The sequence below is a fragment of the Battus philenor genome, unplaced genomic scaffold (assembly GCF_028537555.1).
Source record: "Battus philenor isolate CCGP_79_NKW_IND1 unplaced genomic scaffold, ilBatPhil1.0.hap1 SCAF_16, whole genome shotgun sequence".
In the NCBI taxonomy this organism is placed as follows: domain Eukaryota; kingdom Metazoa; phylum Arthropoda; class Insecta; order Lepidoptera; family Papilionidae; genus Battus; species Battus philenor.
This window is the reverse complement of record NW_027181678.1, coordinates 6,953,393-7,241,750: the sequence shown is the minus strand read 5'-3', so window position 1 is coordinate 7,241,750 and position 288,358 is coordinate 6,953,393. Positions and strand designations below refer to the sequence as shown.

General features: G+C 32.7%; 18 protein-coding genes, 1 long non-coding RNA gene and 1 other non-coding gene across 30 annotated transcripts; 14 read left to right on the top strand and 6 right to left on the bottom strand.

The window, feature by feature from the left end:
- The first annotated feature begins 20,972 nt into the window (after positions 1 to 20,972).
- On the top strand, positions 20,973 to 23,526 carry TfIIA-L (transcription factor IIA L). The gene has a single exon (XM_068762252.1). It carries the CDS (start codon positions 21,285 to 21,287, stop codon positions 22,278 to 22,280), a length of 996 nt encoding a protein of 331 aa, XP_068618353.1. The 5' UTR covers positions 20,973 to 21,284; the 3' UTR covers positions 22,281 to 23,526.
- A 33,894-nt stretch (positions 23,527 to 57,420) lies between these two features.
- Fife (regulating synaptic membrane exocytosis protein fife) lies at positions 57,421 to 82,634 on the top strand. The gene is made up of 18 exons (XM_068762601.1): positions 57,421 to 57,595; positions 62,448 to 62,553; positions 63,066 to 63,219; positions 63,723 to 63,956; positions 65,282 to 65,484; positions 66,084 to 66,224; positions 67,440 to 67,657; positions 68,513 to 68,637; positions 69,509 to 69,689; positions 71,348 to 71,406; positions 73,968 to 74,158; positions 74,974 to 75,148; positions 75,604 to 75,757; positions 76,489 to 76,676; positions 77,523 to 77,670; positions 79,828 to 80,027; positions 81,022 to 81,180; positions 82,134 to 82,634. Exons 1-18 carry the CDS (start codon positions 57,421 to 57,423, stop codon positions 82,317 to 82,319), a joined length of 2,997 nt encoding a protein of 998 aa, XP_068618702.1. The 3' UTR covers positions 82,320 to 82,634.
- Positions 82,635 to 86,620: 3,986 nt separating this feature from the next.
- Positions 86,621 to 117,867, bottom strand: Oseg2 (intraflagellar transport protein Oseg2). Its single transcript, XM_068762600.1, has 35 exons — positions 117,829 to 117,867; positions 117,585 to 117,756; positions 117,021 to 117,213; positions 116,457 to 116,640; positions 115,711 to 115,845; positions 114,737 to 114,924; positions 113,323 to 113,462; positions 112,570 to 112,646; positions 111,571 to 111,687; positions 110,473 to 110,605; positions 110,086 to 110,216; positions 109,155 to 109,243; positions 108,904 to 109,043; positions 107,976 to 108,103; positions 105,789 to 105,894; positions 104,594 to 104,815; positions 103,718 to 103,890; positions 102,708 to 102,824; positions 101,153 to 101,323; positions 100,852 to 100,920; positions 99,939 to 100,184; positions 99,605 to 99,746; positions 99,089 to 99,296; positions 98,450 to 98,666; positions 97,512 to 97,635; positions 96,091 to 96,202; positions 94,572 to 94,739; positions 93,792 to 93,871; positions 92,998 to 93,200; positions 92,159 to 92,404; positions 91,555 to 91,651; positions 90,175 to 90,315; positions 89,502 to 89,620; positions 87,808 to 87,919; positions 86,621 to 86,866 (listed from the first exon to the last, which is right to left on the bottom strand). The coding sequence occupies exons 1-35, from the start codon at positions 117,865 to 117,867 to the stop codon at positions 86,742 to 86,744; spliced, it is 5,064 nt and encodes a 1,687-aa protein (XP_068618701.1). The 3' UTR covers positions 86,621 to 86,741.
- A 534-nt stretch (positions 117,868 to 118,401) lies between these two features.
- RpL14 (ribosomal protein L14) lies at positions 118,402 to 119,303 on the top strand. Its single transcript, XM_068762295.1, has 2 exons — positions 118,402 to 118,500; positions 118,718 to 119,303. Exon 2 carries the CDS (start codon positions 118,724 to 118,726, stop codon positions 119,225 to 119,227), a length of 504 nt encoding a protein of 167 aa, XP_068618396.1. The 5' UTR covers positions 118,402 to 118,500; positions 118,718 to 118,723; the 3' UTR covers positions 119,228 to 119,303.
- A 9,955-nt stretch (positions 119,304 to 129,258) lies between these two features.
- On the top strand, positions 129,259 to 130,864 carry LOC137919175 (uncharacterized). 2 transcript variants are annotated; one of them, XR_011106721.1, is made up of 4 exons: positions 129,259 to 129,476; positions 129,755 to 129,792; positions 130,106 to 130,248; positions 130,756 to 130,864. It is a non-coding gene; the product is annotated as an uncharacterized lncRNA (long non-coding RNA). The 2 variants fall into 2 exon arrangements; XR_011106720.1 differs by lacking the exon at positions 129,259 to 129,476 and having other exon boundaries at positions 129,658 to 129,792.
- Positions 130,765 to 142,103, bottom strand: LOC137919173 (sperm-associated antigen 6-like). Its single transcript, XM_068762162.1, has 14 exons — positions 142,032 to 142,103; positions 141,311 to 141,415; positions 139,632 to 139,789; positions 139,293 to 139,339; positions 138,750 to 138,834; positions 138,202 to 138,336; positions 137,501 to 137,614; positions 136,721 to 136,894; positions 135,126 to 135,278; positions 134,249 to 134,401; positions 133,242 to 133,400; positions 131,649 to 131,794; positions 131,444 to 131,504; positions 130,765 to 130,986 (listed from the first exon to the last, which is right to left on the bottom strand). Exons 1-14 carry the CDS (start codon positions 142,063 to 142,065, stop codon positions 130,921 to 130,923), a joined length of 1,590 nt encoding a protein of 529 aa, XP_068618263.1. The 5' UTR covers positions 142,066 to 142,103; the 3' UTR covers positions 130,765 to 130,920.
- Positions 132,100 to 133,781, top strand: Polr3G (RNA polymerase III subunit G). The gene has a single exon (XM_068762163.1). The coding sequence runs from the start codon at positions 132,231 to 132,233 to the stop codon at positions 132,882 to 132,884; it is 654 nt and encodes a 217-aa protein (XP_068618264.1). The 5' UTR covers positions 132,100 to 132,230; the 3' UTR covers positions 132,885 to 133,781.
- A 4,314-nt stretch (positions 142,104 to 146,417) lies between the features above and the next one.
- On the bottom strand, positions 146,418 to 150,522 carry fidipidine (coiled-coil domain-containing protein 93). Its single transcript, XM_068762284.1, has 10 exons — positions 150,396 to 150,522; positions 150,119 to 150,327; positions 149,744 to 150,011; positions 149,320 to 149,481; positions 149,079 to 149,126; positions 148,704 to 149,005; positions 148,496 to 148,615; positions 148,196 to 148,425; positions 147,773 to 147,893; positions 146,418 to 147,694 (listed from the first exon to the last, which is right to left on the bottom strand). Exons 1-10 carry the CDS (start codon positions 150,477 to 150,479, stop codon positions 147,460 to 147,462), a joined length of 1,779 nt encoding a protein of 592 aa, XP_068618385.1. The 5' UTR covers positions 150,480 to 150,522; the 3' UTR covers positions 146,418 to 147,459.
- A 2,859-nt stretch (positions 150,523 to 153,381) lies between these two features.
- Positions 153,382 to 157,559, top strand: LOC137919117 (ubiquinone biosynthesis protein COQ9, mitochondrial-like). 2 transcript variants are annotated; one of them, XM_068762079.1, is made up of 6 exons: positions 153,382 to 153,501; positions 155,841 to 156,199; positions 156,268 to 156,359; positions 156,755 to 156,875; positions 156,980 to 157,183; positions 157,440 to 157,559. In XM_068762079.1, the coding sequence occupies exons 1-6, from the start codon at positions 153,474 to 153,476 to the stop codon at positions 157,473 to 157,475; spliced, it is 840 nt and encodes a 279-aa protein (XP_068618180.1). In that variant the 5' UTR covers positions 153,382 to 153,473; the 3' UTR covers positions 157,476 to 157,559. The 2 variants fall into 2 exon arrangements, with proteins under 2 accessions (XP_068618180.1, XP_068618179.1); XM_068762078.1 differs by lacking the exons at positions 155,841 to 156,199; positions 156,268 to 156,359; positions 156,755 to 156,875; positions 156,980 to 157,183; positions 157,440 to 157,559 and adding an exon at positions 153,929 to 155,817.
- A 14-nt stretch (positions 157,560 to 157,573) lies between these two features.
- Positions 157,574 to 159,770, bottom strand: LOC137919118 (suppressor of cytokine signaling 4-like). Its single transcript, XM_068762080.1, has 3 exons — positions 159,198 to 159,770; positions 158,552 to 158,845; positions 157,574 to 157,904 (listed from the first exon to the last, which is right to left on the bottom strand). Exons 1-3 carry the CDS (start codon positions 159,686 to 159,688, stop codon positions 157,760 to 157,762), a joined length of 930 nt encoding a protein of 309 aa, XP_068618181.1. The 5' UTR covers positions 159,689 to 159,770; the 3' UTR covers positions 157,574 to 157,759.
- A 1,264-nt stretch (positions 159,771 to 161,034) lies between these two features.
- On the top strand, positions 161,035 to 197,038 carry LRR (Leucine-rich repeat). Of its 7 annotated transcripts, none has more exons than XR_011106718.1 (28): positions 161,035 to 161,256; positions 161,352 to 161,449; positions 162,340 to 162,390; positions 162,769 to 162,877; positions 164,351 to 164,454; positions 166,031 to 166,143; positions 166,228 to 166,317; positions 169,179 to 169,444; positions 170,272 to 170,459; positions 170,766 to 170,843; positions 171,898 to 172,082; positions 173,408 to 173,559; positions 174,686 to 174,801; positions 177,226 to 177,297; positions 178,323 to 178,494; positions 179,454 to 179,589; positions 180,151 to 180,343; positions 181,273 to 181,391; positions 182,546 to 182,666; positions 184,142 to 184,316; positions 184,970 to 185,041; positions 187,474 to 187,636; positions 188,486 to 188,532; positions 189,436 to 189,531; positions 190,665 to 190,760; positions 192,880 to 193,003; positions 195,039 to 195,071; positions 195,161 to 197,038. XR_011106718.1 is itself a non-coding variant. In XM_068762154.1 (28 exons), the coding sequence occupies exons 1-28, from the start codon at positions 161,196 to 161,198 to the stop codon at positions 195,175 to 195,177; spliced, it is 3,183 nt and encodes a 1,060-aa protein (XP_068618255.1). In that variant the 5' UTR covers positions 161,035 to 161,195; the 3' UTR covers positions 195,178 to 197,038. The 7 variants fall into 7 exon arrangements, 5 of the variants coding, with proteins under 5 accessions (XP_068618255.1, XP_068618254.1, XP_068618257.1 ...); XM_068762154.1 differs by having other exon boundaries at positions 189,439 to 189,531; positions 192,880 to 192,942; XM_068762153.1 differs by having other exon boundaries at positions 192,880 to 192,942.
- Positions 197,039 to 198,839: 1,801 nt separating this feature from the next.
- HDAC1 (histone deacetylase 1) lies at positions 198,840 to 207,138 on the bottom strand. Its single transcript, XM_068762089.1, has 11 exons — positions 206,957 to 207,138; positions 206,503 to 206,615; positions 206,303 to 206,420; positions 206,041 to 206,141; positions 205,257 to 205,500; positions 204,249 to 204,425; positions 203,673 to 203,775; positions 203,195 to 203,429; positions 203,020 to 203,109; positions 202,365 to 202,512; positions 198,840 to 201,937 (listed from the first exon to the last, which is right to left on the bottom strand). The coding sequence occupies exons 1-11, from the start codon at positions 207,003 to 207,005 to the stop codon at positions 201,861 to 201,863; spliced, it is 1,455 nt and encodes a 484-aa protein (XP_068618190.1). The 5' UTR covers positions 207,006 to 207,138; the 3' UTR covers positions 198,840 to 201,860.
- Positions 207,139 to 207,422: 284 nt separating this feature from the next.
- Rm62 (ATP-dependent RNA helicase Rm62) lies at positions 207,423 to 211,622 on the top strand. 2 transcript variants are annotated; one of them, XR_011106737.1, is made up of 6 exons: positions 207,423 to 207,452; positions 207,598 to 207,674; positions 208,487 to 209,500; positions 209,689 to 209,927; positions 210,050 to 210,554; positions 210,661 to 210,750. XR_011106737.1 is itself a non-coding variant. In XM_068762664.1 (6 exons), coding segments are annotated over exons 2-6 (1,602 nt in total). In that variant the 5' UTR covers positions 207,425 to 207,452; positions 207,598 to 207,672; the 3' UTR covers positions 211,251 to 211,622. The 2 variants fall into 2 exon arrangements, 1 of the variants encoding a protein (XP_068618765.1); XM_068762664.1 differs by lacking the exon at positions 210,050 to 210,554 and adding an exon at positions 211,083 to 211,622 and having other exon boundaries at positions 207,425 to 207,452; positions 210,661 to 210,839.
- On the top strand, positions 210,879 to 211,015 carry LOC137919598 (small nucleolar RNA SNORA57). The gene has a single exon (XR_011106740.1). It is a non-coding gene; the product is annotated as a small nucleolar RNA SNORA57 (small nucleolar RNA).
- A 1,222-nt stretch (positions 211,623 to 212,844) lies between the features above and the next one.
- Positions 212,845 to 216,712, top strand: LOC137919375 (uncharacterized). The gene is made up of 5 exons (XM_068762434.1): positions 212,845 to 212,979; positions 213,051 to 213,980; positions 214,583 to 214,815; positions 216,137 to 216,315; positions 216,457 to 216,712. Exons 1-5 carry the CDS (start codon positions 212,927 to 212,929, stop codon positions 216,619 to 216,621), a joined length of 1,560 nt encoding a protein of 519 aa, XP_068618535.1. The 5' UTR covers positions 212,845 to 212,926; the 3' UTR covers positions 216,622 to 216,712.
- A 427-nt stretch (positions 216,713 to 217,139) lies between these two features.
- LOC137919504 (testis-expressed protein 47-like) lies at positions 217,140 to 220,812 on the top strand. Its single transcript, XM_068762599.1, has 6 exons — positions 217,140 to 217,237; positions 217,882 to 218,049; positions 218,384 to 218,608; positions 219,472 to 219,627; positions 219,699 to 219,852; positions 220,628 to 220,812. The coding sequence occupies exons 1-6, from the start codon at positions 217,166 to 217,168 to the stop codon at positions 220,810 to 220,812; spliced, it is 960 nt and encodes a 319-aa protein (XP_068618700.1). The 5' UTR covers positions 217,140 to 217,165.
- Positions 220,813 to 221,399: 587 nt separating this feature from the next.
- On the top strand, positions 221,400 to 222,794 carry LOC137919503 (structural maintenance of chromosomes protein 2-like). Its single transcript, XM_068762598.1, has 2 exons — positions 221,400 to 222,167; positions 222,390 to 222,794. The coding sequence occupies exons 1-2, from the start codon at positions 221,400 to 221,402 to the stop codon at positions 222,792 to 222,794; spliced, it is 1,173 nt and encodes a 390-aa protein (XP_068618699.1).
- Positions 222,795 to 224,994: 2,200 nt separating this feature from the next.
- On the top strand, positions 224,995 to 226,749 carry LOC137919502 (uncharacterized). Its single transcript, XM_068762597.1, has one exon. It carries the CDS (start codon positions 224,995 to 224,997, stop codon positions 226,747 to 226,749), a length of 1,755 nt encoding a protein of 584 aa, XP_068618698.1.
- Positions 226,750 to 226,894: 145 nt separating this feature from the next.
- On the top strand, positions 226,895 to 228,535 carry LOC137919501 (uncharacterized). The gene has a single exon (XM_068762595.1). It carries the CDS (start codon positions 226,895 to 226,897, stop codon positions 228,533 to 228,535), a length of 1,641 nt encoding a protein of 546 aa, XP_068618696.1.
- A 471-nt stretch (positions 228,536 to 229,006) lies between these two features.
- Positions 229,007 to 279,347, bottom strand: Arl4 (ADP ribosylation factor-like 4). 2 transcript variants are annotated; one of them, XM_068762273.1, is made up of 3 exons: positions 278,906 to 279,347; positions 235,162 to 235,224; positions 229,007 to 230,613 (listed from the first exon to the last, which is right to left on the bottom strand). In XM_068762273.1, the coding sequence occupies exon 3, from the start codon at positions 230,540 to 230,542 to the stop codon at positions 229,913 to 229,915; it is 630 nt and encodes a 209-aa protein (XP_068618374.1). In that variant the 5' UTR covers positions 230,543 to 230,613; positions 235,162 to 235,224; positions 278,906 to 279,347; the 3' UTR covers positions 229,007 to 229,912. The 2 variants fall into 2 exon arrangements, with proteins under 2 accessions (XP_068618374.1, XP_068618373.1); XM_068762272.1 differs by having other exon boundaries at positions 235,166 to 235,224.
- Between the last annotated feature and the right edge of the window lie 9,011 nt (positions 279,348 to 288,358).

Here is a 288,358-nt window from a genome sequence, read left to right as displayed (position 1 = left end):
TTAATAATATTCTAGGTAAATCAAATGAAGATAAATATAATGATGCTCTGATTCATCCTGTTTTAAAATAATGAATCATATTATAACATGATTTTACGGTCTCTCTATTTACATATTTTATATGTAGAATATAGCCAACGTACGCTGTCAAACAGCGTTTTCTTTATATATTTGTATATGATAAATCTTGAGTGCATTAATAACTGTGTATACAGAACGTGAGAGAGGAAGAAGAAAATTATACTGTTTTGTACATTATACTGTTTTTAAAAATAATATAATTATTTTTACTCCAAGTTATATTTATCAATGAATTAGGATTCGGGTTAGGGGTATCAAATTTAATTATACTTTTGTAATAGTAAAGTTTAATAGAAAGGAGTTTATTAATTATATATTTATTTGTAAACAAAATTTGGTAATATTTTTAACAGTACAATGCAATAGAAGATAATTAAAAAATAAGACTGTTGAACATTTTGGCTCTAAATGCCATCCGCTGCGTATAATTAATATTTGAATATTAATATTTTGATTCTGCTAAAGGTAATAATTTGCCGCCGGCTCCGCGGCATATGATAAATTCTTGTCTTTATAGAGCATTACATCTTCGTATAGAAGCGACGACGAGTCTTTTGGTCTATTAAAGAAAATGTTTGACTTTATTTAAGCCGACAGAGTAATGACGTTGAATGTAAAAATATTTACCCTCCTGTCTAGCCAAATTAAGAGTTTATTTATAAAGAAAACTTTCTGGTTACGTAATATAATTTATGTTTTTATATATTAAATAGGCAAATGAAATCATTTAAATTACTTGTAGTAATCTCTACAATGCAATATACTCATATATATATATATATATATATATATATATATATAAATATAAATATATATATGAGTATATACATATAGTATATGTATATATTAGCCGTCGCTGTCTTAATCTGATACAACTATTTATTCGTATTTACATAATAGTGTACTATTCATTATATTTTCAAGTAATTTATTAAGTTGGAGTCAGAAAACGCTAATAGTCAACTAAGAAAGACTATATACAGATGAAATTTAACGACGGAAATTATGTCGTAAGTCGATTATTAACAATCCAACACATTTAAACTGGCAATTTATTTTCAACTTTGAATTCCATTTAACGTATTCAGTTCAATTTAACACTACTATCGAAAGATAAAATATTCATTTAAAAACGTTTTAAAAACGCAAAGGAAATGTACACCAATGCATTTAAAAAAGAGTGAGAAGGCTTTCGTTAGAAGTGTATACTAGATCTTCACATGTAAACCAATTTTTGTTTCTTCATTATTACTTAAAATTAAATGTCTTTATTTAATTTGTTTTCTTTATTTACATCAAATCTAAATAAAACTACTTTTTTATTAGTCATCGTGAAGTATATTCAAATGTGTTTGAATATCATTATACTCTGTTATAAATTCACAAATATAAGTATGTAATACATCCTTATATTATTAAATTAATCACAGGTTTACATCGTACATTTTAGAATCACACTTAATATGAACCTGAGTATATTTGATATATTTAAATAATTTAATATTTCTACTACCTTGAAATTAGGTTAATGTAAACATTTGGAGAAACGAAGTGTTATGTAGTAAAAATATGTCTTTGTAAATGATATTTTATCATATTTAATAATATTGACTATCTTAAGTAGTAAAAATAGAAGATAGATATGTATTGTAATAATAGATAAGAATATTCTGTAATCAGTGTCACGGCATTTTTATTGTTAGCAAACGCAAGGATTTGTTTATTTTTTTTAAATTTATGTTGAAATAATAAAATCTGCACCTTCATTAAAGTCTTCATGGCGCGTAAGTTGGTTATTTATTTCAGTTGGCTACATTTTGCAATGCTATTAATGATCCAATTGAAGTCATTTCTAAGCCGTACAAAACAAGGAAATAAAGTTGGAGTTTGACGCCGTTTTAAAGTACCATCCGTAATAGGATAGACAGCGATTTTAATTTATTTAGAATAATGCTAGTAAATGCTTATAATTTTATTGCGGCAATTTATCAACAAAATTACCAACAATTATGTAGATATTAATGTAAATTTCGTACAAAATGAATAGTTTTGACATCTTTTACAAAAAGAGATGTAATTTAAAAAAAGGAGGAGAAGAAATAAAATTTAACATTACCATTTGTTGGTTCTCAATTGATACGGCTTTGTTAAACTTTAATTTTACATGTAGCTATCTCAGAAAAAATAAGATGTTCTTGGAACTTCTATTTACCAATCCAGTTTAAATAACTTTAGGGCGTGAAATGAGTACCGCATGTTAATTATTTGCAACATGTAGCGAACAAATTGTTAATAAACCGAGGCGCTCTCCTTATCTTAGATATCTCTACTCCTCTATTTTCACCCCATAGACGCCCACTGTAAGGCATAGCCTCTCCCATGGGGGATTTACATTACTCGCCACACTTGGCAGACGGGTTGGTGATCGCAGTATATATATAGTATAATACAGATAGTATAATATAAGGTAAGCGTAGAACCTTGCTGGATTTTCCTAGGAAACTTATGAGCAGTGGTAATCCTATACAATTAATGCACAAATTATATGAGTTTTCATTCCGGGAAACGAACCCGCGACCTACGATCGCAAGTCACACACCTTTACTGCTGGACTACCATTGCTTTATATATATACTTAAATAGTATAATGCACTTTGCCGTGATTAAAACAACAACTAATATGTACGTAGCACGAAAAGCGTTAATGAGACAATGCAGATTACTTTCGACTCTAAGTCGGCATTTTTTATGTCTTCGATTTCGTCAATGTCTTTAACATTAAGTTTGCAAAATTTACTCCAAAAACGTGAATATGTTTGTTAAACTTCTATATTACATACAAAATTTGTAGGCTTAAAATGCAAATCAGATGTCCATATGATCATCTGCCATTTTTGTAGATAGCCCCAATTGTCATTTGCACTTCTCAATGCTAGCACAAGGCTGACAACATATAGAATTTGTTGCTGTTTTTGGGCGTCACTCAATATTGTTCATTATGTTTCCAGGAGCATATTGCCGGGGTCCATGGAAGGGTAGCATCGTTACTAACGGTTTGTCCAATATTATCTAATCTATAATAACGAAATCAATCGAAATAACCACCGAATGAGAATAAACGATCGATTGTTTTCGGAATACATGGTCTTTCATAATCAGCGTTGCTTTCCCTTGTAAAGCATGCTGGCTAGTAAAAATCTAAAAACGATTGTCCTTTTGATATCAGTAAATAAATATATCACAACAAGCAAGTTTTTTTAATATTCTTCGATATGAGATTCTGAATAAATCGATAGTATAAAATGTTATCGGAAAGCGGAACGGTTACATTGATATTTTGTTCAACCGCAGAGCTAAGTAATCGTTAAGATATAATTCTTTACATAACAGATGTAATTAAGTATTGTTAAAGCATTAAAGAAATATTTTAAAACTTACATATTTTGCAATACTTTAATACTTTAAAGTTAAGTCTTGAGGCGGAAAATCGCGTAAGTCTTCTAAACCGTCTTAGCTTAGACTAATATTATTTCTAATATAAATAAATACATACCATATTAATGTTTTGCAAGTGATATACGTAATAATTGCTTTAGATAAAAATAAGTTACCGTAAACTTTATTCGAATAATACAAATTGCATACTAAGAAAATAAAAAATAATAGTTTATCAATAAATTTAAGTAAATATGAATATATCAAACTTGAGGTTACAATAAACAAACGACTTAACTACCGGACGTACTTACGTTCAAATGATTACCATGAATTTTTAAATCGAAAATAGAGTTTAATGGAAAAAAATACGCTGTAAAATAATATACATTTCCAAAATCACTTTTTTCCAGGAGTGAGCAGATTTAGTAACAAATATTGGCCCGCTTTGCAGTCCTTGATTGATTAACAAGGAGTTTTCACTCTGTGTTTAAATAACTTCTTAACCTATAATAAAGAGTAGAGTATAATAAACAGATATTTTTATTCCCGGCAAAAATTTCGACGTACAGAAAAATTCTAGGTTTTTTTCAATATTTCTAAGTTTGTTAATAAGCTTATTTACAACTTTACAAATATTATCTTTTGCCATTAATTATCAACACATTAAAGCAAACAAAATCTAATTATAAGAATGGATTATTGGATGGAAAAAATATCTGTAACTATATGATACCTTTTCTTCTAAATTTCCTGTTAGCTATTTAAAAAGGATATGTTAAAATGCTAAATACCTTATTTTATTCGATAAATGACTTTATACAGCATGACATATGGTGTGATCTACTTGTTTTTAGATAACAATTAGGCAATATTTATGTTTTATTTTGGTTGCAGGGAATTGTCAATTGTCATTGTTGAATACGTCCGTTACAATACATTCTTACGTTTTTTGACGCGTCTTCAGTTATACAAGTTTTTTATGGAAATAAATAAATAATATAAAACAATTATATAAAAATTACTGTTAACAACAATGTCTGCCGGGTAATAAATAGGAAAAGTAGGATAAGTAATTTTTAAAAGGTACAACAGAGGTTGTATTAAATGACCAAACAAAGATGATTATAAATAAAAATGTAATTTACAAAAAAGGTTACGTGTAAAATCATTATTATACATAAACAATATTCCATTTTCCTCGATCTCTACAAACTTAATAGTAATAAGCTTTAAATAAAACTGAAAATTTCCCTTCTGTTCATATTCAGTTTGATAATTTTATTCTTGTTGTAAACGGCTTAATTAAGATTTTGTGTTTATTTAGGCACCCTGTGTGTACTATAAATAAATTAAAGGACTTTATCAACTTAATGAGCTGCGGTTTCCGGAAACCAAAACAAATAAAAAGTGGACGCTATTCAAATGATGTTCGTTGCTGTCAGCCTTTTCACAATTTCTTTAAAGCAGGGGATAGTCCCGACTCTCTCTTTTAGATAGAAAATACTGAATTTATGAAAGACTTTGGCATATATTTAATTATCAATATTAACATTTAAATGTCAAATACGTGTCTATAAAATTAAAAAAATATTCCTTTTTTGTAACCAATTGCAATATAGGTTTCAGGAAAGCTAAATTAAACTTTAAAATCAACGTTTTAAGAAATCATGTAAACGTATTAGCTTTAAAATGCGTAATAATTCTTTATATACCAATATAGTACTGTGGACATATAAAAGATATGTACACAGTATGATGGTACACGATCTCCGCTGTCCTCGGACGCCTACGTCAACTTCAATAAGGAAATATACGTGTTGTGTAATTTTGATGTAATTTGTCACAATTTATTTACCCTACTATCCCAGAAAGCGCGTTATCATCCTCCTATATTAATAAAACATGAAGCGTGACTTGATGGAACCTAATGCGATATTATTTTTATTATCCTATCGAGCTTCCGTTTTTGTTATATTATGGTAGTGTAGTATTATGGATCAATAGCATCTCTTACTTTATATAATAGTATAATTGTAAATATATGTATATGTAAATATAATATATATATATACATATATATATAATATATATATACATACATATACATACAATTTATTGTTTGTTTCTTTTTTCCCTCTATTTATTGTCTAAGGTGTATAAAACAGTGTTAATGAATAATAAATAAAAATTATTTTGTTAAGGTCAATTAAAAAAAGTAAGTTCTAACACTATACATAAACTCATTTATCGAATAAAATAGAAGATTTTTGCGTTCTAACCATATTCATTTAAAATTTCTACAAAGAAAGTACTTTCATTGAAGTTGTATAATATCCAATAATCTATTCTTTTTGTAATGTTTTGTTCGGAATATCGTTTTGAAAAAAATAAATTAAAAATAATGTAGTAAATTTAGTGCATCAGGTTCTGCAAGCCCTGTCCCATTTTCACCAGTTATTCAGTGTCTTTTTTGAATGAATAAATAAATACACGATTTACACAAGATAAAAGTGAAGAAACCTTCCGGTTTAACTACACTACATTTAATTAAAATCTGTAGATCATGTGTTATTTATTAACCATTTTATTACTAGGATATTTGTAATATCAGTTTAAAGTTTGAAATAATTATTACATGCCATTAGTAAATAATATATATATATATATATATATATATATATATATATATATATATATATATTTTAATAATAAAAATATCAGTCTAGCACGTTACTGTGTATTTCAAATAGATTAAATTTGTAATTGAAAAGGCGATTTAAGAGATCTACGCGATTTCTTCCGTTTAGAATTAACTTTAATTTAATGTACAAAATAGAAAAACAGTTTTTGCTCGTTTAATGATTATATTCTGGTAAAGTACTTACTATATGTATATTTAGTAATTTTTAGCGCAGGCATTCACCAAAACAGTTCAGTTGTTATAATAAATACGTTAAGCATAGTATTTGTTAGTCTAAAAATAGATTAAAAAGTCACTGTAGTCAGTAAAATAAAAATAGAAAGGCGACACAGTTTAGGAAGAAAGCTTATACAGTCATAACTTACACATGTTAAAGCTTTTATTCAATTAATAAAAAAATAGTTTAGGTTTACGTTGAGCACTGGTAGAGAATGATAAAGGACTGAGTTTTACGATCGTAGGTTACATATTTTTACAATTCACACTTTGTGCATTAACTATATAGGATAACCTCTAAAAAACAAATTATATATATTTTTATAATTATAAAATAGGTTGCAGGTGTTATACAATATTATTACTAAATACATTATTGTCTATTTTTAACGATTTTATATATAAATATGACAATTATATGTAAAAAATCTTTATTTTACATTTAAAAGCACAGAGCATTGTTACAAACAATTTGCTGGCATTGATGTGAACACATTTATTTTTTAATAACGAGTTCGGATTACTAGTCTTGTAGGTGACTAACACTCGTTATACGACTCCTACGAGTCAATATGAATATCGATCCCATGTGAAAACACTCGTTTCAGATTTTTATTATAAACAAATATTTATTACTTGTTTGTAATAAATGTTTTCCGAAAAATGCTTCTTTAAGTTTTTTAAAATGAATGATCATAAAACAAGATTAATTTCTTAAATTATAGCCTAAATATTAAAATTATAACACTTAATATATAATACTTCTCATAATACACGTATTTAACCATTTCCTGCTTCAACTGCACAGATACAAAATATCAATGAAGCCGCCTTGGCGTTGCGACAACAAATGTTTATCAAACTAATGGTTAATCATTGCATCGATTTGAAAAGCATATAATTTCAAATGACGTTTAAAAATCGAATAGTAAGTTTTACATTTTAACAAAAAGCTTTTACATTTTTAGTGGCCAGCCATCATGCTCTACACGAGAGAGCAAGGTTCGTTTTGAGTGCGCGCGTATTTCTTAAACTATCGATCGCTCATTCGTATCCAAGGGATATTTTAAGACTTCATTATGTATTTTTAAAATCGGAGAAAACCCTAGCCACTATATTCTCGTAGATTTAAGCATTTATTGGTTATAAAAACTCAATAAATGATGTTCGGCATGGTTATAAACAGTAAAAAACCTTGGAAACTTCGTTGCTAATTCTGTAAATCGATAGCCTTGTATTAGCATTAAGAAGTGCGAATCACAATTAGGTATCTAGGGCGACAATTCGCCGCATTATTAAATCTGATTTGCATTTTAAGGGCTTAAAATTCATATCGTGTAGAAGTTGAACGAAAATATTCAACTTGTTTTACGTTATTCATAAATGTTTTGGAAATGTGTGCCTATACTATTTTCATTTAAATTGTTATATGCAGCGCAAAAATCGACGGTTTTGGACCGAAAGCAAATCAACGTTGTCTCATTAACGCCGTTTACACAGTCCCGATGTTAGTTTCACTTGCAATGGCAGGAAACTGCTTTATTGAACTTACTTTTTTCTAACCATGGAAACAAAACGATTACTGTAAACATAACGTGAGCTGTTTTGAGATAAGTGTTTTTGTGGCTTAAAACCTAAAGAAACTTCAATCTCTTCTGGTAGTTCTAACAAGACGAATCCAAGACCTTTACTGCTAACAAACAAGAGGAGCAATGCATGGATTATATCTCGATGTTGTCTGCAATACAATACAATATTTATATTTACATCAACCACGAAGTATGGTAGATGTAAATATAAATATTAAAGATAAGACCAAGTAGACTGCTCTAAAACTTCTTCGAAAAGTTTTCGAGAACGTCCGCAAAAGGTTTGAAGAGTGTCATCAACAACAAAATAATATAAAACAGGAAAAATGTTGAAAAACCTTTCGATCATTTTACCTTTGGTAAATGTTAATCGCTCTGTACACTTAGTATTTTAAGTTTGCTGAAGGTCGTAATTTTCCGCTAGTTTCGCTATATGACAAATGCTTGCTTTTAAAGAGCACTACGTTCTCGTATAGAAGCGACCGCATCGTCTTTAGGTCTGTTACAGGAAATGTTTTTTCTTTATTCAAGCTGGAAATTTGATGATCTTGATTTAAAAAAAATTTGCCCCTTGTTTGGCTAAATTTTTGTTTAATTATTATGAAAACTTTCAGGTTACGTAATATTAATAATGTTTTTTATAAATAGGCAAATGAATTTAGCATTTATAGCACTTGCTATCTCTACAATGCAGAATATATGTATGGATTACCTGACTTAAACATTATGTTATGGTTACCGGTAACAAGTTGTACACTTTTATTTTTCTCCGTCAAATATATAACGAAGCACTACAGCTATACACTGTGATTTATTGAAGGTATGAAGTCGTCGCTCTGTCTTGATCTAACACAAATTTGATTCAAATTTATGTAATTGTTTACAACTCGTTAAGTTTTAAAGTCATAGGCACCTCAGAAAGGTTATATGTATATATATATATATATTTAGTTATGTTATGTTATTATATATATATATATATATATATATATATATATATATATATATATATATATATATATATATATATAATAACATCTAACTGAATATATATGTATTAAAATTACATATTAGACATATATATATGTACCTAACAACTTGATACTTGGGTACAATTATGTTAAATACACATACACGTTTACACAAAGATCGACTATCTACGATAAGGAGCGCGTCTTGGCTAATTGGCAATTTGTTGACTACATGTTGAAAATAATTAATATGCGGTTTTAATTTGACTTGCTAAATTTATTTAAGCTTAAATGGTGAGCAAGTACAAAAAATGTTTTTCCCCAACATAGCTTTAAGAAAATTTGAAGTTTAACAAAGGCGTACCAATTAAAAGCCAATAATTACAAACAAATATTACTAAATTTAATTAAGAAAAGGACCAATATTTAGCTACTTCCTGGATGGACTGGATGGACTTCCGCGAGGTAACGCCTGATTCCATCAAATACTAAATTTAATTTTTCCGTCCTTTTTTGTTACAATCTACTTTTTGTTTAGTTCTTTTAGCCTGAAATTATCATTTATCCCTGCCATAATTTCTGAAAATGTTGCTTCTATAATAACATTCCGGCGTTTACTAACCTCATTTTAAATAAATAAAAATTGCTGTCTATTTTATTAGAGAAGGTACTTTAAAACGGTGCCGAACGCCAACTTTATTTCCTCGTTTTGTTACGGCTTAGAAACGACTTCAATTGGATCATGAATAGCATTGCAAAATGTAGCCAACTGAAATAAACAACCAACTAACGCGCCATGAAGTCTTTAATGAAGGTGTAGATTTTGTTACTTTTACATAAATTTTCAGTTTTTGGCAGAATAATATAATTGCTATCAAAATTTATATAAATCCTTACTTTTGTTACGCATAAGAATACCGTTACACGGATTACAAAATATTCTTATATATTATTACAATACATTTATAATTTCTTAGGACAGTCAATGTTATTAAATGCAACAAAAATTATTTGCGCAGATATATATTTGTACTTTATAACACTACATTTCACCAAGTATTTATATTAATCTAATATTAACATTTTAAGGTAACAGAATTATTAAAGTATAGTAATTATTTGAATTTATAAAATTCTTAAGTTCATAATAAGTATGGTTCTAAAAATATATAGAGCGCTGATGTATTAGTGTAGTTGTATATTTTTTAGTTCACTGGCAAAGAATATCTATAGGGCATTTAGTCTGTCGATAGACAAGTTGTAAAAATTGTTAATAAATAAATAAATAAATATTCAAACACATTTTAATATACTGCACGATGACTAGATAAAAATTTGTATTATTCATTTTGATAAATATAGAATACAAACTAAACGAACAAATTTAATCGTAAGTTAAAATGAAAGAAACTAAAATAGACATACCTAATAAAAGAGCTTGTTCTCTTTTTTTAAAACTTTTACGTACATATACATGGTGTTATTTTTAATTGGTTTCAAAACCAGTAGTGTATCTTTCGATAATAGTGACAATTTAAACTTGAATTTGAACTTAAATAATTAAATTGAAAAGGAATTCGAAGTTTAGAAAATGGATTCCCAGTTTTATTGTTTCAAACTGTAAGTAATGGACTTACTACGAAATTTCTGTTTACAAATTTGATCTGGTCATAACCTTTCTGAGGTGCCTATTACTTTTTCGACTCCGTCTTACAAAGTGACTTCAAAATATAACGAGTTGTAAACAATTACATAAATTTGAATCAAATTTGTGTTAGATCAAGACAGAGCGAAGACTTCATACCTTCAATAAATCACAATGTACAGCTGTAATGCTTCGTTATATACTTAATGGAGAAAAATAAAAGTGTACAACTTGTTACCGGTAACCATAACATAATGTTTAGTCTGGTAATTCATACATATATTCTGCATTGTAGAGGTTATTACAAGTGCTATAAATGCAAAATGTAAATGCTAAATTCATTTGCCTATTTATAAAAACATTATTAATATTACGTAACCAGAAAGTTTTCTTAATAATTAAACAAAAAATTTAGCCAGACAGAGGTAATTTTTTTTAAATTCAAGATCATTAAATTTCCAGCTTGAATAAAGAAAAAATATTTCCTGTAACAGACCTAAGAACGACGCGGTCGCTTCTATACGAGAACGTAGTGCTCTTTAAAAGCAAGCATTTGTCATATAGCGAAGCTAGCGGCAAATTACGACCTTCAGCAAACTTAAAATACTAATTGTACAAAGCGATATGCATTAGAGTGGTAATTCGATATATTTAACCACAATGCACATAAATCTGGAAGACAAATCACTCTTATTTCATTTTCTTGTCTATCTAGCCGTATGTATACAGTTAGGAATACAGCCTAGATTCATTTATTTTAAGTAAAAAACCTCTCCGATATTGTACTTAGGCCTTATGTACAAAAAAAATTGAGAAACCACCTAATTATTTAATTGTGACAATGAGATGGTACGCCGAATCATCATTTTAAACAAGTTTAGCTCATGTATAATAATTAAGAACCCCGTAAAAAAATATATAATACGTGAAGAAAGCATAGCTAAATATATAGCTTTCTTGGACATCTAGCACATAAATGTAAGATATTTTAAACTGGAATAAAGTTTTAGATATCTGAAAAAACTATTCTTGACAGCGTTGTATTACAGCAATGTCAAATCGGATGGACAAGTCTTAAGCCTAACTTTGTGGTTTTAAAAAAATAAGCTAAAATATAAAAAAAGTTTTATATTCGCATACCAACACACATCAGAACAGTTAGAAAAATGCGTGTACCTGACATGCGGTACAGCGGTTCCGGTTGGATTATAATAGAAAATATAATATGATACAGATTTTTTTTATATTGTAATTGTGTGAAAGTGGCTAGTTTTACTTTCAAACATACATTTTTAACTATAGGAATATGCCATTGGTATGTATAACGTACTAGTAGATTATATAATGGTCTAATCACTTTATTTAGAAAAAACATCCACTTCTGTAAAGTTAAAATAATTTAAAACACAAAAAAAAACATTAAAACTAAAATAATTTTCCTATACGTATTATTCATTACGATGTTGGATTTTAACATAGAAAACTATTTTTTATCAGTGTTTCAGATAGAAAATATAAGCTACTATGTTTACTTACCAAGATTGCTTTTATCCTAATACTAGCCACCGCCCGCGGCTTTGTTTGCATCGTTTAATAAACAGTATACTAACCAAACATGCAAACAACGAAACAACGATATTTTAAGATGTCTAAACAGTTATCCAGATTCATTCTTTAAGCTAGATAAATAGTAAGAATAATTTTACACTTAACAAAAATTTTGAGAAAAAATTGTTTATCAATATTTAGTATAGCCGTAATATATAAATAGAGGTTTATGTACCCAACATTTGCGCTGAATATTGAAACATTAGAAATATGTGGAATACCAAGATACTGTTTCTCTGACCAAATGCAACGGTGTCGATAAAGAATAAAATATTGTAAAATATTTGTTAGCTCCTCACAGTCATTCTCACACTCTCCACATCAACAACTTACTCGGGCTACAAGTGTACATACTATCAGTTTTGATGAGCTATAACAACACTATTATATAAGTGTAAAACTTTTCCGCCAATTTATTTAAGTTAATATTAATATGTTATTGTTATTGTTATTTAATAATGTTTTGCGAAATTTTATTAAAAAATCTGATTCCTTTTATTACAAATGATGTAGTTGTTCCCCTTTCTTCTTTTATTTTACCATTTCAACCAACACATTGGGTTATTGGCTAAACATTTCTTTTGACCAAAATTGTTCCAAATACCTCATGCTCGTAGTGACGTCAATTATTTTTTGGACCGGACTCAATGCTGCCCGAAATGCACTTGCAGATTCCGAAAGTTCTAAGTATCAGGATGCAGAAAGCGACTAGTCTAAGGGCCCTTAAGATCGTGAAGCTCAAGGGCCTCGGCTAGGGCCACTACATACTACTTTTTCACCAGAATAGGAGGCTTCGGCGGATTCGGTGACTGGATGGTTGAATTATTGTCCTAGCATGGTTCCGAAACTTGACTACATGTTTCAGTCATAAAGCGCTGCGGCTTTTAGATATACCAGGTTTATTGTAAGTAGCCGCACCTACAATCAGTGACTTTGAATGTTGTGCGGCTTTGTCAAAGTAATGAATCGACAAACGCTTAGAAACTGTGCGGGCATTGACAATAAGAGGGTGAAGGTCTTCATTGCGTCCATATCTCGGCGCGCCCGTTGTTCCACGTATGGATTACCTATTATATTCTGTACGACTTGGATTCTGTAAATGACGCACAGATTAGCATGCGGTTGCGTATATGTGGAAAGGTCTGATTACAGCTTTATTTTACGGTAACATTTTAATCCCGTTGTTTAGTAATGTATAGTGGTAGCCAAGGACAACGTCCTTTTTTGCGCGCTTTCGACGTAAGCCTTGAAAATGAATAAAAAGAGGTTTTGAATCACCCATGGCACTGGAAGGTTTGTGAGTGTGAGCTTAGCTTAATAGAGCATTACCGCGTTTTTGAGGGATTAATTTCGATCCGCAATTTTCGAAACGATCGCCCTAGGATAAACTAAAAGTATAAATGCAGATGTTATCTACTAATAGGGCAAGCTATACATCCTTGGAATATTGTTACTGTAGCGATGCCATTATTACTCTACGTAACTATGCGAATTTGATCATGAATTTTAATTACATATTTAGATATGTTTTTATATGTTATTATCCTGGATAAAGATATATATATTACAAATATAATATTAACTCTAAAGCGGAAAATATGATTTTATTTTTATTCATGACGTTTACACAAAATTAACTTTGCATTTTGTGAATAATTTTAATAATTTGAGAAAAATCTTTCATTTTCAAAAAAATTATAAAGTAATATAAATTTATCAACATTACCATAAACAATAATAGAACAGGGGGTTACGAAAAAATAACAAAATGCAACCGTATTACTGAAAAGTCGCCAAAATGCTGTTCAAATATAAAGAAAATATTTTGAAATATCTTTATTACTTAAAAGCTACCATTCTGGACTAATTAACGGTTTTATAAATGTTAATTATAAAAACAATTGAAGTAATTAATTTCAAACATGGCTAAAAGTTATAATAATCAAACTATAATTTTTATCGTAAAATTCTTTATATATTTATTAAGATCATATTTTCTTTTATTTTTAGAGATATCTTAAGATATCGTATTTTAAGTATTTACATCTATAATTTCATAAATCTATATCCGTATTCCGTGACATGAAAGTGTCAATTCGAATGCGGATAATCCTTTTTTGGAAATTTAGTAGACTTGGGCACTTTCCATTTGCTATCTTTATATAGCAAGTGTATACAAAATAAATACAGAAAAATTTAAAGATAATTTTATCCGTAACTCTTAGTGTTACGGTTTCATAAATTACGAAAAAGGGATTGCTTGTAGAATAAAATCACCTCTATCAACTTCGCCCTCTTAACAACCAGTCGCATAAAGATGAACGATGAGGCGTACAAGAAAGTAACTTCGACGCCAGGCTCGCAAAATAATGTTGTGGTAACTGCTTCATGAATTATTGGAGCTCCGTTTGGATAACTTTTTGTTCCAATATTAAGACGTTATAAAAAAAAATAATTTTGGATAGTTATTCGCGGCTTCTTAAAAAAATCAAATGTAAAAAATCCGCTTGCGGATTAAACTCTGCAGTATAATACCCAACATTTTTCAATATTTTCTTATGTAATCAAAATTCTTAGGATAAAACATCATAATATGTCTTCGGTGCATTCACGTAATTGGTCGAGCAAATTTATTGATTCAATCACAAATAGAAACTTCACGAGTAACCTAATTCCACAGTCCCAACGAATGTGGACAAATGTAATATTTATATTTTAAAGTAAACTAGTGCTATCTCACATTTATGATAACATCCTTTGCTGTAATGAGAAGCATAATTATTTGTGAATTCTTTAAAGTAAATTGGTATTCATTTACTAAATACGTAAATTAAATTTCTTTTTAATATACCTGATAGTTGAATTGGGGTTGCGAACAAATTATCATAAAAACTTAACACAATTGTATAACATACCAATAGATACAAGCTACATAGCGTTAACAAAGAAATCTTTTTATAACTTTCCTTTTTTGTGTTTCAATCAGATTGATCGAACCAGTATGCAAATACGCACAGCACACACTACAAATATTTGCATGCCATTTTATTTCAGTTCAGAAACTAAAACAAAAATAAACGGTATCCGTCTGAGGGAAACGCCGTCCATTTTAAAAGCAATGAATATTTTTGTTATAATGAAATAAATTGTCCATCCTTTTGAAAACGCTATTTTTCTAATTAGGACAAAAATAACTCTCGCTTATATATGCTAAAAATAGATAGAATGGACTGTTCCTACGTTTTATATAAAAATAAAACAAAAAACAATATTACAATAAAAATGTGCAATTAATTTTTACTTCCTTTCCCCCTTCTATTAAAACACGCATAAAAGGTTAACAGATTGTAACAAATCACTAATCTCTATAGCATTTTTGCGATGTTTCCAGTGACAAAGAATAATTGCACATTTTGATAAATGCGTTACCGTTTAGCCTTACTTTACGGTAGCAATTCATTTTCCTTGTGAAATGCGGATATTTGTTATATAATCAGAATCCCCAAGCCTATTCACGGTTGGCCGAAAATTATTCTTTTCTCCGATTTATTCTTTTAAAAATTTTACTAATTTCATCCGGAAGGGTTTCTTTAGACACGGTATTTCTATATAAACAAACGCAAGTATTAAAAATGAGTTGCTAGCATCACGTATTCATTAGTTCTCCCGCTTTTGCGTTACGTTATTTTAAATACATTTCTATTATTTTTTTGATTCCTAAACCTAAACTTTTATTATAAAAATTCGCTGACATTACCTTGCAATGCTCTTTCACTTTCCGCAAAAGTTAATAATGGGAATCTTTGAAATACTTTAACTACTGTTTATTTTTAGTAGTCGTCTGGGTATGACATAATGCTTAAGCACAAAATTGTTTAGTGAATATGTATGTAAACAAAAACAAACAGCACTAGCTCTGGCATATCAACAATCGATTTGCTGCCGATAGCGAATAATTAACGTACGGGTGTAATTTCCGTTACTTGATTCAACCGCCTGTTTACTTCGCCGTCAAACTGAAATGCTTTAACGTTTGCTTCGTACTTTAACTATCAATTTAATTCTAAAAAAAATAACAATTCGAATTATGAAATCTCCATGATCTGTATTTCTTAGCGACTTTAAAATATTTTTAAGTAACTAAAATACGTATGAGGTGCCGATTAAATAGATTGCAGTGGAAATTATTATCATTATTTTCTTATTATTTTACCATTTCTTTCGAACTGTACAAACACTTTTCGTATAGTTCGATTATTGTTAGTGACAGTGTTTCGATATATTGGTATTAGTATTGGTGATAGCTTTGATGATGCTTGTCCGTCTCGTTGGAAGGCATCTACGAGATAGCTTGCCTTCCATTTATCCTTGCACCACAAAAAGTTTAATTAAGACCTTATAATGTGTGATATATCCAAAGTACTTGATGATTCGTATTTGCACGGTCGAAGATAAAGTTTTTTTTTTATGATTATTTAAAGGAGCGAAACGTTGGTTTGGTGCCAAGGAATTCAGAGCATACGTCTCCAGCACCACATCTCCGTATAAAAAAATGGAAATACCAGGCTTCTCATGAATCAAACCTGTGTGTTTCTAATTATTCTGAGGTATTTTCAGATATTTGTTCCATCCACTCTCATAACTGCGACGGTACCAAGTTTGTACAAAAGTCTGATAAGTTGTACTAGGTGATACGGTACGCCCATCTCGTTCAGGATAAGGTACAATTCCACTCGTGATAATAGTTTCCTTTTGTCTTTTGCACCACATCTTTCGGGGGATATTTTGCCCCAAGATCAATCGCCTCTTTCAGACGGGTTGTCCCGCTGGGTTTATGGTTATACCGCCATTGCTCAGTCGCCATAGACCTATCAGTTTCTAAACAGGGTACACCTGGCGTCCTTCGCCATGCTGCGCGTAAAGATGATGATCGGGTCAGCAGATATGGTATTTGTTGTTCCCTTTTACCGCTTTCTCTGTGACACTTTTTACTTACGTTCAATGGTTTTATTTTTTAACATATTGTTGAAACTTAGGGAACGCTTTCGCTCATTATTATAGTTTCCATGACATCTGCCTTGTTTTTCGACGTCTGGAGTTAAAATAAGATTTTGTCACCTTTCATTTTATAATGCACTTGTTTGTAATTAACTCGCCAGTCATGGGTAATGTAGTATTTGGAAGATCAATGCTATATTATGACTATTTAAGGAGAGAGTGAAGTAAATACCGTCCAAGATTTTGGCTGCAGATGAACTGATGTGTTGATAGATGAAGATATTGATGATAAACCCTTATGTATTTTGTGATATGTTTCTTGATTCGATAGTTATTTTCACTAGTTTCCTCATCCACTAAGTTTATGGTGAACATGGTGAAACACGTGTATGTCATGCTGTATAGAATGTAGAGCGCTGGCATATAAATAATTTGACTTGCCACTCGATAGCGAGTAATTAACGTGTGACTTCAATCTCCGTTGCTTGATTTGAGCGTCGCGTTCAATTCTCTACTGAATTGAAATGATGTCGTAATTAGTTCAAATAACCATTTTCAATGATTTTTATTGAAAAGTCATATGAATCACACATTTATATTGTCCGTTAAAATGTTTATTAATCAATTAATAACTTAATATTACAATACCATCTCAAGCACACGTCCAGGAATCATAACAATAAAAATTTAACCATAATAAAATTTTTCGTATGTTTAACCCTTGTGCAGTTATTACTACTGTAACACAACAGCCAATGCATATTTTCTGTGCGCTGTTCCTCGCGAAAGTATCCGCGACTACAATCTTTTTTCATACTATTTCTCTACAGGGTATTAGTTAGAATCCTACTTGCACATAATTACTATTAAAATTATATTGAAAGTCATTATGAATAGACTGTGACAATCGGATACTTTTTGTACGGAGAATAGATGTCTGAGTTACGGTTTCTATAATGTTGGAAACGAAGAGTTATGCCGCACTTGACTGATCTTCAGTCCTGCCCGGCCAGCGTACTGTGAACCTATTAAAGGTGTCACCCACAGTCTAGTGTGTGTGTATTGTAAAACCGCTAACTCAGTTACACGTTACCTTTTGTCGTCCTGTTGTTTTATTATACAGAAGCCAGTTTTAAAGTATACTAGTGACAACGTAATAGAATAAATTAAAATCAATTATTAAAATTAACATATGAATATAATGCTATGCTATTACAGGTTAAGACAGACAAATATCGGTAAACGTGCACCTTTATACAGGATGTGACCTCCACAATTCATATATTAGTGATATTGATATATTCTCGGGCTCTCTCGTATTTTTTGAAATATAATTTCATTCGAAATTATTGAATACACACAATACAATTTAAATATCATTGGAACGTGACGGCTTGCTGTAACTCGTAATTATTACGGTGTGTTCTGCAAAATGCGCTAGATCTTTGATTCCTGTTTAGTAACGTTTTTCTTCGTTTTGTTATTAGTGAGATAGTTATAAGATAACAAAAGTAACTAATTTTATATTTCAAAAGTTTGTACTATGTTACTGCCTTTTGTTACTGTTTATCTCCAATAAAATAAATAAATAAGTAAGTATATCGGCACTTCGGCCCAATTTACTGTTCGTAGCTTTGTCCGTTCTCATGCGTACAAATAAGTAACGCTTTAGTAACCGGACGAGGAATAATGTTCAACGCTGGTAGTCTTGCGGGTTTGTTACAGCTTCGTCGGACTCAGGTCTCCGACCTGCGTGCTAAAATTGGATTAATAAAAATGGATTTCGGATTCGCGAGCCCAGAGTCCAAAAAGCTGTAAAAGCCAAAACGGCCAACATCGTCCAGTGCCAATCAAATGTAGCCCCGATCTCCATCTTGATGAATTTCTCAGTGTTGGCATATATTTTCCTGACGTGCCTACAGGTACCTACTCTTTATTGTTATAGCTAAATAAAAATATTTTTAGGTTTCTGGCTAAGTTATCAGAAAACAGTAAAAATAGTTCTATTATAATTAATTTGCGCTTGTAAGATTTTGCTTATGGATATTGTTATATTATTTTAGTAATAACAATTAAGTAAAACTTAAAGTGTTTGCTATCGCCTAAGAAAATTTCAAAGCTATACTTCATTTTAACATAAAAAATATTAATTAACAGTCTAAAACATGACCTCTATCCCAACAGACTTTATGCCACGCCAAAGAACCGTGGAATAAAATCCCGTAGCGGTGTTTTCTTACCGCTACTCCACAGAATCCACAGGATTATAAAAGCAGACAAGAAATATATTTTTGATATTAAATATTTTCATATTCATTACCTATTTTCAAAATTTATTCTTTTTGAACAATGACTATGACATATATCCGCGATTTGTTTACCGTAAAAATTAAGTCTATTTATTTGTAATTTGTATATTTAAACGTTTTTCAGAAGTGCACAATTTTTAGATACTAATTTTATTTGAGTTTTGTATATACGTCGAGAATCCAATTTATATATTTCAAAGATAAAAGATTTTAATAAAATCTTTCTGGCAGGCTAAAAATTTAAAAATTAATATTGATCATTAAAAAAAATAGTAGGTAAATTTTACAACGAACGCGACACAACCTGCAAAAATGTGGTAAGACTTATAATCTGAATGAATTGTTAGAAAGATTATTATAAAATTTCAGGCATTCTCTAACCGGCAATTTTGACATAAAAGAAGTTAGTCTAGATCAATTATGAATAAGTTAGATGCAATTTTGGAAAAAAACGGTATGTTTATATTATGCTATTTTAAATAACAGCTTTACCTTATTTTTTGAAAGTGTGGATATGCAAAATAAATATGTCAACTTTACGGTGTCACTCGAGCTCCTAGAAAATAATGAATTTCTCATTTGCGAGTCCCCGTTAAAATCTAACCATTTTCGGTAAGATTCATCACTGGTGAATAAAAATAGATCACCTAAGACAACAACGTGCGAAAACAATCATGATGAAAGAGCGTCAGAGTCAAACTCGCAATAAGATGATGCTTTAGTCACCTTTGCCTGGAAAACTAAAACAAAAAAGGAATTGGTCATCAGAACAGAAAAGGTTTGATTTCTCTTTGCGATAGCACTAGACTTCACATATTTTTAGCCACTCTGTGAAATAATAGTATTAAATTAACACCAGAGAAGTGTATCAAAACAACTAGTCGCATTTTTATCTGATGTAATGTAATTTCAACAGCAATGAGATTAGATCACTAAGTATAATATAGCACTAAATTGTCGAAAAAATTAAACTAAAAATATTACAAATAAATGTATATAAATTGTGATTAAACATGTCTTGAATTTCTTTAAAAAATATGAAAAACTTTGTTATATTGCATATCAGACTTTTTGTTAATGTAAATAAAATTTATTTTTAAAAATATAAAATTATCTAACATTCGAGTGTAATATTCACTGATAATTGTTATTACTTCAATTAAATAAATATTCATTTGTGTACACAAATGTCATAGTTCATATCGTGACTATAAGTATGGCTTTAAAACTTAAATATTTTTAAAAATACGTATTTTGCTAATTTTAAATTCGCTGTTGTACTGCTAGTGTAAAAAACAAGCGTCAAACTGAGTGTTGAAGTGGCGCTGTATTCGCGCATGCGCCTTGCTTCGTTCAAACCATAGACAGTATTTGCACTCTGGCAAATATTGCTTTTTGTTTGTAGGTTATGTTTTAGTCGTCAATTGTCAAAATTTGTGTTAAAGCTGTGAAATTTACTATGAAGTGTTTAAACATTTTTCTGAACGTTTCATGGTAATTCTTATTAATTCAGGGTGTTCAAGAAGTATGTTTGATATTTTCCCCATAATGGCTGTGTAATCTCAAATGTTGGTTGACATTGAGAAGAGATGTGATTACCAGGGACGATCTCACTTCTTCTTGCTTTAATTATCGTTTTCACTTTATTATATTCTGATTTATGGTTCAGTATATTCCAAAGGTTAAATTTTTTTATTTATTGAATTTCTGTACATAACTGTCATCAAGATGACGATGAGTCAACTGACCGTTTTGAAACTATACAGTACAGTAATAGATGATGTTATAGCCGGGGTGCGCGATTGTTTCTTGGACGACGGTGTGGATGAGCAAGTACTACAAGAGCTAAAACAATCATGGAAAACAAAACTTGCCGCAAGCGGAGCGATGGATCCACCGCAACCAGACGAACCTATACTTCCTCCCCCACCACCTGTTTTACAGAATTTCCAAAAAGCAAATGGAAGCAACATAATACCTAAAAGGCCTGATGCACACATGGCTCAACAGAGTTCAAGTCATCAAAATACGGGAGCAGATCATGGGAGTCAACCTTCCAATATTACCGGTGCACATGCTCACCACGTATTAGATCCTAACAATAAAGTGCCAGTGCAATTAACACTGCCAGCACAGCCTGGAGTACCTGGATCACAGCCGCGCTCTTTTACTATTCAGATACCGGCATCAGCACTTAATGGAAACAAGTTACACCAGGTCTTGACTGGACCTATCATCAATGCTACTATTAATTTACCACAACCATTAGCTGCAACCTTATTACAACAACACATTAATTCTGCCCTCGCAGGGCAGCAAAATGAATTTGATGGTGGTGGAGGAGGTCGCAGTGGTGCCGCACCATTTTCACTTGATGGAGCTATGGACTCTTCTGACGATGAAGGCTCAAATGTCGGCGATGGCTCTGAAGACGGTGGAGCTGATGATGATGAAGATGAAGAATCAGCTGAAGAGCGTGCAGAGGAAGAAGAGGAGGATAGAGATGATAGTGGAGGGGCTGAAGAAGAACCCCTTAACTCAGGTGATGATGTGTCTGATGAAGAACCCGGGGACATGTTTGATACTGACAATGTGGTTGTATGCCAATATGACAAAATAACTCGCAGTAGAAATAAATGGAAATTTTATCTCAAAGATGGTATCATGAATTTAGGTGGCAAGGATTATGTTTTTCAAAAAGCTAATGGTGATGCAGAGTGGTGAAACACTAGTTTTGGCTATCTCTTAGTGTTTTGTATATTCAACAATGGTGTAATTTTTCATAGACTATACAATATTTTAGAGTGGAAATTGCAAAAGACTTGTAAAAATTATTGCAAATTTAAAAACAGCTGACTTTAACCTGTATCATGATATTATTTGCATTATAACAATATTCAATGAAATGATTATATGTTAATAAATTATAGTTGTATCTAGAGACAAGGTGTCAAGTTCGCTATTAAACTTTTTTCAATAATGGCTGATTAACAATTTGGGTTCTGTCACTATTTAAAAAATTAAGTGGGGAAAGATGACTATATTTCAAAATGGAAATGTAATTGTACCTAATTAAAGATATAACTTGTACATCTGTATTAAAGCATTTTCAACACTGGTGACAAATAAAGATTAAAATACAAATTTTAATTTTAATGAAAGTGCATTAAAGAGGTTGAAGTCAGTTTACTTTTGTTCATTTGTTGAGTACAGAACCAGGTGAAGGAACAAATGTTTGAGCTTCTGATATTAGCAATAATCATTTATTATTGTGAATATGTGGGATTTTATTAAATAACTGTTTTAGCTTCACTGACTCTTATACAAAAAGTTATTTACCCAAATAATTATTTCCTGTGCCATAATGACATGATGTAATAGGCAATTCATCTTTTCTTTTGGTATACATGAAAACTTCATAAATGTAATAGGTGAATTATGACCAGTGGAGCTAATGATGTTAAAAGTGTGACATGGTGTGACAAAACTTAATACATATGTTGTTGATTGTGCATTACTTTTTAATTTGCTGATTTAAATGTATAATTCCAGGAAGTTTCTCCATCTTGTGTTATTATATTTTCTTAGCATTTTAACCTGTTAGTTCCAGTTGTACATTTTATAAAATAATTTGTGTATAATTTTGTTTGTAGAAACATACTTCATTTCTTTTCTTTTTCTTTTGATTTTACTGTTGTGAATATTTTGTGAAGTGTGCACTTCATTATTTTTTCTATTGACATTAAAATTCCTCTTTAGCTTTAGGTTAAAGACAAAGACATCCAAATTTTATTTGTACACAAATTATTGTTTATACAAGATTCAGTTTGTCATTGTAAAATTATTTTAAATTGTGATATGAATCTTGATTTTTGAGATATGCACAAGAAAATCACTAATCTTTTGTTAGTTTAAATTTATCTTAAGTTGAAGTACTTTTATTATCACAATGTCAACCTCCAAATTTTATTTGTACCTCTGTTTTAGTAAGTATAATTTCATAATCAGTTCTACAGTGGTAATATTAATAAAATATGTTATATTAGACTGTTTTATTTTCTTCTAATTATTTTGTGGTTAATAATAAAAACTACCTTTAATTCTGTTTAGATATCTTGGATTAATGATTTAAATAAAAGTGACAGATTTGTATATTCAATCTTGCAAAAATAGTAAAACTTCAAATTACATGCAAAATAGAACAATGATGGACCTCCTTTCAATGATAGTCCACGAAAGCCATGAGTATGTACAACTACCTACTTTACTAATATGTTAATTTCATGTCAACTTAATACTTTATTTTAAATCCCAAATATTCTTAAAATCTAATTGGAAAACAAGTGCAAATATTTATGATTTGTTTGAATTTTAAATTGATATAGTTTTAACAGAACTTAAAATATTGCTTGTTGCTAACTTCATGTTATAAACATCAAGTTATAGCAAAATAATAAACACATAACTTCCTTTGTATAAAAATGATTTGCCATGTGATAAACTCACAGTCTTAATGTCTATAAGTATTAATAAAATTAAAATTTTATTACATTTGTTCAAAATGATCTGAGTTATTTGTATTACAGAAAAAATCCGAGGTCTGTTACTGTTGATGTCTACTTTAGGCCCTGTTCGATAATGCCTCAAGAAACTCAAAATTCTAAAAAGGTATAGTCTTATACCCTGGTACGTAACTTCCTAACCTTTAATGGTATATTTAATTCAACTAATTTTAAGTTAATAGATAGTTAACCAAGTTTTAATGATAAGTATTTTATCTATCCATTTAAATAAAATATTTTTCATTAAAACAGGAATTTCGTAATCGAACCACCCTTCACTTCTATTTATCTTTGAAACCGTAATTGCTCCCGTTGAGAATTTCTAAATCATTGCCGAATATTTTAGTTCCCCAGAAATGTTCGCAGCAGAGTCCCTAAGGTTTGTCTCTCAGGTATACTGCATGTTTAGAGGCCAAAAAAGTCCCTTATTCAAAATAAATACAAACTTCTGGCTCGTATTTGTATTTAGATATTAATATTTATTATCTTTGTAACAGAACTTATAGCTTATCAAAGTTTACTCAATTAGGTTGAATTTTACAGATTAGTCGCATATTATTTATAGCATATTATTCATTTATATTATTTTCATTTATATTATTCATAGCATATTTAGTTATAGCTTTATCTGTGACAGACCTACGAGTGTTTTCTGATATATATATATATATTGAGACACGGTTGTTTATTTAATTATCAGTTGCCACGACTCAAGATTGTAGTCCCAAAATGTGAAAAAATATATTGAAAAAAAATTGTTTAACGTCAGGTGTAATGACATTTTTAAAAGCTTTTAAAATATCCATTTTAGGTCAAGCTTTAAGTTTCCTAAATAAAATAAATGCGTTTGTTAAAACACGGTAATTTTTATTTCAAGTAAATATGTGTTATACACTTTAGTTATATTTCCACCATATTCCAAATCTCGGCTAAAAAATTGAAAATAAGGTTTAAGTATAGAAATTTGCGTTGCAGTTTTGGTAGCAGTTCTGTGTGAACAATGTGAAATTAAAGTTGACCAATCAAATAAGTAATTCTATCCTCTTAAAATACCATATTTTACATGACATTGATATAATAAATCATAAAGGCAGATAAATTTTCATCCACCCCCATTTTTTTGTCTCGCCAGGTTCTCGTGAACCACCCTGGGAACAAAGGATTTAGATAATAATAAAAGAATATATATGTAAGTTTAATTAAAATGTTTTTTAAATGTTTTATTATTATTGTTGTTTTATTATACTATTACCTTAAATTCGCTTAGACACGTGACAATCTTCACGCTAGTTGTGTTTTAACCGTAACTTTGATAATGTTAAATACTTACGTTTAGATAACGGCTGTCCAGTTACAAGTTTATAAGAAAATGTTTTACGAATAAGCATCTGAATTGCTGCCGTGATGGAATTTACATTTAACTGCGTTGGTAATAATATGACATTCCTCTAACGATCCGAATATTACATAACAAACTCTCATAAAATAGAAAGCAGTCTTATAACCTTCCCTTGGAGGATAAGTCCAAACCTGGCACTAAAAAGTTAGTATTGCGTGATGTGGCCACAGACGTGTACACACACACACACACACACACACACACACACACATATATATATATATATATATATACAAGAAGAAGTATAAGAAACAAACAATTTGATTACTAATTTAATTCATCATCTAACACAGTTCAATCATGAACAATGTACAAACTAAAATAAACAAATCTTCTGTGAAGAACGTTGGTATCGTTAACTTTTTAGAGTCTTAACAAAACTTAACAAGTATACGTATCTCTTTAATAAGGTATTACTTCTTGATTTTAGTTTAGTGGACTGCCTGCTGTGTATATGTATATAGCTCGAACCAGTGAATACACTGGGAGGCTTATTACTCGCAATTAAAATAACCCGGCCTACAAACGCTTCGCAATATCAGAAAGATCTAACAGGAATGTTAAGAATAAATAATTATTCACTAACGAACATTAATAGTTAACATTATAGATTAGCGATAAAGAGTCGACGTCATGTGAAACACAAAGGAGATCTTAATTTGCATTACGATGACGAAGTTAGGTTTGCGGCTTGTTTCACCTCCAATCACAAGTTGTCGAGCGCAGCAAACAGCGTAGAATAGAACAAAAGACAAGTTGTAGGTAGTTATTTAACCAGCTGTGACCGCTCGTTCCAATTATCCGGTGTAATCCAACGTAGCCGGCCGCGCCATAGACTCACGTAATCGACTTACCCGCGCGCTATTTAATATCGCATTCAATGTCCTGGCTAAATATTTACGCAAATTGCATTCAGAACGCTTTTGACCCGCCGTTTTATTATTAATATTAGTTCAGAGCGGACAATCACACACAAAAATGATATATATATACTTATGTGTGAAAATATTAAATTGCATAGCCCATAAAAATATTGCTCTCAATGGGTTTTACTAAATTTTTATGTCTATGTAACCGCGCTGTAAAATTAAATATAAATAATATTTATTATATACACTAGAGGAAACGGAAAGTAATGTCGTTTCAGTCGACATATTTTACAGAAAAACCGATTGACTTTTACCGCTCCGGCATTGAAAATTTGTATTCTAGATGGCATAAGGTTGTTGATAACGAAGGTGAATATATTGTTGGTTAGAAATAAAAACTTGTTAAAAAGGTAGTCGTGTGAATTTAACTTAAGAAAGTGACATTATTTTCCGGTCTCCCTAATATTTACATTGCTAAGCGTTAATAGTCGAGGGTAATCAAATTATTGTATGCCTTATTCGGGGGTATAAATAACGACTCACAGGCGGCACTGACAAAGAGTTGTTGCTTCAATTCAAAACATTGTTTTTTAGACATTAATACTCTCAAAATCAAGAGTACGGTTATCTTCATCTAGTTTGGAACATGGTCGTTCTAAAAACAGATATAAAATATTTAAAAACCCCACGTTCGCTTTTTACAATTTTAGGATGAACGAGCGAGAGGATTGCTTACAGTTCACTATGCCCGGTAATTGACTACGCCAACTGAATGTGAAACCTGCAGCGACCGAGCGTTATAACTGAATCGTCTAATTGGCTGTTGGAAGCTCAGACGCTGAACGTTCGTCCAAGTTTAAATATAAATTTTAAAATGGGGGAATCCAATATCGATGATATCAAATTATTATCTCTAGTTACGCAAAGTATGCATTTTGTCTCTCTATTCGTTACTACTTTTTGTTTACTGAATCCTGAACTTTAAGTCCGTTCTTAACAAGACTTATTGCCTCATCCATTCCACATCTCTGCCCCCTCTTTGATTTCAGGGTTTTACAACTCTGATGCTACCCGGTCTTTCCTCTATCATCCCTTCATCTTTCCCGGCCTTTCGGAGTATCTTCCTTTTCGCTGTCTGGTTCGTACGCCTGGGGTCACATTCACTTGGTAAGACTGCATTTGACTCCATTCTTAAATGTTGGAATAGAATAGATCAGTTTTATATTAATAGTAACTTAAAGATCATATTTATTAAAATAATCATTGATCATTATCGTTTAAGTTTCTGACGTTAATTCCGTACACAAAGGAAGTAGAATAGCCTACGTATGCTAATATGTTTTACCGACTAAGTATAGTAATTTTTTGGACAATACCGTCGCATACCGCCATGAGTTTTCAAGAACAAGGGCTTTTATTTCGGACTTGCATCGAATAAAGCCACAAAGATATTCACAACGAGAATTCTTTCACATATCAACAACACAAACAGCGACAGCCGCCTGTGCCACCTCTTTTCAAGGACGAAATACAAGACTAGTGATTTAACTTAACAAACAGGCGAGGAAATTTAATTATTAAGCACGATCTTTATTATTAAAAAAAATGTTTTTGAATACTTATGTGTTTAAAAAATGTACATTTAAATCACGATAACCATTATTTCTATGTTAGTAAATATCGTGTTAAAAGTTATTAATGTCCACTTAATAAACGTTATTACTTGATGTAGATATATGGAGTAAATCATTAATTAATTAATTTAAAAGAGTATTAATAATAAAGGAAATAAAATTTTAACATGTTGGTAAAACTTTTTAAAATTATTTAATTTGCAAGCTACCGTAAACTGTGATTTAGTGGCAGTAGGCAGGCTGTATAATGCGTAAAACAACTGCTGGGGCCTTAAGATTCTGGAGTAGAGACCACGGAAAGTTAAAAGCCCTCGATATTTGTATACTTTTACTGTCACCTCATACTCGATAAACTAAATAACTATCTACCTACCGCAAATAACATGTTAATGACAGAAAAACTCATGTCATATTTAATGCCTCCTCAACTACTAGTAATTTTAAATTTGTTTTCTCTTTGAGTATTCGATTTAATAATAACTAACGCACAATATAAATATAATATAAAAGCAGTAAGTAAAACTGTTAGTAAAATTATTTAAAAAGCAATACAGGCAAATAAATAAAGTTTTTTTTTAAAAAGAATTGTATGTAAGTGTTTGTAAAACTAGAAATAAAGTGTAAAGCATATAGCATAAAAATGACTCAAAAAATCTATTACATGTATAGTTAAATTGTGATCAGAGAATGTAAATGAGAGGAGAAAGGTATGGAATACGATGTATGGAAGAAGATTTACAAATGAAGAAAGATAAAACATGTGAAGGAGAAAAGAAAGGGAAAAGGTATTGTGAAGAAAGGGAAAAAATCATTTGTCCGAAACGTAACGTCCCTGCACCTCACATAGCAGGAGAAACGAGAGGTCTTCAAAAACGCAGACCGTGTAGAAAAAAAATATACGAAACCAGAGCGTAAAACATTTACAAAAACTACATATCAAAATTTAATTAATCTGTAGTAAATTATAAAAAATAAAAATTGAACTAAATTCACTGTTAATTTTAGATATATTTTTAATCTACAGTTTCAATTATTACAAGGTGTTCGTCCAAATATATATACAAGATGATTAGTTGTAGGCGTTATGCTATAGCTTTGCTATTAATTAATGTGTACGTGCTATAAAAACCAGTGGTTTCAAAAATAAAAACGTAATGAAATTATAGTAAGAAGGTTTTTTTTTAAAATTAGGATTACTGCATGTTAAATATTGTTCACTATCTGGCCGTGCAAGCTTTGTACTTTCAGAAAATAAATTAATGTAACATATTTCATAGTTATCTCTTCATACAAAGTAATTGCAAATATATGTAAAAGTTTTAAAGCGTGGTGCTGACAAATAAGCGTTGACCCCTTTGAAGCATTTACACCTATAACTAGTCATCCTGTACAGATACGGTGGAGGTATAAAAATACCTCGCTATCGATCGGCACGAACAGGTGAACTCTGTGTGGAAGGTTGAAAATATTAAAAAAAGCAAAGTAAGAGGATTAAAGAACCCACGTATTTTATTATTAATGCAAGTTCACTGGTGCATCGTAAGAAACCGTCTAGAGTCTAGACTTACCCCGGCCGAACAAACCGTTAAATTGTTGTTCGCAAACATTATCGTAGTCTATAAGGCTGCCATAACTAGTGAAATGTCTAGGCCAGTTGTTATATCATATTTTACAATGACTTTTTTAACACACCATCCAAAACTTTGTAATTAAAAATCTTGTGCATTGTGTTATTGTATATACCATAATGTCACTTATAATGTGACCGCCTTTTATACTTATAACATAGAGTATTAACCAATAATATAAAAAAAATATTCGACGTTAATTTAATAGTCTAAGTTCCATAGTGATTGATATTTTGTACATGTTATATTATTTTCGTATTTTCATGTGACAGTTTTCAGCATAACATATAGCACTAATTTTAAAACGATAAAAGTATAACTCATTCTCTGTCAATTAATGTATGATCAATTAATGTACAAATCATGCAAAAATATTATATTCCTATATAAGACTTTATGTAGGAATAATTAATTATTAACGTAATAAAAACATCGAACGAAAAAGCGTTTCTAAATTCCGATTACTATATATTAAAAATAAAAATTGTTTATCACATGTCCGTGCAGATTCTGTTCTGCCAGAAGTTATTGGCCAGTTGCATTCCAATAGTAAAAAAACAAATTAATGTAAAATATTTTAAAGCGATCACTTTATATCGGATGGAAATAGAAGGCTTTTTGCGGACAAATGAGGTATGTACATTCAGATTCAGAATATATTTTTTTAGGGATTTTCCAATTCATGTCCAACAACAACTGTTTTGAATGACCCTGTTACAATTATCAATAACTGCACTTCAGATTAACCTTATTAACAATCTTACTGTATATGCATTATTATAAATTCCAACTCTAATTTAAAGTTATGAAGAAAAGCTGATGTACTAATTTCGTTTTAGCTCTGAATGAGTGTTCGTTATTTGTTAAGTAATGTTGTTGAACTGAATGTTTTTGATTCATTTGTAAAGAATTAAAGTTTGGTTTAACTATTGCTCATTTTTTTAACTTACTGCTGTCTCGACAGACGGTACTTTTAGTCTTTCGCAAGTAAATATTTAAAATAAGTAGAATAAAATAATTAACGTAGTAAATTTTAATGTGTAATAATTATTCATTTATTTATTCATCCCTTTTAGGATCATTGTAAAGGCGGACTTAATGCCTTTAGGAACTCTCTACCAGTAAACCTGATATAATCGTTTTGTGGTTCCTAATTGTCTTTTAAATTTTTTCAAGCTTCTTTGCAATTTTTATTGTTTTTATTTGAGAACCTCCCACACAGTTTTAGGAATGTATAAAATCGCTAAAGTAGTTCTCAAGTTATGGTGTAAATAAGGCAAAAAGGTATTCATTTTTATTTTTGGTAAAATGTAAGAAATGCAAAACTTGAATTTGAGTTTATTATTTAAAAAAAAACATTTTGCCGCAAAATGACGACACTCTAAAGAGTGCATTCGATGATAAATTCCCTTTGACCTTTTGATCTGATTTGAGTAACAACCTGAGCAGAGATTACCGATGGGAGGACCCTTGCGACTGGTTGCTCTATGAAGCGTCCGCCCATGCAGCACGAATGGACGGTCGCCTCCCAATCCGGTGGCATATCTATCATGGACCCGGAGCAATCGTTCACAACAGTGAGCTTGAGTTAAGTTAATAAATAAACGGCATGGGCTAAACGCTCTCAGCGCCACTTTCAATCAACGTTAACTATTAATTCCAGTACGACAAACATTCTAAACAACCATTTCGTTCAGTTGCGGAACAAACTCATTTTATTCAATATAATGTGGTCCTTAAGAGTGAAACTATGAAAGCTTTTAATAACATCACGAGTTACGCAGCGTTTGCGATTGCTACTTTGGTATATGTCTTCTTTCTGATTTCTAGCTTTTATACAAGTTTGACAAAATGCCCTGTAAAGCACGAAGATCCCAGAGAATTACTTGGGCCTTAAAATTATAATATAAATAAGAAGTTTTGCATCTTTTTGAACAAGAAGTGACCTGTTTAGTATGGTTATTAAAATATAACATCTCCACGACACCACACATTCTTTTGCGCCTTGAAATATAAAATAGGTCATCTCAATAGGTCAATAACTATACTGGAAATCTCTATTTTTTTATAATCGACACGATGGTCTACCTATGCAAAAAATACCTAGTGCCTGTAAGATAACGATTATATAAAAAAATATTTCTTTTGTTTCAGGTGCTGGTGTTAAAACAAAGTGTTGCGTAAAATGTCGTGTTTTGATCTTTTTGTGTTCATACCTGATTGAGCTTCGTTTGAGCTATATTTAGCTGTGTGGTAGTACAGTGTAGTGATACCAAAGTGGTGTGATGATAATGAAAGTGAAGTAACAAAAAGAAACAGAAAAACGCCAACATGATCCCCACGAACGTTATGTCTTTTATGAAGAAGGTGAGTTTAGTATTTAGTTTAAAGAAAAATAAAAACAACAATATACTCGTAAGTGTCCGTTATTCGAGTCAGCGTTTTTCCGCATTTTCGCTTTTTAGTAAATTATGCAGGTAATTCTTTATTTTAATGGAATATAAATGTTATTTAACGCAGTTTCTTCCCCATAATCCTGCTATAGGTGTACTATTCATCTTCATTTTGTTATTTTCTAGTAAAAGATGATTACTTCAATTTGAAATAGTTGTTGACGCTTATTTTATTATAATAATATATTTGGTAAGTTTTTTGTTGTGTCCGAAGATCCTTTTTAGTTAGATATTAACTACTAATTGTGGTCGTAAATATTATGTATAAATACTCATCCGTACAAAAAATTATAATCTCTCGAAATCGTTAGTAGTTACGAAAGTGTTGTAAATATTCAAAGAAGTTATTTTGAGACGAGCGAATATAAAAAATACATCTAATGTTATATTAGCTGAATATAACATTGGTTAGAAAGTTTGTCATGATTTTGATATTTTTTACATTCCAAACCCATTATTCAAATCATTTTTAAATGTCGTTATACTAAAAGCACTTACATTTTTATTTAAATTTTCTTGTGAAACTTCCTTCATTACCATAAAACAAATTTATTGATATATTAAAATAAAACTTTTGTTACTACAAGGAAACAAAACAATAAGTCATTCCAAATTCTACGTGGGTTACATTTCACATTGAGTTTGAGTGGCTGTTTTGATTTTATGTCTCTCGCTTTAATTAAAAACTCTTCGGGACGCTGACGTCGTTCCGCTTTTAGCCAAATTATGGCACTTCCGTGCGCTTTAAATGTGGACAGTTCGAGATTTTAATTAAATAAAAAAAGTTAATGTTGAAGTTACTATGGATTTTACTCTCTCAGATATTTCTTAACTCATAAAGTACATAATGGGTGATGATGTTTGCATTGAGATTCAATTTATGCCGGTAAACAGCGTCAAAGAAAAAAATAATTATCATTTTAAGAGTTACTAATAAAAATACAAAATCGTCGTAAATGCAGATCGCTTACAACTGATGGGTTCTATTGAAAATCTATGGGGAGGCCTATGGTCAGCTGTGAACGTACTAAGTCTAAACTGATTGTGAATATGAAATATATTTCTCACAGAAAAGTAGTTTATTTATTAAGAAATATTTGAAAGAATCTACAATAACTTGTTTATTTTTGAACAACACGTTTGTATAACCCGCTCATCTTGAATTTTGTACATCTTACTATGAAAAATGTGCATTCAGACCACTAAAGACGAGCCAAGTGTCTCACCGATTAAGTTACAACTTCTATGTATATACAATATTCGAACCGGTTATATTTTTATGAGGCAATTTTGTTATTAAGAAAAAATATTTTGCTTTAGTTGAACACACGTCTCCGTAGAATGTTATTAACAAAGATTTTATTTCGAAAACCACGTTTTCTTTTAAAATCTTTTATGATTGATTTTTACACTTTACAGGGATTAATAAAGTTTTCACTACGTTTTTAATGGTCTTTAAGTTTTCAAATATTATGTAATATTTAAATACACTATTTATTTTGCAATGTTGTGCCTATTCAATTATTATTTGTATATATAACTAGAAATAATAAATGTAGTTATAAAAAAACTTAATTGAATTTCGAAGTTAATCTAAATCGGAAACTGTAATAAAAAATATGCTCCTTAAATAGCCATAAAATGAAAATATATTATTTAAAAGTCTTTACTACAGTTTGACTATACACAAATAACTGACAACCTAAGGTACATCATGTTTCTCTGAACAAATCGAACCAGTAAATGCTTTATACAAGAAATTAAAATAATAAGAGGTAAATATTTCATTTTACTTCAACATAACTTAAAGAACATTTACCTAAGTAATGTAGCTTTTATTATACTATTATTACTATAAAATACTGATGGCTTATATGCATAGTTTAAGAAACACAATAGTTTACTTCGACTATATCAATTGTGTTGCATTTATTTAATATTAAAATAATAAATTTAACAAAAGTGACTACGAGGTAAAAACATATGGGCAGTGTTAGAGTAGTGAGACTTGCGATCTTAGAACGCAGGTTCGATTCTCGGGATGCAGTCTTGTATAATTCACACTTTTGCATTAGTTCAGTGGCGTACCTAGGGGGGGGCGGTGGGTGCGGTCCGCACCGGGCGGCACTTACCTTGGGGCGGCATTTTTTAAATTAACTTATAGTTGTAAAAAGCAATATATTCATTTCATATTTATTTTCTTTCTTGAATAATAAATTAAAATTCTGTTCCCAACATTGTAATTTTGTTAAGAATTTTTTTAACAATTTCAATCAGTGTCGGTAGTTGCGAAAGAAGCTTCTCAAAATTGAAGTTGATAAAAAATTATCTTCGTTCTACAATGAGTCAATTAAGACCAAAAACTCTTGCAATATTGCCAATAGAACAAGAAATTACAAATAATTTTAATTTTGAGAGCATTATACACGATTTTTCTAGTATGAAAGCTAGAAAGAAGAGTAGATATTATATAAATATGTTTACGAGTGCATACACATATGTCTAAAAAAATTTACTCTGTGTATTAATTAATATTGATTAAATAACTTAATAATTTATTTATGTGTATTAATCTATAAGAAACCACTATTTGATTGACTTATAATAGAAGGGGCGGCAGACTGGAGATCGCCCCGGGCGGCAAAAGTTCTTGGTACACCACTGCATTAGTTATATAGGAAACCACTTACAAAAAAGTTTCCAGAAGATGGGCGGCAACGTAGTATTGTATATTCCCCCATAGATGTCTTTGGGGGAGGCCTATGCCTTGCAGTGGGCGTCGATGAACTGAAAACTACAAACGACGACTACGAAGTACTATTCATACCTCTCCTCACAATGCATAAATATTAAGTACATTGCAATAATATCGTAGTATTTATGTTTTATACTGATCATGATTAAATGTGTATTACTTTTTTAGGGAATATAATATAGAGTTATTAAATTTCGTCATTTATTAATTTACGACTATTCACTAAAATACAGTTGTATGAAAGCTTGTGTTCAAAGTTTTATTAAAAGGAAAGTTGCGCGTGTCCAGCACCAGCTGCCGCATCATGTTATACAACATATGTCCACGTACACATGTGTTATTCCAACGTTATTGTACTAATTTTATTTTGGCTTTTATTTTACGCTGTCATGCATGATGTTTTATACAGAGTTCTCTTCAATTCAGTGGTATTTAACTACAAGTAAAGAACTTTTACAGGTTCCTAAAAAAGATAATAATCATCATCCTTATCGTCATGTCGACCATTAAATGAACACTGCACGGCGTAGGCCTTCCCCAAAGATCATCACAATGAAGGCTCTTACGCCGCTCGCTTTCAGCTAATGAGGAACCCACCCACACTGCGTTTACCGGCTCGTAGTCGTCAGTCAAGAACTTTCTTTGTTTTGCGAATCTCTTCATTTCTGATTTGATCACTCTGCGAAACTTCGGGTATAGCTCTCTTCATTGCCCTGTAATAATAATTTTTTTCCAGGGATAATGATGGATTTGAAATAAATCAAACACGACCAAAAAGATATAATTAAATTTTAATAATAAATTAACCAATAAAAATTCCCAATTGTTAAATTTTTTTGGAAAGTAATCTGAAATTTTCAAAGAATTTTTATGTCTATTATTAGCACCAACATTGGATCTTGTAAGTCGCGCAGGTCACCTAGAGATTTCTAATGAAAATATGAGACTTTTTTCTGTACATCACGTGCCACTTAGTCGAACATGGCCTCGTCGCTTAGTCTACAGAATATAAAATTATTCAAATAAACATTCTTGTTTATTTTAATAATTTTATGTGCCAAGAGATATGACTGGTAAAATATGCCCGTTAACAACTCTGTACATATGTGATGCAATGCATTAATGTAAGGTGCTAAGTTTAGTGCTGATAAGTTACATTTCATTTTCACTAGTATTTTGTAAATTAAAAATATTTGACCTGTCCGCAAACAATTTTAAACAAATTGTTGACCTTCTACCCATTCATCGCATAATTAAATCTGTTCTTTGTAGAGGAACTTTTTCAATTAACATTGTCACACAAGGGGATTCATTAAATATTACTATTTTTAATTACAAAGCATTACATTAAATAAAATTTATGGAATATATTAAATTTTCTGTTAATTTAAAATAAATTACGATTAATAAAATAAAGTATCTGAATTTTGTTCATTTTAAAATCAAGATCTGGTTTTACATTTGAAATTTTCGTATCAATTTTTTACAAAATTCATTATATGTCTTAACTTTTTACTTATCCAAGATGACATTTCATCGTCTTCACGTACGTTGAGTAATATATTATACTTAGGATTGCCATTGATCAAGGTAATAAGACAGGAGATTAAGGCCATGAAAATAAGGAAGGATCAGAAGATTTAGCTCGCTAGGCAAGAGAACTAATTTAAACTATGAACAGTTTTAACTTTAGAGGGATAATGAGACAGATTTTTTAAATTTACCACATAAAAAAAATGTTTACTGAATTTATTGAGACTTAAAGATGATTTGTATATAATGTATAAAGAACGCATGTTTTAAATCATAACGGAAATTAGCGTTAAATTAACACATTCATCTAAAGATTCTAAAGAATTTTTTTGAATACATTGGTAATAAATCGCTAAATTTTGCCTACATGACACTAAAATATTATAGAAATAGGTTTTTTCCATAAATCAACGTCAATCTGAAATCTGATGATAGAGCAGTTAGCGGCTAACTCTCGAAAATTAATAAGAAAAATCTTAGCCACGGCTTTCGAAAATTATTGCATGGCACAAAAGTAAATACTTTGAGTGTGATGTTCCATCAATCATTGTTAATGAGATAGAAAATCACGATCAATCTTTTTGAGAAACCTCTGAATATATACTCATAAAGCCATTAGCCATTAGCCATATCCAGCTTTAATAATTTCAAAATATGTCATCTATTATCAGGTTTTTAAATAACTTTCTTAAGCTAGTCCCTAAAACTAACTGCTGATTTTTGCTTGACTTCGATTTATAGGCAAATCAAGACTTTAAACAATTTTATTATTCAAAATATTGTTGTCTAGTATTTTGGTTTTATTTATATCTCATACATTTCGCTTAACTTCCGATACTATGTAAAATAATTGTATTTAAACAACCAGTTGCAATTAAGTATATAGTTTAATACAACAACGCAAGCTTTGGACTTCTGGACGACATAAACGGGACAAATAAACTTAAACTCTCTCGCAAAAACCGATTAGCAGAACCAATTTGAAAACTCTATTCGCGGACTAAGTAAACTTCTTTAAGAAGACAATTTAAATTCAATATAAATAGATGTAGTCGTTTATTGAATTTTGTCCGATTGAACGTAGCTTAAGACACGTTCTTATGGTTAGTCGAATCATATGGTCTATCAATATATTACAAACGAGTCTTTTGTTATTTTGGCCACATAACTCATAGACCAGCATCTATTTTTATAAACTACTAGTTGAAGGGAAAGTAGACAGTCAAAGACCATGTCGTCGATTACCAACCCGTTGGTCTGATCAAGTGAAGTCAACTCGTCTTTCTATTTTGTCATCGATTCCGTCAAGTTTTTTTAAGACAAGTATTTTAAAAATGTAGAAACGACTAACAATAAGAAAAAAATAGCCGCTGGATTATACCACAAATAAATAAAAATATATTTTTTAAAAAAATATCAAAGTCTTTCTTAGAACAGATCAGAAATATTTTTTTCTTTATTTGAAAATATATCGGCTTTATCAATGTATAAAATCAATGCGTTTGCAATTTTTAGTACATTTTTATCTAAATAAAACTGAACAATTTAATAATATTTGATATATAGTAACCAAGCCAAAGAAATCTGAATCTTGGCAGCAAGACATGGGTGGACTTTCTTTGGCTCTTGGGCACCGTCGTACCAAAATGTTAAACGCGTTTCAAAAGAAAACCCACGCCTAGTTTGCACTCAGTCACTCCATGAAGTGTCCACCCAATTGTCATAACATCCGAGCAACTTAACAAAAAACTTTCAAGGGATCCCTAGAGCCTAGTTACTTGAAAGAGATAACACACAAAAACTGATGTCATAATTAAGTCTTAAAATAAGACATTACATTAGGTGACAAAATATCTGCTACTGTTTGTTATTTTATAATTTTAGTTTCAATATAACGTAATATGTCAAAACTAGTAAGTTTTTGAGAAAATTAATTTTGAATAACTATTATTTCTTTTTACTTAAAGGGATTTTAAGCTCTCCTTTAAAATACACACGATCCCGTAATTTCTAATGTTAACAAAAAAGAAAATAATTCAGAACCCAGAGAGCAGAATATAGGGGCGGCTGTGTACATTGGAGATTGTCTGCCCGCTGCTTGTGAATAATCTATTGTCCGGAATATTTAGTTATTATTAACTGTCTGCTCTACCCACCTCTGTTAAACTTATTTTTAAGTTTTACGTTACAATTATATAAGATAAAAATCTAAAACATGTTATATTTTATTGAAGACTTGATTTTGATTATATAAAATGGAACTTTTTTAATTAAAAAATCTAGACTTTTATTTTAGTATTACATAATTTCTTTAAGAATTAAATGAATATTAATACTTGTGGCATTAAATACCATCCGGTCATAATAGAGTTGCTACAGAATTATTTTTAATACAAAATCATACGTACTGAGCAAGATTTTGTGCTTTTTCACATGTTCTATCTATCATCCTGGGATGTTAGTTACGGCGCTCTAAAACTATAAACCTTTTTAATACATTCACCAGTATTTACAATCTTGATTATGCTTTGGTTAATGTTTTATCACTATTACTTTTAAAAATAACAGCGTTGAATGTGTCATCATCACCATCGTTACTTCAGCCATGTGATATCTACCGCTGGACATAGGCCTCCACCACAGATTCCAATAGGACCAATTGGAAGCAGCCTGCGTCCAGTCTAACAACGATACTACCAAGGTTGTCTACTCACCTGAGGGGTGGATTTTCTTCCCTAAGCATGCCGGTCTATGGTCTAGAACTTTAAGACCTCATCGGCCACCTCTCCACTGCTAATTCATCTTTCCAAACTGCTGGGATTTAACGGTTACCTTCGTTCTTCTACGAATCTCATTATAGATGATACGATCACTTAGAGAAATCCAGAAGATAACTGTCGGCTTGTTTGACCACTGTGAGCTTGTCAACGAGACACAGAGCACAGAACCAACTACAATCAAGTCATAGTTTCTGTTAACGTAGATGCGCGATCTAGATTCACAAAAAAGCATGCACAGTTCACATTTAACTATTATTTATTAAAACTAGTTTCCCACCAACCAACCACCCTGTGTAATGTATTATTTTGTGTATCTATACCTGTAGCCCATAGGTATTGACTAAATTTATTTATTTTTTTGTGTCTTATGTCAGTGATTAGGGTACCGGTAAACTGTATGATCTGAGCAATTATATACATGGTCATCATGTCAGCCAATAGGTCCCCACTGCAAGTCATTGGCTTCTCCCAAAGATCGCCTCGGTGACCGATCATCCGGCGACTTACATTTCAAATTCAATTCCATTCTAACAATTATATTATTTAATTTCATTAAGAAAAAAATACTAATTCATCTATTAAAGTCACACCGTCTTATGTAAGTAAACTTCATTAAGACAAGGTACCATTCTTTAAAGATATTCAGTCCATGAGAATCTTAAGTAAAAGTTATTTTTTCTCCTTAATGCTTTCAATGTAGATAAATAATTGAGAAAGTTAGAAGAACCAAAAAAATTAGGGAACTTTGAGTTTGAATAAAAATCTCGTATTAAAAAAGAGAGGTTTACCTTTAGGTAATCTTAACTTTTTTCCATTTGCGTTATAGCAATGCTATCGCGACCATTTTCATTTAATTTGTAAGAATATCTGATTAATCGGAGATATTACAAAGTAACCCTCAGGAGTAACAGCATTCGTTATACCTTATAACGGATACAGTTGCATCTGATTTGACTTACACATTCGATATTCAGCATTTGATTTCTGAATATATTATCTTGGTAAAATATGGATACATTTAAAATTCGAACGCATTCAGGGTGATTGGTTATGGGTGTAAAAGGTTAAAAAAGACAATAATATTGGTACACCCTATACAAAAATTAATGATTTTAGATATAATTAATAAAGTAATGATAATATTGTAACAAAAATTGTTTCACAAATTCGGATACCTATACATATTAAAATTAATTATTATATATTATCTGTCTCTACAAACCTGTACCTTTAGAAGATACTAACCAATTGCTTCTAAATGGAAAAATTAATTGATGTAGCATATTTCACAGCGATCACTTTATACGTGGTAATTGAAAATAAATATAGGTCCAAAAGCGCAAAGAGTGATGAAGAAGTAGCTGAAAGAGTTACCGGTCATTATTTTATTAGTTTCCAACATTTTAACAAGGAAACAAAACTTGAGAAAACAGTAGCGTTAATTGACGTGTAAAAGTTGGTTAGCGTGATTAGCAACTTTAACAATCCTTTAGAAATCTTTAAAGTTTGGCTAATAGCGATGCTTACCTTATTGTGTGCACATAATATTTACTTATTACCATGTTTTTCACTTTTGAGAACAGTAATAAAATTACAGCTTAATCCTATAACAACATGCTTAAAATAAATCACTTGCTGTGCTTGTCATTACACCACCCTTTATTCGGAGTTCGCGAGCCATATGCATTGGTTTTTTATGACTCCTCGTCGTCACATAAGTGATATTACGATATGTTTAGTGACTGGTACATGACTAAATATTAAGTCGTGATTTGATAAATATATTTTTTTAGAAAACTGTAAAATTATTTTACTAATAAAATCTCTTCGTAAATTACTAATGTTACAGCTTATGATAGATTTAGAAATTGAAGACTAACGTCAACCTAAAATCCATTCACAAAAGCAGCAAAAGGGTTTATGCATAATTAAACCATTTATATTAGTACATTACGTAACGCTATGCATGTGTACATGCATATATGAAACTAATTACATCTGCAAGTTCCACATAAATCCATAAGCCGAAGGAGGAAGTTCAATGCGTCTACGGATTTTAAACGTTCGTATTTAAAAAAATAATTGGAAGTCTTTAATGACCTAAATAAGGCACTGTCTCTACACTGCTTTTGTATATACATATTTATATATGAAAAGAAAAGAGTTAATAAGTATAATGAAATTTTCCACCTATATACTGACACATCACTATATTTCTGGGACCATAAGATTTCGAGAGTTAAAATATGGAAGCAATATTCCTTCACCGAGTTGAGTAGTCGCCACCATCAAATCCGAATTTAGTTGACACGAATAATTTTTTGGCAACTTAATTTTATGAAACTACAAAGGCCACAAAAGGCAGTGCGTTAAAAAATCATTAAATCCAAAAAACGAACTGGGGTACGAGACAGCTAATTAATTATAAAAGATACGCTGTAACAATTCAAGCCGTTGTCACCACTTTGGTGCCTCTAACAGATAAATCACATCATACAGTCTCCGTCTAAGCGACCTAAAATCTTCATAGCCTCCAAATGTAACATCCTAAGCCGAGGAACCTCAAGGATCCCTTCTTAATTACTTACATACTCGTAATATAAATTTAGCATTAGTCGTCATCCCTCTGCCACCTTAAACTCGGCAAACTCGAGCAAACAGCTCTAATCCGTGGGCTAACAAAATAGCCCAATGCTAAAAACACGACAATATAGACAAACATGAAAACAATTCTGGTCTTAGATTGTAAAATAATTGATAAGTACAATATTTTTTGGGTAGTGTTACGTTATACCATATTTATAAAAGCTCTGTATATTTATTTACTTCTTTTTATTTAATAATTTTTGCTGTACACGTAACAGGGTAAATATGTAAATGCATAATCACTAAAAAGGAAAATGGATGTTATTATCACAGGGCAATTTATTGGAGATAACCAGAGAGCAATGGTAGCCCAGCGCTAGAGGACTGAAACTTACGATCGTAGGTCACGGGTTCGATTCCCGAGAACATCATATTTTGTGCATTAATTATATCGGATTCCCACTGCTTATAAACAAATTTCCAGAGGATGAACAGCAGCGTTCTCTGCGTACCGTAAAACTCAAACTGTAATCGTCAACCTGCCTGCGAAGCGCAGCATTTATGGTATATTTCCACATTAATATCTTTGTGGGTAGTCCTATGTGGGTGTTTATGGGCTGAAACAAAGAAATGGAAAAAGGAGAAGTCGCAGGTATTCAACATGTACATTAAAACTTAGATATATTTACTTATATGTATAGAAAGATACGTGTATATATGTATATATATATATATATATATATATATATACATATATATATATAAATAAATGTGTGTGTGTGTAAAGTATATGTATTTACTATTTACATATACAGTATATTTCACAATAATTATAAATACAACAATAAAAAAGACATCAAATTAACTTGTAAAAGTTCTCACAGGCCTGAGAGAATATAGAATACAAAAAAACGTAATAAATAAATAATCCATTGTCAAGAAAATAATTCTTAACCAACTAAACAACATTCTTACGCAACAAAAGCTATTAAACATCATTGTAAACAACTTCTTGGCGGTAGAAAAATACCACGACATCTAAGACAGTAAATTTTAATTTGACAAGGTTATTATACTTTAGCTTACTAAAGTTTTATTCTATAGTGTCCCGAGTTTAATTTTATTAAACTTAGCACGTACACGTATTTCAGAAATATTTGATTGTTTTTGCTACAACTTTACAAATTGAAAAAGTTCCTATATAATTAAAAACAAGTACCGAATTTAAAGAGGAAACGGTTACAAATGTATTGCGTAATTTATACGAGCAGGTTTCTTGAGGAATACATATAAATTGGTTCGGATTTATAAAATGTAAAATCTGCTTAAACGGGTTCGTAATTGAATATTAATAATAACCTCAGTTACTCACAAATTTGAATTATTAACTGTTCTGTAACTCTGTATCATAAATACAGTATATTTTAATACCGAATGTGTTGAACGATAGCAAGGTAGATAAATATTGTAGTGAAATATACATAAATTTAATAAAAGTTAATACTAATGTTATTCATCGGTGGTAAAGTTTCTCATGTGTTTTTATCCTACCGGCACAGCTCTTCCTGCGATATCATTTGATGTCGCGCTGAGAGAAAATCCCTTTTAAATAAAAATATCATACCCCGTTCTACAGTGAATATCCTTTTGTTATTTGTTTGTAGAAGTGAATGTTTCTTTCCGCGAAAGCGCATGTTCTTTGAAGTAATATAATCAAAACAACGTTAAATACTCTCGCTTCAAACTACATTCTTCGTAATTGTTCATATTATTTTTACATATACAAAATAAGAAAGCGTTGTTTTACACATTATTTATGTAATTAATGACGAGATATATTATGGTTTACAGTTTAGTTTTCTGAATAAGTTATCATTTTAATTTATAAAATAACACAGTTTTAAATGCTATGGATATACATTATGATTATAGAAGTCCTGAGCAAGGCACAGCTCTTCTTCAAAGTTTGCCACGATGACGAATCTTGCGCTACCCGTATCCAAAAACTTTCTGCGATCTTAATTAATAGATATAATATACATTTAATATGTAAGTGAGGTGTCATCTCATTTTTGGTCAAACATTTTCTTGGAGCTTGTGTGTAAAAGAATTGCTACCTTTTGTCTCAAGGTAGAAATAGTCAAAAGTCTTTGCTAATAGTTGAAGGAATTCCATTGTATTAGGTTTGTAATTGCGTCATTTATAATTATTTTATTTTACACCAGCATTACACATAAGTTAAAAATACTTTTATTCAAAAGTGTTATATCATTAATGGTATTGCTATGTGCTCCATTATAGGGGACACATTTAAAATGTACTATTTACAGCATTATAAAAAAAACATCAAATGAATAAAGGAAAAAGTGTTCGTCGATCTACCGTCATAATACATAAAAATAATATAGTTGAAAGTTTTTTAAAAAATATATATTATCGTTTAAATTTTATCATGCTGTTTCAAACTACTAACGATGCATGTTTATAAAATAAACACAACAAGGCTGCAGAAACACTGCTGGTAGTCGTAACTGATTATTCGCTGTTAATTATGTTGACATCAATTGTTGCCGGTGTGAATAAATTAACAAATAGACATTATGTCATATTATTTTACACATAATAAAAGTCTTTTATAGAATTTTATTATTTTTACAATGTTACTTTATGTGTAATATTCATCTGGTACATATTATATTTCATATTAAGAAAGTATATTTTAAGCTAAGAAGTTTCCAGACAACTAAACTTTTCTGATGGTCCCCGACTCTCCTCTTTCTGTAAATAAATAATAGCGATATCTACTACTTACCTAAGGTGAAAAAGTATTACGATATAGTAAACGAAATAACTAGGAATAAATTCATAAATGTAGGTAGGAGCGTGAGTTGTCATGGCGCAATCCCTTTATAGCCTTCTAAAGGATTTAGGAATGTCAAGAGCTAAAATCAGCTTATTTTAAGGACGAGCTTCCTAAGCAACATTGATAATATCATGAAATATTTGGTAAAGTAAGGGAGAGGTCTGATTGGTGAAGATGAACGCCAATGCATGCAAGAAGGCCTTCTCAAAAACCTGCATACGCGTCAGCTCCGAACAGCGTGCCCGGCACCTCTGTCTACAACTCCATGTACCCCACACTTGCACACGAAATACATGTCTATAATTTATATTACTCAAGATTTTGAAACACAAAATCCTGAACAGCTGCCTTATTAGTTTGTTTTTCTTACGTATTTTTAACGCTCTACATACCAGGACATGATAAAGATCTCATGAAAAATTAATAAAAGCGCTTAGTTTTCTTGTTTTCTTGTTTTCTTTTTTAAATATTGAAGACAGATGTCAATATTAATTATTTTCAACTTCACATATGGAAACAGCTTACATTTTTTTAACTATTCAAATCCAATGTATGTATTCTTTTTAAACCTCTCTTATGGATGTATATTAACTAAAGTCATTATAAAACACGTTTAATTTTGTAAATGAATGTTTGCAAAGTACGAAATAGTCAGGTTTCGTGTACGTCACGCTTATCAAACCGGCAACACTCCAACGCTTCCTGCGAGATGTAATGCTCTGCTAAGCGAAAATGTCTCTCTTTCGTATCAAAATAATATTTTATGCTTACCTACTTAGCGATAATATTAGTTCCAGCTAAGGAGCAATTTTGTTTTTTGCTTTCTTATATACTATATATAATAGCACCAGATCTTTTACGATTGTTACTCTGTTCATTATTACTCTTTATTCTCATTGTTCACTCTGATGACATCTACTAACCAACAAATCTTGACCTTTATAATTAGTAAATAGAGAAAACCGGAATATAAATTAGCTACATTTTAATAATTACTACCATTAAATGTAAAGAAGTTAATTGTGTATCATCTAATTTGATATGAAGAAATATATATTATTACACATTACATAATATTGAACAACATTTAAATCTTTGGAAATAAAATGACAGAAGTTAATTTTGTACATAAAGGTGAATAAAATCTTAAATCTTACTTGACAACTAGAAATCGAAGTGGTAAAGTCTCTGAAATATCGTCGATTTTTAAAAGTGTTCGACGTATTCGAGAAAGTTATAAAATAAAATTCAAAGTACATTGCTTGTTGCACTACGAACGACGAACTGAAATTCGTCGTCTAACTTTTAATAGGATGGCACTTAACATATTCTGTCCTCCATGCGCGCGTTATGATTGGTTAGTGCTCTTAATATAGAAATTAAATTTTAAAATATATTATTATGAAAAATATTTTAAAAAACTACTTGTGACATTTTTTCTTAAATTATTGTAGTTGAATATTCCACATAAAAGTACTACCCTACAACTAATATCGTCGTGAATATACATTTATCATAAGGCTTATAAGGTTCTAAATGAGAATCGGGGCGCGCCTATCGCAGCCCAGCGGATATAATTGATAGCAGGTGATTTGTTACACTAACGTCGAAACTTAGACATTTTGGAAATTTCGTTTTTCAGACTCTCTGAAGCTTTCTGATCATGACAGATTTGTACCTGAATGCAATCCCTGTGACAATACTACGTCCGTTGGTAAAAACACGCGAAAATATGCGACACGATATGTAATATATATGTACATGTGTATGTGTATATATATATATATTGAACAGTATTGTAAAAGTGTAGAATTATGTTTTACACAATAACGTTGAAATAAATAACCTACCCATCACACATTTAAAACCCTTTTTAAACTCAGATTACTGGGAAGGACCCCACATAGGACCTTTAGCTAAATATTATCTGTGTAAGAGCAGTTACATCATCTATTTTCACCATACAGAGTTGTTTAGATGATGAAATCATTAGCTAACAAATATCAATTTGACAAGCACAAGCATGATGCGGAGTAAGCCTTTGAATTTCAAAATCTTGAACATCTTTTTCTATCAGGTGAAAGCCTTGCTTGTCCCTCGCTTAGTAATATTACATATACAGTAATATTACATTATTTTACAATGGCGTAATGGTTTAGAGACAGCTTCATATAAACATACTGTCTGACGCAGTGTTACATCCATATTCAGTGTCATTTTTGGTTAATAAGAATCTTTTAATTCTCTGTAATGTTTTATAATGAACGGTACGTAATCGATATATTTTATTATATATGGAAAATAATTATATTAATGTAAAAAAACCGACTAACAGAAATTATTAGAGCACGTTTATTTTAAAAAAATATATAGAAGATATCAAAACGATCTATTGCAATCTGCTCATTTATCTTTGCACCGCAATTGACGATATAACAAAAAACAATTGACTATGTAGAGAAATAATCTTTTATAAATAGTGGAGCTTAAAAAACAGAAAAGCTAAAGTACTTATTATATTTGAGGCCGGAATTCTCTCTCCCGCGACCGCGGATAAAATACAAAAGCAATTGACGCGAAATACGTGCTTAAAATAGAGCTTCTTTTTCTTAAGTCCCTCGTTTTGAACGCCTTTGGCATCATCAAATCAAATGACGGCAAATTATGTCCTTGCTTAAATTAAAGTTTTAATAGTAAGTATAAATTCTACAATAACTTTGTAAGATCTTTTCTTTATACTATAAAAGTTCTTAAATAAATTATTTAATTACTCAATTATTACTCTCAGACTTTTTTTAGAAACAATAAAATGGTTAAAGATGAACCAAGTCAAAGCCTCACGAATAGTTAGTTGATCTTGAACTAAACTCCAATGAATGAATTACGGGTGCTGGATTTTCTAATCCACTTACCAAGTTCGATCGGATCTTTCGTAATAGAACGGTTAACTTACGCTACGCGTTTACTTACACGCTAATTTTATTTCGACAGCTAATATTATATTTATTATGATTATTGGCACCTCATCACTATTCTACTGTGTAAATAAGGAGTCCCCGGTAAAGTGATACCTCGGCGAAAAAGGACTGAGACTTGCGATCGTAGGTTAATCCACACTTGTGTATTAATCATATAAGATTGCCACAGCACACAAACAAGTTACCAGAGGATGGGGTGCAGCATCCTTTGCGTACCATAACACCATGCGATTGCAAACTCGCTTACCAAACATGGTGATTATGGTATATCCCCCCATAGATATCTTTGGGGGAGACATGCCTGGCAGTAGGTGTCTATGAGCTGAAACGATGAATATGATTATAATAATCTTTAATAATTAAATTAATTTATGTTATCATGAAAATTAAATTATATAACCAAGATTTTATAATTTAATAGTAGAAATTTCAGAATATAATCAAATTTCATACACGTGCTCAGCCTTGATCTCGAGGACGCAATGGTTAGAAGAATAGAAGAAAAAAATGTATATATATAATAAATGTCGCACTGTCTTCCTAGAGTTCTGTAGAATGATGGAACAGTGCACGAAAAACAAAATTAAAACTCAGGGAAATGTCTGCAAGCAAAAACAGGTACATAAATAAGATAGATAAGATTCAATATATAAAAATAAAAAGGATTTAACTGGAAAAAAAATTATTTTGAGAAATAAAAATTAAAATGAAATGTAAATAAAAGTTATACACGAGAACTGTAATAATCTGTCTATTTAGGAATGAGAACGAGAGAAGGAAAGTGGAAGTGTGGAAGAAGATATGAAAGAGAAAGGAAAAAAAGGATCGTGAAGCAAGCAGTAGAAGGAAAGTACAATATAAAAAATTGAGAAGGATGAAAGGAGAAAGATAAACAAAATTAAAATACTCCAAAAATAGGGTAGGGGTAGCATTAAAAAAAACTGTCACGCGCAGTAAAAAACAGTTTAATTTTATTGTAGTTTAACTATGACCATAAAAATCGATGTTAGAAATACACAAAGTATTTTGAGGCTCTATACGTTTAGTTTATATTACGTTATCAGAATGTAATGGTCCATTAAGGCTACAAGTAATTTAGAAGCGTTTAATGTTTCCACAAACATACAAAGTAACAAACTCGTTTTTAATAGTGAATGTAATGGTATTTTTGAATTTCGCTCGTAAAAGGTTTTTACAATAAGCATTGAAATAATCACGGCTTATTTATCAAACCTACCTAACCTATTACATTTCTATTTGATTATAAATACTAAACACTCAAAAAAAAATTTAATCATGGCCCTAGTTTAAAATCATTTTGTTATTAAAACAGAGCCGAGTAATTTTTAAATTCAAATGCTCTGTATTGATCTTTTTGACCGACCTCCACGGATCTAGGATTAGTAAAAGAATTTTAATTGTCATGAATTGTAAGCATTACGGTAACTTCACTACAATACAAAAATAAATAAAACAAAAACATCACAAATTGATATCGTTATTTATTTATTGTTTGTAAATTGCCTACGTCATAATACATTTGTACTGTTTTATGGCTACAATACATTAGCAGAAAAATACATATAATAAATTGTTCCATTACTTATTTTTTTACAGCAAATTTTAAATTGTGACTAATATATTTTCGTTAACTGTCTATCAATGAAAAAAATGGTAATATGATAGTGTATGAGTAAATAATTGTTTTATTTTTTATTTTAAACGACACAGTCACTATTTCAATCGCCGATCTAAACCCAACAATTTGGCGAAAAGTTTTGTGAGTTTAAAGGCTAATTTGTAATCCGTATAGTGTCAGTGCAGTAGTGGCGCTACATCAGCACAAACGACGGTACAATATAAAAGGGATGTGATTACACATTGACCAACACTCTCTAATTCTTCTATACTTAATTACGTATCTCAGTAAACTTAGAACTACTTATTACTACATCAGTACACTCTAATGTATTCAATTACATATGATTTTAACTTACAATATTTACTATTAAAGTTTGTACGGTTAATGTGATAGAATAAATTACTTTACCACTATATTAAAGACATTGAAAGTAATTACGAGAATAACTCTATGAGTTTTTGTTAGCTTTTCTCAGATCACAGCATGTTAGGCACTGTCATGAAGCTTAAAGATGCCATTATGGCGAAATTCAATTTAATTCTTATCAAATCTAGAATAGCTTAGCTAAGATTATTCACATGTACATTAGATTACCCTGAATGATCCTAAATGGATAATAACGTGAATAAATATTTTTGTTGACAACATTATAATATATATATAGTTCAAGTATTTTTCATAATTTTAAATTCACTTTTCTCTTTTGAATAAGTCGTACATTCCGAAGGTGACAGTAAAATAAGTTTCGCAAAATATTCTGCAAATTTAAGTTTCAGACGAAAATACGAATAATGATATCAGGAAGATTAGTAATATTACTGAGAGTGAATTATTGTAAACTGAAAATAAAATAATTTTTTAAAACTTTTCTATAAATTTTAGATGCAACTTTTAGCCCGTAAATTACTACAAAATGGTAAAAATAATAGAAATATAACATTAGATTAATAAATTTTAAAAAAGCAGTGCGACAAATTAACTTGTACAATTAAATGGATCACACTTAAATTCTTCTTATACACCCAACATAAAACAGTCTATATATAGATACAAAATTTTTACTATGTGATACAATAGTTATAATTTTGATAAAAAAAAAACATATTAAATTTACACGAATCGCTAGAATAAACTAATATCGTAATGGATTGATTGAGGCTGATGTTTGCGAGTGCGATATCACGTAACACATCGGGCAATTCAACATACGTCATATACTATACAACAACAAAAAATACCCCATACGATGCCAAAAACAGTGATTAAAGAAACATATGTATTAAAATGTTATGAAATAATATATAGTGTTACTATATTATTTGCTAAATTTATATGCGTGTTGATGATGATGATGATAATGTGTGTTTTTTTTTTTTTTTTTTTTTTTTTTTTTTTTTTTTTTTTTTTATAGAGGTTTAAAAATACCTTTACGTATCATAGGGCCTGATGTTGGTGCCCCGTATGTCGGACTCGATCTAGATCAATACCGACTAAAAACAATCCTCTCTCTTCGGTATCCCTGGTCCCCACGGCATGGCCGTTAGGCATTACTTCGCGGGGGGGATTTAGCCGCAGCTTTCTCTGATAGAGTGGCTGTTCAGGCCAACTTCCTCCGCTCTTGCTCTATTTTACGCAACTCCTTTAGCACCGTCGTACAGTACGCGCTCGTAAGTTCCCAGGCCGAAGGCGAGGATAGCATTGTAGCTATCAGAGTTTCAGGATAGATTTTGCATCCTACACCTTCTTCCCAAGACCTCCTGGCTTCGTTAAATCGGGGGCAGACGAAAAAGACATGCTCTGCATCTTCAATCATTCCGACACAATTAGGACAGTCAGGGGAATCTTCGTATTTGAACCTATGGAGATACGCTCGGTAACAGCCGTGGCCGGATATCATCTGAGTCAGGTAGTAGTTCAACTCTCCATGATCTCGGTTCACCCATGACTCTAGGTTTGGTATAAGCTTGCGCGTCCATTTTCCTTTCGTCGACTTATCCCAGGACGATTGCCACTGTTGCAAGCTTTTCAGTCCTCCCCGGATTCTAAGTTCAGCTGAAGTTGGGTCTGATTTGCTTTTTTTGCTACGGTACAGATCAGTTCTTTCGTCTGCAAGAAGCGCAACAGGAACCATACCTGCTATCACGCATGCTGCATCCTCCGATACTGTACGGAAAGCGCTAGCTACCCGTAGAGTGCTGACTCTATAAACAGAGGCGATTTTCCGTCGGGACTCCTGTTTGCTCAGTGCGTCGGACCATATGGGTACTCCGTACATAAGCACTGACGTAGTCACCGACGCTAATAACTTCCTTCTGTTTTGCTTGGGACCTCCGACATTAGGCATGAGTCGGCAGAGTTTAGCTGTCACTAGAGACGCTTTCGCTGCTGCTCTCTCAGCCTGATCTTTGAAGTTTAGCCTATGGTCGATCATTACTCCTAGGTACCGTATAGCTGGTTGAGTTGCGATTTCACAGCTGCCGACATTGAGTGTGATGGTCTCCGCAACTCTCCTGCCAGTAATGAGCACTGCTTCCGTCTTCTGCTCAGCCAGTTCTAGTCCGACTGACCTCATCCACAGGGTGATTACTTGGAAGGATCTTTCAAATGCCCACTTCACTTCCTCCACGTGTTTCGCTACTATAACGACTGCTAGATCATCAGCGAATGCGACGAGTTTAGTTTCGCTGGGTAGATGTTTCTTTAGGAGTCCATCGTACATAGCGTTCCACAAAAGTGGCCCTAGTACTGACCCCTGTGGGACGCCTCCGGTGACTTTGTACTCCTCCGTCCCGATTTCCGTAGTGTATATGAGGACCCTATCAGAGAAGTAACTAGCGACTATTTTACGTAGGTATAGAGGTACATTCAGTGAGCTAAGTGCCCCCATGATAACCTCCCATTTTGCTGAGTTAAAGGCGTTTTTAATGTCCAAGGTGGCAACCAGGCAGTATTTTATCGAGCCTCTCTTCCATCTTTTCCCAGACACTGCTAGTTTTGCTATATTGACTACTTGCTCTATAGCGTCTAGCGTAGACCGGCCTTTTCTGAACCCATACTGTGAGTTAGCTAGGTGGGGTTCAACTGCTGCTTCGATCCTGCTGTGGATAATACGTTCTAGTATTTTCCCCGCAGTATCCAGCATACAGAGGGGCCGGTATGACGATGGCTCGTCTGGTGGCTTCTTACCTTTAGGGAGAAGTACCAGTCTCTGTCGTTTCCACGCGGTAGGAAAGGTGCCTTCCAGTAAGCAGCTATTGTAGGCCTCCAAGAAGACTCCTGGTGTTGCTACAATAGCTTGCTTAAGAGCTACGTTGGGGATCCCATCCGGTCCCGGAGCTTTGTTGTTTCCAACCCTACCGCATGCTACCATTAGCTCCTTCTCGGTAATAGGGGGGATTTCATTCGGATCCACAATCCCTAGTTGAAAGGAGGATTTTGGTTGCGTGGGGAACAGAGCTCTGACAATTCTTCCCAGTAGAATAGGACAAGTGGGCGTTGTATTCTCATGTCTCAGTTGTTTAACTACAACCTGGTACGGCTTGCCCCATGGATTCTTTTCAACCTCTTCCAACAATATTTTCCACGCGTTTCTCTTGCTCTCTTTAATGGATTTATTTAATTTTAATCGCGCTTCCTTATATTTGTCGTAGAGCTGCTCGAATTGTGGTGTTTTCCGAGCCCGTTGGGAGGTTCTACGCGCCTTAACACATATTTTCCTAAGCTCAGCAATGTTATCATTCCACCAGTACACCGGTGGGGTTCGGTTGTTGTTGCGTCGCCTTGGCATTGTTGCATCGCAGGCCTCGGTCAGCCTCCTTATGATTTCAGCCGCCTTTTCACTGGCACTTTTGGAAAGCAGTGGTCGATCCTCGAGTGCTATCTTGAACAGGCCGGGATCATACATGCTAGTCCTCCAACCCACTGAGCCAGTTCTTGTGTGTGGTACTCTATTTTTGTATTTGGCTTACATGATACCTCCCAGTATATGGCACAGTGGTCGCTAGCGGTGTAAGTATCCGAGATCTCCCAACTGTTATTTCCTCTTGCCAGTGTACTGCTGACGAAAGTGAGATCCACAATAATGTGTGTGTGTGTGTGTGTGTGTGTGTGTGTGTGTGTGTGTGTGTGTGTGTGTGTGTGTGTGTGTGCGCGTGTACGCGTGTGCGTGTGTGTGTGTGTGTATGTGGTATTATGATATGCAGAGGATGCTACTACACATCCTCTCGAAACTTGTTTGTGAGCAGTGGCAAACCCCTATAATTAATGTGCAAAGTGTGAATTAAATAAGTTTGTATCTCAAGTCTCAGTCCTCTACCACCTTTTGTTGGGCCACCACTGCTCATTTAATGTATGTAATACATCATACATTTTAAAGGTTTCTCGTTGTAGCTTATTTTACAATATGTTACAATGAAATAAACAAAAAGTCACACTTAATATTAATTAGGTATTACATTGTAATAATACTGCACGAATTTAAAAAATCTTTCACAGTACGTAGTTATTTAATCCAAAACTACACTAAAGAAATGAACAACAACATTACTTAATTCTTCTTATAACCTTAACATATTTAACGAAAACACAGTGTATTATTTTACATTACCAGATAGATTTTACCCTAAAAAATACACTACTTATTTCATCGAATAGGGTAAGACAATCAAAAATGTATTCACACGCATTTGTTATTTGTAAAAATCAATCAATTATATACAAACTCTGACCGGCGAGGAACTATAGCATAATTTTAATTTAATAATTACAAATTACTATCCTTCGCGAAGAAATGAACGTACACAAGTTTTATCTCACGATAAACATGTAAGAAGCTCTAATAAACTAAGGCAACTTCAGTGATTTACTGTTTGGGAGGCTCTTTCGTCTGGAAGTAACAGTTTCAGAAATCGCATTAAGGCCACAAGAACGCGCTTACTTGGAACTACGATCAAATAAATCTACATCCTTCGAGATCGCACTTGGAACCACTTTATCCTTTCTCTTTATTTAGCCCTTGTTCAAAAAGGAGAAAATATTCTACGGCGGTATTTATCCATCGTTATAAAAAAAAATTCATTTGCATTTCAAAATAATGTATAAAGTCTTTTAGTAGTGTAAAGAAAAGAGCTTACGGTTATACATTAAAAAAACGGCTAAAATATAATTCATACATGGTTCAGTGGTTTGCGTCAAATTTCATATTTTCAAATTTATTTCAGGGATACGGCTCTATCATATAATAATTACGTTGACTACACAATAGAATGTACATATCGAAAGATAAGTTTGAAGATATTAAAAAGACTCAAAATTATTTTTAAAGTTTTTTTTACAAGCTAAAAGCACCAATAGGTGGTATATATTAATGGTATAATATCGTGGTTAACAGCAACAAAAAAACAATAATTTTCTACGTTGATTGTATAGCATTTTTGCATAAATAATTAATAAAAGCCGTTGACCACTTGTACCGTTATGGCAATTACGAATCGTAATGTATATAAAAAGCCGAGTCAACAAGTAGGTCATTAGGGCGGCACCCTTGTCATACCTTCCACACACACCAGGTCAAGATCAATGCAATGACCTATTTACAGCGTTAAAAATCCCAGTGGGCGAAATTATTATTTGTTTACTTTAACAATTTTTGTTAACGTTGTCTAGTGTTTTTCAATTTAAAAATACCACAAAACTTTAATATAATATTGATCTTTCTGTTTGCCTTTATGACATAAACGAGAATTAAATGACGTTTAATATAGTCTTTTTTTTATTAAAAAGGTAAATTGCAACAAGTGAATGTACAAATTGAACGTCTAGGAATGCTTTCGAGACTAAAACATGTCGGCACTCGGATCGTGAAATTTAATTACGTCAGAACAAAGAAAATCCTTTAAATCTCGATGTGCTCCATACACGCAATTTTCTTGTGATATTTAGTGGGCAATTGTTGTTTTAGTGGTGTGCGTGAAAATGATGTTCATAATAGCTTGCCGAGTGTTATGATATTTACCAACGACGCCGACTGGGTACATTCACGTGACTTGAGTAGGTACTGATTAAAAAATATAAAGGCAAATTAAGAAAAAATCTTAATCTACTTCATAAAATAAAAGTAATTAATATTTATGAATGAATCGTTTTCTTTACTAGTCCTCTGACAAATTTAGTGTAATACAAATGTAACTATTTTCCGCTTGAGATTTTAAACATAAAAATAACTAAAAGATAACTTAAAATTGTGTTATATTTACAATTTCGTAGGTAGCATCTATTTCGACATAATAGCCTCCTTCCTTCTTTACTTTCTCGGATTTCATCACAGCGCTCTCGTTTTACTGCGTCCGTTACGAGTTAGCTTTGTTGAAGCCTTACCTATTTCCTTCCACCGGGAAACCGTTTTGTTCGTTTTTTGCAAAATATTTACTTTTTTCGCAACGGCCTCAAGTATTTCAAATTTGATTCCTTATGTACAAGGTGATTGGTTATAGGTATTACAGTTTATAGGCGAATGTACGTAGCTTATTTGTCAGCAAAAAGCTTTTACGAATATATTTGTACAATCACCCCATATAAAGCAATACTCTGGTATATATTACTTTCATTTATTTCTTCTATTAGAATGCGACAGGTAAATATCTTCTAACAGTATACTGTTATACAGACTTTATAAAGTCTGTAGAGATAGATTGTAAACAGTAATTAGTTTTACCATATAGTAGTCTGAATTTTGAAAACGCTTTATTTCACTTCTTATCTTATATCTGGAACCATTGTTTTTAGGTAGCCTGTACTATATATTAAATAACAGCAAATGAGCAATACATTTATCCTACTGAAGTTTGTATACCTATAAACAATTGCCCTGTATATTAAAACCACCTACACTTTCTACAAAATATTTCTCACGTTAAATCCATAAAGAAGCAAAGCTTTTGAGTTACGACATAATAAAGATAGTGATTTAGTAATAATCAATGTTATAATAATATTATAATAAGAATTAAAACTAATATCTTGTCGTGATCAAGAAATTATCAACTTTGAGTGCTTATTGAACAGAGAGCCTGTGGGGTATTATACCCTGGGCGAGAGCATAACAATAAAAAGTTCGCAGCTGAGTATAGGAGACGCCAATATTGATTTTCTCGTCTTCGTACTATTTCATTCCCCATCTGTTGCTCTCCATAAAATTTACGACAGTATTACTGAGTCGTTATTTTTATATGAAGAGTTTTATCACTACACGCTGTCACTTGCCATGACGAGACGTTTTTTATTAATGTAACTAATTCACACAACTTTTATTACCATTGTGTTAAAAAAATTACATTTCTGTATGTTAATGTGTACAACTCTTGTTATAATTGTTTCAAAATTGACACTCAACGCTGTATGGATTTTTAATCATATGTAAAAAGATACAAGAATAAAACATAATGTAACAATGTACATTAACATGTAATATCTACCTGTATCATATTTGTGCTAGAGATTTTAGCCCTATTTAGATCCCTTCACAAATATCGTAAAACTTTTAATAGAATCATAGTAGACAGTTTTAATGTGTTTCTTTGAATTATTCTTGCTTTATATATTTACAAAGACGTTAGAGTAAAAAAACTATAATTTATTATTTTTAATTAAAAAATAGTAATATCGTTATCTTTAAATATAGACGAAGGAGGTTAAAAATCTGAGTCTTAGTCACAAATCGCCACTGCTATAAAATTTGTGATAAAATATTTAAATATTTTTACATTATTCCCAAGGTAAATTTCCTATTCTATTTAAAGATTGAAATTGTGTTATTTTAGCTAAATTTATACCCATTTACACGGTAATATGAACAGATATGTACTTTTTTAATATGTAATGCCTCATTAATTAATTATACACATATTCCTGTTTAATCGAAAATGTAAAGTAAAATAACAAAGACTTTTGTAATATTACCTTTCACGGAACACAGTTGTATTTCAAAGAGGAAGCTAGCAGAAAAACTAAACAAGAATGTCTTTTTCCCTTTCTCTCGTTGTTAAGTTGCCTGAATCGATATAATTTGCTTATAACTATATTATATTATTTTAACTGTTTACTAGGAGCATATTTAAAAACGTATATGATATAATTAAATTAATATATGATTTATTAATGAACCTTAATAAGTATTGCATGTGCTATGTTTAATTATTTGTCATTATTAATACTATGTAATATCATTTACCTATATTTCTTATTTCAGATGGTGGCAACGGAAGACACGAACACTGTTCCTGGCCAAATCGAAACACCTGGCACTTTCGGCAAATTGCGGCAGACGTTATCTTCCTCATTACTTACAGCACAAGATAAAGGCAAGTTATTGGGTGGTGGGTTAGCAAAAAAGTAATTAAATAAGTAGTTGCTCTTAATACCGCCCTACATTCGCAAATGTGTGTTGTTTAATGCACATTCAATAATGTCACAAAATTTTACTTAAAACTGTGAACTAATTCTAAAACATTTTGTTAAGAAAGATCTTTTATCACCGTGATATTATCATAAAATGTATTAAATGTTTTACCAGTACTCAATCTTGAGTAAAATTGAAGAAAAATATTTTTGTGCATTTTCTAAAATTTTAGGCGATCACTTTAATTCTATTCTATATACAATGTAGTATCTTTTCGAGACGAAAATATACGTTTAAAGGGTATCCGAACAGGAAAAATATTAAAATAGTTTTCGTAATATACTAACGAGAATGATTTTTACTAACAACTTTCTATTTTATTCTTACTGATGGCATAGTTTCAGTAAAACCAATAAACTAATTTGTTTCTGATCTAACCGTTTTGTGTACTTTAATTAGGGGTAATTCGTAAGTACAATATCACCCTAATAACATTATATTTTAATACATAGTCTTTTCTGTATAGAATTTTTTTTCGTGAAATTAAAAGAAATTTATTTGCCAAGGTAAATTTAAGATTTAGTGAAAATAAAACATAAATAAAAACTCCCGTAACTTTATGCTAAGTAATGCCATCATGCTGTAAGAGTTAATTGACTTACGTGTAATAATAGGTGAACTCAATCTGATTGTAATTTCTATCGAAGTGGACTCTTCGGGAATTCTTTTCATGACTTACACAAGTTGTCATTATAAATTATTCTAAGTGAATATTAATATACATCAATGAATAAAAAATTAGATTATCGGTTTAAAAAAAAACCTGCGTTTTACAAATGTTGTTTATGTAATAAAGGACACAGTATATAATATTAACAGTTTTTATGAGGATAAATAAATGCTGTCCATTTACAAATGTAATAAGAAGCCATTAACGTCAGAGTTAAAATGTTGCCTCGAGTTTCTGCTCCAAGTTATCAACGCAATTTGCTACAAAGTTAGGTAGGCAATAATTTCACCATATGCGGGAAATGTTGATTTACTACATGCATATAGCTTTAAAATAATTTTTCAAAATGTCTTATGATTATTACGTAGAAATTTCGATCATTCCAAAAAGACTAGTAGGAAGCGGCCTCTATCCAATGTTATTCGACAACTTTAACAAGATTATCTATCTAACTGGTGAGTGGACGTCCTAAATGCTCTTGTCGCAGTTGCTCCATGGCCTATACTCCAGAGTGTTTAGACTCTAGCGGCCATCTGTTCTGCGCGCTATGTGCAAGGACAGCCTGTGCTCGCCCAAGCATTTTCATGGCACGTTAAACAATTATGAACTTGCTAATGAGTCCCGAAGTGAGAAAACACGATTCTTATGATGGATCTTTAACAATAGAGTAAATTAAAACAAACAAAAAATATAACTAGTTTAAGTTTAACAGTTTGGCGAATTATGAATACAACCTACATGAACATAGTAATAACAAAATATTTATCTAAATAATATTTTTGAAAACGATAATTATTTTGGAAAACGATTAAATAAGACCTATCTATAGCCTCGGGACAAACATATTTGGCGTACGACTATGACGACTTTTAAAAGAATTAGTTTCTAGTGAAATTTATTTACCAAGAGGAAACACTACTCGTAAATTTCGAGAACTGTCTAGCTCTACTAAATTTATAAATGCACCAGAACATGGCAATATCGCTTAATTTAATAACATCTATAGCGTAAAAACGCTTCTAAACGATCCAAAACCATCCGTCATCATTAAATACGAAGATCATAATCGGACAAAAAGGTAGAAGTACGATTTGCCAAAGATTTACAATGAAAGAGGATAAAAACTGGACTGTTATTCAGTATAGAGAATTAGAGGATTTTTTTCATATTCTATTTATTATTTGTGCATTAACTAATAATAAGGCTTAAATTCACCCTACTGTTAAAAGACTACAAAACATAAAAGCTTTTTATAAATAGTACAATGTACTATGTGTTATTACTGCTATATATTATAAGGTACACCCATGTCATTGTTATATAAATTCAAACTTAAAAGTCGTGTTTGCACATGTTACTTTAAAATATAGTTTGCAAATCTTATTTGGTAAGCTACGGCGCTCCTAATGCTGGGACGCATTATTAGCAAGCGTACTGTTAATAAGGCATTGCGTAAAATCTAAACTTGTCGAATGAATTCAGAAAAGGATTGCTATAACTTCTTTAATATAACAGTTTTAACATTAGGCTTCCGATTCACTTTGTAAAAATAAAAATAGGTAACTGGTCCTCTGTTTTTGTAAGATCAAATAAAGAATTGAAACATTGTTGAGTCCTTTTATAACTGTGTTTGTAATATTTCAACAAGTTTCAATTTAATTAATAACTCTATACATCATACCCCGCCCTGTCAAGCTTGTTTTGCAATCCATTGTTTGTTTTCGTTGCAAGCTCTATCAATTTACTGTCGTCGGGAGCTTTAGTCGAATTGGAACTTGACGTCCCAATTATAACTTTGATAGCACAGTAATTAATCCCTTCAAACATCATTTGTAGTTGTAATGTCGCTTGATTGATTTTCAACCGTTTCCCACCTAAATATTGTAGTTAGTTGACTAAATCTTAATACACCTGAATTCAAATAATCCTCACTGTCACTGATCTGTGATCTAATCTCTTTCTTTTTTATATCAGAGCATTCTAAATTAAAAGTTTCAATTTAGGAGAAATAAATAGGAGAAAAAAAAGTATTAAAATTTATAATCCTTTCATCATAAAATAAATGCATAGTAAATAAGTTTCGAAAAGTAGAACCACACATTAGAATTTAAAATAAATATTCTAAGACTTACTTGTATCAAATTGATCTCATTGTCAAACAAACAGAAACCACTTTTTCGTTTTTAATTTTTGATATTACTTCAGTTGTTACAATTGTTTTTATACATTTTTTATTTGGCATGAAGTTTACAATGTTAAATGATATTTACAGTCAAGTATTATAAATTCATATGTTTGTTTCCAAATGATACAAAATTTCACTGATAACCGTAAAGAATTTTTATCGAAGTTAAAAAAAATTGTGGATACAAGACATACATGATTTTTGAAACGTTTTAAAGCTTTAATAGGATGAATGTACAGCTTATTTACTGTTAAATATTGTTAGCTATCAATCCCGGCAAACATTTTACTCCCAGAAATTTTAGGCCTGTTGCATTCCATATGCATATGCATAGAAAAGATTAATTTAATAGTTCCAATATTTTACAGTGATCACTTTTTGATTGCGTGGAAATATGCTTTTAAGTTTTTTTGCAGACATATAATAGGCTTTCACTCCTTTAAAGCTTTTGCACCTTTAACTAATCAACTTGTATATTAACTATATTATACATTATTACTAATGCTATATTTAAATTACGACTCTGAATAACGGACAACACGGTATATAAGTAACATTTTATTTCTTTATAATTATATCAATCAATTAGCTATAAATTATATAAATTACAATGAAATTTTAGACATTTTGAGAACACAGAATAGATGCTAAAATAATCCGGAGTATTTTTAGATGTTATCTAGCATAAAACCAATATGGGACAAATGCACCACTGGTCCAAATGTACCTCACACTGACGTTCAACAAACCCATATTTCATATCAAGAATAATACCCGTCTTCGTCCGTGAGCTAACAACTTAGCTTATATTTATGCAGATCTTATATAGCAATTAATTCCAACGAACATGAACATATCCACAAACATTTCCGGACCGCGTCTTAATCTCATACGGGTTTCCAATAGCGATGGCATTGATTGCATTTTACGTTGTCGAGCAATGGTTTCGATGTTTATTATAACACGTTTATTATTCTAAATTGTTTTTTTAACAAAAGAAAAATTACTGTTTGTTCTCCGTTCAATTCGTACTTGTGGTAGATAGCAATAACAGTACATAAAGTGAATGTATTTAAAAAGAACATATCACACATTATTTTAATTCAAGTTTATCTTCAAAACAAAAAATACATGTTTATTGCCATCCGCACTTGAAAAAACAAATCCTTTATATGCACGTATAAACCTCATATAATAAAAGGTAGAGAAAAATATATATACTTTTAAACAGTAGCTAAAAGAAGCTTATAGTCGAATTTACGGGCATTCTCAATATTCATAGCGATATTTTGCAAGATAAGCGATCTCGAGAGAGTCCCTGCCGTCTAGATAGAAAATAGAAATTACATGGCGAAATATTTCTCCAATTCCTACAAGCCTCAATGCAGAAATTACATTCCTGGCTTTATTTCTTACGTCGGCATGTAAAGTCAACGTTCAGAGAAAATTCGAAACATTTTTATATTTTATAGAGAGCACATCTGTTTTTACCGTGTGTTAACGAAATCAAGGGAGTAGTCCTCTTTAATAATATAAAGATTCCTTTTTAAACATGCATATTACAGTATTAAAGAGTTCCTACCAAATACTTAAACTTGTGAATTAACCAGCAACTAATAATAATGATTTGAATTGGTTTGAAATAATATAGTTGTTACCATTAAATTAAATTCAATTGACTTACTTTATTTGACTAACTATAACTGACATGCATATGTGCCTTTATTTTTTACTAAATTTATTGACATCAATTAAAGGTAAAATTGTTTAACATTATAAATTAACTCATAGATATTTGTACGCCCTGGTGTTAAAAACTATATTATTTGAACCTGATTTATTATTTTTAGTAACCTTATTATTATAAGATCTGAAACAAATAATTTTCCCCTGTTTCAGTGACCAAACTTGGACCTCGACCGGCAACAGTAGAGGCTACGACTGAGCCCCCAGCAGCGGCTCCACCTTCACAGCCTCCTCCTCCACAACCTGTAAAGACAGAACGGTATGTTCACCGAAAATTTACAACAGAATATTATAATATAAAAATAACATACAAAAGTTCCATTAATGTTATTCCAATGATTGGGTGGATACTCCTGGACGTCGGTCTCCCCGTAGATTTCCAAAAGGAGCGGTTGGAATCCGGGCTGCATCCTGCGACTTTCTATTTATTTGATTAACGAATTTGAAAATTGAAATGATGAATTTTTAATGATTATGAATTAATTATATTTATTTGTAAATATATTGTACATGAACACAGCTCTGAATTTCCATCGAATATTTTTGGCACATTTAGTTTATATTATTTTGTTACAACACAAATTAGAAAGTAAAATGTAGATCTAAAAGATACACGGTGTGCAAATATTATGTTAGTATATTTAAAAACATTAATTACGTTTAATTCGTTTTTTAAATGTTGTTACTTTGTTTTTAATACAAACGACATATTAGCTTTATGGAACTATCATTTTAAAACAATAACTTTATTAATTAAATTCGGGATTACAGCGAAGCGGGTAAAGCGCCCTCACGCGCCGGGGCGTGTCGCGTGTGCCTGAAGGCTTTGAAGCCTGGGGAAGTGTTCCACACGTGCAACGGTTGTCAGCACCGCGTATGCGAGGATTGTTCTTCTTATTCAAAGCCAGCGAGCGATGACGAGGCGGTAATACTTTGATTTCGTAATAATTTTAATTTAATATATAGAATATATTTTTCTTCATTAATAAATCAAAGTCTCCGAAATCTCTAAACCTGAAACGGAATCAGATTTTTAATAAAATTTCGCAAAACTTTATTGAACTGCCATTTGCAAAATTCAAAGCACGCGTTATAACTAAATTGTCGGAAAAGGTTCTTAGTCAATAAGCGAATATTTAAATGACAAGAATCCTTGGCAATGATGACGCTTAATTTTTTGGATTTAATTTAGACTATGTCATAGTTTAAGTGTATAAGTCTGTGTTGTTGAATTATTGCAATATACTCGTATGTTGTTTTGAAGTTTCTCCCTGCTTCTTCTCCACAATTATCTAATCAACACTTTGCGAAGCAGAGTAGAATAAAAAATAAAAAACATTTAAAAAAAGGTGGGGACCAATAAGAGTTCTCTTAAAAGTTCCGATGAAATTTTGCCTTTATCTTTACCATTATTTACGCTACGTTTAGAGTTCTTGGCGCTGCTCAGTATGCCGCCGTAAGGCCGGTCCACGGCTGCCTCCGGCTGCTCAAGACAGCACAGACTCGCTTCTGGAAGTGCCCGTATTGGAGGCTCTGCAAAGGCGGCACTCCGAAGCGAGACTGGGCAGCGGTGGCAGTTCCGGTGGTCTCGCGCCGCCGAGATCTCCCGAGCTTCGTCGTCACTCCGATGTCTCACCCGCTTCCCTGAAAGAGCTCGAGAAAGTAATATTTGCCTATAATTTCAACTCTTGACTTAAAATACATTTCGAACTTTAATATTTCTTTTATCTATTTATTTATTCTTTATTTTAAACCATACAGGATATATAAGGTAACCAGATGTAACAGCGATTTTTTCTAGACTACCATGGATTTTCTTTAAAAAAAATATAATGGGCGGTCATCAAGTGATAGATGTAGTGTGAATTGGGTATATATATATTAATATATATATAAATATATATATAAATAAATATATATAAATATAGTAATACAACACACTTATAATGCAAATATTACAAATATAACTAAATCGTATCATAATACAGAAACTACACAATTAAAATACTATACATTCATATATCCAGCGAAGTGATGAAATTTACAGTTATATATATAAATACACATTTAGGTAATAATTTTATAAGAGATTATTACGCAGTTTTTATCCAACTGTGCACTACCAAAATTAGTATTTATAATGTAAACATTTTACAAAACCTGACCTAAAAAAGTTGACCAGGAGAATGAAGGTTTATACTTCTTTCTTGTTTCTCTTAACGGAAACGTTATAGTAATTAACCAGTGGTGAGGATGATTTTATTACACAGACCGTTTATCTAATGGAAGTTACGGTACACTACAATATATACAGAAGCATAATAACTTTAGACTATATATACCGTTGGCTGGACCGTCGTGGTAAATTATCGTGGTCATTAATCAATGTCTGTAGATCGCATGAATAACTAAACTTTAGATTTCTAGAACTCAAATTTCTCGATATAAAATCCCAGGGATCCACAAGAGACTCAACGGGACCTACATAGTCTTGACAAAAAAATGAGGGTTCACAATTCGGAAGCGGGGTTCAAGATACTTGATCTGCTATTTATATGAAGACCTAAAATGTTGGCTTGCCTTCACTTATCAATGTAGGCCGATAATATTTATAGAAGCTCAGTGGCTGTTACTTGTAAGAACTAGCATATTTCGTATTTATTACAACGTGTCGAGACTTGCAAAGTGCCACCGACGCACAATGGCATTAAAATACCGTATGTGGTGTATTTTTGCTTACAGACTATTATGTTGTGGTTGAAACTCTACCACAACATAAATTTCCATATTTTTTGAAGGTGGTCTATAAGAAAAAAGGCTAGGAATCTCTGCATAAATTGAATCGTACGTACAGCTGTGTTTTTCCAACAGCTGCGATTATCTAATAAGTTCCTGGGGCGTTACAAATAGGATTTTATTAATTAGATCATCGTTAGTAGATGATATACGATGCTTTGGGTTTGTAACGACGCTGCCCGCGGCGGCAGTTAAAGGGCGGCGCTGGTGGTGGTGGCGGCGGCAGCGTGACACCGGACGAGTCCCGGCGAGCCAGCACGGTATCGCCGGCCCGACGCCGCTCCGTGCGCGCGCCGCGACAGCGCTCCTGCGACGAGGACCAGCCCGTGCCAACGCACCAATCGCACGCCGCCCATGCTGCCGCGCTTTCCGCGCCGCCGCCCATGTCGCGCAGGCAAGCACAACACACTATTTACATGACAATATTTTTTAATAACAGACCAGAAAAGCAACGTGCACCTTAATAGCTGTCCCCCGCTGACAATGCGAACTTAACGTACGTCACCTTGTAAGTGAAATTTGTAAAATCCAGTTTCAAGTCTCTAGGCCGTATGGCTCCAGAGATATCGTGATGAGTCAATACATAGGTGGAATCTCGTATATCGTCATTATCATGTCATCAGACAGACGCCGCGACCTTGACTATGTCATCGGTCCATATGGTGTAGGAACTAATAAAGACGATTTTTTATTAACCGCATCAGGTAAAAGCTATTCTTATGGAGACTGTTATAGAGGTAAAAACTCTTATTAATTATAATAATTCTTTTTCAGAAAAAATTAAAATAATTTATTTATTTATTTTTATGTTAAAAATATTTTCTTTTGAAAAATCTAATTGTTATAGGTAACAATTGCAGTTTGTCAGTTATACTAGAGTATACATATAAAGTTAATAATAACTACATCTTAAGTAGCATAGTTTCTCCTTTCTTGGCACGATATTAAAAATATTTTTGAGTAAATTGAAAAGTCATGATGTTGTTAATTCAGGGCATCTGCCGTGGACGTAGTGAGCGGTTCCGGGTCGCGGCGGAGCTCGTACCGCGCGGAGGACCTCGCTGACTCCGCGCCGCAGATCACGGGGCTTAGCGTCGATGAAGAACGCCCTATTCGTCGTCGAGGAAGCCAACTGTTAGTTTTAAATATTTCCAATATCAAAACCACACCAACGTGATACCAATGATAGTCAAATTAAAATTCGTTGGATAAGAAAAGTTATCGCCATCATATCAGCAGGTGCCCACTGCAAGCCAAAGACCGCTCCGATGCGCGCGTTGCGCTGCCCGCATCTAGTGAGTTCTCACGACCTCGACTATTTAGATTGTCTACGACTATGTATTATCCTTCTAGTAAAGGACCTAACCACTCCGCGGCAACCGTCTCGTGATAGTCACTCGAGAACCTTTCAGGCCAAACAGCCGTCATTTGCTTGTGCGATATAGAGCCCACTATTATTTTATGAGTTATTTTTCGAGCTGAACAGACTACTCGACAGTAATATATTTTTTTAAGCAATGTCCAGCCACGTCATTCAGAAATAAAAATTTATTATTATTATTGTTATTGCCCTTTCGCTTTATTTTTAGTTTATGACCATACTATTATTAATTAAAATAATGTTTAATAGATAACCCAATTTCTTCCTAACTATATAAAATGAGAATTTTATCATTAATTTTAAAACTTTTTATAACGTTTTGTATACGTTTGTGTTCGCATTATTGATGTGCCTTAAAAATTATAAAAAGTTAATTAATTTAAATTGTAATATTAATATTCTTCTTTTAGTAGCAACTTAAAAATCAGACTCACAACAACGTAAATAATATCTGCAATTCGTCTGCAAATGCTTGAGAACTATATATTATATGTATTTAAATTTAAACGAAACTAAGAATAATTCCAATGTTATTCAGCATATATAAGATACAGTGAGCAATTTTCTTCCAAGCTGTAAAACCAAATTATACTTACTGCATAGAATTTTACATACTTATAGCATCTTAAAACTATGTTTTTATACTTTTTTTTTAATTATTCTACGTAGATCATTCTTCTTCATCTCTATTATTTTTTAAAGAGAAAAAGATTGTTTCACTTTAGCCTTGTTTTAATATTTGCCAAGTCGAGTAGAATTAGTAAATTTCTATTTCGGTGAAATAATAGGATTTAACAACCCGAGTCGAAGCTTTACCGGGAAACCTCGTGTTTTGCGTCTTAGACTTAAGCGCTCTCTGCGTCCTGCTGCCTCGACGCCCGAAACTTGCAAATACCATTTGGGCAGCAGCGAAAGTCCGTCGATGTAAAAAAATAATGACAATTGTTGTATCCACCGCTTGCTTCCAGGCCTGATATAGCCGCGCTACAACAACGAACTGGCGCGTTAAGCGCGATGGCTGCCCTCGCTTCTCGTGGCTCGGACGGAGAATCCGCCGCTTCCGTCGCAGCCGCTCGTCAGATGTCCGTCGACGCGGAAGCCATTAAGATCGTCATACATGACGTAGACGACCGCTCACCTCGCCGCGTCACTCTGCGTCGTGACCCCAATGATAAAGGACACCGATGTACGTTAATTAGATAAAACATCCTTACTTCTCTATTCAGTTTAAGCGCAAGTATCATTAAATGATAACAAAGTGTACTGCTTCGGCTGCTGTGTTATCGCGTGGTACTAACTTGATCAGACCTGGGGCTGCGGCCTCGTGGTCACCGTCTATGTATCTTTCTTGTGATTAATAAAGGTTGAAGCAATACACACCGCCGAATACTTACACAAATGGCGTAACATAGTGTCCAATCTTTAAAAAAGAGACCCGATCTTTAGAAGAGTGCAATTATTTCTGTAAAACAGCCATCACAAGGGTTACTATTGAAGAGTAAATTTCTGTTACGAAATAGTTACGAGCATTATTTATATTTCGGATAAATAAAAAGTGCGAGGTTAATAATTTTTGTATATACACAAATAAATAATACACACACACATACACACATATATATATATATATATATATATATATATATATATATATATATATATATATATGTGTGTATTATTTATATACACGATGTGTACGGGAGCGTCAGTAACGAATACAATGCAGCATCGTACAGCACTAAAGTAAAACCTTTTTATTACTTTATACAGTAATCATTAAAAAGACCACAAATTAATCATTATCATAATAATAGTTTCAGCCGTAGAACCTCCACTGCTGGACTTAGACTACCTCCAAAGCTTTCCATTATGACCGGTCGGAAGCGGTCAACATCCAATGACTATTTAACTTTCTGTCCACCTTGTGGATGCGCGTAATGTACTGTGCTAATTAAATAGATATATATTAATAGGTACGGCAAAATTTATCCCTCAGTTTTAAACAATTTAGGACTATAGTATATTGGAACTGTATTAACAGCTCGAGGATTCGGCATGCGAGTTGTTGGTGGCAAGCCGGATGCTAGCGGGCGCCGTGAAGCTGTCATTGTGTGGACAGTGCCAGGAGGTCCTGCAGACCTGGCAGGCTTGCAGCAGGGTGATAAGGTGAAGTGACAATCTGATAAATATTCTCATTGTAGCTTTAGCTATAACGCAATTTGTTAACTAATGTTTTTTACCCTAGTCAAGACATGAATATAGCAACTATATATTATATAGCAGGTCGTTTATATAGGATAACTTGACTGACGCTTAATGTACATTTGTGCCTTGGTTAGTCATCTCTATAAGAACTCCAGAGGTTATGTATATAACTTTAAGGTCATCAGCCAATATAGGTAGACAACCTTAAAATTACGAAACGAATTAGTAGATCGAAAGATTTAACACTTTTACGAAGTGATCGGAAAAAACTTATGAAGAGGTTGAAGAATATCGATTGGGTCAGTATCATCATAAATATGTCAACCGATAGATGCCCACTGCATTGCATAGGCCTCCACCAAAGATTACTTCGTTGACCAGTCTTGCATTGCCGCATCTATAGTATTCCTGCGACATTGACTATGTCATCGGTCCAACCAGTGGGGAGCCTACCTGCGCCGCGTGTGGCAATTGATTCTTGTACTAACTTCTTTGCGTATTTTGTATATTTTACATCGTTTAAAAATAACTTTTATCGCATACAAAAAGAACTGATCTCGGTTACTTAGATTTCAAGAGTTTCACTAATTTTATGCTTCCTTTATACGTTGCTTTTAAAACAGCGAACAGTTACGAACAACATACTTTGATTTATAAAGTTGGTATCAGCCTTGAAACGCCTCGTCGGAATCGAGGACAAGAGCTTTCCGTACTATCTTATTTTTCCTCAGGGCAGTAATAATGGAGAGTTGCAATCAAAGTAAGATTTATCGCTTCGTCATTTCTAATGCATGCTATAAACTACATAATCGTTGGCAAACATCAATCGAAGGTTCTGGAATGGGGCGGTGTGGCGCTGACGGAGCGTAGCTTTGAGGAAGTGTGCGCGGTTTTGGAGCGTGGAGGAGACATCGTGGAGCTGCTGGTAGAACCTGCCCCGCAGCTAGACGACTCGCCTGCCCCACCGCAACACCACACCACCCACGCAACACATCATCACCATGCTCTTTATGGTAATATACCAACAATAAAATCCCACTGGCATTACTTACAGAAAAACGTCTCTATGTCTCGTCTCTTCACAATGTTTTTTATTAATGATTATATACGTTTATTAATTATATACTGTAGTAGAAAATATTAACTTACGTCGTTAAACGAATCTTAAATGTATAATATAATTAAAAATTTGAATGAACAGTTTACTAGGGGCCCATTTCACTAGCAATAAAGCTTCAGGGAGTTCTTTGTCGTTAAATGCTGTATACCAAATACAAGCTTTTAATAACTTTTTACGGTTTAAACATCAAACTCTCTAGTAAAATATGTAGTGGATGATTTATCACAACACATGGTAATTACGGAACAACAATGTTATTTTTATTTCGTTACTTGCACATTATTTATCAAAAAATGTGATGTAACAAAGAGAACTTATTACATAAAATAGTTAACGTTTTGAAATTGTTTAATTTCAATCTTTATTACATTTTCAAGCGTAATTTTAATGTTTTGCGATTTAATTTGTTTAATAATATTATTTGGTGGTTTACATTTGAAAGTTTTATTTTACTCGTTAACTTTTAAAACGGAAGAAACTTTAAGCGTCAATTATTACTGCATTGGTGCATTTACGAAGTTACTGAATATCATTATTGTTATCCTAAATGACCGAATGATATTAAAAACTTACTTTATTAAGCAAACAAATCGTTGCTATGTTCAAAATAACAAAACAAAAATATTTGTTTAACCTTCACATATATTTGTTGTTTTACAGTTACTGTTTAATCTATTAAGGAATTTTTAACAACAGCCCGTTTAGTAAACCGAAAACGATTCTTAAAATGTAGATCGTCAAGTATTTTAAAATAATTCGATCTGAGGTAGATTACTCGATCTAAATATTTAAACGAATGTATAAATTGTAATAACAATGCTCTAAAACACTCCCTTGTACCACTTATCAGTTTATCAGAAAATACATGCTGGACAGGCTATCAGAGAATTTATCAGCAAATGTAGAAATATGCCCACAGCCTTGTAGATTTCTGCAAACGGAATATCCTTGTGCAAAACGTTCCTCATGCACTAAATTCTATACAAGATTAATTTAAGATGACTCGTCTTAATAAACACAAGTCACTTTGTATTCGGAATTAATTTAAATTATGAAAAAAGCGATTACAAAATACGAGGAACTACTTTTAAAACTAACCGAAATTAAATCCAATGGTGCATCTCTGGATATAATTTTGACAAGTATACGGGATGAGGCAGCCGACGAATTATGGTCTTTTAAATCAGACAATATGCGATAAAGTTTATTTCTTTTACCTACTATAGCAATGTTATGACTTTGGTTTATAGTCCAAAATTGCAACCCTGTTTCTTCTCTCTCATTAATAATTACAATTTCCTCTCTTTCTTTGTACAGCGTCTTTTCTTTATTTCCATTTATTTCTATGTGTACGTATTGAACTACTTCTATATTTGCCTTCTATGCAATGCTTCTCAAGCTTCACTTCTTTCAAAACTTCTCCTTCATCTTCTATCTTCTTCTTTACGCTAGTAAACTTAGTTTAAAAACTTTATTAAGTAAAAACTAATAACCTTAACTTTGAAGAAAGATGTTTTGGATCTACAGAATGTCGTAATTTTTATTTTACAGAACCCGACACTGACAAAACGCCGTCGTCGCCAACCCGACGAAAATTGCCGAAAACCCCGGTATAATATACCCTTAGGTTTTAATTGTAATAAGTGTTGTGAATCTGTAAGTCATCGGACGCGATACACGCGTCTTGGTAAACTCTAGTGTAAACTGTCACTCGGTGCCTATTTCTCCGCGCTTAATGGATCAATCAATAGGTTAGCTGTGATGTTATCAATCAAATCCTGTTACAACATAGTTGTTGGATCATTTCGCATTTTAATAGACGTAGAACACATTCAATTGAAATTCTCTAAACTCTTCTTTTCTTAACCTTCATGACACTAGCAGAGACGATTCGATACACGTATAAAAGATGATCCAGTGACTTGTTATTAATAAACATTATTCAATATATAATACAGGCTGTCACGCCGCAGCGATGTTTATTGAAGCAAAATTTCTCGTATCGTATTTATCATATCATTAATGAGAGCGTGACAACGATTTTTGTAGCTCAGGCGCCTGTTGACTTTATTCAATCCCAAATTAAATAAAAGTAGTTTTTACAAATCGTTGGCTACGTATAAGTTTACGAGGAACATCTAAAGTATTTATCCTAGCGTTGGAATGAATAAAGCCATGAAGTGCAGGAGCTGGTCTCCGTTGATCTGCTGTGATACTGTTTCTCTTATTCACCGAACATCTTCGAAGTTAACCTAGTAGTAAGACAATAGCATTTCTATTTACTGATGTAGATGTTTTAAACCTGTTAACCTTTTACTGTATAAAAAGGGAGTTTCTGTTTACATATATGAAATATTTACTTATTAATTGACATTTTATTTCGATTATTTATCTTTATTCGTAAAATATCGTTTATATAATAATCCTAAGTGAAGTGTATGAAAAAATGCTACCTACTTATTTTCAGATTTTTATTTTTTCTAACACCCGACCAATTTCATAATGTCGTCAACGTCGCCAGCCGGAGTCGAATGTAGGTCACAATCGGCAAAGTGACACATTACCAATAATATTAAAAAGTTGCAGTAAGTTTAGACCACCGCTACATTATTTTTATATTCGATGGTAGCTTAGGAAACTCATCTCAGTATCGGCCATCTATATAGGATACTCGGATGATTAGTTTATTTGTCTATCATCAATAAATAAGATGTAGTCAAGCTAGAGAATAGGTCGCTTAAAAGCTTAGCCCAAAAGTAAACTACATATAAATAAATTTACCGCGAAACAACCGATTCACCATATTCATAGCGATTAAACGGAAAGTAAGTGATGTAAGAAAATGAGAAAAGACGAGCGGCAAAGAAGGTCCCCACAGAGCGACAAAAAACAGAAGATGTCTTACGGAAACCAGGAATGGGTGAGGTGAGCGCAGTTCGGGCCGGCACGTGCTAGAGTCGTATCGCCAGCCGCACACTCGACGCCGCACTTTCCCGTTTGTACCGTGTCATGTCTTGCGCATCGAGTGTCTGTAACCGAGTCTTGCTGTTGATTTAGAGTAGTGTAGGCCGCACATTGTATGAGAGACGCTCGAGGACTGATCTCGTAGCAGCTTGGAGTGGAACACCTTACGCGACAGGCGCACACCGACGCTTGCGAGAGATGCGACTGATACCCCACAGCTACACCATGTACATAAACGCTCGGCCCCTAACTGTAGATGATTGCGACAATTCCGTATAAAGTTGGATGTGCATGATTTGCACAGTATCATAAGAGCCTGATGATATAGAAAAGCACTATATAAGACTGACGCAATGGCGTAAACAACAAAACTGTCATTCTACTCCTATATTAAAAACTATTTATTTATTTGTGACATAACTACTAAACCGTGTAAGATCTAGTAAAAAGTTTTACCTTGGGTATTATTGATACTAACATTTTTTTACCAAAATATTATTATTATTATAAACGTTGTTCACTTTTCTACCAGAATTTTAAAATATTTACTCTCATTACAAATTATTCACTGTAGAACATTGCCTTAACATTATATACATTAGCAAATCATAGAAGAATTAGCAAAACATACTATACCACCTTCTCAAGTGATTTTTCAGGGAATGTTAAATTAGTCTTGTTTTATAATTTAATATAATATCCCATAGAAACCTCATTTTAACATTAATTTAAAAATCACAATACATGGGGCTTGAACCGGTATCAGCATGATACAGCTTTCTGCATGGCGGATGAGAACGACAGATTATGTTCAATTATGCAATACGTATAGAAATGCCTAAGCCCAAATAGCATGTTATTTTAAAGTAACCATGTTCAAGGAATATTCAATTATTTTCTGTACCTGAAAAGGAGTCGCGATAAAACAGAGAATGTACGAAGATATTTTTTAGATTATTATCTGCTAATGCAGAATAATCGTATATAGTTGATCTTTGCATGTTTCCATTTCCCCTAAAAATATAAATAGAACATGCATTTATGATTTTGGAATCGATTAACCCTTGTTTTTCATCAATCGAGAGCCCTATTTAGTATTTCAATTATTGTTGTCCAACGGGCGCTAAGGGCGACTGGCGGGCTATTAGCTAAGAGTAGCGTGCTTCTGATATTGTATGAAAGTTTAATGTTTGATGCATTTGGACAGGAACAAGAGCGCAACGAACGTGCGCGGGAGCGGCCGCCCGCGCGTGCTCAGCTGCAGGTTTGGTTCGAGAGTGAACTGCGTAAGCTGGTAGTGGTGTTAATCGCAGCCGACGATTTGCCGCCGCGCGACCACACCCTCGGATACGGAGATGAACCGGAGGCGTTTGCACGAATACGACTTTTACCATCGCTGTTAGTCTCGTGACATCTCATTTCGTACAATAATAATAATCTCTTTATAAAGACTAAGATTGTAGTCACTCTGAGTTGAACTACACAACTAAAACCATACGAAGGGATTGACGGAATGAATAAGAAATACCTTTATTGTTTAACAAAATTAAGTCATATGATACTACAAAAAATAATACTAAATAATGGCAGTAGTACAAACATATACAAACAAACATGCTTTGAAGTTGATCGCTAAAACTATCGACTTAATATTACATCGTAAATTTATTGTAGGGAAGTTTTCTTAGTTATTAGCTATTATTAGGTATTATATCATACTAATGTAAGAAATTAAGTACATAATATGATCTTAGTTATTTATAATAAACACTAACTGGTTCTGAGGACTGTGATCTATGACAGTATGATGTGTATGCGTACATTTGCCGGACTAGCGATTAGCCAAGTGCGGCAAAGTACAGACAGAAGTTCCACGAGCGAGCAGCTTTTATTCAAACAGCGATTTTTATTAACAAAGTAGCATCCTCCTACAATTTTCACCGTTCTATCAAAAGCTCATGCTTAAACAATTAATTAATTTCATATTATACAATATATTTCTTGACGATATATCTTTAATATTAAAAAATCACGGTTACATAGCACTAGGAGATGAAATTTTCTTGCCCAAAAAAAATAAGCATTTATTAAATCCGCTTACGTGACTAGTTTACGAAAACTTTTCATTCAATCAATCTTCATTCTTCATGATCGAAAACTTTAAACCCAATCTTTAAGTGAAAACAGCTGAAATCATATTATGTTGTTTCCAGGGAAAGTTGTCCTCCTGTCGAAACAGATCCGGCATCAGCGTCGTGTAGTCCAGTGTGGAATGCCACGCTTGGCTTCGGAGGACTAACTGCGGATCTGTTGGCCGGGCGTGCGCTTGAACTTACGCTCTGGGACGCCTGCCCCGGCATTGATCCAGTGCTTATTGGAGAATGCACCGTAAGGCTCATAACAACCTATCTGCCACTTTGATTGTTACGTTACCTTATAACTATTTAATTTTTTGATTTTGGATGGCATCGAAGTTTGTTGTTTCTTTGGTTGAATATTACTTCGTGATGAATTTGACATTTCTTTTTTGTTTTTCATTATTTACGTTATTTTAGTTCCTTTCATTATTAATTTATCGAATTTGCCTATCTTTCTCTCTTCTGAGTATTATTGCATAACAAAATACACTATTGTATAACAAAATATTCGTTAAGAAATCTGCACACGTTTTATTTTAAATATTTCATCTATATTGGAATATGTCACTCCTATTTAAGCCCACGCTTCGATTCATTTCATAATTGCAGGAAGATTTATACTAATGAGTCGTTAAACGTTATCAAAATTAAAACTCAAAGTTATCGTCATGTGCATGATATATTTGACTGGTATTTGTAATGCAGATGGAACTGGAGAAGGCGTTCGCCGAAGAACGCGCTGTGTGGTGGACTTTAGAGGAACGCGGCACTCGATCCGCCAGTACTTCACCCAGGGGTTCGCTTGCTGGTGCACGCGCCTTACGACACGGTGATTTTGCTTCACAACGCTCTATTTCTGGTACTCTGTGTTGTTTTGGTATTGCATATTTTAAATTCAAATTAATGACAATAATTTATTTAATTTAAAAAAAAACAATGACAAAAACTCATTTTATAAATTTAAATACAAAATTAATCACGGCAATTTTGAATTAATTGAAAAGTTAATTTCATTCATGTTATTTTTGCGAGTAATGACAAGTAATATTTTAACTTAAACTTTAACATACAACTTATCAGAAATAAGCAGTAAGCATGTCAGAGGTATAAATAGGGTCAATAAGCCACTTTTTCGTAACATCTGAGCACCCATATGATTATACCGAACACTGTACAAGTTAAAAACCTTTGGAATTACCATATTTGACTTTTAATAACACTGTGTGTATTGTTTGAAGTGGATTTGGGGGGTTTGCACTTCGCTCGTACAATCAATGGCAGTTTGGGCTGAAGGGTTCTTGAGTGGCAACCATAAGCCGATAGATGCAGCGTAGGTAACTAATTCGACTGACGACATAGTTAGGGTCGGAAATCGCTGAATGCGAGCAACGTAAGGCCATCCTGGCGGTATTCGAGGGACTCCTATGCACTGTAGGGCGTATAATTATGATGCGTATTGTATTTACTGAAAACTTTCAGTAAGACGTATAGAAATCGATTGAAAGATATGGAAATGATCGAAACGGAGACAAACTGTGTTCATTCCGTAATGTGAATGAATTAATATGGATCATGCATTTATGGACTCAGATGACGTAGACTCGATCGGCGAGTGTGCGTCGTTGCTGCATCCGGACCACGCGTGGGTGGCGGGCTCGCGGCGAGGATCGTCGCAATCCGAAACGCTCGAGGTAGAAGTTTATCAGCTGGGGAAGGACTTCTCTCGTTCCCTACCCGGGTCTCGCCGCTCGTCGTTCCAGCAGCAGGATAAAGGTATTGTTAATTAATATACTCCCAGCTGACTCCGGCAGATTATATTTTTAATTTAACTCAAACGAAATTGCTTTCAAACATCCTCTTTTGTATGTATAGATTAATAAAGGATACCAATTTGGATTCAATAAACCCGAATCATTACTATTACATTGCTCTTGTAAATGCTGTACCGTGTCTTAGGAAAGCGCGGCTAGGTGGTAAGTGCACGAGCACCGCCGCTGCTGACAGTGGACTGACGGAACGGAGCGGTCAATACTCGCCCCCGTCTCACCTTGGACATATCTAAATCGCGGTATACCGGTTTCGGTAGCGCTATAGTTAACTCGGCAGACATCATACTGCCAAAAAATATTAAACTGTAAAAAACCAACAAAAAAAAAGTAAAACGTATTTCAACGTGCTCACTTTATTTATTAATTGAATTACTTGACCAAAAACAGGAACAAAAATGAAAATAAGTTTTCCATTTCATCCACAGCGAGACTTTAGTAATAATGTATTTATATTATGTTAATTCTTCGTGATAAGCGACCATGACATGATTTTATATTCTTGTATCCTAACAAGCCTTTCTTGGTTACTCATGTAAAATATTTGACAGCTACCTATACAGGTGTATAGAAAATATATTACCTGAGAATACGAGCATAGGATATAGTAATGATGCAGTTGTGGTTTAACATGTTAAAAAACTCCTCCGTGATATATACTTTCATATACATGTAAACAAAGTCATCGAAAGACTCTTGCCGCTGGCCGCTTCCAATAAGTTCCCTTGGAAATTTATGGGGAAAGTCTGTGTTCAATGAACCTACTACCGTTAAAATGATAATGAACTTGGTTTAGAGGGTGCAGTGGCACCGAGCGGGTCGCGACGCAGCGAGCGTCGGCGTTCGTCCTGCGTACGCCGCGATCCTGATGATATACTGCGCTCTCTTCGCGCAGTCAAAGGCGAACTGGGACGTACTCTCTCTCTATCCGGGTCCACCGCCAGGCGTAAGTTCTGTTGAATTATTTAACTTATCCTCCTTTCCTATGATAATGCCCGACTTACTATTTCCATCATCCAGATTTTAATTACATTCAGAATTTTAAGCAGTATCTGATTTAGACTATTAATATTGTTGCTGATAAATCGAGTGTTCAATTGCACAATTTATGCGAATTATAACATAGACGTACCTCAAAAAAGATTGAGGAAAATGTAAGAATACCGGGGTGATCTAGAGCCAAAGTTTATTATCTACGAACTAAAGTCCCTTAACTTACAGTCCATATTGTCTTCTGTGAGAGAACACTTGTATCCGAATTGTGGGAAGCCTATTAAGCAACAATCCATACCGCGTACCGTAATAACATTTATAATGAGAAAGTTACCAAGAACAGTATATAGTAAATGATTATATAAGTATTACCTAGTTTAAATAGTGTCAATCTCAATTAATAACTTTATAATTATTAATTACTTTCTAATATGCCTTTACGATACTCGGTATCAAGATCCAAATTAATTTATTAAATTCCATTCGCAAACATCGATTTAAACTTTATCGATCCTCTTTTATAGTTATGCAAGATTTATCATGACTAAAAATAAAATATTTTAAAAAAATAATTTTCAATGTATTTTTTATTTTTAACTCACTTGTACTAAGTGCTTTTTGAAAGTTGTATACTAATAGTTCTACAGAGGTGAAAAAGTGCCTTAAGCTGAAATTAAAACTTTTATAGTATTCAGGATGTTTAGGACAATTATTCGAAATTATTTACTTTTTTTGGTTTAAAACTTTACTGTTCATTTCTAAAAATTACAAATTTTGTTCGTTTGATTACTTACTTTCAGAACTTATTAATTACTAACGACTTTCAATAGGTACGATTGTTAATAAAAAAATTGTTGATTCAATTGTGTTTAAAGATAACATTGTGTGCTTAAATAATTTACAACAATTTACTTTCAAGTTACAATGGCCACAACGTTACCGATACAATAATATGAGGGTACTGACTTGTACATGTGCTTGTTTGGTCAGCAGCGACGGACCGTTAGCACCTCGGTAAGCTCCCCGCGTCCGCGCCGTGTGTGCGGTCGGTGTACACGATCCCTTGTGACGTCTGACGGCCGAAAGCCCCGCGTTTCGATTCTGTTCCCGTTCCCCACCGAACGTAACCTAGCTTCCCACCTCGACCATGTGAATGTTGTCGAGAAAGGCGCTGGTCGCGGTCGGCCACGGGCGGCAACAGGATGGGAAGCCGGGCACGTAGTAGCATGGGTCATACATCGCTTGCGCGACGGCCGCGCGCACGCACCGTTGAATGTGGCTGCGCCCGACGCTTCTCATCACTTCACTGTGTCTGTTCTGTTCTGTCCTGACGCATGCCCGGCCGCGGGCGATCACGCTCACTTCATCTGTTTCTGTGTTCCGTCTGTGCGGCTGCCCGTCTCCGTTCATCCCGACGACATCGTCTCGCCTACGTCTGGATTTCATCAATTCTGCAAAAGTCATTCATTTTTATGATGCGCCTTCTATTAGACTTTCTGTACATATTATCTTATCCTTAGGCCGTAGTTCAAGATTCAGAGATTTTGGTAAAGTTTCTAAAGACGCAACTAGGCTAGGGAATGATTGCACTTGCGAACTGCGTCGGCGCAGTAGGTCCCGGCCGCGCATGTCGTAGGCGGCGCGCGCCTTAATTTAGTTGTCCTCGCGACGACCGGGAGCTCCCTATTCTGCTGGCTGTTCATAACACGGAATGCTTATACCATGTACGGAGTTGGAGACCGCTTCAGACAACTATTAGAAAGTCGACTACACTCTTGGCTGCACAAGTTAAAATGCTTCTTCTTCCATTTATATGTTTAGGAGAGACGAATCCGTTCGAATTTTATGTAAACGGTACTGTATACGTTGGTACGAAGCTGTTTGACGTGCTTTATGTATTTTATTTTTCAATGTATGATTGAATGGTTTTTTTTACTTTATTTGTATTGTTCAGTTATGTCGTTTTACTGAAGAGATGAATTAATGAGCAATGGAACGAAAGCGAAGCTCTGGTATATCGAGTATTGCGAGGTGAGGCGTGTGAGGGTAGGTAGGGAATGGAGGCGCGAGAGGCGCGGTGTGTGCAGTACGGGTGGTGTTGTGGCGGCAGGCACGGCGACGGGGCGCAAGGGCAGCATGTGGGCCGCGGTGCCCGTGACTGCGGGGAGCAACGCGAGCGTGCTGGCGGACGACGAAGACGGCGTGCCACTGGGCCCAGGGCAGCTGCCGCCACGCGCCGCGCATTTACCGCCGCTGCACGCCGAGATCAACATTAGCATCATCATGATCAAGGGACAACTCGAGCTCGAGGTTTGAATTAACAGTTTTTCATCTCAGCCCATAGACGATCCACTGCAAGTCAATTTTTGGAGGAGACCTATGTCTCCTCTAAAAATCGCCGAGATGACCGATCTTTCATTACTCGCGTCCATCGACTTTCCGCGAACTTAACTATGTCGTGGGTCCACCTGATGGGGGCCTAACCTAATCTAACACTTAATGAAACGTCACTGAAAACAAAACACTCTTTAATTTTACAACTCATTTGCCGATTATTTACGTAACTAGGCACTAACTTGCCCGGACCTAAATAATCACTGAAGGGCCTTACGCACCGGGGCAGATTGGCAGATAATTTTGCTACCTGACAACGCACACAAGCTGCATACATACTGTAGTTCCGGCAGCCTACAAATAAACACCGTGACGTGGCGCAACTTTCCACGTCACGTCCAAGTTTTTTTGATATAGCCAAAGAAAATAATGCAAATGTAGCATAACACCATCGCTCATTCGCTTACGCTGCCTCCTGCCGCAACATGATGCGCTGTCCTTCAGCATGCCTTTGAATACCGCATACTTTTCAAATCCTTGTACGGAAATCCCTTACGATGCCACGGAATCAATTTAAAATACATTCGTATTTACGTCATAATTGTTTTACATAAATTAGAATTTCCTTTCGTAAAAATAGAATTCTTCCGTTCGCTCTCGATGTGGTTTTTATATTTTTATGTGGAAAACTGACGAAAACAAACGGATTTTTAAAAAAGGATATCGTGTTTCTTATCAGGATCTTCTCGATAGAATCAACATTCCTAACCTGCAAGTAGTTTAGGCATAAAAAACTTATATAAATGTACGGTTAATCAATGTCTTGACTTTTCGAAGTGCTTATCAAAGCCTATTTGAAACAATAAATATTCGTATGATTGTTTCATACGACCTTTTTGTGTTTCTATATCCCGTTCAACCTAAAATTGATGTCTTGTAAATAAATGTTAAATCTACAATTATTGTGCAGGTATCTCACGCACGTAGAGTATACGGTGTAAACGGCGAAGTGCCAGATTCGTACGTCAAGTGTTACTTGCGCGACGGAGACAAATGGCTACACAAACGCAAGACACGCGTCATTCGTCGCACCACCGAGCCACACTTCAAGCAAACACTGAAATATCAGGTGAACCCAAACATTCTGCATATCGATTAAATCACAAAAAGCATTAACTTTGTGTTGTGTTCGAGTAAAAACGCTTCTCACACTGGCCTCTTCTACCAGCAGTGTTATGGTTTCTTGTTTAAATTTTAATTCGAATGCCAATAAGTTTTCAGAGTCCGATCAGGAATATTATATTTTACATAAATAAAACGAGAAGCCAAATTTCTTGTTAAAAAAAAATTCAAATATTTTGTAAAAACAACTACCAATTCGAATTATTTGTAGATAAGCACATGGAAGGCTTTTATGAAGAGAAAGCAATAAAGTAATATAACTTTATTCCTTTTACAGACCACAGAGTAAATTAAAATATCTGTTCATAGTTATTTGACGTCATACAAATTCAAAAATGGCGCGTTAGGATGTAAACAAACAAAAAAATATCGTGTAACAAAAATAAAGAATAATCACATTACTTACATTACATGTCTTGAAATGTAGAAAACAAAAAACTAATTTATATAAGTAATCATTGTTAATCATTAAAATATTAAATCAATAAACAAAGTGATCATTCCGAGATAAGAATTTTTTTTAAGCTTTGACAGTATAAAATCTACCTACTATGTATAAATACAATATTTTTATGCGTTCCGCATTGTACAAGGTGATTGATTATAGGTGTAAAAGCTTTAAAGCCTTTTGCTTGTTAAATGACCCATGTTTACATTCACCCTTTCAAAGCTTCTACGCCTATCAACAATCATTGTGTATATCACAGGAATACTTCTAAATTTTTAAAATTTTGTAGCTCTGCATTTAACTGGATTAATCTCGTTCCCAAAAAAGTAGTAACAAATACGTTCTTAGGTGGATGTTTATAGGTGTATCATAACGCGTATATTGAATTATTGAATTTTTTTATAACAAATAAATGAAGATGTAAAATTTGAACACGCCAATTGAACACATAGGCTAGCGAAGCGCTGGGTCGCACGCTGGTGGTGATGCTGTGGCAACGTTGCGGCGGCTTCGAGCACAACCTGGCGCTTGGCGGAGCGGAGATCTGCCTGGACAAACTGAGCCTGCCGCAGCGCACGTACGGCTGGTACCCTTTGTTCCCAGCGACCTCGCTAGGAGCCGACGAATCCCCCGACTGATCTCGCGCGCCGTCGCCGGAGCGCTCACAGCAAGATTAGAGCCCCCACGACGGCAACCCGCCCACGATGGCACCCCGCTCACGACGTTATCGCTTCTCTACCACGCGTTAACACGCTGCCCTTACGTCGACATCATCTCGAATTGAATAGTTTAAATTATATTACAATATTGGACTTCTATATCTACGGAAATTGTATCCGTGATATCGTGAATAAACTCAATATCTAAATATCTACTATGTATCCCTAGATCGCTTTCATGTAATCGTATCTTTAAAAGAGCTTATAGAATGCTTTCGTTATCATACTTCGAACATGGCCGTGAAATCGAAAATGATGAATATACACAAATCATTGACAAAGCATTTAATATGCTTGCAAGAATAAATTTTCATTGCATTTAATCGATAAAATCGGTCTAATATTCCTTCTAAGTGTGTAAACTCTTTCATGTAATCGTGTAGTGTAAGAACTTCATTAAAAAATATACTAGTAGAAAATTTATAAACATAGCACAATAAGTATTACAACAATTCATGTGTAATTTAACATATTGTAATATATCTAGTTTTTATGTGATCTGCATTGCTCTTGGATCGCTGGTAATTTCTGTCTAGAAATACATCTTAAATTGATTGCTTACTTTACCAGTAAAATAATGCGAGCACAAAACTGTCCCTATTGTGACTATCGCCATAAAATGTACACTTTTACATTCTTGTAGCAATATCACCAGTCCTATGCAATGTACCATCCTGATCAATGTTAACTGTTTGTACTACAAATTTTTATCACTTATATCTATAGTCGTACGATGTAGCGTTATATGTATTATATGGACATTTTAAAAACCCCAACTTCAACACTTTGCCTTATCTTTAAAATATAAATCTAGTAAGTAAGTGCGTCTAGGTACTACTCTTCCAAGGTTGTGCTTTAGTGAATTTTCCCCACATGACTAATCTACAAAAGTCGTTAAGAGCTCTTTTCTTCATGTCTAATACTTATCTTTAATAACTGTAAATACATTTATTTTTCCAAATTTTCTACGCACAACTATTTCGCGATTGCAATTGTCGTTTTATCTTTGAAGACATGTATCTTCCATTAAGAAGTTTCATCTACTAAAAATTCATGTAATCAATGTATTAGAATTTGTCTCGTATTGTCATTAACTCATATAATAGAAGTGAAAGAATATTGATGTAATTTGTGTAACACGTAATACTTATAAGTAAAAATATAGAGTTAAGCAAAGAAGTGGACGACATCTCCCACGCGCCTTATTGTTCCATAGGCCTAATCAGTTTAGGTTAGGCTTATACACTTCTGGCATATAAATTTATATCTTCGTAACAATGAATAGGATTCCATCTTCGATGTTAGATACGGATTGCATATCTAAAATTTAATAGTTTAATGAAAATTTGTGTTCTTCCATTACAGTTGTAGCGAAGTTAGTCTGCTGACAATATATACACACACTACTCTAAAAGTTTGGAAGCAGCGAGGTAAAAACAAATATAACAAAATTTAACGAACTTTAACTACTTATATTGATATAAAATTAAAAATTTTAAAAAAGTAACTTAGACCAAAGAGAAATTAACAAATAGTGAAAAAAACTTAATCTAACTAAATATTCTGTGCTAGTAGGAGAGCAATTTTTCACTTTCCTATAGAGTTCATCCCAAACAGATTCTATTGGAGACAGATCAGGTGACTACGATGGCCATTTCATGATTTTAAAACCTTTTCATCTGTTTTTTTCTTTAAAAAGTTTTAGCACACGTTAAGCGAATGCTTAGGATCATCGTCTTGCTGAAATGTAAATTCAAGATCAATCTAATTTAGGCCACAGGATACGGCGGTGTCCCGAAGAATTTTTAAATAACCTTCTTTGTTTTTTTTTTCAGCTATCCCAACAAGATTTCCGAGTTTATTGTTCCCGAAACATCGCCAAACCTACTACCACCACCTTGTTTCACTTTTGGCACTGTACACGCTACGGAAGCTCTTTCTTCTTTTGATCGGTGTACACACGTCTATTGGATCCGAAAATCTGTAATTTCGATTCATCACTCTATAGAACATTTTCCCATTGATCTGTAATCCTGTTTTTATGCGTTTTTGCTCATTCTAGTCTATTTTTCTTGTGTCAAATTGAAAATTTTGGCTTCTTAGCAGCAACACATCCACAACCAGAAGTCGTCGTTTAACTGTTGTTACTGAGAGGGTGTTTCTCCTGTGCTATAAACTGTTGCGATAATTTGTGACGTTGTTAAGCGTCGATTCCGTTTAGACAGAACTCTAAAGAAGTTATCCTCTTGAGTAGTTGTGGTCTTAGTCAGGCAGGCTGCCTGTCCTTTTTCTGTATATGTTTGTCCTCGTTTCTTGTTTTATTGCAAGAGTGTAATGAACACCTTTGCAAAAAATTCCAAGCTTTGCTGCAATTTGAGGTTCACTGTATCCTTCCTCTCGAAGCGTATAAATAGCACTTCTCTGTTCAAGAGTGATTTACTTGCGTTTTACCATTTTCCGAAGAAAAAATGCGGGAAAAGCCATAGTCAATGATTTTCGAATACAGATAATGTCAATGTCATAACTCGCGCATGCCAATACTCAAGTGCGACTAAACAATACCCAAAAAAGTTAAATATTAAAAATTATCACCGACAGCAACACTTCAAACCACAAAAGAATGCAACCGCAGTCCTAAGTCATAAAACACCTGTTTCGTCAAAATCTAAGAAATAGGTAAAACATGTTTAATGATAGCTGACGATCCCTTTTGTTAATATGAAAATTACAAATTTTTACTGCCTATTGCTCGTATTGTTTCGTTTTGGCCAATAACAGATGTGCTTCCAAACTTTTGGACGGTAGTGTGTGTGCGTATATATGTATATATATATCTATATATGCGTATATATACATATATATATATATATATATGTTATATCTACAAAATAAACTAGAAAATCATATATATACACGCAACGCGCACCTTAGATACAACGCAATATATAATATAGTATATTTACCTTATCATACTTCATCATATTGTACAATCCCTGAGAGAGAATATTATATACCTATACTAAGTCCTTAAGAGTCTACAAATGCCTGCATTCTATATACACATCTCGCAACGCGTACGTATTTTTTTATAGATTTTTTTCTTAAATTACTAAATTATAAATCAATAAAAAGCTGTGAAATCTTTTTCAATATAACAATAAAATTAGGTATTAATATTATAAATATGAAACTACCGTTCCGACATGATTATCGGAACTGATCAAACTATTTTACGCTTATTATCTTGATATGATATTATGTATTACAAATGTATATTCTTACGTGTAAAAGAGAGTTAAAATATATTGACTTATATTAAATTATAATGTGCCTCGATGTCCCCGTACCGGTTGAATACATAGTGCCACAGCATTACACATATCTCAGTAGATGAAACTAAAAGGTGGTTCACATATCCCTCCGACCCGCTCCGCGGCGCTGTAAACCGCTACGTCGACGTGATATGGCATCGGTAAATAAAATTTATAAATGTAATACAAACTTTAGCACTACTAACTGTTTCACGTCTGTTTAGAAACTCTAAAACTTTTTGCGAACGCCGTTTTCGTGATGAATACATCTTATTTCCGTAACCTAATCTTAATCTAAAATATTTATTTACGTCCTCATTTCAATTTATTTACGGCAAGAGGAACGGTATTAACGGTGTTGAACTGGTTACGGTGTGTCTTAATTTATTAATAAATGACTTAACTTAAACTGCATGTAATTTTTATTTTTCGTCTTCAGACATCACGAAAACGGGTAAATCCTTCAAATTGTATAACGTAACAGATATGTGTGTCAAAGTATATGTTATTAAAATAAATGTGATACAAAAGAGTTTATTATAGCAATATAAAAAAATTACCTTATTTTTATTAAACCTTCCCAAAGTAATTTCTTCAATCGCAGTATTATGTCGAAAATCATAAATTGTTTTTTTTTTCTTTTGATAAATGAGAACTGGCATTTAAAGCTTCATCGGATGGCAGTTCGCCAAAGGTACTAAACCTAGATCTTTTTACAGTAACCAAGTCGAGGGTCTCTTACGAAAGCCGAGCCGGGACCGACACATTATTTATTTCAACAGATTGCGATTTGAGAAGGCGAACAATATCTTAAACTATTTAGGCGGTAGTTCATTAAAAACAGTCAGAAAAAGTCCTGTCTCTTTACTTTATTGAAAATAATATTTACACATTAGATACCTATATAAATACGATACGAGATAAAGTACGGCAATGTTTAGAACATTTTTATTTAAAATTGCTGAACTTGAGGGTGTTATATTCACACGCATGTATAATGTGTAACGCGTGCGGTGTGTTGCAAGTGGAATTAAAGTTGCGTGGCGTCGTGGTGTCCGCACCAGGCGGTCACGTGGTGCATGAGCGCCGCCGCCGCGCCCCCGCCGCGCGCCGCCTGCCCGCAGCGCGACCACCACTCGCGATTAGCACATCGACCTGCAACCACCATCCACATCTTAAACTAGATATCCCTTAAATAGTTAAATGTCACCATCATCTATTTACATCACAGTATAACCACGACGGACGGTCATTACGGTGATATATTGGCTAACATGATGATAATGTAACCACGGCGATAATATAACATAAAGAAATTGTTGTATCATCTATCTTTTACTATAGACATTAGTGAAAAATTTTCTCAACAGTTCAAACTAATGATGTATAATAACGAGAATCTTTTTATGTTTTTGTTGTCTTATTCTATATTAAAATAGTTCAAATAGGTTAACTCACACCATCTATTGATGTGGACATGTTGATATGTTGACTGTTAAATAAAATGTATATTATTTATATATTTAGCAATAACTGTATAGCGCTTTATAACTGCACTAAATGTTTAGCCAAATTAACAGCAATAATTTAACGTATGACAAAGAGCTTGAAAATAACACGGCGTCTGCTTTGTGCTTGTTAAAGATAGGTTAACGTGACAAGAAAACATTCGTAACCAAAGCTTTATGCATCACAACATAACTGAACGTAATTACGTTCATTCCGAGCAATAATATTATGTTATACTTAAAATAACACAGTCTATAACGTTCTGAACTTGATCATAGCGTGCTAGAGCTCCCAATCTTTAAAATTATAGAGAAACATAGGATGATGTCCAATTTAGGTATTCTATCCTCGATGCGATTGATTGGTAGGCCTCCACGCTAGGTCCTCAGGGTGCAAGCGGTTTAAGGTGCAAGTGATTTACGCGCTATGTGGTCTGTCCAATTTCACTTCAACTTGCCAATCCGCTGGACTATGTCGGTTACTTTTCATCTTAAGACCTCTTTTCTTTCATTCTGAAATCCTAAGCATCCCGACAGCTTAACAATGAGTACGCGACTAGGTGATAGAACAACAATAGTATTACATACCGTTGGAGAAGGTAACCAGCCGCGAGCCGAGCGGGTGCCCAGTGATTACACAGCACGGCTCGTCTGCGGCCACGCTCGCCGCGTACATGCCACGCCCGTCCAACGGCAGCGTCTTGCACGTGAAAAATACCTTTAACCTTTATATTAACATTTACATTTACAGTACCTTTACATTACGTAGTCAAGCACTTTCCCGCCAAATCGCTGCGTATCTAACTTAATACTTGGCATTAGCAACAAAAAACACACCCTTGAGCATCATCGTCGATTTGCCATCTTATCGGTTTTTTATAGAAATACTTTGGAGAGTGCTCGAAGATTAATTTCGAACTACTTTAGCCATCTTCATTCCTTTATCGGACTACTAGACGCATACAAAAGTTTCATCCAACGTCGTTGACATACACAAAAGTCAAACTAAACAATTTAACAGCTCGTTTTTGATGAGAGTCGCCAAGATTTGGAACGACCTGTCTGGGTCTATTTTTCCTGATGAGTTAAACTCTGGAGCCTTTAAGAGTAGAGTGAAAAGGTTTCTTTTTGGTTTGACGTGTACCACCTTCGTCTTCATCTACACTTTCCATCAGGTGAGATGGAAGACAAACGCCTATTCGAAATCGAAACGAATATCTCAAATTGTGTAGACGACGTGCAATCGATTACTTAAGCCAAAACAATCCTTACCACTTAACTCATCACATACTTTTTGTTCACCGTTTATGACAATGCACTTTTTACCCGTTGAACTGTTAAACAGTGATAAAGTACGTTAAACTTCCAACTTTGATGTTTCTAATTTAAATTTTGTATATTGTAAAACTTAACAGTAACATAATCATAACTAATCAATCAAACGCTTAAAATACGGATCAAGATACGGATCCGAAACGTGGCCGCTTTCGATGAGCTTTATAAAAAAAAAAACTCATTCAGCTAGCATTGGAGAGCAGCAGAGCTCCGAGTAGAGCTCTCTCCGTGCAGTTCCGTGAAATACTTTGCACTGAAGTAGCTCGAAGTGTTACTTGTCTGAAGTGGCAGTGGGTGGAGCAAATCGCTCGTGCAACCGATGGTTGTTGAGGCCTAAAGGTTCTCGAGTGGCAACCATGAGCCGTTAGACGCGGCGTAGGTAAACCCTTATTAGGTCGATTGATGACATACATTATCACTATACACAAGTTTTTATCTTTTCTTATCTATTTTGGCACCTTTTGGCATTGTTGAAAATCCATAATGGGCGACAAATAATGCAAATATAACGTCACTCTCCTGACCGTGGAAGATCGTGGAAGAATAAATAAATCGCATCTTCTTCAAATTTGCTGCTGACCATAGAACGCATTTATTCTTATGGATGCAGATGCAGTAAGTGGAAGCGGAGTGGAGCAGTATTAAAAATTCATTCACCGTATTTTTCAAACAAACCTCTAAGTTAAGTTCGCGAAAAATCGCCAGATGCTAGGCAGCGCAAAATCGCTCATCGCGGTAATCTTTGGGGGAGACAAGATAAATTAAATTACGTAGCATTGTTATGGGCTAGGCATATCACATAAGATAAACGGCGTGCAACTAGTCACTAATATTATTAAGATGTAAATATAAACAAAGTATTAAATCAACAGCTCACTATGATTTCATTAAAAGCTAAAATATTATCTTCGAAAATTCTTTTTACAACATATATTTAAATAAGCTACCTGGTCAACGGTCTGGTCCATGGACACTGAGAGCACCCACTCACGGAGTTCCTCGAGCGGCGCGCCCTGAATGCACGAACTTTCAAAAAGTAAAGGGTTCCGTGGCCAGTCTGTGCACTCTGCAACAGATATTAGGTTAGTTTTAAAATTTTTATCAGAATTCGACAAAAATGTTGTAAGACCATTCATCGTGTATGTTGTTCGTGTTTAATTGATTTTCAGACATGTTGACCTGTAGTGACCTCCTTGAACTAAATATTTTGACCTATTCGGTGCGATGTCGTCTAAACAGATCTAAATTGTAAACAAAAATACTTTTAAGTTAAAAATAACGTTTGCTATAATTGCAGTAAGATTTAACAATTCATTCCATCTTTATACTTAATTTGGGCCATTGAAACTCTTGTAGGCTTCCTTTTATCGTTGTTTTAAAAATTCGTAAATGCATAAAATATCTTAAGCATAAAGTGATCTAATAACCGGAGCAAAGTTTATTGAAGCTGAAAGTAGACATGCCTGTGTAAGATTGTACACCGCGTACTGGACAAGTAGAGTTTAAAGTAAGTTTAGACGCTTGTTGTGCTTACAAAACTAAAATAACGGATATCGGGCTGAATTATAAGAATGCAAATGTCAAGATTTGTGACATTGTGATTGAATAAAAACAATATACCAAAATCAGTGTAATCAAGAAGTTGAAGAGCGTCATCGTCAGCGGCCTCGGCCAGGTCGAGGCAGTGGTTGAGAAACACGAAGGCTTCGCGCGCGCCACTGGCACCCTCGCTGCGCATGCACAAGCCGCACTGGAGAAAAGCTGCGCAAGTTGACACATCATAAATTCATTCAAATTCAAAAATTCTTTATTCACACATCTCTTATAACGACACGATTAGTCTACCGACTGTTCGGATAGCAAATAACTCAGACCTGAGAACAGACAAAAGAACTCGGCAGCACTATTTTCTTCTCCTTCTCTGTCGTCTCTTCATTTCTGAACTTTCGTCTTGTAACAAACTTGAAGTAATTGATCAAATATATGTTCTCAAAAGAACATGAAATTAAATAAATTGTACGCATTGAAAAAACGTGGAGGTGAATATGTAATTTCTACAATCCCAGCATATAAACGTTCTTAGACAGTTATTTTTTAAATCTAGCAATGGGAGCTTTCCACACAATATCTGGAATCTTATTGTAGTAGTATATATTTTCTATAGAAACATTCACTAACTCGATTAAGTAAAAAAAATGGTTTTGCTACTAGTATATACATGGTGTGCGGTATGGTATACACAGAAACATATTTTAATACACACCAAAAAAGTCGGTACTATTTAAGTGAACATACAATATAATATCAAACACGTATTGTGCAAAAGGCAATATTTTTGTTCTCGATGAATTGATTTTGAACTTATTCTTTATTATGTTACTTTTTTGCCAGCGCTTTAACACGAAATCATCTGTTGAGCAGAAGCAGAGTAAGAAATTCTAGAGGGATGCTTTTATAAACCTTAAACAGCAACAAAACAGGTAATTTAAAGCTGTTTACATTTAATAGGTATCGTAACCAAGTAAACTACTTATAAAAATCTTTCTTGTTAGACTTTTCTTCTGTATTTGTTATAAAATCTTCTATTTTGTAGTCTTTCTACAAGACAATTTACACCTTACACTTAAGATAAATATTCTGTTGCAATTCATCAAATATTTTTATTATTTTCTCTAAAAATTAATTACTAAACAGAGTTAATTTCTTATATCAACGTTAGTTGGTCACAGATCTTAGAAAACAAGCACAACACCTAGCTTAAAACTAAGTACTAAGTACTGTACTATAATTAGATGAATTGAGGAAAAAGGCACAGTAATGGTGTTTAATTTTTTAAATAGTTCTAGACAAATACGTGGTTTAAGATGATTGTAGCGCAACTGCTTTTAATTCCGCCATGTTGTAAAATGTGAATAAACGATTTATTACTCTTATCATTAAACTGTACGCAATGCTCAATTAGTATCTATTTCAATGAGTAAATATTAATATATATCTTACCAACGTCGGCGACAATAATGTCAGTGTAACGCGGCATAGCTCGAGCCACTTTAGACGAGATTTGGGGAACATGCAGCCCCATTAATAGTGCTATTGCCTGAAAACATCATGAGTATCATTATTATCGGTTTAAAACAAATTACTTTAAAGCTGCGACAAACTGATACGTAATACCTTTATCAACTGCTGTTATGGTAATCGTTGTATGTCTGTTGATAAATAAGAATGACTTGCCAAGTATGTTACTAATATCAAAACTCGAAGACTTCTGGACCAATTAAGGCTTTTTTTAATATTTTCGAGGAGGCGCGTGGAAGGTTATGGAGAAAATTAAAAAATACTTTAAACTAATGTAGTTTTAAAATTGTGATAAAATGTTAAAAATACACATTTTATTCGAAAGCTCTGTGAGACAGTTCAATAATATCATTATCATTTTAGGTGCAGGACGTCTACAGCTGCAGTGCCGGTTGGAAGCGGACCTCATCAAGTGTATTCTGTCAGGCTCAACAAGATTGTCAGTGCATCTTGTGGGTGAACGTCCTATACACTGTTTGTTACCGGTTATCACTCTAAAATCTTATCTCAGATAAACTGATCTCACCTGTAACGACCTATCGTCAGCACCGGCAGCCAACATGACAGCCCCGGCATCTTTCAGCGCTTGAAGCGCTTTAGGTGCAGCGGATACGCGGACGAGGAGCTCGCTGCACACTGCTTTTGCCAACGCTGCATCGCTACCTTGTATATTAACGTCCCCATCGTTTACTAGGTACTGACGGAGAGTTTCCAGTGCTTGCGACAGGGCTTCGGGGACCTCATCACTTTCAATGTCAACGCCTTCCGTGCGCTGAAATTTTATTCATCTCCTTGATAAATAGTAGAACTTATTAGAGTAATAAATATTTCCGTATAACAAACATTAAAATTTTATGAAGAACGAAACCTTAAAATCTAATTGCTCCATTGATAAGATCGACAAAAAATCCTATGAAATTTGGATTTATTTCCGAATGGAACAAAAAAAAATTATAACGCATCAGACGTGGTTTTAAAAGCAAATAAAACATAAAACGTATTTACATATACATTGTGAAAAATTAATATAAAAATAGAGAGGAGATTGCCAAGAGGCTTTGCTTTGACCCGCAATTCCGAAAGAAAGAAAAAGAAGAAAGAAATTTGTCGTCCAGGGTAGATTAAATGACTCAATATTCAAACGCCGCCGTTTTTGCGATGGATGAACCAAGTAAGAGCTATTAAAGATTATGACCGTACAACAACCCTCATGATGATCACAACTGTTCTACCAAGACCACAAAATTAAGAAGAATCTGTTAAAATACAACATTTTTCTTCAGCACTTTTCTATAGCGTCACTATTCTCTATATTACTTTCCTTTTTGTGCCATAATATGTGTACTATAGTGATGCTGTACAGACCGAATGCGTGTTGAAGAGATGCGCAGCGTGACGTAGGGCGTAGTGCGGCGCTCGTCGGCCCGCATGTGCCAGGCAGCGTGCCCATTGCCCAGCACGCGCCAACCTCTCCAGCGCCTCACCTTCCGAGCCCACCTCCGCCTCTTTCCCTCGCAAAACTGTACTAGCACCAATTTCTTCCTCCTGTTCAACCGACGTGCCCGTTTCTGCAAATTACAAAATATTCGGTTTATTCACTTTCATTCGGTCATGAATTCTCTCTCTCTATTACTCTGATTCTCAATGATAATGAATTAAACTAAACCCAGAAATTTAACATTAATAATATTTACTTTTATGAATATATTTGTGAAAGTAAATTTAGATCTTCTTGGCTGGACTAAGCCAACCCCTAGCCTCATATTAACCATTCGATAAAGTACCTCCTTCTCACTTCGTATACCTTACTACTGAGGATCGTGACCTTTTTGGAAAGTTTTCGGAGTACTACATTACGCCATCTGTACTGGCGTTCGGCATGGTAGTTCAGACCTGATCGAACCAGCGCATGGCGCTACAGTCTTATGGTCGCCATTCCACCTTTGATCAAAAGCTTTTTTGATCAAAAGTTGTCACCATTTTTCACACTAAATCTTTCACACTAAGATTTGTAAGTAATAAGACTAGTCGACACTCATTGTTCCATCAATAACAATGTACCGGTTTTACGAGCAATTCACGGATATTCGCCTCTAGCCGCATATCTCAAATGCAGCGACACGATAAAGTTATATTAATAATCTTAATATTTGTTTTACCTGGAGCCGTGTCTTCATCCACTTCAGTAAGAGCAACACGAAGCTGTTCTCCGACTTCGTTTTGACCGATAGCATTAAACCTGCAAGAAGAGTGCAACGTTAATTTTGCCTCTGGTTTTTTTTAAAAAGTAACTAGATTTACCAATAACAAAGTATAAAAAGTAATCACCAACATTACGTAATTCAGTTTCCTAGTTTACCACTTTTAAATGACACTTTTTAATGACTTTCACATGACAATTATTTCATACAGTACGTAAAAAGAGATAGATCAGTTACACTTAGTTGCTCAGCAGTACAGCCTCTTTTTGTCTCTTGTGGATCCTGTCTTTTACAGGGACAACGAAAAGGTTATGCAGAACTATAACCAGGTAAAACCTCGAGAACTTCTTTGACGCCGTTTGTTCAAACTACGGAAACCTTTTCGCATACTACCACGTTAGCCTAGTGCCTAGACCTTTCACTACCCGCCATCATACAGACGCGAGAATAATTACATTGCGAACCACCGCGGAGCCAAGACATCTATATGCGCAGTAGATCATTTCGAGTCCGCTGCTCAAACCTTGCTAGGGGTATTGTTGGAAAATGTGGTAACACCTCCTCCACCGTTCATAGCTCCGGCTACGTATGAGCATTTCTGATGTGAAAAGAGACAGGATATAACAATGATATCCATAAACCCGCATTGGTCCTACATAGTTGATAATCACTGGAATCAATCTAACAGTAATTTTTTTTCACAGCAGTAAGAACATTACAGAATTACATAATTATTACCTTTCGGCCAACATATCAGCGGCAGCGCGACGTTGCGTCCCTTCTAGATGATCACGAGCCAACCGAGCAGCGCGCAAAGCTGCCCGCTCGGCCAAACGTGCAGCACCACCAGCCGCGCCCGCCGCACTGGCGCCTAAGAGAAGCTGTATAGCCTCCCACCACTCGCCCCTAACATTTATAAACGTACTCATGAAGGAATTGCTAAGCGGGTATAATCGATGATTGCCCGAGCAGAGGTACCTACCCTCACGGGGACCTTGAACCTACTCACTCCTTGGAGCTTCCGGCGAAACGATTTAAAAGCTCAGCGGCCTCTTAACCCTGTGACACTGCAATATATAGTGAGTCTAGTAGAGACGAGACGAGTAGGGGGCAACCCCTTTTTAGAGTCTAGAGAGACTCTAAAAAGGGATCGCCCCCTGTGCCTTCCCGATACCATGGAATCAGCAAAAGCTACTTGGGCAGCAATGCCCGATAAAAAAATAAACAATGCTTGTTATATCTTTCTCCAGGCTTCATAAAATTAGCAACTCTTTCGGCTTCCGCTTGGGCTATATCAGTTACTTTCATCTATTTAAGGATTTTAAGTGACACAGAGAGATTATTTGTAGATAAATGTTTATGGAGAATAATCACACCTTTTTGCGAATAAATCATGAACTAATAAATGAAGAATAAAAAAATGTGTACGGTGTTATAATACACACGTGTATTGCCTCTAAATTCTCTTTTAGCAAATTTAAGAAGTATGAACTTCTGTGAAACTAACTAAAATTTGTTATAAAATTACTATTATGGTGTGAAAGATTTTTGATTGATAATAAAGCTTGAGAATGAATTTTTCCTATTGTATTAAAGTGTTGTAAAGTGGTCACAAATAAAAGTTTTGCGTTTAAATCCCAGAGCTTTAAGATGAAGGATGCCAATATATCTGAGTTCAATCTATGATTATTTTCTGTATACTAACGAATTTTGACGTAATCAAGTGGTCACTATAAATTATACAATAGTATGAAAAAATTTAAGTAGCCGTGGCAGTAGACACATTGCTCGTGAAACCAATAGCCGCGGAGTCACTAGGCTCCCGAATGGGTGAACGGACGATATAGTTAAAGTCGCGGAAGGTCGCTGGTTGCGGGAAGCGAAAGACCAGTCAACGTGGCAATCTTTGAGAGAAGCCTATGCCAAGCACTAGGAGTCTATTAACTGACCGTATATAAGTACCAAAAGTTTTATTTTAGCTATATTTTCGATAACTTTTTATTATTTTATTAAACTTCATTTAAACTGTGAATTGAATTTTAAACATAAAGCATAGTAAGCTTCAGTTATTAAAATTGATCTTTGACATTAAAAATAGAAATTGCTAGGACATTAACCAGCTCTCACTTAGGAGATGGACAAGAGACTGGCTCGGATTGAAATCGCAACATAAGATTTTCTACATTGTTGCGGTTTTATCGGAGTAGTCTGCATTTCTCTAAACAGGGAAGAGTATAAGTTTGTTGGAAGTGATCACCTGTCAGCGTGATCGGCCGCGCGCTGTAGCAGCGGCGGCACCGTCGCGGGCACCGGCTCCGCACTGTCCGGGAGATACTCGCGAGCCACTCTCGCTGCGTCCTCCCACATCTCTGCACCAATTATTCACTTTTATTTTATTAATAAACATTTAAAGGAGAATGTTTGTACAGACGAAATCGATTAACTCAAAAATCGTTTTATCGATCACCAAAAAAAAATGGTATATACAGGTTGATTGTTTATAGGTGTAAAAAATTAAAAGGGGGTAAGGCTAGCTGTTTAGTTTAATTACGATTTTTCTTAGTATATTATCATTACGTAATTCATAGTTTAAGAAATCGTTTATTTTTTAATAAGGTGTACCAGACATAATTTACAGAATGAACTATACAACCTTTAAAACTTTTACACCCTTGAAGACATGGTAATCATACATAGTGATTGATTATAATCACCTTATATATATCGTCACGGAAAAAGTTTATACACTATCTTTAATGTTGTAATTCGCCCTCTGTAATCTATTGTATACTTACAACAATAGGTATGTTATATATTTAGTTAACACTGTGTATAAGATTAACTATTAGAATTATATCTGCCGGATTCAACCATATATACATAGTATAATCATAACAAAATACATATTCACTAATTTCCTTATTCTTGGGATACTTTAGACAAGTCATTACATTATATTTTATTTGTCGGACAAAATTAATATCGCGCTCTTTTAACCGCACTTTTTTGCAAGGGAGTAAAGGTTGTCTATTTCACTTACAGCGGCCATTGAAATTAAATTATTATATTTTAATAACGTACCGCAAACGAGCAGTAATATAAACCATAACAAATTATGGTCAAAAATTTTACTAACAGCAAATTTTTCTAAAGCGTTTTCCAAAATTTAAATAAAAAAACAGTAAAACTTCGTCGATAGAACAGTGGTAGCTATTTATATCTACTATCAATTGTTATTCTTTTGATCTTCTTCTGCTTCTTCTTTTCAGCCAATAGAGCGAAGGCTCTCGGTTGCACGACCTATATACCAGGTCCACTACCACTTTAGACGAGCAATACTTTGAGCTATGTCGATCTCCTCGGTTCTTCTGCGAAACTCCACATTTTTGATTCGATATCGCAACGATACTACGAGCATCTTCCATTGTCCTTTGAGTGAACTTGCCGCTTTTTATAAGGCTCATCATAAACAAAATTTATATTAAACGATGAAAATTAAATATCGGTTGCTGTTTAGTGTTCAGATTATAGATTAAGGATACAAATTACTAAACCAAATATATAAAAATAAATCTCTCTAAGTTTAGCATTTATCTAGTCACCTTAAATTTACCTAAAAATTAGAAATCTTAATAGTTTTTTTTCTTTTTCTAAAAAAAATTAAAATATCAGACTAACCTAGATCTTTGTAATGCTGTACAACTTCGCTGGGTCGGTTGGCGCGAATCATAAGAGTTTCAAACTGCGCGAGATCATCACGTTCTGCTGCCGCACGTGCTCCTTCCACAAGCACCTCTTCGACCTAATTTTATAAATTTCTTATACACAATATATTATTTTTTTAAATCTATAAATATATAATAGAATAAGTCATACACACAGCAATACCTTATATAATTTTATGTAATAACAAAAAAATGACATTTACATATGTAAAAAAAGAAAAATATTTCCAACAAACACAAAGTACTCTGTACTCGTACCTAAATACAAAGCAAAGAAAACATTAAAACAAATAAAAGTTAAATATACTTAAAACACTGTTATTCAAAAAATGCTCGAACTCAGCAACATGCTGGTAGTAAAGCCAGCGCTGGTCTTGAGCGTCGTTTGATTGTTCATTACACTGAGGACGTAAAACTCTTTTCAACATAATTATCTTTGAAATAATATCACTTTACAATACGCTATTCTTCCTGAAATTCAGTCTCTAGCTTCGAGCCTTATTGGCAAGCTTGCAGTCGCTCGAGCCATGGAAAGAACTATGTACAGAATATTTCTCTCAACTGCTACCCACAAGGTGGACAGACAGTCTAATTAAGGTTAACTGTCTGTCCTTATTAAGATCATTGAAAGACGCTGCATGTAAATCTCTTCCCGACGGTGTTGCTAGATGTGTGACTAGCTTATGTCCATCAGTGAACATTAAGTTTCATTAAGCATTCAGCTGTGGACTGAAATGATCATGATGAACTAGCATTCTCACGAGTAGATGTAAACAAACTTTAATTCAGAATCTGGTTCTATTAAATTTTCAACGTTAATTTTTTATCGGACAATGAGGCTTAAGTGAATGGTTTAATAAAATTAAAAAGATTTCGTAATACAAATCTTACCAAATGCTGGGCGTGCGTTTCAGCAATGTGTAATGCGCGCTGATGGTGACCGCGCTCAAGCCACATCCGCACAGCGTCTTCAGGTGCACCAGCACGCAAGTACGCAGCTTCTGCACGCTCCGGCTCTTCTTCAGCTAAAGCGGCTGCCTCGTGGCGAGCTACTTCACGCCGCGACAATCCTCCACCCACTTCGCTCAGCTCACTGGCTAAATCCCATCTATAATAGTTCCATGTTAACACATTGTTAAAATCTAGACGACCGCCTATTTACCGATCTCGGCGATGTTACATTAATTTATTTTTCTTAATGCCAATGACTTCTATCAGTACAAAGTTAGATAGATAGTAAAAAAAAGTTATAGTTTTGATATGTAGTAAAAATATTTATAGCATTTTTTTTCTTACTTTTTATCATTACTTAAATATTTTACACGCCATTGGTTTTTTTATGAGTTTTACTACACATTAATTAACAGCAAATTAGCTACACCACTTCAAAGCATTTACACCTTCAACCAATCACCCTGTTTACTCAATCCACAATAATTTATTTCGTTTAGGCGAGAAAACCCTTTCTTGCATAAATAACAGTAATGTAATAGTGGCTGTTCAAATTTATTTAAATAAGACGTTGAGTACCGGTGCGCTTGCAGAGCCCAGCGCGCGCCGACGGCGGCCATGCCGCGTGCAGCGAGCATGCGCGCGGCGGCGGGCGGCGGCAGCGTGGCAGCCCACTGCAGTGCAACCTGCTGCTGGGCTGCGCCAGGGCCGTGCGCACGCGCCACCCGCTCCGCGTTCTCCCACTGCCCACTTGACTTGTACATCTGAATCGCACTTTTCCAGTCACCTACGTGCAACAAATGACGTGATGGTAAATATTCTTCTAAATGATGAAATCCGTCGAAACACAGTAAATTACTCCCTCCGTGTTCAACTTCCATCATCGTCGGTGTCAAATCATAATATACAAATATAAAGAAATATCAATTTAAAAAAAACACCTGTTTTTGGTATGTAATAAAGATAGTTTTCCCTTTTATACCCACACATAGACTTGCAGTACATGTACATATATTGGCTTTATAATATTTTTATAACTTATAATGAAAAAAATATATTTGGAAGTATAAAAAAACCTCATATGAAATAACATACCAGCTTGAATATAGTAAGTTTCGGCTGCCCTCAAGTCACCGGAGGCATGCAGCGCCTGGGCCACATGACGTCTAGTTGCTTCTAATAATGATGTACGGTGAGCTGCCACCAGACGTAGCATAGCTTCATACTGAGAAGCCTCCTTAACGTAAAAACATTATAAAGTAAGTTTAATCAATATAAAATTCCACTTCATAAATGAAAGTCACACGAGAATGGCGACGGATTTTTTGTAACAAAGTTAGACGAAATATAGCAAATTATTGTTAAAATCAAATATCAGCAATAAATTGTAAAGACTAAAAAACACAAGGAATGTACAATTTAAGCTTACCTTATACATAGAAATAGCCTCATCCGGTTCTCCGAGTCCAATGTAAATTTGCTCGGCCTTTCTCAATTGACCTTCCTCTCTGAGTTGCTCAGCTAGAGGCAAATATATATTCTTTGTCTCTTCTTCCGTCAGATGTGAAGCAGCGAGACGAAGGCCGTCCACCACGCGACCCGCAGCATTGTAAGCTTTGACACATCTATCAGCCATACCACATGACGTCAGAACCTTTTCAGCGGTATCCCAGTCCTAAAGATAAAAAGTATTTTTTTACCATTTCATATTGGTTCATACATAAAAAACATTAATTATGATACGTCTTTTCGCATGAAAATCTAAAACTCCGTGAAATTCGTGAGTGTGGAACGGTGTCGTCATATAGAGCGAACGACTTATTCCTATATACTAGTACAAGGACATTGAGACGTGTTGTATAAATAGACCTTACTGTTTTATGCTACACAAATATACCTTAAGACTACCGAACACAAATAGCTAAGAATAAATATATAGTGAATTTATATGCTCCACTGCATATGAAGCGAAAGGTATGAACAACGAAATTTCTCTATAATCAGCTAACGGATTTTGGCCTATCACGAGCATCACCTCATTTCTTGAAAGCGCATCCAAAGCAGCATTAACAGGATAATTTAAAATTTAGTTCTCTAAACCTTCTACGCGTTTCGTCAGGTCCACACACACTATTGCACCCCATTCACTAGAAGGCAATGGCTGTGGCCACCCGTGTGATGGATCCATGGAATGCTGAGAAATTATGTTTCTATATTTTTTGGTAGAAAAAGAAAGTTAGTTAAATATCTAACATTTCACTCTGATTTTTTATAATAAATCAAAAAACATGCGTTAAAAATAATAATACCTTCTAAACATACAAAACAATGAACTTGTATACCTGAGTGGAGATATAATGATCGCCTAATTGCTCACACTGCTCCTTTATAGACTCTTTATCCTCTATAACCTAGGTAAAACAAAAAAAAATATTATTTAATGTTTATACTTGGGCTGTCACTCATCGATAATACTCATTCAATATTCTGACTCTATGGCGCCAGAGGGTTGAACCTAACCTTGGTCGGTTGCTATTGTCTGGCTAATGATACTACCTGTTCGAAAAGCCTTAATGCTGGGAGAAGTGACAGAAGAAACTACAGCAACGCTTCTATCTAGAATGATAGGGTCTGACTAAATACCTGCACTATCTGAAAGGCCTTCTTATAGAGGTGCGCGCGCAAAGCGGCGTTCAGAGCCGCGCGGGTGTCTCCTGCCTCTATGAGGTGCGGCACAGCAGCACCCGCTTGACGGGCGCCCACTAGCCAAGCGCCCCAAGCTCCCTCGAGCTCCGTCACTTGTGATGGGCACGCCTACAATCAAAATCCCATATATCTACCAAAGTAGACATTAGACTCACTTTTCAGTAACCAATTTTTTTAGTATTATTGGCAGTAGCCACCACCAGCTCGGAAGGCTTATCAGCTGAGAAGACTTGGCTATAAATACACAAGTTGCTTTTTTAATTAAATTTAACAATTATATATATATATATATGTGAGTAGCACGTAAGTCTACAACAAGTTTATATTCGATCGAAATGTGTAAAACTTTTCTCACATTTCGATTAAATATCTTAAATGCTATAAAAGATTACTTCCAATATACTGCCAATTATAGATTTATAAGTAAGAAAAAGAGGATCTAAGATATCTTGCGCAACTTTATTATAAATGCTTACACACTCAGACCCACGAAGGATTTAAAACTTTCAAGATGAAAGTAAAGCATTACAAGTTTATTTTTATTTCTTGTGTTTTTCGCGTATCTATTACTACTTTTAAAATAATTGTTTAAATTTTGGCGTAGAAAGAACATGTTATTAAATACTTATTGAGAAGCGACATTATGTAGCCCTTATACTCCATGGAGCAGCGAAAAAACGATCTGAAAGCTCGACGGCCCCCAGTCAGGTGAAATAGAGGCCTCTCGTGCCGACGCCCCCGCGGGAAATCCCGAGCTTCGCTACCTCAAAAGAAGTTCTAAGCTTCAGAATCTTAAAATGCCTCATGTGCAGCAGTGAGTCTGGTCACAAAAACCAATACTTTTGATTGTATTAAATTTCTACCGTCGAAAATTATTAGCCTGCCGCAATTAAATATGAAAAACATAACCCATATCAAGGTGGTCACTATATTTAACGTTTTAATAATAAACTACGATCACTTAGTAAAACGAATTTTCTGCTTCGTACACTGCAAGTTATTAATAATAATGTAAATATATTATTATCAATGTTGCACAGTACACGAAATTTTTTACATCCTAACATGCCTTATTTATTTATTTACTCTTGATCGCTATTTATTTACATTAACAAGACATAAATAAAATATTAGGCAAAAAATATTGAGTACAAAAACGCGGTCTCGTCGCAAAATGCGATTTCTTCCATTCACCGTTGTATGAAATATTGGATTGGATGGATTCTTTAATAAAACACATTATTACAAAGAGCAGATGCACACCTTTTCGGTTGCGATTGACGTTAAATGTTTGACCGCTAAGATCAAGTATCTTACTCTTCTCTGTTGTATGAATAGCAGTAAATTTTTCTATATTTTTCTTTCTGAACTTCTCCTTCTTGTACATTAATAAAAACTTATTGTAAAAAATACCTTATTGAGCAGAATATTTTAATTTATATATTGAATAAAATTTTTATAAAGTCATTTCTTTAATAGGAATAAACCTTACCTCTCGTGCCAACTGCACAGCTCTTGCGTAATTATTACCCTTTGCATAATATTCCACAGCAGTCTTTGTATCGCCCTTCTTTTCAGACAGTTCACCGGCAAGCTCCCACCATTCCTCCTTTAAGCAATTGATAACAGTATTTAAAATACAAAAAAAAAATCAAATCTGGATCATATTTATCATTTTATTCATTAACTTAGTAATCACAACGACTTTTTGATCAGAATTTAATTCAATCTATGACGTATCACTAATAAGCAATACCAAATTCCTATTTGACCTATAATTGCCTAACATCAATTGTACATATACATTGTAATTGGACATAGAAGTTAATTAGTATACGGTGGACGTGAATGTTTGTTTCACTTTAAGAACGAAAAAATTGTGTGTTTGTAGAGCATTAACTTTGGACATTAAATTTATTAAGAACCTTAAATCGAGCCAAAGAATTTAACTCTCTACTTTGCAATTTGCTTGAATAAATGAGTATTTTATCTAATCTGATTCCCTTCATAATTGACACATGGACACAGCAGTGCCTAAATCATTGTTTAATTTTATTTTTTATGGTGGTGCCAAATCTTTAAATTAAATTTCTAATTCTTGCCCTTGTCTTCTCCATAATTGTGTATGCATGTGGAACCTGAACCCTTAAATCTCATACAAAGCAAAGGATAGACGAGATGTGGTGTTGGCGCCGAATGTTAAAAATCCCATGGAGTTCAAAATAAAAACCCGACTCTTCACTTTCATTGTATTGGGCTCACAAATTCTAGAGAACCTTAGATTTGTTAGCAATATAGAAGGAAAAATGGTTAGAAGACAATTACCTTCTTACTAGATTAATACAATTACAAAGGCATGCAATACCGCCTTTAAACAATCATAAAACAGAAAAGCCCGACAAAAATTGTAGACTGACGTAATTGGCCACAGTTGCTAAGTCATCTCCTCAGTCAGAAAACGACTAAAAAGAGTATTCGTGTTTATAATAACATGTCTATAACCTGCACAAGATGTGTGTGCACGGCGTGCAGCAGCTCGTCGTCGCGGAGCAACGCAGTGTGCGCGAGGAGCGCGGCGGCCGCCCTGCGCACGCGCCCGCCGCGCAGCCACAGTCGCACCGCGCCGCGCACGTCACCGCCGCCCGCTAGCAGCTCGCCCGCTTCGCCCACACGACCTTATAATCCTTTTACGTTAACAACGCTGTATATCATTGTCCGATTACCTAACCACCTCCTCTTATCCCTAGAGAAGCAACTCATTTGTTGACCAACATTGTCTGCTGATCTAATCCACGTAACCATTAAAATCATTTCTAATTACCCATTTATAGTAAACTTCTCATTAGTTATTTACGTCGACTTCACACTGGAAACTGTAAACTAGATTTTTTAGTTACGAAAGTACTGTAATACAATGTAAAAGAAATACAAAACAAATCGTAATGAAATTAAAAAAAACATGTTGCGGTATGCAACGTCACTTCGAAGTATGCTTCGGTAGCATCCGCTGAAACTCATTCATTCGGTTAAATGATGTGGTATGCGGCGTAATTGTTGATTGCTTATTTTCCCACTTGCGAAGGCTTACCAGTCAATGGTACAATTAAGAACATGCGAGACGGTAGACGGCACGATTTAAGTAAAGAGAATAACCGTTTTGAATGTCATGCGACATCGCGTTGACTAACTTCGCCACAAAAACTATTCATATGCCTCGCGACTTTCGGAATCCTTTATGATAATATTTCCGCGGACGTATTAAAGATAGCCATATAATTTATGTTAATACACGCACTCCGTATGATTTAGCCATGCCTTTTACTTTACACGTTTCATTTCATTTAATAAAAGTGACATTTTATTCTCCTTAAAACTTACCAGTTGACATTAAGTAATCCATATACCGTTGCTTTATGTCTGCTGTCTCTCCGGGGAAGTGTTTTTCTGCGATAGCGACGGCTTCTGGCCACATGTCATAGCGCCGATACATATCGAGCGCTAGACGTGGCTGGCCTGCGCGCTTCACGTACAACTCCGCCGCCTCCGACAGTTCGCCAGCCAAAATGCACAGCTCTGCTTGCACCAACGGACTTGACAACCCTATGCCATGACCCTTTGTTTTACATTAATTACCTTCAGTTCAAAACAAATTAAATATCGTCTAAAAACAGAAGGACTAGAGTTCATTAGTGTTAATAATGCAGTGAATTATTACGGACCGCTAGCCAATTTAATCATGGTAAACACAATTCTTTCAGTTCAATTAGTATCCAGTTGAAGGCATAATTTTAAACTCAATGGCTAATTAAGAGTAAAAAGATTGAGTACGAGGCGTGGTTAGGTGGGCGAACCGCGATGTTTCACTGCATTCTTAACTCACATGAAGTACAGATCTTTAATTATAAATTAGTCTACCGAAGTCGACTAATTAATTTTAGTTAGAATTTGTCTTAGAAGTTATCTAAGACAAATTCCATGTTAGTAAAAAGTGGCATACTAATAACATGACAGATTTCGTTACTTCCAAATTGAATCCTATTATGACAAATAATAACTGTCTAATTTGTAATGATTTCTCATCCTGGCATGTGTCATTAATAAACAAAAATATATATTTATATTAAGTAATGCAATTGAAATCAATAATAATAATTATTCTATCATACTAACAAATAATACGTATACTACTGTGCTGTGTTGAGAATTTTTCTGCGATATCTAATCAGTAATGGAGAGTTTCGTAGACGAACGAAGGTAACCGACATAGCCCAGGGATAGGAAAGTCGAAGGGCCAGTAGACAGGCCATATAGCGCGCAAAACAGATAACCGCTGGCCAAGACAAGCGCCCGCCTCAGAAATGCAAGCACAGCGGAAGACGTCTACCTACAGGGTGAAAAGACGACCTTCTTAAGATCGTCACCAGAATAGCGAATAGCTTTGCACCGCTACTACTAAAAATCTACTGGTTAGAAGCGATTCTATTGAAAATCTGTGTGGAAGATTATATTCAACACTGAACGGACGTCCCACAGCTAAGAGGATGAAGATGGAATGAGTAAATTTAAAAATTACCAGCCAAGACATCTCCGTCACCTTCAGTAGCAGCCAATTGCACAGCGTTATCTAGGAAGAGCGAACGCGCCTCGTCTCCCGCCCCACGGTAGCACTTCGCTGCTAACTGATACAATAATGTCACGTTGATACCTTCTAGAATTTTAATTTGGTGACTGAAAATTTAAATAATTAAATCAATGACAAAAAGACATTTTACAGTTTTTCAGACATTTTGACATTTTGTAGTTCCGCATTTGTCGATGAATTAATAATCTCTAGATAGACTGTCGCTTCGGACATATAACACAACTTTTCACTGTCAAATCACTATATTGCACCAAACCAACCATTTGCTCATATAAGTTGTAGGAAAAAAAACGATGAAACATCCTTAACCATGACAGTAGAAAGTATGTAGTAAAACTGGACTTTTTTACTTTTTTTAATGTTCTTTATTGTACACGCTAGGATACATTAAAATATTTTCATGGTAATAAATTAAAGCGTACAGTAAATAAATAATACAAGGCTTTCATTGCTCTCAGTAGCAAAACCTGCGACGACTTTGTTCTCTGGTTCTCGTTTTGGTAGTACTTCTTGTACTGCAGATTTCTCACTGAGATGGCTCGAAGAATCCTGCGAAATAGGCTTTCGTTCTCTACTCGTTCATAATGAAGTATTTGAAGGTGTCACCTATCACATCGCCCACAACACATTGATTGACGACAATATTTCACAGAACGATTTGATGACAAACAATTGAAGCAGAGACCTTTCGATTGAACCAACTGTGATCTCTGTTCAGGGGATTGCTTTTCAAATTGTTTGCATTGTTGAATAATGTGTCCTCTTTAGAGTAGTACTCTTTAATGTAGTTTTTGAAATGAACTTAGATTGGTATTTTTATTAATAAAAAACTCGAACATATCATAAAATGTCTGTCACTCGTCGCAACCACCCGTAAACTTTGGCAAATGTATCTGTGGCAGATTGATGTCAACATTAGTAGCGGGCGTGTCACCAAACCCACTGGAAACGGCTACTCGAACTTCCTTTTGCTAGTCTTTCACGTCATCCTTTAGGCGCGACTTATACTCTAAAAACTTCCTCCCTTCATGTTGCCTTAACGTCCTTTGATATACCAGCGCTTAACATGAAACGAATTTTCTCAAAGTCCTTCCACCATTTCTCTAAATTCTCGATACGCGTCTCAATAAAAGAAACCCTGTAATTCGTGCCGTTGGGGACTTTTTATAGTTTGTAAAAGATTTCTTTAGACGTACAGCTCTTCTTGTTTCATATAAGTTTGTCCATGATGAAAGCCCAATTAACTAAACACTTCATAGTAAAGTCAAGTTTATTTAGTCAACAACGTCGATTATAATGTATTAACTCCAAAATTTTTAAAGTTTAACTATGTCTGAAAACAAACACTCATATCTATGGTTTATTTACTCCAAACACTAGGTCCACAAACACGGATTTTTTACAAGTCGAAAATCAATTTTAGAAAATAATACAATTCCTATGAACACTTCATTCGTCTTTTTTCTTCGTCTTTAGTCTTTCGTATAACAACACGAATTTTTCTAAGTTATTAACACGATTACTTTTTGCACTTTTCTCATTCATTTTCACAAGTCCTTTTCTATATTTGCCGGGTTTCAGCACCAGATGTCGCTTCGGACATGTAAATAACACACTTTTTCTCTGTCGAATCACTATATTGGACCAAATAAACCAATTGTTAGTATTAGTCGTAGGGAAGAAAAACCATACAGCGATGTAAAAAAAAACTAGTGGCGCTTCCTGTTGTCGACTAGCTGAAGTAATTAAATTTAATATCCATTTAAACAAGACGTAAACATTAAACCAATATTACTTTTTTTTAGTAAATTGAATGTAATCAAAAGAACCTTTTCAACTTACTTAATTGCTTGGAAATTCTAAAATCTTGACCTTGGAACAAACAAAATAATAACGAACGAGGAAGATCACGTAAACGTTCCTATTTTTAAAAAGTGATTATGTAAAACATCCTTTAATGAAAAAAAAACTAAGTGTATGTGATGATGTCTATTACAAAATATTTTTATTTACATTTAGTACAGTTAAAACATTAGAATTCAGGAATTATGAATACATTAAAAACTAAGACCAATGTCATATATATAAATTAATGTGCTATAGTGGTATCATGAAAACCTGAATATGATTAGTTGCGAGCGCGGTGTCGGCGAGCTGACGCCAAAGCGCGGTCACGTCGGCCCCTCCGCCCACACCCTCTAGGTAGCTGGCGCAGGTGTCCAGGTCACCGCCACCGAGTGCACTATCTGGTTAATCGGAACATTTTTTTTCTCTCTTTCTAGTAACGTTTACCCGTTGATATGCTCGACTCGAGCCGTTACATTGGTTATTTTACCGGATCGAGATTAAATGTAACCCACTTAAAATAATTCATCAATAATTAAATCAATTACGTGTAATAAAATATAATCTTGTAGTTGTACAATATCTTTATGATTTTCTTAGAAGTAAAACAAGTAATTATTAAAAAAATCTATTTAGTAACTTAACTTTATAAATCTTTTGCTTTTACTTGTCCAATTTGAGCCTGGTGAAACATCAACAAACGACCTCAATCGAGAAAGAAATTATTAATAAAATTAAGGTAAAATAGTAAGGTTTCCCTAACTTTAATTGCAATTTAGGATTAGAGAACGAGCTACTAAAATGAAAAAATGGCGAATGAATACTTATTTATCACAAAGTTTGTTAACAACGTGTAAAATAGATTAACGCTATTAATTTTAAATTCAGTAAAGTTTTATCCACTGTAAATTCCAGTGCAATGGTGAACAGTTTTGGAGAGATTACGTCCCTCTGTCTCACACCTCTCTGCAATTGGATTGGTTTCGAACTCTGGTTCTGTAGCCTGACTGACATGGTAGCGTTTTCATACAAATAAAAATAAAATTACAAAATTTAATAAACATTGGAATCACAGAGGGACAAACACATCATTCCTAAGGTGTGCAGTCTTCTATAAAGTCATTTACAAATTACAAATGCGTGTTCCTTATTCCGATCAGTTATCTAATGAGATTTGATGCAATCCGATGTTGATACATACTAAAAGCAAGGCGATGTTCGTCAAGCTGTATGAAGGGCAGCTGGCCGCCCTCCAAGATGACCCGGCGCGCGCTCACTTGCACAGCGACGCCGCCCTCGCACTCGACTGTCTCCACGCATCCCGGCTCCCACGCACTATACCTTTAAGTTATAACATATTTTATGTTATATTCGAAAGGTTCTCGAGAGAAGAACACAAGCCGTAGACCAGGCATAGGTAGCTATAATCGATCATCCTGTATATGTACTTACCATATGAGCAAATGACTCTGCGTCTGCGCAACTACTGCGTCACTGTTCTCGATCCACTGCACGAAGCTCACGTTACGCGCAATGCACTCCTGCGCATATCAGGGTTAGTCATACTATTTAAAAAGTCATCATTCTAGCTACTTGTCCTTTACGAAAGGTCATCTAGTGCGGAAAAATGAAAAAAAATCCACGAGGGCGCCTAGTAATGGATACTAATATCTTTCTGTTCTAGACATGTGTTGTGAAGAACAGGAGGCCGTGACACGTACAGAAAACTTATGGTATAGAAGCAGCTACTCGATAATCACACAAGACAAGACAAGCCTTTATCTACAAGGGACTGATAGAACAGGAGTAAATAACATGATCATCATGTTAGTTGTTTAACGCTCTGTACAAGACATGGGGAGGTCTATGCCTTCTTGTTTATGCCAAATATCGCCACGACGAGCTTACTTCTTCCCACGTCCTTGACTATGTTTGTAAACATATGTGCACAAATCGCTTTTACTTATAGAGCTGGAAATGCAAAACTTTTGACATACATTTTAGATTATTATAAAAACATATAAAAATAGCTTGTTTTATAATATAATTTATAAAATAATATAATTAAATTTTTGCTTTGGAGCAAATCTCTAATAAACGAATCCATTAGCACTTAGTACGGGAAAAAAGAAGGGGAGGCTCAGTATCCGTGACATGATGACCCACGGTGAAACTAAAAGAAACTTAAAAGATCCGCACAAGCTCTACAGGTACAGCTCTACCATTGGCCCGATGCAGTCGCTCTCAGCGGCATCTGTATGCGCGCTACACAGACGAGCAAGTGAGTTCCGGAGCTGCGATGGGAGATTTTGTATCCGTTTCCACAGCAGAGGTAGAGTCATGAATGCATTCCCCTCATGTAAAATTAAGAAATGACCTATACCTTGTCGGCGGTGTCGAGGCGAAGCAAGGTGAGGGTGCGACGAGTATCCCGGAAAAGTAGCAAGCGCGCGCTCTCGTTTAATTCCAGCCAGTCCACGCGCGCCTCGTGCCACCATTGCCCCACCTGCACCCCTACACCGGGAAATCCCATAGTTTGTAAATATAGATGTAATATTCTTCCTTTTTTACTTTTTGTTGAAGTTAACATTACAAATTCCGGAATTACCAATAATATATTTAACTTCATGGTATACAATCGTACAATGAAGCATAAAAGAATTACTAATATATTATTTACGTGTTGTGGATAATTGCGATAAGTTTCTTTATTGATAGTTGTTATTTTTATAACACTCATGTACCACTACTTTGTTTAATTAAAAAGCACCTGTAACTAGATCTAGAACGGCGACAGTCTGCTTGTCCAGCAGGTAAGCAAGGTGTTTCCGATCGGCAGAATGCGTAGGTCCTTCATTAACACGCACACTTAAGACGTGTGGATTCACTCTCTCCGTACGTACCTGAAATTATTTTTTTTTTATTATTTCGTAAGGTGTTTTAAGTAACTCTTAATTCCTAAAGTGCCACTAAGGCGTAAAGGATACGATACATGACATTGCATACAAAATACAATATTTCCAAACGATTACTTAATAACAGGAAATGTATAGAACATGCTATTAGATAACGAGACAAAATAAATAGATAATCTATATGTTATATTACGCCGGAATCCTCAAATTTATCACATTTTTATAAAATAAAACCAAGTTGTAAATATATAAAAATGTAACGTAACTATAAAAACGTAATATGGTAGTAAGAATTTTACTTTTCTCTTAATGTTTTCAGTAAAACACAAACTTGCTAACAAAAAGAAAATACATATAGTAATTTACCATACAAGCTCTACGCGGTTTAGTGGCTGCTTCGTATACAACAATTTTATGATTTTAGAACTATTCGGTTTCTTCACGATTTTTTCCTTAATAATCATAAGCAGCGGCGATTTCATCACACAAAATGTATCGCCACCCGAGCATCAAACCTGTGACTTACGATCTGGGATTGGAACCACTCTTAATTAATGAGCTACTAACTGACCGAGGGGATTGAATGTAGTTTGTTACCTTTTTATGTATGCCTACGCTTAAGACACATTTTAAAAATTACGTGCATAAAAATACTGGTAATGTACAGCCACGAATGAGTGACAGCCGAAATGAGTTACACTCTCATGGGTCTTTATGTCCAGTGGGGGGTCCGCCTAAGTGACCTAGACCTGGTAGATATAAATGTAAATAGGTTTAGTATGAACACCTTATCTCTTTGCTTCAAACTGCGAAGCTGTAAGTAATAAAGGAATAAACAAGATAATCCAGAACGAAACAAAGTAAGGCACACTACCAATATAAAAATGATCTAACGACAGGTGTAGCAAATACTCTGTGAGTGTTTGACCACTATTCGTACAACAAAGACTTACTGTATGCAACACTTTGTCGAGTCCGTACTCAACAACACTAAGTTCACCAGCCCGATGTAACAGGCAGGCTCCTCCCACCGCTGCATAAATGCGCTCCCCGCTTCCTGACCACGTAATCTAAAAAATATATAAATATTTCTCTTTACACAAGAAATTTATTTGTACCCTACAATATAAAGTACATTACATGTTAAAATGTATCACAAAAGTAAGTCAATTATAAAAAAAGACTATGCGGTACAACCCCGTGTTATATCTCTAAATTATTATATTTATTACATTTAAAGAGTTTATTAAACAAAAACTTTTACAAAAATCCAGTAAATTGTAAAGTATTTTTTTGCGAGGATAAAGCCTAGGAATGCTCTACTACTATATGAAGAATATCATCAGTGAACACAAAAAAATAAAACGTCTTCAACTTAAAGCTAGTTTATGTTGAAAGATTCTATTAAAAGCTAGCGTTGAAAGCTTCTCAAAATCTTTCTATGTCATGATATGGAAGATCCGTGAGAGCTAAGCCCACACCTGCGCTTTCAGCACTCTTCTTGAAGTTTTTTCAAAGCTTTTTAGTAGCACTTAACACAGTAAAACGATAACAAGGCATAAATAACACCTTTTTTTATCTCAGACAAATGTAGGTGGGTGTACATAACTGTCTGAAGCAAATTTGCCGTCATCCAAATTGAAGCGAAAAAGTCCTTGCTTATAAATTCCTTGTCGTAGAATGTAGTTACTCATCGCAGGTCTTTATGAAAGTGCGGATTATATCCTAGTTCTGATGGCGTGTCGTAGTTTTCGTCAATAATGTCGATTTCACCGCGCGTTGCCCTTTTATTTAATTTACGAACAACTAGCGTCATCAGTTGACGCCGGAAGAAACTACAGACTTCCGGCATATATATTGTTATGTGCAAAAAGATATCGAAAAAAATTGTAAGGAAATCAGTAATAAGTAAATAAACATCCAATCTGAAGAAAAAACAACTTGTTACATACCTCACTTGTTAATCCACGTGCTATGTCGCAAAGTATGAGAGTGGAGCTTGTGCGACAAACAGCATACCAATCGTTACCTAATAATTAATATTTAATTTTAAAACTGTCCGTAATTTGTACTATTTTTAACTAACAAATTTATAAAGCTAAATAGTTGGTGTAAGCAAGTTAACATTATGCAAACAAAATCACAATACAGTATATTCATGCTCCGTGAACTCAGTACCGATAAAGCTGTATAAGAAACGAGGCGTCTTTTTTATATTAACACCTATAAATAAACTTCTGTTTTTTGGGAAATCATTGTCCAGCGACTTAACAATTAATATTTAACAATTCAGTAAATTTCAAATTTGAATAAAGATATTTTTTGAAAATACTGTTCTCAAGTGATTATTTTCTGTTCTCATCGAACAAGAGTGATTTAAAAAATGAAAAAGAAGGAATGAAATCTGCATCACGGTGTGAATAATTTATCATAAATTGGTAATTAAAGTGCTATAGTGCTACCGAAAAACACCACTGTACTGTTCGTTAGGAAGAGGTGGTGGCAGAAGAAAAAAGAACATGAGCACCGCAAGCATTGGATTGACGAAACGGATTGTCCAATACTCCCCATCACTGTCTCGCAGGCTAAGGCGGAACAGCGATTTTGGTACCACTGTACGTCTATACAAGTAACATTTAATCTTTACCATTGGGGATCAAATATTTTTTATCTTAGTAGCAGTATCTACAAAAATTAATAGTTACCGATAAAACGAACGTTGAATATTTCAGGTGCGTGTTTAGAGGTAACAGTGAGCGGCGGTGCGTCCTTAGCGAGACGACTCAGGATCAGCTGGCGCGGGCTTACATGCTGCACTTCCACACTGTCGCGCCACACCCAACGCCTAAACCAAAACCAAAGCACACCTCTGGTAATTTTTTCAATTTAGCGAACTCGGAGACCTTTTGAGCTTCCTGCTTTATTTGTTCTCCATGTGGTCTTAGTCTGTCCTATTCACAACAGTTCTGGGCGTAAAAACGCCAATATCAATATCTCTACTGTATCATAAACAGTGTTAGCGATGTAGTGGATTTGAGAACGATATTCAAAATAAAAAATATATTTTAAATTACTTAATATAACAATTGCGTTCCCGTCTCGCTTTTTATCTTTATTTTGTGGATGTTCAACTAGCCTGTAAGGTTGTTACGCGTATGTAAATGTATATCGTTTACTCAAGTTACAGCTCTCCAATAAATATAAACAGTTATAAGCTCTATCTAAAGACTTATTTATTAATTTATGTATTTATTAAAAATATATTTACTATCTACAAAATAAATCCTTCTTCGGGCGAGTGCAACTGCGAACGAAATTAAGTTGAAACTATTATTTTGTTCCAATTTACGGCCTCGATAGTACTTTCAATTTAAATAAATTGCCTGTCCAATCAAACAAAATTAAATATTTTTTCTTTAAAAAATGAGGCCCAGAGGACTAGTATTTATTAACGTTGCCTGCTACATATAACATACATTAACCCTCTAACATCTAATGTGGATTTCTTTTAAAATTTTACATTGCTTTCGATAGAGATATTTTATATGCATGTTTTATATTTTTATAATTCGAAACTGCGCCGTCTTTTCATTAACATAATTTTTAGCGGTAATATGTAATAAAATCTTAAAATACAAATTCTTATACTTAACGAAAAGTTGAAAAGGAATGTTATTAAAAAAATGTATTGGACGTGCCTTTTACTGACTACTTTTTAGTCAAGCCGAAATAAGGTTATGGCATTGGCTAACTTCTCAAAAAAGGATAAAAAAATTATATTTCTTATTTTTAAAATTAATGCCATTCAAAAAAGTACTTTTTACATCTTGCCTTGCAATAAGTATTAATCTTCATTTATCATTTTTTTTATTTTATATTACCGTGGTTAACACTCGTGTAAATAAAACACGAAAATTCATACCCATTGGAGTTGTAGAAGAACGATTGGGCTGTCTCGATAAAACACCAATTTATTTAAATTATTCGTGCGTCAACCTTTAAACGGACCCGTTGAAAAGCAAATATGATGAAAAAAGCTTTTAACTTTCTGTCATTAGCCACATGTTACCCTAGCAACGATTTCGGCTTGTCGTTAATGTATAGAATACTATATCTTACCTAAGGACAGCTTCTAATTGTATGACAGCACCTGTCTGAGATGCAAGTACTAGCTTTGTACCGTCTCCACTCCACGCGAGTGCTCGTGTCGCGTATAAGTTGGGTATGTTTAACTGCGAAAGCTCGATATTACCGGATTCCTTCACTTCTCCCACCAGACACCCATCGAATACGCCAAATGCAATCGTCTGAAAGTAATAATAACACTGGCAACCTAGACTTAGGCAATCTAAGCTTATCAATATGGCGTCTGACTTCATTGGCAAGCTCGCAGTAATTCTACATGACATGGAGAGAGCTATGCTTGAAATTACTCGAGATGGAATCGAAATTGAGAACATCCGTAGACGAACTAAAATAACCGTCATAACCTAGCGGTGACAGTGGTCGAACCACGTAATACGCAGAACTGATAGCAACTGGGGTCTTCATATTCTGGAGTGAAGACCAAGGACCGGCAAGCACAGCGTAGTACTACTGACAATCTTCTTAAAGTCGTCAAGATTCTAGATACAGAGTACTTTCAACCGGTTTTATTAAAATTCTATAGGGGAGGAAGCCTTTATCCAGCAGAGAACGTCATACGAATGAAATGATTGTTATGCTTAGGCAAGAATTATTGTTATCACTTTTATGTTTAAATATTGCCTCTTTATTTATTTTGCAGTTTAATTACACCGTCTATTGAGTCTTGTTAACGGACATTGGTGTAACCTACGATGTTACTTCTAACCGACCTTTAAGTAGTTAAATGTTTGTTTTCCAAACTTTACCAGTTTGGCAAAAGATTTTTTTTTGGTTCAGGAATTTATCGGTAGCACATCTTAGCGATGTCCTGTGTGTGCAGTAATTGAATCGTAAGGATTTTTTAGTATTTAAAATCATTCACAGCCTCACAACGGCTTTAATTGAAGAGATCTTTGAAAAAGTCAAAATTAATGTCAATCTTCTTCAATAAATTGCATTATATTTACCTGTCCAGAAGGACTTGCGACTGCAGCCACAAAGTCTCTTCGATCAGGTGGAAGCTGGGGCTCCAAACTACGTAGGAGAGCACCTCGTTGCGCTTCATATATAGAAATCCGACCGTCGCATGACCCCACTACCAACTATAATAGACGAACAGGATACTCGTTTTATTTTGACGCAAACCGTACAGTTTTTTGACATGGCTTACACTGCCCGCCAAGAAACATTTGAAATTGTCATGGCAATGCAGAGCGCTAAGTCTAAAGAAGCAAAGAAAAAATAAAGAAGTAAAGGGTTGTGAAAAGATGTACTGCAATTACACCAGATCGGTACACACTGGTGGTAATCATTAGGGATGTATTCACTGCCATCAGTAAAGTCTTGTGCCATCTTGCGTGCGTTAGCCGATAAATAGGACTCGGCGACATGCAGTCAAGAACATCAGCGTTCTTTTGGCGTATAAGATAAATAAATAGTTTTAGTTATCACTAACACAAGTAGGAACTTTACACGATATTATGTCTGTAGATGTATAAATATCCATTTAATTTGTCAAATACAAGCATTACGAATCCGTTCCATATGGAACATCCACACGGTTCTTCATACAACACCTTCATCTTTCAAATAGGATAGAGAATTTCTCTCTACTCTTGAGATTCTCTACTACTAAATCCTTTTTTTTTTATTCAGTTTATCGGTAAGCATATCCGAGAAAAATAAGCGTGGACAAAAATTCGATGTGACTTACATAAGGCAGTAATAGCAACAACGCTGTAGGCGGCAACGTATATCGAAGTAACAAACGTCCGTTAAGATATATGGTACCATCGACATGACCCGATGCAATTGTTCCGTCGCTGCGATCGAGAGATACACAACACGATCCCGCCGACCACACACTTGAACTTTTATTCGTTTTACAATCTAATGCCCTTTAAAAACAATAAACATTAGGAGAAATAACATTTTCATACTTATAATCATAAATCGGATATTCGAATGAAGGTGAAGCGTTGTCTTATCATAGAAAACACTTTAGAATAAAAAAATTCCCTGGATACACAAGGACGACTGAGACTGATCACTATTTGCTTGAGCGAGGAAGGCAACAAACTATACCTGTATGTACGCAGGGAGTAATTTTCATAATAGTAATGCCCATTTGTCTCTTATTCATACCAAACAGAAAATTTAATTCAGGTAGACGCACATCAAATTCAGTTAATGTTTAAACATAAAAATTAATAATTATATTGCACATTTACGTAACGCGTTAATATTTATACATTTTACCTTTTATATATACATGTACCTTATTTTTCCATCGGTAGTGCCAGTTAAAAATCCAGTTTCGCCTGGCAACAGTTTGATGGGCGCGCCGGTTAACGCGAATTTGTTACAAATTACTTTCTTGCCGCTCCAATCAGCGCCAACTCGATATACGAACACCATGTTGTCGGATTGAGCTATCCCGAGTAACTCAGAGTTTTCGCTGAATGATATGCCTAATAAACCGTTTCATCAAAATGTATTTCATTATAAAGTGAGTTAACTAAATATACTTAATGCACCCGTGGAGGAACGCGCTGTCCATATGGGCACATCGGCGCAAAATCTTAAAAACTCCCTCGAATATTTTTATATGTAAAATGTTTTTTCCAACGTTATTTTTTTACTTATAAAAAATCACAGTTTTTTTATAAATTATGTAAAAGAGTCTAATTGAAATTTATTTAAAATTTAATTTTTATTATTAGTATTTCACACAATAGCGTAGAAGATGCTTGATGTGTTTACACACGTTAGTAAATTTTATCGAACCTTCAATGGAAAGTATTTGAAACCATGTACAAATAATAATAAAATTACTATTTACTTGTTATAACATAAGATTTTTTTCCGGCTGCGGGATCGGCAGGTTTGGTGCTGAATTTATCTCGTCTTGTACCGTCACGGTCGTATAGCAATATTTGGCGCTCACTCGTTGCAACTGCTAACTTTACATTATTAGGAGACCAACTTAAATCTGCTACTGGGTAATCACTATCCTGAAATATTTGAACTTGAAATAAACTGTCTGTTCTTTTATAAATAATCGTTATAATTTCAGTGATCATAACCTGCGAGTCTATTAATGTCTTGGAATATTTAAGCCGCATTTTACTTGAAATATTCAAATATCCTTTTAAAAACTAATCTATTTGTTGTGTTTGACGCTGCTTAGCAACGTAATGTTTTTATTATCTAAAGTACCAACTAAAGTTACCATTACAAAATAACTGACTTATTGATGCCAAAAAAAAACTTAGTATCGGAGATGATTAAATTGCAACAATTCGTCATATGTTTTTCGTAAACATTTTCTGTCTAATTAGTATTAAATAAACATTACGTAATATTAAATAACATGTCGTATTAACGTGGTGTATATGTAATTGTTAATATTATTATATTTAACTTTATACGCTTAAAAATATTTATGAACTAATCATAACGACAACTAATTAATTGATTTTTAAACAAACCATTAACTGAGCACTTAATGCCCAAAGTCATTAATGCAATTAATATTAGTGTAAAAAATAATTACAAGTTACATTTTATATATTTTGTAATATTTTTTAGAAGTAACTTTTGGTTAAAGAAAGTATTATGACAGTTTTCTTTTTCCTAACTCAAATGCCAAGTATCTATGCATAGACTTTTAAAATGACATTTAAGCGGAAACGCATAGACTATTCAGTTGTCAAGTCTTTTACGCAAGTGCTTTAAGTTAAACAGGACGTTTTAAGGTTAGGATAATTTTATCCGTGAAAATCAAATTCATCAGTAGTTAAACTTTTCTGATTTTTATTATTAATAGCTCTAAAATTATTCTTCTTCAATTTCATAAGTTAAATTTTCGCGAATTTTGTTATTTTCTGATTTTAATTCATGCATACTACAGTTGTTGATTTATGAAATTGGCAGTTGTGATGTGCGAATTAACAAGGTTTGGTCCTATTTCAGGACGTCATGCCGTTTGCAAGATTCGTCCAACCTGGGCGAGTGGCTTTAGTAGCCGAAGGCCCATTGAAAGGAAAATTAGTAAGCGTGGTCGATGTCATTGACCAAACTCGTGCCCTCGTAGATGGTCCCGGCAGCGGCGTCCCCAGGCAACAAATCCGCCTTAACCAATTACATCTAACGAAATTTCGTCTTAAGTTTCCATTTACAGCACCCACACGTGTTGTAAGGAAAGCATGGACCGATGAAAAGCTTAATGAGAAGTGGGCAGAAAGTCAATGGGCTAAAAAGTTGGAAAACAAAGAAAAACGAGCTCAGATGACAGACTACGACAGATTTAAGCTTAGCGCAGCCCGCGTTAAGAGGAACCGCGCAAGAACACCAGTATTCAAGAGCTTGAAATTGAAAGCGGCGCGAAGTGGTGCTTTTGGTAAGAAGAAAATCCCTAAAGCAGCCGTGAAGAAACCACGTGTTAAGAAAGAGTCTTCAGGGAAGAAGCCAGCTAAAAAGTAATTCATGTTTTGTGTCTGAAAATATAAGTGTATGACTTTCAAAAGACTCTTCAAAATAAAGAATTACTTTTAACAACTATTTGTGTTTATTGTATTGAAATTATAGCTCCCTATAATTTCTGTTAAGGTAAGCTTTATTATTTGGGTAGAATATAATGTTGTGTCTTTACTCAATTTGTTTTATGTTCCAGGTATTTTCCTGGCAGTATTCCATAAGGTAAATTTATAGTTTTTGTATTTTTTATTTAGAATTTTGCAATTACGAGTTGAATAATTTAAAATTCCTAATAAAAGACATTTAAAAATATAAAAACTTTATGTATTCATAATCTATTTTTTTTTTCCCACAGAGAGGAAGTGGTGTTAATAAATGGTGAAAAATTAAATACAACATTCTGCTTCATGTAAGTATGTTTTTAAAATTTTACAACTTTACACTATCAATGAAAATTTCAACAAAATATAAATTTAATCCACTTTTTATGTAACAATGTTTGAAAGTAAAGTCATTTTGCAAAGCTGCAAATTATTATTTATATTAAAAAAATTTACCCTACCAAAGCCGATACATGTACTGCATTAATCAGACATGTGTGACTCTGGTTAGGAACATTAAAACATTCCGTGTAAGATGCCTTGTTTATACAAGTCATCCAAGGGTTGAATGTAACATTAATTGTCATAATGATAATTTCAGTTTTTTTTTATTTATTATTATTATATAAATATATGTGTATAATTTTATTGCAGCCATAGCTGATGTATGTACAGAGCTTTGTTGTGAGATTGAGTCAAAAATATCCAAAAAAAACCAGTCACCAACAAGATATATAATATGACAGTGATGAGGGTAATTGCACATCCAGTGACTGGCTAATAGGGCTGAAAAGTTCTCAATTGTGACCACATGACATCTTAGTAAAGCTGGATTTTGATAGAGCAAGACCTATGTTTAGAAGAAGCCTATTCAGTGGACATCTATCAACTATTATGAAGATGATGCACCATGGTGTAAAGCTGAGTAATGATATCACTTATGTAAGTAATTAAAAATGTTGTAATCTGTGTATATAAAAACAAAATTTTACCCATAGGTCCTTTATAGAATTGTAAAATATGCATTTGTACATGTGATGTTCTTTAGTAAAATTGTGCATGAGTTCATGGTTTCAAATTTGGTACGACCAATTTAGCACAGATCGTGCCACTGTCATTCTAAAGAACTTCTTATATTGCTGTGACAGATTGGCGATTTGAATTGAAATGAATGGAGATTAAATGATGTTATTTCGAGTTGAGGTTAATATAAGAATTTATGTAAATTTGAAAGTGATGTCCAGCTCATATAATTAAAATAAATATTTTTTTTTGTAATTCCACATGGATGGAGTTGCAGGGGACATCTAGTTATATTTGACTTAATGCATTGAAACATGGAAAATGTCAACAGTACAAGCATATGTGCATTGTTATTCAACTAATAATATCTTCTTTATGTGCTATAATTTATTAATTCAAAAAAGGTTTGATTGTATGAACTGCATAAAATAAAATCAACTAACCAAGTTCATTGATTGGTCTGAATTTATCTAAACCAAATACTATACACTTATTAATATATAGTATACATCCAGGTCTATGTAATGTGTATTATATTAACAAAAATAGCATTGTATTCATGATGAATATTAAAATAGTCTCGTTCGTATGAATTCAGGTTATGATTTTGCCATTACCAATAAAACTGATAATTTAAAATTTATTATTTTTTTATAAATGCTCTGATTGCCAATTACTAATATAAAATCATTTGTTCACAGGCCTCCAATGCTGTCAAGTCATGATATAGTTGAATTAAGGTATGTGAAATATTTCAAAAATAAGATTTGATTACTAACATTTCAGGACCTTGTTAATTATAAAAAAATGTTATTTTAATACAGCATGGTACTATCACATGATAGCGATACTTTAATGTTAATAATGCAATTAGATGTTGTAATTTATCTACCCAAGCTGATTCATGTTGAGACAAATTGCATGTATAACTTGAGTAAAAGAGCCAGCAGATTAATAATATTGTAACTGCCCACTATAATAACCATGTATCTGACTTTCGATTTGATGAAAATGAAATATTTTTTGGTTAAATTGACTACACAGTTTATTTTTAAATTTCAGTATGAAATACTCACTGGTCATTAAATACAGTAACAGAAAATTAATCTGAATGAATCTTTTTAGATTATTACAATATCAGCACAGTTTTTAAAATATTGCCAAAAACAGCATTTTAATATGATGAATAATAAAATAGTCTCGTTCGTATGAACCCAGGTTGTGATTTTACCATTACCAATTCAACTGATGTTTAGAAACTCTGTAATTTATTTATAAATAATCTAATTGCCACTTCATAACATATAATCTTTTGTTCACAGGTCTTAAACAAAATCTACCCTGATATAAAATCAGATAAAAAGTAAGTTTTTAATATAGTTGACTAATTTTCGATTAAATTTTGAATTAGTGATATCTGTCTCAAAAATATTATATTAGTTACTACATACCGTCCTCTTGAACTGTACACATTCTATTGAATCAGATGAATTTGCCCATTTAAATTTTTTTTGTACCCTACCAAAGCCGATGCATACTTAGACAACTAGTATGTGTGACTCTGGTTAGGAACAGCATCACACTCTGTGTAAGACATTTGATTATTATTATAACCATATGTTTAAGGGTTGAGTGGAACATTTGAGACATTATTTCAATACAAAAAACCACATTTAATGTAATTAATAGTGTTGTATCTACTAAAATATGAATTTTTATACAATAAAAAAAATTAAAATTCTTCACAATAATCATTAACATTGTTTACAGATATACTATAATAACTGAAGATGGCAATATTTTAATATTATTCAGCACATTTTGGTAAGTAGTTTTCATAGTTTTAACTTGCATCCTATTTAATTAATATTTAGGTCCTTTAACAAAAAATACATAGAATGATGGATTTTAGTATCGCCCCTAGCTGTAGTTTGATGATTGATAGTTACTGATAGTCTCTTTATTGCATATGTACAACAATGACATAGACCTTAAAGTAATATAATGTTTTTTAATTTTAGATTTCCATCTACAATTTATTACCGGTGAAGGAGCTAATTGTTATAATAAGGTATGTTTGTGAAATAGTTAAATCATTAGAAAGTTCAGTATTATATATTTGATTTGTATTTACACCTCACAAAGTTTGTTAGTAGTGGTTGATTTTGAAAAAGATACATAGAACTAAACACCGCTAAAGTTTATTAGAATACAATCATTTACACAAATATATTGCTGGTTTCCTCAATCAAGCGACATTGTACTCATTTTGTCACCATTGTTTGCTTCCTATTTCTGCAAAAACCGCAACACTAGTATTATGAATTAAATCACATGATATATAATTTATACATTACTAACTAGTTAAAATGATGATAATTTATCGCCCCAGTCTGAAGCAATGTGTTGATTGATATTCTGACAGAACTTTTATATCTACAATTATTTTACTAAACCTTAAAAAAATTAACAGTATTTTCTTATTTCAGGGCAGCATATGAAAAACAATCAAGTTCCCGTTGATTAGGGTATGTTAATGACTTATTAATTACATTTTTAAAGCAAAGATAGTTTTTAAATTAATACGTTTATGTAATCGTTATTACATATTTAATAAATGAACATTGAAAGAAAACTTATCAAGTTTCATGTAAAGAACTTAATAATATGGAATAATCTATCCAATAATGTACCTATCTATGGAAAATCTAAATCCATGATTCATAATTTATGTAATGAATGCATTGTTTACTAGTTAAAATGATGATAAAATATCGCCCCAGTCTGAATAATTGTGTTGATTGATGAACTGATTACAAGAACTAATGTTAATTATTATTTGTTGAAATTTGTATGTATTAATAAACATTTTGTGTTGTTTCAGATAATTATAAAACAACAATCAATAGTAAATCTAGCACCTAAATTTACTACCAGGTAAGAAAAAATCGAGCAACTACTACTTCATATAGTATGTTAAGTCAATGTGTATACCAGTAAATCTTAGTACATGATACAACAATTTATTCCAATGTTCACATAATACTTTCTCTGTGTATGTGTGTGCATATGTAGAAATTTTTTCGTGACAAAATATTTTTTACTATTAACAATGTGGATATCCAAATTAGCATACACTATATTGTTTATAGATATCAACATATACTTGTTTTTTTTTTCTTTATCTCCATTTAATTATTTTGTTTTATCTGTAATATCATAATAATAATTTAGAAGCTAGAATTAAATCTGCAGTCTTAAAACAATTTTCTGTTCACGGCAATTTGTAATATTTAAAAATTTCTTCAAAATGATGATAAATATAGTTATCCCTGTCTCACAAAATCGTGGGGAAAATATGGTATGGTAACAACTGAGCAAACAACTTAAGTATCATCAATACATTACACCCATCTGAATAGTATATGTAATAGCTTTCCTTTTTCCTTTTGTAGAATAAGTTTGGCGTTTGACCACATGGAAGGCGAATTTAACAATTTAGGTAAATATACTAGTTTACTATTTGGTATAATTTCCAATAAACAATGCAATTTTGAGGTCCCGGAAAAAATATTTGAAACCTATTCCATTTTTTGAATTAAAACAATTGTTTGCTATCTATAAGTGGTATTTTTGTATACATTGAGTATTAAGATTTTAGACAAATCAAAAAAAAAATATAGCAGATATCTTTTGAATATAGATCTAAAAATAAGTAGCATATCATCCATTGTTTAGTATTTTTTATTGGCGGCTAACTTTAATGTTCTTATTGTTGGCATATATTTATCTATTCGAAACTAATAAAGCACCTCGTGGTCCAGGTTCACTTCACTTTTGCGTCATAAGATCGGGAGTTTTCTTTGCATATTGTTTTATCTTTTGTACCAAAAACTAAATATAAGTAGAAAGTGTATTCCATCAATGTGCTTGAAAACAATGTCTGTGTAATAAAAAATGTCTAATGGATTGCGTTACTTTGCGGAAGTCCATTCTAAGAAAAGGACCAATATATAGCTACTTCCGCTACGCAGCAGCAGTCGTGCATTAAGTGCACCGCCCGCCAGCCTGCTGATAAATGCGCATGCGACAAACAATGCGAATTACACAAACTACCACCGATAAATCACTCGAGTGATTTAACGGCTGTTGCATGGCGGAAGTAGCTATATATTGGTCCTTTTCTTAATAAAAAATGTTTTAAATAGGTTTTAATAGGTACATATAGAACTTATGTGATGAATATTTTGACAAGCATATATCTGTAATTTTATTGAAGATAAAGAAATTCTGATATTTTAGTTAGGTGCAAAAAAACATTGCCAAATCAAATAAAAAATGTTGAAATGATTTATTTTTTGTTTTAGGAATCAACATCAAAAGTATAAGTAATATTGCTGCGAAGATTGCTAGAAGGAGAATAAAATGTGAATATACTTAAAACATATGTAGTTCATATATAATATATATACATAATATATCATAAACTACAATATAAAGATTATACACTTTTGACTAAAAATATTGTAAAAAAAGAAATGATAATGAAAATAGTTATCAACCTTATACAGTTAAAATATGATATGGTAACAACAGAGCCAGTAGTCTCCACTATTATTGCTGTACATACTCTTAATAATAGAATGATATTTTAACAATCAAGGTAAATATAACATAAGCACACTACTACATATAATTTCCAATATGGACTGGATATTTAATGTGTTTAAACGATTTTGGATATGACAATTTTTCTTTTTTAAATATTAGTGTCCTAAATTCTATTCAATTTAGAAAAACGTAGTAATATTGAATTTGGATCTATAAATACCTGATTTAAGTTTTTAATAGCAGAAAACCTTTAAATTTTCTTGTTACATTTAAAATAATATTCTTGGTGTATTTTTTTAAATACTTTTATGATGAAATACAAAGTTATCCCTGTCTCACAAAATCATGGGGAGAAAATGGTATGGTAACAACTGATTTATTTTACATCAACATAGTTTGAAAATAATTGCTTAGATTTATTACAAATTTCATTTTTTTTTTTTTTTTCAGAATGTTTGGATGTACTTAGTCTGGCCATAAATACTGTTACTATTCAAAAAAAGAAAATATTGCGTTTGAATTTGGAATCTGTCATTTTTATATGATTGCTTGATGTGTTTTCTTATTTTCGCGCCATTATATTGTTAAATATTTTGTTATATTAAAATGGAGTGGGGTGATAAAGAGAACCGAATCGCTGTGATTGCCTTACATAAAGTAGGTATGGAGAAAAGTGCAATTTTTAAAACCCTCCACCCGCTTGGTATTAGTCAAATGTTTGTTTACCGGGCTATTGATAGGTACAATGATACCTCCTCTGTTTGTGACAGAAAAAGATCTGGCCGTCCACGTACCGTTCGTGTGAAAAAGGTGATTAAAGCAGTTAGGGAAAGAATTCGAAGAAATCCTGTCCGTAAGCAAAAGATTTTATCTCGGGAGATGAAGATAGCTCCTAGAACCATGTCGCGTATATTAAAAGATGACTTAGGACTTGCAGCCTATAAGAGACGTACTGGTCACTTCTTAACTGATAATTTAAAGAAGAATAGGGTGGTAAAATCCAAACAACTACTTAAGCGGTACGCAAAGGGAGGTCACAAAAAAATTTTGTTTACGGATGAGAAAATTTTTACAATTGAGCAGTATTTTAATAAACAAAATGACCGTATTTATGCTGGAAGCTCTAAAGAAGCTTCGCAATTAGTAAACAGAGTACAACGTGGGCATTATCCCACTTCAGTGATGGTTTGGTGGGGTGTTAGCTATGAAGGGGTGACTGAGCCATATTTTTGTGAAAAAGGTATTAAAACGTCGGCACAAGTTTATCAAAATACCATTCTTGAGACGGTAGTTAAGCCTTTAACTAACACCATGTTCAATAACAAAGAATGGTGCTTTCAACAAGACTCGGCACCGGGTCATAGAGCTCGATCCACCCAATCTTGGTTGAAAACTAACGTTCCGGACTTTATCAGCACTGAAAACTGGCCGTCGTCAAGTCCTGACCTAAATCCATTGGATTATGATTTATGGTCAGTTTTAGAGAGTAAGGCTTGCTCTAAACGCCATGATAATTTGGAGTCCCTAAAACGATCCATTCGGTTGGCAGTGAAGAATTTTCCTCTAGAAAGAGTTCGTGCTGCTATTGATAACTGGCCTCAACGTTTAAAAGACTGTATTGCAGCCAATGGAGACCACTTCGAATAAACATTGTATATTTTTAATAGTTATATATTGATGTATTAAACTAACTCACTATGAAAGGAATAAATGTTACGTATAAAAAAAAAATCGTGCTTTTCTTTATAACAATATTTATGGCAAGACTAAGTACATAGGAATGTTCTATTTAAATAACAGATACTATAAAAAGGTAAACTATGCATTTATTATTATTTGATTATATTTACTTTAACATACATAATTTGTTCATTAGGTTTTGTAGTTTTCTCAATTGATTCACAAGTGTACTGAAAGAAAGCACAAACTACAACATACATTGGCCTACTGCAGATCGGATGATGTCGATTTTGTTTTTGGTCGTGATCAGATGGAAGTTTCATTGAATCCTTTTGATTTGCGTGGCAATGTTTTAGGAATGCGTTATAAAATTCACATTTACTTGTCAGCGATCCAACACACGTCTCTAAGACATATTTCCTTTGCCTCTATTTATGGCCAACACACATGATTTAAATGTTTCTCTTTTAAGTAACAAACATGTTTGAACCATTAAAATCAACATTCATTAATTACTAGTTATTATCTCTATAAGTATAAATGGTAATTAAAATAATATTTTAACATAAAATACTTGCAATACAGTACAAACAAGTATTTTTTTCTAAAGTATATGTTTTGGTAGTCACATGATGAATTTTCGACAAGCATATATCTGCAATTTTATTGAAGAAATTGAATTTCTGATATTGTATTTCGGTGCTGACAACCATTTTTATAAATGAAGTAAATAGTTTAAATTTTTATTTTTTTGTCTTTTAGATAACTTGAAGTAGTATTGTGAAGGTTAATAGAAAAATACTCATTAAGAAATGAACATTAAAGAATTAAATGTTATTAGAAAACGTCGAAGCTGGTAGTTAAGACTGATGAGAAACCATCTGTTGTATTTAAAAGACGAATAATATTATTAGATGAAGTGATGTTTCGCCGGCTCCTTCCTTACCTTCGTAAAGCAAGACAACGCCTTACGAAAGTCTTACATTGGAGATGACGTTCTTTTAGTGCACGATAACGCCCGTTCTCACAGCAAGAATCGGGCGCCAGTTCATGACTGAAGTTGGCATTCAGACATCAATCCCATGGAACATTTGTGGAATAATGGACTTAAACGAACGGTATCTCGATCAAAAGTCCGGTACCTGCGAACGTTGTGGAGCCAATATCTCGGTTTTACCTTGGCCAGCAATGAGTCCCGATCTCACCACCATAGCCACGTTAACAGCCAACAGGACCTCATAAACGCGTTGAAACTGTTGAGAACGAATACCCGACCAAAACATCACTCATCTGATTGAGAGTGTTCCAGATAGGCTCAGAGAGTGCATACGGAGCAAAGGAGGTCCTACTCGATACTAAAGAAAAGCTCCCGGCAAGTTTATTAAAAACAAACAGTGACTATAAAAGTTTTTATTGACAGTCTACTTAGTGCTCATTTTCTCTAAAAATGTGTATTTGAGTGTATTGCGATAAAATTAAACAATTCAAACGTTATTTTGTGTTTACTTAATGTGTAAAACCCTAATTCAACATCGACTAATTGTAAAAATTTAATAATTATGTATGCACATAAATTAAGGGGCAAAATGATGGTGGGCCCTATTTTGTTTTGAATAGTATATAATCTAACTTTTTGTTTCTGTTTAACTTTCTCTTTGCATAACTATACTTACCTTTAGTTGCAATTTTTTATGATCATACAATATTTCACATCTCCTGAATGGACTTTAAAAATAAAAAGACCATTTTGATGGTTAAAAATTAGGCTTTCCTAAAATGTGACGTTTTTAATGTACATAGTCTGGGTCAATTCAGAAAAAATATACTCTGTACATTTTATAGTCTTTGGTCACTTGCACACGAGTGTTTTATATTTCAGTTAACTGACCTTATTCGCTTTATTTTATGTTACTTCTACATTTCTGTTAAGAACTCAAAGAAAACAATTTTATAACTAAAATATATTAACTTCAAAAGCAGTGGCTTGATTCGAGTCTCTGCTTACTTTACTTCAATAATTTTTTTAATTTTATTTTAAACCTTTTAACGAATTCTAGTTTGAGTTAGACATTTCTACGTCCCCAATTTCCAAAACCCCCTTTTATACGCAACACCATATACTGGGTTAAAAACACGAGCATCGTGCTAATCTCACTTTAGCAGACATTTTTGAAATCCTATTACGAAGGAGAATTTGCACTTATAGGAATGTTAATTATGGTATACTCTCTGGATAACACAGCCTGCGTACTTAAAGGGAGTCATTTTTGTTTACAAGTTTGATGATTATCGACATCTGATATTTGCATTTTTCCGACAGCCTTTATTTTGGCCTGTCGAAATTAATATTTAAGACATTTTATACTGATGAGTTTTACCCTGCCTTATTAGATTTATAATATCTTCATAACTGACTACAAATAATTATTCTTAAATATTACTTCTCACATAATGTGTATTTCTTAAGCTAGGTCTTGTTCTTTTTTTGCTAATAGACTAAGATATCGTCTTCTGCTTTGGTACGATGAAACCAGAATAATAAATTTTGAATTGTGTAATGTTACATAAAACCGCAATGAATTTGAACAGCTCAGTGTTTACAATGCAAGTCGTGTCGTTAGCCTACAAGTAGTTCGAGTAAAAAAATGATATCTAAGACATTTAGTTTCGCGTTGGTAAACTTTGAATGTTAAGTGGCCGAGAGAGGCACCACAAGATTAATATACTATGCAACGTCTTTTAATAAAGCAGGATAAATACAGGGATACAAAAAAGTACTTTCCTAGTCGCAAAACCGTTTTTGAATTTACACTGTGTAACATAAGTTTGTCTGCCTTCAGGTAAATACGATTATAAATTATTCAAACTTAAGTAACGTATATATATTACATACGTTATATTGGTATAAAAACATCATTATTGCTTTGATAAGAACCTACCAACTGGACTGTTAGTGGGAAAATATTATACAATCTATTTTTACACAATTTATCATTAACCACATCCATTGAGTTATGAGTGAACTAGCATAGTAGGTACCTGACTAGTTCATTTTTCTGCCAGTTTCTAATGAATCGTTAAATACGTAATAAAAACATGGAATACATTCTTGTTATAGAAATGGAATCTCCGGGCGAAACAACGTGTAAAATTAAGGTAATTTAAATATTTATTGCTTGTATGACAGTAAAATTTTGAGTAATCGGTATTACCCGCATAACCATTGTTTGTTTAGAATATCATCACACTTTAGGATTTGTTCAACGACTATTTTTCTGACTGTAAAGATCTTTTTCGAATATTAGTCAAAAATGTTTTGACCAATATCCTATTTGCATTGTAAATTACGTCCCAGATACATAGTATCCAAAACATGCTAAATTAACACTGTGTACCTGATTAATTTCTCTGTAGTCATGTAAATTTAATTAAAATAGTAGGAAAGGTACAGTTCAAGTTCTCTTTACAGAATCTGCCCATTATCTACATGATTCACCTTGAATCATACTTTAACAACTTGAATATTCTGTGCAAAAGAATACAAGATGAAGTATTCGAAGTAGATGTAGAAGGGGTGAAATTGCTATCCATTCTGGGGAACTCTAAGTTCAGGTAAGAATTTAAGTGTTACCGCCATCTGCAGTATAATTTTTGTTTAATGTAATATATTTAACGAATTTTAACATTATGTTCACCAGTTTTCTCTCAGTAATTTCTATAGACAGCGTCATTCAAACCGGAAAAATGATGCTATCCACTAATAATAAATATTTAAAATTGAAGTTTGCGATGGTATTACCACTTGCACAACCCCTTTGAAAATAACCTAATATCAATTTGATTCTATTTACACCAAACTAAACGGCTTTTTAGATGTAGTCTCACAGCGATGTATGAAGTAATTAGCTTCTTCTAGCACGTTTTTCTATGATAAAACTTAAACCAAAATCATATTACAAATTTCACGAAATTATCCATTCTTGGGTCTAAATAGTTATTTCGAAATATTCTGTGTTCTCTCCCAACATTTAGAAATTGTTTATCTAAATCGGTAATAGTAATTAATTGTACTTATTTCTGAATAATAAATACTGTTATTTTGTGAATTTTATATTTTAGTTACAGAGTAATAAGTCAGTCCATGGCCATAGAAGAAACGGCGATAGGAGGTAGAACAGTAAAAATTCAAAAAACTATTTGGACCATGGGGAAATAATAGTTAAGTTGTAATGCATGTAATACAATACAAATAAAAAATATATAAATTTCCCTCTTGATTTTTTTTTAATTTTCTAATGTCAATTCGCTCTGACAATCACTGGGTACCCGGTCAGTAAACAACTCTGGAATCTGAAAGATAACAGATTAATTTATATAACTATTAATAATTTTATTTATTAACTCATGTCGTAAATTATAGCCGACGTTTCTGTTCAATTGACTTTAATTTTATACTTGTATGTTGATGTTAAACTGTACTAATATAGGAATAAAAGCTTGAGGTAAAATCATATCGTTGCAAGTCGTGCAAAAATAACTTATCATCTGAACGCTGTAGTCGTCTGATGTGATATATAAATAAACATTCATCCGATTGATTTAGCATTTGGTTCAATCAAAGAAATTGCTGTTCACAATATAAGCAATGCAGTAAAAGTTTAAGCTAATATATTATACAAAGAAATTTAAAGAAAAATTATTAGCCTAGTAATGTAGTAACAATTCAATGATAGGTGCTTTACTATATTTTTAATTACTAACGAAACTTAAAAAAAAAATAAAATTTTTATTATTGTAATGAACATACCTGTGGTGCATATGCCTCCACTCTATCAAGCAATGTTTCTGAATACCCAGGCGAATAATACCTACACAAACGATAAACCTTGTAGTAAATCGTAAGAAATAATTGTTTATGCAGTTTGCTAAAAATATTTTTTAGTTTATTACTACTAGCAAAGTTGTGTACAAAATATGGGTCAAATAAAATTATAACAATTACAAAAACATACCTTACTATTTCTTCGGGGAAACAACTGTTAATAATATTGATATATTCTTTAAGGGAAGTGCCTGGAACTGTGTCGATCTCCTGTACCCTTTTTAATGCGCCCGTTGAAACAAATAACCTTCGCGCTCTAGCATCATTTGGTAATATCTAAAAGGAAAATATAATAACTATTACTATACCGAATATCTATCTCACTCTTTCTGTCTTTGTAATATTTTTAATGTGTAACTTAGTGTTGAACCGAAACGTTGTTTTAAATATCATGTAAACACGAATAATGGTTAAGAGTCAAGCGTAATAACAATATTTCCTAAAAAAAAACAATGATTTACAACACAAGTAACAAGAATGCACATTAGGGTTTTAAGATGAGGTGTGCGTATACTACGATGCAAAACCTTTACGTTATGATTTAAACAGAAAGTGTATTACATGAACACAATATCATCTTGTCAAAACTTATTTCATGTCACAGTGACAGCTCACCTAATTTTAAAATCACACCAAAACAGTATTTTGAAGTAGTGAATTTGCAATTATTAGAATGCGATATACTTTCCTTAATTACTATTAAAGCTTAAGAATGTCCGGCAGAGGTCGAGGTGGTGGATTATCTTTTACTCATGACCAACTCCAAGCTCTTGGGATTGCACGCGGCGACAATACTGGGCCAATTCTTGTTCCTCCACCGCTTTTTCCAAAGCTTGAAGTGAAACCATTACCACTTAACTGTGACGCCGCGACGGATTACATGCTCATTGTCAAAGATCAATTTATAGAGTATTTACACGAAACGCCTGCATATGTTAAACAGAACACGCGAACAGACGGCATAGAACGTTACTCAGATAAATACAAACAATTAGCTTTAGACGCAAAACAAGGTAAAGTATTAGATTGTGTTTGGGTGAACATGCCAGCTGAGTTACGGCCACAAGCAAACCGAATACGAATGACAACGCGGAAGCGAAAATTAGACGATGCCAATTTATTAACTAAAAAGCTCCAAACTCTTGAAAAAAAGGAAACATTAGATGAAAATGATGACACGACTGAAAATAAGGATGACGAAACTGTGAAAAAAGAAAATGATAATGAAGACGAAGAAGAGTTAGAAGATGAGGAAGAACAAGAGTATGAAATTGATGAAGGCACTGACTACGCCAATAACTATTTTGATAATGGCGAGGACTATGATGATGAAGACGACAATCTTGATGACGGGCCTGTTTATTAGTCTATAAATTATTAGGATTAAAGACAACTAATGACACATAGACTAATAATCCTAATTACTTTTTTAATTTATTATTATAAGTTACATTACAATATTGTGTAATTAAAAGAGCAATTAAAGGTATTGCAGGGAATCCTTATCAAGTATTGAAAAAAGGAATGTTATTCTTTAAAGTATCAAAACATGCCATATTTCTCCTAAAGTTATGTTAAAAGTTCATGAAGAGTTTTTTAATAAACTTATTTTTCTTGTTGACATTGTCTTTAAAAATTCAACAAATCTAGTTTTATCAAACTCAAAAGTGTTTTAAAAGTTATTAAATGATTGAACTTTAATTTTTTTTAAATAGACACGTACCTTGGCATATTGAGCAAGTACATATTTTAAAACACAAGCAGGAGCCGCATGGAGGAGTGGTTCTAGAGCTGGTCTGTGAAGGCAGCATTGCAGTGCTTGCTTTAAACAACACAATGTACGAGCTCGGACTTCTCCTGATGATTTTGGATTTGTATACAGCTAAAAGTAGACAAAAAAATGGTTGCTTTAGTTGGTTTTTATTTAGTACATTTACATTTGTGTGCTAAATCATGAAATCTAACATAAAATAATTAACTTCTAAATATTGAGTTAAAATGGTGGGAAATAGGATGGTAGAATGAGATAAACATGATGTAAAATGTATGAAAAGATTGTTGTTAATACTTATAATTTTGTATTTTACTATTATCAATCTGTTAGATTTATATGTGTGTAAAAGAGCACTAGAAGCTCAAGTAAACTTTTAATTGTTCTTAAATGCAAAGGGTTTTATCAATAATTATTATAGCAAAATGTCAGGCTAAGAACAGATTTATGCACTTGGATTAATGTGGCTTAACTTTCAAGGTTATACTGTTCATTAAAGCGGAAAAATACATTCTGTAAAAATATGTCATTTGGAGCACCAAACATATTCTCGCCAACATGTATCTGGTTTTGGATCTTGATTTATATGAAACATTTATTAACACATATAATATCTTGTAGATGACTGTTTCTATGCAGGTTGCATAGAGAAAATTTTTCATTGATTTTGGTTCGAATCAATCAAGATTATAATTATAGATTGAATGAGATCAACAGTTATGAACAAAATACATTTTGTGATAACCACGTTTTTTTTAGAAATTTTTCGAAAGATAAACAGATTGCTTTTTCAGGAAAATATAGCTATGCCATAACATTTCAATTGCCTTAGAGCCAGCTTCTGCTCCCTTGGAAACCTTCAGTTATATAATATCTCTATCCACTAAACCATCGAGTGGAATATTTACATCTTGAGTATAAGAATACAAACAAAATATAATTTTGATTATCAAAATTACCTGCAACAATCTTGGGAATGCATTAGCAACAGCCACTGCTAAACTATGTTGGGGAGAATGCTTAGCAATGTGACCCAAAGTCCAAGCAGATGCACAAATTTCAGCTTCCTCTGCTGCATTATTCTGAATAATTTCTACCAAAGCTGGAATGGCCTGAATAATAATGGATTATTCATTAAAAAATTCATGATAAATATCAATCTGTTTCCAATGTTTGTATGTTCCAGCTTATAACAGGCTTTCATTAATTACCATTATAAAAGAAATTCACATTGCTGATATTTTTAATTTATTATATTACTAATATAATTTATTAAAATACCGGATAAAATATTTCATAAGCCAAGTCTCTGTCATAAATTAAGATAGGGGACCCTAGAGGTATTTAAAAATTCATTTCAAAAAAATAATTTGTGAACATCTATGAAAAATATTGTATGCAGACTACATTCGATCCTATTTGTAATCTATAGAAAATGTTGGAGCCGAAAGGTTCTCAAACCACGACCACGATGCAGTCAGTAGACCGACGACATAATTAAGGTCAGAGGAAGTCGTTGGATGCGGGCAACGTAAGACCGGACTTTGTGGTGAACTTTGGGGGAGGCCATACCATTCTCGTCTAATAGCTGTTACGATGATAATTATAATTAGTTCCAAAAATTAATTGTGAAATGAATCTTACTTATTCTGGAACATATGTCGTCTTTATTTATCTTCTCAAATAATAAATATTATATACTTACTTCTTGGTTATAATTTAGGGTAAACTCAAGAAAATTGTGATTACATAAGCGTATCCTGTATAATATCCTAATTTAGTAGCCGTCAATCGGCTGACACAATGGTGATAAAGTTATTGATTAATAAATCGAACCTTAGCCTCAATTACGGCCATGGCGAGCTGGTCTGACTGGCCAGCGATGAAACCGAGCGCCATACAAGCAGGCACGCGAGCTCCGCCGGAGCTCTCCGCTAACAACTCTACTAGCGGACCGCATCCACCCGTGTTCACCACCAGTTGCGCTAACTGATGTTAAAATTAGGTATAATGATGACAAATAATACTAAATTACGGTTTAATTATTTTATATTTCTAAATGAAGACTGATGAACAATGAAGAACATTACCAGGTTATTCCCCAAAAAATTACGAAAATATTTTAAGTAATAGCCTTAATTGTTAAAAAAGTTACAAGAAGTCGTCGGATGATAGATCTACGACTCGCGGTGGTCGTTTAACAGTTGAAAAGAAGAAGAATAGTTTCAAAGCTATCTTTTTATTTATTTGACGCCGATGTATAATAATTCTATAGAGAAATTGAAGTCATTTTACAATGATGGATGTTAGGAAATTTTAGCAATGAGCACTTAAATATAATCCCATTTTTTTTATTGGTCAGTTTTCCTGGCTTACCACGTTTTAGTGATTGATCCACCCGGTGTTACTTTATTTACAACTATTTTCAATTTCGTGCCCATTGCGTTTTTAGCAGATCAATGAATGGAATTGATACTAAGTCAAATCTATAAATAGACTTGATCAAAACGTTTCCACATAAACCTAAACAATTTTAATTAAACACCTGCTCGTAACAATGGACACTGCAACTTGTTTGAAACTATAGGAAAAAACAATAATATGTTAAAATATAAGCAATGAATCAAATGATGGTTATATATGTTTTTATGAATCGTAAAAACCTGAAAGTTATGACGTTTTCTTTATTAGCGTAATTCTGTGATTCACGATATCATGACTGTTAGGTATTTGTAACACTTATGCAAAAAAGGCGAAGTCACTGATGCAACACACATACAATCAAAGGTAAATTTTTGAAACCAAAAACAATATAAGTAAACTAAGTGTTAATGAGTAATTTGGTTACGGGTATTTACCCGTTAGCCGGGCGCAAACACATAAACGTTCACAATATGCATAAATAAAAAGCGAATATTGTTTTGATATTTGTGCAGTAAAATAACAAAAAAATGTCGGGGATGCACCTGATCGGGATCGGCATCGGACAGATCTCGCTCGGAGACACCATCAGCGCGAAATGGGCAAAATAGGCAATGTCTCCCTACCATAAACGGGACCTTCGCAGTTGCAAGTGTTTAAGATAGGGGCTTAAACTTCCACTAGCTTTAGGGTCTCTTAAGCAGACTATGGATCGACACGGTTTTGGACTATTTAGATAGCACCACAAGGGTTTCTAGGGTAGCGTTAACAACGCATACCAGAAAAGCATAGCGAAAGGGACAGCGGATGATCCTTAACTTAGGAAATACCGGATTCCTCACTGACGCCTCAGAGAGCGACAACAAACGAGGTTTTAATCGACAGGAATCCCACATAGAACGACTACACCCTAACCCAAAAAAATAAAGACGCTTTTGCATTTTTCTGCACCCGGCTTACTGAAAAGTACCAAAAAAATGTGTTATGTGGTTAAATAACGTCATAGTAACATCAATGGAGTGCTTGACAATGTCCCTGAGCAGGCAAGCGGCGGCGCGTCGCACGGGCGCGGCGTGGTGTGCGACGTGCAGGAGGGCCGGTGGCAGCGCGCCGCCCGCCACCACAGCCTCCGCCAACTCCGGCCGGGCGCTTGCCACCGCGCTCAGAGCACACAGCGTACTGCGCTACAAACGTAAAACGCGATTTGAGTGACAACCCAACTCCAGGTGCTCTCTTGGGGTCATTCTTACCGGGCTACAATATGGAGGGCCCGCCTAAACGACATTAGACCTTGACGGTGTTCTAATCTATTGAAATAATTAATATGAAGGAGCATTTGAAAGTAACTGACGTAGCCCAGCGAAGAGACCAATTGAAGTGCCACTGAGCAAACCACAAAGCACGTAAAACAGATTTCGGTTGGAATGGAGTGGAATCAACAACAAGCGCAATGTAGAACCATGCATCCACAAGGTGGATAGATCTTGTTATGGTCAGCGGAAGACGTTGATGTCAAAGGGTCTTTACGCTGTGCTCACTTTCTCACCTCAAACTCGTTAAAGTTGTGATGCCAACGGGGAAGCATATGTTCATGACATATGATCTTCGAGACTACGAATTTTATAACACGTGTGTGTAAACAAAAATACAAATTAATGAACAATGTATAAACTTTTTTATATTTACTAAAGCATAGCACCGCCCTTATGCATTGTTAAATTTAAGTAGAATATTACCACTAAACAAGTATTTGAAACATGATGCAATAAAAATATTCTATAAATATCTACCTTTAACTTGGGGTCTTGATTATCAAGGCCTCGTACTAGATGACATATTGCGCCTGCATCGACCACAGCTTCAGGCTTGTGTTGCGCTAGATCCACTAGTGCACTTGCGGTTATCTAATAAAGATAAATATTATTTAGGTGAGGCTTCCGTGATTAAAATTGTACTAAGTTTTTCCTCATTTGTTAAAAAGTTTTAAAACTGAAAAAAAACATAATTATTTTTTGGAAAATCAACATCAAAATAATAACCTATGTTCGCGTCTAGGTAAGATTCATTTCTTAATTAAGTTTTAAAATTCATTATCATCATCACAATATCAACTGATAAACGCCCATTGCAATGTATTGACCTCTGCCACAGCTCGCCACGATGACTTGTCTTTGCGCTGCTTGTTTCTAGCAACTTTCCGCAACATTAATTTCATCGACGGTCCACCTAGGGCTTACCCACGGCGCGTCTACTGTTCGTGATCACTATTCATATACCTTTCGGCCAACTGTCGTCGGTAGCGCGAAAGCCGTGCCCCGTCCACTGTTACTTCAGACGAGCGATTTTTTTCTTCGTCGGCTTTGTTAGCTCTTTTACGATTCTCCTCATTTTTGGTTCCATTTCGCAGCGATGTTCTGAACATTGAAGAACCCTCCATTGCTCTCTCATTAAAACTTATGATTTATCTGAACGAGGACTGCACCATTCGTACCTGTTTAAGACTTATTTCAGGTTCTTGAAAAGCCAACACCAGCAACGGAAGAGCGCCTGCGTCCACGACTTGTCCAGCTAACTGTTCATTGTGTTTCCCAATGTAACCTAAAGCCCATGCTGCATTCTCTTTTACCTAAAAATTGAATTAGACTTACCAATTCCTTTAAAACTCTATTGATTAAATTACAAAAATGTATCTTTTACTATTACGTGGTTTTCAATTTTTTTAAATATATTAGAAGCTATCAATGAAACTGTTAGATCAATTAGTTTGTACTTAATAAAACGTACCATTTTCACCCTTGTTGATTTATCTGCCATTAATATTTATTGAAAAATGTTGTTACATACGTATGAGTTTAAATATTTAATTCTCAATGTATGTAATATTCCTTTACTAAAGTTACCTCAGGTTAAGAAAAACATAGTCGTCAACACTAAACGTTTAAAATCGAAAAAAATGGGTTTTTTAGGTTTTAAACGGTTTTTTTCGTTTTAAACCGATTGGTTTAATTCGTTTTAAACCGGCCTTACATCTATAGTTACCTGGGTATCGAAGTCTTCGAGACATGTAACTATGTGTTCCAATGCTCCGAGGCGAACAATCATGGAGGCGAGCTCATCGTTATGTCTAGAAAAATATTTCTACACCATTACAGCAATTTTAAATAAACACCGACATTGTAACCTAAAAAACTAAATTTCAATTGATACATGATTATATCAATCTTTAAATTTTAGCAAGTGATATGTGCCGAAGAAAAAGGGAGCAATAATGATTATTATGTGTAAATTTAAAAAAATTAAACAACTGTTTGAAATTCGATCATTAGGAATTAGCAGTTGCGTTTAAAAATATGACTTCTACTGGTGTATTCATATACCTACACTGTAAAATTGATTTTTTCACCACGGGCTTATGGTCAGGAAACAATGATGGTAAGCTGCAGTCTTAACGCAAATGCACTATACAGTCAGACAATGGAGATTGTTAAAATCCAGACGTTAGTTATTTTAGAATGATCAGTAGCTGTATTTAAAACAGTCATTAAATGTAAATCACAAGTGAAAAGCTAAACGTATACTCACTTTGCGATGGCCCTCAGTAAATATAAAGTAGATCTTTTGTAATACACCTGAAAATTATGTAAAAAAAACCGATCAATCAATAAAAAATATTTTTTTTAATATGATCTCAAAAAACGTGGAAAGTACATCGGATTTTTGGAAAGATTTTTAAACTTTGCTTTGCGCTTAGTGATAATGCATGTTTGAAAGTGCTAGTGGTACCAAAAAAAATGTAAAAAAACTACTATTTTCTAAGTAACATCTATTAGTTATGTAAATATATATTAGTTACGTATCATATTGATAGATAGCTAGATAGTATAATAGCTTTATTATTTATTATTAACTGGAAAAACTCACATTAAATTTGTGAAGGTTCTCTAACGTGGTAGTGACCATGCCCCCATTGAGTAATTGCCTAGCCACTCCCTCGTCGTGTTCGCCCAACCTCGCAGCTGCAACGACAGCACACTGCCGAACTGTGGCACATGCGTCCGATACCAACGGACGGAGCAATTCTGCGAAACCCCGATTTATTTCAGATGGTTTTATTATAGTTTTATGCCGATAAACGCCGATTACAAGTCATTTGTGGGGGACAAAGATGCTCCTTGATCTAATTGAGATATGTATTATACAGGACAGGTTTTTGTAAATAAAATTAAGTCTTTCCTAATTTACAAAATAAGATTAATTTCTTCCTTCTATTTTCAAATTAATCATCATCATCGCCATATCAACCGATAAACGCTGACTGCTGGGCTAGGGCCCTGAGCTTCCCGCGATGTCCGGTCTTTGCGCTGCCCGCATCTAACGACTTCCTGCGCCGTAACTAGTTCATCGGCATTCATACCGGCTCGCAGTCACCACTCGAGCACATTTTGACCCCAAAGACAGTTGCACAAGCGATGTACCTGTTTCACTGCCACTTTAGACGAATAAAAAATATTGTATCCAAAAACGTAAACCAACGTTTATAGAGGGCGTTAATTTCCTTAGTAGTTAATGTTTAAACAATAAAATTTTTATAAATCTGCAGAAAAATATCAATCCTTCTCGTTTCAATTTTTTGAACACAATCGATTATTTTTATTATTGATTATTTGATTATTTTTTTCAATTTTATCAGTTAATAAGTCAAACTGTGCATATAATTTAACTATAAAGCATCAAGAATAAATCAATAGATTTAGTTCTTGGAAGTATACATTTCTAATACAAAAAAACTAAAAGTAAATAATATGGTAAGTTTTACATATTGTCCTCGGTAGGAAGAAGTAATATTCTTTATAACAATTTTAAACCTCTGGATTATGCAAGCAGAAGCTATAAATATTATATGTGTATATATATTACAGTTACATAGTAAAGTAATTTATAAAGAAATATGAAAAAACCTATTTAGATAATTAATGTATAATTTACGTAGAATATTTGCAGGCCAAGTTATCGATACCTTATCTATTCATGTAAATGTTTTAGCAAAAACAATGATTTTCTACAAAAGAAATAGTAATGATGCAGTTTTATTTAACATAACAAGGCAAGCAGGGCTTTTATCTAATGCCTGTGACATGGCAAGTTACCAGGTCTTTAAAATGTAATGCCGCATACACCAAGTGTAAGCGGCATTAGGTTTTACACCGTTCATCGTTAAACTTAAAATTGTTCTTATAAATTTATTTACTAGAGCTCCCACCTAAATATAATATTGTTATATTTATGAACTGAAACTAGCATTTTCAGCCGAAAATATCGTTGCAGTTGCGTACTAGAAGTACTGGATATCAGCCCTGCAAAAGAGACCAATCCAGTGTGCATTTGATAAAAAGAAAAAAAATACCCAAAATTCTTTTTATATCGAAACTTAAGCCTTTACGAAGATAAATATAATTTTCTTTTCACTAGCAACTTTCTTAAGTAGTAGGGAATTTATTACGTATTTTCTGATAAGTTATCTGTACCAATGTAGGCATTAAGTATGTGATAGACCCTTTAAGAAATTTGAGTGAAAACATTGTTTACATATAAGTTCTTACCGAGTGCTCCTGCGCTGTCTAAACATTTTACATTTGTGGATCTCGTCGCCAAATCAGCTATTGACTGGGCAAAGGCCAGTCGAGCTTTTTGATATGTGTCGAACACTAAAAATATGATTTTTTTTACTTTGAAACCCTTTGACTTTTTTCATAATATGCAATAAACAAAAAGCCTGTGTCGAGACTGCCTTAAGTTTTCCACAAAATATATATATGAAACCATATAAAACAATTATTTATTTTGTTATAAAAAGAAAAAAAAATATATCATTTAGTTTTAGAATTCATTTTGTTATCGTCTTTATACTTCAAAAACTAAATAGACGCACAGGTTTTCTTAGCAGTAAATTATACTTTTCCCGAGATATGAATACACAAACTTGCGTTTAACTTCGTTTGCTGAAACGCGTTGTGTTTATTTGATACGCCAGTAAGTTCTTTATAGTTTGTTCGCGTTAAAAATGCCATCCATTGTCCAACGGCTTTGCAAAGCCTCGTAACCAACTAAATGGCTACCATTTAGTTAGTACTAGTACTTTCTAATTATAGAAAGCCAATCACACAGCGATTAGTTGGATACATACTTTAGAATTAGCTAATTTCACTCATAAATCATTGCATTCCTAACGCCATCGGCCTAAGATACTTCGCTAAACACGTAATAAAATGAGACAGTCTCAAAGAATTAACAACTAATTAGTAAAAGTTTTCAAAATCCTACCTAGTTGAATATTCTTCGAGCTGTTCGAACTCATACTATTGAAATTATAGCAGCTCGCTTATTGACTTAGCGCTTTCCTTGTAAATTTCAAAATTTTTCAATAATGACAAAACTGTCAGACAACTCCATTTTTTTAAATTATTGTTATCGAAAGTGTTGATATGCTCTAATCTTTTTATACTACTTTAATTTATTTTCTATATATATATGTAACGCATCACTATAAATAAACAAGCTTTTAATGCTTTTTATTTCTTTTGTTTTGCTGTTATTTATGAAAACTGGTGTGATATATCAGTTTTCGTAAATAATAGCACTGCATATTTTAAAACTCGTACATTACTTTTCAATAAGATTTAAATCGCTAATTTATTTTCGGCAACCATGCTATGTATGCAACATTGTATGAGTCATATATTTTCACCGCCGCTTACAAACGGAGAAGGATAACTCCTGAGGGTCTGGGATGCCTGGGAACCAAAAATTTTTTATTTTACATCAGTCGGTTTTTTGCCCATATCGCCTGGTTCGTACCCATTTTCTGAAAAGGTTTAGGTCCCAGCAGTGAGAAAATTAATGAAATTAAACATTTTGTAGGAGAAAGTTAGAATTCCAAAAGTTTACATAAGTTACCAAAAAGCAAATACCTACTATTGTAAGCCCAACAGATCTTCAAATAACGGTTTCTCTAATACTTTTGCGGTGAGGAAGTCACACTGCATTCACCCGCTTGTCAATCGGGCTCGGCTCCCGTAGTACGGGGCCCGTACCGTATACGTCACGGTTTATAACTGTCGCTAATCAAAGTTCTACAAATACTACGTTTTTCAGAGATTTCTGGTACACGTGGAGTTTTCGTTATAAGTATAATTCTTTTATATCCGCTGACAGTGTCATTATGCGACTCTAGAGAGAGAAAAAAGATCATGACGATATCAGCGGAACGCCTTAACTGCCCACAACTTTATTATCAAAGGCATTGCCGACAATTCTGGAGTAGTATTATGTCGCCATAACTAAGCAGGTACTATACAAATTTGGTTTGATGTTGATGTAAAAATTATTAATATTATAAGTAGTTCCGTTTAATATTACGATTTTCGCTAAGTTTTCCTTTATAACTGTGCGGAATATTGAATGTATTCGTATTTTTGCGCTATTACATAGATATTCACCTTTAGTTCGGTACAGATTTTTATACAACTCATAACCATTATTCGCAATCATAGATGCAATATTACCCGTCATGTTAATTGCAATAAATATTAACAAATTTCTCTTAACTATATTATAAAAAAAAATTAATACGATATTAGTTTCCTCATTATTGTGAAAAGAGGTAAAAACAAATTCTATCATATTGCAAAATCACGATTTTTTTTGAAAATTCTGTAAACGTTATGTACATTTAACAGACTTCAAAATTTAATTAAAGCCCTCTATGTTGATTTTCTAATATATCAAAGAAACATGACATACACAAGAAAAGTTTATTTAAAACAAATAATTAACAGCAAATATTTATTATGATACCAGACATTTGATTAAACTCGCCGGGAGCGTAGGATTCGGTAATGATGTTTGTTTTTGCAAAGCGTTCACTTTGCCAATTGCAATTACCAAGCTGTTGAGGCACTCAACTGCATAAGGTAATGTTAGTGAATAAATAAAATAGATAAATACGCAAGTTATATTTACATCGAGTAGATGGCAATAATTGTAAAAATAATTTAAGACACGTCACCTAAGTAATTACACTATACATAATTTTTCAGAATTTAAACAATTTAAAAAAAAAACTTAATGTTTTAAACATTATATTATTCATTAGGTGAGTAAGTTAATACAAAATTAATTTATTTTAGAAATTTATGTTACTTATTACATGAACAGTCATCAGATGCATAATTTTAAACAGACAAGACAACAACGGCTTGATAGATTAAAATGACCCGAACGCAAGCTGTCCAATATCCGTGAAGGCCAACCGAGGAACGACGTGACGTCATGCACAACCACACACACATTACCTGTACGCTGCACGTGTACACAACGCTATTGTGAACACCGCACGCTCGGCCGGCTGCTTACCTGGCAAAGTTCACTCACATACGAGTGCACAACCTGTAGCGGTCTTGGCCGCGTGCTCGCTTATATTTCCTCACTTTGAAATAAACCGAGCATTGTAAAATGAGATTTGTCATTCATAGATGATTGTATTGTCAACAATTTTGCCGGTGTTAACTTGAGGATAAACAAACATTAAAATAATGCCTTATATAATGGTAATGGGCAGCCTCAGTGCACCACATCTCTCCAAGGACGAAGGTGCAACAGTGTATGGATTAAAAAGAGAAGAACGTGCTACACTAGTGAGGGTAAACATGTCTTTGTTTATTACCAAAACCAGAAATTTCTTGTTTATTTATATTGATGTATTCTTGGAAACAATCTAACAGAACAAGTTTGTTATATATAAAAGTAAAATTTTAATTGCAAGTGCGTTGTGTATTTTAATAAGTCGATACTTTGTACTTTGCAGAAATGTATTTAAACTAATCATATTTTGAATATAGAAAACTTATAAGGATTATGTATTTTAAATGAAAAAGAAGTTGCTAGACGCAAAATTTTATATACATATAAATATATAAAATGTTGTCAAAACAAACCTAATCACAAATAGGTGTAATGACGTATCATTAAACCAATGACTTGTTCCGGTAGTTTAGAATTTTGTTATTAAGATTGGTTTTGTGAAAATATAGTTTACTTTAGTAATAGTATATATATTGAAAAGTACTTAAGAATATATTTTTAAATTTATACTTTATAGTGATTAAAAAGTATTATACAGAAAATTAACATCAAGAATGACCTGAAATATTTATAAAAAAACATGCACACATCCAATGACTAATCTATGGGATTTTTAATTTAAATCCTTATATAATTTTTGTAGCAGCATAAAGGTTGATTTAGAAAGGCATTTTAAGAATAATATTTGTTTTTACTTTTCAGGAGCTAAACTCGTCTTTTGGTATGGCAATAGCAACGCCGTCTGAATTAGAGAGAACAGTACGGATCACCCAAAAAGGTCTAACTCTGATGGTAGTCAATCGGCTCCACGGACTTTTTGGCTATGACGTCGTATCACACGCAATGGCCATGACCAATGCAAACCGCGAATTAATTTCTTTCACTATGTATAAAAAGTCGAGTACGAATTCTCACGGCCACGGACACACTCATGGCACGACGCACAGTCACAGCGCATCGCACAGTCACAGCACATCGCACAGTCACAGCAAAGGGCACGCTCATAGTAGTGTAGTAACGCTATAACGTTGTCCACTCATACTGTATGGGTTATTTAAATAGCCCATATAATCTCAATTTACTTTATGGCAACTGTTACCTATTACACCTATTAATGTTAACGAGACGATTTTAATAAAAGTATGCCTTATGAAAATATAATTTTTGTATCGTTTTATTTGTATACTATAAAAAAAAAACTGTATATCTGTACGCTACCCGCAGAGATAGTACATTTCATTAGCAGATTAATTTCGCCGGTACGTCATTATAATCATGCACCTTTATGTGATCGACAAAAACGTTGCAATAGTGGCTCCCTGACCACTACCGCAATAAACTGACTTTTATCAAAATTATCTTATGTGATAAAATATATCATTTATACTATTCGGTTTTAGCTGCATAAGCATTAATGAATAAAAAAGTCGTAATAAATTAAACATGGTAATGTAGAATCACTAAAGATCTCTAAAACGATTTGTGAAATAAAGCAATATTTATGTGTATTGCTGCAAATATAGCCTAGAAAATTTCTAGATACCAACTGCCGCACTGCAGAACTGGGATACATTTAATAGATTACAAAAAACTTTTAAAATTGCATTACTGTTTCCTTATATCGATAAGTATAATGTCTATTTTAAATTAAATTCTTTAGTTTTTTTTTTTCAAAATAATATATGATGATGTTTTAAGATAAATATCTAGCCTTTGTATTGACCGGGTGACTGGACTTTAAATCTTTAATTTCGTCTATAAGCGATAATTAGCCCATGTTTTAATTATTTTACTTTTTTGGTTATACTGCATGTGTGACATATTTTATTATACTTTTGTATTCTATACGCGCAGTCTTAAAACAAGGCACTCAGAGGGCAAATTAAAGTGTCTAAAATATTATAAAAGAATTTATTAATAAGTCTTAATAACACGTGTATGGTTTTTATTCAAATTATTGGTAAAACTAAGTAAAAAAAAATTATCATATATTTCGAAAGAGTATTTAACTTTTTTATTTTTGTATAAAATGAATATGAAATGTAAATGTGAATTAGTAAACTGGTTATGTATTTTGCATTGTGTTGCTATTAAAACAGAGCGATTTCAAAGAACGCTAATAATAATTGATACAGTTCTATATTTTTTATATATTAAAATTTGAATACAACTAGCTGCATAAAATAATTTACAAATTTAATTTAAATCTTACTCATCAAACATATTCACAAATCTCAATTAAAATTGTTACTATAAAATTTAAGATGTAAAAACTCACAATTTATACAATATATGCATTCCGATAAAATACCTATTTATTTTATGAACTTCTCTACCGAAGGTTATCTTATGAGTATTGGCTTTTTAAATAAGTACACTTTTAGAGGATTGTTACTGGCGGTGTTGTGCCTAACGCTCTTTTGCAATAAACCTTGTGCGAGGGCCACTTCCTATATCATTTCACTGGATTCAGGGGAATCAAACTGAAACATCTCTGAGGCGGCCTTCCATGAAGTAACTAAGCTCTAAGGCCCCCAAAATGATCTCGACTAAAACTGTCCCCGAAATGCGCATTGCATTTAGCATTCCGATTCAATAATGCCCATGAAGGAACTAATCTGGCCCAAGCAGTTGCTGAACTCTAAACTAGTGCATAGTTGTTTTTTTTTATTTAAATATACTGCTGTTATACAAACTTCCCTATGCTTCACTTCCTTGACATCAATTTGTGTAAGTAATAAAAAATTAAAATATTGAGAACAAACTTTTAATATTGTATTTCGAGGTAGACTTACCATTTTAGATTTGGGGAATATAAAGTGGACATCACCTTTATGATAAAGTTCGTATAAAATCCACAGCTTGGAAATACTCTATCAAATGTAGCAGTACTTTGCCTATCTATGTACTGGCAAAAATAAGTAATACATTTATATAAACCATATACTCAAGATGAGCAAGGCATTCACCCCATGAGAAGTGATACAGGTGTAATGCAGGATTTTGAAAAAAAAATCCAACGCGATGGCCCATTTGCGCTTGTTACCATTGATACAGATAGTACCGCTAACTAGCCCAGTAGTTACAGTAATAAAATACGAAATTAAATTCACTTCAAAATCTCCTGATTAATTTTTTGTCTTTCCGCAGCCAACTTTTTTAATGCAGCTGCATATTGTCTTTGTATTTCAATAAGCCGAGTAAATTCTGTATGTAAAACAAATTTGCGTTCCTTTTCGTGATTAAACTTTTCCTCTACTTTTTTTACAGTTTGATTAACCCAATCTACAATGGACTGAAACTGGGTCATAAACTCTTCTCGTTTTCTTACTGATGACATCGCCCTGTTAAAAACGTAAAAACACATTTGAAATGTGAAAGCCTTTTAATAAATCAATGATATCCAGTAAATTAAAACTTACTCTTCATAATTGTCTAGTATAGAATTGAGTAAGCTCAATTCTTTGGATGTGTAAAGTTTAACTTCAATTAGAGTATTGTAAAAAATAAAATATTGTTTTGTTTCTTTGTGTTTGGAAGCAACTGCAACAAACAAATAGGTGTTAATCTATGTTTTAAAAAATTTCTAGTGTTAATCACCCTATAGGCTAAATAGATCCACACCATGCACCTTTGGTCTACAAAAAGAGACATTTAGACCATATTTTACAAATAATGATTTAGTGTCACTGAAATTAATACAACAAATATAATGTAACCTATAACTTACATAAGCATTTTCAATAAAATTATTATTCAACTTTTTTTGCCATTGCCAAACTATAACTGACCACACATATATCACACCTTTTGATATAATGACCAAATGCAAAAAAGGGTGTTACCTTGATTATAAAGTTCCACAAATCTTTTTTCATACTGCAACAATTCTGCAGTCCCAGGAATTTCATCAATAGCAACAGAATATCTCAATATTTGTCTATTCAATTTCCCAAGTTCAAGTCTTGTACTTGTAATAAACGACTTCAACTTTGTTTCCCTCTCTTGAAATTCTTTCAGTTCAGCTTCAGTTAAAGACTTTTCTTCAAATTCCGTGTCTGGGTCTTTTAACTTTCTGAAATATTTTTGTATTCATATTATAATTAAGCATAAATAAAAAAATATTCACTGATGGCCAACTATACCTTAATTCATCCACTAATTTTTGGTGTTCCATTTCTCTATGTTTTATTATTTTTAACAATTCAGCTTTTTCCTTGGCAACATCCTTTAATGATGCATAAAATTCTTTAACTTTTTTGTCACTAAAGATAAATTAAAAAATAATAAGTATAAATTACACAAAACTTTCTACATATGACATATAATAGAGCAACAATTTTTAAAATGCACCTGTAATTTTCTGTATTCATTAACTTTTGATTAATTTTTTTCAACTTTGTTATAGTTTCTTCATATTGTTTTTTGGCATCATTAATTCTCTCTTCATGAATTTTCTTGACTATTTCTACATCTCTCCCTATTGATTCTATACTTTCAGTCAATCTAACAATATCTTCAGAATATTTAATTTTTTCATTTTCTTCAAGCTCTTTTGGAATGTCTCCAGTAAGTTCGGAATGTAGAATTACATAATGCACTTTGGAATCTGCCATTTCATTGCTATTTTCTTGAAAGTTCTTTTGTATGTCAGTCTGAAAATATATCTCTTTTATAAATTAAATGAGGATACTAAAGTAAAAAGATCCTTTAATAAAATATACAAACCTCAGTGGTAACTTCTGAAGGGTCTGCTAAAGATTTCTCATATTCATACTGTAAGAAATAATAAAAGTTAGAAAAACTTCATAGTGAGTTTGATGGAGGTGTAATCACCTGTTTTACAGCAAAAAACTTTTTTCCATCAAAGTTATATTTTGTTAATAATTACTTACATAAATTTATATTAGAGTGTATACCATACATTCTATGATGAGAAAAACCCTACAAAATAATAATTTATACCTACTAAGAAATCAAGTTCTTCATCTCTCTCTGATTCAGTGTGGCTATTGGTGACATGCAACAACATGCGCTGGTCATATTCAGAAAGTACAGCATTAACCTGTTCCAATTTATTAGTGGGAAAGGCCCCTTTCCTTTTCCTAACTCTACAAGGCTGGTACAAATTCTGGAAATATGTATAATTAATTAAAGATAAAAAATTACTTAAGGGTATAATATATATATATATAGTATAATATATATAATATTAAAAAATGTTTCACATAAATATTAAATCCATGACTTCATGTACACATGTCACAGATGGTAAAACTTATTTAACCAATAATTGACAACATTAAAAACTTTCTATACTTTCTCACTTTGAATATCAATAACTACCACTACGCCGATGTAAATTATCTACAAATGTAATACAAAATATTTACCTGTATTAAAGAAATATTTCTTAAAAATCTTTCCTTTTCTATAAAGCAGGCTCTGTCAGATTCAAATATGCTGTCTTTGTCATATTGCATGACTGCAAACCTTCTTAATTCATCTTCTTTGACTTCCCGATATTCACTCGAATATTTAATCAGCCATTGAATTAGTGGATAAATATTTATAAAATCTAAACCTTGTATTTGGTGAGGTTCTATTGTAAAAGGGCATTTCATAGTTGGCAAAATCTTTACAATTTTCTCAGTTAATGCACTGTAATTTTTAATAATTTATTAATAGGATTATTTTACAATACTTATAAAAACTACTAAAAACAAAACTTTATTCTTGTAATTCTAAGATAGTAATAATTTTCTTACATCTTTTTACCAATAGTTAAATTCTCTTCAAACAGAAGGCTTATATCTACATCTATGTCACATAGTTCAATGCACCAGGAGAGACCTCCCACAATTTTATCAAACGCAGAGAGACCCTGTAGCTGCGCGCGATAGTATCCAGCAGCAACCAGCGAGTCACATATTTCATGCCACTTTACTACTTGTTCCGCATCTTCACGTACTTCTACCTAAAATTAAGAAGTGAAAACTGGCTTTATTAAGAAAAAAAGAAGGTACACAATACAAGCTAACTTACTTTTTTTCCTTCATGGTCTAGACCACTGTAAATATTTATAAGAGGTTTACTCCGCGTAAAAATATTTTTCTGTCTAGTTGACATTTTTTTTAAATAACTAAAATTGTTTTAAACAGAACCCGTAAACTACATCAATAAACTGAATCAATTTGTTTTTATGTAATGTCAAAAACATCTTGACAGTAATTATCGATAGATTATATATCTACTAGGCATTAAAAACAACAATTTTATTACACAGGGCATAGACCATATTACCGAATATATTTGAGTAAGTTTGGTATATTTAATTATGTTGCATTTTTTTTTCGACTAAATGTTCATCTGACTTCTTGCAAGGAAATAATAAAAGCTAAGAAGTTAGTTATGGGTGAAAATATTAATTAATTATATAAAAAACAGAGTTATTACTTATGTTTAAATATAAGACTAAACGTAAAGTAACTTTCTAAAGTAGTAGTTTAGTTTTAAGGTGTTTGAAGTTGTGCTGCTAGCCGATTTAATCTTTGTGCAGCTTTATCGGAATTGAGTTGAAGCTGTAAAAGCCAAAACGGCTAACAGCACACATTAACATTAGAATATAGCCATATAGCCATCGGAATTGAGTCCGCGGACACAAGAGGTCCGCGGCCTAGGTAGTTTACATTGACTGGTAGAAAATGCTTAAAGGCATTAAGTCCGCTTTAACAGAATTTGTAAAAAGGGAGAATAAAAAAAAAAAAATTTCCATATATAGTAACTATTTAGTATATTTTTGTATCATTAGAAAACACCAAAAAAATAGTTCATTAAAGTAATTGAAATTCGTCACCTACACTTAGATAATACACTGATTTTTTAAATTTAAACTTACAACAATGTTTGAATCATTGGCACATATCTTAAAAACTCCTGCAATAAAATTAGATAGACATTGATTGACTAAAGACAGTATCACATATTACATACTTTTTATTAATAAAATTATTATAATCATTAATAACATACTATAACTATCAAATAAGTTAAAAATATTATTTGTTTTATTGATTTTTTTCTTAAGTAATAAACTAGCATGTTGTTCCAAAATATGGCCTAAGTCCTTGCCTACTGCTATGCCTTAAATGTTATTTGCATATAAAGTAACACTTGTTCTCTTGCATAAAACAAATTTTATATCAGAAGCATTCACAGATTTGTGTGACTTACTTTTGACTTAAGGGGCACACCTAGTGTGAAATTTTCAAAAAATCAATTTTTTTTATATTTCATATTTCGATAGGTTATACCTTTAAAAATAACATACTAAAATTTTGAATCGATATCTTAAATAGTTTTTGAGTTACAGCCGTTTAAAAGAGTAGCCGCTCGGCAGTTAGGTAGTTGCATTGGCTACGGGACATTCCTGAGCTATTGTTCGGAGTCTACCGTTTTTTCCAACCTTTGCAAATAGGATTCCGTCAACCTCCAAATATACAGAAATATTTAAATATAATTATTTCTGTATATTTTTCGTTTACTGCCACGTCACGTATTTTCGGAGCCAGATACATTTAGTTTTATTCTGACCGTTGTATCGAGTAGTTCGTAAGCGCATTTTATTAAATTAAAATGAGTAAACAATAAAAGTAAAAAATCAAAAGGGAACTCACAAGTACGTCCGCAGAGAAACGATTGCATAATAATGATGAGAATATTGTGATTGACCCATCCCATGGATATTGTATTCTACAGTTTGTCTCAGTTTTTAGTGCAATCAGCAATTTAGTGATGTGCAAAACTTGTCACAAGGAAATTACTTTTAATCAAGCAAGTCCAAGAGGCCTGGGGTTTAAAATAGCTGTCATTTGTGAATGTGGTAATTCGTACATTAATTCTGGACCAATGATCGATAATGCATTGAAATAAATAGACGTCTTGTTGCTGTGATGCGTCTTTTGGGCGTCGAATTAAATGGGATCAATCTTTTTTGCGGACTAATGGATCTAGCAAGATCATCGCCAACGGGCTTCTTCAAAAGAGGGTCGATCATCTCGAAGAAAAGCTTCTTCAGCTTAACAAGACCTTTTTGAGGAAAAGGAAGGTGAATTATATGGGCCTGGAATAGCAGATTAGCTGTAAGTATGACTTTAATCCATTTATAACAGTGAAAACGATCATTTTATCTTTAAACGCGTTTTTCTCGAAACAGCATTTTTCGAATTTGCTGGAGTGATTACTCGGAGACAAATGATCCGATCGCTATCAAATTTTTTTCACATCTTCTCTATAAAGTTTTCCATACGATGACCCTCCAGTTTTTTGATCTGATCAAAAATCGAATTTTGCCATTTTGTCAATTACCAACATGCCGCCATTTTGTCAATTTTTGATTTTTTGGTTCGCCCGAGGGTCATCGTACAGACAATATGTTTTTGTTTAACGAGAATTTTTTTTTTTAGGTTTTATCAATGGAGGTTGTAAGGAAGTTTTTTGGCTGTCACACTAGGTGTGCCCCTTAAACGTTTAAAAATAAGTTATACGTGTACAAAAGCACAAGTAATAATTCCGAATGTCGAAAAAATGTAATAATACGCGCGAGCGTATAATGCATCTAATATTGATACAATCGTGCTAAAATTGCGAAAGATAAGGAATTTAATACATCGTATCACTATAGTCACTACATTTTACTTTGAGAACAACGAAAAGGAGATTTTGCAACAATATATCCATAAACTTAGGAGAGAATTTTGATGTTATACCCGCTACCTAACTACAAGATACATTTGCAACACTTCAGATCATTCTTTTTACTATTTAATACATCATGTTATAAGATTCGAAGGATATTTTAATAATATTTTTGCACTAATACTAAAATAGTGATACAAAGAATTTACTTAAATATTTTATTAAACAATAGAAACTTAAAAAAAAAGTCAAAACAACTTGTTAAACGTTAAGCCATAAACAATACAAGTTTCTTGACAGTAGTCATTGATTTTCTGTGATATTACTTCTGGAATGTCATATTTGATTATTTAACACATTTCATGTGTATTGTGTACAAGTCTGATAATTAAATACTGAAACACAAATAAAAGAAAATATCGCATTATGAACAAATTGCTCAGAGTTTTTGGTTGTAAGTAAAATAATTTATTTCATTATTATTGCCTTACTTCCATGTTCCTAAACATACTGTTGTTCGATTTTTGTCATCAGTATTTTTTTATTTATATAGTAAAATTATCTATGTCAACTGTGTAGGCTATCGGTGTACATAAAAATATATTAAAATCATCTTTTAATTAAAATCATTTCTATACATACATGGGTAATCATCAATAAATGGGCCAGAACATGATATATATTTGTGGTTAATTTATTTATATTTACTTATCGTAACAGACAGGTACAAGCCTGCAGAGTTTTTCAGAAAAGCTTTGTGTAAAAAATTGAAGAAAGTGTAAAATGTCTCCTAAACATGGTTTAAATATATCTACGGAACATGGAAGTAAAAATAAAATCATGTGACCTGAACATTGTACAAATGGAGCAATTACTTTCAGAGTTCATTGGAAAACAAAAACTCTGATTCAACATCATTCAATATGGAAAACAACTCTGATGTTGCTAGTTTAATATCATCATATTTGGATTCAGGGAACTACAAAGAAGTCCTTAATGTGCCACATCTTGATAAGTTTGCTAAGAGTTTTAAAGATAATTGTGGGGACATAATTTCAGTAATAAAAAGCAAAATAAGTGATAACACTATTCTCTTAAAACCTTCACTGCTTGGAGCATGTGAGCAAATGTTGAACCTTATAACAGAAGAAGTCACTCCTGAAGAAGTTTTGTTGGAGTTTATTGAACAAATTGAAGATGCAAAAAATGATGCCCAATTTAGCCTTATTTTAAATCCATTACAAAAAGTTTTAAAAAAATTGACAGTGAAGCGTGGACGAACCTTAGAATGGTGTCTCAATTCTATTTCAAGCTATATTGAGGAAATACCAATACCAGAATATAATTTGGAAGAAAAGGAGCGCTTGCTACTGGAATGCGATGATAATATTAGAAGAATTGGACATGTGTACTCTTTGGTTGAAACTTTTTATAAGGCCTTTATGATAGAGTTCCATAGTGAGGACATTGACACAAAAACTCGACAAGTTTTTTGTGCATTTCTAATTAGTCTTATTGGTAAACCTCTTATTTTTATTGACTTGGATCCTGCTGCAAATGCACAAAGTGAACTAAGACATATTTGTTCCCATATAATTAATGATATTTGTTCATTAGAGAAAAATGTACTTACATTTTTAAAATATGTTGAAGAATGTAGCAGAGAGAATAAGTTATCTAGGTTAAACAATGATTTAGAAGAAGACAAATCACCTTATGATCATAGAGAAAAAGTTAATATGACTTCACTTTCAGGATTATTCTATGTTTTATTTTCTGGAGATTTCGAAATAATTGATACGGCAATTCCACAGGTTTATAAACACAAATATATTGTTCATACTGTTCTTCTTTCTGTAAATCATTTATTGAGTTTTACAGAATATGGGCCACAGATGAAAGCTGTAACTTTGTGTAAATCACTTTTGATTCTTTATCCATCTAATGTTTCACATACGGCACTGTTATGCCCTGTCCATTTTAACTTGTTAAAGGGTTTAGTAAATGTTGCTATATTTTCGATTTATGAACATATACGTAAACATGCAACTCAATTAATAAATACACACATAAATAAATTTGAATACAAAGGTAGATGCATGCTTATTAGATATATATTAGAAACTGCAAATCATTCGGGAATGATAGGTTATGCAATAACTCTATATAAAAATTCAATTAATGAAGCTTTTAATAGCCCTGCAATAGATGAATGCTTTACTGGTGCACAAATTATGAACATGATAAAAATAATATGCCATTTACCACACAAAGCAGAATCAGATTTAGTGGAACTAGCAGATCAAATTATCACATCATTAAACTTCCTAAGATATCTTGTTATTAAAGATACATTAAACCTAACTGGTATTAGAGATAATTTTCAATACATTGAAGAAGAGTATTTAGAAAAGTTAAAGATTGGTTTAAATATGTCCAAAGCTCATTTTGAAGCAAAATCCAGAGAACTTGATGAAGATAAAACAACATCAACAGATGCAACAGATATATCCATAAATGTCAGTGGCAACATGTTGGATAGCATACCTCTTGAAAAGAAGAAGGAAATAGTGCACTCATCATTGAATGCTTTACATTTGATTGAGAGCCTTCATGCTAGATTGTCAGAATGTATGGAATTAGCCAAAACAAATGTTAATATTCAAAAATAAATAACTTTCATGAACTTTTGTTTTTCTTAGCAATATACCATTTCACTCGTCAATATTATCATTTACAATATGTTTCCTAGTTTTACTTTTTAACTCATCAATTTAATTTTTCTCTTAACAGCTGTGAGAACAAACAACAGAGCTGTGCTGCCTCTTACATTCACTTGTTTTAGAAATAATCAAAGAATTATAAGAAATTACTGCCAAAAAAATGAAACCCATAAAGGAGAAATAGTTATTGCAAATTTGTCATCTGAACAAGATGAACAACAATATGAACAAAATATTAAGGATAGTATATTAGCAAAGGCTCTAGAATTTGTTCCCAAACTTGGCTGGTCTGTAGAATCATTGAGTCAAGGCGCAGAAGCTGCAGGTTACCCTGGAATAGCACATGGTCTATTTCCAAATGGTGGCGGTGATCTAGTGCATTATTTCAATATTAAATGTAATGAACAGTTAGTAGACGAAATGAAATGTGTAAGTTGATCTATTATCTAATATTTGTCATATTTTATTAATGGTATTAATTAAACTTTTCTGTGTAGTGGCCAAAAGAAGACATAAAAGACTCAAAAGTACCTCTCCAGTACATTGAAAATGCTATTATGACTAGACTTTTGATGATACAGCCTTTTAAGTGAGTGCTTTTTTATGTGTTTTTAACAGTATAAGATAGAAGCAAGTTATTAATGAGGATACAATTAAAAAAAAAAATGTTTTTGTCTTTAAACTCTTAGTAATGTCATTAACTAAAGCCAGAATAAAGAAGAACTCTAAACATTGTAGTGTGGTATTTGTCTAGATTGTTTAAATACTAATAAAAAATAATGATTACATTTATGTTACCTGGTGCATCCTATAAGTTTTTTAAGAGAACTATGAGGGAGCTGAACATAGATCACCAATGGACATTTTCTTCCAATTAAAATGATGATGGTGACTAGCTAGTGGAAGAAATATAATTTGAATTTGTATGTTGTTTTAGAAACCCTTTTTTCTATAAAAATCTTATTTAAGAATGCATTGTTTCAGGAGTACATGGCCTAAAGCGATGGCAATACAAACTTTACCTAATAACGTACCCAATTGTTTAGCAACATTACTTTCATTGGTTGATGATATTTGTTATCATTCAGGTGATCGAAGCGTCGATGTAAGATTTATACTTGACTTTATTTCTGTTTTAAACATTGTGAGTGTAAGATATTGTCTGTTTTGTTATAGAATCAATAAGTTTAATATGTGTTGAATTTTTAGTTCAATTGGTATATTCGACGAGTGGGTGTTGCTGGTATATATAAAGCATCAGAATTGTTCTATTTAACAGACAACAGTCAAGATTCTATTGGCACAAGAAACTTCGTGAAGTCTAGAATAAGAGATGCAGAGTTAATTCAGACTGCACTCAATATGAACCCTGTGTCAGTTGCCCCACAAACACTGACGGCGGCATTTGTGACGGTAGGCCAACATTTTTTACACTAAAATAGAGGACATTTTACTGTTTTTTTTGTATTAATTTAAGCCAATGTTATAAAATCGACTTATCAGAATGAATCGATGATATTTAATCAATAAGGGATGTGTGTATTTATTTAAATATACATTATTCACCATAGTCATTAAAAACCTCAAACATTTAATGTTTCGCATACCTTAATAAATGATGACTAAGCAGTCCATATAATTTGGAATAAAATTTTTGTTTTTCCTCCAGGCAAAAAATATGCTGGGATTGAACACACTGAAGTAACAAACATTTTGTCTTTGATGACTACAAGTTCAGTATTCTTATATTTTTGTTAAATAAATAATCTTAGGTTTTTTTGGGTTTCATTTGTGTATTTTCATTATTATATTTGAAGATTACAAACAATAACATTAATCACAGTACAAGTTTTAATTATAATTATTAAAATAGTTATCTTTTTTGTATAATTTGTATAAACACTGAGATAAACATTTGGATATGTCTTATCTAATATATATTTGATATAAATAGTGCATTAAAACTTAAGGCACTGGTTTATTGATGGGCTATGATGGAACAATATAATCACTTCCAAATGATACATATGATATAAGATTTGGTGGTAATGGTAACTTATGCCATACATTTGTTGAAACTGTTTGTCTTATTACAAATCTGCAAATCATTTGTAAAGAGTCTAATCTTGCAAACCTGAAAAATAAAAACATTTTTTTATTATTAAAGTATAGAAACAATTTTTTTTATTACTGTGTACATAAACATGCAAACTTATAAAAGAAAATAGGTAAATTCTTTCAAATTTTTAAAAAGTGAATCTGATGCCTTTGTGAGATTTTTTATATATAAAAAACTCAAATATAAATTTAGCAGGCTTTTTAGTCTTTTCTCATAATAAAATAATATAAATGCCAATTATCAAGCCATTATATGTAAACAAACAAGTACTCCAGCTGAACAATCAAATTTAAGGTAAATTTATAAAAATATCCTCAATGTATGCATTAAAAAGGCTGTTAAAATCAATGAAATAACTTCTAAAAACCTGGACTTGAATGATTTATAAAAAATGTTGTACTTTAACTTCAAAGTAGGTTCAGTAATAAATTTTTAAACCAAGTTTACAATGTTGTTCATGGGACATTTACAGATTCTGCAGTAATAGTAAAGAGATATCTTTAAATTATCTAAATGCTTACACCTCTAAACACTAATAGGACTTGGACTGAGTTACATAATGTAGGTTATTATCTATTTTAAATCTTAGGTGATTTGGTATTAAGTTCTGACATATCAATTATTTGTTATTAATTTATATTAATATTGATATAATGTATTACCTGTTCAAAGGTCTTGCCAATTTTACAGGCATTTCAAACAGATTTGTTTCCACATCAACTGTAGCACAGTGTTCTGATATTCGGTTTGCAGGCACAAATGTTTCATTGTTTAAAGAGAAAAGTCCATTAGCATGTCGAAGACGAGCATGAAGCGTTCGGCCCACACAACGAAAAGATACACAGAGAATATGTCTTGAATCATAAGAATCTCGTACAAGAAATACATTGTCATGCTGACCAGCTAATAGTTCTTCAGCTTCACTTGATGTTATACCTCCCCAATACCATCCATGTCTAAAAATTTATTGAGAAATGAAATAATTTAGAAATTAACACAAAAACATAAACCACTTTCTTTTTTAAACAATTAGTCACTACAAAATTACTTAACTGGGTGAATATAATGTAACATTGATTTAAAAATTAAGCCTACTGCTTGAGTGAAACTTGAACTAGCCAAAAGATATGGTTGACAATTCACCCAGGGGTGAGTGAGTACTTAAATGTGTGATTTTTAAATCATACCTAAAATGTTTGTATAAGTTTTGTCTACTTGTAATACCCAGAATAGTTTAAGACAAAATTTTACAAAGATGATCATGTCATTTATATCTTTTACATATTAACATTTTGAACAATATCTTACTTAGATAATTGACAATATATTGCACATGTCTCCATAGACGCATGTTGATGATGACCTCTAAGAACTGAATGACCCTCTGAATGTTGACATTTTGTTATAAGTTGATCAGTATGAACGTCTTTTTTAATATCATAACTCGCATCAGACATTCTTTTCTCCGTTGATGTACACGGATCTGCTGATTTTTTAAAATTGCAAATGTGTTCACCTTCATTGTTCTTATTTCTAAAATATCTTTGTAAAGATCTGACACTGCCTGTAAGAAAAAACTTATTTTTCCAAAACTTAACAAATTTACTAGTTTTCCCAGGAGTTTTCCGGTCTGGAAGAATGACACAATTCACTATATCAGTGTTATTGAAATCCATTTTATTATCAATGCTTCGTTGTAAATGTTTACATTCCAATGGTTTCAACCATTTTCTGAGACAACCAGACGCGAGCCACTTTCGTCGATTACAATATGAACATCTTTCGTAATTTTTATTCATTTTAGTCAAATATAACGAGACTAATAATCATTATGAATATATTTCAAACAAATTATATACATTCAAATAAGATCGTAGTAGATTAACCTTTCAAAATAAGTCATAATTAATAACATGAAATCGATGTTGCCGTTCTGTTACTAATAAAAAAACTGAAATCTCGGAAACAAGAACAAATTTTAAAACTTTACAAAAACTAAATCAGTTGTTATGCGATTTTCTAAAATTTCTAATATCACAGTTTTATATATTTTAAATTAAAAATAGTGCATCAAAAATATAAATTACGGGAAGCATTAAATGAATTACTAAACTTATTACTTAAAAAGTATTTATGTATTCCTTAAAGATATTTGAAATATATTTTTTAATATTCTTAAGTGCCGTTTCGGTTGTCATTTTTAGATTTTCATCAAAGAATGCATAAAAAGATCATTAACATAGATCGATATTATAAATATATATAGATCGATATTATTAAGGATTTACCACAACGTGTTAAAGAAAGTTTCGCGTCTACTTATTCATAGATTCAATTAATATCCCAAAAAAGGTTACATTAGGAGAAAACCTATTACCGAAGCTTTTTACACTAGTTGTAGAACATGTATTCAAAGAACTACACCGGCAAAATATGCAAAGAGATTATAATGAATATTTATTATCGTTGTAGACTATGATTACTGAATTGCATGCACCTTCACTAAAAGTTGACCTCGGAATGAACCTCGACAAAAGTAATATTTAATGAAAGCAACATAACAATTAAAGAACGTAAGAAATATACAGGTTAAAAAGTGTGGACCTGGGTCAGGAAGTGTAATTAGGACATGAAATTAAGTGTTATGAGTATGGCAGGAGAATGAGTTGGGCAATATTTTCGACTTCGTTTTAAAATTAATCCAACAGTCTATTCAAATATTTGACCGATACGTTCTTCACGTTCTGTTTTACCTGATTCGTTACAACGATATCGTGTTTCTTAGGAATTTTATTGATTAAAATATTTTTGGGATATAGCTTCGCGGGATTAGTATTAGCAGTAGTAAATATATACAATTCCAGACAAAGACTAAGCTGTCAATTTTATATATAACAAACACCTTCATGGAGCAACTGATAATAGTCTACATGTAATGAATTATTTATTCATCTACGGTTTTTTAATTATTATTTATCTAGTAAGCATGCTCTAAATTATTGATTCGTTTTAAAAAATTGCACAGTAAAATAAAACGTCTAACATCAACAGAAGTCTACGTTATCTGTACTGTAATTTTAATTTACTTTGCAATTGTCAATCTGTTCTGTAAATGGTGCTGTTTCAAGTGTTATGGTGAATTAAACTTAATGCTATTCTTTAATAATTTATTATATTAATAGTTCGTTTGACTTTCTTAATAATGTAAAATGCAATGAAATGATTGCAATTTTGGCAATTAAAAATAATTAGTGGAAGGAATATGGGTGTCGTTTTTGTTGATAGTACATAAAATACATTGAAGTAATGACATTAAAGAAAATTACAAAAATGTCAACAAAATCACAAATCACTACAGAATTAAATGGTATGATGTATATATATAATTCTAATTATAGAATATTTTATTTATAGTTTTAAATAAATCATTATCATAATATATATTTTTCTTATGTTTTATAGACAGTATTAGTAACGTTTTGGGAAAAAATGTAAAAATACTTTACAAATCATTAATTCGCATGGAATCAAGAGGGGACAAGGTTGACAACAGGGTTCTAGTAAGTAAAATTATAATATTATAAGAATGAACATAAAATAATAATGCCATTTAATATATTTTAAAAAATAAGAGTTAATTTTAAAAATTAAAATAATTTGCACTTTATATTTATTGTTACTATTAAAATTTGAAAAACCGGCATATTTAAAAAACAAGTGAAATAAAAAAATATTTAAAAGGCAAGATAAGAACATTTTAAAATACCAGTGCCCAATGATAAATATCTGGACAAAAGCATGAGTCACTTAAGGTGTGTCTCATGAACTGTGCATTGTCTAGCAAGCTGTTTCTGTATATGTGATAGGGTCATTCATTCAAACCCCTAAACCTACCTGTAGTTTATTTTGATAGTATGAGTTTTTATATCATTATAAAAACACAACATTAAACAAACTACATGAAATGATTTTTATAACTAAAGAATTCTTCCTTTTTGAAAATTTCAAGCAGCTAATGTTATCTTACAATTCCATCTGAGTGGTAATAAACACATTCATTCTCCATGGAAACATTAAAATGTGAACGACAATATTAACCAGATTCTACTCAATTCATTTTATTGTGTATAGTAGAATTATTTTAAAATTAAAAATCTTTATATGGTTAAAAGAGTATAATTCTTATTTTTTGTTAATTATAGGTCCTTGGTTATTTAATAAACTGAATGTGATGTTTTTTTTGTGTTATGAATAGTAACAAAATATTTTAATTTTTATAAGCTTGAAGTGAATAAATTAAACAATTATTATTACTCACTACAATTTATTCACTATATGTAAACTTGAACCTTTTTGAAACAAAAAATTTTTAATTGCAAAGTTGACTATTAAAGAATTCATGTTTACATTATTGTGTGTAATTTACTTCTTTTTTAATACTCATTTTCAGGTTGTGACTGCATTTAGAATTTTTATAACAACTACAAAAGTTCCTACAAGGGTAAATATCATGTTTTGAATACATAAAAAAATGCTTATTTTACCCAATATGTTTTACTAGTTATACAGTATTTTTGAATTGCAAAATGTATGTTTATCTCATAATGACCAGATATTTTATTACCTGTAATAATCCGACTTTACAGCATTTAAATCGCCAGACAATGAAATATAAAGTTGTCTTATTAAGGGCCTTGAACATAGATTATTTAAAGCATAATTAAAATGTGCGTATATAAATGTACATATTAAGAAATTAATTGCATCTTATAAGAACTATTAAAATTTTATCTAATATTGTAATTTGTATTATAATTCTGCAGTGTTAATAATAAACTGTTTTTTTATGTGCAATGAAATCACATTAATATTTTGTTAGGTTGACAATGGATTTCACTTAATGGAGATAGAAGCATTGGAGAGTAAAAAAGCTAATCATTTGTCAATAACTTTAATACATGAACATAAGCCAGTCTCCATTCTTATTGGTAAGTTTTGTAAAAAAAAATCACGATTAAAGTTATTGAATAACCTCATAAAAATTGTTGTAGACTCAACATTTTTTGTTTAAGTAAGTAATTTTACATGAGAATACAAAAACCTCCTAATAACTAATACAGTAAAATACCATTTTTGTTACACACACACTCACATATATATGTGTATATATATATATTGTTTGAGGAAAGGATATGCAAATTAATAATTAGAATGACAAATGATATTTGACAAAGAAATATAATGTAGCATTGTTTTTTAAATATTTAGTATTACAAGGTGACTCATTTCTATAACCCATTAAATTTATTTTATAGGTGTTTGTTTTCTCTATTTAGTAACAGGTTGCTACAATATTTAGAGAGTAGGCAAAGCAATTCTTATTAAATCTTAGTTGATAAAGTTAATAATAGAGCTGGGACAATCTCTGTATATATATTTAAAGGGGGTATATGAAAAAAGAAATAAACTATTTTTACAGAAATTATATTTATTAAAAATACTGATAAATAAAACTACAAAATATGTGCTTTTGTTACCAATTTGCATTTAGTTTTTGATATTTGGTTTTCAATAATTTTGATACATAAAGAATGATAGTACATTTTTAAAAAAATATAATAGTAAAATCAAAAAGGAAAGAGTAGAAAAGACTTCGGTGTAAAGCTTTAGCTACCTAAAGTTTGATATTCCCTTTTAACCATAGATAGAAATCAGTTACTAAAGAGTAGACAGGTTATGGACGTTTACAAATGCTTATTTTTTACCTGTTAGTCACCTTCAAATTGAACGAATACTGCACAAGGTTTTGTCTTATAAAATTTTATTAATAATTTAAAAAACCTTAATTTTTAAAATTTTTCTTAATTAAAACTAGCGATTTATTTTGACAGTACATATAGTTCGGTATTGGGGCGTATGTGCTCAGACACTCCATGGAGATCCAGTCTGCACTGAAATAGTTTTAAGACTAATGTTTTGTTAGAAGTAACCAGTGTATAACAATTTCCCATCACTTCATTCTGTGGTTTTTTTTTCTTATAAATGTGGTTCTGGCTAGTTCCCCCTCTCGCTGGAGTGTTGTTTCTCTTGTTTCATGCCCCGTATTTGGAAGCGTGAAAGGTCGCTGTTATTTAGAAAGAAGTATTCCGATTTTGAACTAGGGAAGAAATGACACTTGTGCGCGCTTGAATAATTTCGTCATCCAAACTATACCTTCGGAATATTTCAATATCCGTTAGTGGTATTAATAAGTCGTTCCTCCTCGGTCTTAGACGTAAGGTACATAAATTGATGAGAAGAGTTCACTCCGAGTTAAGGTCTGACCTAAGTCAGAAATTTAATAACCGGTGTAGTTGCATTTGGTATCTTTAAAGGTGTTGTTTTTTATACTTAACTTAACGTTTTCATTGATGTTTTACAAATTGGTTCTGACGAGCGGTTGCGTTTATACTTTGTTCTAGGCGAGGAAGGATCATCAGATGGTGTTATTAATGCTATACACGCGTTAGCCGCGGCTTTTGATGATCTGTTTCCTAATGTGGCGATGGAGGACATTATATCCAAGGTCTGTATATTTAGTGTCGTTCACCGTTTGCTTTATATCTATTTATAGAGTTAATTTACCGAGTATGTTCCAATTAAGCGGCTGACGACGAGTTATTATTTTCATTTGCTTAATTAGTTCACTTCTCTGTCGTTAGAATGGCAGAAAGTAATTTTTATTTCTGATATTAGATATAAGTTTTGTTTACGTTCATAGAAATTTTTATGATAAATCTTCCAAGAGATCGATTAGATATAAGTTGCCTAAATGTTTGCAACAAATAAAATTTAATTTTTGCTTATTTGGGCTCTAGTAAGCTTTGTATAGTATTTTATGTTTTTTTTTCTTTAAGTTATTAAGTGAATTTCTTTAAATATGATTGATATGTCTATTTACAAAAGATCTTTGTGCGAATAATCTAATCCGATAAAGATACGCCTGCATAGAAATGGGTCGTGTCGCAGGACTGATTTTGCATTCGAATTAGTATTACATAACGTGTCGCGTTGGTGGAAGTTTCAATCGAGTGACCAATAAAAATACTGCGCTCAGATATAACGATGTAAATTGTTGTAATAAAACTATTTATACCAATCAAACTTTGTGACCAGCCTTTGCTATTTCTTGTACTTTTACACCTCAAAAAAGTCTCATTATTTTGGCTTAATTAGTTTATTATATTTGCTTATAATTCCGAATTAAACTTGTATAAGGTAAACGAATAACTTATGCCAAAGATATTTGTTATCGACCCTGCGTCGCATTTTTTGTTCTACCTCTGACTTTCTCTTATATTTTATTGCATTATAGTGCTCGAGCAGTGGTAACGGACTGGGACTTTAGATGATTTTAGGCCGCGGGTTCGATTTCTGGGATACAATCTTACGTAATTCACACTTTGTGCATTCATTGGCGGAGCGTTTTGAAACTGATTCGGTTATGACTTGAGCGAGCAAGTTTCGGCTTACGACATGGTCGATACTCTCATGTCGACAAGCTCGGATCGGGTTCACAGTTAGCCGTTAACTACCAGCGGGTTCGTATGCGAAATAGCCTCGTAGCACGCAGAGAGCCGTCTCACGTGTTATGCACATTTCTTAGGTACTACTCCCCTTTACTATACAGAGAGCCGTGGTATACTATGTAACGCCACAAAGTATTATGAATGTGTCGTGGTGTATCATTTCCTTTTATTTCTGTACTGCCTCATGAATTACTAATAGTATCAGTTTAGAGCATCCAGCTTCTTCCGACAATTTTGACACGGTCGTCTATCCATCTTGTCCGTAGCCGTTGATCATAGACCACTCTATGGGGACCGCTCTATCAACCAATAGTACGTCAAATATTAAACCCTAGCGTTGTCTCGTTCGCACAGAACCTGCCTAGGGTTCACGCACTCACTAGTTGTATAAAAAGCCGAAAAAAGAAAGAGAAAAAAACAAAGAAGCGTAGGAACAAGCCGGAAGAGTATCAAGAATCAAATCGATTAGCAACAATCTACTAGCGATATTGTATACAGTGTTTCTTATACGTTCGACGAACTTTTCATCGAGGACCAACCTCCTACAAGTTATTGATAAACAATTATTTGCAGGTCAATCTTCCCTTTCAAATTCAACCAGTTAGCGGTACGCGAAAACACTCCACGTGCGGCGATTTCTCTAATCAATACGCTGCCATGTGCGACCTTTGTCAAACACCCTTTAGGTAAATGTAATGTTGAGTATGAACTACTAATATCCCTATTCAATTTTTGTTACATATTCGATTGTATTTTTTTTAATTTTTTAGGGCAGAAGTGGCCTGGGATATCGATACAATATATTTGGCGCACGATATTAGAATGTTGCATTTGAAAGATTTCGATCATCTGGATCAAAGGTGAGTTAGATTAAAATGTTAATATTGGAGATAAACTATAGAAAAGGTTATACTTATTGGCCTTAAGTCTCTTATTTGAAAGAATAAATAATGAAATTAGCGATACTTTGTTTAATATTGGAGGGAAACTATAGAAAAGGCTGTATTTATTAGCTTTAAGTCCCTAATTTGAAAAAAATGATAGATGAAACTAGGGATGGTGTGAATAATTATATCTGATAATTGTACGTATTTACGATTTTGAAAAAAAATATGGTGGCTTAGCAAACACATTTCACAGCATTTCAATATCTTTTTACATTAAGGCATGTATCACTTTTGTTTTGCTAATTACTTTTGCATCATTTAAAACAATAGGATAATTTTCCAGTATAAGTGTAATGCTTAATTTTTTTTATTTGTTAAGACAATTTTAATTTTATGTACATAATATTTTATTTTAAATTATTTGATAACTTTACTGTAAATTATCACCTTATTCACCCACGAGTTCATTACTAATGAACATACTTTGAAATTTATTTTATAATAATTTCGGCTGGTACTACGAAAACAAACTTTGTTAAACTATTATAGATTCTTAGCAGGTTCGGACTTGTACATTACCTAACTTATTACAACATCTTGTAACAGTATATTGTTACTCCATAGCCCGATATAATTTGGCTTGCAACTAAAATATGTACCCGGTTAGAATCTAGAACGCTCGCTGACTAATGTTCTGTAAATTATAGCTGTAATGTTTCCCTGTCAGAATTTATAATGAATTAATTAACTAGTGTATTTCATAAGAACTCACACGAAACCTTACAGCGAAATTATGGTTCCTTTAAAAGTATTTTTAATACGTTCCGTACTGCAGCAATTTTTGAATATTTTCCATTCAGGCCGCGTAGGGCGTATACGACCCACACGTCAAAAATTAAAAAAGCCGTTTAAGACTTATGCTATACACTTTTTTAATACTGCATAGCTATAATTAACGGGAAAAAGTTACAAATTTTTAATATGCATTACGTACGCGCATACGCGATGTGAAATTATATATATTTGACCCTACAGTTTAATTTTTAAGAATCCTTTGTTTTTATAGAGAATTGCAAATGGCCTGAACAGAAAGTGCAGCGGGAATCGTATACGCTCCACATGGCATGGAATGTGTTAAATAATTGAAAATAGTTTTAACTACCTTATATAATTCAGTAAAAAAAGAATCATGTAATTTTATTAAAGTCATTTACTTCTAGTGCACTAATGTAGAACGATTGTGTGGATGGATTAAATCATGTATTGCTACCGAAACAGTGGTACCCTGCGTTAGGTATGCGCCATGTGAAAGGGAAGGGGAGGGAAGGGCGACGGAGGCGTTAGTACTCATTTTTCGCCAGCCTCCTCCTCGTCGCCTCCATCTTAGGCACAGTGTAGTTGTTTCGGTAACACTATAGTAAAAATTGTTCAATATACCCTCGTAAAGTAAAACTTTTAAATCAAAAAATTAATCGCCTAATAAAAATTTATGATTAGCTGACAACGATACATTAAATATTTTTAACAGGCAGTACCTATTGATTATGATTCAATTATTTATTTACTTTAAATTCTTAAAATAATATCCACCAAAAGATCATGTCATGATGAAGCTTGTAATAATTATTATAATGACACTTCATAGTTTGGAATATCTGTGAATTTTAATTTCGCTTAAGCCAAATAGATTAAAGTTTATATATTTCAACCGCTGCGACAATAAGATGCACTTTTTTAATTTCTGAGTTTTATGAAGCTGTAACAATAATAAATCGCAACGAAAATGAAGAATGAGATTTGTTGGCGAACATATAATGAAATTCTGACTTTTTTGAATGAGAATTACCATAAAATCGACCAACATTTTATTGTAAATAAAATTGATTTTCGCGATCCTAATTTTTTAAATTAAATTACGGTGGGCATTTATTCAAACTTCTACGCAAGCTAAGCTTTAGTTGTATCTCCAAATTAGAATGTTGCTTAAGCTATTGTTTTAGTTAGTGAATGCTAAAGTGCTGGAGTGAAAAGGGACCTCTTCAATACGCGATAAGAGTACCAATTAGAGTGCTCGATCTTGTATTACGGGGATCGTAAAATAATTGGATACGCCTCCTCCAACCCTTTATTAATAGATCGTAGCTGACCACTCCTTGGCGAAAAAAATATTTGTACCAAATTTTAAGTCCTTAAGACAAAGATTATATATAAATAATACCTTAGTTATAAATAAAGATTATAGGTAACTAAGGTTACAAGTATATCGTGATGACTCATTAATATATAAGTGGAAATCTCTTATGTAGTACATATAAACGCTTTAAGCGCATGCTGGTGATTTGCCACCTGAGTACGTATTTATTTTACCTCAATCTCAGATCACGTCGGTGTCAAAAATATACTCATTTAGCGGGTGGAAATGAGTTTCCATCGGAGTACATATTAGTTAATTCTCGATGACGAGGACATGAATATACTTCCATAATATAATGTGGTGGGAAGAGACCGAATGACAGTGAACGTAATGACAGTGGTCCATCATTGATGGCTTCCGATTTTCAATCGTCGTTTCAAAATTGGAAGGCACAAACATGATTTAACATAAAGCCAATCAGTCAAGGAGCCCTTGAGCCTCTATACTTTATGAAAGCTAAACTAAACGGCTAAACGCCCTTAGTGCCCTGTCCTCTCGCACTCGCGGAATCTGCAAATGGCACTTGGGCGGTAGTGTAAGTCAAGTAAAAAAAGCACACTCACAAAAGTACTGTGGCCGTAAGTACTAGCAATACGGAGCGTGAAAGCTGCACAATATAGATTCAAATTTTTTTTTGCAGAGATCTGATCCCGTTGCTGATCGCTCTACAACATAACACGTGGTTCGAGGGTGTTTGCGGGGACGGGGTGCGGGTGGGCGGCGAGGCGTGGGAGGCGCTGTCGCGGGTTGTGCGCTGTTCGGCGCCACCACCGCAGCGACTCAGCTGGCGCGCGGCCACGCTGCGGCACGACCACGCCGCGCGGCTCGGGCACGCACTAGCACGCGCGCGCACGCCGCCCGCCATGCACACCATCGACTTCTCACAGAACCACATCGAAGATAAAGGTCCACTTTATTCATTTAATGTGAAAAAGATCAACAAAGACCTGTCCTTAACAAACTGTAGTGGGATAGCATGTTAAGTCGTTATTGTTTGTCTAATATTAGAGAGATGATCACATATGAATATTTTTATAGCGGTGGAAAGACAGTCGTTTGTACATGTCTTTTTATATGTTCACAAAACAGAAAAAAGAGGTTTTAGGCCAGACGCTATTAGCGCTCTAATGCCCAAATGCCACTTGGGCAGTTATATAAGTATGGTTAAAAAACAAGCAGCGACCGTGCCTACCACACGGTTCGGCACGGCTTAGATATAAGATATAAGGATAAACTAATGTATACCTATATATTGCTTTAGGCATGCCTTTTTGAAATTAGTACATTTGCGTCAATAATGCAGTCAAATGGTTTCAAATTAGTGTTCGAATTTCAAATATTCTCTATGAAATTAACTTTCTAATTTGTAGAAACAAATCATGATTCACTTCAATTTCTCGTGAGGTCTATACATAATATTCTCATCATTTAGATATTTTATTCTAAATGTTAATGGAGCTAGAGAAAGTGCCACGGTTATTGATCATATCCTGCACCCTAAATGTAAACCTGTATGTATTTAACTATTAGTGTTAATGACATAGTTAAACATTTATTTCATACTGCAATGAGACATACACGTTATAACAAATATTTACAAAAGAGAATTTAATTAAAGCCAAAACACAATTAATAAAAATATTTCTAATGATTAAAGAATAAGTTAATGTTATCAATTTAAGTAAGTGAAGCAGTATTGTATATTACATATATATCACTGGTTATATTTTCAGGTGCTATTAGTATACTGACAGGACTTGGGAATAACCCTGAGGGGCTGCGACATATTGCGTTGTCTCAGTGCGGTCTTACGGGGAAGACAGTCACCCATCTAGCCGCTATGTTGAACGATAGCCCGGTCCACCTGTCCACGCTGTCACACTTAGACCTCTCTAATAATAATTTAAAAGACGATGTACATGTAAGTAATAATTTATAAGGCATATTAAAATAAATCGCATCATAAATAAATACTTCATTATTTAATTTTAATGTATACATAAATATAATAAATACATCTCAGGTCAACTGATAAATGCCCGCAGGCATAGATCTCCTCGATAACCGGTTTTACGATGCCCTCACCCAGCGACTTCCAGCGACTTCCCGCGACCTTGACTTATCATGGATTCACCTTGTGGTGTGTCTACTACTAGCCCGGGCACTGGCTCGTGGTCGAAAACAACCCTTGTTTATAAATTAACCACTGTGTTATTTTTTTTTTCAGAATCTTTACAACTTTCTCGCACAACCGAACGTTTTGACGCATTTAAATTTAACTAACACGGAGACAACGCTCGAAAATGTTAGTACACATTTATGTTACCGTGATAATCCCATTGTCTTTCTATTTATACTACATGCATATGTATATATATATATATACATACATATATATGTTTATAAACACATATATGTATATATTTATACATATATTTACTAATAGTTTATAGTAGTAGTAGTACATAGTGGCTCGAGCTGAACCCTCGAGCTTCGCTGCCTTAATACAGGTTTTTGCTAGCCGCTCTACCCATTGCAAATGCATAATTTACAATTGCTACTTGAGATGCAATATAAACCTGGTAAAAAAAATACAAACCAACAAACCACTAATAGCCCTTGCGCTCTAGTCGATTCCGCACTAGTTAGATAGATATATATATATTTTATTTTGTATTTTGTTATATGAAATTACATTAGTTTCATATAACAAAGTAACTAAACTAAACTTTTATATTGCTATTGGAGTGTTTATTTGAAATAGTCCATTTGGGTTCAGAATCCAGTTGCTTATCATGGTCCACCGGCCTAGTGATATTTCAAATTGTCGAACACGACCATCATAAAGTATAAAAAACTTTGGAAACCTGTAGTAACGTCGTGAAAAACCCTAGTATTCCAAAGGACTTTTTTATTATTTGAATCAGTAATATCATCGTTCCATATAAATAATGCTAAATGAAAAATCGCTAGGTTAACTACAGTTTTAACTTGTGTATTTTAACTTGTAGACAAATATTTAATGTTGATATTCTTTGTTTTAGAACAGTATTTTCTAAACTTTTTTTGTTTGCATACCCTTTTATTAAGCTTTTTATAAATGCACATATTGTCAAGGAGACTTTTAGAAAAAAATATCGATAGATAGTTAAATTTTTAGTATTTTATAATTTAGTGTCACTTATCTTATAAGGTTCATTTAATTCAATTAAATTGATAAGTTTCACCATTTAATCTTCTCTGATTTTCTTATTCTGAAATACTATTCTAGTATTGTTTCGATGTGTATATATACGTATAAAATAAATGTTAATATTTAAAATGTGTGTTCGTGTTAGTAAAGATTTGGTTGTGGTTAGATCTGGGGCGCGCTGTTGCGTGGGTGTGCCGCTCGGCTGGCGTCGCTGCTGGTGGGGCGAAACCCTTGGGCGACGGCGCGCAGGCCTCGGGATCCGCCGCCCTCCTTCCGCCAGTTCTTCACCGCTTGCCTTGCGCTTGCTGATCTTGACTTTTCCTACTGTAAGATGCCGCCGGATGTCCTCAAGTAAATAACCCATTTGTTTCATAATATCGTCTTTGTTAGCACTATAATGTTTATATGTGAGACATGGCATAATAATTCTCTACGATTAAACATACACTGTTATCTACTAACATGCCCATCCGACAGTAATCTTAAAAGTTAACAGGACTTACCAAAATATAAAAAAAAATTAAACGTTCATTGGGGTGACCACTTTATTTATTGATTTAGATACAAAGTCTTAAACATTCTGATATCATCCGAATGTACGGATTCATCCATCATTCGTAGCTAGACGTTGCTTTTAAAAGTATATCTTAACTAAGCATCTTATGCCTGACAGTCGCAACCGGTACTTGGACATCTGTTCCCCACCTCCGATACTTACGGTACTTCTTTTCGGAACAGGAATAACTATTGCCGTCTCATTAGCACTGTACCTGTGTCTCTAGCGGAATAAACAACTAATTTTCAATTTAAGTCTATCTATTTAACAATTATTAGTGGTAACCCAGTGATGCACGACTTTAGACTAACTGAGGTAAATGTTGTGTGTAAATTATAAACAAAGGTCAAATATTCATATCTATTGTTATACATAGTTGAAGAACTTGTTTATTATTGAAAAAACTTTTAAAGAATTGTTTTACTAATAGGAGGATGATGTTACCATAATCTCTTAGACAAGAATAACATTGCAAAAGTGTACATTATAATACTCTCTTCATTGGTCTAAATAAATAAAACATCTGTGTCGTCGAGTGCCGTGTATTCTTCGTTTCTTTACATCCGGAGAAACCGCTACTCGGCCTTATATTCTTTGTACAATAGTGTCCAATATCCTGTACTTTCTGGAATGATCAACCTGCAAAAAATAATATAAACAATAGATCCCTCTTACAACATCCTATTATCAGATCACTTAGTATAATTGAATCAATGAGTAATCTTTGAGTATAAGCTTGTGTGATAGAGAAAATTTACGAGTAAGTTTTAACTTCAATGATTTATCAGTTACAAAATAAAGTATTGTGAATGTAAATAAATAAGAATCAAAAAAATTCTGGCGTAGCATGAAGGATTCGACGTTTCAAGTGGCAGTGGGCACATCATGCAACCAATGACTGTTGGGGCGAAACGTCTCCGAGTGGCGACCAAGAGCCAGTAGATGTGGCGATGGTAGGCCCTCACTAAGTGTACCAACAACATAGTTAAGTTCGCGAGAAATCACTGGATGCGGATAGCGAAGGACCGATCATCTTGCTGTGAACATCTGTCGGCTGAGAACAAGAATAAGAAGAACCAAAAATTGTAAATATACTAATAATGGAATTGCATCATTCAAGGAGCTTGCTGCTTGGGCTAGCGTGCAACGAGAGCGCAGCTGGTGTGAAGCTCAACTTGTCCGGCGTGCTCTCGTCGTCGCAGGCCGCGCACGTGCTCGAGTCTTGCATACATGGCGTTCGCTGTCTCCAGTCCCTCGACTTGTCAGATAACAGTATGATAGCTTGAAATACGTCCATACACATTATAAATTAATTCAAATTCAAAATATCTGTATTCAATTTATCATTTACACGCACTTTTGAATGGTCAATTATTTTAACATTATAATAAGTCACCTCCGGCACAGAATGCCGATCTGCTAAGAGCCGGCCAGAAACTCAACAATTGCTCTTGTTTAAATAAAATTTAACAATATTTAATGTATAATATAAATCATGCAAATGAGTAAACAGATTTCCACACATTTCTATCAATTAAAAACTATTGAATGCTATTAATAAGATTTATTTAATAAAATAGATTTAATATTACATTTAAAAAACTAAAAAAAGGAAGGTTTAGTATATCTCATGGAACTATGTGTACTCCTATGAAGGATTTTTTAATTGATCGACGATGAAATTTAGGCATTACGAGATTATTTTTATTTCTTGTATTTATCATGAGATCAAAAATTTCTAAAACATTACCTTCACAAGCATCACAAGTGCGATAATATGTTTAATCGCACGTTCAGTCTGTGGGCCACGTCATGGTAGATACCTATAAAAAACAACGTAGAATCCCTGAAGATATGGCAGTAACGATTTCTAGAATGGACTTATTCATATTCTGAAGAACATTGAAACGTTTACTAATAGAACTTACCGTTCCTTGGCAAGCAATAATACATAAAGTCCACACAACTAAGATGAAAAAATACTATAACGTAGTCACTGAAATAACAAGAAATAAATTCACAATGAATTCATATGCACTACATACTTATAGATGAGAATGGGAAGCGTAAAATCTCTTTATAACATGGTGAATGATTTAGATCCGAGGTAACATCGCCTCATATTTGGAACGGATTTCCAAAGCAGAACAGAATCATTTAAAATTTGATGAGGACACCAATACACTGCAAAAATAATCCCCAGCTTCGAGTACTTCCTACAAAACGATAGATTCGGAATAGTTAATCCATGGAATGTTAAAAAGTGACCTCTGTAATGCTAGAAATGAAAACTTCTTGCTTCCTGGGTCGACATGAAATTCGATGTAGATGACAATACCATTTTTTAGATAGTGTGTACATCTTAACGAGTTTTTGCATTAAGAAATTGTCATTGTAGGTATGGAATATGAGCTATCGGGTATCGTGAGGGCGATAGGAAAGAATCACTCAATCACCCATTTATCACTCAGCAGATTGACGGGAAAGCGTTCTTATGCGCCACCATTAATACAAGTAAGTTATTTCTTGAATAGTTTAATATTAAAGAAAAAAATATATAGTGCTACCGAAACCCCTGTACCGCGTTTTACATTTGCACGCAGAGTGACGGCGGGGAGTATCAGTCGCTCTCTTCCTTTAGTCCGCCGTTAACCCTTCTTTGCATGATTTTTACTATTTTTTTAAAATAAATCAGGGTGATGTAATTAATGCTCTAGATTAAAGGAAAAATATTAAAAAAAATCCTAGTGTGAATAAAAATATGTATTATGTAAAAAACAATATGATGGAAATTTACATCATCATGCAGTTTCACATATTTAGCCCGGTACTAAATAAATAAAAAAAGTTGTTTACTTAGTCTTCTTTATTCTTAGTGATAATTCAAAAAACAATAATTATTTTATTTAAGCACCAATTGACGCCACATTTATTACACGAAATTGTAAGAATAGCCTTTACATTTGGGAAATTTGCACCGGGGTGGCCCACCTAATTTTAGTCAATGTTCAGCACCATCTTTTCTTATGTCTTTTGGAGGTGGTGGAGCTGGAGAACCTTTTCTTTTTTGATTGTAATTCTTCTTCTAGTACACTGGTACCAGGACGCCCTCTTTTAGCTGCTTTGGTGGTTCCTTTGTTGCATAGCACAAAGGACAATTCATTTCTAAATTGGCCCATTGTAAGCAGAATCTTTTTAGGTTCATCACTTTCTTGAGCATTTTTTTTTATAAACAATCCAAGAGTTTATAATAACAAGATCAAATAGATGAAAAAAATACGCAAATACCACTTTTTAGACCCCATTTTTATATGATTTCTGCCCAAAAAGCTATCCATAAGATCTACTCCTCCCATATGTTTATTGTATTCTTGGACAATAAACGGACAAGTAATATCAGTATGTATACCAGTATGATCTTGTGCTAGGAAATTTGATTACTGGCATGTATAATAATATACCAAAGAACTTATACAAATCATATTCTGTAAATGATATAGATGAACTGGGATTACTCTGTTTTTTATATAAATTTGTCTCCTTTAGTAATGTTTTGAAAAATCTTCAGTGATAAAATAGTTAAAACATTGATATGGAGTTTTAGGTGTGATAGACCACCTGAAGCAGCAGAACTCCCCAAGAATATAATTTTATCTGTGTCACACACCAGATTCCTTTTTTTCCAAATCAAGTTTCTTTTGTCAAATGGAAAACTGGATGAAGACTGCAAATTAGATGAATTTGATGTGTGAGAGGGTTCTTGATCGTCTGGTTTTACAAGAGGAGGTTCAACGTCAGCAGTTTCATCCACATCGTCATCATCATTCTCCTCCTGCAACACTTATAATTTCATCAGCATCGTGGTTTTCATCATCGGAATCTTGGTCATTAAGGCCATCTTCTGAGAGCCGACCGCCTTATAACTTACAAAGATAATTTGCAATATCTCTTTCATTCAAGTTTCCCCAAAAAACAACATAAAATAAACATTTACAAAAAAAAAATTCCCATACATTACAAGTGAAGTTACTGCATAGTGATGTAAATTTCTATCACAACGTTTTGAGAAATTCATTTATAGTGTTTTGATATAAATTGTACATAAAATAACAAAAACATGAAAACAAACCTTTTTTCCACTCAATTTCATTTTTTATTGTATTTTATATCTCCCTTTATTTCCATAAAACAATTTAAAATCTCGCTCCTTTCTTCCAGTCTCAACAAACAGCAGAATAACAAGTTCTAGGTCTGGTAATTCACAGTGACCTTTGCTATTTTTCGATAACCGCGTTTTGTTGTACGCAATAGTCGCTTAAAAAGTTGCGAGCAACAACTAATTTGCGTTACAAGGGTTTTGAGTATCTTTTTTTGTTGACTAAATGTTATGATGGAAATTTCCATCACTATGCAAAGAAGGGTTAACGCTAACATTTCACTGCGCTTTCCAAACGCTCGGTGTTATAGCAATTTTAATAGCGCTTTAAACAAACAAGACCACGGCAACAGTTTATAAACTACACTCTTATCTCGGCTCAGAGTTAAAATAGCTCTCTTTCAACCCCATTTTTTGTAAGAAATTGAAAATAACTGGTGATTTTATTGGGCGTCAACATTTATTAAGAAACATTGAATGTAGTGTTATTTCAAACTTAAGACACAAATTAAATAGAAATCAGTATTACAATACGTAAATAGTAGACTAAAGAATAATTACCATATGGGGTAAGAAAGAGTCCGAACCATTAAAACAATAAATACAGATGAATAATTCGCCATTGTAAACCTATCCTCACCACGTTTTTACTAGTCAATAACTGGTTGTGTTTTCTGCTATTAATTTTAAATTCAACATTTATATTAAGTTGATGTTATCCTTAACACGCGACATTAAATAAAATAAGTTATTAATCAGTGTTGTCCTTATTTATTTTGCAGGCACTTGTACATGTTCTTCAGGAACCAGATACAGCTCTGACATCATTAGACCTCAGCGATTGTAAACTGAAGGTTTGTATTTTTTCTTATTATATCGTTTACGAGTTTGTTGGATTTTATTTTGTGTTCAAAAACAAATCTAAAATAAAATTATGACACATTTGTTTATAATATTTTACGGAATCAGTGAATTTATTTTACTTCAAGTTATATTAATTGTGTATGGCGTGTTAATATTCTCAGAGTTTTTTTTTGCAAAAGGAAAATTTTAATTTTTTTATATATGAAAAAATTTACAAAATATTCGTTTATAAATGTCTTGATGATCCAATTTAAGATAGCAGAAATAATTAATATTTTTGAAAACATGTTTGAGGTGTGGCATCATATTTGACGCTATCGTAATTGTAGCAAAATGACGCAATTGTGTATTGTTCACAAGAACAATCGACATTACGAGTACTATGGTATAAAAATGAATGTCCAAATTAAAAATCGCAATATTACACTATAGTATGTGTAGCTAACACCACACCTTGTCATACGTTTATATATACTCTAGGTACTCACTTGTGTCTAAAGTCATAAAGAATAAAAAATTATCAAAAAAATCTGTGAGAAGTTAATATTTATAATTTATTATAAATCAAGTGTGTGGGTGTACCCATTATGGAATATTATTCTAAAGTAAATGAAAAAGTTAGTACTTAAAATTTTTTGAATTCTGTGGGTAATTGACGTTATAATGAATTGTTCGTTTTATCATTAAATTCTCTAAAAGAAAACATTAAACTGAATAATATAATAGTGCAGTGGTAGCGTTGAATTAATCTAATTGAGTAATAATTGTTTGTTTTCGGATGAAGACAATATGATACATTTATTATTCTTTGAGACCTAAATTTGTGTTTTTATTTGTGTCGTATATTTGAGTCTTATTTTGGACTCTTTTAATTAACATCCCGAGATAAATTTCTAGGTGATCCACGTGACTTAATATTTTTATCGTTACTAATTTTTAATAATATGTTTATCATTCTTGTAAAAGTGTAATTTATTTTTCTAGGCCTGTTGTAATAGAATAACGTCTATTGTAGGGTGACCTGTACGGGTTGTTGAACGCATTGGGTGGAGCGAGACGGCTGCGTTCGTTAGATGTAGGCGGTAACGTGGCGGGCGATGCGGGCGCGCGACTTTTGGCCAAGGCACTGCAATGCAACTGTACTCTTCACACACTGCACATCGACCGCAACGCGTTCAGCTTGCAAGGTAAGCCATGTTAATAGGTAAATATGTAAATAATAATAAAAAGAGAAAAACTTTAAAATACAAAAATGTCATATTGTTATAAATGTGGCGAAAGATGGAAAGCGGTGCAAGAATAGTGTGTGGAAATGAAATTCAATTAAGGTAGAAAATAAGAAGGACGAAAGAGGATTTAAAATAAAATTAAAAAATGAAATAATTATTTAGATACAAAAAGTCCTTCTCCTAAAAATATGATAGGCCGAAACAACGAGGTCCCAAAAATGGAGTTCAAACGACGCTCCGCAGAGCAAAAAAGTGTTCGGTTGTTATTTAATTTTTTTTTATTTAATCGTTTGCTAGAATTGACGTATCAGTAATATATAAATAAAAATTAATGGCCAAACGTGATGCCCAGTGTAAAAGATCGACTCGACCGATTTTGCATTTTATTTAAGGCACGAGGTTCTTATGAATAGTACGAAAAATAATAAAAACAATACTTCTCTTTACGAATTATAGTAAATTAAAATACCAATACCTACCCTAGTTGTCGAAAGTTCAAACAGTCAAAACCAAAATAGAGACGAGTACGTTTTAAAACATCACAATGACAACATAACCGTATTATTACTGCCTTTCTGTGTATGAAATTGGAAACTTCTTTTTTAAGCAGTCATTGATTATTAAGACATTTAATCCAAAGAAAAAATATGATTACTCTGAAATAAGTTCTATTTTATTTCCAGAATAGACTGTGACAGACGTACTATAAATTTCATGCTTATCATCAATTATATAGCATAAGTATATCCAGAGTATTATTTCTTAAAGGAATCCCTTCGAAGGTAGTAAGTCTAAAGCAGAGTCTTCAATAAATCATAATCATCTCTTAGGGTTCGGGCCTGTACTTTGGGTACTTCACATGAACATATATATATAACTGTTTCTTATAGATATGTTGTAATAGTTATGTTGTGTAGGTTTAACGGATATTGCGACTGCACTGCGGCGATCGGTAAGCGTGCGTCGGGTGGAGTTCCCGGGCTGCGATGCGGCGGCCGGGGGGCGCGGTGCCAGCGAGCGTGTTGCCGCCTTGTGGCGAGATCTACATGAGAGGTAGGTATTTGTTCTCCCAACGTGACAAACAAATCACCAATGTGCATGTTTAAATTTATTACGAAAAAATAGTAAAAAATACTTCTCTATAGTCATACATAGAACAAAATTACTGTGAAACATTTGACGTTAATGAAAACCAAAAACGGGCGTTTTAAAATGTAATCGAATAAAAACATTTAAGAACCGTAGTCTAGAAGTGACGGAATAGAAAATTTATTAGGTAATTGTTGTTTATTGTAAAGATATTTTAATTAAAACAATATAAGCATCATTTCAGGACCATTTCAACCACTGCTGGAAATAGGCCTCCCACATAGATTTCAAATCGTCTACATTACCTTCATGTCTACCGCAGGACGTGTCTCCTCTATAGATTTGCAGTAAGACTCATTGAAAGCAGCCTGTAAACATTATATTCGGACTACCTTAACTTGTTTGTCTGGTTATCTTACGGGTGGACGTCCTGAATCTCCAAGGTAAAAAATAATATAGTGATTAGTGTAATTTTTTTTTATTCTAACAAATTAAGAGATTAGTGGATTTGTGTTTGTAATACAGATTAGCGAGCAATAGCACGGCCGCACAGTCGCACCGGCTGCGTGCGCTGGCGTTGGAGCGCGCCTGGGCCGGTGGCGAGGCGGCGGCGGCGCTAGCGGCGCAGGCAGCGGCCGCTCTGCCCCCGCCCCCTCTCCCGGCCGCCCTCGAGCGCGCCGCCGCAGCCGCACATCACCTGCTGCATCAGTACCTACAGGTTCGAAAATTAACAATCCTCATCCGAATCAAGGTTGGCTGGTGTATCACCAAGTCCACCAACCTCCGAACATTCTAAATATGGAATGTATGTTGTAATAAACATTGATATGAATATCATCGACTTCAACTGGGTGGGTTTGTTTGATTGTCGAGCATTTTTAGAACTAAACCCGGCAAACCAGTTTTAATACTGTCTTTCTTGCTTTGAAGGTTTCAGCGCCTTATATGGCAAATAATTTTTATATTTGCGATGCGTTTTTGTCTTTTCGAAAGTAAGACAGTAAAACATGTCTGAAGCGTACATTTTATATTCCATTTTTATTTGGAATAAAAACAAAACTAACGCACTAATCAATGTTATTTTTTTTTAAAAAATTAAAGGCAGGAGTCCAAACAATGTGGAAAAAGTATATGTTAGATTCTTTGATTACGATAATAAAACAAAAATGTAAAGTCCATCTATCAACAAAATGCGCAATCACTTAGTTGCCTACCCAATAGAATCATTATTGGAGTTGACACTCACTCCGGCTAGTCACGCCGGCCTAACGATCCGGTGAAACTAATATGTAGCGACTCAAATCGATGCTCCACAGGAAGTCCTCGAGCACTTTAATTTTACTGTGGTTGTATTTGATAAATAAAAATATATTTTGTTACGAGAATGATGATAATAATAAAATAGTGTATCAATCGTTATTCGATTAATATCTAAGTCGTATGTGTAAAATGGACACCATTTTTAAATTACTAGTTCACATTAAAAGTTAAGAAAACTTATTATTCTATGAGGCCACTTGTATTTTAGTTATACTCAATAGAATGTAGTAAAATTTTAGTTGTGTTTAATATAATATAATAGAATACCTCTATTAACGTGTAATTAGTAGTAAGTGTAAAAAAATAAATATTTATTTTTGATTGCAGCGGTGCAGCGAAGTGTTCGCGGCGATGGGCGGGGCCGGCACAACCGGCGAGCTGGTGACTCTACAGGCAGTCCGCGATGCAATGGCGCCTTGTAATACTACGTTGCAGGATTTACTTAAGTGAGTATTGCAACAACGATATTGCTTACCATTTTTTTTTCAACTTTAACCAGGGAATTAAAAAAAAATCAAATCCAGTTGATACTCATGATTATAGCAATGAGGCCTTAGTTACTGTAAAGAAGTCTAGGCTATTCGCTCTGGGCGCTGTTCCACCTCAAACAAAAAGTTTTAAAGCCAGTCAATTTATGGAGCATTTCCACCATGCGGGCCCACAACACCCCGAGAGCTTTGCGATGCTCTCATATGAGTTATATCCACTGACTGGGTGTGACTGGTGAATATAGATGAAAAAAATCTTTAGCGCCACTGCTAGCGTTGACGACGGACTAACAGAACGGAGCGCCCCCCGGTTGTACAGCGAGTAAATCTAACGCGTGGTACGGCGGTTTCGGTAGCTCTATGACGTTATTACTTGCTCCATTATACTCATGGGAACCCGCAAGCTTAATTACTGAAGAGAGCACCTGAAACCTGGTGTGACTGTGCCTAAGTACACTAACGGATCTAAAGAAAAAAACACTGGATTATGACCCTTTCAAGTTGTATTCTAGATAAATATAAACATATTTGTAATGTTATTGTCTACTTTTTCAATCTATCTAGCGAGATTAAATTGATAATATTTATTTGATAGAATTTATTTATTTGCAAGACATGTCGACAACTTTAACACATTCTAGTAACAAAAGTTATGTAAGAAGGACTATTTGACTAACATTTATATTATTCACAGACATGGACAACATTTATGAGTCTATTATCAATCGTAAATTATAACTATAATGAAAATATCAATTAGAGTATACATTAAAATGTAATTAAAAATTTATTTAAAATGAAATATATAATTGAAATGAAGTTAAAGTACTAAAGGTTATTGTTCAAACAAAGTTATCACTAATGCTGTAATGCCAATTACAAATTCAAAAGTTTTGTTTTTATTGACTTATTATAAAGGAAATATTCTAAAAAAAACTACTCATAGGGGTCACCATGTAAAGTTGTCTTTTTTAGATGCGATAATTTACCGGAGAACATAGATAATATTTGTCGATTTTATTAATACAGTGGTCATAGTATTATCAAGTCATTGACAATATTGTAAATAAATGTCAATCAGTACTGGTTTTCAATTACAACGATTCTTGCAGCGAGGCTGTAGAAAGTTTAGCACTGGCGGCTTGCGAGAGCGTTGACAATGTAGACACTGACCCCATGCCGAGTACCGAAGCGGACATACCGGACCTACTCACACCAATTTCTCACTCAGGGGTAAGCTTGTGTTTACACGGTAAAGTGTTATTTTCAATTTAATTTTTAATTGATTAATGATCACATTAATACATTATCGTTATTCTCTCATGCTAAGAAATTGGATTACTTAAATTTGGTAAGCAAAAACTTTACTTATTAATCATGAAACATGTATCATAAAAATTTATTGTAAACCAGTGATAGAAAAATCGTTTAATACCTTACAAATAGGTGAAGATACGCTTATATAATTCTAGCTCTTGGTGTATGTTTCAACTTGAATGTTTTTCTGTCTCTTTTTCTATTAAAATGTTTAGTTTGCGAATTATCGAAACCACAATCGAATCTTATTACTGTTTATCTATAACATTGTTTGAGAGAAATATGTTGGTTTATTGTTAACTTCACCAAATATGTGCAAATAGTTTTTTATTCGCTTTTCTATATAGTTTGTCGCATTTACCTTAAAGTATTTATTTGTATATGTTCCTGCTCATTGTTACTGACACTTCTTCAATTTTTTTGGTCCTCTAATGAACAGTTTCTGTAATGTTAAGCAATATAGCAATCACGAAGCATTGTATTAAAATCTCTTAAGTTAATGTCTGTGATTTCTGAAATGTTCTTTCAAGAAAAAATAGCAAACCTCGGTTTAATTTATAATTACATATTTTTTATAAACAAATATTCTTTATTTCTGTCAATCATTTGCGATGTAACTGTTTTATTAGTGTTGATGATAAATTACAAGTGATAATTGAATATTGTAACAACGCTATGAATATTTTTTATTCAAAATTAAGCGAATTTTTTAAACTTAGATGATGTAGTTATAGTAAATAAATAATTAGTTAGAAGCACTATTTATTCAGATGTACACTTTTGAATTTCATCTATTAAAATAGCTATAAAATATTTTAAGTGTTAATGCTAAAAATTGGGATTATATCTAAAAGTATTCGACTATAAAACCGCAAAGTCAGAAAAACATGTATAGCAACTTGGTTATATTTTAATCGTTCATCAATCAATTCAAAATCAACTGAGTGTTTAGGCGTTCAAGCAACTCCAATATAATCCTTGATATTAAGCGACGTTTATCAAGATTTTTCCCTTTAAAATAACATAAATAAAGTACAATAATTTTAGATAGCTTTTGGTATAATGGTTGTTAAATGGAAGAATATCGATACAAAGTAGGTTTAAGACATAATCATAGAAGAATTGTAATAACAAATTATGTACACAGCATTTGCATGTATGTATGCGTAATTCATGTACTCACCAATTTAAGCATGTGTTTGAAAGTAAATATAACATTTGTTCATATAATTTATTATTTTATTAAAATTTAGACTGCCTAATAATTATCTCTGCACCATCGCATTATTTCCGCCGCACATACACATGCCGTACGTACATATCGAATTTCCCTGATTTACAATTTGCGTAACAAAATAAATAAATAAATCGCTATTAATATTTTACGACAGGCGACGCCACTGGGGTGCCGTCGTCGAGAGCGCGGCGGGCGACGCGTGCGGCCCAAGTCCGTGGCCGAGCAACAGTGCAGCAGTAACGAGATGCTCTCGCTGCCGCCGCTCCACGCGGAGGCGGCTGATGCCCTCGCAGAACTGCCCGCGCACACCTTACGTCATCTCGTCAAAGGTAACCAAAGCTACGACATTGTAATATATTAGCTGACCCGAAGCCTGCATTCACCGTTTCCCGACTACATTAACAAAGTCGTCTGTCTACCTTGTTCATACAAATTTTAATCAATAATTAATTAAAAATTGGAAAAGCTATTATCTACAGGAATTGACAGGTCATTGATTAGACATAATAAAATATGTGAGGTATTAAATTTCAATCGACGTAAAACTTACAGTTAATTTTTTGTGATAAGCCATATTAGCCAACCTTCTGACATTTTTAACGAAAGTTCCATGAAAATGTGAGCGTAATAAATAAGTTGTAGGGGCAAATTGCGTCATCATGAGTAGCGCATCGGAAAGGGGAATTCCACACAAATAAAATAGTTCATTTACGTCGGTATAAATAGGGGCGTAGCCCGAATGAATAAACACACTTCTTCGGACGTCGTGTTGTTACTACCACCAACCAGATCTACCATCCCTAGGAAGAATCCCACAAAGTATTGAACATGTAACAACTAATCGCAGTTGATATATTTTTAGGTCTGTAACACTCAATAACTAGACAAGATTGTTATCATAGTTTTACAGTTTTTTTTTTCTTATTAATATTTTCGTAAAACATCTACTGCATTTTTTTTATTTCAATAATTTATTTTACAGGACGACCCAGAAGAGCAAAAACTAGAGCCCCTTCTCGACCCATCACTGACCAATCTCAAGATATTGATGAAGGTGATGTAAATTATAATATTATTTTTGCATCTACTTTGAATTATTTAAATTTTAACTTATTTTAATTTAAATATATTTCCACCGGCACCAATGTTTACGTGATTTTTTGGAGTACCTATAGCGTCCCCCCTATTTAATGTTAATATATTTTAAATTAAAGAGAAAATATGTTGTCTTGATTAACCTATTCTGTTAACACGTTAAATGTTACATAATACAAGAAAATTGGCAGATGATAATAACCATTTTGATGAAAAAAGACATTTTGACCGAATATATCCTGGAAGTAGCTTTTATTGTCGTACGATAACTTTTTGGTATTAATGAATATTGCATTAAATATAAGAGATGTGTCTAAAGATAACAATTTTATATTTATTCCGCCACAAACCCGAGGGACACGTGGACTATGCCAAATGGTAGTGTAGCATTATATGTACATTATTAGTAATTGAGAGTACGATGAAATTGTGCATTCCTCAACTGCCGCGCTTTGGAAATTCTGTTATATTGCTACTGTTATTTTTGTCCAATATAAGATTTTCTGATGAGTTTCATATTGGTTTCACGTTATAAACATGATGAGATTCGTTAAAGATTTGTTTATTGAAAAGCGATTGCTCTATAACTTAAAATGCGATCAAAGTTTAACCAATCTGATCCATCGCACATCGGTTGCGAAACTGTGCCATTAGGCTAAAGGTAAAGAAAGTGCCGTCGACGTCACTGCTGGTGAATAAATATATATAAGGTTGTCAAATATCTCCCTTCCGCTTTTTGCTCTTTATTCAATGCTTTATAAAAAGTGTTACAGTGATCGGATTTAGTTCAAATATGCGCCGTTTTGTTCGATAATCTGTTTCCATCTAGACGGCAACTTCATAATACCTCCCTCGTAGAAGCCCCCCCTCCTTATTTGCGAAGAACTCGGACAGCCACTTTTCACAAACCTCTTTTGAGTTCAACTTTACACCACCAAGGGCGTTCGCCATGGACAGGAACAGGTGGTAATCACTTAGCGCTATGTCCGGGCTATATGGTGGATGTGATAAAACCTCCCATCCGAGCTCCCGTAGCTTCTGACGAGTCATCAACGAAGTGTGTGGTCTGGTGTTGTCCTGGTGGAACACTACACCCTTCCTGTTGGCCAATTCTGGACGCTTCTGGTCGATCGCCTGCTTCAAGCGGTCCAGTTGTTCGCAGTAGATGGTAGAATTAAGCGTCTGGCCATATGGGAGCAGCTCATAGTGGATGATTCCCTTCCAATCCCACCAAACACACAGCAAAACCTTCCTGGCCGTCAATCCCGGCTTGGCCACTGTTTGGGACGATTCACCGGCCTTCGACCACGACCGTTTTCGCTTGATATTGTCGTATGTGATCCATTTTTCGTCACCAGTCACCATTCGCTTCAAGAATGGGTCGAGTTCGTTCCGTTTCAGTAGCATGTCGCAGGCGTTGATTCGGTCCAGAAGGTTTTTTTGCGTCAAATCATGCGGCACCCAAACATCAAGCTTTTTTTTGTATCCAGCCTTCTGCAGATGGTTTAAAATGGTTTGGTGACTAACTCCCATCTCCTGGGCGATGTCACGAGATGCCACATGCCGGTCTAACTCGATGTAGTCCATGATTTGATCGGTATTTGTCGTCACAGGTCTTCCGCCGGCTGGCTTATCCATGGTGTCGTTTTCGCCGGCTCTGAATCGTCGAAACCATTCCTCCGCGGTTCGAAGTGATAGAGTACCATCCCCCAAAACACCATTAATCTCACGGAACGTTTTTCTAGCGGATTTGCCTTTAACGAAGGAAAACTTTAAAATAGCGCGAATTTCGGCGTTAGTGAACTCCATGTTTACACGTCTATAACTGTTGAACGCAATATCCAAACTAATCATGCATAGCGTCGTTTTGTAGGTTATGTCAAGACCTTTCAAATTATGTATAGTATTGCCAGGTACGAGCTCTGTAGCGCTTTGTACATAGCCGCGAAATTCAAAAGACAAAAAGGCGGAAGGGAGTTATTATTGTATTATTGCGTATCAGGTTGATTTATATATATATATATATATATATATATATATATATATATATATATATATATATGTGTGTGTGTGTGTGTGTGTGTATGTATGTATAACTATAATAAATATTAAATCGAATTACTGTAATAATTCCGTCAGCTTGTCGTAAGCAACAGTTTCCGACTCTTCGTTTTAAATGCGCAACGGTTCCTGATCATCCTAATATCAAGGGGAAGGCGTTCCAGAAAAGTATAGATTGTATTGCGAAGGATGAGTGTAAGAAGTCGGTACTATGGGGGTGACATCTAAGTAGACGGATTGCAGGAGGGGCAAAATGTTTTTCGTGTCTACTTATTAATATCTTTTGAAGTACCTAAGAGTTATAAAAATAATTTATGATTGATTCGACAGGACTGGATGAGTTCTGGCGCAGTTGCCGCACGCCTCCGGGAAGCGAGGAGGCGTCGCTGTCGGCGCGCACGCCGCTCACGTCGCGCTCGCTCCACTCCCTTTCCTCTCTCGCGTCGCCCTCACCGCTGCGACACTCGCCCACGCTGCAGCGCGACGACACCATGTAACTACAATTTACCTTAAGAGTCATTAACCACTTTTTTATTCATGTAGCCCGGAATGTAGGAATAATAGCTATAGGGTCAGGTAAGTAGATTTAAATTAAGAATAAAAATGAAGTATAATTGCAAGTATCAAAATAAGAAGCAAAAGAAAATAATGTATTGTGATAAATGTAACATCTGTGTTAGAAATAAAAATTAAATCGTTAGAATAATAAATATTGTGATGAAAACCCTGTAATAAGTAATAATTGAGGAGAGAATGGGGGGCGATGCATAGAAGGAAATTAAGAATAAATGAGAATGTAAGATTTTGTGATGTATAATTGAAAATGAATGAATAAAGATATAAAGATCGACAAAAGAGAATGACAATAAAAAGCAATGTCAAATAAATATAAAAAAGAAAATACTCCTATTCCCTAAAATAAGATAGAGGGTGTATGACAGGTCCCCAATAACGGGAGTCTTGTAAAAAAAACTTGTCATCCTATTATGATATAGAGGTGATATTCATCATCTTCATCAACATTCCAGCCGTCTACCTTAAAATGGTCACCTCTCAATCTTGTAGGTGGACGTTTAACGCCGCGCTTTCCGGTTCCTAGTTTCCATTCCAGAACTTGTAAGTCCCCAGTGTATATCATCAATGTTCTTTTGGTTTATTTACTTGATAAAGAAAAATGTCATAACTTAGCCAGTGGAATTCAGAAGGTATTATCGTCATCCTGAAAATTGATTTGCCTCATTGCATTTACGCAGTTATAAAAATTATATACCTAATTAAATAATTGCTTAATTTTAAATATTGTCAAAAAATCATATTATTATTACAGTCCTTTTTGTTATAGGTACAGTGTGACGTCGGGTGAAAGTACACCAGTGCTACTAGAATGCGGTACGTAATGAAATTACATCTCCAAATCCACCACCAATGATATATCTTTCAAGTGAATAATAATGGAGCACAAACATAAAAAAAAATCACTGCCTACCTATCGAGATTTATTATTTTACATTTATTATACAATCGACAAATATATACCACGCATTTGAGTGTGTGCGTCAATATGGACCATCACATGTAAGCAGTAATAATTAAAAATGAGTCGTTGTAGGAATGTTGGTAAACGTAAAACACGAGAACCGTTCGACTAACTTATTTTATATTTTTGTAAGCGCTAGAAACCAGTAAAAACTCAGCACCTTTACCTATGCACATATGTACGCGCAGAGTTAGTTTAAACATCTAACCCCCAAATATTTAACGTCAAAACAAAACACATATGTTACTGCTATTATTGAAAAAAAAAATCATGTTATTACTAAAGCCTAGCAGTGTACGAAATAGAAAATTTATGTTTGTTAACAATCGATGTTTATTATAAAGACTTGTCATAATTTTTTTAAATAAATTTTTTGCTGGTGGACTGTGAAGTCTGAAAGTGAAGTGTATGTCCACATACATCCAATTAATTACCTATAAAATGGTTACTTTATATCGTCTCCAGTGTTATTTTAGTTCATTTATATTTGACGATATTTTGTGCTGTCATTCAAGGCTTTTTGAATTAAAATTAAAAAAAATTGTTCATTTAACATAAAGCAATGAAGAGGTAAAACATATTTTTGATACGTGAAGTTAAGTTCACCACCTTTTTCGTTGATAAATGCCGCAGAACTAAGAAGAAGCAGCATAACAAACTCGACGGAAGTGATATTTTTCTTAACAGATTATAAATTTACATATGTAAATAATGTTGTTGGTAAAGTGATTAGTAATTACGTCATGTTATGTTAGCAGAAGTGTCGCGTTGCAAATCGTCGGACAACGTAGGAACTCGAGCTCCGAACACACCGCCACCGTCGCGCTCTTCCGACAACGTTAACACAATGGGTAAATACAAGCGCTTTTTTGTCGCCGCGGCTCATTTGCTTTAACACTGTCATCAACGAACAAAAGCTGGGAGATAGTTCAGATCACAAGGAAAATATTTTTTTAACCCTTAAAACCCTTTAAATACACGATGACGTAGTCAAAGATTACGAAATAATTAAATAAAATTGTCTATTCTTTCACACATGATTTTTTTTGTCTATGGCTATTAATGAGCATAAAATATTCAAGTAGGATTGATTGCCGTCGTTACATTTAAGGGTTAAAATGAATAGTTTATCAAGGTGAGTGATAATTTGGCTGAAGTATGGTAAAGTACACCGCTTCAAGCGCGTCACGCATCAAAGCATAACTTAAAGCAAGCTTAAGTCAAATGTGAGCGATACGCTGCTTCATTGGGTTCGAAAATGCAGATGTATTTACGAATATTACGTATTGCAAATTTTCATATAGTACACTTCAGAAATATTTTTATTTATTTTCACTTTGTACACAATAGATAATAAACTAAAAAAAGAAACAATTTATATGGAGGCGGTCTTATCGCTCGAGGCGCTTTCTGCCAGACAATTTATAATTATAATAAGACATATTTACTAACGTAAAAGGATGCAACAATTTCTATATGTATATGAGACAACACTATATACTACAATAATTATATCATATAGTTATATAGAATAAATTTTATAGTTCTATTTTTTTAAGTTGCTATGTATGTCGTTGTATAAAAAAACCTGCTGTCCTCCACCCACTTTGCGCGGCTCTGAAAATAAAAAAAAACCGGGTAAAATTTCAAATACCTGACTTAATTTTTAGTCTCTGAGCTTTATGGTTCCAGAGATATTATAATCACTACATAGGTAGAATATCTCTGGTATACAGATAGATGAAACATGTTTAATCAAACCCACTTGAAAAAATTACTGCTCCATCTTAAGTGTCATGACAACTATTCTTATAATATATTTTGAAAAATTCATTAATTCAAATTCATAACATTTATATAACAAATTCGTAGTTGAACTAATGGTACTAAGAAGGAGATGTTGAAGAGCATTAAGGTGTTAGGCAATGCTTTATGTGTTATTGTAACGTAACCGGTGCGCGGGCGCGTGTGTGTGTGTGCGTAGGCAACGGGTGCGCGCGCACGCCGGGCAAGGCGCGCCCGTGGTCCGTGGCCGGCGTCAACGCGGACAACGCGACCGCCTGCGCCGCCTGCACCACAGGTAACAACTGTCCCCTGCTAACGCTTGCCCGACCCATCTCATTATTAAATTATTGTAACTAACACAACACTTACCTCAAGTTTATGAAAGGCCAACCTATTTTGGTACTTTTCAGTTAGCCGGGTACAAATATGGCTAGTGAAGATCAGCTTCACAAGCGCCAGCGTTCATAATAACCATTTTTTTTTTGGATTAAAGTGTTTTGTTTAAAATTTAATAAGTATTGATTTCATAATAATAACGACATAAGATAAATATCTAAAACTAATAAAAAAAGATTTTTCTTTTCCTTATTGTTCAGATGTCCAACGATTTCGAAAATATTTTGAGATATTTATAATCGTCATTGATGTATATTAACGGTGATCGTCACTTATTCTTATACCCATATTTGGTTCATGACACATTCTTAGACATTCCAATTAAAAACACCCTAAAGGTAACTGTAATTTTTCTTTGGCTATTGGCATTTACCTCAGAAAAAAATCATGTGTTTGGAGCACAGCACATACTCCATTTAGAAATGTTAGAAATATTGAGAAATTACATTTGGTAACTTTTTCGTTTGCACCCGGCTAACGAAAAAACTTCCAATTTTAATTTACTATTCATCTCTTGTTAACAATTTTTAACATGATTTGGGTTGCCAAAACGCCTGAGCACAACGTTAAACGATAATCAGCCAGTTTCTCAAAGGAATTTTACTTGATCAACAAGTTGTCGAAACTTTGAATAGGTAATCAGTCAATTTGGACGATCCGTAAAGTCAAAGTCAAAATAATGTTATTACATGAGATCATTTATAATGGTGAGCCTGGAATTCAGTTGACGTTACTTCGTTACGCGCAACCTACTGAGAGGACTAACAATAAACTCAGTGAGGTTGTAAACTCTTTATTTTCTTTTTTTTCATATTACTGTTTTACCAAAAAATACTCATAGTTAGAACAATCATTTCTTAATATATTTATAGTAAATATACTATAAAATGGAGTTATATGCCTTTAGTTTAATATAGTCTTCATTTTATTTAAAATTTCCATTTTAATTGGGAAATAAACTTATTTTTTTACATTCTAAGGTATTTCATTGTTTATTAGAGACAAAATTTTTTTTAGTCATTTTACATAAAAATTGTTACAATGATTTATACTTTTATTTTTAAAAGATACATAGCTACGCTATAGACAGAAATTAATAACATTTTTTGACCTAAAATTAAACCTTATTTTTAGAAGAAACATTCAAAAACCAAAGGCACTTTCATATGATTTTGACTGCTAATTATTTCTAAGATAATGTTTTGATTGATGCTTTGATGGACGACCTTTTAGAATCTGGCTGTTTGATATTAATTTCTTTTTTTTATATATATTATTTACAAGATCAGTGTCGACGATAATGCAAGTTATAGTTTATAATAAAAGTAATAATTAGTTTTACAAAGTTCATACAATTTTTTCTTCAATATATAAATAAAACGCTTGTGTTTTATTTTATATGGTTTCCACGCCATTATTATTTGTATTTATGGTACTATGTGATTTGATTCTAATTCAAAGTCAATTACAGTTTATGAACACTAGAAGATTCAAGCGATAAATAAACATCGACCGTACTGTTGCGTATAGTAACTGTACTGGACGTTCCGGTCTGCATGTTAAAAATAATAATTTTCCTTGTCTGTATGTTAAAAAACAACAAATAGGAACTAACAATGTCAATAATTTTCTTTTATCAAATTGTTTTATACTGCACTTTTTAATAATTGTGATATTTCTTTTAACTTTAACAATAGAAAAATAATGTAGTACATTTTCTGATATTTTAAGTATTTGTGTAAAATATGCACGTTTTAGTAAAATTAAGGAGTACGTGAAGAGGTAGGTTGGGTTTAAAATTGGTTACAAATTAATTTTGTTTTAAATTCTGTTCACAAGTTTGAACACAAGGCTCAACATTAGGAATGATTCACTCTGTGCCCGGTATACGACGGTGTGTGTGAGAACTCAATACCGGTGGCGCACTAAGAACCACATAAGTTGACAGCAGTTACATTATTAGAGAGCATATAGTGTTGTGTTGAGCGTTGTGGCTGATACGCGGTGGCGGTTGACAGAAGGCGTGGAGGCGTGCGTCGGCGGCAGCATTGTGGGCATCACCCCCGGTGCCGCACTAACCAGTAACCAACTTTCTGACGCTATTCTGTACTGAGCTAGTCCATGTGCCGGCTGCCTGCATAGGTAAAACGTCCGCTTGCTGCTTTAAATGTTATCATACATCCATGTATCATTTAACACATCTTAAGTGGTTGTTGTGTCGCAAATCTCTTATATCTGTGTGGTCTAAGTGCAAATCCGCCACAGTCCTCTACCATGTATTTTTATTATAACCACTAATCTCACACATAGCTTCATAAACATTGAATTAGTTGTACCTTAGATAATTTTAGAATGCGCGTTATAGTATTCGTTATAATTTATTATTTTAATAAAAAATATGGATAAAGGCGGTTTTGCATGCATTATTACAGAATCTTTCAAAATGTAATATACAAAGACGGGTTTTTAATCTCTTAAATTGCAAATATGATATTGTTACACATACACGGTATAAGTATTATTTATCGAACTTATAGTTTTGTTGTGCTAGTATTAATATTATTTTGTAACACATTTGTATTTTGTGGACAGAGCAGAGAAGGGAAAGAAGTGTGGCAAGATAAGTGCAAACACTCAAACCCCTTCAAACATTAAAATAAAATGATTGCAGGAACGCAAAATGGATGATCAATGTTGTACAGTGCCACTACATCGTGGAATATAATTATTCATTCATATTATACATATAAAAGACACGGTAACGTGAAAAAAGTTACCGCTAATTTTATTTAATGACTAGTCGTCGTCGTCGGCGTTTTCGTTTAAACCTACAGACACCTACTGCAAGGCATAGGCATCTCCCAAAGGTTCAAGTCGTAAGTCCCAGTCCTCTGCCGCTGGGCTACGACTGCTCCCGAAGAGACAATAGCACAATATTCAACAATAATATATAATTGAACAAGTTATTGCAAGGGCTATACAATTGTTTTTATTTATCATTAATAAATGTTGTTTAAATGTTGATATTCACAGCTTCAAAAATAGCAGAGCGTTGAAGGCGCTTAGTCTAGACCTCTTTACGAAAAGGCTAGACCGATACATTATTAGTGTCACCGAATTCAGAGGTAGCTAGGCTCTTGTGTAAAACGGAGGCTTCTCAATTCGACTTAGTTTTTAAAAGAGCACAGGAGAGCTGAACCTTGATTCGATTTGATATTATTGAATTATAAGGCTTCACGCTTAAGATGTGTTATATACTGGTCAATGTTGAATGAACTTGTAATGTTCATCTTAACCGTTTCAATAAGGTATATTTAAAAATTCTTCGCACGTTGTCACTAATTGAATTATTACTATGTTGCATAATTTTTAAGTACAATTTATATAAGCATGCAATGTCTGCACGGTACGGGACATGTATTTGTAATATGCATGATTTATACGTTACACTTATACTATATTAGTAAATATATATACCGATTGTATATATGCACGTATACAATGTGTATAATATTTTAATAGGTAATTTTGAAGTCTTAGCAAATCTTATCAGAGACATCTTTGTAGAGTGTAACGATGAAAATCCTAGCTATAAATGTGTACATTAAAAATATTCAAATTACTATCTATTATATTATCGTTTTTATTATATCCAGAGGTCGTGTAAAAGGATGTATATTTGATAGAAGTAATCGTTAAAAAATTATGATGGCGGCTTTAATGCGTTACATCCTGTTTTGGTTTCTATTATTGCTGGTCAATGATTCTAGTTTTATTGGCTTTTACAACTTTGTACTCGCCGTCACGCACTCTGAATCCAAGTATCACAGAGCTAGTAATAAATAAAAAGAAATATTCTCGTGGTCTGTGCTCCAACAGATGTGTCTCTTACACTCGTCCGTTTGTATTCAGAGATTTTTTATACAAAAGTATTTTATATTATAACCAAACGTTAAATATACATCCGAGTATTCGATCGCAGATCAAATATACAGCTTGTTTCGTATAAAATTGATAAAAGCATACAAACGCAAAGTTGAATATGATATCAATGTATTTATGCATGTAATTTGTATTTATAATCTGTGATTATTTATTGCTACTGAAATAATTAGATGCTTTATTGTCATTCATCTCTTAAAATTATGTATAATATGTTTTTTTACGTTTCCTGCAGGCTCAATGTTACGCGATCACCCATTGACTCCAGGTTAGTTGCTATTTATTTTTGTTATACACATTTTGAATACCATTTAATTCAAGACATATTATTGAAGTAATAACATTTTCTATTTCTAGAAGGAACGGAGGCTTAGGCGATGAACACAATAGTAGCAGAGATATTTCAGTGATAAGTTGAGCAGGGTTTAATGTCCAAGTGTAAACGGTTAATGTGGATTATATCCTTTACAGCTCACGATTGTGCCAGTTAGAATTTTAGACGATCTAGACTAAATACTGAGGTTTTTTTTAAACAGTTTTATTTGTTTTAACTGTTCTCTTCAACGCAATAGATACAATTCCAGCTATAATTGAAAAAGTTTTTAAAAGCAATTTCGTGAATGTAATTTAAAATTTTTTGGACTAATAATTTTGTTTTAAACCAGTATTTCTAATATCACACCGTGTTGTGAGCATCGAAACAATTCTACTTTTGTCACGAAAATAATATATCTATTGCAAATAATGGTATGTGCATAGACTGTCTACTAACAATTTTAAATTAAGTTGCAGTTAAAGTTATAATTTTAACTAAAATATTAATCAAGTCGATATAAATATGAATAGGGCTTAAGGTTGATTAATTTATGTAATCGTTTCATGTTTACTGTGATTTATTTAGTAATAAATGTATTTAGTTTATTCAATAATTGTTAAAATACCTATTTATTCATGAATTACTTTAAAGGCTTATTGCTTGATTAGTGTAAGCACACTCCCTTTACGTAGGGTGATGTGCTTATCCGTTTCTTCCAATTTTTAACTGTATTTTCTTCGCAACACTGTGTAGTGTTAGTTTTTATGTCTTTGTTTGATGTAACCGTGGTAAGTGTAACTGTGAAAAAAATTATTGTATTATTCTGTATTTCTTGGTAATTAAATTTTCTAATGTGTATTTGAGGCTATGATGAAAAAATTAATAACACGTTAAGAAATTATGACGCGAACATGAAATCATACAACCAATTACATATAAATTTTGAAATTTATTATTCGGTTTGTCAATGTTTTTTAACAAAAAATAAGGTCTCAAATGATTAAAATCAAATATAAACGACGGACGCAGACAGTTTCAGACTTGGTGAGTTTTTTTTTTTAAATTAATACAGCAGTACATAATTGTGATTGTCTGGTAACAGATTCTTACATCCTATAATTCATCTAAAAAGTTCTGTCGTCTCGCCAGTCTGCAATTGATGCAAAATGATACAGAACATCACATTATTTGAGAGAGAACGTATTAAGCATTTGTTTGCAAACACATTCAGATTGTAATAAGCAGTTGTGAAATGTATAACTCAAAAGTGAACAATTATTATCCAGGCCTCAGAATGGTGCGATCAAAATGCTCTATGAAATTCTCAATGAATTTATAATTTAAGTTTTCGATAATTATAGACACCTAGTCAAATAGAATGGCCTACGATTAATTACGCACAAATTTAATTTAACTCCAACGTGATAAGTTTTATATTGAAATCGGAAAGAAAGAGACCCAATATAGAATCTTCCAAATATAGTAACATTCCTTTTATATATACAGATTAAAGATTAGCGTTCAAATGTTAATAAAGCAGGTGTGATTTTAATATGAAGTTCAAAGAAAAAGGATACTTGTTTAGTGTAGTTACGAGGTGATGTAATGTTCAATTTTACAATACGATTTAGTAAAAAGTAGATTGCTCCCGTTATCTTAAGTGTTCATTAGAATAACTCTTTGTAAAATCAATTATTATTCTCTCATCTCTCGAGTGTAAGGCGATATTGTATTGGAGTTTTTCTTGTACGTAAAGTATAGTTACATAGTGTACTATCGCTAAATTATTTTATAGTATTTTTATATTCATTCCAGTTTGTGTTATAGCTTCTTGGTACCAGACTGATTTTAGGTACATTATTTTATGGTGCAATTTATTTTAGAGCGTTGTGATAATCTGTTTTAAGGTACATTATACTATACAGAACCATTTTGATGTTTTATTTAAAATCATTTACACCTTTTATCGCTTGAAAATTAATTCATTTAGTATCGTTTGCTCTCAAAAATGTTAAGAAACCAATTACCTGGTATAAAATGGAAAAAATTAAGTTCTTTTTTTTTAAATAAGCGAAGTGTCACGTGCCGAATTTTTTATCATTTCCAGCATGCTAATGTCCATGGCTAAACAAATTCGCTTATTATGTACTATATAGGTGTTAATAAAACAAATTTAAATCTAACAATCTACTTATTGAATGAAAAACTAAAGTCCATTTATTGACCTGGTTTAGTTGGTCCGGATAAATAAATTATAAATATAGTTTGTTAATGGTTAACATTTTACATATATTTAAACAGAAAAAAAAATGCGTAAATATTCTTTCTAGACACTGATAATGTACAAGATCTTGTATTAAAATAAACACCAGCTGGGTCAAACACCGAAACTTGTTTGGCTTGTAAACGGAATTATCTCCACCGACTAAGTCCTTCTACAACACCGGGTTCACTAAGAACTAGCTGTTCTTGGAGAAGCTATTCAAGACGATATAAAGATACGCAAACGCGGTAAATTTTGATCACCTCCGGACGGAACGGCCACCCCCAGAAACAATAGGCGCGGCACATCAATGTCGGTAGTACTATATTTTTATTTATTTACGTAGATGCCTTTTAATCATAATGAGGACCTAAGTATAATTTATTATACTGTAAAATGTTGCGAGATATCGTGACTATTTTCCCGCAACTACCTGGATGTTTAAACTATAGAAGATGCTACTGTGTTAAGAACCCCTTTATCATAATTAACGTCATTTAACATTAGTCTGGTTAATCGAAATCGCTTACAAAATCCACCAGAAAATACCTTTTTGGTGTAATTAGTTTCTCAACCCTCTCCTGGAGCCAATTATTATGCAAGTCAGACTAGATGAATAATATTCTGCCAAATAAGTTATAATGAATTTTCAACATGTTTTAAAGTACAGTTATTAATAAATATAATCGTTTATAACGCCTTATGAGTTTTGCAGATGGAACAATTATTAAATATTTTAAAGTTGCCAGTTACTGCAATCAAATTTAAGGTTACCGCCACAGCAATAAGTTGCTAAAATCTACATTTCATGTAACGCAGCAAATGATTGATCTCAATTAATGAACACAAGAGATCAAGTAATGTCAACACTGATAAATTGCAGCTCGTCTTAGTAAACGATTCAAAATGTCAGCATACTGTATGTTTATATAAATGTTGTAGTGTGATCGGTTTGAGGGCAATGCCTACATTGAAATATTTCTTTTCATTATCTATTATAGAAACAACTACACGACCGATGCATATTTGACTGTTGCTAGTCGCAGTAATTGACACCAAGTCGCCACGAGCTCTCTCGAGCGCCCTTACATTGGGAAGCTAAACGGGTATTATTGACTGACTGCCACAGCCGAGGTCCCATCGTGGGGTCTCCGGGTCCTAGTCAGTACATGAAGCATCAGTCGAATCGATCCAAGAGCTCGACGGCCTGTCAATCCTGTGAAATAGTAGTATGTAGCAGCCAGTGGTGTCGCTCCCCCGGGAGCCCTCGAGCTTTGCTTCGCCCTCTACGCCATATCGCCTCAGGTCTGCGGAATCTGCAAATGCCACTTGGGCAGTATTGAAATTCCGTTCGAAAAAAACCGCGAATCCGCTTTCACTCGTGCGCACATCAAGCTCTATACATATACAATATTCGTAACCAAAGATATGTTCAAAATTAAAAACAAATTGCATAATATTATTACTTATATTTTACAATTAAAGGTAATATTTACAGTCTTATTCGTTTCATACAAACGCCCATTATACGCGAACATATATTTCTCTGTTATGACGCATACAGCAGAAATAAAATTAAGATGGAAGAGATGTTTTCGTCAAAATTTTAATAAAATTGATGTTGCAGTTACAAAAAATATAGCGGTCTTCTGTACAAAACGTCACAAATATAATCTATCGAGATTTAATATTGTAAAATTACACCTAGCTCGAGTGGCGACCACGAGCCAGTAGAAGCGGTGAGCGTTGGTCCTCCACTAGGATGTCACTGTATGGGCAACGCAGAACTGGTCATAGTGGCGATCTTTTTGGGGAGTCCTGTGCTTACAGTGGGCGTCGTCGACCGAGAAGTAGATACCTAGCTGTGCATAATTTCACTGCGTGGGATTGTATTAAGCTATATTTTACAGTTAAATGAAACTTAAAAATTATATTTATTCGCGATAAACCTGTAGTTATATGTATAAGCAATACATATTTTTATATTCCAAATGAATAATAGCATTGATAGCCGATAGTACATTGTTTAGTCCTAAAATTCAATTATAATTTGTGTTAAAATAAATGAAGGTATAATGTTTTGAAAAGTAATATTTTGATTTTAATACTGTATAATTTTTTTGTAGAGAATAAACACATCAGATTACAAAAATAAAACTGTTCTGTATGTACTTTGTAAAATATTCATTATGCCATATTTTCAGAATCTACACTATTGAATCTAATTTCTCATATTAAAATACAATATTCTGCTATAAGAGTAAGGATTTTTTTTTGGAAATAACATCTATAATGTTTAGTGATATGTGCAAGTATATACATCAATAATATATCTTGCATAGCAACTACCAGAGACATATTTGAGGTTGAGTATAAAAAACAAATCCTTTAGCAATGAGAATGCAAATCATAGATTTTGTCTATATAGAAGCTAGATGGTGTTAAGCATTATTACATCATTTTTCCCAAATTTGCAACCTAAGGCGCTGCTTTTTAAAACATGCTCTATATCGAACCTACGTATTGCTACGTATTTTCGTAAATGGTGACCTAAGCGCTTTAAACCTATCGCTAAATGCATTAATAACTTTGGCCATAAGTTCTGTTATAAGTGTTCAATTTATAAAAAAAAAATCTAGTTATGGTTTGCAATACATGTATGCATTATTTAAGAGTGATTAATTGAAAATATTGCACGTTACTTTTTTATTACAGTATTAGTGTGATAATTTACTCAAAATGTTTAAATACCGGTCATGTTAGATCCTTGGAGTCTAGGAATTTCATTTTAAGTAGGTGTGTAAACATTGAAAACAGAATCAGAAGACTGCCAGTGTGAGAGTTCCAAATCATACAACAAATAGTCATATTAGGTCATTAACAAATAAGTTGGTATTGATTACTGGCATCTGTTTACTTTTGACATCACATTAAAACTGTAATTGGTGTGAAATTAAACTTTCCTTACTTTTATATTGCATAAATATTATTTAACAGAACTTACAGCTAAACTGAGTACATATTTAAATGGACCCCGCGCTGTACAAGCTTGCAGTACCCTACTTGCTTACATCTATCACTAAAATGTAATTTAAAACAAGACTATGACATTGAAAAACAATCCTCTTAAACAATAAGACATGGTAAGAGGAATTATGTGAGTATACACCCCTACTTTGACTGCTATAGTCTAAGGAACAGTTGTATTATTTAAAGTACAACAAAATAAATAAAACAGATTCAAACCTCTCATTACATTGAACCACTGTTTATGTTATGGTAGAAACAGTCCATCTTGTCATTTATGTATGTACAAAAATGTTTGCCAATTGTCACTTTAAAAGTGTTAACAATTAGAAACTCCTGAATAAAAATTATACATTATTTAAAGGTTTTTAAGTTAAAACGTAAAAATTATCATGATATTCCTTATAGATACATAAACGACCAATTAGTCATTACTATAAAATAAATTAACCTAACATTGTAGGCAAATCCGTTTTATGTATTTTATTAGAGTAAGTATTGTGTATTCATTACTGCTACTTTCATAACAGTAATGGATAAAATATGTCATTATTATTATTGTTTCAGACTTTTCAAGAGTCATAATGTTATTATACAAATATATAGTAATGGTCAAAGTATTTCATATGGATTATGACTTTAAGGACTTTTTTGAAAAAAAAAAGTATGCTGTGTCGTTGTCTATAGGACATAATACATTTAAATTTATCAGTAGGGTTAAAGTTTTGTTTAAAGAATGTTCTACATATTTTGCTTTTAAGTGTCATATAATCAAAAATTAAAAAGACTTGTTTACCTAGTGATAAAAACCTAAGTCACTATTTTTATATATGATGTGACTTAATAATTTCTACCAAATGTATCAAAAAAATCTTTAAAGTCAGCACTTTTCTAGATGTGTTATGAATTATTCCATTAATTAGTTGCAATTATCACAACTATAATTACATGCCAACAATTTTACATAATTTGTACTTTGGTCATGTGTTAAACTTATGCTTCAATATCTATGAAACCAGCCAAAGTATTTCCTTAAACAAATTACAATTCTATTACCTATTTACCAACCTGAGATCTAAACACATAACTAGCTTTTTATACCTGTCTAATAATATTGACAATGACATCTATAAAATGTCGAAGTATTATAAAAAAAATTGTATTTCTATTTCAAATGAGTTTTTTTTTTCAATAAATACATATGAAACACAGTTTAGTGAACACAAAGACATGGTATAAAAGTACTGAATAGTATGAAAAAATGTTTCATTACATCCTAATCCCACCAAATATTATGGGTAAAGTTCCACAAACACTTGTATTTCAGTGAGTGCACAAAAACTTTTAGTGACGCATTTCACACCTTGTTTTCTTTCTATACCGAGGCACCATTACGACAACTCGAAACCTCCAAAGGATATACGATCGTGCAGCGTCACTTATCGCCCGGATCAAGCATTGGGTGTCACCTCTTTTTTAGGTTCCTCTAAGTTACTGACATTTTTTACATCATCCTTTGTATCTTCATCTAAAAATAAATAAAAATGGTAATAATGCTTTTCATACATGCAAAAATAAACGAATCAATTTACATTTTGGTCTATAATGTATCCAATCATTTGCATTAAATTTACACTGATAATGGATAGAATTTTTTCGCTTCATCGTTTTTTATACCAAAGTGAAATGACCCAGCATGGATTTAACCTGATAGCGAATAATTTATCAATACGAAATCCTGAATTACATGACAGTTTGGCCTTTTCCACCTTGAGCATATATCTGGTAAAGCTTGCTAGGATGCTACAAATATAGACACCCTGATATTTGATGATTGCCTCTATCAATAAAACTTTGTCATTAGCATTCAAATGAAGATTTTTCTTAACAGCTGGAGTTATTCAAAAAGAAACAATTTAATACATAAATTCGTAAAAAAAAACGAATGTACTGACTGTTAGTGTCATCCTTGTGGTGAGCAAGGTCTTTATCGAGACGCGGGCGCTTCCTTTGCGGCGCTCGGTACGATCGGTTGTCACGTCGTCCACCCTCACCTTCGTCTTCAGAGTCAGAGAGCTCACCCTCTCCAGTTATGCGTTTGTCCTAAAAAAAAAAACGTTTTTAAAAATATCCTATAACAAAGCTTTGATTTTATTTATAAAAGTTATGGTATTGTTCATAGCTTTGTAAATATTATTACGAAAGAGAAAATAGAAGCACGGTAAGGACATTTAATAGTCATACATACCATAAACCACCAGAATGTAAACCATTCAAAAAAATTATTATACCTCAATAAAAAAGATTTGTTTTTAGTAAACAAGTGTAACCTAACATTATGCTGCATGGACTATTGCGTCAAGCGAAGAACTGGTCGTTTACGACATTATGGCTAGGCCTAGTATAAATGCAGATGTAACTTTGACTGCAGATTTTTGTCATCATGGAACACTTCTCATTTTATATTTTAAAATTGTTTTACTGTGTTCCCATCTAAAAACACTGCACTGAATTAATAAGCTTTTCAAATTACATTAGTCCTTAACAATTGTTAAAGTTTCTCCCTTGTCTGTTGTTGTATGAAATTAAATAATGATCATTATTATGTACCTTTTCACTTTGAGGTAGCCTTTCGTCTTTATCAATTTTATCTTCATCATCAGATTCATCATTAACAGCATCTTCTGGAATGGCTTGTACCTATAAACAATAATCAACAAATAATGAAAATGGACAAACAACTTTATGTAGTTGAATTATTTTGATAATTAGGTACTATTAGTACCTGAACACCAGGTGCATGAGGCAGCATTCTGAGGTTTTCAAACAATCTGTTTTTAATTTTTTCCAAATATTCAGGTGTGTTCTGATTTGACATGTTGCTGGGTGAAATGTGAAGTTTAAAATCGGGCCCAAAATACTCAAAATAGTCATTGTAGGGCAATTCATTAGCTATTTCAACACCTAGTGCAACTGAAGTCTCATAAGTCCAGCAACGGGAAACATTGCGTATTGTATACCTGTGGAGGAACATATGTTAAGGTTTTGTTAAAAAAATATAGTATTCACCTTAAAACAGATCTATACTTTAAATAACCTACAAAACATAGACATACTAAGTGTTCATCTGATAACAAATGGTAAGTACAAAAGATTAAAAAATCCTCCTTTATCAATTCAAATCAGTGTGAAACTGAATTCACTGGTTGCAACAACATTTTAAAGATCTCCTAATATCATATAATAAGGACAGTTATGCTTACCCGCCGCCGCCAACAAGAAGGAATGGCAAACCAAACCTTTTTACCAATTCTACACATCGTCCATGACCACGCACTGTTAAGTTAAAGCATCCCAGCCTGTCACCTGCGAAAAAATGTTTTTGATTCTTGTATAGAAAATGATTAAGAAATCTGTTGTTTTCTTTCTGATGTATATTTTACAGATATAGACTTGATAATGAAATTATAACTATATATTTATTGGTTAATTTTACTCCATTAAATGAATTGTTCTAACACAATTTCATAACTCTTCTTGTGTACGTAAATCCATAACAAACATATTTTTATTTTCTTTAAACATGAAGTGAAGGTACATAAAAATATTTAAAAAAAATTTTTAGAATCACTATTATATTACTAATCCACAAAAGTTATATACATAGCTATGTTTATTTTCCAAAGAAAACACTTTAAACTACCACTGTAACAAAGGTTAGACTGTATGAGGAGGTAAATTTTTATTGTTTTTGTTAGTTATTCAGAGTACATTTATAACATCTCTTCAGAAATTTTGGGTTAGAAAGGTATGTGTATACATATATGCAATTAATATACCTGTGAGGGAATCAGCACCACATTGCAAAACTACTGCACTTGGCTGGAATGTTTCCATGACTTTAGATATAATAGGAACAAATATAGATTCATAGGATTCGTCATCCATGCCGTCGCGCAGGGGGATGTTCACAGCGTAATATTTGCCTTTGCCTGCGCCAATATCTCGCAAGTCACCTAAAAATAAGTAATCAATAATAAAATATTATCACACATAATTATATAGATATACCTATCCCTTTATATTAATAAATATCAGTTTTTTACTTTAAACAATGTATGAATTAGGTTGTAAAATCACACTTTCCAACTTAAAGAAAACTGGTATAAATTTACAATGTGCACAAACATGATAAATTTGCAACATAAGTTGAATAATCAATTTCGACATGATGATAATTTAAACCTATTAAAGGTTAATAAAAATAATAATAAATGTAAAAAAGGGGTTATAACATAATGTTTTAGAGTTTGTTGGCTAATGAAAAATTACAAAATCATTCTGTAGAAAACAGAAGCTTTAAAATAAGCTTTAATTTTACCACAAATTAATGAAAGTCCTAATGGATTATAAATTTGAATTAATCATCCAAGTATTACTCTGTAAATTTTCAAAGAAAATTAATTTAAACAACTTCTATTATATATATCTCTCTTTGGTATGATTCAATTGCCACTTGCCTCTGCCAATGTAAGAGACAATATATATATATATATATATATATATATAATAATACATATATACAATAATATATATATATATAGTTTTTTTTTCTATTTGCAATTGATTGCTTCCTGTAATCAATCATCCTATAGATTGTAACAAACATTTTTACTCACTTTAAACAAATTTAGGTGCAATGTTTTACAGTCTATTAAGAGTGCTTTCAAGAGTTTGAAGTGTATGAATAATTAAACACATTATTAGGGTTTTTTTTCAAAGGTAAAATTATTTGATTTTTTATCTTTTAAGATATATATAGACAAAAACAAATTATGCATACAAACCTGTGCCGGGGAAGTATTCACCATACTTATGGAAAGATACAGTCATAACACGATCTGTTGTGTAAAACGCCTCCTCTACACCATCTCCATGATGTACATCAATATCAATGTATAAAACTCTCTGGTGGTATTTTAACAGCTCCAGAATGCCCAGTACAATATCATTAACATAACAAAAACCAGATGCTTCAGATTTCTTAGCATGATGGAGTCCGCCACCCCAATTAATACAAATTTCTGATGCCTAAAATTATAAAATAAAATTCTGCTCAAATGAAAATGTTAATAACTTTTATTCCAATTATTGTCAATTAATAAGATGATAAGTATTAGAATAAATATTCTGAGCACTGTTCTTGTACTAACATCTTGGGACATAATAACACACTAATCACACCAGATGTTATAATCTTTGTCTTAGTTAAATAAATAAATAAATTTTAGTAATGTAACATCAATATTAAAGTTTTCTGTGTGAACAATATTGTAATGTAACAGTTTTACCAATGTTAATAAATTTATTACTAGGCATAGTAGTAATAAAAATAATATATTTACAATTTGATGTTACCCTCTAAGACCAAGACATGATAGCTCATAACTACTTAGGATTGAAGATTTCTGTGTGAAATTATTATTAGGTTAACTTAGGTCTCTAGTACAGTAAATTTACTATTTAAACGTTTTTGAGAGATTGATGTGGTATGTCACTATTTCAATTAATTTTTTAATACATGTAATTTAATGATATTGTATTGTAATGTCTAAAAATAAAAGGTAATACCTGTTTATTTAATTTTACAGCAGCAGCTACAGACCCACCAGCTGACAATTGGCAAAATTCATACAGCCCATCGAAGACTGGACAATCTTCACCAACATTAACTAAAAATTAAGTACATATAATTAAGTAAATAAAGTATGTGTACTTGTTTGTAAAATTATAAACAATTGACTTAGTGTTCTTTGGTAACCAAGTAAAAAGGAACATTAATACATTACATGTGTATTTAAGCTCATACCAAATAAAATGCAATACAACTTACATCTTTGCATTTGTTTGTTGTATTCTGTCATGTTGTCTGGTCTTATCGAACGAAGAAAACGGATATAATCATCAGAATGAAATTTAGTCATTTCATCAGCGGTAGCTTTGTGTGGTCGCTGTTAATTTGAAAAAATAGTATTAATAGAGTGTAAATAAAAATGCGGAGTTTGCATAAACTTCAGATTCTAAATTACGTACGTAAATCTCCATTTTTCTATAAAGTCCATAATTAAGTAATAAATTATGCGTCATGCGTATGCGATGAGGTTTCATGGGATGCCCCTGTCCATAATAATAATTTCCAATATCACCTTAAACAAAATAAAATGAAAATATATTGCAATATCAATTTTAACTTCTTATGTGTATGTTATTCAATTCATTTTGTAGCTTGACAAATTTCAGCCTGTACTCCTTCAAGCGAAAAGCGAACAACACATGTCGGACCAATAGCAGCGAGCAGCGCGATACAGACGCTATCAACTGGCTTGACCAACAATCTTATAAAAATGTTAAGATGAAAAATAGCATTATACATTAAAGTAAGATGTTTCATAATTGTTATGGAAAAAATACTGTAGACATATTTAAAAAAGGTTTAAGCAAGGATGTAATAAAATGTGATTACAAACTATTAAGATTAGATACTTACTGTCATAGTAATAGCACACTCGTTTCTTACTGTGAGGTTGCATGGCCATTTTTTTTAAAATAAGTTATGTATAATTTACACTTAAGAATTACGATTACCTCAAATCTTTATATCAAAGATAGAAAGGTAATATAAATAAAACTTTACTCTATTAACCGCGGCAAACACAGGCGCGAGGTAACTTAAACGATGAATGAATGAGAGTTGAGAATGAAAAGTATAATACTCAATGTCATATCTACAGATATATATAAATCATTCAATATGCTCCATGACTTCGTTTATTATAAATTATAAGATTGACTTATTATTACATATAAATAAAGCTATTTAATTCTTAAAGCTCTTTTAATTAAAAAAAGGTTTTCTTTGTTAATAGTTAATTATTGAATGATCTTCAATCCATTCACTCCATCCATTCACTCCATCCATTCACTCAATCAATTTAGTTAGTAAGTTCTGGTAATAGTTCTCTTTTGCTAAAGCAGTGGTCGAGGTGAGACGTGTTAATAATTGTTAGGTTCTGATTAAGTGTAAATGTAATTCATTTCCACTTTAAATCTTTTACATTTTTTTTATTTTTTAAATATTTTAAAGCAAATTTTTGATTGGAATCGCTATAATTTGTGTGTTCATTTCAGTGCCCTGCTTCAATTGAACCGGACATAATATCTGAATTTATCATAAACATCATTAACTAAATCACCACCTTAAATATGTAAGTATTAACATTTTTCATAAATAGTGCTTTCAATAGAAATATTTCAGTACTTTATGTTATATTTCTTATGTTTTACGACACGTCATTTTTTTACTACACAGATGGCTTATTTCTTTTCTTAGGTTAGAAACAGTGTTGTAATAGTTTTTTTTTTTAATTTCTTTTATCTGATATATATGGGTTGGTATAAGTATGGGACTTGTCTAATGAGCAAAAATCGATACGAATAAAGTTTGCCAGCCATGTTGTTTGCTCTGGACGAGGTATTACGATATTTTTCCCAGCTCTTTGATTATAGATCAGAACACGCTATTAAAAATCGCGGCGTAATTAAGTATTAGTAAGATACATTTTACCTACAACCGTGTAAAAATCGTTAAGTAGTAATCGTTAAGCATGGCGGCTGAAGTCTGCGCATGTCATGGTGTATCGATTTACCGTTTGATGAAGTATTGTTAATGTATTGTTACTATTGTAACAAATTATCAGATAATTCTAGTTTATTGTAATCATGACGTGTTTATATCAAATTGCATTCTTTCATTAAACTTAATTGGTATAAAAAACGTATCTGAAATATATCATAGTCGCCATTTTGATTTTTTCAATGGTTTACGTGGTTAAAACCCATTGCGATTGGTTACTGCTAGACTTTCGAAAGAAGTAATCCTTTCACTTTTATTCAATTTCTTATGATAAAACTTATTAACTCAATTATGAATACCATTTATTTATATCTTAGTTTAGTTCATCAAACATGAAGTACAGATCATATTATTATTGCTTTATTTACCTAAATTTTTAATCAGGTCTGGAAACTGGAACAATAGCCGCGGTGGAAGTGGCGGTTCCAAATTTGGAGGAAATGGAGGATCTAAATTTGGTGGCGGCGGTGGAAGTAGGTTTGGAAATTCTGGTGGTTATGGAGGAGGTAAAAAAGAATTTTCAGGCGGTCAAAATATGCGTCGCCCAAATTGGGATTCCATGTCCCTGCAGCCATTTAATAAAAACTTCTACAATCCACCACCGGAAGTTTTAAAAAGATCACCTTATGAAGTTGAAGAATATAGGAATAAGCATGAAATTACTGTAAGTGGAGTGAATATACCAAACCCTATCCAGCATTTTGAAGAAGGAAATTTTCCTGATTATGTTATGCAAAATATTAGCAACATGGGTTACAAAGAACCCACACCGATTCAGGCTCAAGGTTGGCCTATAGCAATGTCAGGCAATAATTTAGTTGGAATTGCTCAAACTGGTTCAGGGAAAACTTTAGCTTATATATTACCTGCAATAGTACATATTAACAACCAGCCACCCATACGGCGTGGAGATGGTCCTATTGCACTTGTGCTGGCACCCACTAGGGAGTTAGCTCAACAAATTCAACAAGTTGCTTGTGATTTTGGAAATGCTTCGTATGTGCGCAACACGTGTGTTTTCGGTGGTGCACCTAAAAGAGAACAGGCACGTGATTTAGAACGTGGAGTAGAAATAGTAATAGCTACACCTGGGAGACTCATTGATTTCTTAGAGAAAGGGACAACAAACTTGCAACGTTGCACATATCTGGTATTAGATGAAGCTGACCGCATGTTGGACATGGGTTTTGAACCACAGATCCGTAAAATAATTGAACAAATCAGACCTGATCGCCAGACATTGATGTGGTCTGCAACATGGCCTAAGGAAGTAAAAAAACTTGCTGAAGATTATTTAGGAGACTACTTGCAAATTAACATTGGGTCATTGCAGCTATCTGCTAATCATAATATACTACAAATTGTTGATGTTTGTCAAGAACACGAGAAGGAGAACAAGTATGTAACTTAATTTCCTATAAATTATTGAAGTGTAAATATTTGTGATTGTGATGATTTGTTCATAGTATGAAATTTTTTGATTAAATTTAAATACAATCCTCTAAGAAGATCTGATTGAAGTTAAACTTAAAAATAATGGTGTAAACATCTCATTTTTAAATTTTATAATATATTGTTCATTTTAGGTTAAATGTTCTGCTACAAGAAATTGGACAAAGCCAAGAACCTGGCGCTAAAACCATTATATTTGTTGAAACAAAGCGGAAGGTAGAAAATATCACAAGAAATATAAGACGGTTTGGCTGGCCAGCTGTTTGTATGCATGGAGACAAAACACAGCAAGAGAGAGATGATGTTCTCTACCAATTCAAGCAAGGCCGTGCAAGCATTCTTGTAGCAACTGATGTTGCAGCCAGAGGACTTGGTAAGAATTGTATAGTGTGATTAAATTACAATTAATTTTTGAACTTACCATTGTTAATACGTTGGTTATTATACTCTTATATTATTAAATATTTATTAATGATTGTTTGTTTATACTTTCAGAGGCACTGGCGGAAAGTTATTGTGTTCTATCTGAGTATTGTCCGAATGAATGGACAACTTACTGCGGATTTGTAGATAAAGATAACACTGTCTGATGCGGTTGTAGTTAACTACAGAATGCAATAACTCGTCATTTATATGGTGCCTCAAAAGTGCCTTTCACTATGATTGGACCCGAGGCCGGAAACTTGATGGTATGTCCGTGAATATACGGATACACTTGAGAGTAATGGAAAACCTGGTGATGCACTGCATATTTAGTTTGAATATAATTATTATATAATCAGATAAAGAACTTTGGGTGCATCGTTGAAAAACTTGACCACAGGTTGAGATGATCGGCAAGAGGTCAAGGGTTTTCTGTTTCGGCCATAAATGGAGTTTGGAAGGGGCAGTCTCAAGTAGTAATGAAAAATTAGTTGTTGTGCCCTTACAAGACTCCAGGGTTTACTCAGTGAGAGGCAAATAAATGTTGTCTTTTATTTGTTCTGTGTAACTCATTCATGTAAGTAATACTGTGTTATGAGTTACATTTTGTATTTTTAGCAAAAGTATATTTTTTATTATTCAATACCAAGTCTAAATAAATAATTGAATCTTATGTATTTCAGATGTGGATGGCATAAAATACGTTATTAATTTTGATTACCCTAACTCTTCGGAGGATTATATTCACCGAATTGGAAGAACGGGACGTTCAAAATCAAAAGGCACATCATATGCCTTCTTCACACCTTCAAACTCACGCCAAGCTAAAGATCTCGTCAATGTATTACAAGAAGCTAATCAGGTATTTTTTTTTTTTAATACAATTGCTTGATTTACAATTCCTCATACCTTTGGCATGGGTACGTTTCTTAATAGCGTGACATGAATGCAAGTATGAGGTACATTAAAACAACTTCATGCCTTCGGTGTCCATATTATACATGTATCTGGATTCCATCCTCAAAAGTTGTCACATTTTTTCCTATTACGAAATATAACTGATTTTGTTAATTTCTTTTTATAACTGTTTTAATTTTGTTTCTAGACCATTAGTCCACAACTGCAAACAATGGCTGATCGTTGTGGTGGTGGAGGTGGGGGATGGAACAGAAGCAGATATGGCAATGGACGTGGAGGTGGTTCATTCAGACGTGGAACAAGTTTTGGCAGAAACAATGGAGGTGGTGGACACAAGAGATTCAATGAATATTAATTAATTTATAAGTAGCAAATCCTCATAGGAAATAATGATTTGTACAAGAATGTAGAAAATAAGACTTGCCTAGCACGATTCTTATCGTATTCCATACTTATTTAAGTCCTACTTCTGATTACTCCCAAATACTTGAAACACTAGATTAATCAAAGATTGTATTGTGAGTAAATGCTAAATGTGAGTGTGACATTTTAAGTTATTCTTAGGCGGTATTTTTTTTCTGTGATATTTTAGTGAGGATTGCTAGTGTTCTCTTGTCTACCTTCCATTGAAGATTGTAAATTCCTTCCAAGGAATATCAAATATAACATCATTCCAATTTGTTCATTGATCTGCTGAAACTTAAAATAATAAATTAAATATACAAATAAAAAATTTGTTTTTATTCTTATAGACTTCCTGTTAAAAGTAACTTTAAATGTAAGGCAATAATCAATAATACGGATATCAAAGCCAAAACTGACCAGTCTACGTAATTAAATTTAGCCTATTGAAGTTATAAATTCATTATTTCGTTCATGAGCTCAATATATGTAATTAATGTCAGAGTTTTAGGTTCATACAAAAACGGGAGGAATTTTAACCGAAAAGTTTAAGGTAAAATCTGTAAAGAATTAAGTTTATTGATATCAAATAAGACACTCATCGTCATGTTTTATCCTACAAATTTCAAAATTGTTTCTTTGTCATTGTTATTTTCTATTTCGTATCAATAATGAATAGATCAATAAGAAAATTTGAACACATCCTACAAATTTATTTTTTTGTTTTTTTTTTAGTGTACAAACAGCGAACACTAAATCCTGTAAAATGATTTATTGCCATAAAATTTTAATGATTACATACAATATATCCTTTTTCTACCTGATTAACTTTCGTATATTTAATAGCATCGCAAGATATTTTGGCTTAGTTATTAAATAAAGTTTGCATTTTTCCTTTAAAGGAAATTAAAATTTTATATCGCCTTAAAAAGACCTAATTATTGAAAAAATTATAAATTACGCATCACTTGCAGTTCGGATCCTTAAACTTATTCCAGCCCAGTAACAGATCTGAGAAACGTTGGAAATAAATTCGCGTACTTGCGGATCGGCGACCTATTTCGCTCATTTTTCACCTCGAGTACGCGTCACGCGTCCTGCTGCTTCAGATAATTAGATAATATGGCGGCTCCCAAATAGTACGGCCAGAAGTCCTAGCCAAGTGAGCAACTTTTTAAACTGGTTGGATAATTACCGAACTTTCGCAGCGACTTTTAAGTACGCGTTCTTAATTGAACATCGGTCAGCATTTTATATGTAATATTATGTAAGCAATATTTTTTGTATGAAAATTTGAAATTTATTTTGACTAATATTTCTGATTTAATTCATGTAATTTTATATTTTCAACTAGGTTTCAGAATAGTCATCATGTAACAAAGAATTTTTGCTTATAAGCCACTTTACGAATGTACTATACAACATTTATACTCTGTGTTTGCTTAAATAAAATGACTGGAATGCTTACATTTTACTCTGTGTTTTTTATGAATTTGTATTCTGTATAATATTGCACCATATCGTTGAACGCATGAAAATATCTGCGGCGCATTTATTTAAACACTGACGTTTAGTAGTAGGGTTAGGTTCTAAATGTATTTAGGTTATATCGATTAATCAATAAAAATAATGGCATTGAATACACTAACTGTAACAATTTTAAGAAGAAATGGATTTAAACCGTAAGTACGTTTAATTCAAAACGAATAGCATTACTTACAAATTTTACTATATCAGAGTCATTTAATTTCAGAATTTTCCAAAATGTTAAACATCTACAATTTCATAACAGTCAAACAAACGTTTTAAAAAACAATAAATATCTATCTTTGAGTTCAAACGGTGATAGTTGCGTTGCTTCTGGACTTAGAAGAAATTTATTTGAAAGTAAATTTTATTCTGTAAAACATGCCCAAAATGATCTTGATTATTACAAGGAACATAAAATAACTGTAATCGGTGATAATGTTCCTAGTCCGTTTCGAGACTTTGAAAACTGTGAATTTCCTGAATACATAAAAACTTTTTTGAACAAGAAGGGCTTAATTAAGCCCACAGTAATTCAATCACAGGGCTGGCCTGTCGCATTAAGCGGACAAAATCTTGTCGGCATTGCGCAGACAGGCACTGGAAAAACTTTAGCTTATCTTCTACCGGCTGTAATTCATATTAAAGAAAAACAGGGGAGAAAAGGAAAAGGTCCACGAGTCTTAGTACTTGCACCTACTAGAGAATTAGCAAGGCAAATAGAAGATGTTGCTTTAGAATTTAAAACTTTGTTCAATGTGCGGTGCCTGTGTATATATGGTGGTGTTAGCAGAGCTCGACAAGCAGCAGAATTGCATGATGGTGTAGATATATTAATAGCAACACCAGGCAGATTAAATGATTTTATTAACAGTAAAACAACAAATTTAAGTCGGTGCACTTATGTTGTATTAGATGAAGCCGATAGAATGTTGGATATGGGTTTTGAGCCTCAAATACGTGAGGCATTGGAAGGAGTTCCATATGAGAGGCAAATTCTAATGTTTTCAGCGACATGGCCTAAAGAAGTAGAGCATTTGGCCAAAGATTATCTAGGGGAGTTTGTTCAGATTAATGTTGGATCTACAGAGTTGTCAGCTAATCATAATATCCAACAAAATTTCCATATTTGTGAACAAGAGGATAAAATGGAAAAGTAAGTTCTAACTTTTTAAATAACTATACTTATCACTAGAACTGATGATACTTATTACTAAAAATATTTGGAGGTGAAGTTTTTTCTTTACAATTTTTTTTGGTAAATTCTAAATGAGAATCATATCCTAATTAATTACAAACTAATACCTTAATCTAATATAACTCTTGATACTTTTGTAAAGACTTGTATAAGTGCAATAAAAAAATTATTATTTGTTTATTATTAGACTCGAGTTATTTTTAAGGATTATTTGGGCATATGGAAATTACTAAATATTACATGTATAACAAGAAAATATTTGAACCAACAGTTTTGCATGTGGTATACATTTCTATTGTATATTACTTTCAAGTAGGTTACCTTACAAGATAGATTCTAATTTCTTAATTGTATGGGTTCTTTGATAACTTACAAAGCATTAAACATAGAAATATGCAATAATAAATTAAATATTTTTGATACCTCATATTATGTTGATTTTATATGACATTGTCTCTCTGACCAAAAAGGAAGTTTTTGGATCTAGGACCTGTGTCATATTCCATAAATGCAAATTCATTAAGTGAGAATTTTTCATGTAATATTTATCCCAATTTCAGATTTAAAGAAATCATGCATGACATATCTAGCCATGGTTTAGGAAAAATACTAGTTTTCACTAACACCAAAAGGTTTGTAGATACATTGGCGTTGACATTAAAAAGAAATGGCTGGCCAGCTGTCGGTATTCATGGAGATAAAACACAGAATCAAAGAGACGCAATAATAAACAAGTTCAGAAATGGCAATACCAATATACTTGTTGCAACAGATGTTGCCGCCAGAGGTCTTGGTAAGTTAAAGATAAAACAATTTTTTTGAGTATAGTTTGTTCTAATAATGTGACATGTTTTATTTTTAAAAAGTATTAAATAAACCTTTCCGTTTTTTTTTTAATTAAGAGCCCAGCAGCTTACTATTTTTACCACTGGAGGGGTATTTATAGCTACTTGTAAAAAATCAAAAAAATAATGGTTAAGACAATTCATCAATGTTTCTATGTTTTTAATATAATCTTGAATTGATAAGGAACTGTCTAAACAGATGCCATCAAATTTTAAATTCATGTTAAAACAGCCTTTTTACCTACAAACATAGTAAAAAGAGCTGACCTGTAATATTAACTATATTCACTGAAGTGGATACATTAAAAAAGTATAGTAATCTTTGTTTGGTAACATTGGTTCACCCCTACTGCTTCAATAAATATATATGAATATCCTGTATAATTGTGAAAATAGTTATATTACCGAGGTGCCAAATGAATTAAGCAAACCTAAAAATGAGCCTGTGAGAAAAACTTTAAATCAGCAAGTAACATAAAGATTAATTTCTAATTTATGCTTCAATATATGTAATTTTTCATTACTTATTTTGATGTAGAGTTTGGTGTCATAATACAGTAATATGCTCAAGTTATATACACCTTAAGTTAATATCAATAATTGTAAAAGCTTATAAATATTTTTTATATTTTATTGTATAAAGTTATTAAGGAAGTCTCTATTATTTACTTTGTTATATCATACATAAGTATTAAAAACAATTAAAGAAAATGTGACGCAATGATATTAAAGTGACTTTTATACAAAGTGATAAAACAGGTAAATTATTTAGTGTACTGTATAGTACAGAGTTCCCCAAACTTTTTTGTGTCGTAGACCCCTTGCCATGTTTTTCCGTGTTGGGTAGACCCCCTACTTACCTGATATTGATTTCCTGTAAATTTCTAACTGTAGTGAAGTTTAGTGTTAAAAACTTAAAGTAAAAACACATGTTAATTTAATAATCCTACAACTTACACAATTTTATAAACATATACAATATTTTTTTTACTTTATAGGTACTTCTATAAATGACGTAAATGTTTTGATATTATAAGATAGTATGATGTAAGTAAATAGGTACTATCAGTGTATGTGTTGGGATCCACTATTGTGGACCCTCATTTTCATTTCATGGACCCCCAAATTTTTTTCCCTGATGTAGACCCCTTGCAGGTTGTCATAGACCCCTAGAGGTCGATATAGACCACTTTGGGAATCACTGGTCTAGTACATGGAACAGATTACATTAAATAACAAGTATATAAATTTGAGATTACGAATTTTCAGATGTTGATGGAGTCACCCATGTCATTAATTATGACTTTCCTAACACAATAGAGGATTATATTCATAGAATAGGGAGAACTGGTCGCTTGCAGAATAAAGGTGTGTCACACACAATTCTAAGTGAAGATGATTCAAGACATGCAAAGAGCTTGGTATCTATTCTCCGTGAAGCTAATCAGGTATTTTAGGCCATTTTTTCAAATAATATTTTATACATTCATAAATTTATTTCAGCTCATGAATTTATTTCCATATTTTTTGTAAATAAATTTAAAAAAAACTTATTTCAATATAAAATGATTTGATTTTTTTGTTTGTAGGTTGTTCCACAAGAATTGGAAGACATGGCGAGAAGTTATAGTTTAAGTAAAGAGAAGGAGCAGCAAATGAAATACAACTATAAATCCAACTATGGATGGAAGTCGAACAAACGCTGGAACAATTCACGTAGTCGCAACAATTTTAATAGATACGATCGATATTAATTATAATTTATTTTTTATTAATTTAACTAATAGTAGATCAGTAGGCTCTTTAGTTTTAATTACTTGTATAACTTTTAATTGTAAATAGAGAGGAAAGATAAATTAAAATGTATTTAACAAAGAAATTGTTTTATTAATTTACATTTTCAGATTTTTATTGACTCAAAATTATAGTTAAACTCTTCATTACTTAAAACCACGAATAACAATATTTTTCAGACTTTTCATGCGTTTCTTTAGATAATTATTAGTTTTTAGTTGCATTATTTAGTATATTTAGTCTGTCTTACATCTTTAGGAACTAAGTAATATTAAATTGATATTAAAAACGATTATTTTAAAGCCTTAAATTCATTTAAACAGATATCTAAAAATTTTTGTAAAAAGTTTAAGAATAAAAAAGGAAAGATGGTTTAACACTTTTTCCCTCTTTTTAGAAGCTGTAACCATGGCAACAATATTGACAATATTTGCGAATTGCAAGCTGTGCGTAAAAAGTGTGGTTTAAATTTGTAAGAAATCGTAGTATGTTTATTTTTGGGAGATGGCATTACCTGATCTCGACACTACGTCTATATTAGATATCGTGGAGGAAAATTTTCAACGTGTTGGATTGGTTAGTGATAAGTGGACATAGACTACCTATAAAAGTTAAATTTACAGTTTTAATCAACTTTTATTAGAATTTTTGGACTTTTACGGTATTCAGAATGAAATTGATTATGGATTACAACAGTATACTAAAATTGCAGTCATTCATAACGGAAAACAATAAAAAAAAATATAACTCTAACCATATTGCTATAAAATATTGGCATGCGAAATAACTTTAAGACGCAATGAATATCAAGATAGTAATTATAAATCGTTTACTTCTTATAATATTTACGAGGCGACGTCTTCGTATCATACCACGCTTTTTAAACCATACCCTTAGCTTTGTGGGTTACAATTAATTAAAAGGAAATTTTGTTCTTACGAATAGGACAGCGGGAAGAATATTTGAAACATTAGCCCGTAGATCATAAACCCATTCTCAATAGAGTAAGATCATTTAGTTGCTAGAAAGATTATTTTAATACTCATTTTGTAAAGTTAGTAGGTCGCATCTTATCCACCCACACGGAGAAATATAGGTCGCATTCAACCGACCCTATTGGATATAAATGGGGAAGGCTATGTCCAGCAGTGGACTGCAGTTTTGCGGCTGAAATGATGATGATGGCGTATAAATTTATAAGCTTGTGTTTAAAATTCTAGCAAACCTATGCCATTCGTATGATCTATGCAGGAGAACACACTGTAAAAAAGGAAGAAGTAATTAAACTCTTTGCAAAAACTATGGCTGATGTTAACTCTAGTTATTGTGAAGTAAACGTAGCAGGATTGTTATTGGTGTATGACAATTATTTTGTCCATGTTATCGAGGTTAGTACCCAAACATGAATGTTTAGTCTTTGTTTTAATTTCACGATGTATTTTCTTCCTAATGTATATAGAATATATTTTAAAATTAGCAGGGGTGGTGAATATAGGTAACGATTTTAGACTTTGTTTTTCAAAATTCTGTGCTTGATTGAACGAGTATAACAAAGCAGTATATATAAAAATATTAAAATTTAAGACGGTAAATTGTTTAGTAATAGGCAGGTTATTATTAGGTAATAGATAGGTTATATAACATGTCCATTTTAAGCGTTTACAATTAAATTGCAATATTTTCAAGTAGTATTTATTTAACAACAACGCAAAAATTTGTCAGGGATCCGAAGACACGGTGCACCGACAGTTAAGGTTTCTCTTAAATCTTGAATCGCAATGGCTTAAACAAATGGAGGAGGAGACGAATAAACTTAGAGAAACAACTATCGACGACAGCACTGGGGAACCACTGCCAATTACGTTAGAGCATCAAGATAATTCTAAAGTCGAAAATAAAATTTTAAAGCGGTTGAAAATGTTACTGGTTTATCATTCTATACAAACGGTATGTATTCAGAAACTATATTTATAAAATAGTCCTAAAATAAGAACTTTTATAGGTATTTATTTTAGGTTTTCTTAATCTATATCGATAGATCCTACTCCTTTTTCAAGATATTAATAACCGTATAATGCCAATAAAAATGTTTAAGAATATGATTGACTTTAGGTTTCGTTATGTGGATAGATGGCAGTTACCAGGTGTGATTAATAAATTTGCGACCGTAGTAAAATAAGTCGTGTCGAGGTGACTGTAGATGGAAACTTGAAATCGTGGCTTTTTTATTCAAATCGTCCTACTCCATAGATTGCGTATTGTCAACATTTTGTTTTGTCATTTCGATTGGACTACCGTTGGCAAAATAAATAAATACACTGTGTTTCAGAGAGATCACTTTATTGATTAAATCAATAATAGAAGATGACATTTACGTACAAAAATATACTTTATATTTCATACAACGCCAATCTAGTTATGTGTTTATATTTTTATTGTATTTTTATAAGGTATAATTTTTTTATTGCACTATTACGATATTTTTCGGTTTTGATTAACGTCGAAACGTTCAGCACCTATGGATAAGCATTTTGATTTTCTCTGTGGTTCGCGTGGAAAAAGAAGTGTTGCTTTGATTTTTTGCTTTAAAACTTTTCTCGTGTCTTAATGTAAATATAAAAAATAGTCGGGCCGATCTCATGATTTGTGTTTTATCTATGCATTTGGCGATTGTTTTATTTATTTATATAGGTACATATAGCGTTCTTCTTTGTATAACGAAAAATTTCGTTATTAGACGAGCTAGTTTTAGATTCGACGAAATTATTAAACTTTAAATTACTTCTTATTGTTGTTCCCTTAATGCTTAGCTTATGTTCAGTGGATGGCGAGCTCTAACTGCGCGACCACCTTCTCTTGTCGGCGTATTCGATGTTTATGGACCTATTTCGGACCACATGGAACAATTGCGAATTTTTCTTGAAAAGATGAATAAGCTATGCGTCCTTGCAAAGAGTGATGCAAATGTAAGTACTTTGTTTTTATACACGATGACTGTGTAATATGTGACATATATTTATTTTGGTGTACTTTTCAGCTGTCTTTTGAAGGTTTGAGTGCAGGTGACCCGAAGATTGAGACTTTACCGGAGCTCACTTTGTTGGATTTTCTACTGGAATCTCCACACATTTTGGACCTTCGTCGTACCATCCATTTACACAGACGAGTAGATGACTATGTTTTTTATTTTGGTAAATTATGGTTTAATTATTGTAATCAAATACAATTACTACAAACGAACAATAAAAACTATATGAGGTTCTTAGATGTCATATTGTCTTAATGAAACAGAAAAAAATTATGAGAAAATCATACATAATATTAAATCGCGTAATTAATTTTCTGTGTAGGGATCATGCGGTTAACTCTATGCAATATATGCAGCGCTGTTTCTTCTGCGCAGAACTCAAATTTACTCGCGGCAATTTAATTTCTCCATAATTGCAAACACAACAATATTTTAGTTACACAATAAATGTCAACATTAATTTGAATTCAGGATACTACATTAATATTAGAGTTCAAAGCGGCCAGTATTTTGCATCGGCGGTTTAATCGGTGTAGGCCTATCATTTACTAGATAGCAGTTTAGCAAGTCCTTAATATAATTCAATAATTATATGAGTGTTCGTTTTAGCTCATAAATCACAGCAAGGCATAGGCCCCCTCCTAAAGATATCTGTGGAGGGGTATACCATAATCTCCTCACGCTTGGCAAGCGAGTTGGCAATCGCAGTGCAGTATTATGACACGCAGAGGACACTGCTGCCCATCCTCTTCAAACTTGTTAGTGAGCAGTGTTTATAATTAATGCACAAAGTGCGAGTTATACAAGATTGTATCTCGGGAACGGAACCCGCGACTTTCCATCGCAAGTCTCGGTTCTCTACCGCAGGGTTACTCTTTTTCATCATATGAGCACAATCATTTTATGTACTTACTAAAGAAACATTAATATTGTTTTAGAAAAAGTTTGGCCTTTACCTACGCATTACACTCCACGCTTGTTATACAAGCTTAAAATTGACGACTCGTTCGTGGAGCCGCTACCGGTAATGCCGTGGGAGTTAGTCAAAAAGCATGTAGACGAAGAGGGAAAGGAGACAGAAGGAGAAGAGGAACAGAGTGAAGGCAGTTCAGACAGTGATTAGAGCCTCTATAACGTTTTTTGTTTCTTTCAATTATTAAAACTGCTTTACGTCGATATGTTCTAGTCATTTTAAACAAGTACATTGTGTCAGTTTTGATCTAATCATTTTTTTTAGTCGAATAAAAATGTAAAAATATTTTTTTCTCTTCCTTTTATTTTTATTGACGTTATAAAAATATAGATTACACGACACTACACTATAGGCTTAGAGAAAATTTGGTCTGATTACCATTTGGTTTCAGATGTATGTTTTGTTGAACAATTACTAAAAATTCTAATAACTCTTTAACATTTTTACTGAATTTAACTTTTTGTGAACATCAAATGATTATAAATTGAAATAGTAATGGTTCTATTTATTTTTAAATTTTATTGGACAGTAAAAAAAGTGATCGCTTAGTTGAAAAAAAAAGTTCCTTAATTACATTGGTTATTATTGTAGTTAAAATGATTAAAACTGCGGTAAAGTTCAACGCTTGAACTAAATCTTACTTGGAAAAGATTAATTTGAGTAACCATGGTTATATTGAATTAACAAAGTTTGTTCTCATAAAGTTCACAAAAGGTTTAGTGCATTCCTAAAACGAGATGGACAAAAGAGCATTATTAAAAAAACTGTCTCGAAAATCAGGTGTCAAGCTACCACCAATAGAACAAAGTGATGATCACGTAAAGACAATTCTAGACGTTGATCCTGATTTTTATTCCTTAGTAGACGGAAGACCAATTCGACCAGATACGTCGATTCGTAAGTATAAACAGAACATTAAAGATCTTGCTTTAAAAAGAACACTTTATGGATTTATCTCCGATGAGATATTGCGCGTAGAAAAGGACATCAAAACTGAGGCGAATATTTACAAAATAGCATTAAACAATTTTAACGAATGCCAAGAAAGTTTCAACAAATTTTTAGCAGATGATAATAATAAAACTATAACCGTAATGAAAAAGTCAGACAATTTAGACAAAGAATTAGCCTATCAAATAGATGAACATAAAAAAGGAAGTTATGAATTAGCTTCTCTCAAATCTAAGTTACAATATATAGAAGATACTTTGCAAATATTACTATCCTTTCAAAGATTTCTCTACAATGCCGCCCCGATATTGTGGCAACAAGCACATAAATTTACAACAGGAAATTTTCAGTTTTTTGCCATGGAGTCCGACATATTTTGTAAAATTGATGTTGAAGTAATAAAAGAAAAGTTAAAAGAGTTGCCGCCGCCTCAACTGTATTTCAAAACTTCCCACCAAATTATGGCAATGTTTCAATCGCTAGAAACTCATAACTTGAACTATCTTTTAAAAGCTGAAGAATTACGTTGTGACAAAAATAAATTTATGGAATCAGTAAGGCTTTTTAGAAATTTGATTCAAATGGAATTGGATTTCATTCAAGACAAGGTATTTTTTATTTAAAATTAATATTTTACAAAAATGTTCTAATACAGATAAAATTGAAAAATTGATATTACTCTTTTATAGATTTGTTTTTAATGATGTATAACAGTAATATTCAATTATTTTTTTTAAAAACCAAAAAGAAATATAAACTTTTATGTTATTTTACAGATACATGGAATTGAAGATGATATTTCTAAGAAAGTTGAAAGAGAGAAAGAATTAAAACAAGAGTTCTTCAAGATACTACAAAGCAGGATAAAGTTTCTGGTTTCTTCAGAAATGGTATTGAAAATTTCCACCTACGTAGAGTTCGTCTATGAACAATTAATTAGTCCTAATGAAACGAAGCTTACTACTTTAGATCAAGTGCATGCTTTGGAACAAGAATACAACACCATAATGTTGGATTTGTCTATATTTGATTTAAATTATATTAAGTCCATAGAGAAAAAGACCTACGAAGAAAGTATAAAAGAGATAAAACAGGCAAAAAAGGCTGCCAAGTTGTTAAGAGATGTTGATAAACTTAACAAAAGATTAACTTTGTCTTACGACCTCAACAAAAAGTTGTAAAATCATTTTATTAATTGATGTTAAGTTTAAATCTCTTTATTTTATTTTTATAAGGCAAAAGTTTGTATGATTAAGTCGTTGAAATATATCAAAGAAATACACGCCTTATTTATGATAATAAAAATTGACTAAATGTTAATGTTACTTTTTTTTTGTGTTTTTTTTAATCACAGATGTTGTTTAATTTAACAATAAAACATGTAATAAAAAACCTTCGTTATAATATTAAAGTCATGCGCTAATTTTGTATTAAAATAGTCTTATAAATTTTAATAACCATCAATGTATCTCAAAACGTATTATGTAATTGTATGTTATAAAAATAGATATGTCGTGCTCGAAATTATTTTAAGAGTAATGTAAAACCACAGATTTTTGATATGTAAAATTAATTTTTAAATTTCAATTAATTAATTACTTCCAGGGAAATGTTTTTATACGACAGAATGAAAGTTTGTGATTGAAGACTTGGATTTTAATTTAATTAGTGCTGTATTCCGCTGCATCTTCATTACGTTTGAGGTGATCATGCGTAAAGGCGCCTAAGTTCTCTTTAGAGTAGATTGTGAGTACCCTCGGTAGCCAGGGTTTCGACTGTTGCATAACCTATTTCACAGCATAGGTTGGCCTACATGTTCTTAGTTTGTTTATGCGGACGCTCCATCGCGTTACTACGCGAAAAGGCCCACGAAAGTGTACCCAAAGTGCTGATTCAAGGGTCCATCGATTACTAATATTCGTTGTTCAGAAGGATTTTTATAGCTTACGTTATAATCACTTAGCAAAACACTGTAAGTAACGGAAGTAATTCGAAGACCGCATTTGTTATAACAAACGATAACACAGTTTTCCGCATTATCTTATTCTGGTATATAGCTATAATTGCCGCATTCTTCGGAAGATCAAGTACGTTTCTTTATATCCAAAGGGCGCAAGACTTCAGGAGGCACGGATTGTGTGGGGCACTAACAATCAACAGGTTTATGTGGTTGACGACAGAGTCAAAGTACCGTTGTGACATATTTAAATTGAATTGAGCTAAGACAGGTATCCCACACACGTCTTATGAGGCAGTGTACATTTTGGCGAGATCCCCTCCATAGGATCTTACGGCCAAAATCTAAGCGTTTGTCTATTAACGGCCGAGCTACATTCTTAAGATTTAATCCCGCCGAGAAAACGAGAATCGTGGAGGTGCCACACTACTATTGTCGTAAGAATGGTTAAAGAAAGGTTAGGTGATCCAAGAGCAGGCAGCAGTATTGTAGAAGTTGTTCGTACGGTTTATATAACTCTATGAACAGGAGGCGCGGGGCAACTTCAAGATGATGATGATGAAGCATAGATGTGTTTGTAAAAATGTGTACTGAACAGGAAGGGAGCCGACCAGGTATATTCTTGACCTCGGCAAACGTTTGGGGAGTGTAGAACTTGTGCTGAGCGCCGAGAACTCGCCCTTATATTGAGGAACAACATCTCGCTGCTAGCTGTCGCTACGGCTATAATACAGAAAAAAAGGTCATGGAGCGGCAGTAAAATTATGTTAAGTATATAAGACCATTAGAAGAGGTTATTCCAAACCTTACTCCGTCGACGGATTCATGGTGATGTCCTGAGATCAGTGCTGTCAAAATTACGGTAGTCGTGACGTGTGTTTGCAAAAGCGTACCCATAACTTGTCTTTTGATTCCTTAGGGTGACACCCCCAGTATCCTTTATATTACGCTTTAAGCCGCCTTCACTTTAGTTATAACTTCTCTGGTTTGTAGAAAATTTCATACCAATATGTTTGATGATCGAGTTCAAAATATAGGAAACATACATGATATTATGTAAAAACCCAGACTTACCTTTAGCTAATGCAGAATCCGACAAATAATTTTAGGAGTTCATCAAGTTAGTCATTTGCTTCGATTCGATAAAAAAGCAAGTAATTTTAATTACTTGTATATTTTATATCGTTTTATTAAATAAAGAAAAAAAATGTTAGGTTATTGAAAATATGTATACTCATCCGAAGCAATGATGTAAGGAGGTTAAGAAAGGATTTGATTGTCGTTTTTACTGCCTTTGACTTGTCACTGCCAGAAGAGTAAATACCAACTAGTAGATATTGGTTTTATCTATTTTGCTTAACATTTATATTATATTTAAAGTTTATTCGTTTTTGTTATAAAGTTAATAAAATATTTTAAAAGTAATGTCGTGTCTTAACAAAGAACGCAAACCCATGGTACCTTTAAAAACGTTGGATATAATTTTTCGACGCCGGTATGTTCCGAATACTCAGCATTACTTTACTAATCGCCACCATGCAGTGCGAGAAAGAAAAGCGAAGAAGAAATCGGCACCGTTTCGACTTCCAAGGTCTGACAAACTTCTTTCCTATATTAAATATAGTGACCAACAAGAAAAAAATTACACAAACAAAAGATTATCACAGCCATTGCACATGAAAGACAATTTACGTATTGCTGCAACAAGAGATATTTCGGAGAGACTGTTCATTGATGAAGTAACTGATGACGTGAAAGCAGTTGTAGAGATTCATCCAGAGTTTTATACCGTTATAGAAGGGCGACCTTTGCGCAGCTTCGACGATATAAAGGTATATTTAAATAATATTCGTAGTTACGCTATGAATCGCCAACAAATTGGATACCGACGAGATTTGGTTTTAAATATTGAAAAGAGTATTATGGAGGAATCGACGGCGCATAGTATTATTGTACATAATTTAAAGCAACATATACAAAATTTTCAAAAATTTCTCACTGAAGACTACAAAAAAGCATGTCAAAAAGTAGCAAAAGGAGAAAAAGTTTATGCTGAATTGGTTTCCAAAAACGTACAGTTTTTAAATTATGTATCGGCCGTTAGTCTTCTCAACAATGTGATCTTTAAACTGGATGCGATAAGGGGAATTTTAAAAATTTACCGAGAATTTTTGTTGTTTGTTGCTCCTTTATCGTGGAGGCAAATTTATGATGAAAGTTTAAGGGGTCGAGTACATTCAATACAATTTGAATCTGGTCAGTTTGCTACAGAGAATGATTTAGTTGATACTTTAGATATAGATAAAATAATAGAAATGGCAATTGTAGAATTTAAAAACCCTTTGCCGGCGCATATGTATTTTACTAAATCAGCGCAGATGATTTACTTATTTCGCACAATGGAGTTACAAAGTAGAGAATATTTGATTCAACTCTCTAAAACCCACGCACCGTTTCGGTTACTACAAGAAAGAATAAAACAATTAAAACAGGCAACAAAACAAGAGCTTGAATATTTTCAATTTTATATTGACAGCATAAACCACGAAATTGCTCGTGAGAATTATAATGAACACCGTTTACAAGAAAAGTTTTTCCGAATATTAAATGATACATTTTATGAAAGTGTTGCTAGTCCCGACACTTTAAAGCTGAAAATTTGTATAGAGTACGTTTATGAGCAAATATTTGGTAAGTGTGAAGAGGGGCACGAGAGTTTACACGATCCAATGAAAATTTTAGAAGTTATGTATGAAGACTATAACTTGCGGTTAGACTCTTTAGACTTCAAAATTGTTAATCAAGCAAGAAATGACTTCTTTTCTCAAGATTTAAAAGCAATGAATAACGCTTACAAAGCACAGAGAGAACTAAGGGCGTTCCGCGAAATGACAAATGCTATGAACAAGGCATTTTTACCGCCTGCAAAGTTCTCGAGACCACCGTCTGCTAAAGTTAAGAATAAAAAAGATAAAAGAAAGCGTGTAGATAAAACAAGCCAATCTGTGCCAGAAAGTAACGAAATGGTTAAGCCTGCGAAATATAAATTAACATTGGAAGAAAAGAATGCTCTAATATTTTTCACTGAATGGTGTGAAGGAATGGATCCTACGCCTTTCCTTAATGATTATAATAACTTTGTAAAGCCTGTTTTTGAAGGATGTAAAGCATTAGAGTAGTTAATAAAGTTCTTTCTGAATTTAAATATGTAAAATTAACAATGTGTTTCACAAATCTCGAGGGTTTCTTTTTATTTATTTACATTTCTCGTATTAAAGGTTTTACGTCAAATAGTTTGTTTCTTATAAAACTATCCTTTTAATAATGGAAAAAGACCCACGTTCGGTGATTATAAATATATCCAAACAACGAGAGTATTTGAAACAAGGAAAAAGTGCATATGTGAAACATTTTGTTTGTGGTATTCCGAAAACAGATCGACGTCGAGTAATAAACAAGCCATCTGAATCAACTTTGAAAGTATATACGTTACCTGAAGATAAACCGCTCCCAATATTTAAATTAAAAAATGATGTTATGATGCTTTCCTATAAATTTTATTCGAAAATACAAAATGTTCGAAGATACAAGAAACGTCTCGCGATACCTATTTCTGATAAACATAAAATAATTAGTACTGACTTTCGTCAACGCCTATATGTTAATTATTGTCCAGAAAAAATAAATACCGTTTTAGATATAGATGAAGATTTCTACAGGTGCGTTAATGGTAGCACGTTTGCTCACACGCATATGCAATATAAGTTGTTTAAGATGTATTTAAATAGACGATTACGAATAAACCAGCAAATCGGCCAAGTAAGAGATTGCAGCATGAATATAGAAGAAAATCAAAAAAAGGAAATGGAAATATATAACAAAACTTTAAGCAAAGTAACAGAACAGGCTAAATACTTTGATCAATTTATTTCCGAGGATTATAGTCAATCTATGATATTATTAGACAAAGGCGATAAATTAATTTCCGAAGTCGATAAAATTAACTCGGAATTAGAATCTTTAGCGAGCGAAAAATTCTTCATTACATCTAAACTAATTGGGTTAGATTATAGATACAGTTTGCAACAAAAGTATGGCAGATTTTTATATTATCTATCTCCCCCATCGTGGCGAGCGAAAAACAGAGATTTTGCTAGATCCATTGAAATAGAGGCCAAGGGTTTTGATTTAGGTATTTCCAGTGAAGAAGATACGTTTACAGTTATTTATGAAAAAATGCGCAAAGAGTGTTGTAGTAAGTTGGTGAAACCAGCGCTGTATTTTACTGAACCAAAACATTTAATGCATGTCTTCGAATCAATAGAAAAACATCAGTTGAATCATTTCACTCACGTTTCGCATTTTTCTCCAATCACTAAAATACTTAAAAATAATATAGAGTCTTTGAAGGACGACATAGCACATGAGAGTGTGAATATTTCAGGTACAGTTACGTATTTTAAAAGTCTTGTAGAATTCAGTGAACAAAGATCAAAATTTCTGAAGGAATTGTTTTTTAAAGTTTTACATGGGTTGTTTTTTGAAAGTGTAGGAGCGTTAGATGTTTTAAAATTGTTTTTACATCTTGATTTCTGTTATGAGAAAGTTTATAACGAAAAACCAATAAATAAGGATATTAGAGCAGTGGCAGCTGCTTTAGAGATATTTTACACAGAATACACGAAAAAATTAGACGCATTACACAGTGACACCGTTCGCCATGCAATTAACATCTGTTTGGATGCAGAGCGACAAAAAAACAAAAATGCTGTAGAGGCTGCAAAAGAATTGCGACTTTATTATAGATTAGAGAAGGAATTACTCCGTGCATATGGACTACAGTCGAAAATTGATTCACTTTCTTTGCCTGGAAATAGAAATACAAACAAAATGTCTTTCACAATTCAGCAAAATAATATTAATACGAAGAAATCCTTCAGTGTACATAAAAAAAGATCTCTTTAAAATTTAAACATATGGAAACGAAGAGCTTTTTGGTTATCTATTAGAAATATAACTCTAAGGACAAGGGTTTTTTCCTCTATATTTACAAAAATTAGGAAGTAATAATATTAAAATCAAAATGATAAATTTTTGAAAACAGAATTTATTACGGCAAGTATGAAAACCGTCCTTTAAGATACAAAAAACACAATAATAATTTGATTTTGTGTGATTAATAAAACAATAATTTTTATCAACAAAATGTACATAACCTACTCGTAATATAAATGTTTGGTTTCTTGGTATTGATAAATAACTACTTGGAATTTACATATTTACAAAGTGAGTAACACAAACTCTGGTAAAAGCTTTTTGTTATTACAATGTATTTTCTTAATACCTATCCTTAAATTCCTATAAGTAAATAAATAAATAATAATTAAATCCTTCTCAATAAATATGAAAACAAATTTTCGCATTATCGGTAAGCTTTTTAGTGGTTTCATTTAATGAAATGTACATATTATGACAGAAAATATGTTAAATGTTATATTTCGAATGTAAAAGCCTGGTTTAATCAAATAAATTACCGAAATATTTTTATTCTTTCTATCGCAGTTTGAACTTTGATTTTAGCATAAAACTATATAAATAATTGAAATTATGTAGTTGTTACAAATTTACTACGGCTTGGCAAACATATAAAAGATGAAGTAACTGACAGATGCAACAACATTTTGTGAAAAATTGCGGTTGTAATAATTTACAGAAACACTTAAAACCACAAAGGTGCATTCACGGGTTTGAATGTTATTTTATGTAGGAAAGTAAAATGATTAAGCCACTAAATACACATTTGATGAAAGCGCTACATGTTCTACACAACTATTATTTTTAACATAATAAGCGAAACACGTATAGACATTCATAGATTATAACTTGAAATCGCATTAACCTAATGGTCCCACTAATGTGAGCCACATAATGTTGGTTGGTAATAAATACATACGTGATTTATTTTCTTTAAATACTTGCAGTTAAGGAAAGTAATGCTTTTCAATTATTGTATACGCTAAAAATGGTATAAATTTCAACGGAAAATGTTTTTCTTAACCATCATCCCGTCTAGCTATTTTGGAAAGGAAATGACTAATTGCTAATTTTAATTTATTTTTTCGAAATATTAGTTTCCTTCAAAATGTTCAATATGACTTGAGCAACATTATGATGGAATATTTTTCATAAGACGTTTTACATCAATGGTACAAACAGTTTTACGTTTTATTCGACGTTATACTATATTTTAATAAACACCCACAAAAATTTCATTATAGGTTCTCACAATGATTTCTGGTGATAATTAAACCATATAGTTTATTCACTATGTGTATGTAACGTTTATCTGACCCGCTTTTTCTGTAATTTCGCTAATTTCCTTCGTTTGAGTATCATTTCGTACAGGGCTTCGAGTCCTTCGTGGAGTCCTTCACCTGTGATTGCGCAAGCAGGTTGCACATGCCAGGCGTGTGCGTCCCGAGAACCATGTGGAGACGAAACTAGTTCATGCAGTCCCAAAAGTTTCTCCAGCTCTCTAGGTTCTTTTGCGCCTGGTAAATCTTGTTTATTCGCTAATACCAGTATTGGTACACCGGCGTTGTCTGGCGATTTCGCTGTTCGTATAAGTTCCATTTTAGCCTCTTCCATCCTTTCTACATCTACTGAGTCGAGTACAAATATTATGCCGTCCGTGCATCGTGTGTAAGATTTCCACAGCGGTCTCAGTTTTTCTTGACCACCTACATCCCACACTAAAAAATTCACACCTTTTGATTTGCCTATTGTTCCTTTCACTTTTTCGCAATTGAAACCAATGGTTGGGACGGTGTTGAGGTACTGATCAAATTTGAGGCGGTACAGCGCAGTGGTCTTGCCCGCAGAGTCGAGGCCGAGCATGACGACGTGCAGAGTGCCCTGCGTGGAAGGCAGCGCATCCAGCAGGCTTGAGTTCTTGCCCATGTTTGCACCCATACTGTATTGCCACGCGGTGGCTATCTCACGCTTTCGTTTAGTTGCAGCATTACGAGCATCAGCTCAGGAACCTGGAAACATAAACAAAAAAGTTTAACCAATCATTGTGGACATTTTATTTCGAACAATTTTCATTTATTAGCAATATTTTAAATATAAATATAAAAAATAATTTCATTTCTCTTTTAAATATTTAATTGTAAAGGTCAACGCTAAGGACTTGTTAATTATTTAGGTCCACATTTATTTCCATGTTTTAAAACCAACATAATTTATATTAAATCTTTTATTGTGTCGCTCAATTTACAATACCGAAGAACCTATTACTATACAGCTAAAAAACTATTATAAATGACTCGGGACTTCCATAAGCCATAACGGTCCTTATGTAGTAAAGCTAATTATTATACGAGTTGCCACAACAGAATACATACTGTGAAGTTATTATTCTGTCCTATTCCAATTGCGATTATAGATCGTTAATTTTATTTATTGATTTAATGTCTTTGTAATAAAAAAAACGTTCTTTATTTTTTTAGATCGCTTGCAAAATATGTTTTTATTGTAATTTAATTGCTTTATGGTACATGACATTTTTAATTCATGCTAACTCGTCTTTTTTCGTTTTGACGGACCTCAAGTGTCTGGCAGAGCGTCTTAATTTATTATTATTTATTTTTTTAATATAAAAGATTTTTTTTTATAATCGAGTGTTATTTTATTCACAATTTTTACATCCCGAATGCCTTAACGATGATGTGACAAAAAATCATTCGACCATAAACTTTTATTCACATATAAAAAAAACTATTTTTTATGCCCATTACGAGTAAAACGGCACACGTGTTTGCTACATGTTAGTAATGTAAAACTGCTTTTTGTGGGATACAATTCATTAAGGTTACTGCTGCTCAGAGTATTTGTTTGAGGTACGGGTGACTGACTCGGGCCTCTTCCGAGAGCGGAGTAGGGACATCATAAGGAACACAATTTACTACCAAATTCTAACAGTTACACATTGGTTCAATACCGCCCGACCTTCGTAACTTACTGCATTAGCAATGAAGAGTCCGGGATGTATAAATTTAATACTTTTATATTTTTTCATTCGTAAAAGTTGACTGCACCGACTACCAATGAATACGAATGTGGAATACAACTACACTGCCAAAAACGTACAAATAAGATAAAGAAACCACGAGTATGTCACATTTATCACAATATATGAAATGCCAGTATTTAACTATATATTGACACAATGAATTTTATAATGTTTTCATTTAAATCTGTTTTAGTTTATTTTATGGTTAAATATTATGAATGAACTGGTCATATGAATACGATTATAACTAAATAGAAAAAAATAAAGGAAGCTTTTTAACTAATTTTTAAATTTTGTGGATGTTGCAATAAATACCAAAATGTTAAAATTGCTGACAACATGTAGACGAGATAAATTGTTTAGGAATTTTATGTACTTAATTTATACGTTCAGTGTAATGATTGTTTTATACAAGTCTATTTTCAAAATTTATCGTATTATAAAAAAAAAGTTAAGCAGCCGTAAAGTTACAAACTGTTAATTTCTATAGAAAGCGAGAGCAATGAGCATGTTATTTTCGTCATTAACGAACATTGACCTCGTGTACGTTGTAGTTTCAATTTATAGTTCATACGGATTTCAATAGTCTTGAACGTATTAAATGATGATGGAAATACTTGTCATTATAATTAATAAAGGACAATTTATTTATTCTCATCATCCACGACGAATCTAAATAAGTACGGATGCGGGCCTATTTCGCAATGATAGATTATTTTTATTTTTGGACTAGAAATAAAAAATACTGCATGACGAAATATTATTTAGGTGAAGTTTTTTTAAAATAAATTGAAATTATTTGAATCTTTGATTGGATTTGAAGCCTTCGTAGGTCTACTATTATGGCATACTAAAAAAACCACTTTAATAAAATGTTAATAATATATTAATTTATTACTATTAAAAATTAGTCAAAACAAAATCCAGTTTTAGAATCCACAAAATCTGATATATATATATATATATATATATATATATATATATATATATATATATATATCATACCGAACAGTTTTTCTCAGTGCATAATTTTATTTATACACGAGCAAAATATTTAAATACGTAATATAGTTGTCGCTTTTAATGCTTCAGGTTACAAGTGAATGATCTCGAGATAAGCCACACCCTCGGAGGGTCGAACCTTATAAGTGAAGAGAAAGCAATGAAGACGAAAATGCTTGGCCCTTTACTTTCTCTCACCGATTTCAACACACTGTAACCAAATATCTTCTTAACATTTTAAGTAAGAGTTAAGATAATTTAAATTAGGTAAGAATGCTAATTTATAGAAGTCCCAGATCTATATTATATTTTATTGGCCTGCAAATAGGACACCAGTATAGATATTGCTCTCCGCTTATCCGCAAAATTAATTAAGCATTTTCGTTTTATCTAATTAAATAAAATTTTTATATAGAGTAGAGGTGGACAAGCTCATTAACAGTACGGGCCGTTTTTTTTTTAAATTACAGAAATTACATTTATATAAAACATGTAACAAGTGATACAACATAAATGTATTGAATTTAAATATTACATACCTTTGTATATATTTTAATTTTCATGATTATTCTATAAAATTAAATGTATAATTGGTGATAGTACTTATCAGTAAATCTTTTAAACTTCAATAAATATTAATACAAATAGTTTATTATCTTTACCTATTTTTGGACGGATGGTCACTGTTGCCTGGTTGATATTAATAGATTTTGCGGACGTAAGGAGGTAGAGCACACAGAGGGCACGAAGCCTAAATCTCTTTGATTTTAGAAAATCTCGAGGGCTCCCTCTGGAGTCGCTATAAATTTTTGTAATTACCGAATTGCTTTTACTCCATTCATCTTTGAGCCCAATACTTCGCTATTTCGCTTTCACCGTTCGCATGTTGTTTTTATGTTACATTTAGCTTACATTTATATTGGAGATATTGTGAATGTAAATTTAATGAAGTCTTTTTGAGTAAAATAATTTCCGATTGTCATTAATTTGTACTAATTATATTTATGGATTATAGTTTGCTAATAGCCCGAGTTGTCCAGTTATTCGTGTTCCGCTAGTCAACCTGGTATTCGATGCAACAGGTCCAGGCGTCGGTCGCCGTATCGGACACATGGCCACGATCTAATCGGCCGGTTGGCTATAACCCGGTAGTCAATTTCCGCTAATGTGTATTGTGATTTATTTTCCCTATTTACAGCTGTCCATTACTACTGCTAAACGATACCATGTGCAACATAAATTATTTGTAACGTTACGCCGCTAATGCTACCTTTTTGTAAAATAATCTTCAATTTCTTTAGATTAAACAAACGAGTGCTTAAAACTTAACAGTTGATCTGTTAAATATGATCTTATTGAAATAGGTATTTTTATGTATATATTTTTATACACTGAACATTGAATAACATATTATAAAACACAGTCAATACAGTCACATTTGTCACATTTGTTTAACAATCTCATTTATAATCGAGATATTGTGGTTTGTCTTATTTTGGTTTTCAGTTTATTAGTACAAAATTTATGATGGTTGTCGAAGTGTGAACATTTTATTGGAAAGAATATTTTTCAGATTAGTTTAAATTGTGATATTCCATTTCCATTCCATTCCATTTTAAAAGGCAATACATAAGGGTTTATATTTTTTATGCCTTAAGTAACAAGTTATCTGAAGTTTTGTAGTACGATACTTTTTATGATTTAACATTTGTTGTTATCACCTAGACATGGCACGTATGGTGCCGGTAATGTTTTTGTAATTCTAGAAAAGTAAATTATTACTTTTGATATACGACAAATGGTATATTAATTCATGACTTTTCATGATTGTGATGGTTATTAAAAGTAAATAATGTAATTTAATTGTATTGCAAATGAAACGTGAGAACGTAACAAACTATGTAGCGGTACTAGACGGAAGCCAATATATGTACCGTACACAAATATTGAAAAGGCGTTTGCAAATTTGAAAGAACGGTATATTATTATATTTGGGACGAGAGAGAGTACGTGAATAACAACTACAATCGAACAATTTATATTCAATAATGAATTAAGTGTTCGGAAATGGTAGACATTATTTGCTTATATATTTTTATGTAACAGTAATTTAAAATTTTAATTATGTTACTAGCAATTTAAAATACATTTAAAACAAGTGATTGTTTATTTATGTATCATATATTATATACACATTTATTATTCGCTATATTTATCATTATAATTTTAGCCGCGGGATGTGCACTGCTGGAAATAGATTTTCCTCTAAATATTTCCAGCAATATCGATTGGAAGCGACCAGCATCCTCCATCATCTGCTAATGTGAGCTCCGAAGTGAGATTTAGCATTTATTAGTTAAATATTATTTCCTTAGTATTCGTAAAATAGTGGGAACGAGGACATAGTTAAGATTGCGAGAAGTCGCTGAATGCGAGCGGAACATTTATCGAATGATATGATGATGATTTATAAATAAGTGATGACTATAAAGTTATAAATAATACGTATACATACTCACAGAAGAAAATGATTCGCTACAATGCTAAGACTACGAACACTCTTCAGTCTTCCAAATACCTGAAACATGAAAAAAATAATCTATGACTTCTCATATATATTTTTTAATTAAAAGCCACATCAATGAACAGTCGCCAAATATCTCGAGGCGTTAAAATGTTAGTGTACAGAAAACTACTGAGAATATAATTGACTGATATATATCCAAAGACAAAGTGATAGAGACGAGAGAAAGACGTGTTGAACACAATCAAAATAAGTACACAAGTTGCAGTATTTTAGTCAAGCGTAACAAGATATACTATTTTCTGTGATAATGAAAAAATATCAAAACCAGGTATATTATAAATAGGCTTTGTAGCTGAGAAACCTCGGCATTTGGTTGTCGATGAGCATCAGAACGCTATTAAATGTAGCGTCAAATATCAACAAACAAGACTTGCCGACATAGCAACTCTGGTTGGAGACGACACTATAATAACTAGAATTCAATATAATTTTGTTGTAAAATATTTAACTGTATTGTGCCTATTTTTTGTTAAATTGTCAAGACACAACAACCGAAAAAAAAAAGTAATAACAACGTAAGACGGTTGCGTTGCTTTGACAGGCTGAATAGAATTCGTGCGGACGATGGCGGTCTGCAATTTCCGTGTCTTCCGCGCTCACGCTTCTTATGAAAGCCAGATGCGGATACAACCTCTACAACCCTTTAAGAACAGAACTACTAAAACGAACTCTATGCTCTATTTGCACAGTCTTTTTGCTAACGCTTTAATTTAACAATGCTGTTTTGTTTTACAAACTTTTCATTCGATCTTTCTTTTTTTTAACGTACATTTTATTCATTGTGATTTATCTGTATTGTTTCCTTTAAAAATTATTGGGATGCAGAACTCGTCGCTGTACAACTATTTGTGTTATTTGAATCTATCTTCATTTGTCATAAATGTGTCTTCATAAATGTCAGATATTCATGCAACTGACATAAATTCGTTTCAATATTGAAAGCATCTCTTTGTAAATAACGATCGAAGAATTATATATACCATGCTAAATTACATGTATTAATATTATAATCAGGAATAGATATTGTCCAAAATTCTTTATTTACAGCACAATACAAACGAATTTACATACTTGAATATGTAAAAATATGCATAAAAATATAATGCATTTATTCCGGTCGAAACAGGAAGATTTACTGTTTTGCATTTGTACTTAGTCAAGAAATTACAGCACTTAAATTTTCTTTAATACCGTTCACTAATTAGTAAGTAAACAGTCGATACAGCAATTTATATAAATTTCCGGTAAGAATCTACGAATACATTTATGTTCTCGGATATATTGAATTTGTAAAGGAAACATACATCTTTAAAAAAATATAGGCACATTTGCTAATTAGCGTTCAGGCCTTGAAGGTTGAAAGTTCGTCCAGCTTGAATCGAAATATGTAAACAGTTTCGTAGATGGTTTGAGTCTCTTAAGAAGTTCGCATAAAAGAGGTTTAGATGACTTTTGTTAGTCGAGCGTCATTGCCGAGAGTAATTTGCACTATGAAAAGGTATTCATTATCGTAATAATAACATTTTTTATATTCGTACCGGTGTATAGATGTTTAAATTATATAATCATATTAAAGCTTTATTTCATTCGTTACAATAATGAATTTAGACAGTATAAATCATTAAAAATTGTCTAAATTATAACATCATAGATATAAACTGTGTATCAAAAATAAACCTAGATGTATATAATTTAACTAAGCTCTTTAAGTTCGTTTATTTTATATTTTTTATTACATCAGTTTATTACAAGCTTATTTTTGATAAAATAACACCAGCACAAGATCTGAGGTCTCATTTGCGAAAAGGCATCTATTTAGATACCACTGCAATACTCGTAGTCGTTGTTAAAAATACTTGGTTGGTATTTGAAGCCGCATTGATAAACGCGGAGTTAATACTATTTAGTATTTTATTAAGCACATTTCTACAATATATAATAATAAAAAACACAATTATTAATTTAAAAAAAATATTCGACATTAATCGACACTGTTTCTAACAGCTTGTATATATCTAATAATATTTCAACATTATATAAAATTTCATGCCTGATCTCGTGAGATACAATTTCCATGCTCATCGATTGATAAAACAATTCATTGAGTTAAAAAGCGATTGCAGTACGTGAAAGCCGTGACTGGCGCGACTAATACAACTCTGCAAGTCGTAGGAAAGTGAGAATCCACGTTTTCCATTGCATGTAACGCTGGGAGAAACTTGTCTAACAGTTAACGATAGCTTATGAACATTATTTATTACCAAACAAGCGATTGTTAGATTGAATTACACTGCCATGTCATCTGAGTGATATTGTGAGAAGATTGTCTACACTTCTAAGCTTTCTCGCTATTATATTCATCTAGAATTAATATATTGGTGCGTTGAATAAGTCCGGATAATCAAATCGGCTGACATAGGTATTTTATTGTATTTATATTTGTTCAATTCACAAAAACTGTCGTGTAAAGTAGCTTCTCGGGAATTGAGCGAGTAATAGGATACGCTAAACGTCACCTGTCAAAGCTGCATCCTGTTGATTAACAGATGCTCTCCTCGAGACGCAGTTAAGAATTACTTCTAGCTACGCTTGACAATACAGAACCAAAGTATTTGAATACGTCTAGCATTTAACCGAAATTTAATTTTTATTTGCATTCTATATTTATTATTATTAATATAAGTAAACTTATTTGCATATAATATATATAATAAAGTGTTTTTGTTCAATTATCATCATTCTAACCGCAAGACGTCCACTGTTGGATATATGTGCTTCCTAAAGTTTTTAAATAAGACCAGTAGGTAGCGGCTTGCATCCAGCTTTTTGAGACGACCTCAAAAATGTCATCTGTCTATCTTCTGGGCGGACGTTCTAAGCCGCACTCTGCTGTTTCGTGATGTCCACTCCAGAACAATAAGACCCCGGCAACCATTTGTTCTGCGCACATATGAAAATTATTTATTACCATATATTTTAACACAATATCACTTTTGTTTTTATTTAAAAAAACCATTACTTTTCGCGTCCAAAATTCCTCGACTAGCACTTCAGAACAATAAGACCCCGGCAGCCATTTGTTCTGCGCACATATGAACATTGTTTATTACCATATATTTTAGCACTATATCACTTTTGTTTATATTAAAAAAAAATTCATTATGTTTCGCGTCCAAGATTCCTCGACTAGCACTTGCAACAATTTTCCTAATTTTGTTAATTTTTTCTTGATTAATAATGTCAGTACGCACTCCTGATATTACTGGATTTATCAGCGGGCTAACAGAGGTGCATGAGAGTATGTACCATTACTGAAGGCAGAAATAAGTTTCTACGACAAAAATATTTTATTGTAGACGAAAATATAAGTAAATTTAAGCAACTTTATCTAATTTGACTTGTTTAACTTGGAAGAGATAATACTTGGACTATTTTACTTCATATTGGAAACTAAGATTTTTATTTAAAAGCATATCAATGACAAAGATGACATAAAATTACTATTATTAATATCATAGCTTGTTTCTAATTAGCCTATGCATTGCAGTGGGCACCTATAGGCCGAAAAGAAGAAATAGAATATCATTGCTCATATCATTAATTGAAGCTATTGCATAATACAAAATTTGTGCATTTCCTGGAATTTTATCTAGCGAACAGCATATTAAAAGTTATATATTTTTTTAAATATACAGCAAGATTGGGTACAGGTGTATAAGCTTTAAAGAGGCGATTGTATAACTGCATTTGCTGTCAATTAATGTACACTCTATAATAAAGCAATGGTTTCAAAAATTATAATTAGATTAATGTTAAGTAGTAAAAAAAAATATCTAATTATTTTGTTTAATAAATTATACGTATTAAAGTAGCGTTTTTCAGATGTGATTTCAGGGTGATTTAGAATAGATATAAAAAACTTTGCAGCTTTTCATCAATCACCTATATATTATATAATAAAAAGTGTTCATATTTGATTCTAAAGAAATAATCAGTTCACTGTCTTTATAAAAAGAATTTATAGTGATAGAAATTCGGAAGCGCGCTCTCGATGTAGAAACCGCAGGCGTGCAACGGGATATCAATGTCTCACAGACTACATGCTCATACGTATTATTTATTCAGTAAAATAATTGAAATATACCTTATAAGTAAAGATATATATTAAATAACTAAATATTACATGACAGAAAACAGACAGATATACAAATAACATTGTTATACTTTTTATTTAATTATTAAATTACATTTTATTAGATATATGTATATTTCTCTTACAGTGTTGCTATGTTGGTTAGATATTTCATGTAAATCATAGTAAATTTATTGTAGCAAGTAGCAAGCACATCTGTTATTTTCACTGACTTAGATGAACTGATAATTTATTAATTAAAATGGTTTGGAGGACACCTTATTATTGGTCAATCGTATGATCACTGTTGTTCAGCCACGTTGTGTTCCATTATGATTATTTGAGCTGTAGAACATTTATTGCCATCATGGGATCCGTGGTCTCTACTCTAGAAAATAAAGGTACCAGCGGCCATCAGTCCTGTGATGTCGAGTGCCTACTGCCACTTCTAATTGCATATCCACTGGGCTATATCGGTTACATTCTTTAGATTTTATAGAGAAATATAAAGCATAGCCCTATCAACGGTTCTTTGAATGATTGTGAGATGTATGAATTAAAAACTTTAAGAATCAAGCATGCACTAATAATGATATTAGGGAGGACGATGTAAAGGCGATTCTTATTTATAATTTTAATTTGTTGGAATGGCAACAATGACCTTAGCAGTCAGGTATGATCTGTTAGGAGTGTGAGCCAAAAAATGTGTATTAAACTTATTTTTTAACATGCATTTACAACAAACATAAATGTAACGGAAATACTCAAATTTTATCATAAGCCATAACTAATACGCCGTATCTAACGGATTCCATTTCGTTTTCTGCAAGTATCCGTTAAAGGCAAGTAACACAAAAAATGCATGAAAATATCGCTAACTCTAATGTAAACTATACACAACTTTGTAATGATTTGTCTATTGTATTTATATTATAATATTAAATTGCATTTAATATACTTTATTAAAGATAATAATAAAAATATTGTTAATTATAGCCAAAGTATTTTCTTTATCAGATTTAACAGTATTAAAACAAACAAGTGTAAACTAAGTGAAGGATTCAATAATTACTAATAACTTATTACAGATTGATTATTAATTTTGATTGGATCCTTATTAAAAATGAAAGAGAGTATTTAAAAAGAGAGACGTCGTTAAGCTTTTCTTAAAATTCAATCATCTATCGCATCGCATAGTGTAGACTGTTAGTGAAGAACATGTTCAAAACATTAAGTTCGCGCGCGAGCGATGGCTTGTGTTGTCACGGTTTGTTTCAGCTCTGAGCTAATAGCTGTGGCGTAAGTTGTGATTACAGCGTACGTTCATCGTGAGTGTACGGTTCTTTCCGAATGTAACGCATTTCTATAAACGCGAGGAACATTTGAGAAACTCGCGAATTTTACGCAACGCTCAGTTTTCTTAGTAAAGCAGCAAAAGTGATTGTTGATTTAGTAACAACGTGCTTATGGGTTATTTAATGCGTAAGTCCTTTTTTGTCAGGGATGAGGAACTATTTGATTGCTGGTTAAATAACAAACTGTTAGGATTTTATAGGCCTATGTGGGAATTAAAAAAAAATTGATTGATGCCAAACATGGTTACAAAATGACGAAATCCGTGTCAAAAAACAACAGGCTGACAAATTGGCAACAGTAGATATACATGAGATAGATAGAAACTATTATGTGAGACACAAAGGACGGAATGGTATTTAAATGGCAAGCGAAATCGAGGAAGACTACTAGACAGACGGAGAAATTAACAAAGAGAAAAATTGAAACAAAATTTATAACTGTGTCCATATTCTTGGTAAATAGATTACGTCATTGTGTGGCTAACGTAATTCTGCTATATCCTTCCATAGTCAACATAAAGCTTTGAACTCATGGATTATTTCTTAATTATGTAACTTATTATAAAACATTTTACAATTAAACAATTTATTAAATTAAAAATAAAAGTATGCTTTTTGATGTATATCGTAGTTCTTGACTATTAGTACTAATTATGTCTATTATTACCACAATATAAAATAAATGTAAATTAATAAATCTATCATGGCAGTAACCATAACAATAACTTTTCAAATACTAAGGTTAATTAGGTTTCGAGGAAGGAATCGTTTTGTAACGCTTTGCGGGGTGTTTCAATGAATTGTATGCTAATGTGTACACGGCTTTATAAAAGCAAAAAGCGTGGGATTAACACAATAGAATATACCACGTTTCGTCTTATTATTATGTTGTTTGAGATTTATAACGAATGTACTATTGTTAAATAGTTTATCATCATACGAATTATCACGCTTGAAATACGAATAAACTTGTGCTATGTAATTAGTTTTACGAAATCAGTAATAATTTTTTGTCGTTGGTCTATTAGTTTTATTTCGATATACTTTCCCAACTTGTATTTACAAAAAGAGATTTACAATCAGTGAAGCTTACAGATACTATAAAATATCAGTTAGTAATATTGTATAAAAATTGATTAAGACTGTCCTAAAGCAAGCACCTTTAGTTAGATAATTTGTTGTCGGCGGTAAGTGTATTGTCGTCTTTACAATAATGGAGATGAAACGTTGATAGTTTATTCTTTTATAAAAATACAGATGAAGGATGTTGGTATTGGAATGGTTTAAAACAGTTTCATAGTTTTCTTTTAAAGTGGAAAGGTTTTTATAAAATTGTTTGCTGGCGACGATGTCGCTAGTAACGGGGGTGCTAGCTTTTTCTCTCGCACAAAGGATAATGATCCTCGCGCAGGAAATGCAGGTAACGTTTCCGGCATCCACAAGGGAAATTTGATTTTAATACAGTTTTTAATTATTTCAAGTTTTAATTTAATTAATTTTACTTTATAAATTAAAACATGATAATTACAACTATAAAATAATGAACATGTATTTTGCTCAATGTTCCTTTGTTAAATTATCAATTTATATATTTCATCGATTATGAGATTATTTAGTCTAGAGTGCTTAATATTTATCGAATTGTTTTAAAACATTACCAGATATGATTGATTAAAGTTAAATAAAAATATAAATTGTTTAAAAAAAAACTTAAATCTCATTTACGAAACAACGGGTTATCATTATAGGCGTTATATTTTTTTTCTCTATTACAGTTTAATCGTAACATTTGTGTTAGTTTTGGCATACGAAATGCTGGGTCGTGTTCACATGTCATGTACATTGAACTCATTTCGTCTGACGGTACACTGAGGCGTGAGGTCTACGTATTGTGGTATTTCGTGACTAATGCACTAGTAATGGGTTTTTGTGAACATCAATCTACGGTTATCTTGAACTTCAATGTAATGAAGGTTATTTAGTGAAGCAAGAGCACGTAATGTTTTGGTTGTGTGATTTGTGGGAGTGTAAGGAGATTAAGTTCTCAAGAGACAGATACGTTTGGACTTTCTTTTTTTTATTCTAAAACATGAAGTTTCACATATAAGTAGTAAGTATTTTACATTATAAGGGCTTAAAGTTTTAAAAGCTAGAATGAATAGGTTATTTGTCAGCAAAAATCTGTATAGTTTTAATACATAGTTGTTTCCTCTATAAAGCGACCACTCTGATATATCACATTATTTTATTTTTCTTATTCGAATGCAATTAGCCCATAACTATGGCACTACAAACTGCACAGAGAAATAATAAACAATAATTAATTTTATTACACATATTCCAAATTTGAAGATGTCTGACTATATCACCATTTTCATATTTTTATCTTTAAACAATTGATATTTGGATTAGCTGTACATACATCAATGGACAGTAAATGAGCTATATATTCATCCCTTTAAAACTTTCATATCTGTAACCAATCACTTAGTTTCAATATTTCAGTTCTTATTGTAATGTAAATTATTTTTCTCTTTCGTGTGAAACGCAATGCATTATTACTTAGAAATGATGTGTATAATAAATCGATAAAACTAAAATAAAATGAATACACAAAGCGAAGAAAAAATGTGCATAAAAAAGTAATGATCGCTGATAATTCAAGCATGTATTTATTGAAAGTTAATTAACGTTCGTTCACATGCTTTCATTAAATGGACGATTAAAATTAACTCTTGGCAACGCCATAACACGGCCGATGCAGATACTGCATTTGATTGCACTGCGAGATAATAATAAATATATGTTGCTCATTCCTCTAACACAGATAAAATAATCGAATGATTAATGTTATAATCATTGCACAATCGTACCCTATAAATCTCTTTACTTACAGTAGTGAAATAATTGAAATTGTAACCTTTAAATTGATGTTATTTTAAATATTATACAAAAGTTCTTTGTTTAATATTGTAATAATGCTTTTCCTTATAATTGAGAATCACGATCTTGTGGATAGGGAGTAATCTTTATCTTCATTGCGCTGCGCTTTCTATACTCGTCATCAAGGATCGCAGCGAAGTTTTGATTTTAAATGTCGAGAGGATTTTATCCGACCATGTGATGGGAATGCAATCTCTCAGACGTTTACCCTCGACTTTTGTACTCATCATCAATTGTTCCAGGTTATGTTCTCTTAGGTTTTGTGATCACTCATTGAGAACGATGGTAAAAACCCTGATTTTATATGTGAGATGGCTTAAAATGGATTTGGTGGCGGAAACAAATAATAAATAAAGAAATATGCAAAAGAATAGGTTCAAGGTCGTAGCTTTTTATTTGATTATTTCTAAACAGTTCACAGGGTTGAGGTGCAACCATGTAATGGTGAAGTTTTGATTCAAAAATTTGCTTGTGTTTCATAATTAGGTATATTATATTTAATTTGATATGAAAGCGATTTATTGTTTTTAATTAAAAAAATCTATGAGCAATTCATATAACATTTTTAATAGTCATAAAAAATAGAGAACTAAGAATTGTCTGCTTTAACAAGAAAAGCTTTTAAATATTAAAAACATATAAAAAACACAAGATTAAAGGGTATAAAGTTGCAATTTTATCTCGTAAAGTTTTTATATAGCAATATTTATTATCTCGTTGCACTTGTATAGTTAGTATTTAAATAAACGACTGCAATCAATGTAGAAACGCAGTATGTGGGATAACTAAGTAATAAAGTAAAAAATTAATCATCCAGGGTCAATCCTCTCGAGGAATAACCGGTAATTTAAAGAGGAATGTAATTACGGCAGGAGAGTATAAATCTTTGGATTTTATGGTGAAAGCTGACAAATAAGTTTTAATAGAAACAAGTTATGTGTATAATTTGTTTTATCGTCAAACCTCCACTATTTATTTTGCCGCACTACTACTAAAAGACTATTAAATATGGAATGTATAAAAGATGTGACTGATAGTATAATAATAAGCCGTTAATAATTCTGATATCATCGACAAAAACGTAGAATTTATTCAGTCCGTATGTTCTTGTATGCGGGCATTCGATAGCTTTACGACGCTGTCACCGTTAGTGGAGCTGACCTACCGACAAATTGAGGCCGCGCTGGCGACGTCAGTTTCATTTGCTTTCCACTTGCACTTTGTTTCAAATAAAAAAAATATGTGTGGCCGCGATCATATTAATATCGTTGTGTTTAGATCAACATTCAAGACGAAATTAATTACTCAAAAATATTATTAGGCTCACCATTATAGGTAATTGTTTATTTATTTATTTACGGGAGGTCATTGTTTGCTTTAATAGCATTACAGTTTTCATTGGTGGCAGCGCTGGGGGCTCTGAGCCTGAACTTTAAGTACAAGGCCCCGGGACCTCAGTAGGGGACCTTACATAGATATTTCACTGGCTTGAGAGACTGTTCGAGTGGGCCATCTCAGCTGAAACGGTACCAACTATCCAACTATCTACATCTAGTGCCTTAGTAAAAAAATGTCTATTCGGTCTGTTTTATACAGATAAAAGTCTAAATACGTCGTTAATCAATAATTCACAAGAAGGTTGCCGAGTCTTACAGGATTACAGAGTTGATAAAATCTTACATAACCATGTTATCTTTAACTCGGTTCTGCAAGTGATGTTCATTTTCAAACTCTAGGATAACACCATATTGAAATGACCTGATGGTATCATTTGCTATCAAGTGAACTAATTACTCGTCTCGTCACTTTGTGTAGAATACAGAAAAAATGATTTATGTGTAAAGAAGAATTGTAATTAGTTTAACAAAATAGATTTACTTCTGTAGAGAATTTACAGATTACATTATATTAGATATGCAGTGAAGAGCGGTTGACAGGATAAATACAAATGCACCATTCATCTGGTATAAAGTAAGATGAAATGAACACGATTCATGTGTTGCAACAGGGAAATCAGAATGTAAGACAGCGATTAAAATGAAGTCAAGCACGAAATTGAAATATAATTCTGAAAATGGAATAAAAAATAAATATGTTAAAATATTTCTATTGCACGTATTCACATATAACAATCGACTTTCGCTAGTTTCTTTATAAATAATGCCAAGGTCATGCACATCACAACTCGTTTCTGGCATGCCGCGGACGAATTTAGACGCAGTTCATATTTGCTGTCTCAATATCCAAAAGATATTCGGTTGGCGTGTGCGTTTGAATTTGTGGCTCTGCCCGCATACATTGGACCGGTTATTGTGATGCCGTTCCACATTACCTGTTGTGACGGGTCACCGTGTCGATGTCACTGTGGCATTAAAAATATTCATGTGGCTGTATATTTAAATGAACGACGATACATATATTTTCGGAATAAAACATCAAACTTATTATTAATTGACAAATATCAAATGTTTAAGTTCAAGGAAATTGAAATGTGGACAGGATGAATACATTTTAACTAAAAAATTAAAATATTAAAGTGCAGAATAATAATAACCTTCTTTACTTACTGTTTTAACAGAAGCATTAAAAAACAACACAATTATTATTTACAAGTTGATCTTGATTCACATAACTTTTATTATTTACGCAAAAATGGTAAATATATAACGTATGTAACGATTATAATTTTGTTCCTAGCAGCACTACTGATCTGTCTGTATGCGAATTTGTTTATAACTTTCAATCTTTTATCGCGACTACTTGAACCCATGGCTCGTTAGGTAGATAGGTTAACGCTGGTAGGTCGATGCAGTACTCCTGTTACCTGCGCGTAATTGGATAGGAGCGATATGTCATTCGATGCAATTAATATATAGTGCGTGTATCGGATTAAATGCAGGCGTATCCAATAATTCACATTTATTTTTGATTCTTTGTCACATATCTATTTTGTTTCCTTCACAGACTATACAAAACTTTTTCAGTTTTCATTTTTTTAATGCATATTATAGTTTGAAATTTCTTACAAGGTCGGGAAGAGTTTTACAAAAAAATAATCTCTGTCCTAGTGTAATAGAATTTTAAATATAATTGTTTTATGCTATGTGTGTATACGTGCTATACATAATAGCAGGAACATATTTTTTTATCTATTGTATTAATACACTACCTTACATAATATGAATAACAAATTTGTCCTTTAATATTTATTCACTATTTCTTTGATTGACTTATCTAGACCGTGGCTTGCACAAATTTTTACTATAAAGATGACTTTCACCTTAAACTGGATTCTTATGTGATGTGAGTTGTAATTTCGTTTATCCAAATATGTCTTGGGTCAATACCCACTAACATAACCTTTAAATATTTTATACTTATAACATTGGTTATGTTAGAAGTATAAAATCTTTGAGAGAGTGAATGAGTAGTTCATTTGCCAGCAAAAAGATTTAAAGCTTTTATACCAATCACTATATATAAAGTGACCACTACAAAATATATTAATTGTTTTTTTTTTCTATTGTAATGCAACAGGCCAATAAATTCTGACATTACAAAGTATACAGCGTCAGGTAGTAAACAAAAAATTATTTTAATTTGTAGTATTAAAAAATTTGGAAACGATTTTCTTCCTATGTTATCGTTGCGTTGTTTATTATTTCTAAAACCAAAGATGTTTGGAAAGGGTGTACCGTATATTAATTGGCAGCAAATGAGTTATAAATTTAGCCCTTCAAAGCTTTTATACCCATAACTTATTTATCTGTATAATGCAAGGTATAATATATTTATTGTAAAATACCAATAACAGTTTATGTGGGTCAAAAAGATTTCTAACTTGTTTATGAGGAAAGTGTAAATGATAGGTGGGATTATAACCCAGGTCATCATTTTCTATTGCAACGTGTAATCTCGTTTGCAAATGACCTGCGGCTATCGAGCAGGTTCGCGATTTGGGGTCATTGACACGAGAAATTGCACCAAGATGTAATATAAACTCTGATAATTCTCGTGTACTTTTATTTTTGAAAGACTTTAACGACCGTCTGGCAACTTGTTAAGCAAGTTCAGCACGTTTGCAATTATGAGAAAATTGCTTTAATTGAAGTCGCGCAAGCTTTAGATGCTCTGTCCTTTAAGTACGTAATCGCAGCTTTGCATACAGTATTACCTTAGGATATCTCTTTTTCACTTAACTTACGTATGATAATAAAATAGAAGAAACATCATAATTCCATTATAATTTTTTTTTGCCACATACCAAACAAGCTCTTTTCTAAGCCTATAGTTTGTATTAAATAGCAGTTATTTAAAATAATTTATACATTGTAACTTAAAAAAATGAATCCTTATTGGTTATCCAATAGGTGTGTTTAAATTTAGAACGCTCTAAGTGAGAATGGTGTTACGTTACGTTTTCATTCTCATTTTGATTTTAAGACGATAGCTTTTTAATTAAGAACATGGAGTAAGGTTTTTTTATTTAATTTCGGAGTATTTCTGACTTTAGCTGCCAAGTTAGCCTTCAACATAATTATAGGCTTAAGCTAGCTTAACACAAAGATTATCTAAAGAGAGTCAAGGTCGATGGACGATTGCACGTTGGATAACAATATTTGATTGTATAGTGCAGGTGCGCTCACTGTACCTTGAAGCGCTTTGCTTGGCCAATTGTCGAAATGCGAGGAGCAATGAATGTAGTGGCAAAATTTAATAATGATAATATATTTCTTTTGCACAATAATTACAGTAATTTAGCTTATGAAAGTAAACACAAAGAACAAAAAAGGGAAAGAAGTATACTAATAATAAATAGACACACGCATGTAAACATTTCTTAATAGCTCTGAACGGAATGGTATCCGTGTGTGAATTTGTACATGTTTAGTGTATGCGTGCATATATTCAGGATGAGACCACGGATGAGCCGAGTTGCACTGGTCTTCCACAAGCCCGTGGTGATTAGTGTTATAATTAATTTGTATTTGATTACCAATTCTTTTTAATTTATAATGTGTTTTATTTATCAAAAACCTGGCATCATCTACTTTAGATAGTCCGGTGAAGCAATAACATCATAACATCACACATAATTAAGATCCAAGCGTATCTATATTTATTAATCTTTACTTAAAAAATCTTACACATATACTTCACGTATGATTCTAATATTTTTTGTGTCGAATGTTAATGTTGTAACGTTGAATGTTATAGTATTAACCCTATTTCGACATTTATTCCAATTAACAAAGTTTTTTATCTTTAAATTTAAGGCACGGGCTTAAAATATATTTCAGAAAATAGGCATTGCCAAATTTACAAAAATTGAGACGTGAAGATCTTGTAAACAAAAGATTTTTTGGTGGGGTATTCTGAACTTTGATTTGCACTACCAGGAAACGTTTTTCTGTAGGTCGTTTTTTATCTTCTTTTTTAATGAATTGTTTTCTTGATTTAATTGGTGCATTGGTACAATTTCTGGTATACGATTCGTTATTGGTTGTTTTTATGTACGACCTTGTTTGGTTAAGTGGCAAGTGAAAATTAAATGCTACAATGATTGTTACAAGTCTTGGGTCGAATTGTAACTAACTTCACGTTTTTAAAATAAAAAAGGATTTAGTTTTATAAAAGTAAACATTAAATAAAGGAGTTCTATTTCTTTAGTAAAATTGTCATCATTGTACAAAGGAGAAGAAGACTATTTCGTTATTCTTTTGCGCGGTAAAGGAAATTATTAAATGGCGGTAAAGTCATAAATCTTGGCTTGTAAGTTTAATGAGGTACTTTGTAGTTACGCTTATAATCGCGACCTGAATGTGGTCCATTAGTGACATGAATTGCGTCGTTATCAAGCTCTACTCTTTAAAGTGTAAATAAAGAGACTGCAGAGAAAATTGAGTAATTAGCGAACTTAAATAAATCTTTCATAATGAGGAGAGGAAATAGGAGCCTGAAATTAATTGTTGGTTTTTAATTTCGCAGGATACTGAAGCAGATATGTAATAAATAGATTTTAATATGAGTATATGTGTAAGTAAATTTCTAATCTTGAGCTTTCCGCATTCAACGACATCCGGGAGGCCAAACGCCGCGTCTACCAGCAGTTTAGTGGTGACCACAGGTTCGTGATAAAGAAACTTTCGACACCAATTCTACAGATGATCTAAAGATTATCTTATGCTTAATTCTGTTTTAATAAAAATACACTTTTTAATGTGGCTAAAACATATTTTTCTTAAAAAGTTCCGCGCACTGTTTTACACCCGAACATACAAGTAGTAAGATAGTTATAGTTTTGAGATGTATATTCTTGTATGGTATTTCTGTCATAATTAGTATATTTTCATACACAGCAATGAATTATTTATCATTGCTATAAAAATACAATAATGTGAATGTAGAACGTGTAAGTCATTTAAAATAACATAAAACAATACCCTGTTATGCGCAACGTCTTATCACATTTGTATACTACAGTTCTTGGTAAACAAAACACTTAATGTTATCAGTGGTGTGACAGCTGCATGAGAGCTGAGGGCAATGGTTATGTAGTTTAATGGAATAATATTATTTCCTCCTTTGATATATTATTAATAGACTTTATTAACTAATATCAATAACACTACTTAATTGTTTTAAAGAGGCACGCGTGAAAGTACGCTGAATAGTTAGTTTGGACGAAACCTTATTTGAAAACGGTAATTACGGACAATGAGAATTCAACTATAATGCAGTACTGTGTATTACTAGGTAGGTATTTCTAGTAATTACGCCGTAAAATTGCTATTTCCATAAAAATACGCTGTTACAATATAAAAGTAGAAATATTAGAAGTGAGCATTTTAAGCACTCTCAAGGACTTCATATTTATGCATTTGAAAAGTTATTAAGAAATAGAAGAATAAGGAATTCATAAATATTCAAAGCTAAATGAATGTTAATAAAAACCTTGCAATTTTTTAACTTGAATATAGAAACGTTTTCGCGTAAGGTTATACATTTTTAATTTTAAACGGGTTTATTTAAACTTTATGTTTGAAAATTGATTACACATTTTGTTAAAGAGAATAAAATCAACCATACTTCCTCCAAAAATAAATAATACATATTTTTATCGGAAAATTTATTTTAATATAGAGAAATATGACATTTTCAAATAAATTTCTCGATTACTATGCATATTATGCGATAAGATAAGCAAATGTTTGCGTTGCAATAATAATGATTATAGTGTAGTATGTGAAAAATTGTAACATATGTGTTTTAAAATAAAAAAAGAATATTCTACTCAAGTTTATACAACTTTTACTTATTATGGTTCTTTTACTTATAAGTTTTAATTACTTGACTCTACCGCTTATTCCAGACAGTCATTGTAAGATTCTTGATCGCCATTTAAATTCATTGGTTTGTTAATAAAATCGGTACTGGGCGGTTCAAAATTAAATCCTAATTTGGATTCAAAATCCAAGCCTCCATTATGGATTTGAACAACAATTTTAATTTTAGTGGGAGTCATATTATTATAATACCACAAGAAAATTTAAAAAAATTATATCTTTGACATGTTATGTCTTCAGAGTCAAATACTGCTTAATCATCGTTTAATAGTTCTCTGTATACATTGCCATGCTAAAGTAAATAATTTAAAAATATGTTCTCTATAATCGTGTTGCTTTCTTCGTTTAAGCGATAATACGATGGATTTTGTATTTATCAATATTTGTGAATTTTTTATTCAAGAAATATCAAGAAATAAATAGCAAATATTAATGAGGCAAATATAAAAATACTCTTGTGCAAATTTACCTATTGGTTAAGAAAGTAAATATTGAACGGGTACACATAAATTTAAATGATTTCGTGTAATCAAAAACAGAGATTAGGAATATTAAAATATCTAGTGATAATAAAAATAACTAGGGTAAAATGTCGTATCACCTAACCCTGGCATTACGTTATCTGCGTTTGAATAACTGCGCAATTTGTTTGAATAGCACACTTCTGCTCTGGTGTAAGTGTTCTTCACTTTATAATAGAATTTTCTTATAAGTTTAACCAATGTGAGCATGACTTCATGATATTTTAGAAGATGGGAACTTTTTATGTAAAATGTCATGTACTTTTTATTGTGTTACTCAGTTATGAAATATTTCAATTGGAACGCGAAAGGTTAATAACTTCTGGCAGTACAAGGTCTGTAAGGACAGATAATAATAAAAGAAAACAATAATTAATTATTATATGTACCAATTGGACCTTAAATCCATCGCTTTTTCTCAATATTTTATTTATTTATTTAAACACTTTTTATGCATTTAATGTATATCGGCGCACCTTATGCCGATGGCATTCTCTACCGTCTGTTAGTTAACCGTGTGGGCGGTGCAAAGATAAATTAAAAAAGGCAGGGGAAACAAGCATATAAAAGTAAAATCAAATAGAGAAGGAAAATAATCACATAAAAACACCTTATATAAATACACTAATGGCTACTACTTAATATAATTATATATTTTAGAATTGTGTAATTTATTATTTTTAAATCTATTAATGTTTGGACAGGGATTGATGTACTAAAATAGTAATTAAGCTAAATGTTTGTTGATTCCGATTACAATTGGAAATTAGCGAGGTAAATTAATTAAAAGTTTGGATTTATAAATGCCCATAACAGGAAAAATCTTCGGAGAGCAAGTAAAATGTATGTACATATTATAAGGCACATGTGTTAGCCACGTTTGTCTTGAACATTTATAATTGATATCCTATATATAGCTGTCATAGTGCCATTGCCAATTTTTTTTGTTATTCGAATCAAAGTCACTTGTATAAAAGTCGAACATGTCATGATAGCCGTGTATACGTGTATTGTCACTATATTTTCCGTCCACGTATACAAGGCGCGTTCTAGAACAAGTGTAGCATCGTGTTGTATCAATAATTCATTGGGATGACAGATGGCGGTCCATAACTCTGGCAGATTGCAGCTGCGGGCCTGCGACCCAGTTGGCCGCTCTCATTTCTGTCCCCTAATATCCGACCTACTTATGCGAGCCATCCCAGTTGTTTTTATGCAGCGATAAGCCAGTACTGGCTAATTTTGCCTTGTACAACAATGAGTTAAACTGCGAAAAAAATAATATCGATATCGATTTATAAAGGTGTTGATCATAAAATATTAGAAAAAAACAAATCAAAACTCTTAATTAATTCTCTCATCTGTTTGGTTTTTAATATATTTTAGCTCGAGGATTATTTTTAAATAATATAATGCATATAGAGACAAGGAACTGTTTGTTTGTGGAACTAGACGATGCTATATAATTTATCCAAGTGGCATCATAGTATAAATGTAATTAGAAATTTTGTGGTTAAATAGGAAATAATTTAGAAAAATTGTTACATAAAAAATTAGGAAAATTCAGAAATTCTAAGACTAAACTGTAAATGTAACTTTGATAAAATTTATATCCATAGCTTAACAAAATAAAAGTGACAATTAAAACATTGAGGTTTGGCGAACAATGATTTCATGCCGCCCATTGTTAGGTTTTCCACAAGCGGCTTGCTGCGGACGCTCGTAAAATGAATGTTTTACATTTCACCACTGAAACTTTTTAAATAATATTTTAAACTACAACTCCTGTTTGCATTGCACTGTAAACGTTGTTTTTTTTTTACAAAATAGTTACAGTTTATCGTCATATTCAAATGTAAAGAATAATACTCAAGTACTAGAATTAATAATTAAGTCGATGATTTCACAACGACGACTTTCAGAAATGGTCAAAACGTTGCAAAAGTGTGTAAAAAGTAAATTCAGGCTTTTCAAAATAAATATTGCTCATTCATACTCACTTTACCAAATACCGTCGGAGATGTTTACTTCTACTGAGTAAATTTTATGAACCCTTATTGAAATTTTGACTTATAGTAAAAATTAAAATTGGGTCCGTACTAGAATTCTATTTACGGTTTTTAAAATCTAGGTAATTTGTGTATCACTTCTAGTTGTCATAGTTACGAATGCAAATGTTAAATAGCTAACGAAGCTACGGGCTGCGTTTCTCACAACGGTATATCTACGGAATCTACAAAGGTGTCGTCATCTATTATGATTACGTACACGATATTCTCCTTTATTGCATCCAACACGAATGGGTTTCCGTAATCTTGAACCTGTTAAGGAAAATTGAATCCAGTTGGAAAGGCGATATGTTAGCATTTTAAGTAAATAATAGGCAACAATAAATTTGGTAAATAAAATTAAGATGACACACGCGATATTAAACGTCGTTTGTCGGCTTTTGGTAATTATTAGTTTTTGACAGTTGAAATAAGCTTAATATGAAAATTTTTAGTGGTTATTTATAATAAGTAAAAATATTCAACACATTTTTTTAAACCAGTGATGCAGATACATCAATAAGGTTAATATGATACAAAAATTTAATGATTACATTCTTTGCTCTATGGATAAATTTAGACATAACATTGTTTCTAGGGTCTTAAAATCCTGGAATGTAGACTGCGGACCTCTAAAAGAAGGACGTCAATTTTTTTATAGTCTCCGTTATTGGGGACCTTTTGTACATCCTTGTCTGCTGTATATTTCCTTATTTTATAATCACACACATTTTTTCACAAGATTTTAAATTTATTCAATTATTTCCAGTTTTTTATATATATAAGTCCATTGTGGTCCAAGTGTCCATTAAGGCGAACAGAAAACATTATTTACGAAGATGCTAGCTGCAGGACGCTTTCATTCGATTCTATAGGAAATCTACGGGAGAGGCCTATATCAAGCAGACGTCTTACAGCTGAAATGATAATGACATTGTAGTTTTAATTGAAGTGTTAATTTTTGTAATTAGATACTTTAGTGCAAGTGAAATATTCCCATAAATTAAGGTGTACTAATCTGATTGAAGATCAAATAAAATCATTTGTTCTTTGTTAAAAATTTAGATTACATTTACCCGTAATTTTTATTTCTCAAACAATGAAGTATTTTATGTCATCATAAAAGTTCTATTGTACTCCGTACAGTAGCGTAACAACAATAAAATTTGATTCATTCTATTATCTTCGGCTCGCGCGGCTAATGCAAACATCCCGTGTGTTCTCTGTAAATTATAAACAAAGAGGTATAATATGAAGCACATGTATTTGTTTTGTTTATTAATTTATTTCATTTTATTACATAGCATAAGTTCATTGAGAGGTGAGACACGTGAAATATTTCGTTTATTTTATGTGTTATTCACATAGGGTTATTTACAGTGATTAACGCACACAATGTTTTATGTTATGAGAAATATACTGGAATAACTCAATTTGGTAAATACTATAATCAAAATAATCTCCACTGTTATGGTATCCTGTAAGTTAAAACTTTCAAACGCACCCAGACCTGAGAAGAGTCCACAAGAAAATCGGTTTGCTTAATTTTCTAGTCGATCAAATTTTAAGTAATAAAATAATTAGCGTTGTAACGAAATAGTGTCAGAAAACTGAATCACTATCAATTATAATAATTTGAAAAGAGTTTTTGCTATTACTTTAGACTTTTCTCCTTATTTGGTGCTTAATACTAAGCTTGACTAGTTTATAAGGAACGAATGTAAAACCTGCATGTATTTATAGGAATTAAAAAAAACTTTATTTGAATTCATAGTTGGTTTATTAAACTTTAAAAATATTAGAATGAATGTTCAACTAATAATATATTGTTTCAAGTCATATATTGGTGATTAATCAGAAACTAACGTATATATATGTTTATTGCGCGTCTATATGAAGAGACCAGGGGGAACCAACCTGCGGCTCTTTTATTATTTTAATCTTAGGAACCAAGGCACTTATGCGAGTCATTTTATTCCACTTCAAAATTTGTGAAATACAAACACCTATCAGAATAAGAAGTGTCACATATTATTTACTAAAATTTTCGTGTTTTGTACTTTTATTAGTATGTTCGTCGTGGTTTCATTCATTGACGACCACTGCAAGGTGAAGGCTCTTCCCAAAGATAACAATATAATCGCTTGGCAGGCGGGTTGGTGATTGCAGTGTGGTATTATTGTACACTGAGGACGCTGCTGCCCATCCCCTTGAAATTTGTTTGTGTGCTGTGAAAACTTATATAATTAACGGAAATGTTAATTATATTTAAGAATGTATCCCGGGAATTGAACCTGCGAAGTCGATGACTTAGACTATAGCATATGAGCGTATAGCTGAGCTACTACTGCTAGTATGTATTAATGAATATAATTTTTGTTAATATTTGTAATATATTTATTTGATTTTTTAAACACGTATTTAATAATGCTTCGTGAAAAATTTCAAACCTTGATTTCAAGGCAGGCTTGCCCACCCCTGGAATGAACTAGTCTCGGAAAATTGTTTTAAATACGTTTCGTTACGTTTTATTTTAGTAACGATTTAATCCTTAATTCGTTTAAAAAATGAAACGACTGACTTTTGTAATTCGACGCAAATACGTTAAGCCCTAACCTTCAATTCAGATTATTCGGGCGTGCCTGTGCGGAATTAGAAGCGTGTTATCGCGATATTTACCAGACGAAATTTTTGTATAAAAATAACATAAGGTGTGTACATATCTAAACAAAAGTATTAAAAATATATATTTCCTTTTAATGATTGCGAAAGAGAACGAGATAAAAATATCACGAATATCAAATATCACGAAAAATAAACTTTCCGTTAACATTTTTAACCTTGTTATTTGCAATTGTTAAAATAATTTTTATTCAATCAGATTAATGGTTATCGTTCAATCTTATTGATTGGTATATTGACGTAGAAAGTAGATAGCGTTGTGACCGAGACAGATGTCAGCGATTATTGGAAGATAGAAAGAGATATCAATATTATTTACGTATTTACAGTGAGTATTCTTTAAAATTATCATTCATTTTATGTGTAATGTAATAACGGCACTGTATTTTACATCTGGATTTGTAAATGTACATGTTTGTGTGGAGGGTATGGTTTATGACACGACTAAATCACAAATATAAAATGAAACGAGTAACGCCCTGCAGGAGTGATGAAACTGTATCTCATTTACCCGCGTCACATCTGCACTTTGCATTTTAAAGCGAGGGTGTGTTCCCACACCCCACATGTGCAGCAAAACAGTATTGAACGCGCCACCACTGTACATTGACCTCCTAGTAATAGAAGCGACTTTGCTTCATTGTACGGAACATTGACGCTCTTTGTTGCTTTATAGGTCTTTTTAGTTGGATAATATTCATGTGAACGTATCGCTGCCGCGTTCACACACATTCCCTTTGTACGGGCGATACGGCTGTAAAGCCGATTTGACTGGAAATTCGACATATTCAAATAAATAAGCCTTACTTAAATAAATACCAATAAATTAGTGATAATTATACAATTTAATTAATGCTATATTTCTTTTAGTACGAAAAACACATAAAAACTGATAAATATTATTTATTCCAATATATTAATTGATTGTCAAGGATTTATTTTAAACATAATTTTTTTCATGCCGACGGTTTTATGTGTAGAGAAGTGTCTAAAGAAAAGAAGCGCTACAAGAAACTTAAAAGGCAAATCTTTTCTGAGAACAGAATAAACTAATATTTTTTTTTACCTAAATGAACGTTACGCAATAAACACTATTATGTGTTAGTTAACAATAGTTTGTTAACTCAAGTGCTTAAATAAATCGTTATGTCAGTGTGTATTGTTATATTGGCAATTAAAACTCTGTAACCCTTCTAACTAATTACGTTTGCGAAGCTTTACAGTTCACTGGTGCAGGATATGGGTCGATACGCACATTTGCTTATTTGTTCGTAAAAGGTAGAATATCGAAAAACATTACATAGCTTTTCATAGCAACATAAAGAAAGCTTTACAAGACTTGGAATATTATTACTGTTTTCTACGCTCTCACGGAGACAACTGATGGAGAAATTAAAGAAGCAGTTTTACAACGAATTAAGATTAACAATGGAGAATCAACACAGTATAAGACTTATAAGGGTCGACTTTAACTGCCAGATACGCAAAAGAGAAAAAGGTGATGCAAATTTTTGGGACCATATACAACAGGAAAACGAAATCAGAATGGTCAGGCTAATAGATTTTGTTTATGAACATTTAAAAATTAAGAACCTATTATTAAAAATTCATTATTGGTAATAAAACAAAGAAACGAAGAAATTGAATAATCTGAAAGATCACGTACAATTTGCATGCGGCTTTCTCATAATACGGTTTATCGAATCGTATAATCCGATGAAAGATAAATGAATTTGACAACTGGCTTATCTGCATTATTTCATATAAATTTTCGAGTAAAATTGATTTCAGATATATCAAGTGGGCCAATTTTTTGACCTTCAAATGATATATAATTTAGTTATTATTACAGACTTACGTTCCTAATATATTGTATTATACAATAAAATAATATCAATGATAATGTTATCGTAAATAACCAAAGAATTAGGGAATGCGATATGCCTCGGCGTGTATTCTTTTGCATCCATAACAAAGTTTAATTGATAAATTTTATACATCGGGTGATTGGTTATAGGTACAAAAGCTTATTGGCGGCATTTATTGTGTCGGTATATAATAGAAAAAAGCCCGTCATATGAAATTTATTGTTTTGGTATATAATAGAAAAAAGCCTGTCATATGGAACTGGAAAAACGGATACTAACGCTGGTGATTAGAGATAGCAAAAACTCCTTTCCTGTTGGCATTTACAGTGACGACATAATCTTTAGAGGGGTGAATGTATGGTTTATGCTATCCAAAAAACAATGTTGCAGTAATAATAAATAATGTAATCATAATATAATAACAAAAACAGTATTAAATAGCTATATTAAAACTAACTATTGTTCACTTTTCTGCCTGTTCCTGCAGACTGCGTACTGGCAGAAGTTATTGGCATGTGCATTTCAATTTAAAATAACATATTTCAGATCGATCACTTTACGTGTTGATTTAAAATAGGTTTTTAAAGGTTTTCTGTCAAAGGAACTATATATTTACTTCAACTAACCATCTTGTATATTACAATTTTGATTTCACGTGCTATAGCAAAAATATATTTTTTCGCAATATTAACAGACGGATGGTATATTCATTAACATAAACCAAAACATGACGTCTCATAAAGTATTCATTAAAATAGCTGTGTGCAGCCACGATGAAAAATGTGCTAGATTTTTCATTACATGCGCTTTTACGGGCTTCGTAAAATATATTAATGAATACTTTTTACTTTCGTTACTGCATATGTTTTTTTTTGTTCAAAATTTTTAATAAATGTTGAAATGTTCTTTAATAACATCTTTTAGTAATTAGATAAGATAGTACATAGTTTTAAATAGTTGTAAAATAGAGTCTCGTGCCAGTGAAATTTTTGAAAAAAGGATATCCTTTTGTACTAATAAAAGTACTAAATAAAATGTTTATTGTTCGTTAAAAAGCCTTTAATTGTTATTTAACAAGATATTAATATAAAAGCTTAAGCTTTTAATAAACTTAGAAATATTAAAGAAGATGATTTTTTCACATTTATTTTATTTACTAGTTGAACGTTGATGGTTGACTAATAAGAAATTATTTTTATTTTAATGGCCAAGCATAATGAAAATAGGAGAAATTGAGAGTAAAGCCGGTTTAGCTCTACTTTTATGAACTATAAAGTGTAGAGGTAAGCATTGAAATACAAGTTTCTCGGCGACAATGCGCCTGCGCCCTTCTAAGATATAAGATGGTATATCTCGTTAGCTCGGTCAATTCCTGGGCAACTACGCTCCTTGAAAGCAAGCGACACTATTGTATACTACCCGTCAATTAATTTGGCACATCGTACATGTACTACAACTATATATACGTACGGTTCAGTATGAGTCGTGTTAAATTAAATGCCAGATTCCATTCATATAGAGAACTTACTATACCCAACTAGAAAGCAAACTTAAATCTGTTGAACTATTGCAAAGCTAATGACCAAAAAACATATCTATAGAAGGTAAATAATATCTTTTCGTATAACTCAGTTTGTTCTGCAATACTTTGGTTTTTTAAATATTCATTAGACTATCTGACCATTTTCTCTCGAACATCAAAAAACCGTTCTCTTTAAAGCGGTCAATGAGAATTACGTATCTTTTGACTCTATTAAAAGAAACGAAATAATGATGAAAGAAAAGATGCAATCATTTTTTTCTGAGAAAATCTTAAGCGTGTAGATGACCGTGTTAAAATCAGATCTGTTAAAATTTTACAATCGTGACTACGTTGATAATTAAAGATTTCATTTGTTTACATAGAAGAGGAAGTTAAAAGAACTCTCCGTGACCTTAATCATTATTAATCTTATTCTTGTTATATTGTATAAAGCAGCAAAAGAAAGTTTAAATACAACACTTCACTCATCTGCTCTTGTATATTCCCGTTTCAACATTAATTTTCCTTTTTATTTTGTTCATTTTGTGTATGCTTGTCAGTCTGTCAATTTCTTTCATACAATATATTGCATAAGTCTTATAATAAATAATTTATTGTTATTATTTATGTAAAAAAGTTCACACAACGCGGTAGGTAAACGTCGCGGTAGGTAAGACTTTAAGACAAAAATCAGGAGTTTCTGTTTTCTTTGACATTAACCAACAAAGCGCCGTCAAGCAGTTATTTTATGACGGTGTTCTGTGAAGGCGTAGCTTTTCCATAGAAGACGACGCTTTGTAGCTAAGTAGTAAATAGTAAATTTATTTAATCAAAACTCGAGAATAAATTCGCGAGAAAAATAGTAAAAACTCCTTTTTTGACAGCTTTTTTTCTTTTTTTTGACAGCAGAAAGCTGTCAAACAAAATAAAAGAATGCGAATTGGTACTATTTGTCTACAATTTTAAAACAATAACTTTTTGAGCAGCTAGTCGTAAATAAACAAGGAAAGTACAAGTAAAAAGTAAGTCCTATTTATCTTTATTCAATTAAAAAAATATTTCGTAGAACAAGGAATTAAGTACGCGCGTAGGTATTACAAGAACGAAAAAATACTGTTGTTTGTGTTATTAATAAACGTCAGAGATCGTGATCTTACTTGCTCATTGAGACGTAACATCCAACTCTCAAAGGAAAGATTGTGAACAGTACCACAAAATGGTGATCGGTAATTAGTGTAAAAGCTATAAAGGATTTAATATATACCTCATTTGCTGTCAACTAGTATTTTAGTGCATCTATACAAAAATCAAACTTTTCAATAATAAATTAATGATGTTGTAGTAAGAAAAACCGTTTTCAAAATTTAAATATATTGCCGAATCGATTTGTAGTAAACATGTTATAATTTATTACATTAATCATAGTTTACTAGTAGTTCCTCCAGACTGCTGTCAGAAGTTATTGACCTGACCCATAATCACTTTATATATATATATCTAATTTTTAGTTAATTTATTACGTAAGATATGAGGTGTGGTAGAGTGACTGAATACAATAAGTATTGTATATACAAAAGCATAATATTTATCAAAGTAGTTTTTTTTATAATTTCAGGAAAAACCGTGTCTTATGGTATTGGTATTAAATATTAATGCAGCAGCAAGGAAAAATTATAACACTATAGTGCAAGATGTGTATTTCTGATTTGAATAAAGAGAAACATAATAAACGAGTTCATATATTTTATAACAAATCTGTTAAACGACTTCGAAACAAACTCGGCTAACTTTTTAAAAGGCTTCTTGGCGTTACAGCTTAGTTTTAATCTCAAAGGGATTGCATCTAAAAGAAAGGTTTTATAAGTTTGTTTTATAAACCATCTTATAAAAATTATTTCTGTTCTTAATCAAGGGGAAGGTAAAGAAAAGAATAACACAGATATAGACAGAATATATTTAGGTAAAAAAAGACATGAAATTTTTTAAATAAAAAAACAGTAGTTACATCCTCTATGTTAAATATCTCTATAATTATAGATTTTTAACTGAGACGATTTCGGTATTGTTTATACATATTGTGAATCACATAATGACGTCATTTGTTTTACTTTTGTGCATTATATGGTATTGTGCAACTACAATACGTCTGTGGATATGACCTCCAAAGAGGAGGGATTGAGCGTTCTAAACGGATCCCCAATTTTGTTCAAATTTATTTTAAAAGAGACAAAGGCCAGCCGACCTTCATACTAAAAGTCACGGAGGGGAGATGGCGCGTCCTTCAATGAGATCTTTTATTCATAACTAGCGATTTATTCTCGTTAATGTCGTATTTGATTTATAATTTGTAAAAATATTTTCGATGTTAATTAACTATTAAAAATCTGCCTTCCGTATACATAATATAAAATAATTTTAAATAACCTCAGATAGAACCATATTTACATTCGAGTTATGTACCACATTTAACATTTTTAATTATTCACTATTATTTATGTAGCATTTAAAGAAATAAAAAGGTTTTTATTTCTTCATAATTATTACACAATAGTCAGTAAACAATTATATTACTTTATTTAGTTTAATGATTTATTATGATTTTCTAAGGTGTCAAACTTAATTCAAAAACCAAATCAAGTGAATAATCCACATCTCAATTTACATCTTATGAACGAGTGAATACAAGTAAATAGTAGTATATACTACTGTGTATACTACTATTTTACAGGATAGTTTAAATTAAATTAGGTTAAATATTTGTTTCGTACGTATAAGTAGTTGTGAAAGGATCGATAACACGGTAGCTAATTATGACGAAGCATGAAGGCTCAGCAAACTGCATGACGGCGCACGTGCCTTATTTCCGGCCGGCCGCCCATCGCTCAGCGGACGGTGGGGCCCGGAAGCGACGATACTATCCACAGCGGAACACTATATTATTCACGCATCCTATAATCTACCTCGGTGCTATAATTGGCACTTACTCTCTTCCTCCACACGTATGGGACATGAGGACGAACAACAATTACATAAGAGTTGATATATTCAGCGAACATACAATTGCTTATTTACCTACTACACATGCCACTTGGGTAGTAGTGTAATTATTGGATAAAATTAATTTGTAATTAATTAGTTTTTACATTGTTAGTATTTTTTATTGAATGAATGACAAAGAAAACAACAAATTTCTGGCGTTCCAAGTAGATCTCTTGGTAAATGAGTACAATACCTTAACTATGAATGTGAAAGAAAACTTACAGTATTGTGTGGTTTATCGCGAAAGCCGCAAGGAGAAAATGCACTACTCATAAAACACGATATGTGAGTGTTTCATTATCCATCGTAATTCTTACGTCGTTCCTTCAATGCGGAACAATGAAAACAATAGAGTGAACGCGCGGCAATAAAGTTTCGATACGTTTTTGTACATTTATTTTTTCTATACGTCGTTAACGCGTATCGTCCTACAACAGTTTGCAGTTAGACATTGACCAAAATCACGTGGGGTTATAACTGGCGTATGTACAGAGAGTAATTGGAGCGTCGTTCCGGCCTGCTCTGTTTACCTCACTTTGTTATTGAAATGCGTTTCGTTTTATTCCTTCTGAAATGTATAAACATGAGGTTTTGTTTTGCACCAGGCGTGAAGTGATGTTCCAGTGCTGTGCAGTGAGGAATGACATTCGGTCGGCGAGCTAATTAACATGAATAACTATTTCGAATGTAAATTATAATTGTGTTAATTTGTACTTTACTCACCTGAATTTTTGTACATGAATGTCTAACTAGGGATTTGTATGTGGTCTATCACTAGGGCCTCAATGACAAGCTCGCAGTTACTCAACTTGTGAAATGTCGAGAGGGTTAGCTATTTCTTTTCGAGATTGTATCAGAAATGAGGAGATCCGTAGACGAACGAAAGAAACGACCATAGCCCAGCGGATAGGCAAGTTGAAGTCGCAGTGCGCAGGCGACATAGTACCAAGAATATACGGCCATTGGGGTTAAATTTCTGGGGTGAAGACCAGATACTGGCGAACGCGGCGATGGAACACACAGGATACTGGCCGTTTTCAACCGTTCTTATTGGACATAGATTTATAAGAGAAGGCCTAGGTCCAATTGTTAATGTATAGCTCGTTTGTCAGCAAAAAATCTTAATCTTTTACATCAATTCCTAACTATTGTGTATAAGGTAATCGCTCTGAAATTTTTCTATTGAAATGCGACAGGCTAATGACATTTGGCAGGACAACTCTGCAGGGACAGTTAGTAAACAATAATTAAGTTTAATATTTAGAATCTAAACTGAATTTTTAAAACGCTTGCTATTAATATATTATTACTACTGTATTTATTACATCAATTGTCAACGTATAAGCTATACATACCTCTATAAAACTTTTACACCTATCAGCAATGAATGCTAGCTCCTGAAACTAATAATCCTATCGTAACTAGCGATTGCGTAGTAATTCGGCTCCCTCAGACACCCTCGACTTGAATGCTAAAAACGTTTTAATAGGTATTTGATTATTTTACTTAACTACGTAACCAAAAATTAAAACTGACTAAGCAAAGACAGGAAGCACTATTAACAATCAGTTCAGCCTTAGTTCAAGAATATTGTGATTGCAATCTTTACTATGTTACCTAATTCTTTTTATAAAAAAAACTTTTTTTTTAAAAAATACACAGCACGATTGAATTGCAAATTTCACACATGTTCAACTTGCGGTTGTATTTTCTATGAGAGCGTAGAGTTTGATGAAAAATAAGTTTATATTGGAAAATAGGTCACAGAGTATGTATGTATGTAAATCCTGCTCACGCCCGGCAACGGGGGATTAACAGGGAAACCGTTTCGGCTCGGGGATATCAACCTTGTTTGTCTCATATTCAGCGCAAACAAGGATAACCGTGAATGAATTTTCATATTAAATTCTACGACGCAATTTTTATCAGGTAGTTTTAGATTATGTAACAATTGTATAAGATAAGCAATATATATTAATTGTTATATATGTATGTATATATACATGTATATATATAAATACATATATATATATATATATATATATATATATATATATATAAGTGTGTGTGTGTGTGTGTATATCGCAGCCAACGAATTTACAATACATTACAATATACGACACAAAACTTATACGTGGGCCAATAAACGTAATATTATTTCAAGTCGTAGTCACGAAAAAAACGTCGGCCAACGTCAACATCATCATTGGATCCGAAGGGGGTTCACAACTGGACATAGATAGATTTTTGATTTTTTTCACTGATAGATTTCCAATAGGACCTATTGGAAGAAGCCTGCATCCTGTGTCTTCCGACAAGCTTGGCAAAGTTGTCTGATCACCTTATGAGTGAACGTCTTACATTCCGCTTGGTTGTACTTCAGACTCCAATCTCTAGAACCTAAAGGTGCAAGAGGTTATTCGTTTTGCGAGCTATTTGGCCACTCAGTAATTTGACAAAGAAACTAATATAATAATTTTGTATCTTGTCTGCGTCTACGAATCTCCTCGTTCCTGATTCCATCTTGTATAGGGAGGAGTACAAAATATTGCATAAATTTAATTGATTTGGTAATGACATAAGACTTGCGAATTGATCTTACGCATTGAATACAATTTTGATTACAAAAGCCACACACAGAAATAATAACAAAAAAACCCCTGTAATCGTTAATTATTACAATTACATCGTAGCTTACTTATTTACCGTGATACAATGAAATCAATGATAAGTAAGGTCACATGCCACGACAGCTTATATTTTTTTTATTATTACGAATGCGGTAGCGTAGTCTACTCAATAGAAGCTAATAAATGTAACCGTGACATCTTTTACCGGTTTTGTTACAAAAATAACATTATAATATTTTGCAATAAAAATTTTTAACATAAAAAGTTTATAATTCATATATATTATTCATATAAAATTTTGTTAATGTAATGCGTTTTTTAGTTTTATATACCGGCGAATTTTTTCTCATTTGATCACTATACTGTACTATAGTCACACTATGTAAATAAAATTGTCTTCTGATTTTAATCAGTCGTATTCAATAGTTACATATAGTATGCGATATCTAATATTTTATCGGAGTGTAAGAAAAACAAGAAGATATGTCGTGTAAAACTAACACTTGGTATTTTATTGTTCTTAGGAACAACGGCATGGTGAATCAACAAGTCATATCGTTGATAAATGACTTTAGTTGACTGCCGCATACCAGGGATGGACGCATGAAGTGAAATACTTTCGTTCGAACAATGTCTTGCTGATCGGAATGTAATCTTACGGCATCATGTAGTTTTATAGTGCGAACTGAGCTATGACTAATTAATTATCATGACTCGAATTCTGAGCTTTGTTACGTTTAAAATATGGTAGTTTCATGTCACAAAAATATCATACATACATTTTAGCGACTATTCCATTGAAAACAGCTGGTTACCGATAACTAAATGGTTCTTTTGTGGCAAAATAAGTAACATAAACACTTAAAGTTAAGATAATTCGAATGTCGCGATTTAAAAGGACTAATTAATAATGTCGTCAATAATACATAACATTGAAATTTCTGAACGCCGTGTCTCTCGTAAACCCTCCAAATAGAAAATTCCGTCTCTATGAGAATTCATGGCATAGCGTTGTGTAGTGGGTGTGAAATTATAAATATCTACCCTCGTCGATCTCGATTTAGGGAGCTCAATGTCACTGGCTTCATTCTTCATGATATTTTTACTTTACAAACGTAAACATGTAGGATAAGTCTGCTCGTATGTTACATGCGATCAAACACACCTTATGAGGTTGGAATAATCATGAACCTCGTTTACAATAAGGAAGATTATCGCGTATTTATTCCTACATTCGATTATATAACGTTCGAACTTGATATCATTTTCTAGGTCAAGTATCTTGGTTATACAAAGTTTACTTTCAACAGACTATTTGTTTTCAATTTTCATAAACTGATTAAATGGTTATAGGTGAAAAGTTTTAAATGCATGAATGTTTAGCTATATTACTATCAATAAATATATATACTTTACGCCAATATTTTTTTTCAGAAATAATAAATAACGCCATACATAGTAAGAAAAATGTTTTCGAATTTCAAATTACTACGTTTGTAGTTAATAATTGTTTACTATCTGTCCCTGTAGACGATGTACTACCAGAAGTTATTGGCCTCTAGCATTAAGATAGTTTCAAAGTGATCACTTTGTACGGGTGATTGGAAATAAGTCTAAAAGCTATTGCTAACAAATGAGCTATTCATTCACCTCTTTTAAACTTTTTACGCGTGTAATTAATCATCCTTTATAAATATACACGTTTTTAATGTGTTTGCAACATTACACTATTACTTCAAGTGGAAAGATATAATAGTTCTGCGTGCAAAGCATGAAGAGACCTCTAAATTAAAGATACAATTAGAATCTATTTTAAAATAATTGCGTGCCAAATCTCATATGATAAAATATCCAGCTATTACATGTTGCATAGTTCGTAAAGAGAAAGGTTTAAGCGATTTCAGTTGTGAAATATAATCTACTCGTATATTGGTTCGAAAGCATGCGTCGAAACTGAGAAGGCGGACGGCGCTATTAACAGAGCACCGACGCCACTTGGGCACGTTTGGTATCTTCCATAATGCGGGCGCTGTCGTTTAAGACAATGAACGAGGAAACCTTTTTAAATTTCTAGATCAATAACCCCTGATCCAGATACGGATCGATGACACGACTGTTTTTAGAAAATTCAATAACTTAATTCACATTGTAGTTATTATTGATATATATTAAATGAAATTTTAAAATAAAAGCAATCTCTGTAAATGTTATTTTTCCAAGCTTTAAACTTATGTCATTTAGCGGCAGAGATTAACATAGAAAACATTTTCTCCGAAGCTTTTTATTTACAATTGCACTTAAATGTTTATGCAGATATGTATACCTACGTTATGAGTAAAGATTTTTAAGTCTGTACAATATATATTCCTAATTTTATTGTGAATGGGCGAAATAACAAAGTCAGATCGCGTCGCTCACAAAACGCCGACGTGACTGTTTGAGTGCTGTTGAATAATAATTAACTCAAACTGTTCTTAGCGGATGTCGCTACTTTAAATGCGTCTCAGATCGTCAAATTAATGTTACTGTTAGACTTTATGTTATAACCTGAAGTTTGTTATTTTGACATATTCAGACCCTCGATTTTGATTGATAAAGGTTAAGTAACACTTTTCACCGAATTACTAAGATTTACTTCACGAAAATAATCGAAAGTTATGATAGACACCTAGTAGCTAATTTCGTATTGCAGTTTGTAATTTAAACATATAATTAAAAAAAATGGTTTAACTGAACAAAATTAAGTGTAATTACGGAAATGTCTCTCTTTTTCCGAATCCAGTTTAATAGGCAACATAAAGCGTTGCTAATTTTCTTTAATATGTAACACATTCAGACAACTTTTATAAAAATGTGTAAATATTGCGTTAGTTAAAATAATAGTTAAATATTTTTAGTCCAAATTGTTTGTAGGTTATAATTAACATCCCACATGTCTATTTTAAGGAGAAACCAGCAGTGAACGACCGAGTCCCACGTCTTTTTGACTTATTTATTAATTACACGTCTATCTAATTCGACGTGACTGGAAGTTTAATTATGAGTGACTGTTTTTAAAAGTATTAAGGGCATTCACTTACTGTCCCGTTCGTTCTAATAATAATTCCATTTGACTGTTGATTTATGCTAGTAGACGACAATCAATTCAATTGTTGGAATTTAGAATTTATGAACCTATAAATATCCTGATCTATGGTAAAGGTCTTATTTTTACAAAAGTTACAAAAGACGAATAAATTTACGAAATATAAAGAGTGTAATGACGAGAAATAAATAACCATTAACAAAATTTACGTCTATCCAGCCTTGTTTTTGTATAAGATTCAAAATAAATTCGTAGCGAAACAAGGTTAAAGAAACTAGGTCAAAGGTTTAGAAATTTTATGTCTAGACTAAGTATATCACAGTAAGTAATATTGTTATACGCATTCTAGATAATTTAATATAAGATAAAAACGAAGTCACAAAATGTTAACCTTATTATTAGATAAAATAGGTTAATCTTTACTTGTTAAACTTGTTTTTGTGCGCATATGTAAAATGAAGTTTAATAATAAACAAATTTATCTGACGTAGATTTGACATTTCGATTTTATAAGTTAAATTTATCGCCTTATTTGAACACGAGGCGAAAAAGATTTTTTCGTACAGATTAAAATTCAATGGGTACATTAAAAACTTAATGAAGACATTTTACAAATTTTTCAAATTTAATTTATTTTTAACTAAATCCTCATTACCCTTATTTGACTAATTAAAAAGTTTATTTATAGCATAAATATTGTATCACCTATTGAATCAAATAGTTAGCATGTATAAATGTATTTGAATTGAAAGTATAAATTAATTTCTAGAGTTTTTTAGATAATACACAAAAATACTTGAATAAATAGATAAGATAAGAACGGATCTTAGTTTTATTTGTACTAAGCTTCTAATTGAATATAAATACTGATCTGCTTGTGATAATTTTTACATGATTTTTAATAAGGTAAGTCACTTAAAACCTTATTATTAGTGTATAACTAATTGTAAACAGGATTATCATATTACAATTAAAAAACAAACCATTACTTTACATATATTTTATTGTGTTTAACATATCATTTTTTTATTTTTAAGGCATACATGATTATTTTCGTAAAGTTGTTTTGGGAATAAATGTAAATGAGATTTACAACGTTCTGTAAGAATGGATTTCATTTAAAGCGGTAGACAATGGATTGCGTAACATCCGTTTATACAGTGATGGTAACATCGCCACATACGGTAATGTTCCTACAGCGTTGTTACTTCAAGAGAATATTTTTTTTTACTTTCATATTTACTTACCATAATGGTACAGTAAGGAAATAACGGCTTAGTGTTTTGTGCGCAGACCGCAAAGTGCATCGCACTTTAGTGTCATGGCTATTTTGCGAATTTACGGCTTTTGGTACGATTTTGAGCCTTCTGAATGAATTGCGACATGAATATTAACATTCGAATGTTGTATTAAAATATGTAGAATAGTAAATCGACAGATAAAAAGTTTAAATATATTTAGGTTACAGTGATTAGATCTATCCGGTCGAGTTCTTAACATCAAAAGTCGATAGCAATGCAACACCCAGTTTAGACTATTCGTTCATGTATATGAGAGTAGCGCTTAAATATTTAGTGTAAAAAAGTGTAAGGGGCGTTGAAAACTCTTCCCACCTCCAGCGTCACCTTTTAGATCGATACGTATGACGGAAATGAGATTTTGCAATCATTTTAGATTACAGAGATTCCTTAGCGATTTGATTCCCTTGTAATCTATTTATAGAGATTTTTCAATGTTGATTTAAAACAGTTCATTCATTTGAGTCATATATTTTAGTTAGCTGTTGTATGCCATAGCAAACTATTATTAAAAATAGAGTAGTCTTGTAAATGATTTGACCTTACTACCGATCTAACTAATAGCATTATGCAATGGTAAACGCGAACAAGTTCGATGAACAATAATAAACGAGCCCAGTTCATTATCGCTTGAAAATAGGGTGATTTATTGTTCACTAATATCTCTCAACAGAATAGGCCTAGTCATATGATTTATTAAAATTGCCTTTTTTATGTACGAATATTACATTATTAAATGAGTAATATAGACTGTTTTTTTGTAAATTGTTTCATTAATTAGAAATTACAATTACAAAAACAGATTAAATGATTGCAATTATAAATTAAATATATGGTTTTAAATACACAATTTTTATAATAAACAAACAAAACGTAATAGAAACGTAAAAACTGGATGGGTAATAAAAAGCATACCAATAAAAAAGAAATTTCGCATCAGAAAAATCTACAAATGTCAAAGAAGTCATCCCGAGCCAATTTTGCGTTAGTAAATGCTAAAAGCTTGCATTTGCGGCGTGCCAGATTTCTTTTGTTCTGCAGAAATAACTCTTTTGTTGGTACCTTCGAAGGCGACGGAATAATGGCGGCTGTTGCTCCTATTTCAAATGATGCGGGCGACACTAGTTACAGAGCAACAATAAAACCGGTAAACCGAAGCGTAAATTTTCAGTGCCACTGCGATTTTGGAAATGAATTAATTTGCTATTAATTATTACTTCGAAGCATTAAAATATAATCTACACAAATTTGTAGTTATAAAATTTGATAACAATATGAGAAAAGAAAAGCAACAGAAGAACGTTGTGTACAAAAGAATGTTGTGATAAAACCATTCAAAAGAATTTTACAATTTTAATACAAGAATTTCGACAGTATAATACAGAAAATAAACGAATAAATACATCGAAATACTAATATTTCAATGCATTTATTCGTTTCTAATAAATAAAAAACTCAATAAATTTCCTACTTCGTAACAGTCCGAAGCAATTTCGACGATTATATTTTAAATAAAATTCGTCGATATTTAATGTAAAATAATGCCATTTTAGATGTTATCTTTAAATCACTTAACAACTGAACACGGCATGTGTGGGTAGTAGAAATATCGCGTGGGACAACCTAATTGTAGCCACTGACTGTCGTTATTCTGACCGAACGACCTCCAAACTAAATTAAAACAATCAAAATGATGTGTTTTAGTATAATAAATATCTGGTCTATTAGTTAGATTTTATTTGTTATCATTTCTATATAATACACATACGCAGGTTTTTAATACGTGGGTTGAAAAATTGTAAAATATTACAATTTTTTTTTTGTTATTATTTGAAACATGGAAAACTTGGTATATCAGTTATTTTTATAACCAGTCTATTGTATTTCTTATATTTTTTGCATAAACTTGTAAATACTGTAAAAAGCTATAATTTTTTAAAAACATATAAATGTTACAGTTGCGTAGTAATGTAGCAACTGAATAAAATACTGCTAACAAATATGAAGGTTAAAGATACATTCGATGTGCTTATTCTATGAGGCACGAGGACATCCGTTAGTCAAATAGAAAGCTGTAATGATTAAACGCCTTAGAAATTGCTTTCTTGGTCCAGATTTTTTTTTAATATAATGAAACTTTTATATTCATTTAAAAATTTTGGGAAAAACATCATCTTTTTATACATCCAGTTATATAATTATAGAGATCCATTAAAGTGGATTTTGACGGGATCCAAGTTGCAGGTGCAGGTGAAAGCTGTTTAGTACATACATACACTCTCAAATTCTTTGAACATGCCATTTCAGGTTATTTCTTATGCATATTATTACATATTCTTATTACATTCATACCGGTACCGGCGTTTGGAAAAGCTATTATTTTTATATTTTCATATCTAGTACGTTATAAACAATTTACAGAGATTTTCATTTTAGAGAACTGATATTGGGCGAATAAATTGAAACTAAAATTTATAATGCTATTTGAAAATTATTAAGTTGTTTATGCTGAGATCTTCGTTGATGTACAGAGCTCTGCCTAATAATAAGTCGTTGTTTATTACAATATAAGCGCACGTTGCGTAAACATAAAGTGAAGTGTTATGTTTAAAAAATCGGTAACATATACTATGTCTAACAATAAATATATTGAAAAGGTCATCATAAGTAAACACGAATGGAAAGATTAATGCGTAATGTCTGCTAAACGATGCGCCGTCCTTGCGTACGAACCTGTTCTTTTCAATCTAGTCATTCCACGGACGTTTGCGGCTACGTATATTTATTACGAACAAAACGTTCAGGATAGTACAGTACAATCGACTGGTTTAAACCCGTCGACCACAAATAGCAACTTCGGTCTTTAGCCAACGTGGAATGTTGGTACCAAGTTCTTTAACGGATTGATTTGTTATGTTTTAGACATTTATACAGTGCTGTTATAGGGAAAGATTATCGAATCGAAAATATTTTTACGATCTTATATAAAATACGCGGGTCATGCAAATTGATTTTATTTGTAAGTTAGATTTAATTTGGAAGTGATTGGTAGTGACATCAAACTTTAAAGGTACCGTACAATACACCAGATAGTTTACGGACCAAGTTAACCTTAATAATATTTTCTGTGTAATATATACAGGAGTTATTTTAAACTAGTATTTGGTATAAGCATCTTCGACTTTATCCATGACAAAACCTGTTATAACGGCTTTGTGTATTACCACTTTAAGTGCGTTGATAAAATTTTAAATAAAAATATCTTTACAGCGGCAGGGATAAAGGGTTGATGAATCATTGGGACCAAAGGAATTTCCGACCACAGTGAAGTTGCTTTAAGCGATTCAAAACACGAACGGGATGAATCAGTAATGAAAATATTCAAAGTTAGGACAACATAAAGAAAAAGACAATGGCCTGTCACTTTGCAAATACTTATTTAAAAGATACTAAAAAATATTTACTATTCAAATAGTTGCTGCAAATAGGATTGAGAGAGGTACTATTTTATAATGTTGTTCAGTAAACTACAAATATTTGAACTTTGTACTTTGTTACCAGTGTTTACGGCATATTTAAATTAATTAATATCTAAATGGGTTATTGACAAATTAGCTGTAAATTTTTATATAACCCATTTCTCAGCAAAAAGTTTTAAAGCCTTTACACCTGTTTCCAATTACTTTGTATAATCACTGAAAAATGTTTCTTTCGTTTATTTTTTCTACTGACATGCCACAGGCCAATGACATCTGGCAGTTTCTAAGTTTCAAGTTTCTAAAATACTTTTTCTTACTACATTATCATTACGTTAGTGATTATTTCTTAAATCATTAATTTTTGGATAAGGCTTACCATATATTATTTTATAGCAAATAAGCTATACGGAGTGAAAAATTTTGAGAAGACTTTTTTTTCGTAGGTTCAATTATTCGTGTGCAATACACAAAAAGAACATTTAATGACCATCACATCTAAAAGATTATGTATAAAAGCAATTGTTACAGTTGGTCACTGTAAAAATAAGTCGGGTTAGCCAACAGCATCTGACCTTGTCGCTATTATGTACAAGAGGTGCTATAGTAGTTTACTACCAACTGCCAGTTGAATAAATTTTAACGTGCACCTAACTTAGATAAATAATATTTACGATGATATGGTTTTAAAATAAAAAAAAAATACTTTTAGACCAGTGTTTTCGACTGTACGATTTTAAAATGTACATCATAAACATGTCAGAGCCGCAGTAGCCCAGAAGTTAAGACTGATACTTGCAATCTGTAATTTTGTATGTAATTCACACTCTGCATTAATGATATAAAATTATTGCTCACAAATAAGTTTTCGGGGGATTGCCAGCAGCGTCGTCTGCCTACCAAACCTTATACCACACTGCGATCGTCAATTTGCCTGCCAAGCGTGTCGATTATGGAAAATGTCTCTATGCCCTGGCCTATATCTTACAGTGGGCGTCTATGGGCGGAAACGACGACGACGAATCATGTCGTCTAATCCGATAATTAGGAGCCACTTAAGGGAGACCTCGAGCTTAGCTATCAAAAACGAAGTTATGGTTTAATTTCAAACCCACGGAATCTAAATAACAACAAGTGTTTAACGATAGATGTAACATAAAATTTAAATTAAATTTTTGCGTACAGCTATTTACATTGATTGTCGTACCAACTCTTTTTCTTACATATCTTAATGTAAATAGCTAGGTTATGTTAATAATATGTTATGTTAATACTTTGAGTTAAACTAGAAAAAATATTAATATATTTTTAAAATCACAATATCACAATTATTGCAAAAAAATCTGAGATTACTAGCGATGGTTCTATTAAACGTATATTTAATACAAAGCGGAAATAATTGATGTAAATAATAAACATCTTTATACATTGCTTTGTTTTATTATAATAATTTATTTAAACTTTAATCGACAACTTGCTTTTTATATGGAGATGAATTTTTAGTAAAACGACGTGAATCGACGGTGTGTATATGATGCAACCAGGTGGCGAAACTGGTTACCTTCCCCCTTTGCGGTCGGATGTGCTTTGCAAATGCGCTTTAAGATTTCTCCCATCTTATGTTACTTTGACACCCAACACGTTTAAAGTACCACCTGTTTTGGCTTAATGTTGCAAAATCATGACACGCGTGAACGTTTTTGGAGGTCTAATGCGTTGCAATCACAATGTTGCAACAGCTAATTAACGATCTATTTTGCATCTCATTAATTCAATTAAACCGATTTCAATTAAATACATGTTAGGCACAAATAATACACAGGGGGATTGGTTATCGACGTCCACCCACACGGAGGACAGACGACCTTGTTAATGTTGTAGGAACACGCTGAATGCAGGCCGCTTCCTACCGGTCCTACTGAACATAGACTGTCAAGCAGTAGTGGACTACCTACAGCTAAAAATTTTGATAATGATGACAATGATGGGCGCACGTCATCAATCTGAGAATATTATATAATGTATATAGTGTTATTGATGTATAAGCTTTATATGGGTGTATATATAGTTTATTTGTCGGTAAATAGTTTAGAAGCTGAATTATTTGTATTGGAATACGACAAGCCAATAATTTCACTATTATTGAAACTTGATTTTTCGATAGGGTTTACTATACATTAACTAACAGCAAATAAATATTATCCCTTCAAAGCTTTTACTTCTATAACTCATCCTGTATATATAAAGAGCTCATTTTGTTCAATGACTAGTTGTGTTTTTCCTTTCTATTGCATCTTATTCGTATTACACAGTGTTTACTTGCTTTATATATATATATATATATATATATATATATATATATATATTACATAGTACAGTAGACAAAGCTGGAAATTGTGTATAATATACTTGTCATGTTGATATACTTGTTTGTTATTCAAATAAATAAATAAATCAATACCTAATACGAAGTTTAATGGAAGCATTAACGACAGATGTCAAATCTCGTCCGTTTTAAAAGTCTTTAAAATATCTATGGGCTTTATGTGCATTACGCAGCAAATTTCGTTCTAGTGGGATTGTTCCAGTAACACAATCTCACACGCAAGGTCAAACAGGTAGATGAGAGAACCCTAATATTTATTTTTATCGTATTGTAGACCTTATTTGGAACTATGATATCTGCAATGTGTAAATACAAGTATCATAGTTTAAAATTGTTTCAGGTTGTTAATATCTTAGTCAACGTGCTAAATGAATTTCAAAATTTAGTGTGTACGATTAATGGAAGATTAATTTTTCAATTTGCCATTTCGTTGGGTACATCCTCAGCTTGACTTCTGTCCGCAATTAATAATGCGAACGTTGGAGGTTAATTGCCATTTACAGCTCCTCTGGTTTGGGATGACAAAAAATCCGGGATAGATTTCTTTACAGTAACTAAATTAGAGATTTCACTCGTTAGGCTAGTAAGTGATCAAAGAAGTAACAGTATTCCGATTCGATGTTGTCTAACAAGGCCAAATCAGCTGCTAGTCTAAGAAAAACAAAAATGAAAATGTCCGCAAAAAGTTTACCGATTTTCTCAGGAAGTTTGATATTACACAATGTGAAAACCGGAAAGCTGGTATATACCAGCTGGTTTTTATAAACGACTTTATGTAAGATAGCACGATTTGGAAGTGATATATTTGCCTAAAGATTATTTTAATAATAATTAAATATAAAATTATATAACCTTAAAACAGTCATTATTTTTCGCGTGTTCTGTTCAAGTGTGTGGCATTTATCCGAGCAGGTGGTAGACTCATCTTTACGACATCATCTTGACATGTATTTAGAAAGCCTGGATAGAATTTATAGAACGCTCCAAAGCCTCAATGTAACTCTCATATCATCTATTTGTGGTATATGTAGAACAAATGTTATTTTCATTGGATCGAACTGTGACTGTTGCTAAAATGGCATCTTCAGATTCCGAGGGCTCTAACGCAGCAAGGCACAGAGTGCGCCTCGTCTGAGGCCTCTTTTAAAGTGGCGAAGTTCGAGGGTTCCCGGGGGAACCTCGGTTCGGACCGCTACATGCTACTATTTTACCGGATTGAAAGGCCGACGAGCTCTTAGATAGCTTCAGTGGAACGCTCCATGGAGTTATTACCCTTTAGGGCCCCCAGGAGGGCCTCCCGGCATTCCGTGACAAGGATGGCCGAGAGGGCCGTACCTCGGTTTCTATTGCTTGGCAAATATCAATGCTACCACTTCGAAAAGCGTTAGCGCTGGGGGAAGAAGTGGAAGAACAATCTTGCAATGCTTCTATCTGGTATGACCGGGGTTCGCTCCTCCTGTGATATACGATCCGACTTCGTTTCCGACGAGGTCGGATCCCTTTGATTATCGAATGGCAACGATGACGGTGTGCAGTGTACATGGTTTGTCTTATAGTCATCGCGTCGTCTGGAAACTCGAAAACGTGTGTCGGTCTCAGGACGACGCGACGTTTGAATGTACCGTGTGTGATCGTATAGTAGGTGGCAATAGCTACAATCAATGTGTTGAGCGGCAGAGTCTGAACGAATTGATGCCCGTCTAACGAACCAGACGATTGTTGGCAGTTTCATGTCAACGTGCAAGTCTGCATTGCGTACGTACCACGGCGCCCCTGTTGCCATACGCATGAATCTTTTTTGTACGACCTGGTATCTGTGAATGACGTGGGGATTAGCATGCGCGAAGCACAGACTAGAGTATGTGAGGGTTCTGATTGCAGCTTTATAGTGTCAATTAATTCGACAGTGATATTTAACGCCCTTTATTTAGTAATGGATAGATGCGGCTGAGTATTGAAATTGGTTATGTCATCCAGAATGACACTCAAACAGCGGAGTTGAGTCACCGAACTGTCCATGAGTGTGGTCAGAACAGATAGAAGAGAGCGGTTGTGCTCCAAAAACAGTTGCTGCGCTTTTGAAGGAATAATATTTAACCTCCATTTTCAGAACTATCATCACAGGATGTTGGCTACGGTGTGGAGAGGCTTAGTGTTAGCGTCGGGCGCGACACCAGAAGTGTAAATACATGTGTCGTCTGGGAATAGGGCGAGCTATACACCCTTGACACGAGGGATGTCATTGGCGTGAAACGTGTATAGAACCGGTACGAGGACCGATTCGATTTATAGTACAAGTATTCACGGTATAAAAATAAATTGGTACGTTGTCATGTCGATTTATTGGGCAACGTTTATGTTTATTTTTACGGACATTTCTTGGAACGATGGTTTAGCCGGTTTCAGTAACAAAACATCGCGACCGACGCTTGTGTCATCGCTCGATATACAGCGGCAATTTGCTGGTAATACAGTCTTTGTTTGCGACTTAGGACTAAATTATTGATCAAGACTAAAACGAAATGACACGTTAATGGATTGATTGTCCGGTAATTGATATTTCAATGTCTACATATTTTTTATCTACGTAATAAACTGTGTTGTAATATTTTTAAATAAATGTTTCACCAATAAAGGAATAGAACGTTTTTTAACAAGTTTTACATAGATAGCCGATAAGGGGTTTTAATGAAAAATTCAAAATTATAAATAAAAGCGTGTCACTTTTAAATAATGAGTATCTCTGTACTACTAATTATAATTTTTGGTACTAGCGTTCATGTATATTTTTTCTAATTTTTCTTAATTTAACATCTTAATATAACAATGCTTTACATGTTAATGCAAACATTGTTAGATCATGTCGATTAACATCTGATTACATATGCTCTTGATGATAGAAAGGCTTCATAAACGTTTCCAAAAACGTTAAATTGCTACTGAAATAATAAATTCATAACAAAACGAAGTTATAATATTGCTTTCTCTTTGCGATGTATAATGTTTTGTTCTCTGTCATTCAACATTGCTTGTGTTTAAATTTAGCATTGGCGTGTGCAAATTGTACTTCTATCTTTACACCTGGTGGTTACCTCTCTCGTTAGAGATATCTCGGAAAAACACACGCTTGTTGGTACAAGTGCGCGGGGAAGCTTATGTGACGGTAAAAGCTTAATTAAAGTTGTATTTATAGAAAATGTTTACGTTCAATTCAACTACCTTGATAAAATTGTTGTTGTTTCATATTAGGCTAAATAAGCCTTTAATACATTTACACATAGACATTTAACCTTGTTTCCATTTCCTAGGTAAATTAAAAATTAAGTAGTTTAATTACTTACCGCTCTCTGAAATATCCAGTGATCTCGGCAGAGAACTAATCAATATGCAACCGTGTAATAAACCTCACAGTAAGAGCTCTCGGTTGCTCGCAGCTGGGCATCCATTCGATTATTGATTTGCATGCTTCCCTTTACAACAAAGATCACTTGCACGCTTATGGTCCAATGACAAAACATAGATGGGTCATCCAACAGATGAATGAACGATCAAAAGTTTCACTTGTCAATAAATCACCTCTTCGTGTACGTACTTCCTATAAGTACAAATAACACATTACTGTTTTAAAGTATTACGCAATTAAATCGACAGATGTAGTGCTGTAGGCCATGCAGATTTGCATCAATGTCGTATCGATTCTAGTCGGATGGAATTAAACAATGGTTGGCAGAGTCAAAACAATATAAATGCGAGGCGCGCACCGCACGTGCCGCCCCGCCCGCGGTCACCTCCGGACTGAACGAGCCAAGCATCGAGCGCCGAACCCGAACGCAGCGGAGTTGGTTGGATAAAGATTGTGTGGCATTCGGGTGCATTCGAATGTTGTTGGATTCAGACGTCTGCGAGTACCAGAGTAACATAAGTTAATGGTGTTTGACTACGTTAAGATGCGTTCGTTTTTTATCGCAGACGCATAAACATATGCTTTAAAATTTCATAATGCACTGAACAGTTATAACATCTATACATGTACGCGTAAAAGTTAAAACTGTATATACAGTTTATATGTATATATACATAAACTATATACTAATTAATTATTTTAATAGTATATTTAATGTATGTATATATTACACACACTATGTATATGAAAAACAAGTAAATAATATTGACATAAATGTTATCAGTTTTGTAATGGAATATGTGATGGAACTGAGAAGATAAGGGTCAGAATTAACCTCGTGACCCCTATGCCGATTGGTGGTTTTCATAATCTCTTGATTATTTGGTTCTATAATATAATATTACGGTTCCCACACAACATAATAAAATTGCGTTATGGTGCACAACGAAACTAAGTTTTATTTTGAAGTCAATTGGCCTCGTAAAAATATACAATTAGAGTACTTAATAATTGTTCCCTGCTGTCATGAGATTATTAGGAATCTCTGTAATTGCAATAATGTATTCGCAAATTTAATTATGCTTTATTAATTAGTTATGCAAGACATTAAAACTAGCAGGAAATAATTGCTTTCTTGTCACCGCCGCTGTTCATAAGAAAACGTCATTGGCTTTTGATGATATACAGTAGTTAATTTTTACAATACGAGCTCCGTTAAATAACTTTATGACTTTTTGTATTTTCCTCGCGGAAACTCGACCTCGCGGTCTACTGACCTACTGATAGGATATATTGTCAAATTTTGAGCAAGCTGCGTCATCCAGTTTGTGTTTGACTACCTTAAAGTTTGGAAAAATGCCAACAAAAAAGCAAAAAACCTCGAGAATTTTAACGAAAATTATGGTTTTTTGAGAAGTATTTCTTTTCTAATTTTTTTCAAAGTATTTTTGCTTACAGCGGCGTATTCGAAATAAAACTGTTATTTTTTATTTCACTTAAAGGCGATAAATAAATATGACTGTAAATTTAGATTTCAATATAAAAGTAACCAATTCACTAGAGGTCAAATAAATAATCAAAATTTACTTTAGACTTTAGATACATCAAAGTTAATATACGAACAGAAAAATAAACAATCTTCTTCTTAATTGCATTCAAATAAACTGCTAACGATGGCGACAGGCCGTTCCAGACAGTATTCACACGCTCTCACAAATTAGCAAAGTAAACATAAATAATAGCTCTTTTGTTGTATCACGAAAACGTAACTAAACCCATGAAATATAAATGGACCGTTCATTGAAGACATTAACAAATGGCATACAGTAAGGGTTAATAACGATAAGAATTTTGCTGTCTTATAATCAATAATTGCAAAGAAATTCGTTAAATTTAAGTGATAAGAATTATGTAGAATAATTTCAAGCTTTTTAACCGCTAAAATTAATTAATTTAACTAAAATATATTCAACCACAAGAGCCTAGTTCTCTCAATCGTAAATTGCAAAGCAAGTGACAGATGATTGTAGTGGACGTCAACAATAGTAAATAAATAAGACGTGTTTATATGTAGTTTTTTTTTTGAAGGTGCGTGGTAACAATAAATAACATGTTAGTGATATTAGTTTTGGATCGACGATCTGCACAATATTTTTTTGTATTTATTTAATTAATATTATTTCATTTCTAAATAACAAAAAAACTTCTTGTATAAAGTATAACGGCGAACTAAATATCGAACGCATTTTCTACCAGTTAATCTTGAAGACCATTTCACCTCTGTATAACCGCATCCTTACCACGTCACTTGTAACCAATGACAAAAATTTTACAACTTCTGGCATTAATTGTATAGAGTGTTGCTATGGCAAATCAAACCTGTAATATCGCAGAATGGAGCGGCCATCGAGCGTTGCTAGCTATAAAAGAGGATTACGCTAAGCGCTATCTACGCCCTGCTCCCTCCGACCTGCGAAATTGTAATTGCCATATGGGCAGCATTGTAATTCAGACTCAAAAGAGCTACGGCACCTAATTAACTAGAACCTTTGTTATAATGTTTCCTCGCTTGTGGATAGACTGACTGTTCCTAATTGCTGTAATGTTGCAAGTTAACGTCCCATAAATCTTAGGTAAAATTTTAACCAAAAAAATATAAACACGAGAAACATCTCATAAATTCCAATACAGCAAAAAATTGTTCAACCCTTGGCGGGGAACGGTACAGCTCAAGTGGCGTAGGATCGTGGAATTGGCTATTGGTTCAGCGGATCTTTGTTTTTATAATAAACATTCCAATGCGCCCGCGCACCAGCCACAGCAGTTTAGATCAGTGCTTGGGAGAAGGATCCTGGCTTCGGTCGCGTTCACTAGCTAGGTGTCGCCTCACGCACCGATGCACACTTTTTGTGTCGGTTGCGTTCACCAGCTACTTGTCGTCTCAGGCACCGGGGCCAACTAGAGTTTATGTGGGCATCATTTAATTCACGCCACAACCTTTACACCGCCTCGCACACCAAAGGGGTAAGTGTTGAACAAATATTATAAAGACATTAATATTAAGTAGCGTTTAGCTCAACGTTTTGTCTGTGTCCATAGTTTCATCATTTTGTATTCACTATTACTTTTCAATTTGTTTATTTACTTATCTCTCCTATTTTCGTTTTACATTTTTAACATTTTGTAACTCCGTTCTGACAGTAAACAATTACATCAATTGCTTTCGGCCTTATCCCTTCCTCCATCGCAAGCCATATCCGGGTTTACTGTCAGCGGAGCAAATTGCACATATATCTTATATGTATATCATAATTATGACATTTATTCACAGGTGCGAGTTTTATACTAAAAATTACCTACTATCATTGAGGTTGAATTTATATCACCTTTCACCGGAACCAACACATCCTGTGAACTACCGGCGCTCCCTGCTCTCGACTTGCTGCCGCCTGACGAGTCCTGGGAGATCGTGCGGCTGGCTACCACCACCATCAGGGGAGTACCGAGCTGCGGTGCAATATCAGACCAGGCCTTCGCCCACTACCCATTTTAATTAAATAAATATATTCTTCTTCTGTTGCCGAGTTGCTGTTTTCTTTCATCTACCATCTACAGCCTCATAACGGCACATTGCATAAATTCACATATTTTTTATATGTATAATAATAAATTCTTTATTCAATGTACGGATTATACAATATATAGATTACATCTCTTGTTGACTTTAATTTGAGTCTACACTTGTTCATATGATAAATGCCTTAGATCTGAGAAGAACAGGCGAAAGAAACTCAGCCAGACTATATACTTATATCTTTAAATTAATATAATAGTGTATTGCATTAATAAACATTGAAACAGCTTGGTGGCGATCACATAACGGTGTGCTATTTTTATGAAGTCATTCTCAATGTAGTAACCCTACTGCACAAACGTTGTTTGACATTTTTTTTACATCTGGCTATAGGAGCTTAAATTGCCTCTAGAAATAATTGCTAACCCGATGAAGCCGAAAACTTTATTTTTGTTTCCAGCATTAATATTTTCAAATTAACACTTCCTGGGATCACGGTGATGTTTTTTGTGGACAATTAGCTTTACTTAACGTGCCATTAGCAATATTAGAACTCCGATTATGATTGTTTTATCCGAAAATCTCCTTTTTTACGCAAATTTGGCATTTAGTCCTTTGTATATTACAGGTATATTTTAAGGTTACACAAATAGCATTAATGAAATAATTCACATGTAAACTTTGAGTGTCGTCGTTAATAAGTCATTTAACAGTTCTATCATACTCACTAGTGGAACGATAACGTAATAAGATATCCGTGAACATGTCACGTGTCGGTAAGAAAAGTATAAAACTCGTGACACCAACTAGGTCTTCTATACTTGCACGTTTATACATGATTTCTATTTTACGCAGTGTTATAGTAAAGAAATTATAAATCCCTAATAGTCTTTTGTACGGTTCATCGGATTGGAGGTCTAAAAGACCCCTCGCTAGAATTTTGATTGCTGTGCTGTCTTACGTTGTGCTGGATGCGATATTAAGTTCCTTGTTTATTATTAAGATAATTATGATACACAAACTATTTATGGCTAAAAGTTTGATTGAATGGTATGATAAAAATAAATTGGAGACTGATCAGGTCTCATACGCACTACAAGCAATTATAGCTTATGGAAAATGTCGATGCAGTGAGCGTGTTAACCATTGGTTATGTTCGATTGTTGCTGGGTGCTGTTAGCCGTTTTGGCTTTTACAGCTTCATCGGACTCAGGGCTCGCGGAAGCGAAATCCGCGAGCTAATAAATGAAAAAAATCTACATCAAATGCGTCACCTGACGTATTGTATTGACTAATTGATATCTACTCGTTTTTTGGAAGAAAGGTGTGATCCTTTCCTCCGAAGACATTTTAGCTAAATAGATATCGGAGCTGGGAGAGGAACGGTTGGAGTCGCCGGTTAATCATTAACACAGAACATGTAATGGGAAGTGAAGTAATACACATATCCGACTAGAACTTTTATTACCTTTTTTTATTGAAACATTTATTTCTAGTTACCATCCGACTTGCAATATAATAATTGTATGATTATTAGGACATCCTTATCTGGGTGCCGTCTTGGCGCCGCGCGTCTGTTATCGGCGTCAATGGGCAATCATCGTAAAGGTATAGCAAAACAATTTCGTTCATTATTTATTTGCTAAGTGCTAATATAATAGATAATATTTTAAAAAGAGTTTTAGTAATTAATGTTAACTATTTAAAGAGAGTCGAATACAAAGTATATCGGGTTGTAGAAATAACTTGTTTTATTTTATAAAATACAGAGCCTAAATTTGAATTTATTTCTCAGCTTACTTTATAAAGGTGTTATGGAAGCAGAATTCGTGTTTCAAATTAATATAAAAAAGGATTACTATAATTATACATATATTTTAATGAAAATTAAAAAGAAAAATTAACCGTATTTTATTTTTTAAACGTTATGTTGTCAAAATGCTGACCATCAAGTTAAGCACACTCTTGGAATCTGGCCTCAGTACTTCGTGCGACTCGCTGCAGAAGTGATCGTGGCGTAGCACTAAACTCGCGATTATTATTTTATTTAAGCGCTGACATGGTCACTAGGTTCGATTCGTTGACTTTACTCTTGAGATACAAAATCCATAGGGGTTAGATCCGGGGACCACTTGGTCAGGGGATGTCACCAAAAACGACTTATTAATTTTTCAATTGTATAAATAAAAATGAATCATCAAGTGTCTATCTGAGCCTAATACTGGAGTACGACTTATTTTTTCGACGATTTTGTTTATACATATGTTCGTGATGTCAAGGATGGTTCTTATGGAGAGAAAAAAGAAAAATCTACTTTTTTATAGCTGTAAAACATAAAACGTCAATCAAAACCTGAAAAAAACCTGTTAAGGTGTAATCGAACAAAATACATTATGTAACAGAAATATTTTTTCTGAATAAATTATTACATTATTATAAAAGTGTTGCGGTATATGAAATGAAAAATTATATTTTTAATTAATTAGTTGTTTACTATTAGACATTAGATTAATAAAACGGTTATCGTTCTGAAGTAATATTTTTTCTTCTATTGTGACAGGCAACTTTTGACAAGTCTATCAGGACGGATCGTTGTATAATAAAATAAATTTACACTTATGTTATAAGTTTAATGGTCATTGAACACGTGGAATGGTTTTGAAGTACATGCTTTTGTTTGATCAGCTGATTATAGTGAGGTTATTTTGTAGCCACTCTCAGGAGTCCTTGTGCCTCCTAGCTAATGTATCCATCCGAGTCGAGATTCCGTAGGGAACCTTCAAGCACCGTAAAAAGAGGTTTTGGTGATTATCAGGACCTTCATTCACCACAAACAATAAATGCGAATAATGACCTACCGTCAAACACGACAAAAAAGTATTGTACTAATGTAATATTTTGATACGGCAAAGTTGTAAAAAGATTATTAGCATCATTTCTCTACTAGAGTGTACTTCTATAGGGAATACTGGAATTATAATCGGATGTAGTTACACAATTATTAAACACTTGTTTTTTTTTTTTAAATAAATAGCGCAGTTTATTTCGTATCGTCACGGAGCATGTCGGAGCTATAATAGGTATTCGTTTGAGGCATTCGTTTCGTTTATCTGCGGGAACGCTATATCGACGCATCGAGTGACATTGATGTATCGCTCTCTTTCGGGATGACGCTCCGCGATGCGACGCCGGCTAAAAATAAGACGTTGATAAATTATATAAGCACATGATACTGTTACGACGCTCATTGGCCCATTCTTCTCTTTATATGAAAATTGTCCGCTTAGAATAACTTTATTACTAACAACTGACAATAATTGTTCACTATCCATTGGATTCTTCTTTTGTTAAGTTTTTTTTATTGCTGTGGTAACAAGTACACTTTATTTATGCAATATTCATATTCTAACAAATTATTGAAGATGTATGGTATGATTATTCATGTTTCATTGATAGCAGTGATTTTTGTTAATTGTTAATAATAATTTGCACCTAAGTTAGACATTTTTCAGAGGTGTACACAGTAGGGTGGAAAACCGCTTAATTGTTAGCTTACATCATGAATTCGAATGGGGTTCGCACCCCATAGCAACTTAACAAACATGTACTCACTATACGTAGTTACAACTTTACTTGGTTTTATTTCATAACCCTACCCTCGTGAAAATGATATCCACCTATATGCGTAGTTAAATTTATATTTTAAAACATTTATGTAGCTTTATTTGAAGATTAATATTGGTAAAATTTTATAATTTCTTGAAACAATTAACGATATGTCACATAAAGCTTTATTAAATATCATATTAAATATTGAGATACTATTTTTCAAGCCGGTGCTTGAACAGGTATTACACCTGTAAAAATAAATAATAATAGTTTACTTCTTTTTGAATATCGACAAATCAAAAAAAAGTCATTATATCTGGAGTCTTTTTACGCAGTATTCAATAAATGGCTCGGTCGTAAATTCTACTCTTCCTGGATATGTATCAAGGATGGTCAATTTCGCAATTTTTTTTATTAACATGTTTTTGCTCTGTAATTGTTCCGGATGTAATCATTAATTCTGTCATTTCTTCTAAGTTAATTAATTTATAGATATTTTTATTGACAAGTACATTTATTTCATTATTAATTTTAGGTAATTCTGGACACTAAGTTTAATTAAGTTTTTGTCAGTGTATGTAAATATTTATATTTTTGGCTAAATGAAACAAGAATAAATCTTTACATCTTTCTAAATATTCGTATCTATTTCGTAGGTACATTAGAAGGGACTAATGACCGTCCTCTAGACACGCATTTACCTGGGTGGTCCGGGGATTCAATAATTACGCATAACTCCTATTTAACTCACGTCGTTTGAAATATTCTACTTAATTTAATATTATAACGAAATTCAAAGTAAAACCAAAAACGATATAGAATTTAGTAGAATATATTACGATTTTTCTGAAGCTTGGCAATTGAGTTAAGTAATGATAAATATTTCAAAAGCTTTTTCGCGTTTAAAATTTAATAAGAGACTCACTACCAGAAATACATACGATCATTATCAAGCCACCACTTTCTACCGTAATATAATAGATGACAGTTACGCGTCAAATAGTCAATAATGCTTTAGTTTACACGTCCATAAAATTTGTCAAACAAATACGATTTGTTCAAATACCTTTTCTTTATGTCAATGTCAACAGGGCCATAAAACCTTAATGACCTCAGAGGCGCCAGCTCTGTTTAATTAACGGCAAAATGAGCATGCCGTAGTCACGAGCTTGAGTAATGCCAGCAATATTCTTTGATTTCTCACTTGGAATTAACAATTGTTGTGTGTTGGTCCGCGTCATTTTTGTTTTATGTTTAATATTACTAATTTAAGAAGAATAACTTTTTACAAAAACAACTCAAATCTTGGAAATTAAACTATGTGAGGCTATGTGAATATGAAATTTAAATGATGAGCGAACGTCATAAATTTCTTGGCTTAACATAAAATAACTGCAGACGTTTTCATTTATTGCAGAGAGATTAAAAAAGCTCTCCTTTCGTCTATATCAGAGGTAGTGACAAATAGCAGAAAGAAAGGAGAAATCTGTAATTGATTATATTTGGTATCAAAAGAAACTCTATTTTTTAACACGTGATTCATCGAATTATATTAATACTACACATAATCAAACAAAACTAATATGTAAACTCTCTCATATTAGGTAGGCAAAAATGATAATCCGTTTTGACTACCAAATGTTCAATATTGAATAGCTTATTAAGAATAATTAAAGCTTCGGTTATAAATATAACAAGGTAATGTTTTCATGATAACGTCTTTTCAATTATTATAATCTTTTTTACTGTATACATCTTTGATAGATTTTGTGTAAAAATCACACGAATAAATTATTGTCGTATTTACAATAACTATCATGTATTTAATTAAAATAATATTGTCTATGTTATTAGATTACTTAGTGAAACTATACAAAAGACTATTTCGGAATAAAAATTCCCTCATTTTCCGATTTATAATTTTATAGTCTCAGCATAATAGATAAATCAAACAGTACAGTTTAATTCTGCTTTGTACATTATATATTACTTCAAGCAACTGAAGTACCCTTTGTTGTTTTCCTAGTCACCTAGGTTACTCCACGCTCCTGCTAGTTTGTGTCCATGCATATGTTTAGGGTAAAATTTGGAATTTACTTTTATGAAAGCTTTTAAAGTTTTGTCTTTACACGACGTAAATTATACTTTTTTTATTAATTCTAATTTGTATCGCTAAGGTGTTATGTTTACAAATTTTCAGCGTATTGA

Coding starts and splice junctions, on each gene's coding strand:
- TfIIA-L (XM_068762252.1), top strand. CDS start 21,285: ATGACGATGAGTCAACTGACCGTTTTGAAACTATACAGTACAGTAATA.
- RpL14 (XM_068762295.1), top strand. CDS start 118,724: ATGCCGTTTGCAAGATTCGTCCAACCTGGGCGAGTGGCTTTAGTAGCC.
- Rm62 (XM_068762664.1), top strand. Junction 209,928..210,660: donor TGTTGCAGCCAGAGGACTTG/GTAAGAATTGTA, acceptor TATGTATTTCAG/ATGTGGATGGCATAAAATAC. Junction 210,840..211,082: donor TATTACAAGAAGCTAATCAG/GTATTTTTTTTT, acceptor TTTTGTTTCTAG/ACCATTAGTCCACAACTGCA.
- LOC137919118 (XM_068762080.1), bottom strand. CDS start 159,688: ATGAATAAAAATTACGAAAGATGTTCATATTGTAATCGACGAAAGTGG. Junction 158,846..159,197: donor ATATATTGTCAATTATCTAA/GTAAGATATTGT, acceptor ATAAATTTTTAG/ACATGGATGGTATTGGGGAG. Junction 157,905..158,551: donor TTGGCAAGACCTTTGAACAG/GTAATACATTAT, acceptor TTTATTTTTCAG/GTTTGCAAGATTAGACTCTT.
- LRR (XM_068762153.1), top strand. CDS start 161,196: ATGACATTAAAGAAAATTACAAAAATGTCAACAAAATCACAAATCACT. Junction 173,560..174,685: donor CCTCGACTTGTCAGATAACA/GTATGATAGCTT, acceptor TTGTCATTGTAG/GTATGGAATATGAGCTATCG. Junction 182,667..184,141: donor CACCAATTTCTCACTCAGGG/GTAAGCTTGTGT, acceptor ATTTTACGACAG/GCGACGCCACTGGGGTGCCG.
- LOC137919117 (XM_068762078.1), top strand. CDS start 153,971: ATGGAAAACAACTCTGATGTTGCTAGTTTAATATCATCATATTTGGAT.
- LOC137919503 (XM_068762598.1), top strand. CDS start 221,400: ATGGACAAAAGAGCATTATTAAAAAAACTGTCTCGAAAATCAGGTGTC. Junction 222,168..222,389: donor AAAATAAATTTATGGAATCA/GTAAGGCTTTTT, acceptor GTTATTTTACAG/ATACATGGAATTGAAGATGA.
- Oseg2 (XM_068762600.1), bottom strand. CDS start 117,867: ATGCGGCTTAAATATTCCAAGACATTAATAGACTCGCAG. Junction 90,316..91,554: donor CATTATTGTCGCCGACGTTG/GTAAGATATATA, acceptor CAACTTGCGCAG/CTTTTCTCCAGTGCGGCTTG. Junction 89,621..90,174: donor TCTTGATTACACTGATTTTG/GTATATTGTTTT, acceptor TATCTGTTGCAG/AGTGCACAGACTGGCCACGG.
- HDAC1 (XM_068762089.1), bottom strand. CDS start 207,005: ATGGCCATGCAACCTCACAGTAAGAAACGAGTGTGCTATTACTATGAC. Junction 206,142..206,302: donor CAACAAACAAATGCAAAGAT/GTAAGTTGTATT, acceptor CTTAATTTTTAG/TTAATGTTGGTGAAGATTGT. Junction 203,776..204,248: donor TGGTGCTGATTCCCTCACAG/GTATATTAATTG, acceptor ATTTTTTCGCAG/GTGACAGGCTGGGATGCTTT.
- LOC137919502 (XM_068762597.1), top strand. CDS start 224,995: ATGTCGTGTCTTAACAAAGAACGCAAACCCATGGTACCTTTAAAAACG.
- Arl4 (XM_068762273.1), bottom strand. CDS start 230,542: ATGGGTGCAAACATGGGCAAGAACTCAAGCCTGCTGGATGCGCTGCCT.
- LOC137919173 (XM_068762162.1), bottom strand. CDS start 142,065: ATGAGTTCGAACAGCTCGAAGAATATTCAACTAG. Junction 138,337..138,749: donor TCGAAGACTTCGATACCCAG/GTAACTATAGAT, acceptor TTCAATTTTTAG/GTAAAAGAGAATGCAGCATG. Junction 133,401..134,248: donor CATTCCCAAGATTGTTGCAG/GTAATTTTGATA, acceptor GTCTACTTTTAG/CTGTATACAAATCCAAAATC.
- LOC137919504 (XM_068762599.1), top strand. CDS start 217,166: ATGGCATTACCTGATCTCGACACTACGTCTATATTAGATATCGTGGAG. Junction 218,609..219,471: donor TTTATCATTCTATACAAACG/GTATGTATTCAG, acceptor CTTAATGCTTAG/CTTATGTTCAGTGGATGGCG. Junction 219,628..219,698: donor TTGCAAAGAGTGATGCAAAT/GTAAGTACTTTG, acceptor TGTACTTTTCAG/CTGTCTTTTGAAGGTTTGAG.
- LOC137919375 (XM_068762434.1), top strand. CDS start 212,927: ATGGCATTGAATACACTAACTGTAACAATTTTAAGAAGAAATGGATTT. Junction 213,981..214,582: donor CAAGAGGATAAAATGGAAAA/GTAAGTTCTAAC, acceptor TCCCAATTTCAG/ATTTAAAGAAATCATGCATG. Junction 214,816..216,136: donor TGTTGCCGCCAGAGGTCTTG/GTAAGTTAAAGA, acceptor ACGAATTTTCAG/ATGTTGATGGAGTCACCCAT.
- fidipidine (XM_068762284.1), bottom strand. CDS start 150,479: ATGTCAACTAGACAGAAAAATATTTTTACGCGGAGTAAACCTCTTATA. Junction 149,482..149,743: donor GAAATATTTCTTTAATACAG/GTAAATATTTTG, acceptor ACATATTTCCAG/AATTTGTACCAGCCTTGTAG. Junction 147,695..147,772: donor ATACTAGACAATTATGAAGA/GTAAGTTTTAAT, acceptor CGTTTTTAACAG/GGCGATGTCATCAGTAAGAA.
- Polr3G (XM_068762163.1), top strand. CDS start 132,231: ATGTCCGGCAGAGGTCGAGGTGGTGGATTATCTTTTACTCATGACCAA.
- Fife (XM_068762601.1), top strand. CDS start 57,421: ATGTTTAATTATTTGTCATTATTAATACTATGTAATATCATTTACCTA. Junction 77,671..79,827: donor ATCCGGGTCCACCGCCAGGC/GTAAGTTCTGTT, acceptor TTGTGGCGGCAG/GCACGGCGACGGGGCGCAAG. Junction 81,181..82,133: donor AGCAAACACTGAAATATCAG/GTGAACCCAAAC, acceptor TTGAACACATAG/GCTAGCGAAGCGCTGGGTCG.
- LOC137919501 (XM_068762595.1), top strand. CDS start 226,895: ATGGAAAAAGACCCACGTTCGGTGATTATAAATATATCCAAACAACGA.